This window comes from Pezoporus wallicus, unplaced genomic scaffold, assembly GCF_028554395.1.
Source record: "Pezoporus wallicus isolate ANWC-B61680 ecotype Strahan unplaced genomic scaffold, APGP_CSIRO_Pwel_v1 contig_5069, whole genome shotgun sequence".
NCBI classification, from domain to species: domain Eukaryota; kingdom Metazoa; phylum Chordata; class Aves; order Psittaciformes; family Psittacidae; genus Pezoporus; species Pezoporus wallicus.
The window spans coordinates 1,020,881-1,309,238 of record NW_026642361.1 but is presented as its reverse complement, the minus strand read 5'-3'; the positions used below and the strand labels follow the sequence as shown (position 1 = coordinate 1,309,238).

Sequence of the window (288,358 nt, the reverse complement as noted above, 5' to 3'; positions counted from 1 at the left end):
GGACATTGAGCCATTGACCACAACTCTTTGTGTGCGGCCATCCAGCCAGTTCTTTATCCACCGAGTGGTCCATCCATCAAATTGATGTCGCTCCAATTTAGGGACAAGGATGTCGTGTGGGACATTGTCGAAAGCTTTACACAAGTCCAGGTAGATTGAAGTCAAACAAGCAGTCTCACAGTTTGTCCTGAAATATATTTATCTCCAGGCATATTTACAATCCTTGCAAAGAATCCTTAAGTTAGTAATTTTAGAAAATTGGTAAGAAAATTTTTACAAATGTATTAAAACATATCATGCATAATACTTTTGGTATTCTGGAATGGAAATAATGTAGCTTTTTCCTTCCTCCACCTTTTCCAGGTACACAGAAATGGAAGTTTTATTGTTGAGGTTTGCTCTGTTTTAATCATTCTCATTAGTGAAGTTCTCTTTGCTACCAAGAGTTACACTACCAATTTTGCTAAAGGCTCAAGCAAGCTTTCATAGTTGTTGCATATTTTAGTTATGGAGATTCTTCACTTCCTCATCGTGTAAGCCCAAAAACTTCCCTAGTAAGTTTCTTAACTTTTACTACTGGCTCCTTTAAAACCACTAGTCACAGAATTACTTAACCATTCTAATTATTCTGTTGAACTATCTTGTGATCACTCAGCTCATCCTTTATCTCACTTTTTTCCTTATATGACTTCAGTGTTCCCCAAAACAAGTTAATATTGACCTATTTTTGCTTCATTAATTATTTGTTAAAAAAAAATAAAAATCTATCATATGTCCTGCTCAGGAATACTTTCTGTAGATGGTAGTATTTCCTCTCCAAACTGTCTGTAGTTTCTATGTGTATGACACGGATTTCAGTATTTATCTTCCGAGTAGTATTATTTTCTTCATGCTAGTGCCTAGTTCTGAAGGCTTATAGTAGATCAATGCCGCTATTACAAAAAAAAAAAAAATAATAATTCCTTCCACCAGCACCCCAAAATTTCTTCTAACTAAAATGTATTTTATTCATGCTCAATTGTGATTTAATTAAAATTTTGAACAACATCTTTAATAATACATATCATCTTTAACGTTGTCTCTTTTCCGTGTCCTATGCCAGCAGATTTTCCATTTTACTTTCTGAGGTCTTTGCATTAGTGTAAAGATACTTTAGTTATTTCCTCATGAGTTTATCCAGTTTCCTAGCTGAATTTCTCTGTCCTACATTCCTGCTTCTGCTCTTGTCACTCTCGTCAGTTTGTATCTTCTTTTTCCTAGAATACTATTCTTTATTTTCTGTATCCATTACCACTCCATTTATCAATTTTTCTTTTCTTTACTAAATACAAGTAGACTGATTATCTGAGTGTCTCAGATTAAAAAAAAATAAAAATACTGAGGACCCAGCTTTAATGCTAGATACCTGGCCTTAACTGCATGCTTAGAATCAACTCCATCTGTTCAGAAGAGTCCTTTTCCTGCAAATACCTCCCAGAAGTTGGACATCCCTTAAATCTTCTGATCAGCCTTGTTATCTATATCTGGATTTAAAAAAAAAAAGCACTCTGCCTGCAGGCTCTACTTCTGAAGGGTTTATAACCCCAAATACCAATTTAAATAATCAAGTGAGTCTTTGCTGTCTCACTCAAAAATCCTAAAACTCCATTTGTGGTCAGATTCCTGACAAGAGAATTGCTGGACTAGCAGCACTCTTGTGTTTGCTGACTTCCCACTTTTATGAATTTTGCCCATGTCTGCTATTTATTATGTTTTTCAGTGGAAATCAGGAAGCTGTTTAGCCGGACATGAAGAGCAGTCAATGGTTTTCCTCTATTTAAATCCTTTTCAGTCCAGACAGTATCTTAAATCTTTATTGAGTCTGAATCTGCTCAATGGGCAGGCCTCTATTTTTATTTTCTAACCACGAAGACCCAACTCTTTTGATGTAGTGAATATCAGACTCTTTCTCATCTGTTCTATTCCTGTCTAAGGGTCATCCTGCCTTGTAGACATTCTCATGTTTCCTATGTATCATTCTGTCATTGCTTTTCATCTGGTTCCTGATTGATTGTCTCTCTTCCCTAATTTTTACTACTGAGACAAGCTTTCCTCCTCCTGCCTATGCCGCCCTCTCTTATTTTGGCAGAAATGAGGTTACATTCCTACCACTGATTTGCAAAGCTACTTCACAGTTTCTAGCAAATTCCTAGTCCTTCTAACCTCCTGAATGGTGCTACTTAATAAAAAAAAATAATATTTTACACCTTCTGTATTACTATTGGTGTAATCACTTTTCTGTGTATCTTCTGAACAAGCATTTTAACTTGTCTTTCAGTTTCCCTGTGTTTCACATAATGTTAATTACACTGGCTGTTGTAAAACCACAACTAGTAAAATATAGAAATCAAAGTATGAAATATTTAATATTCTTGTAGGATGATTTCTTTATAAAGCGTTCTAATTTGCTTTTTCTTTACTGTTAGACAAATAATATTAATGAACATATATTACTTAGGTGAGACTTTTCTATGAAATTATATTGACATTTTCTCTGAAATTATAGTGACTCTTCCAAGGACTTTGAAGAGTCATTCTAATGATGCAGTTTAAAAGTTTCAAAATGAGAGACATTCAGTTATACAGGGCTCATGGTTCAAAAGCAAGCCTTAAATGCAATTTGTAGAGGTGCAAGTGCAATTTGTAGGTGCTGGCATGCAAGACCAGGGTTTGGGGTTTGTGGTGGTCTTGACTGGCTCGTTCTTTTTCCTAGAGCTGTTGATTTAGCCTGGATGCTACTAAGAGCAGTATAGGATGTTATGCTCTGGAGCTGAAATCACTAAATAATGAGTGGACTGTGAGTTTAATTCTCTGTAAATGTGCTTTCCTTGTGATATTGCCTGTCTTAAATGGTTCAGGGATCTAACAGCAGGGATTGATACTATGCTTAGTGAAGTCAGTGGCAAAATTTCCCTGGTAATTAACAATCAGAGTCTCCCTGTCCTTGACAATGTGTAAGTACGTGTGAACAAAAGCTTTCTTTTGCTGCAGGTATGAATTAGCAAGAAATAACTCCCCAGAGAAAGAAAAGTAAGCAGGAACATGCATGGCAGCAATGTGTGCCTCAGGCAGACAGTCAAGGCATTTGTGAGCGCTGCGCTTTAATTGTAGAATCATAGAATAGTTAGGGTTGGAAAGGACCTTAAGATCATCTAGTTCCACCCGCTCTGCCATGGGCAGGGACACCTCACACTAAACCATGACACCCAAGGCTTTGTCGAACATAGCCTTGAGCACTGCCAGGGATGGAGCTTTGTGCATCAGGCTTGCTTTAAGCTAAAATCTCTGAGGAAGTCAGCTGCAGTTAGAGGCTGAGGAAGTTTGGCAAGCTTGATATCTTTGTTGAGGGTAAGTGTATGACTAGACAGACAGCTTCTTTGCAAGCATGTTTTGTTCACAAAAATAGTATGTCCGAAGTAATGAATCTATTGTGAATACATACAAAGAGACAATTAATGCTGGATTCACATGAAAGCACCACTTAGAAAGCTGTTTTTCCTGGTCTCTTATCTTTAAAATGCAGTGTTCTTATGTGGACATGATAAATGGGGACCACAAGGCACTGCAAAACAAGCCTTTTCTACATAGTATTGCTGGTGCCATTGTTGAATCAATGAAAAGGATGGGGTTTGTTATAAAAAAAAAAAATAATCTTGATTTCCTAAGAGATCCCATTGAAAAAGCATGCAAATAATTTTTATGCAAATACTTTTACCTGTAAAAATAAAGAGGTTGTGCATAATCAAAATTTAGTCTTTAATTAGGGTGGCGCTTATTCAGATTGAGGGCAGAGTTAAAGCCATATTAACCAGTAGAACTGATAAATGCTACTAAATTAAACTGAGCATTTTTCCAGCTCTTTTGCAGAGGATTATGTATTTCCAAAAGCTCTTCATAAATTTGTCAAAAGCTGGAACAAAGTGAACAGATAACAGAGTTTCTTGCTAAACAAGTAAGACCATTAACATGCCAGAAGGTTGTAGGATGAGGTTTGCTACATACTTCATAATGGCAGCTTGAGAGCTGTGTTATTTTGGCAGCTAGATTCCTACATGCATGAGTATAGCACTCGCTGAAGGATCAGCACAAATGATGGGCATGGAAAAGCAGCAGCAAGGGCTTAATTCAGCATTTAGTGGAAGAGCTAAGGGTGGACTATACTGAAGAAGGTGATTTGGTTTAGTAAATCTGGTATCCGGTTAATCAAATATGCACGTACATGTGTTCACGCTATTATGTAAGCGTGATGTGCCATGTTTCAGTCTTTATTCATCAATAGAAATTATGTGCTCATTTGAGGATTTTCACAAATGAGAGAATTTTTCAGTCAGAATTTCTGTAATTATTTTCTTTATCTCAAGATATTTTGCTAAGCACTTTAATTAACAAGATTACAGACATTTAATACATAAAGACAACTGTTGAAAACAAAAGTTTAAAGACAAAGCCTTAAAAACCTTAGATAATTTGAATCTTACTATTTTAGCCTAATAACTTTCTGCACCAGTAGAATTTAACCTTGTATTTTAAAGAACAAATTATCTGTTGTATATATTCACCAGACGAGCTCCTTTAAATTTGGGTAGAGTTACAGTACAGTATATACTTGAGGGCTTGGCCTTTTCAGTTAAAAGCTAAAATGGGGTTAGAGGAGAGAAAGGTGATTTCAGCCATTTTAGCTTTGCTTATTTGTAAAGTTTATTAAAAAATAAAACAAACACAAAACCGCAACCACAAACAGATGTTCTTGTTTTCTCTATACAGTGGTTTAGCAGATTTTATGTTTAATTTCTTTAGAATTTTCTCTCTTGTATCTGAGTTGATGTAAACTTTTCTGTGCCATCTCTTTTGATGTGAGAAATACAAAGATTATAAATCACAGAATTCCTGCAGACTTTATTATGTTCTTTGGAAAAATTGTGTAAATGAATTTGGATGCACCACTGTGAAACCCATACTCAAACAGCTAATGTTCTAGGAGGGAAAAAGAGACCTCTTGCTACCTCACACCAGCCTATTATGTGCAGAATGCCTGATATGAGCAATTTTGCTAGTTTTTTCACAGATTAGCAGAAAAAGGGAGAAATAAAAAGAAACATAATAGATCTGAATTCACAGCGTGAGAGGCTGGTAAATCCTGAGAGTACATGCAAAAGAAAGGTTATCATTCTACGAATGCGTTTAAAATGTAACAACTTTGAAAATTATGAACTGTATGTGATGAAATTAAGTCTTTAAATAAATAAATATGGTTATGAAATGCTTCTATATAAAATGGAACACCTGTGGCTCAAATTCAAGTTTATTGAAAATAAATGATTCAGTAATCTAGTATGTAGTGTTTTAATTTAGCAAACAGACTGTTTGTTTTATGATGGGTAAAATAGAGAGTATGACTGTACATTTGGGATACTTAAGGGGATAGGGACTGTATTATTCATCATCATACCACTTGCTTCTTAATTGCAAGTCTTACAGCGATCAGATCAATCATCCTACAAAGAATGAACTAACATGAAAATAGCTTCAAAAGTTAACTCTTGTTGGCTGGTAGGTGTTCTTATCAGATAACATCTATAAAATTATATATATTTTTACTGGAGCTTGTATATATTCTCTATATCTAAAAAAGCATACGCAAATTGATGGTTTGGCTTCGCGAGCAAAGATTTGGGATTTTACCCACGCTTACTACAAGCATGATGACCAAGGGCATGCGGGATATGAAAATCTGATTGAAAAAAGGCAGCTTAGGCAATCAGGAAGTGTCCTACCAGGACTGTCATCTCCTGGGGCAATCTCGAGCAACCCATGCCCTAGTCCACCTGCATGCAAGATTGGATCTGCAGCTTCCCATGCACCTTGTCACCTGCCTACTCGACCCTCACCTGTCCATACAGACGAGAGTGAGCCCTTCCAGCCTGTGCACTGGATTTTTCAGGTGAGGAGCAGCATGCGCAGAACTGGCCCCATGCTTTACACCTGAGGTTTAACTGCCACGGCCTAGCGAGCTAGGATGGTGACAGCAAAGTCCTCAGGTCATAGGTTTTGTAAGAGTGTCCTTCTCTTAGATGGAAGACCATACAAGGCTAGTTGAGCTCCATCTGCCCATGTTTGAAGATACACATATGGATATCTATGTGTGTATATATATGCACACTCACAGATAAATCATATATCACAGGGAGAGAGAGGGAAAGATATGCATATCCATCTGTCAGGTCCACCAACACTCACTCTTGTCTGTGAAGAGTAGGACTGACAAGGTGCTGTTGCTACGCAAAATATTGATTTGCTGTATGCATCACGTGGTAACAGTCGATGGTCAGATCAATCATGGCATGTAGCATCATCAATGGAGAGAACTACTCCAGGGTGGCATCGAATTTGGAACTCTGTGTGTTCCTCTAGCATATTTCTACTCATAACTACCGGGGTCATGGAGAGACTGTGCCTTCTAAAAAGGCCATCAGAATAAAGTGGTGCCTTGCTCACCCTGCTTCGTAAAATGCTATGCGCTTTCAGTGTCTGTGCAAGTGTACTCTCATGCAACTTAAAACCAGGACAGAGTAGAGCGATGGTAACACAGCATGAGGAAAATCTACTTAATTGTATATTTGCTTCTTTTATTGGCCTGGCTTAACTGAGCAGCTAATGCCAGTTTCTAGGGTATATATTGAATGACATTATATCTGTTATATATAATCAGGAGAATGATATCCTGCCAGCTTCCTAATTGTGTGTCATAAATGTTGACCTCTGGCTACACAAAAGTCAAATTTAAAATGTTGTCATAACTTGCAAATATGCAGAAATTATTTACTTTCTTCATCTTGTTAGACTAAGTATAAACTGTACCACTTATTGTTTTATTGTTCACTTATTTCTTTTTCTGTGGAGCAGGAGAAAGTCTTCTTGAAAGCAACTGGGGAGGAGGATTGGTGCCAGATGAAATTTGAAGTAAAATTGTCTGAAACCAGCAGTGAGGCTGTACATTCCTCTGGCATATTTTGGTATATAGATTACAATCATTTCTCTTGGGATATAATCCTGTTCTCCTGACAATAGGTATTTGCTTTTGGCTATGATTTTCAAAAACACGTAAGTTACTTCAAAGCATGATTTTATCAGTTTGAAATAGAGCTGTGCCTCTGAATTATAGAAATACATTAAAATTGCTTTCCTCTCACTGGAGAATTACTCAGATTGTCTAATATATGAGCACAGATTACTTTTTATCTTTTAACCATTTCTACATTTGAGAAAACATATCCTTTTTTTGATACTACACATTCTTTGTTTTATTATCTGAGAAAGAAATTTTTTGGCTGATATATCACTTTAGGATAATAGCATGGAGAGTACTCCCATAGGGGAAAACATACTATTTGTGACATCTCAGGTGAAACAATGATGACCGTAAAATGAAAACATTATTCAATCACTTGTTCAAATTACTGGATTGACCAATAAGCTAAAAACAGGTGCATTTAGTATTTAAAATGGGTACAGGTATCTCACCACAGAAACCTCTGAACTTGCTTTCCTTATGAAGATTAATTTAAATAAAAACCTCAGTATTCAGAGTGTAGAGAGCAGGACACATTCTGTATGTCAAATATACTATATTTTCCTAATACATAATTCAGTCATTTTTTTCTTCTCTCTTATTTGTCAGTTTACCATCGAGTTATGAAGTGGAAAACCTACTGCCGCTGTTATCTATGCTGAAAACCTGGACCACGACAGACTGTCTCAGGCTTCAAACCTGTTGGGCAGAGTAAGGCAATCCACAACAGGATGGGCAGACCTTGCAAGCATGGACAGTGGGCAAAGGAGGTTATCTCCCTGATGACCCCACATTTACTCACCAATGAACCAGATATTACTCAAAGCCCAGTCTTATACCTTTTGAATAAAAATATTAGAGGAGTAGAAAAGCACTGACAAACTGGATACATCGTCCTTCAGATGCAAGATAACCAGAAGGTAGGTCCAGAATTTAATTTTCAGCTGCGATGTTCAAGATCCTGGACAAGGGCTCTGCCAGGGTACACCCATTCTGCAATGCAGATAACAAACACAATGTCCCCTTCCTTGTTCCAAGGAAAATAGTCAGCTTCCTCACCTAAGTCTGCCCACCACTGGCTCATAACAGTTCTTATATTCTTTGGCCATAGACTTAGATAAGTAAACAATTCCTGTGTTTCTGTAAAGTTGACATCTTTGGCACCCTGAAGTTATTGACAGCTGTTCAGGATCTTCCTTTACTTTGCCTCCTTTTCCAGAAATAATCTGGTCCTTCTTCCTTGGACATGGCTATAAACCAACTCAGAAGTGAAAGAATTAAAATGATACCTAAAAAAAAAATACTAAAAGTTAGTCCTTCCATTTAAGAAACTTTTAAATTATGCAGTTCTTTGCGTTGCTATAAATCATAAGCCAATGTATGTGTGAATGTTATAATATGTTTAAGTATTGAGCCTAAAACTCAATCACTCGTACCTCACCCAGGTTTTCAGATCATGTGGGAGAAGAGCACTTATTTGCTTATGCAATGTGAAGCACAACAAACATTCTATGCTTTGCTCACAAGTCATCTAAAGATGACACAATGCCTTTTAAAATATAACCTAGCTTTAATATAGCTCTTGCATTGTAAAATATGAGAAATACATTTGAATGCTGGAACTTTTTTAATACCCAAAGTTCAGAAAATTTGGGATGTGCTAATATAGAACAAAACTGAAGTTTGAAACCTTTGAAGTTACTTCTGAAAAAGAATTTCTCTTCTGCAGACTTGAGAAAGGAACTGATTCTTGGCTTAGGTAATTTCAAACATACAGCTGTATTTCCTCATTACAAGGACATCTGCAGGCAAAAGATATGCTTGCAAAAATTAGTTTGCAAATTCTAACTACTCAGAAATTTTCACAAAACAATGTTTCTTTAAATAATTATCCTCAAGCAGAAAAGTGAAATGCATCTGTTCTAAGGTCCATTGTAAGAACTGGGAAGCTTACACTTCATTAGCAATTACAAGTTGTTTTGTATCAGGCCTAATTAAGCCTGAAAACAGAATAAAAAAGCATTAATTAGAAAGTCTCTGTTGGCCAAAAGATATTAAAAATTTAAGTCAGAGTATGTATATTTTTTCCCTCCAAAACCCACTGATACTCAAACCCATGCAGAGGCAGAGAAAAGCCACCATGTCATGGCTGTGCATGCAGATAACGAGAAGTGGAGATAATTGAATCCTTTACCAGATGATCCCTGCTGTAATGGAGATGGCAAAATAAAAGATATTTTCAGATATTAATGAGCGTGGAGAGAAAGAGTGAGGAGAAAAGAAAAGAGGGAGGAGAGAAAAGAGGAAGAAGAAAAAACATCAGCAATGATAAAAGCAGTAATATGGACTCAATACTTTTTCACTGAAATGTGTCAGCTAAAACATGCATTTCATTAAAGCTATAATTTAGTGAAATACTTCACATCAACTCCAGCAATCTTAAGCTTTCATGAAAAATATCATAATGCATCTAAATATTTCATTTAGCTTTGGATTTGTTTTCTCCTTTAACACCTTGATAGGAATTTTTCATTATGTTCAAAGTTCATTGTAGCATCACATGTTGCTCTGCATGTCTTAGCTTGGATGAAAGAGCTTTTTGTCTTTACATTTTTTTCCCTCCCAACTAATTAATTCAGTTCAGCTGCTTCTGCTTTCCATAACTGAAGGTTTGTTTAAGTTTGGCTAATGCTGTGCATTTTGGTAGCAAGAGTAAACTGGTTTCTGATACAGCTCCATCTGGCAGAAAGCCAGATGGATACCTATTCCTCCCGTTCATCCTAACTCATTCTTTTCTCTTTCATTCTCTTTTCTCTGCTTATTATACCGTTTGTTTTTCAAAGACCTATCCTGATGTTCAACCTCTTCTCTAACTTGATCTGTGAAATTTAGTGAAAGTTCAAATCAAAATGGTTACATACAGCATGTTCTGCTAATGACAGCTTAGTAAGTGTTTGTTGAGAAACAATGCCACAGATTATTTTAGAATTAAATTTGCAGGTTTAGGGGGGTTAAAGAGAGTGAGATCTGAGGTCTAGGGAAAAAATACCATGTCATTCTGAAGTTTTGACAGTGGTTTAACAATATAGGAGTGCTGCTTTTTAACTTTTTATAGAAACATATTAAGATACTAAAGATACTACCCAGCTATACAGTTACTACATACATTCAGGTATAGGGAACAACAAAATTTTCCATTAGCAACAGATTTTCATGATCAAGAAGTATATTCTTTAGACATATGCTTCAAACTATTTCAAACACTGAAGAGCAATCATAGCAAGTTATGAATATGCTGTCCGCCTTGTTATTATTGCTGCTACTTAGCAGAATTTCATAAATTGTAAAGGTCTTCACTGGAAGAAGAAGGATGTGTCATGTACAAATATAATTGAAGCTTATAACCTAAACACCCTTTGCATGTACGAAGCATGCATCTTTTGATTGGGTAAGTATCACACCTTCCTTATGACTTTACTGTGTTTTGCATATTACACCATGATTCATGGCAAGGCAGCCATCTGTGTGAACACCAGCAAGCCCACAGTTACCCATGGCATGATACCTGCAGGCAATCCTACCAAAAGCGAGTGGAGCAATTGTTGTGACTCAGCCACCTGCAGCAGTGAGGTTCCTGTTGTGGTCTCTTTCTTTGTTTACACACATGTTCATACACACATGCATCCCTTTTCTTACTCATAGAGATTTCCCTACCAAGATGATGATAGTAAATACAAAAACCAAACATCAATATGCAACCTTATGTGCACCACTTATAGCACATTTACAACATGCCAGTACTCACTCCAAGTAGTTTTGCTTAGCAGTGAAGGGAAGCAGTTGAAGAGAAACCTCAAAGGATAACTAAGAAATAACATAGGCATTTTCTTTAGTTTTCCTTGACATATTTTCTTTGCAAGTCTCCATTCAACTTTGAGTTTTGCTTTCAGTTCCTGAGCCTGGTAGAGTGGAATTTATTTTTTTTTTCTCATACTATAAACTTTCCCTTGCTGATAAAAAAGAAGGCACAGAGCTATAATCAGCAGATTATGAAAGGATTATGAGTTTCATACTGGTTTAAAAAAATCATTCATTATCTTATTTTGAGTTTCACATACGTGTGAACTGTCAAATTATATTTTATATTCATATTTGGTGTTAGAGGAGTCTAAAGTGACCAAACATAACTCATGCTCATTTGAGAGATCTTGAAACTAGCAAGATGTTGCAAAGTGGTTAAGGACTTGGCCCAGAAAGATTCACCAGATTTAATAGTTTAAATTAATATAAGATGCAGGTTTAGGGTATTAAACGTATACCTGACTAAGAGTAATAAAATTCCACATCAAATAAAACACCCTTTTGCACTGAAATGTATTGTCTTCAAATTCATTTATATACCTCTTTATATATCTCTGATACGAGCACTATAATTTCCAATCTTTCAGTGTAGGATTACAAAGTTTGTACTATTATTCATTATAAGCTTCCGTGCAAGAGATGTGATAGAAACAAATGAAGTAATCAGTCAAAGGTAGAAGCACTTACGGCTCTGAAAGATCAATGTGCAGGTAAATAAGTAATAAAGGACAAACATTCTTGTATATTAAGCAGAATAATTCTCATTTATGCTGTATATATATATATTCCTTTCAAGCATTTTAAAGAAAATTTAGATAATTATGATATATATTGTTAAGCATTTCTACATAGTTTTATATTTTTGAGTCACAACAATATTCAGAACTTCTTATTTCACTGTTGTCATAAAGCAAGTATGAGTTGCCAACAATCACAGACCAAGTCAGTCTAGGTATGAGAATCATAGCCAAAGATTTAATTGTCTAAAGCATAATCTATTCTGCATACCTCTGCTGAAAATCTAAATAAGGGAATATTTCACTGTACATGCTTAGAAACCCAAGCTGCCTCTATAGTTTCTATATTCTAGGTGTTACAGATGGCTTTGCCATGTAATTTCTAGAACGTTTCATGTCTCAGTAGCATCCTATTACTAAAACAAAGAAACATGAGCAGATATTGAGCATGCCAAAAAATACAAAACCAAACTAAATCATTACTTGAAAGGGTGCAGAAAGGCAGAAGTCAACACTGGTTTCAGAGAATAGCCTGACACATTCCAAAGAATCTATTTTTCATTTCTGTAGCTGAGACTTACACCATATGCCCTAATAACTACAGTAAGAAAGGCAGTGGGAAATATTAGTTTGAGATCAATCCATGTTTGGAGTTGTGCTCTGAGAGGTAAAAATTGATAAGAGAAAGGAATGAACACAACCCAAACTTATGTTTATAAACAGTATTACCACTTCAATATAATTTTGTTTTCATGTTGAAATACATAGGACTGAGATAGCAATTTTGTCAGAAACACTGCCACTAACTTCATGTCCTTGCAGTATGTTGCTCTTGAATTTAGCTTCATCCCTTACCAAGAAAATTTTAGTACAGCAGCTTGCTACAGCTTCCTGTTTAAGAGAAAGGTATTAACATGCTATCTTAAAATAACTTTTCAATTTAGACCAGAGCTTGTGGAACAACATAAATAGTTGGAAAAAAATGGCAAGTTCATAGGGGCTGAGGAATCCCTCAAAAAAAGCAGTTTTATCTGATCAGCCAGATAGATAAGAGATTTTAGAATCTTGCAGGTTAAAGAGGCTTATTTCAATATGTATATATGACTTTAAGGCTAATTTTCTAACTGTTAAGACTATTTTATAGTTGAATTCATCTGGATATTCAGCTATCACTATTTAATATTTTTTCCTCTGTAAAGTTCAATAATTATGCTGGTGCTATCTGTTTAACAGTTACAGTATTCTTCCTCTTCATTCATTCCTCCCCATCTCATTCAGCTGACTTATGTGACTGTCAAAACTTGCTCTGACCTGAACATTAGAATAAGCCTAGAGTAAGCCACATTTTGAGTCACGGAATAGTACATTTTGATGAGTACACGATTATGTCAACTTGTAAATCCCAGGCAAACATCAGCGTGTGATAAATTGTCATTTTTAAATGCAGATTTCTTCATCATAGCCCATACCCCTTGACTTACCTCTTAACTAAATTTTGAGGCGCTATGCACTCTGCTATATCCTGTTTCATTTGGTGAGGGAACCATGGTTGATGGCTGGGAAGCCACCACCAATAGCTCCGAACACCTCCTTTCTCTCCTTCAGGATGCTACTTATCAGGTCCATCTGGATAGTGGATCACAGGGCTGCAAAAAAACAGTTGTGTTTGGAGCAGAAGAAAGGCTGCACTTGAGGAGGAAATAAATTCATTTGACTATGGATCTTGACACTTCAGGTGCCTAAGTCCGGGCCAGAAAATTTGCCATGTGGGAGCAGCTTGATCCTTTATCAGAACGTGACACTAACTAAGCTCAGCTGTAGCTACAGGAAATATCCCTATTTGGAGATCTGGGAAGTCCTGGTGAGAATCAGACCTATAAAGATTGTCACCCAGGAGGTCTTTTCTCAGATTGGATTTAGCATAATTTTGAGATTTCTTTGCAGTGATGTTGCTAGTATTTCATCAAGTTTACTTTCTTTTTGTTCAGGCGTATTTACTAATATTTCCCATGAGTCACTTGCTATGTGGTTATTTCTGGAAGATGTAAAGTAAAGAAATTATAAGCCATTTTTAAGTTACAGGAATGTAAAAGAAACCATATGTAACGTACATAAATTTTAATTTTTATTACATATTATCTTGCAGAAAATGCTGTGAGATTCTATTAAATAGAAATAACAGAATCTTAAAACTGATGGAATCTGTGGAATGAGTAGCAACACAGCCATATTTTTGAAAATTGACTGTTATGCAGCACACTAAATTTCTTTTTGGCTGATTTGTAAGTGCCAATGCTAGAAGAAATGCATGTACCTAAGAAAATAACCTCATTTCTCTAATGCTCAAAGCAGTTTATGGAAGTAATCTGTAAGTAACCTTACAGATACCTTATTTTTAAAAGGCCCCAGAAAAATTGCCACTTTGCCCATTACTGCAAATCAATTTTTCAGGGCTATGTGTTGATTAGCAATGGCAGGAGGGGTGTGGGGGGAGGAGGGGGAGGCAGTATGAGGAAGAGTGAGAAGAAAAACAAAAAAGCTCATGGTGCTCATATAGCTGATAAATAGCAGGGTGTAAGACCCTAGACTTGGATGAAAAAAACTTTCTTATAAATAGTTCACAATATACCTGAAAAAGTCTGATTCCTTGTAAGAGGGCAGTAGGTTTAAAAAGATCTGGTTCAGCTCTTGACCCACACGCTGTCCTGCTGCATTGGCTTCAGGAAGATACTCATTTTTCACTGACTCCCCATCATTTGCAAGTTCTGATTATTTAAATTGAAAGACCTCAGGGAAAAATAATTAAAAATAAAGCAGATAATAATAATGCTACATTTACATTTCTGTTGGTCATCTGACTGAAGCATGGGTTATAATGCATTTATGCAGAGGAGCTGAGCTATGACTGAGAAACAAACCTTTATGAAGAAGAAGCTAGAGCAAAAAGAGACATATGAGAGGTATACTGACTCTGGAAACTTTTCTGTTAATCTTTCGTTTTCCATTTAGCAGACATGTCAGAACTGCAGGGGCTAAGTTCGTTTTGGTGCTTCACTGGCACAAAGGTTTTCCAGGTTGTATAGACAACCTGGTGGTCTTGGCTTCTCATCAAGAGCAAAATGAAATAGATTTGTGTTGCACTTCTTATGCAAGAATATTGCTGCCTGACCCTCCAAAATTAGGTCTTTTAGCCCACAGAAATCTGATAGGAGCTCACTAGCAACATAATTTTTAATTCTCGGTTCAGGGTTTCCTGATATATTGAATGCCCCTCTGTTTTTAACAGTAATTTGCAAATACTGTTCACAGTATCACACAGACAGCCTAGGGAAATTCTTTTTCAGTCCACTTAAGTTTTTCACCTTCCTGTCTACAGGAAAACTGTATCTGGTGCCTTTATCAGATAACTATACCAACTTCATTACGAAATTCTGATAACACCTTTATTTCTCACCTTTTGTGTCTGAGAAAGAAAAGGTAGAGAATGAAACTTGTATTTCTAAAGTTGCATTGTAAAAAAAGAGAATCGCTATGTTTATCTCATGTGCATACTTATCCATCCTTACTACTTATCTCAGTCTGTTCTTCCATATACTTCCACTCCGTTGGGCTCTGTTTTCACCTGATGATCACCTGGGTCAAAAGCACTGAATCTTACAAATTACAGGCCAATACTTATATCAGCATCCAAGGAAGGTGAAGTCCTATTTCCCCTTCTTTGTTCATAGCCATTGGTCCAAAGGGCAAATGACGCAATCCATGCATTAGCTTAATAAATCTTTTTACTAAAGTGCTTTTCAATTCATAGCTTCCTCTCAAACGTGCTGCAGGTGGCATGTGCATAAAGTGCAAATAGAAATTCAGAGACACATGGTGGTGAAAGGGCTGTGGTAAAGCAGCATGCTCTTCCCACAAAACAGCATGAGCACAAACTGTAGGCCATTTTATAAAATGGCAGCAGATATTTATCTTGATTATACAGAACGAAAGGTTTTTTTGACCCCTATCCATATAAAATTAATATTGATCATCAGAATATTACATAAACCAGTGCAAATTTATGGGACTTTCTGCGAAGAAAAGTCTTTTAAGATGTGTGTTCAGGCAAAGAAAGAGAAGATGGGTTATTTTATTAACACTCTTGCAGGTTCTTGTCCTTTTGAAATATTTTTATTACTAATTACTTAGGTTCTAAGTAAATGGAAAAACAGTGTTTTTTCTGTTCATTCTTAGACCATTTCACACTGCAAAAGTGCACATGAGCAAGCTTGTATTTCTTTATCCAAGCAAGCGCAAGCCACAGTCTTGACAATATTTAAGGTGCAAGACACACTGCATATTTGACCAGTTCTATGTGGTTTTGAAGGCTCTGGCTTTCTCTAGAAGATATTTGTCCTACAACATTTGACCTCTTGTTATTTATACTTTTTGTATAGTCCTAGTAAAAGTGTCATATTTTTTATATTTTTATTTATAAATATTTATATCTATATTTTTTAATATATTTTCTAGTAGGCTAACAAAGCTTGATTTAGACATGTTCAGATTTCCCCACACGGACCTAAAAACTTTTAAAATCGAAAGTTTATTGGGTAAAGTGAGAATGGAAATTCCATTCTGAAGCTAGACATCCATCTTTGAAACAGAGAAAATTGAAAAATGAAAGCTGCAAGGGTTGTACACCCCTCTCTTTCTGTCAGCTGGGTTGTTGAAGGTCGGCCCTTGCTCTCAGTCCCTCAGCAAGCTTCTGAGGAACGCAACCTCTGCTCTGGTCCCTAGGAAGCACTTTGTGGCAGGGCTGAGGTCTGTTCCTTGCTGCCCACTGCAGTCTCTTTAGTCTCTATGTATGTAATCAGCTCTTACCGTTGCCTTTTCCCCTCTGTAGTTCCCATAGGAAAGACACAAGCTCCCTCCAGACAGCCCACCTGATCTTATCGTGTCAAGTACAAGTAAGCCCTTGCAGACCCAAGAAGGAGCAGCAAATGCTCTGCCTCAAAGCAGTTCAAGAGTTTCCCTCACTTCTCTTGGAGGCAGATGACAGTAATCTCTGCCCAAACAGGCAGGTTGTGAGCCAGATCCCCAGCTACGTGGCTTCCATGTCAGTGCAGGCTTGCACCTGACTTGCTTGGAGTCAGGCAATGCCCATTCATGTTGGTTTGCAAAAGATCATAGAGATATACTAAAAAATACACACCAGACATGTCAGCAGACACATCAGAAGATGAATATAGGTCTAATTCAGTGCTTACTCGTTTCACTCCTATACATGCATGCATGTTAGGACAGCTTGTAGTTACTACTTCTAAATCACTATTATCTGTATTTACCATTTGTTTACATTTTGTTACCACCTAGAAACAAGTCTGGGTCTCATTGTGCTAGACACTGTATGAAAATAATTGGTGAGAAAGTCTGTGTCCTTAAAAGCTTTTAGCCTGAAGGATAATCCATAAATGCTGGATGAAACAATCAAATCAACTGAATGAACCTGGGAGAAAACATGCACCAAAACTCTACAGTTTAGTATGTTTTGCATCACAGTCTCATTTTTTCCATCTGTTTCTGACTGATAACAGCCTGGGAGGTGCCACTTTTCTTGTGACTGCTTTATTTAGTAGTGTTACCTGAAAAAAAAGTTGCCTGTCTGTGGGTCATTAGTGGAATGAGCATGAGTGAGCACACCTTTTTGGAGGTTTGGGCCTTCCAATTCCTTCCATAGGAAGATAAATGCAGTAAGGTTCAAAGGAACTGTCCTATATTGTCAATAAGAAAGGTAGTAACAGGCAAGTCAAAGAAACCAACTATATCTCACTTCTTCAACCTTTCTGTGTGTAATTCCACCAAAGTCAAGAGTTCTACAAGATTGGATTCAGCCATAAGATGTTGCAAATTAAAGTTTCATTTCAGCATATGAACGTAAATAAACTAAACCAAAGCATGGAGAAGAGTGAGGTTTCTTTTCATATAAATTTTCTAAGGGAGGAAATAGATCTCCTATTAAAAGTACAACCCAGCAAAATTAAAGGTAAAAATTTGCTTAAAATAACTAAATACGTACTATATTCACAACTCTTTTATCAGTTTTTTAATGTGTTCCGATAGTATTTTCACTGTTGGAAATTAATGACTTATGTCCATTGTAATTATGATTCACGATATCTGTGTTGTCTTAAAGAATTTTGTCAAAAATTTCAAAGAATGCTAACCTAATAGAAAAATTTATCATTGAGTTATTTATGCACCCTAGGAAAACATTAAATTTTTATACGGTCACTCACAAATTCTTATTAATATACATTAAAGCACCTTTTATTATCTAATGTACAGAAAAGCATTGTTCTAATTTTTTTTTTTTATTTTTTTTTCTGGACACAATTCACTTTTGTTCAAGGTGTAGACAACACATTACATCAAATATTTGCCAAAATTCATTTTGCTTTAATATCTATCCATCTAACATCAAGTCCAGAAGAGGGTCATAAGGATAATAAGGGGCCTGAAGCACCTCCCATATGAAGACAGGCTGAGAAAGCTGGGGTTGTTCAGCTTGGAGGCTGCAGGGAGAGCTCATAGCAGCCTTCCAGTAGCTGAAGGGGGCCTATAGGGATGGTGGGGAGGGACTCTTCATTAGGGACTGTAGTGAAAGGACAAGTGGTAATGAGTTAAAACTTAAACAGGGGAAGTTTAGATTGGATATAAGGAGGAAATTCTTTACTGTAAGGGTGGTGAGGCACTGGAATGGGTTGCCCAAAGAAGTGATAAATGCTCCATCCCTGGCAGTGTTCAAGGCCAGGTTGGACAGAGCACTGGAAGACATGGTTTAGTGTGAGGTGTCCCTGGCCATGGAAGGGGGATTGGAACTAGATGATAGTAAGGTCCTTTCCAACCCTAACCATTCTATGATTCCATGATCTTAATTAATGAATTTTAAGTAAAAGGATAAAATTAGGTGGTCTAGTGTGCAGGTTTTGGCTGAGCTGGACTGTATTTTCCTCACAGGAGCTAGTATGGGCTAAATTGTTGTAACTGATTTTTAAGTTGCATATTACAGGAATTACTATAGCAGGAAACACTGGAGGACAAGCATTACAAAAAGCAGTGCAAGTTCAGCAGTGACCCGGCCTGAGCTGGCTTTGGTGCTCTGTGGGAACTGCAAGCTGTCGTGTTCCTAATATGTACATAACTAAATGTCCTGGGTTCAGCAGCAGCAGTCATTTTTCTCTTTAGTAGCTGGTGCAGTGCTGTGGTTTTGACTTTCAGTCTGGGAACAACGCTGATAACACTGATGTTTTTAGTTGTTGCTCAGTAATGTTTAGTCTGACCAAGGACTTTCTGAGTCTCATGCTCTGCCAAGGAGGAGGGGAAGCTGGGAGGAAGCAGAGACAGGACTTCTGACCCAAACTAACCAAAGGGGTCACCACAGCACGTCATGCCCACTATATAAACCGGGGGCAGTTACCCAGAAGGGCAAGTTCATTGCTTGGTCGGGCTGGGTATCAGTCGGCAGGTGGTGAGCAGTTGTATTCTCTTCCCTTGTTATTCCCCTTATCATTATTATTATCGGTGGTAGCAGCAGTGATTTGTGTTATACCTTAGTTACTGGACTGTTCTTATCTCAACCCCTGGGAGTTACATTCTTTCGATTCTCCTCCCCATCCCTCTGGGAACAGGGGGGTCGGAAGGGTGGGAGTGAGAGAGTGGCTGCGTGGCTGACTGAGTTTAAACCATGACAGTCCTTTTTTGGCACCCAACGTGGGGCATGAAGGGTTGAGATAACGACGGATCTGACCAGAGTGTGCCTAATTGTATTTGTGATAAGCGTTCATGGTTTTGGGTTAATAGTCACTTGTCATAATGCTGATTTATTGGCTCTCAAAGTTGTTGCTCCTGCTCTCAGTTTCAGCATGTTGTGCCTTCCAGCCAGTATTTGCTGTTTTAGTGTTTATCAGCTGGGGGACTTGGGGCAAGGTTCTTGTTTTACTGTACTTTATGGTAATGACTTGTAATACAGTAGACTCATTGATCATGAAACTGATCTGGCTTGCATTGCCAGTGTGGTCAGCACCTCTATACTTTGGGAGCTATATAATAGAAGTGTATAGCAATTACACATCTTTTTTTCCCTCCTCTGGTGGTCAGCCTGTGAGGGAGACATTCCCACACACCCTCAGACTCTGACTACAACAGGTAACACGGCTACTCCAACTCTAAGCACAGCAGCTACACCAGCCCCAGTGACAAGTACAGCAGCATCATTTGAGAGTTCTGAAGGTTTTGAATGTCCTTTGGGTACCCTTGAGACTGGCCTGCTGGTTGTGATGGGGATCACCATGTTGGCACACATACGGAGTGTGTTTTACCCACGGCCAATTCATCTGATCTCAAAAGTTAAGTGGAGTCGTGTTTGGGTCTTGTCTATGATTAGACAACGATATAAGAGGACCAAGAGATTTTTCCTAAGGCTGGAGAGTCATGAGTGGCAGGGTGTGTGGGACAGTATGGGCGAGTATGTAGTCTACTGAGCACCTCCAGTGCTTTGGAAGCATTGGAGATGGAAGGCAGCTGTATGGAGTCCCCAGTGACAAGTTGCAGAAACTGCTGAAGGGGAGGGTTAATTATTTTGAGCCCGGTGGGCCCATGGCAATTCAGGTCATCAGGGCAGAGATAAAACACAGAGATGGACGCATGATCGAGGGGTGGACTAAGCAATGGACACTATTGCCCAGGTTATTGAAGAGTGTGAAAGACTGTCAGTGTGTGTGTGTGTGCACGTGTGTTTAGCCTCTTTCTTTACAGACATCACAGTGCACAATAACCATGCAACACAGCATTTCTCCTGTCCAAAGTGACCACTGTAACATATGGAGCCCAAAGTCATGGATTAAGTGATCTTAACAGGCATTTTAAAGATATTTCACAGACATTTCACAAGGGTAGCCCATAGACTAAGGGAATGATATCTTTGATATAAAAAAAATGGGGACAGGAGTTGTGGTTAATGAGGTTGAATTGGATAGTGTGGTATCTAAACATAACAGAAATGGCATGGAATAAGGGGTGGGGAATGTGCTAGTTTGGCTGGGATAGAGTTAATTTTCTTCGTAATAGCTGATATGGGGCTATGTCTTGGATTTGTGCTAGAAACAGTGCTGATAATAAAAAGAGATGTTTTAGTCATTGCTGAACAGTGCTTGCACAGAGTCAAGGCCTTTTTTGCTCTTCACACCACGCCACCAGTGAGTAGGCCTGGGGTGCACAAGGCATTGGGAGGGGAAATAGCCAGGACAGCTGACCCCAACTAACCAAAAGGATATTCCATACCATGACATCACACTCAGCAGATAAAGCTGGGGGAAGAAGAAGAAAGAGGGGAATGAAATGGTGGAGTTTGTCTTTCCAAGTAACTGTAACACATGGTGGAGCCTGGATTTTCTGGAGATGGCTGAACACCTGCCTGCCTATGGGATGTGGTGAGAGATTTTCTTGTTTTACTTTGATTGTGTGCTTTGCTTTACCTTTTAAACTGTCTTTATCTCAACCTGTGTATTTTCCCATCGCAGGGCAGGGAGAGTGAGCAGCTGTGTAGGGCTTAATTGCCAGATGGGGTTAATCCACGACATCTAGATGGTTTTCTATCTAAAATAAATCTCAAATTTTAGGTTTATATCCCAGTATAGAAGGTGGGATGTGAGGACTTTATTTGTGCCTTGTTTAGCTTCATATGCAATGTTTAAAGGGTCAGCTGTATTTATCAAGCTGATTCTTCACTGATTTTTTTCTTCTGCCTTGTAGCTTATTGATTTATTTGTTCTACTGAAAATTGTCTGTCAGCTGCTTAGTTTGACCAGCTGACTTTTTAAAAAACATAATTATAGAGCCGTCACTTCATCCCGGGTTATGGATATGAGAACTTCTCGCAGAGGCAGTCACACACATGTAAGGGCAACTGCTGTTTGCCAGGTGATCCTGTGTCCAGGGTCAGTTGCACTGTGCTCCAGGTTGCTGCAGCTGAAGTTCTTCCCTTCCCTTAACCACGTCATGTAAAGGTAGTTTGAGCTTCTCCATCTTACTCTGCGATCCATAACATCATATTTATAGTGTATTGAAATATATTTATGTACATTAATATATCTACATCTCAGAGGACTACATTGCTTTGGTTGCCTTTCATAGAGAACACGTAAAATGCAATCCCCTCTAGTAATTAATTTAAAAGTTAACATAAGCTTTCTGGCTGCATTTTGAAGAGTCTTCACTTCTTTTCTTTCTTTTCTCTGATATGATCGATAATCTTCTGTTTGCACTTAGGTCATCTCCAACTTGACTGCCAATTTAGAAACTTCCTGAAATAGAATTTTTCACCTTCATTTTTCTATTTAATACATTCCAAATATGACTTCTCAGGTGTCGTGGTTTATACCCTAGCCAGACAGCTTGTTCACTCACTCCCAGTGTGTGATGCCGGGCTGAGAGCAATTGAGCCCCCCACCGCCCTCCGGGGCTCTCCCCCTCCCCGCTCCCTTGAGGGATGGGGAGGAGGATCAAACAGTGCAACTCCCACGGGTTGAGACAAGAACAGTCCAGCAACCAATGTACAACACAAATCACCACTGCTACCACCAACGACAACAATGGTAAGAGAAAATAACAAGGGAAGAGAATACAGTACCACTAGCCAAGAAACAAGTTCGACCCAGAAGCCCGTGTCTTCCGGGTAACTCCCAGTTACCCCCCACCCCGGGCATGACGTGCTGTGGTATGGAATATCTCTTTGGCTAGCCTGGGTCAGGCGTCCTGTCCCTGCTTCCTCCTGGCTTCCCCTCCTCCCTGGCAGAGCATGAGCCTCACAAAGTCCTTGGTCAGGGTAAACATCACTTAGCAACAACCAAAAACATCGGTATCACCAGCACTGCTCCCAGGCTGGAAGTCAAAACACAGCACTGCACCAGCTACCACAAAGGAGAAAAATGACTGCTACTGCTGAACCCAGGACATCAGGTAACATAAAAGACAGTTTCTTTCTCGCCACAAGAAAAAAGAAAATTTCTAGCTGTTTTCAAAACTATTTTAAAAGGATGGAAGTGTTTTGTTGCTTGGTTTGGGTTTTGTTTTTTTTTTTCTTTTTTTTAAGAAACACAAAAACTAATTAAGGCTCAAGCTGTTGAGACAATATCATTTTGAAAGATTAATTTGAAGTCTTATATTTCCTTAGTATTCTTTAACGTAGAGACTTAGCCTATGCAATAATATATTGAATAGCATAAGCTACACTGACAAGAGAGATAAGAAGAAATGATGCTCTCCGCTTCATCTAGTTTATTTTTACTTTTGTATATAGGCATAGACAAGACACAAAGATATGTGATACTACATATCTTTGTAGTTCAGAAATAATCACAATATTTGGGATGATTTTTTTCAGGATTTTGCTCCTACTACCAGAAAAATTGGACACAAATTATAAATAAGTATTAGAAAATCTGATGCCTATAACATCAAAGTTTACCATTATACCTCATAAATATATTCTTTCAATATTTATAATATATTTTGTATTTTAAACTAATACTTCCTTCATTTTTCAGTTGTACTCAAGTGTCACAAGATCATTTTTAGACTCTAAATCTATAGAAATCCAAAGATAAAAACTTTCTGGTCTTCTATTAAAGTACAGCTAGAACAAGAAATACTTTTTAGTATTTTATGAGATAATAAATAATAGATGTAAAAAGAATAGAAGGAAAGGAATATAGGGACTATAGAAGTGAGCTTAAACACTAAGAGATTAAAATAATTATATAAGAATAAATATGCCTATTATTTCTTCTCAGGCTTGGCTTACATTTTTTGAGGCAGACAGACTGCTTTTTACATACTTTTCAAAATGTAATTATTTATAAATCACAGTTAATGGTCTCAACAGAAAATAACATTGTATGCCTTTTCACGCATCACATACTCATTTCCAATTCAACATAGACCTTAAAGTTCACTAATCTTAAAGTATCTGAAGTAGAGGTTCACATTTAAGCATACAGTTAAATTTTGGTGCCTGTTTTGTTTTACATATGCTACTACTCTGTCATCTTATTTTGCAGTCGATTTCATTGTGCTACTAAATATCTTTTATTTTGTTGATAAAATAAGTAAGTACCCATAGTGGGGTACGGACAATTAATTGAGAAATGGTCAACATGTGCATTTATACTTCTGCTGTGTCTTTTTGTGCTATCTGATTATATGAACTTGTTTACTGTTATAGTTCAGAAGTCATGTCTATAAAACATATAGTATTTTAAAGATAAAGAAAGGAGAAGGAAGTTATTCAGTTTATCCAAACTGTAAGTAAAAAGAAATCTGATGGGTTGTTTAAATAATTTACCTTTTCTTTTGATATTATATTGTTCTATAAAACCTTAATGGACTCTATATTCCTGCTAGTAATCATAATCCTTTTTAAATTATATGGCTCCACTGCATACAGTAAGTAATGTCCCTTTCATTGCAATGTATACTAAGGCCAGTAACAACAATACCTTATTGTGAAGCAAAGTTAATAGCTGTAACTGGTAGCAATATTTCAGCCTCCTGACAGCTTATAGGTGGTAAAATATTAATTCTTATGTCTGTCACAGAGAATTGAAACTCCTGAGCCATCACACTTACCAAGCATTATAAACTCGTAAATATTTAATCAAAAATGATGTAGCAAGTCAGTGTTGTTGTGGGAGTTTTTTTAGTCATCACATTACATGTCAGTATTGCCCTTAGCTAGCAGCATACTTGCTTCTCCTAAAGAAACTAAGAAGGATATGTGCAATTCACAGCACAACACAGTTGCCAGTGAACCCTAAACCATGGGTATGCGCACATTGCAGGGGTCAGTGGGGCAGAGACCATTAAGTTGCTCAGGCAGCTGCTTTTGAATTGCCACAAAAGACAACCTAACACATTACAGAAAACTGGAATTGGTGGTGGTTTACCTTAGTATGACAGGCTGTATACTGCTGTGGTTCATTATTTGAGAAGCAGCTGAGCAGCCCCAGCAGCTGCCTGGGAATCGACAGGAGGAGGGAGAGGCAGGTAAAGTTCAAAGTCTTTGACATGGGAGATGACTAGAAGCCAAGAGGATGACTGGGACTGTTACACTTTTTTGGGACAGTATGTTTCCTGTGACCTTTCACCCTTCACTAGATACCCACTTTTGGCTACTATTCGAGGGAGGGTACTGAAATTGCCTTTTTGTCCATGAGGCTTTTCTTAAGGTTCTGTTACCTACTCTTTCCATATTACTAACAATTACAGTTTAGCAATGTCCAAAGTACTTTGTAAAGTTGAGGAGCACAATGTACTTGCCTATACTGGAAATCCTGGTTTGTTAGCAAAATCAGGCTGATACAATGAAACAACCTACAGATTTTCAGAAGGTCTGTCAGCAATCCTGACTGCTTTGCACCCTGACTTATTGTGTAGCATAGAAATACCTTTCTTTGCAGAACACTTTTCTACTTAATTAAAGTTTATGTGTGTTTATTCTGCTTCTTTTTCTTTACTTGTTTGGTTTTATTATCATTATTTTAGAAGTATCTTTGCATTTGAGAATTGGGGATTGCCTTTCTTTGGGACTTAATTCAAATGCAGTCGCAAGGCTTGGGCACTACAACAACACATCTATTCCCATTAAGTACTGCAAACCTGGGGTTAACATTCAGCTTGATTCTTATGCACTGAAAAATGTAAGAAGTGAGTGCTTCTGTGCTCTGAAGACCTTGATGTTTTACAATCTTCCTAATTATTGCTCTCATTCTGACCATAACATGGGTCACATGCCTCCCTCATCAGTCACTGTGTCTTTAAGATTTGATATTCAGCTTCTGCTAACTCCATTCTGCTTCTCTGCATGCTGACATTTCTGAATGCTAACTTACATGGTGCCAGTGGTTTTCATAAGCTGATAAACTGAATTAGTTATTGAATACAGATATCATTTTATCCTGTTATCTTTCACTTTACTGCAACCTGCCCAAGACAAAGAAAGGCTTCTGTGTCCAATGAACCATGCAGACAGTGCACAGGGTAGTCTCTGAAAATGTATTGAATACAACTGATTCTTTGTAGAATCTTTAACCACCTTCTTGATCATGAAATATCTTTAAGATTCAGGTAACATGTTTCTGGGTTTTTTGAATGATTCCTGTGACAGCATCATTTTCTAAAAGTGACCAGGCTTCTGCAATTCTAGTATTTTTAGTGGTTTATTTTAAAAGATTCTGATTATTAAAAAGTGATAAGCAATTAGCCTGTGGAAATCAGGTCCCTTTGAAAACTTAAATCCATCTGTATTATTTCTTTTAATAGCTTCACATCTTGAGAAGTCATCAGGAAAATAAGTATTCCCTGGCAAGCACTGTGAAGTAACTATCCTTTTAGCAAAGAGAAGCTTAGGCATGAACAATTTATTTACTTCCTATCTGTTACTTGTGCCATTTTTCCACACTTAGTCCCATAATAACTACAGAGATCACTGTGTTGCAGATAGCTGGATAGATCCTTTTAAAGACAATACTCGTTTTGTTTTTGGTTTGTTTTTCTTTTTGTTTATTTTGGGGTTTGTTTTTGTTTTGGTTTGGTTTTGATTTTTTTGTGTGTGTGTATGTTTTTTTTTTTTTTATATAATACACAGTCTGACCCTATAGGTTTTTTTGTAGAGATGTATCTGATATTTCATTATTGTAAAAGCATTAATTCTGGCACAGCTACCTTTCTTTTCTAGTTCATTTTTCTGATTAATCACTGAGTATTCAGAGGAAGATATGTCCCTTGACAAACTACAGTTGATGCCAAGTGCAGGTGACTTTGCTTTTAACTTGAACTAACTAAAAAGAAAATTGCCCATGTCTACAGATTATTATCAGTTGGTACTGATACATCTGTCCTCCACGGAAAGTCATCATTTCAGCCATACTGAATAGCTAGTATGCATATGATTTCATTTTGGATCACTTAACTTCATAATGAAAACTGAAATGAAAGCATTTTAAAACCATCCCCACCTTTTTTTGCATATTTATATATAAAATAAATAAATAAATAAAAACCAAACAAAACGCTTTTATTGAAACAAATAAATTCCCACCTATAGAAAATTCAGCAAGGCAAAAATTCAAATCTTGATTTACTGTATCTATATTGACATGCTGCCACTTCCTGAAGAAATGTTCTAAGCATTTTCTTTCTCTTTTTATCAGTTTATGATCCATCGGACCTTTAAAAAACAAGTCTCTTCTTTGTAAAATTCAAAATAATCACATGCATATTAAACATGGTTTCACAATGTTTTCTAATTCTGGTCATTCATGGTATTAAAATTTTGAAGAGGACATTTTCTGTGTTACATAGGAGACATCATTTAAAATTATATACAGAAGAGGATTTGAGGCCCAGGTTCATCACAATGCTCCAACTGCTTATTACTACAGGAAATGATGGGAAGGAGACACCATGTAGTAGTTAACATGGTCTTTGATCTCCCCTTCATTCTATTCTTGTAGTTGTTAGATAAAAGTAAATCATATAAAGCATTTCAGGTATGAAGCACTTTGATATAATACAGATTTTTATCTTTTTTTTTTAAGAAATGAAATGTCAGAAAAATTTAAAATATTATTTTTGTTCAGGAGCTGTGATATGTTCACACATGTGCAATTAATTGATACAGAAAAAAATCTTTGTATATTTTTCAACAATTTAGATTACACATTTTAAAAATAATCTAATTTTGTGTTTGCATTATAAACATTCTTTAAAACTGCAGCTGAAATCCAAGCTCTCTTTAATTAGGATCTGCCAATCAATATTTGTGCCATAGGAAGAGTACAGACCTAAGCATAAACAGCATATATTAGAACTAGATAAACAAATAACTATTTTTATCCCAGTTTTGAATATATAATACTTAGGTTTGTAGAAAATTTACATCGTGCCCAAAATCCCATCTAACTTCCAGCTCTTCTACAGAAAAGCTTGAAAAGGTGACCTGTCTGTGCTGGAAGCACCAAAAATTCTGAAACACAGATTAAAGTACAAAATGGAAGATAAAATTCCTTGCTGCCTTTTTTTTTTTTTTTGTCATGATTTTCAAACATTTGTTGTTTCCTTCATTTTTGTAATGAAAATATTTCTGTACATGAGAGTATAAACATGGTTCATAAGTGTTGAATCGATATGCAGAACACATACATATACAATTTATATTATGCTTGCATATGTTTTTTAACATATTTAACATCATAAATGCTGTGTTGTATTTAATTTCAATTTTTTTTTTTAATTTTCACACAAGCACATTTCAAGACATGGCTTGTTTCCACCACCTTTGTATCATAAAATCTAACAGAGCTTTCAGGAGCATATTCTTCCATTGTAAAACTAAGTAGCTTCTTTTGTGCATCCTTCTGCTAAAATAATATACGAGCTCAAAACAGAAACACATGAGCTGAAAACAGGTAGTGATGGACTGTCATGACAGATATGGATTCAAAAGGCAAACAGCACTGATGGGATGCTTCACAGCTGAATTCAGCGAGCTGTAGACACAGACAGGTGATTTGTTTCCTTGTAACCAAATGAGAGAAACAGTCAATATTGCAGAGCAAAACCCTTGACCTCAGGACAAGGTGAACTGTTCTTGAGACGCCCAGCTTCTCTCTATTGATTACAAGAGGTTAGGATGACTAGAGGAGATGTATTGTGCACGTCAGGTTCCTGCACTTGCTGTCTATTCATTTAGCTGTTCATTGATGAGAGCTATTGCAGTACACTATTTTTCAGTCACAGCTCAATAAGCAATGATCACTGCATGGGTCACTTAAATAAGCACCAACACAAGTGATGAACATTAGCTCATCCTGATTCCTTTGAGGACCAGAGAGTTTCCTTAGGATTGCTCTGCTACAGCTCTGCTGCAGCACTGGTAATAGCTCACAAGGACCAGTCTGTTAATTAGAGACTTCTTCAGACATTTACCCTGGGCACCATCACCCCATGCTTGCTACAGTGACATACAATTGAGGAAAAATTGCATAAATCAGTCATATTTCAACTCCAGTTTCCTTAATTTTGCTTCTAACATCCAAACTTCAGTTTCCTGTACAAGATGTCTTTAGGACACCTAAAAAAGAATTAAGAAATACTAGGATTTGAATAAGCCTTTTTGTATGGCTGTCATGCCAAAAAGAGGCCAAGAATGATATTTACTGAACCTCATATAAACATAAAATACAAAATACTTAAAACAATTATATTGAAAATAGTGAGAAAATTTGCAAAAAAAAAAAAAAAAAAAAGAATCAGCTGAAGATAAGAATTTGGTATCTTCAGGGAAAAAAAAAACAAAACAAAAACCCTGTAATTTCATCCTTAAAAACTTGTATGAGAATGTTCATTTTCAAGGAATGAAACAAACCGAATGATCACTTTACAAAGGCTGAACAGGGACATGATTAAGATAATTTCCTGATTGCTTTAGCTGTCTCAGCATGATCCTCTAGGCTTTTAACTTCTTTGTCTGTTACAAAATCAACCTCTCTGTTTCTTGTCCTACTCAAGTTCTTGTAGATTTTACTGGTATATAAATTCATACAAATGGTTTGCTTGTGGTCTATGTATCACTCATTTGCTGCAGATCTTCTGAGACAGAAGAGCTTGTGTACCAAGACATTTGTTTCTAATTTAAGAGTGCCTTAGCTTGACTAGGCCACATGAGATCATAATCCCAAACAGTTTTACCCATAAGATTTTAATTACTTTATACTCATGTATACATGCTAACTATTGTCAAGATTCATGTGTAGATGCCATTTTAATTTCATCTTACATAAAATAAAAGTGCATATGAGTATTTTGAATGAGAATAGCATAAACATTGTCATCATTCATCTTTGAAATGTTTATTCCTTTGTTATGTCTCCATGACTCATGTTGAATTGTATATCACCCCTCAATGAGTTCTATGACACCCCTTTGGCAACTTGTAGAAAGAAGCAATTTAAAGATACATAAAATGTTTTGAAATATTTGCAGTACTGATTTTCCTGAAATTTGTACCAAAATGGATGTCGTTTACAAGCTACAAGCAAGGAATAGACCAGAATTAGCTCTTCATTAGCTCTGTTAATAGTTCTTCTAGTGTTTCCAGGGCTTCATTCATACATGTATATGTGAAAGTAGGTCCGTATAATTTTAAAACCCGCCAGGCTGCTCTGTTTTTACACTACACGTTTAAGGATCACATAGCTTTTTCTCTGCTGTTGTGGTTTAAACCCAGCCACGCACCTCGTTCACTCACTTCCCCCCTTCTTGCCTTACCCCTGCTCCTGGAGGGATGGGAAGGAGAATCGAAAGAATGCAACTCCCATAGGTTTAGGTAAGAACAGTCCAGTAACTAAGGTATAACTAAGGTATAACTAAAGTCCAGTAACTAAGGTATAACTAAGGTATAACTAAGGTATAACACAAACCACTACTGCTACCACCAATAATAATAATGCTAAAGGAAAAAACAAGGGAAGAGAATACAACACCTCACCACCAGCTGACTGATAACTCAACCCCCGACCTCCCCCCACACACACACCTGACTGAGCACCGACCAATACCTAGTCTAACCCGGCACTGCCCTAGCCCTTCCAGGTAACTCCCAGTTACATCCCAGGCATGACGTGCTGTGGTATGGAATACTTCTTTGGCTAGCTTGGTCAGGTGTCCTGTCTTTGCTTCCTCAAGTCTTCCCCTCCTCCCTGGCAGAGCATGAGGCTCACAAAGTCCTTGGCCAGACTAAACATTTGAGCAGTAACTAAAAACATCGGCATCACCAGCACTGTTCCCAGGCTGAAAGTCAAAACCACAGCACTGTACCAGCTACCAAGAAGGAGAAAAAATGACTGCTACTCCTGAGCCCAGGACATCTACTTAGCAAGTTGGAATTCATTCACATGCACTTCAGTTTGGTTTGCACTGAAGAAACCAGAAAATCTAATTAGTCTTTCAAGAGATCCTTTGAACAAAGACACATGAGACCTCATCCAGACATTTCCTGCAGAAGTTCTTAAAATCACTAGGAAACTTTTCTTTTAGGTGGACCAAGATCTGTAGTGAATGCTTGACACACACGAGCTTAGTCGATAACCCTGTCATTATAGAGTACACCCCTGAATTGCTACAGGTATTTTACTCTGTTAAAGTTTGGAAAAGGTTTGCTGATGGCTGTTGTTTTAGTGGTTTGGGTTTTGTTTTAATTTTCCATTGCTGTTTTGTAGTCCTTTTCAGTATTGTAGAGGGCAGTACTTATATCATGAAGCAGTTCTGAGGGCAAACTATTTTCATATCTACTAAAAGTTGCATATGAAGGCACAGTTGGCTAAGCTGTACAGCAAAGGTATCTGTTTTACTTCAAGATAAATATCTATTGTATTTTACCTTGCCATTTTTTTTTCCCTCAGCACCAGTTTTTCAAGGGTTTTCAGTTCTTACTCTTTTGTCTTTTAGTGCAAGAGTATGAACCAAGATAACAGGAATTAGATTCTTCTAGCCCACTCAGGTATGGAAATTAAAAAGTCCACGCCTGGGCAATACTGTTCTAAAGTGGAGCAGTACTCCACAAAGACCACTTTCCAGAATACGGGGGAACAGCATCATACAGTATGGCATGCCAGAGGCAGGTTGCAGCAGGCAGTTCAGTGGTTTCAGAGTTTGGTTGAACTTAACTTGTCTGAATTCTTCCTCATAATTCTGGACTTGTTGAATTGTTTAATCACTGACTCTGCAGTGAGAACCAGTGCCAGGATTTGTCACTATAGCTGCATTTTCTCTAACTTTGTTACTCTTTCATTTCAGGAAATGCCCTGTAATGTAATATTCATGTGTCGCTCACTTTCCATAGCAAATGTGTACTAAGTGACTTCTCCAAAACACACAGACCTGTGCCCTAATGTGTGGATTAAAGGTACAAAAGATAATTGGGATTAATTACAATACATTATTGATGCATGAAGCTACATGTCCAGGAAAAATTGCCTGCCAAAATAATTAAATACTTCTACTGTTATGCATTTCTAATTGTATATAATTTTCAGCATCTTAACATGTCTACAGCTCTTGACAAGTTGCAGCTATACTTGTACTTACAGGAAACTATGCTACTTTAAAACTAGCTGAGCATTATGGCAGAAATTTTATTCCATTGTTTCATTCTTTGAGGTCAAGATGGCAAGAAGTTGAACTTTCTTCATTCCTAAATCTTCCAAGTACCTTAAAATAAATCTTACAGATAAATCTTTCTTATCACACTTCTGCTTAAAAATAAATTAAATCTACCCAAACACTAAAACAATTAAATGCAGGAGACAACCTAATCCTCCCATAGCAGATTTAGACAATAATATTCCTTTTTTTGAGCTTGCTAAGAATATCTAAGTTTCTAGGATAGAAAAATTCTGTATTACACTGACAACCCATCAGCAATACCCGTTCTATCACACATTTTTTCTTCCTCTGCTCAGAAACATGATACAAATGGCTTGTATTGTCTCAAGCTGTGTTTATGACACACGCTGTGGCAGGAAAGTAAAGTTAGTTGTTATAACCTTTTATAACTGTCTTAGAATAATAGATCCATGACTGGTCATGTTTTAAACAGGTTCTCAATCATACAGGTCTCTCATGTATGCAGATCTTTACTGTTACAGTACAGCTCTCATGTCTGTTCCATACATACATCACTGTATTCTGATGCATTATGCAGGTATAGAATGATAAACTTAAGAGTATACGAAGAGTTCTTTGCCAGTTAGGTTTCTTCAGCAAAGCAGTATTTTCCCTCACAATTCTGGTTGCCGGCCTACTATTGAACTAGTAGCCTGAACAACTCATATACATTAGATGAGGAAATATAGACCCTGTGAGGCAGAAATCTTGATAAGCTGGTTGCACCCTTTTTACCCCGAAGAAATTGCTGCTGGTGGTAGGAACGGTTAGCCACTTAGGATCTCACTTGCCAGGAGAGAAGCATGATGGAAGGCATCTGGTAACAATATCTACCTTGTAGCTCAGCAGTTAAGAATTTAGACCACTATCTCAGCAACTGAGAGACACGGTTTGTAGACCCCATGGAATTTAAAAGTGAGTCAAGCTACATCTTCTACCTGGCAGATAATTTTTCTAATCAGTAGCCCATGAGGTATCTTTAACATGGATGTGCCAGGGCATTCATCCTGAACTTGATACACTGCACAGCTGGTGAGTTGAGGGTGATGGTCCCCAGCACAGCAACCACAAGAGCAAGTTTCTTATATACTGAATTGCCATCCCAATTCCCAGATCTTTCAGTCATCATCTGTACAATAAAAAGTAATGGCAAGGTACCTCTAATTATTCTGTCTTGTTCAGTCACTACTGAATGTCTGGCTAACTAATGAGGGAAATAAAACCTCATCACATACCGAAAAACTCCCAAGAAGCAGAATGAATATTCCACTCACACCACACTCAGCCGCAGTGATGCCAGTAGTGCCTCAGCCAGCTAGTTTCAGCCCAAGACAAGCCACACTTCAAGCAGTCCTCTATGATGTTTTAACCAAGGTTAGCTTGAAACACATCAGCTGATATTGCAGTCATGTAAAAACAGGCCATTGAGCACTTTGCAGAAGAAATTATAAAGCTTTTGTTTTAGAGGTGGCTTCTCCAAATCTGGTGATTCTGTCTATGGTTTTGATTTAGTAAGTATGCTTAATGTCATTTAGAAGACTCCTATTTTTAAGTCTTAATAGTGTTATTTAGTGCCAAATGGGCACTATGATGAACTGAGCATGTATTTACAGCATGTGCTGTGAAATATGCTGCTGAATTTCCTTACAGTATCTCTCTCTTTTAATGGGATACCTGCAATTCAGAGGTGCTTATTACCTCTTCCCACCATTTGGGGTCATAAAATGAACTTCAAATATTTGTTCCCTTCTATTTTGAGCTGAGTATTTCTGTCATACTGGTCTCTCCTCATAATTTTCCCTTCATTTCCCCCACAACACAACAAGTTAATCATTCTCAGACAGTATGTCCATAGAAAAATTCCTTGGCAGATTTTTTTAAGTGTTTGCCTAAAGGAATTTTATTAATTCTTCATCTGCATTGTGGATATTCACATGATATTCAGCATTCCTTGGAGAGACTACAGTTTAAGCTCTCTGATTTGTTTCTTTGTGCCTTTTAGAAGTATTTATCTTGCACAGTCATACAGGGAAGTTGAATATATGTGGTATTTTGGTAATCTCAGGAGAATGAATAACAAAATTCCTACTCTGCAGAACTGCATTTGGAAGATAAAGAACTAAAACTTTTCAATCAGTATCTTACTGTTTAATCTATGGGAATTCAATTATTTCTATTTAAAATAAAAGTGGAAATATTTTTATATTCTTACTAGTCTTCATATCTGAACACCACTCTGTTTAAATTCGGTTGTTATACTCATCATCCAGTGACATGGCCCTGGGATGGGGGACCCAAAAGCAGGACAGAAATGCTTAGCCTACGGAAAGTCACTAGGGTTGCATCCTGGACAAAAGAGAGGCTTCATACTATACATGGAAGATACCTCACTTCACTTCTGCAAACAGTGATCAGTTGCCATATGGAAAACATAATGAAGACATACCCTAAACAGTAAGATAGAACTGACATGGACCATGGGATTGAGTGCGCCCTCAGCAAGTTTGCCCATGACACCAAGCTGTGTGGTTTGGTTGATACGCTGGAGGGAAGGAATGCCATCCAGAGGGACCTCGACATGCTTGTGAGGTGGGCTGATGCCAACCTCATGAAGTTTAACCATGCCAAGTGCAAGGTCCTACACCTGGGTCGGAGCAATCCCAGGCACAGCTACAGGTTGAGCAGAGAAGAGATTCAGAGCAGCCCTGTGGAGAAGGACTTGGGGGTGTTGGTCGATGAGAAAATGAACATGAGCCGGCAGTGTGCACTTGCAGAAGGCAACCGTATCCTGGGCTGCATCAAAAGGAGTGTGACCAGCAGGTCGAAGGAGGTGATCCTGCCCCTCTACTCTGCTCTTGTGAGACCTCACTTGGAGTATTGTGTGCAGTTCTGGTGTCCTCAACATAAAAAGGACATGGAACTGTTGGAACAAGTCCAGAGGAGGGCCATGAGGATGATCAGGGGACTGGAGCACCTCCCGTATGAAGACAGGCTGAGGAAGTTGGGGCTGTTCAGCCTGGAGAAGAGAAGGCTGCGTGGAGACCTCATAGCAGCCTTCCAGTATCTGAAGGGGGCCTATAGGGATGCTGGGGATGGACTCTTCATTAGGGACTGTAGTGAAAGGACAAGGGGTAACGGGTTAAAACTTAAACAGGGGAAGTTTAGATGATTGGATATAAGGAGGAAATTCTTTCCTGTTAGGGTGGTGAGGTACAGGAATGGGTTGCCCAGGGAAGCTGTGAATGCTCCATCCCTGGCGGTGTTCAAGGCCAGGTTGGACAAAGCCTTGGATGACATGGTTTAGTGTGAGGTGTCCCTGCCCATGGCAGGGGGGCTAGAACTAGATGATCTTAAGGTCCTTTCCAACCCTAACTATTCTATGATTCTATAATTAACTTGCGCAGTCTGGATATTTCTTATCAAAATTTACACCTTCTAAGATATTTTAAACTGCCTCTTTTAAGAAGAGATTTTCAGTGAGGGAAAATGAAATCCAATTCTATCACAAGATTTAATCTTAATGCTTAGTTAATATAAACTATTTCTGTCAGGTCTCCTTGTACAGCCTGAGCGGCTCAGACATAACCACAAAAAAAATCCCTTTTGGAGACTAATTTATAATCTGGTCTGGTGTGTGCATATGTGTTTGTCAAAAGATATTTGTCACCTGATTACCAGGTTTCAGCTACAGACTAAGGGTGAGGCTTTCAGGTCTGTCTTGAAAACTGCAGACATTTTTATATGTCAACATTATTTTTTTTGGAAACTTTTTAAACTACCAAGTAAAACAAAGCAAAACAAAACCACAAAAACCAAGGAAGGCATAAATGTTGTTTTAACATTTAAAGGAAAGGTGATCAAAAATCAAGTGATTACTGCTTTGAAAGCAATAATAGATGCTCAAATTAAACAATCACATAGGGATTTATGAAACTGGGTTGTCTCGATGCTTCTCAACAGTGTATGTAAAATAGAATTTTATGCTTTAGAAATGAGAGACTAGGATGATGATGCTTATGTTATGGTAAGGAGCGGTAAAGGAAACACAGAAGGCTTGGAGCAGGCATGGATATACTGCCCTTGAAAGCATGGGAAAATTCGACTGGATGAGTACTCATCTCCAGCAGGTTTCCTCAGCAGTTTCCCATCCTACTTCCTACAGTAAAGTAAAGGTAAAGATGGTTTTGTGCCAATTACAGTAAATGTTGGTCATGTGGAAAAAAAAAAAAAGTCAAATCCCAAAGGATTATATATAAGAAAATTTAAGAAATTAAGTTAGGAAATCTACATTCTGAAGTATTCCCAGGGAAACAAAATGCCTCTTGGTCCTGTCTCACTCTTACTGAACTCAGATGACAAAATTCCCACTGGCTTCATGGGAAACAGAACCAGAGTTCTGTTCTGTTTGAAGTTTCATGATCCATTTTCAAATGTAACTTCAAAAATTAGTTCTGCTATTTCAGCTTTTAAGCTTATATAAGCCCTCAGAAAGTTCATAATAAGCGATTATTGAAAGATTTGAGTATGGAGAATAAAATAATTTAATGACTATATGTAATTTCACTCATATGCTCAGGAGAAACAAATGCATCAGTGTTGTAATTATCAAAAGACACAGGAAATTCCAGATACATTTTGTTAGTATAGCCAGTGTACAATAAAATCTTACTCTTTCTTCTCTCAGTAACAGGGTTGGTTATTTAGTATCAAACAAAGAATGCCTTCAAGTATTTAGCAATACTAAAAGGTCATTTGAACTTCATACAATATGGAGAGACAAGAGTCTCACTGATTTTTACTTTTTCCAGAACCTCATGAAAATGTCAGCTTCATATACATAGGCTCTGTCCGAAACAATTTTCTGACAAAACAGCTACCTTTACTTAGCCTCAGCCAAGCTACTGAACTTGACCTTTGAATGCAAAAGATTTTATACAACAAATTAAAACACCAGTGCTGAAGGTTATTTTGTCTTGCACTTCTCTACCAAAACTGTGTCTGAGTAATTACATTCCAAAATATGAGTGTGGTTTAGTTTTCAAAACTTATTTTGAATTTAGGGAAATTTCATTCTTTTTAAAAGCAGACTGAGGTGCCCCCAGACCTGTGTTTATGTTAGCCAAGCAAAGATGAAGATTCTTTGGTTCAGATGAAAGAAAAAGGGGATTATGTACATGTATTCATCTTAGTCTGAAGGCTTTTTTTTGGACCTCAAGAGAGAGGAGCATAAGGAATAAGTACATGTGTATTCCTCCTTCCTTTTTTGGGGGAGGAGAGGAAGAGGGAGAGGGGAGCTCTTTTCCTCCCCCTTCTCTTGAAACAAGTTCTTTTGTCTCCCCTGTCCCCAAAGAAATGTATGTCTTAATTAGAAGACACAGGATTACAAAAAAATAGCTCAGTAGACTGATACCTATAGATTGTTGCTAGTTTATACTGAAAACATACTGAAAAGAAACACCTGTTTCCTATCCCAAAACTCAACTATCAAGTGAATCCACTTGAGTCAACAAAGAATTTTTTTTACTGGGGCCATCAGGACATGGAGCAAACAAGCAAAATCAGATGGAATCTTATGTTCACAAGGCACTTAAATTTTACTCAAAAATTTAAATCCTCAGTGTTCAAATGAGTTAGAATTTAGGGGGGGAAATGTTCTTTTATCCCCTGGTTATAGGATTTTCTTGAGAATGTCTTTGTCTTTCCTGTTAAAACATTTATAGGCAAGCCTCATTTTTCTTCTGTAAGTAGAAATAGCAAAAGTAATAATGAGCAATAATCTGATCAGGGTCTGCCAGCAAGCCTGTCCTGCATGAGCCTTTCATACGGAGATTAGGAGTTTTGATTCTTTCCTTTGATCTCTAGTCTTGCCCTTGGCAGTTGAAACATTGCCAGATGGGCCTTGACAAAACTTCATGTCCACTCTGTGTTTGTATGCTCAGGCTTCTGTGAAACTGTGCAGTAATTAAATCTGTCTCTATCAACAATTGTTAGAGATTTTCTTAGGAGGTTGGACAGAGTGAAACATTTCTGGCGCCTGGTATATTTGTATAATGGCCACAGGTTGAAATTAGATGCCTCAAGGGTTTATCTTTCTCTTACTTATACAGAATCTTAGATTCACCCTAAAATGAAACAGAACATAGCAGACGTGAATAAAAACTAATACAACAGCAACAAATAAAAGGAATATACAAAAAAGTCTTAGTTCTGCTAGAGACAAAAGTAAAGTATCTAAACATGATAATTTTGATGAAGATAATTTTTGACTGAAAATACATTGTGTCTGTATCTTTTAAAATTATCTTTTTACTTTATTGCAGATGTTTGAGATAATTTTTCTTTGAGAAGAGAAGGCTGTGTGAAGAGCACATAACAGCCTTCCAATATCTGAAGGAGACCTACAAGGATGCTGGATAGGGGCTCTTCAACAATGACTGTAGCAATCAGAAGAAGGTAATGGGCTTAAACTTAAACAGGGGAAGTTCGGGATAGATATAAGGAAGAAGTTCTTTACTGTGAGGGTGGAGACGCACTGCAACAGGTTGCCCAAAGCAGTGAATGCTCCATTCCTTTCAGTGTTCAAGACCTGGTTGAACAGAACCTTGGGAGACATGGTCTGGGGTGAGGCATCCCTGTCCATGGCAGGGAACTTGGGACTAAATGATCTTAAGGTCCTTTCCACTCCAAGCCATTCTATGAGTCTAAAATTCTATGAATGAACAGCTGAAAAAAAAATAAGTTAATCAACTCCAATAGGTGACTATAATCTGATTATTCCATTTTTATTTTCTGCTGTAACTTTTGCTCCATGAATTGACCATCTCAAATAACAGGGTATGTCAAACAAACCCAACAACTGGAAAAAGGGAACTATAACCCCCATTTTCAAAAAGGGGAAAATGGATGACCCAGGGAACTACAGAGCAGTCGGTCTCACCTCTGTGCCTGGCAAAATCTTGGAGATGATTCTCCTGGAAGGCATGCTAAGGCACATGACAAACAACAAGGTGCTTGGTGACAGCCAGCATGGCTTCACTAAGGGGAAATCCTGCCTGACCAATTTGGTGGCCTTCTATGATGGAGCTACAGAACTGATGGACAGGGGTAGAGCAGTTGATGTCATCTACCTGGACTTGTGCAAAGCATTCGACACTATCCCACACAACATCCTTGTCTCTAAATTGGAGAGACATCAATTTGATGGATGGACCACTCAGTGGATAAAGAACTGGCTGGATGGCTGCACACAAAGAGTTGTGGTCAATGGCTCAATGTCCAGCTGGAGACCAGTAATGAGTGGCGTCCCTCAGGGATCAGTGTTGGGACCAGTCTTGTTCAACATCTTTGTCGCTGACATGGACAGTGGGATTGAGTGCGCCCTCAGCAAGTTTGCCGATGACACCAAGCTGTGTGGTTTGATTGATACGCTGGAGGGAAGGAATGCCATCCAGAGGGACCTTGACACTCTTGTGAGGTGGGCTGATGCCAACCTTATGGAGGTTAACCATGCCAAGTGCAAGGTCCTACACCTGGGTCGGAGCAATCCCAGGCACAGCTATAGGTTGGGCAGAAAAGAGATCCAGAGCAGCCCTGTGGAGAAGGACTTGGAGGTGTTGGTCGATGAGAAAATGAACATGAGCCGGCAGTGTGCACTTGCAGCCCAGAAAGGCAACCGTATCCTGGGCTGCATCAAAAGGAGCGTGACCAGCAGGTCGAAGGAGGCAATCCTGCCCCTCTACTCTGCTCTTGTGAGACCTCACTTGGAGTATTGTGTGCAGTTCTGGTGTCCTCAACATAAAAAGGACATGGAACTGTTGGAACAAGTCCAGAGAAGGGCCACAAGGATGATCAGGGGACTGGAGCACCTCCTGTATGAAGACAGGCTGAGGAAGTTGGGGCTGTTCAGCCTGGAGAAGAGAAGGCTGCGTGGAGACCTCATAGCAGCCTTCCAGTATCTGAAGGGGGCCTATAGGGATGCTGGGGATGGACTCTTCGTTAGGGACTGTAGTGAAAGGACGAGTGGTAATGGGTTAAAACTTAAACAGGGGAAGTTTGATTGGATATAAGGAGGAAATTCTTTCCTGTGAGAGTGGTGAGGCACTGGAATAGGTTGCCCAGGGAAGTTGTGAAAGTTCCATCCCTGGCGGTGTTCAAGGCCAGGTTGGACAAAGCCTTGGGTGAGATGGTTTAGTGTGAGGTGTCCCTGCCCATGGCAGAGGGGTTGGAACTAGATGATCTTAAGGTCCTTTCCAACCCTAACTGTTCTATGATTCTATGATCTTCATCTTTATCAAAAACCATAGTTTTCTCAGCCTTTTTTCTCCCTAATTCTAATATAAATACAACTTTGTGTTCAGTCTTCATGACTGCTATCAGTCTGCCACTGTTAGTAGCTTATTTTCTTGAGCCCGGTTTTGCAAAAAAAAAAAAAGTGATCTTATATTTTTAATTTATCCCTATACTATAAGATGATATATATGCTTATTATGTCAACTTTGAACATAAACTCTCTTATAGCTACAGTGAACCCATTATTCTGGAATAGAGCAGCTGTCTAACAGAGACCTCAAAATTAGGTTTTCACATGATCTAGTAGAAAATTCTTAATTGGCCTTTCCCATGGATATTTATTAAGGGGATAATATACTCATTTGAAAATATCCATCATTCCACACATTTGTTATTTCCAGGCTGCATTACTATAAGCTATAATATCTCTGGTTCTAGCTGGAAGCAGGGCAGAGCTCGATCTGGGTGGAATGGGACAGTTAGCTCCTCAGTTAGGTGAGTCACTACTTTTCCTTGTACATCTAATTCATCCAGCAGTTCCTAATCACTTCCCCTTTCCCTGTTCAAGAAGTTGCATTGCTCAGCTTCCTTAGAAATTCAGGAGTGTATGAAAAATTTTCCTCCAGCAATAGTATTTCCAGATCTGCAACACAGAGATGTACTTTGTGGGAAGCTGGGGGTGTGGATGAAGAGGGGAGTTGAGTTACAATGAATAAAAGAGTACTTTCCTCCCTCTCCATTTAACAAGCAATAATTTTACAGTTATCACACTTGTCTTGCCTAAGGGGGATAAGGCTTAATATTCTGTTCTTTCTGATTCAGTTTATAAGCTTAGTTTCCCAGTTTTTCAGGCTGTGCATAATTTCTTTTGAGAGGGATATTGTTCATAGGCTCTTGAGATGTAAGAGATAAGGTTCATGTCCATTTTTTAAATCATTAAACCAAATTTTAAATTTGGTGTTCCTATTTCATATGTAAATGCATTTATTACAAAGCTATGAGCTGTAGGTTATGAGCATTTAATCAGTGTTTCTCAGTCAGATCTTGGCAGAATCTAGATATATCAATGGCCATACATTCCCTTATGATCCATGAAGGCAAGAGGGAAGTACAGTTCACTACAGTAAACATAAAACACTTGTAACATGGACAAATTATTTTCTATAACTGTTCATAATATGTGAAACTTCCACAGCATATTCAAATAAGTCATTATATTCCTTATAAGGACTTACAGTACTTACAGGACTTTCCTGATAAGTCCTATATTCTTTAACAAGTCTTTTCTACTATAACTTTCTACTGTGCTTGAAAGAGTTCTGCCTTAAAATGCTACTTGCATATTACAGCTTTTTGCAATCTTAGGGAGCCAAAATCCAGGCTCCTTCGTGAAGTTCAGCACCTAATATTTGCTATGCTAACTGAACTGGATGTATCCGTGACTATGTACATACCAGTGACAGGATCTACAGGAATCCACACAAGTAAGAGATGTAAATTTTATACACACAAAAAAAAAAAAAGAAAAAGAAAGAAAAAAAACAACCAACCAAACAGAAAAAGAAACACCAAAGATTTGATTCTCTGAGGGACAATTAACAGTGTCAGAGGATAAATCTCCATTCTGATATTACTTTGGATAAGTAATATATATGCCTCTTACTCTCCCATGAATTTTACTGCTTATTTCCCAGCAATTATTACCAACAATGTAAGCAAAATGATGTAGAACAAGAAGTGACTATCCTACTGAAATAAATACAATTTAGAATCTGCCATCTCTCCTGCCTCAACTGGAGCCTGAGTAATTTCTTCAACTGGATTATAAAAGTGGCAATCCAAAGACATTGGAAAATATTAAACTCACTTCTTTAGCAACAGAGCATTTTGGTAAGGAAATGGAATAACTTCTTTAAAATAAAACATGAAAGATCTCTGAAAAAAGCTGGGCTATCGATAATGCAAAGTTCATTATGGGTGGCTAATTCTGGGCAGTGGATTTTCTTTCTACATTGCATTCTTTTCTATTAGAAGCTTGCTGAGTGATTGTAAATATAATAGAGAGAAATGGCTTTCATGTGCCCTGGCATGCAGCAGGAATGATTAAGGAGATACAAATTTAACCCACAGAGTTCTTGTGTTTTGGAAAGAGCAATGATTTTAATAGGTGTTTTTTGTTTGCTTGTTTTCCAAAAGGGTTTGTGGCTTAATTCAGAGGTTCTGCAACTACTTAACATTTTCCCACATTTGTCTTGCAGTGAAAGAAAGAAATCTCCTCTTTCTACATTTCTTCCCTCTGGATAAGTATACATATCCTGTGAAGTTCAACTGGAGAAAAATAAACATTTTTGAAACATGTGAAATGAGATGACTGTAACATTTCAGTGTGGATAATGAACCTTCTGTTCTTCTTGCCATGGGCATACCCATTCTTACCTCCAGCCATGTACAGACTCAACTCCATTTTGGTATTTCAACCCACACATTTTGAAAAAGCACGGGCATTATATCTAGACTACAATGGGGTATTTTATGATGATTACAGGTGTAATATTTTGTGCTGAGCAATTTGGATAATTTGATAAACACCATTTCTTGAAAAAAAGGATTTCACATTCAGAAGATGCTTACATTTCTTGAAATAAGAGTAGATCTTACAAATATATTCAGTATTCACCCCCAAAAAATAAAATCATAGAATACTGTTCTACAGGTTTACAAAATTCTGGAATCTATGTTTAATCTCCTAATTGAAACCCACAAACCCAGTACCAGCAGCCTGTACCATTCCCAGTGTGGGTATACCTAGCTCTTTTTGCCAGATCTCCTGGGATCACCATACCAGAATTCATAAAATCGTACAATCACAGAATGGTTTGTGTTGGAAGGGACCTTTAAAGGTCATCTAGTCCAACCCTCTGCAAGGAGCAGGGACATCTTCAACTAGATCAGATTGTTCAGGTTCCCATCCAACCTGACCTTGAACATTTCCAGAGATGGACTGGGAAATCCTTGAGTGGCACTAGATTTGCTGTAAGGTGGTGAACCTTATTTTGAAGATAATTTGAATAAAATATTTCAAGCAAGCCAATATTAACAAATGAAATGTGATTTTTCTTTTTTTTTTAAAGAAACCTTTAACCAATTCAAACAGTAAAAATATATTTATTAATAAATAAGGTTGCTGGTTTTTACTTACGAACTTATGCCTTGGTAAGGAAAGTAAGAATATAAATCTGGAGAAGAGGGTTTTTTTTCAGTGATACTCACTATAATTTTCATGTTAGTGACAGAAGTTCATTTTAGAACTGGGTCTTGTATTTCTGCCAATGCGCAGCATGCTTGACCTGTAATGCCCTTGCTATTCCAGTCCTAAGCCTCCCCTGAGTGAACTCTGACAGTCATGAAAACTATGGCAATGTGGATTCGTAGCCAGTTAGTGGGAAAATAACATCTGAAAGTTAATTTCCACTCATGACCTGAAGAAATTCTCCAGATAAAATAGCTGATGTAACCTAGTGTCCCCAACAAATAACATAATTGGCTAATAACTTGTGTTCAGCTCACTGTAACTTTGAAGTGAATACTCCAAAATTATAATTTGCTGATAAAACCAAATCTGCGATACCTTCACAGGATGTATAAATAGAGTCAAAATAGGAGAACAAATTTTGATTAGTTGGTTGCCCCTTTCTTTTAGTGGAAAAAGTCAGGCATGTGCTTTGATACAGTTACACAAGTCTATTACAGTAACAAGGAAAATACAATGTTACCTTTGACTGGCACTAGTACAGTTCTTGGAAGATCATGTGATCTTAACATCGGCTTAAGCAATTCAATGAGAGGCTGTCTAAAACCATAGCGTGTCAGAGCTTGCCATGTGATGTACAGGGACCAGCTCTCCCCCTCTGCAGCGTTGCCTGTAGCAACAGGGAAGCATGTGATGGCTCTGGTGTGTCACAGCCACCCAGCATCAGCCAGAGTGGATTTAAATGAGGGAGGCAGAAATATTGATTCAGACAGCTGGAGTTTCCCAGTGTACTGCAGAGATAATGCGGGTTGATAACTCCTGTGGAAAACAGGACAGGTATCAAAAATCCCTGTGGGCAGAAGTGCCAATTAATTTTCTAAGATGCATTTCCAAGAATTATTTATACTAAAAAAAAAAAAAAGTGGAAGTGGATGCACTTAGCATTAGAAACACTAGTTTGGGTTGGTTTGTTGTTTTTTTTTTAATCTTTGTCTACTATATCAGAATATAAGAAAAAAGAACAGCTAAGACATTAACAAAGGAATTATCATTTATTCAGTAAGGGAAATAAAGAAGTAGAATATGTAAAGCTTTAAGAGGAAAATGTGAGATTTTTTTTTTTTCTATCTCCAGGAACTGAAGTAATGATAAAACAAAGAACAAAGATGAGAAATAGTGCTCATAGGCTTCAAGTCAATACATCCAGATATTAAATTTGCAGTAGCCCACTATGTATATACCATGCTTCTGCAGCTTGACAGAATGGCATGCTCTTGGCATATCTCAGAAACTTAAAAAAAATCAATTTCAGTTTTCATTCATCTTAATTCATTTAATTCATCTTAATTTTTTGCCAAAAGTTTGCAGAAGTTCAAATCCTTTTCTGCTCATAAACTTCTATTTGCAACAAAAATTTACTCACTGATTCATTAAGGATAATGTGTTGTCTTTTTGACTTATTCTTTCTGAAAATGTATATATTTAACAGAAATACCTAAACCTTACACCTTTGCAGTTGTGAGAATATGCTAGTCATTAATTATAGGCTGTGTTCAAACAGCAACAGCAGCAAAAATCACTCGGATAAATGTCTGATGGGTAAGGTTTCTTAAGTACAATTTTCCAGACAGTTTTTGCATTCATCTGAGCCATATTTCTAATAGTAATGATTTATGTGATATGCGTTAATTGTTTGGGGTTTTCTTAATGGAAGTATTTTCTGAAGAAAATGCCTTTTTTTTTCTTCACCCAGAAATTTATTTCTGCAAACCATACAAGCTATGCTATTTGACCCTCACACTGCGCAAGTATCCAACATCATTATTCAGTCGGCAAAAAGGATCTTTCCATTAGATGTAGTAGAGGGCCAAAGTGGGACTTAGGCAGACCTGAGATGCCTAAAAATAAACAAAAAAATCCCAGTAGTCCCACTCAGTGGTGTCTGAACCTGAAGGCTGTTAAGATCATTTGGTTCCTCCCAGTTTGATTTTAAAGTTATTTAAACTCTTAAAATTTAGTTTCATTGCATGCCTAGGGCTTCCCCAAACCCAGGAGATGCTTATCTCCTGCCTAAGCCTGATGAAGATCCAGAAATGAGGCATTTCTCTGCCAGGATCCTCCAGGGTCTGATACAGGCTGACAGGACCTCACAAAAATGTTGTGGCTGGCGGGGAAGTAGTAGCCACAGAGATTCAAACATCCAACCAGGAAACAGGCAATCTGTATTGAGTTCTCTCTTTTGCCTGAGGGACTCAAAACCTCAGCACCTACCTCCCAGGAGAGTCATGTAAGAACGAAGCTGTAGGTTGTTTGAGGGAACAGAAGCAAAGCAAGCATGTGAAGGGGTGCTTTTTGCATATTCTGTCTGCATTTTACCTCCCTGGGTTAAAAACAGAAGTCAGATGGGTTTATGGGTTCTTAGATGGGCGTCTGTTTGTGTCATGTTTGATTTAAAGTATAGAAAATAGTCATTGAAGAAGGGACACAAAAAATTCTCCATCACTGTTCGAGTCCTGGCTATCAGCTTGTGACTCCAAGCCCCTCTTTCACTTGTTTCACATATTTCAGTGCTGACACAGGAGACGGACAGCAAAATGGGATCTAACCATGTGTAATAACCATTATTCAGTGAATGTATGGCCACACGATAAGGCTTTATGGCTTTGAACCTCACTTACTAAGGAGAAATTTGAACCCAAGTGGGGGATACTTTCTAACAAAGGTGTGAAAGATAAGTAACTATGACTAACAGTTTTAAAAGAGTAATTGATTTAAAAGTCTGGAGAGAAGTGTCTGCCATAGTTTGTATGTATTCACCTGGGCCATTTCAAAATGAAGTGTCCTTCTGCAGCTCTTGCTCTTCACTTAAAACCACTATTTCAAATGTATTGTTCCATCACGGGCTGTGTAGACTGGCTGTTTTCCAATGTCTTCTCCTTTCTGGATCCCATTCTAAAACAGCTAATTCTCCTTTTCTTCTCATTGGAAGCCTATGTGCCTCACTGAAAACTTATGTTCCACCAGAAAAAAATGAGTAAAGCATAAACAAACATAGAAGTGTGGCTAGCAGGTCAAGGGAGGTGATTCTGCCCCTCTGCTCTGGTGAGACCCCACATGGAGCAGTGCATCCAGCTCTGGACTCCTCAGTATAGGAAAGACATGGACCTGTTGGAGAGGGTCCAGAGAAGGGCCACAAAATTATCAGAGTGATGGAGTACCTCTACTGAGAGAAACAGCTGAGAGTTGGGGGTGTTCAGCCTGGAGAAGAGAAGGCTTGTGGCCTTTTAGTACTTAAAATGGGCCTATAAGAAAGATGTGGAGAGACTTTTTAGCAGGGCCTGTTGTGATAGGACAAGGGGTGATGGTTTTAAACTAAAAGAGGGGAGATTCAGGCTGGATGTGAGTAAAAAAATTTTTACAGTGATGGTGGTAAAAATATTGGAATAGGTTGCCCAGAGAGGTGACGTATGCGCCATCCCTGGAAACTTTCGAGGCCAGGCTGGATGTGGTTTGGGAAACCTGATCTAGTTGATGATGTCCCTGTTTATTGCAAGGGGTTGGACTAGATGACCTTTGAAGGTCCCTTCCAACTCAAACTATTCTATGACTCTATGATTTTCTTATGTATTCCACATAATTCTTCATTAAATGCAGAGATTCGAGAAATGGAATAAACCTGGTTTAATGCTTGAAGCGTGTAAAGTATGTAATTAGAGAAAAAAAAAAAAATTTATTTTGTATCTAAGCTAAGTATTTGTGATGTGAAAAGCCCTGCATGACTTTCTACATTAGGTAACTTCCTTATTAGGATTGCTTTCTTGGTGCCATCATTACCGGAAATCACTTGTAAGAGACGTTTGGGTGTTACATCCAGCCGGTCACACTCAAATGGCTGGTTAGAGTGAAAGTGAGATGCCACTTTGAAATGGAATGATTATGGCTTTTTTCTTCCACATCCACTCAATCACAGTAATATTATGCAGTTTAATTCTGTGAATTTTTGTGTATCTTATGTCAAGATTACTCTCTTGATTGAAGACCAGAGATTTCAGAGCAGCAAAGAGGGTGTCTGAAGGAGTGCCTTGATTTAAATATACCATCACAACTTTTGTTAACATTTTCACTGCTTTGTGGTATCACAGAATTGGGAAAGTCATTAAAGGAGGAAAAAAGTGTATGACTGTAGTAAGTCCAATAGTTATGAAAGTTCTACACAGTTTAGCACTGGGAGGCTGAATTAATTTCAGTGGTGCAATAATGAGTGCAACATGTGCATACATGTATATTAGATATATGAATGAACATACAGGTATATGAATATATGTACCTATTCTATACAGAGAAATATAACAGAAAGATCATCACAAGTGCGCTTTCATTTACATGACAATTTCCTTTTTTTTCTACATGCACTTCTTGTTTCTATGTCTTCATATCCTTAAATAAAGTCTAAACAGTTGGTTTCATATAGACAACACTTTGGTCAGCCCCCAAACTTATATTGAATCTTGACTTCTGGCTTAGCTTGTCTAAGTGCCATCGTATACCTTTAGATAGTTGTTTCACTGAAAAATAATATTTAAAATGTATGAACAATAACCAAATGTATTTGAAGAGTCGACTGCAAGGCAGAACGATATCATTAAATCATCTATTGTTTAGCCTATTTATTGGAAACCTGCAGACGAAATAATCTACAAGGAAAGAACCTGAACATTCCCTGACACGCATTCTGAATTTATTTCTCATAGGTTAGGAATTTTAAACTGTAGGGATCCTGGCCAAACAATATAACATAATTGTGACTTGTATTTATATAGGCAAAGTGCAAGCTAGTAGATTTGAAGACTATAATCATAATAGTTGCTATGTAGGAGCAAATCATGCCAAATATTTGGAAGGATTTGAGAACTGGATTTACAGTAAGGTATCGGTTAATAAAAAAAAAAAAATTAGAAAAGAACACGACACCCAGAATCCAGATTTCAGTTCAGTATTTCTACACCTTCTCTAGACACAAAAGATTAGGTATCAAAAATCTTGATTTTGTTCCTAATTCTGCAAATTATTCACAAATGGGAGAAATGCTAGAAATTGCCAAAATGGAAAACAAATTATTTTCCCGAAAATGTTCTGTTAAAATTTCAGTGACTTCTAAAATGCTGTAAGGCTTCTTGGACATGCAGCAAAGTTCTCAGAATGAGAAGAGACATTTAAGGCAGTTTCAAACACCTGGACTTCAGCAACACACTTGACAGTTTCCCACAGCCTCCTCCTAGACAAACTGGCAAGATACAGACTGAATGGGTGGTTGGCGAGATGGAGATGAAATTGGCTCACAGGCTGCACTCAGCTGGTGATGATCAGTGGTTCTTATTCAGGCTGGCAGCCTGTCACACACAGGGTCTCCCAGGAATCAATACTGGCCCTCATGCTGTTCAACATCTTCATATTATCTGGATGATGAGATTGAAGGTTTGCTGATGACACTAACATTGATGGTGTCTTTATTGCTTAAGGAAGTTCAATTTCTTTTTTAAGTGCTCTATTGAGTACTTTTAATGCTGTCTATGTTTATGCCCAGCCACGTCTTAGTACCATTAGTCCACCAGTTTTGAGTAGTAAAGATGGTTGCACATTTAGTCTGCATTAACTTTCTGATTTTGATGTTGTGTGCACTCTGCTCAGCAGCACTGGAGAAAGGAAGGAACAGAAAGAGCATTCCTACTAGATTTTTTTCACAAGGGTTGTCTGATGACCTTGTAATAGGGCTTAATATTTTATCAGAATTTGAAATTATGAGGCCAGTTTTCTTATGTATTTGTGTCTGTGGACTGGACTCATTGGGGTCTGTTTAGGACTGACAACAGAGTTCAGGATAACTTTCCTCTGTGCAAGTTGTTTATTTTCAGAAAACTTGGGTTTCTATGAACATAACAGTTTTGAGGCTTCTGTTTCTCTCTCATGTTTGATATCCACAAATGGATTCAAAAGAATGTAATGTGCCTCCACAAGCACTCACACATTAAATATGACTGTATAGAACATTTTTCCTTGAGGAAGCTGAAATCCCATTCTCTCATTTTTTGGAGCGCCAATAGAAGAAAAAGAAGCTGTTTTATTATTTTCTTGTTGTTAAATATCTATTATAAACCAGATATTATAAACCAGATATTTTTTAAATTTATTTTATCCCTAAATATTGTTAGAAATCAAACTCAGGTCTTCAGAAACGTGCTATGTCTGATTAAAATGTGCACTACATGAGAAGCTGATTTATTTAACTTTATGGATAACCTGGAGAGTTCACTTGGTGAGAATGACTTCTCACTATGAAAGAGCTGCAAACTGTATTTGAAATTAATCTTTCTGATTAAAATTGGCACTTTTGATCTTATTGACAAACCCCAGTTTGCTTAAGCAGTAATCTCACTTCAGCTGAAAATGTCTTCAGCATATGCACTTTCAGATCCATTCTGCTCTATTTCTGGAGGATGACTCTCAAACACTTGGCCCAGGCATAGACACCAAGCTACGGAGGTGCCTTTGAGTATTTTCCCTGACAATTTTGCAACTGCTGTGCTGAAATAGTAGGCAGTGTAGTAGCTGGAAATTTCTGCTTTCCTCTCAGTTGGTGTCTCTTATGATTCTTCTGGTTGCCTGCTGTTCTACTACTGCCTTGTGATCACTGGCCATCTGGAATTCCAAGTGCCAGCCCTACTATTTTATCTTCTGACATCATTCTGATACATATCTATATTTTCCTAGATGTGTTTTAAGATACAGTAGCAACCAGTTGGGGAGCTCATTGCCATATTCCACATTCTGTTAATATAAACACATTTCTATGCCAAACCCAGATGAATATTCAAAATAAAATAAAGGCCAAAAAACTCACCAGGTTTCAGTCAGTTTTTAATCATTATTTGTAATCCATTTTGGGTTTTGTTTTGTTTTGTTTTTTGTTTTTTAAGGTTACATTGGCATTCAGCTTCTAAATTGTGGTTTTTTTATCTTTTAAACTGGAAAAAAATTACATTTTTATTTTAAAAAAAGCTGAAATAGTCCTTTGCAAAGTGCTTTTTATACCTCTAGAAAACAAAAAAGGCAACTCTCCTTCATTTCCTAAGTAGAAGCAGCCACTCTTCCAAAGCAAAGAATGTAAAATAAATTCGGGGAAAAAAAAAAGTTTTTGAAGTTTTCCTCTTTCAATTTTTATTTAATATGTTTTGCTTAGCTTTGAGAACTGTAGCTGAACTTATGCCATTGCATCTTCACAATATTCTCTCAGAAATGCTTATAGCATTAACATGTTGTGACCTGACACAATTTTCATTGTGATTCTAAAGCAACACTGTCCTTTAATCAATATACTTGGGATCATCTGGAGAAGGAGAGAAATAATACTCTAAAATCTTACTAAGTGATTTAGTGATAAATAACATACTCTCCAAAAGAACAGAACTTGGTTACAGAATGGTTCTTCAATAGGACAAGAAAATACTACTATGCATCAGCTGTTTCTACCAATTTAGTACAGAGGTGCAGCTAAGTGGCTTCATGAAACTAGTTTCCATGACCATTTTCCAAAAAAACTCAATCATCATAAGCTACAGCTAATTGTAGATGATAATTAGTTGGCATAAACAACAGACTATGCCAAGCTCTGTTGGTATGAACTGGAGATTTATTCAGGTAGCTTCCTTTCAAGAGTGACCTCAGAACATTTGGATTGCCTACCATCACAAACAATAAATAGCAAATAAAGTTATGCCTTCTAGCCTATGTGTTTTACAGCCAGACAACAGTGCAAGCCATCTACTTCTTTGCAACAAAAGTCATATTTCACTGGCCCAGTGCTCTAATTGCTCTGATATCATGCAAAGGTAGTAATATTCCCTGGCAGCCATTTTTCAAACGAATAAACATAACTGATCAGATGAATAATTTTTCCACAAACTGCAACTAATTGTTCAGGTTTTCCCACAGAAGGAAGTGAAATACAAGCAGCTATGTGCTTAAATATGTATTATGGAGATTATTAGCTGGGAGATAGGTATCCTCACCTTCCAATAGGATATTATTTTTTGCTGTGTGAGAAAGAGCTGGCATGAATTATATCTTTGACAAAGCATAGTCACTGTCTGCTCCTGGCTGGCTCCCTTGACCAAGTTCAGACTAAAGTATTCTGTGGGCACAGGAGAATCTGATGGATAGACATGAATGAACAAAAGCTCATAGGGAAGGTATAATTATAAGATCAAAGGTAGGCATTCATTGTTCAGTCATTTTGTTCAGAAGGACAATTTGAAAATCATGTTGCATTACAGAGAAGAAGGCAGAGCATATTACTCATGTTGAACTGGACTACCACATTCAACACTACTGATTTCCAAGAGCATGAATAGTGCTGTGCAAATGGGATAAATAGAAAGTAGTTTTGATTGTTGATGAAAAATAAATTTCAGTTTTGTATGAAACTTTCATTGTTCTTGAAAAGTAAGAGTCTCAAAAGTTCTTTAATAAATAAATACTACATAAAATGCCTTTCATTCGCACCTGTATCTTTGAGAGAATATAAAGGAGACAAAAAGGAAAAACAAAGTCTGCATTGGCTAAGATAGAGTTTATGTTTATAGACATATTGCAAGGCTAAGAAGTATAAATTAAGCGTAAAATTTTCCTTATTACTTGAAATTTTGTCACATTTAAGAAAAAAAAATTCCACTGAGATTTTATTACCAGCTAACTTATGTTGTAGTGAGATAGCTGAATTTCAGAAAATTGAGAAACATTTGAGTAACTGTCTGGCTGTTCCTAATTCAAGCATCACCTTTGACAAAGTTCTTCAACAGTCACAGCTGGGTTTTAGCTATTTATTCTAATATCAGTTCCTCCAGGTCAGTGCCTATTTGGCACTTAAGTGTCAGAGGTTATCAATATGGAAGAAATATGTGTTTTACAAGATACTTGGATTTTCCATAAGTCATGGTATCACTCTACATCATTAAGAAGTTCAGAGGTTAACCTTATTACCTTACCCTTAGTTCAGAAGATAGAAATGGCTAAAAATAATTCTTCAGAGATAAAGTAGTTCCATGTTGTCCATATACTCTTGAAGACCTAGGAGACTAGAAAATTTAAAGTATATGTGCATGGCTGTCAGAAGGACCAAAAGTTATTTTTTTTTTTCCCAGAAAGTCACCCAAGGAGAGAAGGAGTAGGGGACCCACTGTAGGTGTGAATTCCCTCACAAAGGTGATATCTCCAAAAGAGTCCTAGCTGATTACTGTCATCCTCCATTTGGTCTCCAGGGCAAAAGGGAAATATAGGCATTAAATGCTGCAACAATGAAAGACAGGTGCTAGACATTGCTGGACAACTGGCCTTCACAGTTGTGTTACCCTGTGACTGTATCTCTGGCATGACTGTATCTCTGGCATGACTGTATCTCTGGCATGGCTGGGGATCATATGGCATGTGATGCATCTGATATGAGACTGTATCTCTGGCATGGTCAGGGAATCACAATACTGGTATTTGTAGATGACTGGCAAGATGAGTTCCTGAAGAATAGTTATCTAGTGATGAATAGACTGTTTATTCAATTACTGATTGAAACGTGCATATTTTTTCTTCTATGTACAGTGAAATATTAAACTATAAATATGTATATACACATATGTGTATGCGTCTTTATTGCCTTAGAGATATATATAGGTCAAAACCCTAGAAAATGTATCCAAAGAATTACTTTTTTTCACCTGAAGGTTAAAAGAGGATTTAGTCTTTTGAGCAGGAAAGATTTTAACACACTGCAAAAATCATTAAACTATTTTGAAAAAGGCCTCCTAAAAATATTTTACAAGCTTTTAAAATTCTTCTTTGAAATTCTTTTAAAATCCTGTTTTCTGTTACCAGTGAATTATTTAAATTTGTCCTAATTTAAAATATTTTAAATTAATAAACTTCCAGTAAACTTAAATATTGGAGAAAGATTATCGTGCCAATATAATGTATGAAAATATAAAATCTAACAGTGCAGTTGGAGTAACTGACTTCTGTCTATATAGTTAATGTGTCTTTTACAATGTTTTTGTAAGATGCATACAGTTTTTGCAAGATGTATGCAGTTGCAGCTTAATTTGTTATCCATGTGAAGAGCCTTATGTTTAAGAATGATCTACCCACATGAATAAAGACCAGAAGTTTCAGGAAATTTTGTGAAGATCCTTGTAAAGATCAAGCTGACAGCCACTGTGTAAATTTAAATCACTATATTAAATCAATGAACCTAAGAAACCGGTAATTTCAAAACTAAAATGTCTGACCGTAATGTATAGCAAGCTATTTCTGTGAGGCTCCTCTGTACTTTCAAACCTCACTACATACAGCAATGATACCGAATATCCTTAAGAACCCAGTTCAAACCCCATATTACTCTCTATTAGTCTCCACAGACACCACTCTTACACCATGCTTGAATGTTTATTTTAATGATGACACAACTAGCTAGTCTAGTCCCCTTATACAACTTGATAGTTGGCACAAAGTAGATCTGACAGTGTTGACAAACCCAGATATTTTCAAGGGTCGTAGTAGTTAAAAATTCAGATAACGTGCTTAAATTATGGTTCTGTTAGAGAAATATGAACAAATCTTGGGAAAAAAAAAAAAAACCAGAGGACTGGCTTTGTGGAAAATGGCTGTTGCATTTCATGCAGGTTTAAGACTTCAGAAGTCTTAACTGGTTTACAATCTGAACTATTGTGTCTTGCACCATCAGTACAAACTATGTATCGTTTTAAAGGATCTTAGTGAAAGTGTTAAGAGCTGAAGTTCTCATATAATGACCAGGATTAACAAAAATATCATTATCTAATGAAAGTCAATAGCGAAAATTGACTGAAATTCCACTAATTGCACTGAAAAGAAAAACCACTGTAGATACACAGAACACGAGATCACATGTATTGACACAAACATGGGGAATCCTTGCTCAGTCCTGTTAGTGATTTGTGTATTTGATGAAGACAACTGGTGAGTAATATCTGAGTGTAATATTTTATTTTTCTGCCCCAGTGCTTCAGTACATTACTCTAGTTCTTGAGAGGCACTTCTTGTATTAGAAGTCTTAGTAATATTAAGATATTCCAATAGAAGAGCATATCATGTGACAGGATATGATGGCCCATGAAGAGCTCTAAAGAAAACACACGAAGGGAGAAGATCCTGATCTCTGCTGGGAATATCTCTGGGACAGCATGAGAAAAAGTCAGGTTTGAGGAGGTTTCCATCCACAACATTAGCATGAATTACTAGTGGCTGGGAAGGTGTAAAAATGATTAAAACTCCTTGGAGCAGTGGGAAGGATAAAGCACTCTGTGAAACAGTATGGGAAGGAACTCACTCAGTCCAAAGGACTACCTATCTTATCTGCCTGCACTACAGATACAACAAAATATGTCATGCCCACTCCCCAAACCGCCACACTTATGTGTAGGAAAGTTGATGTTTGGTGAGTCTTTAAAAAGCTCTTTAAAAGGTTTTATTCTTTCTTCCTCAGTGAGATAGTGTTATTATGACACAAATAGAGAAGATATGCATTATGTCTGATCTTTCCTCTTTTAATTTTAAGATTCTCTGCAAGAAAACAGACTGTATTTTTCCAGTCATTATTACAGCCATTATTACATGAAATTAAGAAGATAATGACAATATAGGTGTAATATGACTTAGAGCAGTCTATTGGGCTTCTCCAAAACTTGAAGTGTTTGTAGAAGTGTTGCGGTTTAAGCCCAGCCAGTAACTCAGAACCATGCAGCCACTTGTTCACTCCCTCTGTTTTTCCTCCCCGTGCTCCCAGAGGGATGGAAAGGAGAATTGAAAGAATGTAACTCCCATGGGTTGAGATAAGAACAGTCCAATAATTAAGGTATAACACAAACCACTGCTGCTACCACCAATAATAATAATAATGACAAGGGAAATAACAAGAGAGGAGAATGCAACTGCTCACCACCTGCTGAGAGATACCCAGCCTGACCCGAGTAGCAATCTAGCCCTTCCAGGTAACTGCCCCCAGTTTTAAATCCTGGGCATGATGTGCTGTGATATGGAATACCTCTTTGGCCAGTTTGGGTCAGGTGTCCTGTCTCTGCTTCCTCCCGGCTTCCCCTCCTCCCTGGCAGAGCATGAGACTCAGAAAGTCCTTGGTCAGACTAAACATGACTTAGCAACAACTAAAACCTAAAAGCTACTAAGAAGGGGAAAAATGACTGCTACTGCTGAACCCAGGACAAGAAGGTTCATAACACGAATGTGATCAATCTCTAATTCAGATGCAAAAAAAGTCTAAACCACTTCTAAACCAGAATTTCTTTCAAGTTAAGGATTAATTTGAGACAATCTTAAGTCTGGGAATATTTCAATTTTTCTTTTTATAAGAGGGTTTCAGAAACGCCTCAGGCAAAGTCATTCATAAGGCATTAGTGGCTTATTGCCGAAACCTAGCATGAACCTTTTTTGTGAACAAAGCTAGTACTTCTAGCTTTGAATGTTGCTGCACAATTCTTTTTCTTTCTCACATATGCTGTGCATTCCATCTTTGTAGGATTAATTTGAAAATACATAAGATATAGTCCTGGAATTGACTTTTGACTTTTTGGGCCACTGATGTCATCCCCTGGATAACTACCTTTTTTCTTTTTTCTTTTTTTAAATTAAATGAAATCTTTTTGATTTTATATTTCAGCCCTGATGAGTTCTTCTCCTGTTATGACCACATGAAGACATATCACATAGAAGACATCGACATCCATTTGCAGGTAAAGGCAGGATGTAGCAGAAATCTAAGCTAAGGTATGAGCCACTACAGCCCATTCAAGAGCTAAAGAAGGAATAAATAAACCTCACCAAATATATACTTCCTCCTGAGAGACAAGAATATGAATTACAATTTAATCTAAACATTAATATCTAAGAGCCAATAATTATATGCTCTCCCTCATTAAGAGCTAGAGCATCTTTGGACTAAGGACCGTGCTGTCCTGTGTTTTCCTAACACAAATTCACATTTCAGGCAGATTCAAAATTCTTCTAGAGATGGCAAGGCACTTGATAATATATGTTGTTGGATATACGTCTGGTCCTTGTAGGTGAATATCTGCCTTATAAGTTTTATTTTAAACATATTCAAAGAAATCTTTACCTCATTCAGTAAAAAGGTTTTTATGAGATAAATGAAGATATAATGGGCTACTTTAAAATAAACCCTTAACCATTGTGGTAGTGCTGATTTAAGAATGCTGTTATTACGAGAAGAAAATTTTGCCACTAGTTGTTTTTTTGAGTTTTTTTGGTTTTGTTTATTTTTTTAGTAGTTGATTAAAGAAGAGTCTTCAAATTAGGATAATGAATTTCTCATATATTTTTCCTGTCAATATGGGGAAGAATACATCACAAAAAGAGCATACAAATCGTTTGGTGGCACAGCTGGAATGGCCTATGTGGGAACAGTGTGCTCCAAGAGCCACGCAGGAGGCATTAACGTGTTTGGAAGGATCAGTATACAGATGTTTGCCTCAATTATGGCTCATGAGCTGGGACATAACCTGGGGATGAACCACGACGATGAACGCGTCTGTCACTGCGGAGCAAGCAGTAGCAGTCATGTTTCTCCTCCTTGGTAGCTGGTGCAGTGCAGTGTTTTGACTTTCAGCTCGGGAACAGAGCTGATAGAGATGTTTTGGTTTGGCCAAGGACTTTGTGAGCCTCATGCTCTGCCAGGGAGGAGGGGAAGCCGGGAGGAAGCAGAGACAGGACACCTGACCCAAACTGACCAAAGAGGTATTCCATACCACAGCACGTCATGCCCAGGATGTAACTGGGAGTTAGCCGGAAGGGCTGGGAGACTGCAGGGTTGGAGGAGGTATCGGTCGGAGCTTGGTCGGGCTTGGGGGCGAGTTATCGGTCAGCGGGTGGTGAGGTGTTGTATTCTGTTCCCTTGTTATTTCCTTTATCATTATTATCATTGGTGGTAGCAGTAGTGATTTGTGTTATACCTTAGTTACTAAACTGTTCTTATCTCAACCCGTGGGAGTTGCATTCTTTTGATTCTCCTCTCCGTCCCTCCGAGAGCAGGGGGAGGGCAAGAAAGGGGGGGAAGTGAGCGAACGAATTACCTGACTGGGTTTAAACCACGACAGTTCTTTTTGGCGCCCAACGTGGGGCACGAAGGGTTGAGATAACGACAGATCTGACTGGATTAATAGTCACTCATCACAATGACGATTTATTGGCTCTCAGAGTTGTTCTTGTTGATCTCACAGCTTCAGAATGTTGTAACTTACTTAGAGCCGGTATTTGCTGTGTTAGTGTTTATCAAGTGTGGGGCCTGGGCTAAGGTTCTTGTCTCACTGTGCTTTATGGCAATGGCTTGTAATACGGGCGGGCTCCAGCAGCAGGGCGGGACGGACGTGGCCGTGGACTTGTACCTGGCCGTCCGGCTGCTCTTCACCGTCCTGGCCCTCACCCTACTCTCCATCTTCGTGAGGCTGCGGGGAACTGAGGGGGAGCGGCCCCGGGAGCCGGCGGCTGCTGAAGCGGCCCGGAGGAGCGGCCCCGGGGACCAAGCGGCGGCGGGAGCGGGGCCGGAGGCCGCCAGGGGACGGCTGCCGGTGGAGGAGGCCGGGGCGGTCGAGGAGCAGAAGGAAGCGGCTGCCGAGCAGCGGGATAAGGCGGCGGAGGAGCCGAGCCCCGCGGAAGAGCCGAGCCCCGCGGAGGAGCCGAGCCCCGCGACGGCCGAGAGCATTCCCCGGCAGCCACCCGCCGAGCCTCAGGAGGATGCAGGAGACCACGCAGCACTTCCCAGCAAGGCAGAGGAGGAAGAGCTGGACTCAGGAAAAGAGAAGCCGGTGGTGGGAGAGCCGGCAAGCACAGCAGCTACACCAGCCCCAGTGACAAGTACAGCAGCATCGTTTGAGAGTTCGAAGGCTCTGAATGGCCTTTGGGTATCCCTGGGACCTGCCTGCTGATTGTGATGGGGATCAGCATGTTGGCACACACACAGGCTGTGTTCTACCCACAACCATTTTGTCTGATCTCAAAAGTTAAGCAGACTCAGGTTTGGGTCTTGTCTGGGGTTAGACAACAATATAGGGGGACCAAGAGATTTTCCCCAAGGCTGGAGAGTCATGAGTGGCAGGGTGTGTGGGACAGTATGGGCAAGTATCTAGTCCACTGGGCCCCTCCAGTGCTTTGGAAGCGTCGGAGATGGAAGGCAGCTGTATGGAGTCCCCAGCAACAAGCTGCAGAAACTGCTTAAGGGGACAGTGAATTATTTTAAGCCTGGTGGGCCCATGGCACTTCAGGCCATCAGAGCAGAGATGCAACACAGAGATGGACTCATGATCGAGGGGTGGACTTAACAATGGACACTATTGCCCAGGTTATTCACGAGTGTGAACACTGCACACAGTCTCTCCTGCTCTGGAAGACTGTTACAAGAGATGGAGCCTGACATGGACCAGATGGACGCAGCAGCTTTATAGGGACTGGTCCATGCACTAAGATAAGAGTGCACCGAGATAAGAGTGATGGTATATTGAAAATGTGGGATCTGAGCATGACGTGAATGGTATGGAATAAGGGGTGGATAATGTCCTGGGTTCAGCAGTAGCAGTCATGTTTCTCCTCCTTGGTAGCTGGTGCAGTGCAGTGTTTTGACTTTCAGCTCGGGAACAGAGCTGATAGAGATGTTTTGGTTTGGCCAAGGACTTTGTGAGCCTCATGCTCTGCCAGGGAGGAGGGGAAGCCGGGAGGAAGTAGAGACAGGACACCTGACCCAAACTGACCAAAGAGGTATTCCATACCACAGCACGTCATGCCCAGGATGTAACTGGGAGTTAGCCGGAAGGGCTGGGAGACTGCAGGGTTGGAGGAGGTATCGGTCGGAGCTTGGTCGGGCTTGGGGGGCGAGTTATCGGTCAGCGGGTGGTGAGGTGTTGTATTCTGTTCCCTTGTTATTTCCTTTATCATTATTATCATTGGTGGTAGCAGTAGTGATTTGTGTTATACCTTAGTTACTAAACTGTTCTTATCTCAACCCGTGGGAGTTGCATTCTTTTGATTCTCCTCTCCGTCCCTCCGAGAGCAGGGGGAGGGCAAGAAAGGGGGGGAAGTGAGCGAACGAATTACCTGACTGGGTTTAAACCACGACAACCCCAAATTGAATTATCTCACTTAAAATGTAATCTGTTGTGCTGATGAAAGTAACTACTCAAATAATTCACATAGAAGAGAATAAGGTGTACATCTTCATCTTCTGTGCTCTGTGTTAGAGGTGATTCTCTGCTCACTGCTACAGCTGAAGTGCGTGGGACAGCTTCTGAAGGGGAGTAGGAAGTGTGCTGGTCACAGATTCCACATCTTGCTCTCTGCCAAGTCTTCTACAAGGACAGGCAGGTGCAGCAGACCATGAGACAGCTGCTGATGCTTCAGTAACTCCATCATGGAGGTGATGATGTCTGACCTGCTTTCTGCTGCTGAAACCATGGGGGAAAGAGTTCATGGAAGAGGACAGGGTGAGCGTCTGAGAGCTGGCTTACAAGAGCAAACTTATGAAAGCAGTTTTGTTTTCTGATCTCTTAGAATTTCCTCCAAGACTGACAAGCGTAGCTCTTCACTTTTCTCTTTTTCTGAGATAGTAGTGTACAGTAGTGGTGACAAATTGTCCCCTTTTCCTGACATTTCAGCTTGGTTGGCAGTCTGTTGCCCCATCCTCTCCCTGTTGCTGGTTCCCATTGCCACATTGCAAACTTCATGATGAAACCTGTGTGTAGTCTGGAGACTCAAAAATCATAAAAAATAGAAAAGAAATTAAAACTTTTTCCTTTTTTTTTTTTTAAATCTTCTGAATGTCAAGGCAGGCAAACGATCTTTTCAGCCTTGCTTATGATTCCCACATGCTTGGAGACCATAAAATTAACCTACCTTGCCACCCACTCACTTCCAGATCAGCGGCATTAGCAAAGCAAGGGAGACACAGGTATATTGCTACTGTTACCTCTGGGACTCAGCATTATATATGCTGCCCTGAAGGGCAATGGCCGATCTTTCAAAGATGGAACAGAGATTGCTCCTTTCTCCTAAAACCCAGCTGTAGATGGTGATAATTCAGTGGTAAAAGCACTTACACTTACTTGCCTCAGGGCTGTTTTATAATCTATCAATATTCCAGCTGCATCTGGGGCTCTGCCTACCACTCCTGAAGTTTCCAAGATAGTGTGGGAGAGGGCAAACTTCACCTCTGCCTTTGGCATAGCAATGCTCTGAAACAAAATAAGCCCGATTCAATGGAGCACAAACAGGTGACTAGTAGAAACCTGTCTGTCCCATCCAGTGACTAGGATACTCTCCCAGGAGTGACACAGTTTTTAAATGGGCTATTAAATCTACTTATTTACTTCTACTTACTGCTGTCTTATTTCAGAAGTATGTATCACATTTGTATACTCAGTCACATAGGAAACTTCTGCTGCTTTTCTCCTCTCCTTCACACAGACAAAATTAGCCATTGAAAGTGTTCAAACTTTTTCAGCTGAAAATGAGATTGATTATCCTTCTTATGTTTCCCTTCCTCTGTTTGAACTCTTGGCTTGCATGTCCCTACCTCTGAGTTCAGTCTAGGATTATTCCTTCCTTTTTGGATGTTATTCAGCCATGATGAGAGCAGAGACAAAGTGGAAAAAGGAGAAAGTTGCTAATCTGGCACAAAACAAACCCATGACCCTACTACTTTTTTTCTGTCTCATTCTGCAGAGATCCACATCCTGGTCCTTTCTTCACAACGAGTTTGCAAGCACCCACAAAGTCCTCCACATGCTGGGTGAGTATGCAGTTGCTCCCACAGATTTGTTTGGCTGGACTCCCACATGGGCAGTGAGCTCTGAGGACACTGGCTGGGTTGAGCCACTCAATGGAAAAGACCTAGCTAGTGAATTCTGACCAGGCTTAGAAACAAATAATGATCTGATCTTTGATTTTGAAGATGGATGAACCTCATTATATAGTTAAAAGAAAGCAAGAAGAATCTAATGTCTTTTTAGACCCATGGCTTAGGTTTTTAAAAGTTTTTTTAAGCGTCTATGCTTGCTTCTTTTCTCTGATATTATTTTTAGTTAAATATAGATTCCTTTATTTGTTTAAAGTTTGGATTATCATGCTATTTGTAAGCCTGGTTTTTGCTTGCTTTGTTCAAAACTCAAGACTTTTCCTGTATTTACAGGTGTTATCATTGTCAAATATTAAATAGTATGCTGAACCATCGTGAAACAATGTGTCTCATGGTATATCTGTCAGTGGGCATATTAAACTGGTTTGGGGTTTGTATTTTTTAAGAATAAATTTCATTTCTTAGTCCTAGTAAACGAAACTATTTGAATTGTAATAAAGTCTCATCAAGCTACTGTAAGCACAGATATAAAGAGGCTCATACAACACTATTCATAAAAGGATAGAAAAAACACTGAGAATACAAGAATGTAATTCATTCATTGAAGAATAAGAGTAAAATTGGCTATTAAAGCTATGAGCTTCCTCTTTGACATTCAGATATCAACCTGCTATTTCTTTTGAACTCCTAAATAATTGGGAAATAAATTTGTAGAGGAATTTAGAAAAGTAGTTTAGGAAGGATAAGTTGATCATAGATGTTTTCATGGTATTATTTTTAGTTTTACTTCTCAGGATTTTTCTCCATGAGACAACATAATTTGGGGATTTTGACTTGTTTCAACTCCATTTAAAATGCATAGCTTTACTGAAATCAAAAGCAAAACTCTCCCCCAAATAAATAAGGGCTGTGATTCCCCCTCATCTATTTTATGGCCTTACCTCTTATGTTTTTAGGTATGTATAATTTTTCAACTAACTCCTAAAAGATGAGGAAGCTTCTTGTTGACCCCTAATGGTGGAGTCCAGAACCATCGCAGAAAGATCCAGAAGGTAATGTCAATGCATGCCTGATTTCAAATGTGTTTTACAAATACCTGGGTGTTTAGTAACACTTTTTGGACTCATGAGAAAAACGCAGCCTAATATTCCGTATTTCAGGCATTTTGAGGATTTTAAAATTTTCAGTAGATATCTAGAAGTAACTGAAACTTGCTGGTTTAATAGGAGTTTCTGGGAGAAAAATATTGTTTACTGTAAACTGATCTTTCAGTAGCAGAGATGTAGCAGAGACACAATCTTGTGTTAATGCACAGGACAGCTATAGTGAAAATTCATTTCAAAGTCATTGCTACCAAACCTTAAAATCATTAATGATGACTTTAATGGCAAAAAATCCATCAGAACTGTGGCAAGTCTGCCATGTGAATAGAAATCATGAGGGAATACTATACCTCTGGATCACTTAAAGTGGAAGAAAGACCGTGTCCTGTCCAGGAAACTGACTTGGAGCTAGAGCAGGAACATATAGATGCTTCTCTGTCAAGCATAAAGCTTGGGCTGAATATGGCCTCATCTATTTCAGTGGATTTGACCTTCTTATCCTAGAGTTTGATTTTATTTTTGTAGCTGCTGATGCAAGAAAATCGTTGGGAGCTGCTCTTAGTCAACTGCCCTTAAGGCTAGTTTATAATTCTTGAAGACAATTACAAGATATGTTAACCTATTATGTGATGTTATTTAAACAGGTTAGAACTCATTACAGACCACATGAAAACTTCTTTCACTAATGCTGTGAAACAATCCTGTGCCTCATTTTTTGTGTCACGGGCAAATTTCTCTGCTTTTACAAACATACCCTCACAAGCACAGTACTGGCCTACAATCACAGCCAAGCAGATTAAGTATAAATTCAATTTCATTGGATTTAGGTTGTAATTCCATTCACTGTCATTAACGTGTAAGTTAGGGAGCAACTTCTTAGTAGGGATGGCCTGATATTTTTTGATTCTTCACTCCCTGTTCAAACCTGCCTGCTCTTGCTGCTACATTGCTTGCTGCGCTGTGCCAGTTGCACAGACTCTTACAGAAATCATTTACACTTTCTGAACAGCAGTTCATAGTCATCAAGGAGTGTGAGGAAACTTTTGTTATTATTTGTGCTCACAGTTTGTCTGCAAGGTTGGTCTTCACAGATGACTATTGAGTGCTTAGCTGGCTGACCTTCCACCACAATTCAATAAACTATCCTGTTGAGTTAGTTGCTGATGGCTTTTCTCACATTTAGAAGCTCTGTTTCATACAGATTTCACAGTTGTTTTCTTCCATTTTGCATGAAGTAAAAGCTTGGGGATTAAATATATTTATTTATTCTATTAAACAGCATGCTTAAGTGCATTTAAATGTCAAAAGACAAAGTTTTTGGATGCAAAAAATTAGTAACTGATGTCTCCATTTCTAAAGTAGTAGAATTAAAAAAAAAACAAACCTAAAAAAACACTCATGCCATGAATTACAGTAAAGAACTTGAAACTACAGAACAAGGAAATAGAATACTAGCACATCCTTGATTTGGGAAGCATTTGTCCTGACACGCCACTTGGCCCACTCAAGTAAGCGAGGCAAAAGCTATTTAAGTTTATAGCACTCCATTAGCTATACAAGTCTTCAACATGAGATTATAGCAATAAGCAGGTTCTAACAGTAAAATTTCAAGATGATTGCAGTTCCTATGTCCCTTAGTAACATCTTGAATGCTTGTTTTACCTTCTATCAGAAAGAAGCCAAAAAGGAGTGTTGGTGATTTCTGCCTCTAAAGTGGCAGAGCTGAGCTGCAAGCTTCCATTTCCTTCATGAAACAGGAAGATTACAAGAAGACAACTGAAAACTAAGTGTTGGTCTCAGGGTCCTTCTGAGATTATGTATCTCTTTGGCTGTGAAGAAAAAAAATCTATTTGACTAATAATTAAAAAATCCAGATACCTTGAGAGATGGTGTCAAAGCTTTTCTGATTTGAATCAAATCTGACCACTATTAATATAATCATCCAAACAGAGTAGCTGATATGTAAAGGAAAGTATTTCCCAGGTTGTCAGTGTTCACACTTCCAGAGGAGTTTTTGTGACTCAGGAGTTAAGAAAGATTCAGGCTTAAGCGATGCAAAGACAAGAATTCATATTTAACTTTGAAACTCCATCTCTCTTGTCATTACTGGATGTCAGAATTCCTAAGAAAACAAAGTGATTATGTATCATTTGCTATCTTGTAACTTTTCTTTGAATCGCAGACTGTAGAAATGTGTCTTGTGTTGGGCTTTCCTCCCAGTCATTGTTTGAGGGCTAAATTCAATCAGAAACCAATCTGGATTTTACTCACCACAAGTAAGTTAGTTTAACACTCAAATGACCTCACCACAAGAATCCTCTTTCAGTGTGGGGATATTGCAAACAGCAACCTATTTCAGAAGTTTTTTAAAGACAGTTTTGCATAGCAAGGCAAAAGCAAACAGCTAAAAATATAAGAGATCCCAACATGGAACCATAAAATAATCTCAAAACTTAATCTATTATACTATCATCTGACAGTACATTAGAAGAACCATATTTTCTGTGCTTTCACAAACTCCTTGATTTTCTCTGCCAGATACTAATGAAATGTCTACAGACATTTCCCCTGACAATACAGTACTAAAATCCATTTGGTAAAAATACCTTGGTAATATAAAGAGAAATGTTATCCAAACTTGGGTCTTTTTAGACTAGATTTAGTATTGATGGTATAAACTTTGTGTAGATCTGTGGATCTGTGGATGAAGCTGTCTGGCCCTTGTCTGGATTTAATCAGCTTCAACAAATGAGCTGAACACCTTTCTCACTGATAGGGAGCAGAAGCACTAATTGTTGTTAATAGGAGCAGACATAGCCTTCTGATGGTTGGATTTTAAGCAACTTCACTTGAATTTTATAAATTAATTTATCGTGATCCTAGCATGTGAATTTTGACTTTTACCATTGGAGAACCCGATCCAAGTAACCTTGCTAGTAACAGCGGAACTATTGTTTATTACAGTAGTGCCTGATTCCCAACAAAGACCACCAAACAAATACACAAAGTTAAAAAACAAGCCCTATATCTGAAAGGCATAAAATTTAGAAATAGTCAAACAAATGAAGACAAAAAGGAAGTGTTGTTATTAAGTTTTACAGACAGTGATTTTGATCAATAAGAATTGAAAAGATTTGCCTATAATGGCCCAATATGTTGATGGCAGAGAAGAAAAATGAATCAAGAATTTCTAACTGTCTATTGTTTTAAGTACAGTGCTTTAAAGCTGATTTTAACTCTGTATTTCCAAATCAAGATCCAGCCAAGGGTGGTCTTGAATAACTTTTTTATCTTAAAATTCTCCTTTCTATTTACATTTCTCATAAAATCACAATAGCTTATCCTATCTGTGCATAACCCGTTCTGCATACCCCATGATATATTTTATCAAAAATACAGTTTAAAGGAGTTCTTATACCACTTCGACACATGAAAAAATATTCACGTATTGTTACAAGAAATTCATAGAGGCTGCATACGACTCTGTTCAGCAGCAGAGAGAATACATATCTTCAGTATTTTAAACATTCCTCCCTTCTCCAAAAAAGCTGGAGAAAGCATTATGATTCAGGCTCTGCTCTTACTAGCACTATTATTCAACTTGAGGAAAACCACTAAACGCAGTGGAGTTAGACCTATGTGAACTGGTGTAAACTGAAGAAAAACCTGGCCTTTCTCTTCCTGGGGAATTCCTCTTTGGCTGTTACAGCTATAGAGGACACAATGAAATGTGTACAATGCAAAGAAGCCAATCACAACATTACTTGAAAGAAAGATATATATCCGTGAGGCATTTAAAATCAATTTGTCTTCGACAGAGAGGAAAATGAAAAGTCTGTCAATAAATATGGAGAAATATTTCAGTGGCCTTTTCCCCTTCATGTTTGCAGAGTTGTGCCAACATTCTAAACGTGTTGGTTCTTAGATTTTTCATTTGTATTTATTATTTCTGCAAAACACAATAAGTCTGTGAAGGAAAAGGAAATCACTGCCTGGAGGTTTTGAGCTAGTGTACAGAAGCAAGAGTCTCTAAGAAATCTGTAATCTTCATTAAGGACATGACACAGCACTTTGGAAAGAGCATATCAGTGACTCTGCTATCTGCTTTTAAAATATTGGACTACTTCTGTTACTTTTAGCTTGGTTTCTGTAAAATATAACTAATTTCTAACATGTGGAGCAGATCCTTAGCTAGTGTGAGTTCCCACAGATGATTAACTTACTGTTGAGTATTTGAAAACCAATAGTGTACACAGCTGTCTGTCTGAAATAATGAAAAAGAATCCTTTCTAGTAAAGGAAAATAGTATTTAAAGCTATTTGCATGCAGTCATAATCCAATGCAATGACTGTGGAGATCATGACGTGCAGAGCTATGTGGCAGCAGCTTTAGGAAGCATGCTAATAGACTAACTCTTCAGTAGCATTTCTTAGGAAAATGAGATGTGATTGCATAGCCACGCTGTAGCGGTATGCCTGTGAGAGTGCATATGGGTGCAAGTGTGTGTGTGTAGGGATATGCAGACACATCCTTGCCTGAGCGTTGAACTGTCATTCCATTCCCATATCTTCTGCATCTGTTGCCACTCTCAACTAGACTTTCTAGAGGATGGTTTGAAAAGTTTGAAAATCTTAAGGTTCGTACTATAGTAAAGAAACAAGATGACTGAGGATAGGAGAAAGTCTCCTTAAGGAAGAGCTGCTATATAAACATAACCTTAATTAGTAACATAGAGGACATTATACAGAAAAGAAATGGCCAGAATGCCTAAACATAAGAACTGGGGCTTGCTTAGGAGTAACAAAACACATGAGAGATTCAGGCTAGTGATATTTAAATTGTACTTCTTGTTGCCTTTACTTTCTGTGATGAATGTACAGATGCTACCAAAAGTTTATATTCCATTCCTTTGAGCTGCTCAATTAATGATGCATACCTGTGTCTGAATTAGCAAAGGAAGCAAGATGGTTTCACAGGAATACTGAAAGTGTGTCTAATCCATTTAAGCACATGAAACATCATGCCGATAATGACTGATGAATGGAGTTACTAATAAATAAGAGCATGATGGATGTGATACGAGAACAGGCACCAGCCCAGAAATACTGGAGATGAATGTAGTGAAAGTTGTAACAGTCATGTTCATCAAATAGTTCAGAAATGAATCCTGGTTCAGACTCAAGAGCCATTGGGAAATGCTTCATTTATACTCTGCAACATTTTTTTTTTTTTTCCCCAAAAATTATAGTTAAACATTAGTTCTTTGTCTTTGGAAACTCTTTATTTCAGTCGATATAAAACAAATTTAATTTACTTAAAAATAGTTCAAACTGGGGAAAATTGAAATATAAACATGCATTGTTTCAAAGAGAAAATACATGATGGGAATGTAGCTGGGAAGAAAGTTTGCTTTGCAATATATGAAATATACAGATCATTCTAATCACCTTGTTGCCATAAGGGATAAATTCCATAAGTTCTGTGATCAAAGCACTGTGCAGGACTGCCTGCACGTGTATTTAACATAATTGAGGCTTAAGAAACTTTCTTAAAGAAAGAAAGGTCACCTTTCATTTTGAAATATCGTTAGGTCACTAGGATCATATGCTAATGTCACTGCATCTGTTAAAGCAAAAAGGGTATTATTTACTGTACTCTTTTTGGAATTCTGAATGTTTTTATAAGAATGGAGAACAGGATCTTGGCTAGTGATTGTTCAAAGAGCTGGCAGCTCTGACTTATTCCAAAAAAAAAAAAAAAGGAGGTTCACACCTTACTTTTTTCTGTTACATTTTCATGCTAGGTGTTCCTTTTTTTGTTTGTTGATGGAAAACAGTGTCCTAACTGCTAGTATCCTTCTATTAAAAATGGTATCTATTTTTTCATTACAAAAAGATTTCCATCCTTGTCGTGGTTTAAGCCCAGCCTGTCACTCAGAAACCATGCAGCTGTTCACTCATTCCCCCCTTCCTCCCCCTGCTCCTGGAGGGATGGGGAGGAGAATCGAAAGAATATAAATCCCACAGGTTGAGATAAGAACAGTCCAGTAACTAAGGTTATTGCTACCACCAATAATAATAATAATAATAATGATAAGGGAAATAACAAGGGAAGAGAATACAACCGCTCACCACCTGCTGACAGATAGCCAGTCTGACCTGAGCAGTGATCTAGCCCTTCTGGGTAACTGCCCCAGTTCTACACCCTGAACATGACATGCTGTGGTATGGAATACCTCTTTGGTCAGTTTGGGTCAGGTGTCCTGTCTCTGCTTCCTCCTGGCTTCCCCTCCTCCCTGGCAAAGCATGAGACTCAGAAAGTCCTTGGTCAGATAAACATGACTTAGCAACAACTAAAACCATTGGTGTTATCAATGCTGTTCCCAGGCTGAAAGTCAAAGACACAGCACTGCCCCAGCTACAAAGAAGGAGGAAAATGACAGCTACTGCTGAACCCAAGACAATCCTAGATAAATTATCTCTTTGATCTGCCTGTTGTTTTTGCGTTCCAATCCTCAAATTCTTGGAGGTCATTCCTGAAATTATTTCATCAGGCTCATAACATGATGGGGCAGATACTAAGAAAGCAAAAGGGAGCCTTATTTTAACATAGGGGTTAGGGTACTCTGCGCACAGAGAGGCAAAATGGAGATTCAAACCCCTGAAATGTATATATATTTTATACTGGACAAGCACTGACACAAAAAAAAAACCAAACAAACAAACAAAAGCAAAACAAACAATCCAACAAACAAGCAAACAAAAAATGCAACCAATGAAATGTATATATATTTTATACTGGACAAGCACTGACACAAAAAAAAAACAAACAAACAAACAAAAGCAAAACAACAAACAATCCAACAAACAAGCAAACAAAAAATGCAACCAAAGCAAGCAAACAGTCAAACAAGCCCCCCCCAAATAAAAAAACAAACAAAAAAGAAGACACACACAAAGAGCTTTAAACACATCATTTTTTTTATTGCAGGATGATTTTTTAGACCAGTCACAGCCTTGGAACAGTTCCTTACAAAGCTGTGTGGGTACCAGTGCTGGTGCCCAGCTGGGGATTGTAGCAAGGCTAAGAACATGAAAACAATGGGACCATCTCCTTAGCAGCAGAGTGCTTTTAGGCCACATGAAAGTGACTGTGTTTATCCACAATCTGTTTCCTCTCTGTACAGATTTGTATAGGGAATTTTTGCAGTTAACGTTTCCCCCTGCACTCTCTCACCAGTAATCTCTTTAGGGACATCTCCTGATTTTGGTGACATAAATTCTAATGTATCTGAACTGGATCCACTCATTGTCTTACTGAGGTTTAGCACAGCTATCATGAATTGTGTCTATGCAATTGATTTGAAGCACAATGTCTCAGAACATCATTTTCTCTGACAGTGCAGTGCCACATTGCTATCACTTTCAGATTTATTCAGTATGTTATAAAGTGTGGACCATGTATAAGGTGTGTATGCTATGGCATTCAGCAAATATTGTTTATTTTTCTAGATCCTGTATTATTCTTAAATTTCCTGTGTCCTCTAGTGTCTACCTATCAGAATTGTACAAATTGGCAAACAAATATGTTTCTGTTTTCTTGTCTCAAAACTTAAAAAAAAAAATAAATTTCCATCATACCATTTTTCTCCTCTGTTCTATATTATTCCTTTTCTACTAAATACTGTATTAGCAGCGATATTTCTGTATTTATTCTTGTTAAGCAGCTGCAGCATGTGTGGCAATATTACCAATTTTATATAATCTTCCAGCACACATACATGCATCTAATATGTATCTATCTGTGTGCTTGCTGGAGATTTTATCAGCCAATATATATATTTTATTGGAATGCTGACGCAGGCTTTGGTAAGTATTGTCTAGTATACTGAAGGACATTCTTACCTCACTTGGGCATGTCAAGCTGTCACTGAGGACAATAGGAGCTGCTTACATTCACTTTAAAATAATATTTGGATACAGAACAGTACATTTTTACAGAATTTGGATTTTAACCTGCTGTGGTGAGCCAGTATTTGTGCACATAATTGACGACTTTTTTATAATACAGGTACATTAGATAAAAATTCAGATTCCTCAGGTGATTTCATCTGGGGCCTTCTGAATTCTTGAATCTAGTGTTAACCATTTCAAGTTGCAGAAACTGTAAGGCAGTGTTACTAGGCTGTCACTCAACCAGAAAAATAAAGGCACTTTCTGAGGACATCACTCTATAATACCTACCTAGGAAAAGTAGGATGCATTACTAAACATGAGTACCATATTCTCCACATGAGCTAGAATAATTGTCCAGCTTTTACATGGCTGCATTTACCCAGATAATCTCACCCTTAATATCCTTTTAAAACAGGGGGAGTACATAAGTAATTACCTTAAGTGTAAGAAACCAGTGAAACATTAATAGGTATTGTCCTGGGAGAACAAAGGTCAAGGCTGATCATCCCATGAAAGCTGCAGCTTCAGTCTCTGGTGAGCAGGTTCCCAGATGGAGAGAGATTTTACTCCAGCTCCTGTGATAGACTAATCCCTTTCTACAAGCAATAACTGACCAATACTGTGATCACGATTAGAGGGGCCCTGCCTCCAGCCAGGGGGAGGTAGGGGACAACTGGATTTGCTGGACTGTGTGGATCAGATGGCCTGGCATATCAGTCCCACAGAAGTATAAGGCTCTAGTAGATACCGGTGCACAGTGTACCCTGATGCCATCAATCTGTCAAGGGGTGGAAACTATTTATATTTCTGGAGTGACAGGAGGATCCCAAGAGTCGACTGTACTGGAGGCTGAAATCAGCCTGACTGGGAGGGAATGGGAAAAGCACCCCATTGTGACTGGTCCATGCATCCTTGCCATACACTACCTCAGAAGAGAGTACTTCAAAGACCCAAAAGGGTACCGATGGGCTTTTGGTATTGTTGCTTTGGAGACTGAGGAAATTGAGCAGCTGTCCACCTTGCCTGGTCTCTCAGTAGATCCTTCTGCTGTGGGGTTGCTGAAAGTTGAAGAACAACAAGTGACAATTGTGACCACAACAGTGCAATATCGCACCAACCGAGACACCTTGATTCCCATCCATAAGCTGATCCGTAGACTGGAGGGTCAAGGAATGATGAGTAGGACCTGCTCACCCTTTAACAGTCTCATATGACCAGTGCGAAATTCTAATGGAGAGTAACAGCACACAGTCGTGGCCTGAATGAAGTCACACCACCATGAAGTGCTGCCGTACCGGACATGCTAGGACTTCAGTCTGAACTGGAGTCAAAGGCAGCCAAGTGGTGTGCTATGATTGATATTTCTAATGCATTTTTCTTGATTCCTTTGGCAGCAGAGTGCAGACCACAGTTTGCTATTACTTGGAGTGGTGTCCAGTACACTTGGAAACAACTGCCCCAGGGGTAGAACACAGGCTTTCCATCTGACTGATCCAGGGTCTCCTCTACACATCATGCAACTGATGCTACATGGAGTAAGTGGGCTGCACTAATTGCACAACGAGCTCGAACAGGAAATCCCAGTCATCCAGGCATTCTAGAAGTCATCATGGACTGGCCAGAGGGCAAAGGTTTTGGAATGTCAACAGAGGAGGTGATGCATGCTGAAGAGGCCCCACCATATAATAAACTACCAGAAAGTGAAAAACAATACATGCTTTGTTCACTGGTGGGTCCTGCCATATTGTGGGAAAGCATCGGAGATGGAAGGCAGCTGTATGGCGTCCTGAATGACAAGTTGCAGAAACTGCTGAAGGAGAGGGTGAATTGAGTCAGTTTGCCGAGGTGAAAGCCATTCAGCTGACCTTGGACATTGCTGAATGAGAAAAGTGGCCAGTACTTTATCTCTATACTGACTCACGGATGGTGGCAAATGCCCTGTGGGGGTGGTTGAAGCAATGGAAGCAGAGCAACTGGCAACGCAGAGGTAAACCCATCTGGGCTGCTGCACTGTGGAAAGATATTGCTGCGCGGGTGCAGAACCTGGTGGTGAAGGTACGTCATGTAGATGCCCATGTACCCAAGAGTCGGGCCACTGAGGAACACCAAAACAACCAACAAGTGGGTAAAGCAGCTAAGATTAAAGTGTCTCAGATGGACTTAGATTGGCAACATAAGGGTTATTATTTTTGGCCCGGTGGGCCCATGACACTTCAGGCCATCAAGGCAGAGATGCAACATACAGATGGGCTCGTGATCGAGGGGTGGACTTAACAATGGACACTATTGCCCAGGTTATTCAAGACTGTGAAACTGTAAGCGGCGAGGAAAAGCAAGACAGGCCAACCCAATATGGTTGGGTTTATTTGTGGCTCACTTCACTTAAATCCGCGCGGTGTTTAGCCACGCCTACTAGTCAGAACAGTATTGGTTAGTTCTGCACAGCTTCCTCCACATTCTCCTCCCACATCCGGTTTCCGGTTACCTGTGAGGCCTACCCCTTGCCTTGCTCACACAAGGCCTCTAAGGATCCATGGCCTTGCTCTTAGAGCCATTCTGCAACAATTCCCCCCTTTTTCTTTTGTGCGAGCAAAACATTGTGGGTCGTTCTGTTCACTTGTTTTCATCACACAAATATAAGCAAGTCTAACAACTACAATGATTGAAATAACAATGATACATAAGCACAGTCCTTCAAATAGCAGTGCTTTAAGTCAACCTGTAATGCCCCATGAGGACAGCCATTTAGTTATCCCTAGGTCACTGCTCACTTGCAATTGCTGGGTAAGCTGAGCCAGGGTTTTCAGCTGTGCATGTATCGAATTAGAATGACCAGAAAGATTCATACAACACATTCCATCAAACTCTTCACATCCCTGTGCCTGTTCCAACAACAAAAGGTTCTGCAGTGTTGCATGTCTTAGAGAGTCAACATTAAACAACAAATCAGAAATTGCCTTCGATGTAGTATTTGTCTGCTTAGCAACTCAGCAACTCAGTCTGCTTAGCTGAGCCAAGGCCCCGGCTGAAGTACTTACAGTGATTTGGCATATTATGATTGGATACGTGCCTTGAAGACCCTTAGTGACTAGCATATAATTGGTTAAACACAGGTGTGAGAACTCAACCTTGAAAGCTTGCCAACAGTCCACAGTTCTCATTAACTTGGTGAATTCCAGCCTCTTATCTTGCTTGCTTAAGCTTCTTCGGGCCTCTCATGGCCTTGCTGTATCTTTCAGAATTATTCAAAGTTTATGTACCAATTATACATTCTCCCGTGAGAACACTGTCTCCACATCTCCCCCCTTTTGTTTTATCCAGTAACAAGTTGCTACTACAGCAAGGCACACACACATTTACATTAGCAGAGTAACTATTACAGGGTGCAGCAGCATGTTGAAGATGCTGATGGTAGCAAGGGACTAGCCAAAGAATTTCTTAACAGTGGAATTCTCCCACCCTCTTAATTTGTTCCATTACCTGCTTTATAACACTACCATTGTATTAAAATCTTTCTAGCTTTTGCCTTAGCATTTTCTAGCAGCTACTGCAAATTTGCATACTCTAACATCTCTTTTACAAGTGACAAATCTATACAATACAAGGTGCAGTTTCTTATTAGCAACTAGCTAGTAAATACAGGTGGTTTTATACACAAAATCACAACCTCTGATAATAGCTACTTTACAAGCACACATATTCAGGATGTTACTTTTCAGTTGCCCCCCAAGTGATGTTTTGCAGTTAATCATTCTTTCTCTTCCTCTATCTCATTCTGCTTGGGGTATTCACAGTCAGCTCCTGTAACTGAGGCATCAGGTTTTTCCATTCGTCTGTCCAGCTCATGGCAAGGCTTCACAAACTTTGCAGGCAGTCGCCATGGACCTGTAGGCAGGAGGACACAAGTATACCACCTCCCCCAGGTTATCAGTTCTTGAGAAGTAGACAGGTTAGACAGGTTAAATGCAGCATCATTACTCTCTCTCTCTCCCCCCCGCCTTTTTTTTTTTTTTTTAAGTCCCTGCAAAAGCCGTTATGCTGGGCAGCAACTATAGCGGCCTGCCTGCTTCAGCAGCAACCATAAATACCCGCCGGCAACCGCACCTTTATGTTAACCCTTTCATGCCCGAAATGTTAAACAGCTACCTGTTGAAAGCTTTTACATGAACCCAACAACAAGAAAAATACACAGAACACCATCTGCCCTCAGCACACACACACACACACACACACGCGTATGGGATCCCACAAGCACACACCACACAACTACAATATTTGAAGCACAAAATCCAGACAATCATTACTCCCACTACAGTTCCATGTACAGAATGTGGCACAAGGACCCTGTGGAGACTAATAGCAAACCAGCTCCGAGAAGCATCATTGCAGTGCGAGATGGCAGGCTCAACCTTAGCGGGTGTCCCCGTAGAGGCTCTGCCTCCCCCACATCGTATGAGGCTTGGGCTTTTATACTGACCAAAATGCACACTCATTCCGACACAGGTGGCCAGCCTGTGCTGGAAGAAGTGGCCAGCAGTATCTACAAAGGTCTCCAAAGGTTGATAGAAACCTGGACATACTTATATTTACCAACTTCTAGTACATGAGTATCACAGAGAAACTGTATGGGCTCCCCCTGTCAATTGCAAGAAAAATCATAACATATACAGCTTGAGTATAAGAAGATTTTAACGCATACGCGGTCACTGCTTGTCAGGCCTCCTTAACTATTTTGAGATCAAGAGCTTCCCATTCTTTAGCCCCCTGCTGTGTAGTAAACACAGGATATGCAGAGATGCCCATTGCAGAAAATTCACCAGTAATGATAGCATCTTTGGTTAACCATTGTTACAGCTGAGCGTCTCCAGGGCCAGTGAGTCTGAGCAGACCGACCCAGGAGATGAAGAGTCAGAGTCTGGAAGCAGAGGATATAAATCTGGCTCGGATTCAGGGGATTCGGGGTCTGATCCTGGGCCGAACTCAGGGTCTCTGTTGCTCGCAGCTGTGTCTTTCCTGTCAGATGTCTCTCGTTCGGTATGTAGCCGTCTGCAGACCTGGCTCCTCTGTAACTGAGTTAAAAATTTCCATTCAAGGGAATAGTGGGTTGGAAAGGCTCGCAGTTCTTTTAAATCTCCTGTTAGCGCATGACCTCTATTTTCTACTGCGTGCTTCAAAATGGGGCCCCAATCGATCCGGCGCCGAGGCACTACCCTCTTCCTTTCGGCTTCCTCAACATTCATCATGCGTATCCCTTCTAATATACTTTCTCTGTCCTTTTCAAAGTCCCTACTTTCGGAACTGGGGTGGTGGGGGAGCAGGGGGTTATACCTCCTCCGCGGCACCTTCTGATGAAGAAGGAGGGGGAGAAAAGGGGGGGGGGGGGGGAAACCCTGTGCTCTGGCGAGTTGGGGGAAACGAGTTGTAATCTTCCCCCGGTTTCAACCGACCGGGGACGTCTGTTCCTAGTTTCTCCGTTGCTACCGTGGCAGTTTTCTTTTCCGCCTTGCATCTTTTTATACAGTATATTACTTCTCTCCGTGGTTTACCGAGTTTCTTTGCCGTTTTGTCATCATTTAGCATTGAGTCAAATAGTTCATCACCAAACTTTACCCACTCACTCTCCTCAAAAACCGTATTAGGATCTACAAAAAATCCCTTAGCCTTCCCTACAGCCACTAGACCTGCTAGCTGCTTTAGAGTCTCAGGCTCAATTCCCTGCTTTTATAAAAAGCACTGTAATAAGTCCAGGGCTACCTCTCGGTCCATTTTCATGGCTGGCCTTTTCCGGATCGTCTTCTTCTGGATCGTCCTGTAACCTCAGTCTCCGGATCGGCCTCCCGACGCAGCAGTGTCTGGTTCGCCCCAGCGGCGGATTCCTTTCGGTTAGTCCAAGCACCTGGGTCCGTCACGCCACCGCAGCAGCATTGCCCGCGCTCCCCGGCCGCTGCCGCCGGCGCCGCTCACTCTCCGTTCCGGGTCCCTGATACTCAGGGCCCTGTAATCCGGGTCCCCACTAACCGGGGCCCTGTATTCCGGGTCCCCGCTAACCAGGGCCCTGTATTCCGGGTCCCCGTTAACCAGGGCCCTGTATTTTGGGTCCCCACTAACCGGGGCCCTGTAATCCAGGTCCCCGTAATTCGGGTCCCCAGTAGCAGGGGCCCTGTAGTCCATGTTCCCTGTTCGGGCACCATTTGTAAGCGGCGAGGAGAAGCAAGACAGGCCAACCCAATATGGGTGATAAGCAAACTTCTACTTTATTTGTGGCACACTTCGCTTAAATCCACGTGGTGTTTAGCCATGCCTACTAGTCAGAACAGTATTGGTTAGTTCTGCACAGCTTCCTTCACATTCTCCTCCCACATCCAGTATCCGGTTACCTGTGAGGCCTACACCTTGCTTTGCTCGCACAAGGCCTCTAAGGATCCATGGCCTTGCTCTTGGAGCCATTCTGCAACATGAAAAGTGTGCTGCAACTAAGCAAGCCAAGCGACTAAAGCCTCTTTGGTATGGAGGACGATGGTTGAAGTATAAATATGGGGAGGCCTGGCAGATTGACTATATCACACTGCCACCAACCCGCCAAGGCAAGCGCCATGTGCTTACCATGGTGGAAGCAACCACTGGCTGGCTGGAAACATGCGCTGTGCCCCATGCCACTGCCCAGAACACTATCCTGGGCCTTGAGAAACAGATTTTGTGGCGACACGGCACCCCAGAGAGAATTGAGTCAGACAATGGGAATCATTTCTGGAATAACCTTATAGACACTTGAGCCAAAGAGCATGGCACTGAGTGGGTATATCACATCCCCTACCATGCACCAGCCTCTGGGAAAATCGAACGGTACAATGGGCTGTTAAAAACTACACTGAGAGCAATGGGTGGGGGAACTTTCAAGCATTGGGATAGACACTTACCAAAGGCCACCTGGTTGGTCAACACCAGAGGATCTGCCAACAGGGCTGGCCCAGCCCAGTCAGAACTTTTATATACTGTAGAAGGGGATAAAGTTCCTGTGGTGCACATAAAGAATTTGCTGGGGAAGACAGTCTGGGTTGTTCCTGCTTCAGGTAAAGGCAAACCCACTTGTGGGATTGCTTTTGCTCAGGGACCTGGATATACTTGGTGGGTAACTCGGGAAGATGACAAAGTCCGATATGTACCTCAAGGGGTTAGATTTTAGGGGAAAACAGCCAATGAACCCGATTATATGCTATTGCCTGCTATGTAGCCCTTTTATAGCCCACCAACTAGATGTCTTCAGGTCACCGGCAACTGGCCTTGACTTCCCTCTGATCATCATCCCAACAAAGAATGACTAAACCAGACCAGCTCAGCAGTGACCAGACGGGTTCCACGGTGTCATCAGCATGCAACAATCCAACACTGCATACCATCTCTCCTGCTCTGAAAGACTGTTAGAAGAGATGAAACACAACATCATGGACTGGGTGAATTCAGAAGCCTTATAGGGATTGGTCTATGGACTAAGGAAAGATACCTCTCTCTCTCTTTGTGTGTGTGTGCATGTGTATGTATATACACATATGAGACAAAAGCAATAGTATATTGAAAAATGTGGGATCTGAGCATGATGTGAATGGTGTGGAATAAGGGGTGGATACTGTCCTGGGTTCAGCACTAGCAGTCATTTTTCTCCTTCTTAGTAGCTGGTGCAGTGCTGCGTTTTTGTCTTTCAGCCTGGGAACAGCGCTGATAACACCAATTATTTTAGTTGCTGCTAAGTCACATTTAGTCTGACCAAAGACTTTCTGAGTCTCATGCTCTGCCAGGGAGGAGGGGAAGCCGGGAGGAAGCAGAGACAGGACACCTGACCCAAACTGACCAAAGAGGTATTCCATGCCACAGCATGTCATGTTCAGGATTTAAAACTGGGGGCAGTTACCCAGAAGGGCTAGATCACTGCTCAGGTTGGACTGGCTATCTGTCAGCAGGTGGTGAGCGGTTGTATTCTCTTCCCTTGTTATTTCCCTTATCATTATTATTATTGGTGGTAGCAATAATGATTTTGTGTGACACCTTAGTTACTGGACTGCTCTTATCTCAACCTGTGGGATTTATAATCTTTCGATTCTCCTCCCCATCCCTCCAGGAGCTTAGGGAGGAAGAAGTGTGGGGGGAGTGAGCAAGCGGCTGCATGGTTCTGAGTTACCTACTGGGTTTAAGCAGCAACAGTTATTCATTAGATTTGGATGCAATTTACTGCACTAGACTAGTGAAGAACCAGCCAGCTTGTACTGAATAGAAGTATTTGTATAGCTGCAGTAGCTGCTTCACACTGACTTATATATTCCGTATTTCTGAAAATGTAGGTCTTGGAGGAAAGGAGGTGCTCCACTGCCAACTTGATATCTCAGGGAGAATGCAGCAATCCTTGCCTTCGAAGGGCTGACAAATCAATTGAAAATTTATGGGAAAGAATTAGAAGACAAACCAACGCAAATGATGTCATAGTAGATCCTTCATCAGAGTAAACAGTACTTAGCAACAACTAAAAACATCAGTTTATCAGCGTTGTTCCCAGGCTGAAAGTCAAAACCGCAACACTGCACCAGCTACCAAGAAGGAGAAAAATGGCTGCTACTGCTGAACCCAGGACAGTACCTACCAGAGACTGTTTGATCAGGAAGATGAAGTCTACAAAGTCTTCTTTAGGCAACTGGAGGAGGAAGCCTCATGGTTGCTGGCCCCTGCCTTCAGGGAACCACCTGACACATGCTCAAAAGACAACATTGTTTGGTACAATATTGCAAAATGAGTGGTTTAGGGTCGCTTAAAGAATGACCAGCAAAGGTATAAGGAACAGCAGTTTTAATATGATTTATAAAGGCATGACTTAACAGAATTTGATGGCAGGTTCACTCTATTACTGATTACATAGATGAAGTATACAAAGGAAAATCAAGGTAAAATCGAGCTAAAGGTGATTGATACAGACACTGAAGACAGTAAGGGCAAGTGGGACCCTCCCACTGAATCATGAGATTCAGATCAGACACCTTTGCTTTCTAAACTGTAGATGGAGTCCATGTGTGGCTGGATCTAGTCTTAGTCTTAGACTTGGTCAATGATGTTCATCTAAGGGGTTACAAATATCAGTTAGCAGCAGTTTGCAGTTTTAAGGTGGATCTTATAAATTGAGTCAATAGAATTTAATACAACTGCTATAACAATCTGTACACACACCCATACATAAAGACACATAAAAGTATACCTGTTAAAAATTCCAGTTGAATCAGTGCAGTATTCACATCTAATGTCTCAGTATTTCTCAATGGGTGAAGGTCAAGGAGTGGATGACTTCAGTTCAGATTCCATCTTTCAGCAACAGCCTGACAGTCCTCCAGTTATCACAAACTTGAGAGTTTGTGAACTTTGAGCAGTGTCCCTCAGTCAAAGCATGCTTTACCACCCAATTCATTACATAAAGGACAGGGCCTCTCAGAAACTCATGAGATAGAGGAACAGCCCAGAGGATTGGAAGGAGGAGGGAGGGGAGTAGTAGGGAGAAAGTTACACCACCACACACAAGCACCCCAGGACATTTCTGCAGTGTTGACAATACCAAGTCAATGCAGGTGATCAAGAATCAAGCTAGATAAGATAGTCTGCTGCTTCTGATACACACAAGGAGGAACTGGTTGGAAATGTAAAGATCAAGGATCTCAGCTGCAATGACCATGACACTGTGGACTTTAGTATCTTCTTCGAATTGTATTTTCAGAGTGGATTGCTTCAATAACAAGATTAAAATCTCTTAAACCATTACAGAGATCAAGGTAACAGGTATCTGCCATTCCTAACACAGATAAACCTTTGAGTAAGATGAGGTACTTCATCACTGTGTTTCTTAGATTTTTGCTGGTGGCAGAACGAAAAATACAAGTCAGGAATGCAGATTCTGTTCCAAACTCACTAGTCACCTCTGAATTTTAGCTCTCCAAATAAGAAATTCAGCCCGTGTTAGGCACATGAAATGTAAATTTTTTAGACTAAATAAAAAGAAATTACCAAATTTATGGGCATCAGAAAATAAATTAGTGAAATAAGAAGTCTTAGACAAAAAATAATTAAAAATGCCACCACCTTTATTTGTAATACCACACCTTGCTCATCTCTCATCACAATATTTCAATCACCTCCCTGCTCAGAGGATAAAGAATGTTTTAGGGTTTCAAGCTTAGTCCACCTAAACCACTGAAGCCATTTAAATGAATGGAAAAGGCCATTCAGCAAGAAGAAAAGATGTCTACTACAACACTTGTTAGAAAAGAGCTGCTAAGAGTCCAGTACTAATAAGACTGAATTTTTTTGAAAATTAAATTCCACTGCAGACAAGAAAAAAACAGAGAAGGACTGGAAGGAAAGGTAAAGGCCTAAAGAAATATAAGCAATGTTTAGTAAATATTTTTTCTTGACTGAACCTGAAAATGGGTTCCTTGTGTTTTAAAATGCAGTATACTATGTAGTACTATTCACAGCACTCTGAACTAGTTGTTCCAGAGACTCGGGAAACTACTATTAAACTTCTTAGGAAGTTTTATAAACCAACTAATAAATGACATAGTACTTCAGACATTAATACACACAATTTTGTAGCATACCACCATATCTGTAGTCATGAACAATAAACAAACATATTAAACCCCAAATGTTAATATCCTAGTGATTACAATATGTAGAGCCCAAACCAAATTTTAGTGAAAGCAATTCACTAAATTTTCATTGACAGTCACAGGCACGGATCAGATAATTCTTGCACCACAGCAATGCTCAGAAGAGGTCATGGAGATATAATATTCTTTCTGATGTTTCCAAACAGCAGACCAGTCAGTGTGATCAAAAATATCTGAGAAAGAGAAAAGGGTGCATTAAAAACAACAAAGAAAGTGTTGACACTCACTCATGACTGAGTCAATATGACTGCTAACCTGGCTTCTATGACTGACAGTGCAGACAGATATAAAGGAGAATGACCAGGACATGCCAGAAAATACAAGCTGAATTCTTTGCTGTGGTACAGGCTTGCTGTGTGACCTCCAGCAAGCCACATCCACAGAAGTATCTTGAAATCTATTTTAAGTGGCATATAATTCAGTTATGTATCAAGTTTTTCAGTGCTCTATGAATCCAAATACGTTTTGACTCAATGATCTTAAAGATCTTTTCCAACCTAAATGATTCTATGATTCTTGCTCTTAACCTCTTGAATGGTGATAATAGTTCTTTCCCATCTGACTAGAAGGTGTCAATGATAGTACACTGAAGAAGATCATGAGACACTCATGTACTTCGCTAGTACATGTCGATGATAGTACACTGAAGAAGATCATGAGACACTCGTGTACTTTGCTAGTACATGAGTGCAGTATTTGCTTGTACTAGTGGCTAGTACAAGTATGAATAAAAAATATTTTTATTACTGAACTAGCCCATCCAATAGCTGTAATGTTTTTATTACATACTTCTGTGGGAAGGTACTACATATGGAAGAGGTAAAATAGGACATACTTTTAATTCTCTGAGTAAAAATGAACTAAACTCATTTTCAACCTCACAATTCTAGATATTATCAAAAATCTTTCTGCCTGCTCGATGGTACTCAAACATCAGGGTGTCTGTGGAGTAAATGATCAGTTCTTATTGCCATTATTAATATGATTTTGGTTTTATATTGATTTATTCCTTTTCACCCAATAAAATTTTCTCACAGATATGTGTGGGAGGAAGGATTTTCATGATTTTGTAATTTGATTTAACGCATTCATGGACTAGGTTCTGTACAGGTACAGGACAAAAGAGGTCTTTTGCTCCACAGATTTTACATTTTCTGTAACTGCTTCCTGTCCTTGCAATGCCATTTGCTTTCACAAGTCAGGTCAAACATTTCATTCAATAAGCTTTGGACACCAACATCTGTGATGGTGCTTGAATATATGGGAGTTTGTTGGTAAACGGTGCTTGATCTTACTTCTACTTAAAATCGATGGAAAGCTTTACAAAATTTTGGAGAGCGTGCCAAAGCCAAATGGCAATGATTTGACTTTTACTCCCAGCAGAATATCAATATTTTGTGGGGTTTTTGCTTAAAAGTACTCTTACCTGTGTAATTAGCAGGCTGACAGTAATTGCAGTTAAGATCAAAACATTGTTTTCAAACCATGTGTTTAAATGTTCTTCACATCCCTAAGCAAGTACAGATGAACAGATTTCAAGAAAAAATAATTTCAACTTTGGAATACATATTGCATCTTTATAAGAGCATATTTTAAAAATATATAGAATAGGACTTTCTACATGTTATGATGGGTTCTAATATTTACTTGCCAGAAAGTAAATAGATCAGTAACGTGTACTACAGAGAGTTAGCTATAGCATTTTTAAAATTATCTGAACTGAACAGATAATACTTAAGAATATCTGATATTTATGGAAATCTGATATGGAAATGTTCCAAAGCTTGTGAATTAATCAAAAGAGAATTTGTTTTTGTGAGAGTCTACTGAGAGCTTACCTTACAAGTAAATGCGTGAAAGAATATTTTCAAGTTTTCACAGATTCTCATGCATTATGCATCTTGAAACGCATGTGCATGTTTTTCAGATCACAGTCTATGCCTATAGTATTGCTTTTTAAACTGAATTATAAATCTTTATATAGATTAAAATAGCTATAAATAAAACAGATGCTTTCTATACTTTGAAGTGATCTTTAATAATTACGAGGGTTTGTAGAAAGGGAACAACTCAAGACTGATGAGCAAAGGGAGACAATACCAGATGGCATTTGATAACATCCTTTCTATTATTTACTCTCTTACACTGTCAAGAAACAACCTGTGCCAATTGAATTTGTGTTCTCATTGGATAGTCCTATTAACATGTGAGGGTATATTGAAGAAAGTAGTATGTATCACTGGTTCTTTTATATAAAGAAATGCAAATGCTAACATGAACTGGTCTTGGGAAACACATCTCATTTTTCAATGCCTTGCTCATTCCTTTTGTCCTGTAAAGTATTGGAGGTGCTCTGGAAACAGACAGTACAAACAGATGGAGACATTGCTGACACTCTGTAAGTAATGAATAGTAATTACAAGTGGAAAATGTACTGCATATTTTTATATATGGCCACTTCCCAATGTCATCACTGATTTCCACAGCATGAATTTCTGAATGCCAAGATGTTTCTTGCTTCATAAACTGCTACTAAATGTCCCCATGTAATACTGATCAGGCATAACTTCTGTTTTCTTGAAGTATCCTTAATCTAGAACTGACTACATAACTGACACTTAACAAGTAAAAAATAAGTCTTCAGAGTGACCAAAGACGCACACAAAAAAAAAAATAAAGAATATTATCAATACATCAATACTTCGGCAAGTGGAAAACATGTTTTGAGGTTTGGTGGGGTTTTTTTGATTGGTTTTGTTGGTTTTTTTTCAAAGTCCATTTTAGTAGTAAAAGTTACATTCATCAAGAGAGGTATTCTATTTCTTACCATGCGGTACATTGAACCCTTTGGGACATCACAAAACCATTTCTTCAGACTGGATTTTGTGCATGAACATGGGATCAGAGTACTGTTTTCCTTGTTTTTATTCCTTTCCCACTGTGTAACATTGTATCTTCCGCAGCATTCCATCTAGAATAGAAATACTGTAACTTGTTAACTACAACACCTATAAAGTCTGTCATACAGAGGAATTTCCACCCCAATGAGTGCTATCTATTAGTTGATTAAATTAGCTAGATAGTTTCTCTCTGCAGAGAGGGTTGGAGCTAGATGATCTTTAAGGTCCCTTCCAACCCAAACCATTCTATGACTCAGTGATTCACCCTTGTGTATCCACCATTTCCTATTATATCCACTGGGTAGCATAGACTTAACAATAATATGATCTTAAAATATGCTTTTGAAAGGAACCTCCTTTTAGACATTTGGAACATAAGTAAATATGAAAAAAAGAAAAAAAAAACACAAACCCAGATTAATGTAAAATATTTTTACAATCACCCTTAATCTTCCAAAGTAATTCCAGTGTAGAAATTGTGTGTAAGCAGTAAACTATATTAAGGATATGCTCACTGTGGAATATTACAAAATGAAAAAAGAAAACTATATAGGAAACAAAAATAATTAATGTTATTTCATAATCAATGTGATAAATCCGGGGACATTTTAATAAAGCATATTTTGAATATAAAAATAAAACCATATACACTCTGGTTTACTCTGGTTGAGAAAATTAAATAAAGACCAGATTTTGAAAACTTTTAGTTTTTTGTTTGCTACTTCTAATGTTGTATATGCAAAAACTCTCTGCTATTATCAAAAGATACTATGCCCTGTTCAAATGGATTATCAATTAGCACTTCCCAATAATCTATTCCAATCCCAGTCACACCAAATAAAACCAAATCACCAAACAGCATTCCGTGGAGAACAGAATTCTTCTCATGTAGGAAATTCCAGCAGTTTTTCATTCTGAATCAGGATAAAACTTCAGAAATATTTGCATTGTTTTATGGGATGGAAAGTCTGTCATATTTTAGCTCAGATTATACCAGCACATAGTCTAGCTGCACCACTGACATAATGGAGTCACCATTAATCACTCAAGAAATCATGAATGCAATGAGACAAGACTGGATTTTCAAAGAACATACATTACAAATACATTTGTATTCTTGAATCTAGACATACATGCTTTGTGTGTTAGCTGGAATCATAAATTATCTTCAACATTTGTCAAGAACTGTGTAATTCACCTCTGCAAGAAGTCATGTTAAGGGATTCACACCTGATCTATAGAAATATATTAAACCATATTTAATTGCTAAACTGCAGTGTTTATTATTAAAAGCTCATGATGCAGAATTAATTTGCAGGGTGGATAGCAGGCCACAGCCTACTGGACAAAAACATTGCCAATAACTTTCAAAATAACTGATCCCAAGCAAGTGCTTTAAAGGACTTTTCTGAAATAGGAAACAAATTACATGTTGCCAGGCCACAAAAATTATTATGATTAATAATTAAGAATGTGTGCTGACAGTATTGATCTACAAACTCATTTGAGGCTTTAAGCATTACTTCTGAGAGAGTCTCAGTGCGATACCTATTCAAATGCTCTGCAGTAGGAGCTCTGGTCTGACATCATAGTATCTCTGTCCATGGTTCAGGTCAGTCCTGAGGCCTAAAGCAGACCAAGTGTTTTATGATACCTAGAGCTGCTGAAGATATTAGAAAACACTTTTTTTTTTTCAGCTGCAGTAAACTTCAGTGACCAAAACTGTCTGCCCCTAGATAAATTTACAAACCTTTCAAAGTCCTAATTTCATCCATAATAACCCACATAACAGCAAAGAATCTGCCTACCCACATATTAGCAGCCTATCTTGAAAAATTCATCCTTCACTAAAGGAGTTGTTTTTTTAAAGTAAGTTCTAATTGGTATACACATTTTGGCTGTATTTTTGGTGGTGATAATTTATTGGATTTTTCCTTACATTGTGCTGCACAGCGTTCAGAATGTTCCACACAGGTTCCTGCTCAGCCAGACTCTTGTTCCCATATTCAGAAATAACTTCATCAATTCTGTTGTTCCATTGATTGTGGACCTGTTTATTAATATTTATAGAATTTAAGAGATGCATATTGAAAGAGTGTGGATGGATAGTACAATCTTTGATCTTTCATTGATACTCAGGTTTCTTCAAGGGTTACTTGCAAGTGGCAGCATTGTAATCAATTTGACAAATAGGATCTGAAACATGTCATAGCCATTGCACTAATAGGAAAGTTGAAAGCAAAAGGGGAAGATAAATGAAGTGATCCAAATCACAAAAATAACACAGTCAGACACAAGGTGATTAGCCTAAATGGAGCCAGAAGAGACAGGGAACATAGTCAAGATGCACCTGATCTGTCTTGAAATACTAAATCCTACCTGTCATACTTATTTTTAGTAAGCACAGCACCCTACATTAATAAGCAGAAAACCAAAATTGATTCTATACCTGGTGTGATACACACTTGTGTGAGCACCATACAATCTGGCCAGGACATGTATTGCTTTGGGCTAGGAAAGTAAGCAGTTCATGTTGTCCATAGATTAGGGTCCTTGCAGACACTGTTAAAATAACCCTTCAACAACAATTGGATTGGACAAGCTAATCAGACATAGAGGGTGCAGCAGGGAATACGTGTAGAAAATAACTCCTAGGCTACTGGAAGGAATCATTACAAAACAAGAAAAAATGTGGTTTCTCTAACTCATTCCCCTTGGTACAGTCATCCTAAAAAAAAAAACCTCAAAAGCTTGCTGAATGAATGATGTTACCATAATTTATTATACTTCAGCAGCACTTAATTAAGGTTGAGATCAAGTGCAATTACAGCTTATATAAAATAAATTTAACTGCAATCTTTCAACCAATTTTCCTAGCACAAATAGCTGACTCCAGAATGCATCACTGCTGACAGTTCAAATCCTTCACCATGTAAAACCATCATATAAAACAGGGAAGACATCACTATAAATTAACATTTAATAAAAAATCTTGATGAAAAAGATGCATTTTGATGGAGTAAAACTTATTTATTTCTGTTGTTCTGACTTAATACCATCAGGATTTGGAGAACTGTATGAACCTTATGAGACTGGTGTCACAGGAGGTTTTCTCAAACCATAGATTTTGGAATTATGTAACAGGAAAGCAGCCAGACCAGTATGGATTCAGTACCAATTGCCTTTCATATAATACTGTGAGGATTCCTTAAGCTATTAGACTTGCTATATGTAGAAAAATAAATGTCTGAATAAAGCTTCAAAGCAGTACAGATACTATTAACATCCATGTTGGTATTTATGTTTGCTTCCTGTTGTTAAAAGCAAAGATACATATTCCTTATACTAGAGCTCTATCGAAACTAAAATACAGGCCTACAATTCATTAGTATACTTTTCATCCCATGATACAAATGACTCCTACTATCAATTGCAAAGCAGCCTACAGTTATGACCTGCTAGGAGATACAGGTTAGCATCTAATGCTTTCTTTTACCTCTGCTGATGTCCAGGAAAGAGGGACTTTCTGGGTCATCCCTCAAAGAAGAATAAAGCTGTCCCTTACACTGTTGATTCCACATTCCTGAACAAGAGAGTATGTTTTGTTGCAGAGGATAAACTGGTAATATGTTTCCATGCCCACCCATTTACAACTACTGAACCATGATGAATTCCTCAAATTAAGTTTTCTACATCTTCTGCTATACCTGGTCAACATATAGAATAGTCAAGTTCAAGCAAACAGTGATACAGCATAGAGTGAGAACTGACTATTAGAATGTTTTTAATTAACTGCAAGAAACTATTTTGAAATTATCATCAGTTTCATGTAGTTTATTTACATACCTCTTCTTTCTTTGCAAATATAAGCAGCAGTATTGCCATATGGGTAACAAACACTAGGACTTGAAAACTCATATACTGGGGAAGAAAAACAAACAGAAAAAGAACTAAGTTATGGATAAACATAATATTGAGTATTTCAATAAAAAGTCCCAGGAGCTCATGGATGACTCATGACTTCATGACTATTATTTAGAGTCATTTGAACAAAAGTAAGAAACATTTTTTTCCTGGAAACCCTCAGAAAGTGACATCATAGTCCAAGAGGCAGGCTTCAGGCAAAGCACAACTCACTGATTTGGGCTTAAAGACAAAGTCATGACTTGCAAGTGAAGAACAAAAGCTGTCCTTAAGCAGCTGTGCTCCACTGAAGAAAACTCATTTCATTCTTTTCTCTCTGAATTACCATGGTAGTTAAGTCTCATGCCTAGTTAAGGACTTTTTTGAGCTATAAGATGCCCAAGCAAAAGAAAATAATAACTGATTGCATTATTTTTCAGTGAGATGCTGAGACACTAGATACTTCCATGGAAATTGGAAATGAGACAGTTTGTTCTCTTTCATCAATTAATAAATTGAGGGAAACGGGGCAGTAGCAGGACAGAAGAAGGCACAAGAGTCCTTGTTATAGCATCAGGGCTCCTCTCACAGCTGTGCCAACTGATATTTGTAGTGCTTAATAAATGAATCAGTAGAACAGTTCTCTGCTTTAGCCTTCACATAGTCTAAAACAGATTGCTCAAAAAGGGTAACAATAAACAACAGACAAAAATATAATCAAAGTGACCATAAGAATGTATAATTACCATGTAATTTTTCAGAAGTCAAGATCTTATTCTCTTAAAAGCAGAATTATATATAAAGGTAGGCCTACATGGGTAACAGCTTTCCAATCATACTCTGTTTTCATACTGCAGCCATAATGTAGCTACCTGTGCCATCAACCTGCAATATTTTGGGGCAGGTTTTTCTTTATTTCTTCAGCATATACTAAGCACATGAGCACATACTGAGAGAAAGTTAGTCTGCATAATTTCAGTACTAATTTTAAAACCTCTAACTTAAAAAAATACAGAGGTTAAAACCTTTGCTATTTCAAATTGCAAGTGCTCTGACATTGAAAACAATCATCCAGTGATATGGAAGGATATTCAGTTTTGTTCAGATTTCATTTGAACTGGGACCTTGTCTGAAAATATCTTTGTATCTGCAGATTTCTTAAGGACTGTATGTGGAAATCACATTATCAAGACAGTATTACAATTTTCATGCACACAAAACTCCCCTTCATTTTACAAGAAAGTTGGAGTCTGATCTACACTTACTGTAACTAGTAGACATTTGACTTCCACAACACTTCCAAGTAATCCCATGGCTGATGTAAAAGTAATAACAGATACAATTCCAAGTAATATATAGGAAATAAATGCCGCTAGTTGGTTCTTGCCTGAAGAAACTGTAACACAGTACATTCATACTGTTACTTTTCTTTTTGAGACTTCACTTACAAAACTTATTCCAGAAAAAGAATAAAATCTTTGCAATGCCGTTACTGAAAGTGTGGAAATAGCAGAATGGTGAAAGGATATTATTATTACTTACGCTATGGACAGTCAGAGAAAGAAATAAAACATATTTTCATAAATGTAGGCAATGGTAAGAACATATAAGATGTAAACAGAACATATTCAACTAAACAATGTGAACCACTCACAATGAAATCAGAGAACAATTACAAGTTTGCAGATGTTTCTTTCCATTTGGCAAAAAATTAGTAGCACATGTACAAATACTATGCAGACATATAGTTCTATTAAATCCAGACTCGGATTCAGTGCTAACCTCCATCTTTGTGATGAGCCACTTTCCCCATTCCGCTCTAACCATTTTTTATTAGATATAGAAAGTAGCAGGAGGTTTCATTACTCCCATCTCAAATGCTTCATATCAGAATTACTATGTTGGATGGTTCCCATATTATCAATTGGGAACTGATGTTCCTTGGCATAGCCAAGGCAGACAGCTCATCGAACATCCCAGCTGTGGTTATGTGACCCAAACCTTACTTCTTTGTGAAACGATTTGCTAAGACACTCTGGGAAAAAGGAATATCTATATGGAGAGACCCAAGCTCCAACCTATGTTTATTCCACCCAAATATCCAACTAAAAGATCTAATGTCAAGAGAAAAAAAAACAATTTCAATCCAATACTGCCACCTTGTGAAAAAAAAATTATTCTGTCACTGTTTATGTTATCCTACAATCATTTGAAACAAAAGAAAAATTCTATTTATACTCACATAACACACTGAATAAATTGTTTCTGTCAAATAAAAGCCACAGGCCAAATGTCAAAAGCATAAGACCCAGAGCCTGGAGAAAGAAAAAAAAAAAAAGAAAAAAAAGGAGAAAAAGCGTTATTGTTTTAATTAAAAACATTTTAAAAAAATAATTTGAAGCTTATAAATCAGAAAAAGAAAACAGAAATTTTACCAAGAAAATTCCGTTGAAGACATTTAAGTAGTACTTCTGAATAATTATTTTATCTTTTATTTTCATTCTTCTGTTTTCAGTTTTGAATCACAGCTGAAAAGATAATTATATATTTAGTTCAATATGAAACAGATATAACTAAGCTTATCAATTACAATGGAATTTATTTCCTTCAGCTAATGTTTTATAAATTTACACAGTCACCTCATACATTGAACAGAAAAATAGTATCAACAGTAGAAGCATCAAGATGGTGTCTGGTCTCAGTTGCCTCTGATGTTATATTCTACAACATGTATTTTTTTTTACCTTTTTTTTTCTTAACTGCTAAAGGCATTTGAAGACAACATGTATGTGTCAAGATTTATATTGCAGAGACGGCAAGAGTTACATAGTCTGGAATACACTTTTGCTTATACATTTCAATATACTTAGTTTACTAATTATTAAAGATACCAGCTGAAATGAAGAGACATAACCATAGTAAAGACATAAGCTCTCATTTTTTTAAGTGACCTAATTCAATTTTTGCTGAAAATAGCAGATACAGCCTAATTATTTCAGTGTGATTTAGCACACAGTTCTAGCAAAGCTGTAAGAGCTGTCAAACTGTGCTACTGCCTTGTACTAATCTGGGGTACCCTTTACACTTTTGAAGTGAATCTCCTAGTCACTCTGCTTACTTTTTTCCTCTGTTTTTGTTTTTTTTTTTAATTGTGGAATGCAACAGGATGTGAAAATTTAAATTCCTTTCAAATGAAACTGAACCAAGAAATGCACTTCATCTGTCATCAACAGCAAGTCAATGGAAGGGCAAGCAGAGACCCTGCCCACAACAACTGCCCTGAAATACATGTAAAGTGTGCATTAGACCCTGAGTATCATCCAAGAATCACCCTTGCAAATGCTTGCAAATGTCGACAGGGCCACAATAAAGTCACATAGGCATTCATATCTTGAGCATAATTTAGCATATTTCAGCGTGGAAGACCCCTAACACTGTAAACTCTTTGATGCAGGATTTCTTTTTGTATACATATATATCATTATTGATATTGTTATCATCATAGCACCGTATCTTCTGGGCCTCTCAAGCTTTTTGCAGAGAGAGTGAAACTTGTACTTGCCTCACGCTCACTTTCACCTGTCTTGCCTCTTCTCTAAACATACTCTAGGATTTTAGTCTGCCTGGCTTTGTGGTACAAGCCGAGAGGAGTCCAAGAGCAGCAGTGTTACAAGACTGCAATGGCAGCCATCTGCAGTTGTCCTGCACTTCTCATGTGTTAAGCAGGCAGGCACAGAAGCATGCATAGACACATGAATGTAACCAGCACAGGCATAGTCTCCAGAAAATATTTTCTAATGCAAAGGGATTTGTTTGAAAGGAATAGTTCTTGTCTTCTGTCAGAATTACTATGGATTGATTACAGTAAGAAGTTACATCTTCTGTTCTTTGCAAAACAGAAAAAGAATAAAAAAGACAGAGATGAAATTTCTGCAGTCAGAAAATATCTTGTGTTAACAACCTATTTTACATGTAAAACATATGTTACGTATGTATCAAATTTGTTGATTAGAAGATTCAGCAAACACAAGCTTTGCCTGCCCTGTCAAGATCCTCATGCCTGGATTCTGAATAGTCTGTTGCAGAAATGTAGAATGAAGAAAGCTGTAAGATTCTCAAACTAGCTCTGTAGTGAGTTTGGGTCAGTAATACATGATGTAAACTTATGGACTGTATTAGATAACTGGTCTTGCACTTTCCCAGAAGAAGATCCACTATGTTAAAGAGTAATAAAGGTTCATCAGAATTTTCAAAACCATCATGTGTTAAAACATTGGTGTGATGTGTTGTCCAAATAAAAAACCCTCAACAGTATTTCACTTGAATACTGGCATCTGCAATAGTTTCTGTTGAAATAACTGCAGTTTCTATGCTTTGTTTTGAGCCATTTTAATAATAAGTCAGTTTATCTTCAATAATTTATCTGAAAAACAGAAATATTAACTTTATAAAATTATTTACATTTTACATTACATTGTTGCTTCACACTAAAAATCCTTATCAGCTCTGAATATTTCCATCCTACCTTAAAGAGAACAGTCTCATAATGGTATGTTTCTTTCTGAAGTCCCACTTAACCACATCCTTACAGCAGAGAAGTTTTCTTCTGTTGATCAGCCCTGACTTCCTGGTTACAGGGAACAGGCCTGCAGAAAAAAATCTTTTTCATTGGCAAAGTTGTTTGCTAAAGGCATGACATAGTGCCTGTGGTCTTCAGTCACCATGATTACAGCCTAACTTGCACTTACAAAACAAATACTAAGTGCACAGTCAACTCAGTGCTTGAAGGCTTAACCACATTGAAAAGTTCACTGATTACATAATTCTGTAAAATACAGGACATTTCAAATGGATGAGTTTCCACTGTTTTAAAATTTATATATCTTACTCATCCATAACACTGATGAGAAATTGATAAACAGTTGCCCTTGAATCCAGTATTCTGAGGTTAACATCCACAAGTCTTTCAGAAAGGTCCTCAGTTTATTTTAAAGACAGTAGATGGAAAAAAAACCTGCTATCATAGACTCATCATAAAATCATAGATTGCTTTGGGTTGGAAGGGACCTTAAAGATCATCTACTTCCAATGCCTCCTGCCATGGTCAGGGACACCATCCACAGCTTCTTTGGAAATGCTGTTCCAATGTCTCACCACCCACTCAGTAAAGAACCCTTGGCAGATCCTTCCCATTACTCAAAATTGCCCATTACACAAAAGTGCCCATTTTCTATGTAAAACCTGTCTTTACCTTTCATGTCTTATTTTCCTGTTATACCTGTCTTTGTACCTTGGTATTCCTCATTTAACTTTGGGGACAGATGCATGGCCTAAAACACCATTACACACTAAAAGTATAATGTCTTCACCCTCCCTGCCCAATATGATTTTGCTAGACTGAACTGTGTGGAGTCTTTAATTCCCTGACTGGGCATTTTCTGCAGGTCCCGAAGACCTGTATGTGGCTAATTGTAGCAATTTCCCATCTCCAGGTAGTTTATAAAGGAATAGCATTCAGAAGAGTTCAGAATCTTGCCTAACATTCTGCTGTTGCTTTTTCAATCAGATTCTGAAGTGTTCATGTTCCAAATCTCAATTATTTTTGAATCTTACAAAGTGAACATGGCCTTTGTTTGTCATTTAGATGGGTAGCTACAGAACAAAATCAAGGGTATACATGTAAATTATACAAAGCTGGTTAATGAACAAGCAAATGTAACAGATAATAACCCATGCCCTGTGGCAGGCTGCTAGAGATCGGAAAGTGCTTTAGGTTCTCAGGCACACTTTACATGTATTTCAGGGGCAGTTGCTGTGGGCAGCGTCTCTACTAGCCCTTCCATTGACTGAGCATCCACTTGCAATTAATGTTGATGGACATTTCTTGATTTAGTTTCATTTGAGAAGAATTAAACTTTTCACACTCTGTTATAGTCTGAAAAAAAAAAAAAAAGCAAACCATAACAACCCAAAACAAAACAAAACAAACAAAAAAAAAACAAAACAGAGGAAAAAAGTAAATAGGAGTCTTTCCAAGCTATGACAGGGCCCCAGCGTGTGATCACAGCAGGGATGCCTGGTGGGTTTTCATTTTTTATGCCTCTAGAGTTGTCCTGGCATAAAGGAAGCAAAATTGCAGAGGTTTAATGCATCTTTATATAGTTTATCTTTGGTTTGCTTTAATTATTTTTTCTGATTAGTTGCTGATTCAGATTTATTCTGAACACTACATTCCAGTTCACTGCTTATAATAAAAAAGCATTAAAAAGTAAAACAACGCACAAAAAAGGGTTGCGAGGTGCTTGGTCCCATAGAGCGGCCTTCGAGGGGCCGCCGCGCCACCGGCACAAAGCGCCACCTGCTGGCAGAGTTTGGATACTCCGGCTTGCCTTCCCAGCAGCGGCTTCCCGTTGCCTTGGCGACGCTTTGCGGTCAACAGGGTGGTAGAGGGATTCTCGTCGTCCCGCGAGGGCCTGACTAGGGGCGGTTGGGGGCTGCGGAGTTTCACGGCCGAGGGGTGGCCCGTCTCCGGAGTCAGCCAGGAAGGCGGACGCTTCGGTAGGAGCTCGGCTGAAGGAGGAGTGAGTAGCTGCACGGAGTAGACCGAGGAGACTGGAGGGCTATGGGCTCCCGAGAGGGAGGACTACAGCCCCCAGCACGCAACGCAGCTACTTTGCGGTCATTCCGGGAAGCGGCGGCGGGCGGGCATCCTCCCTACCGCCATGGCTTCTGGGAGGTGTAGTTCCTCTCAAGAAGGACCTTCTTTGTACTAAACTTTACATCTGGAGTGCGCTCTGCGTGTTCTTTCTCCTGTTCCAGGAGCCGGCGACGGACGAGGCTCGCTGGCTCTGATGGAGATGGTCTGGGCTGCCTCCCCTGCCCCCTGACTGGGGCTAGGAGTGAGGACTGGGGTGCGGGTTGCAGAGGGAGAGGGGGATAGCTGCGGACCCCTTCCCGTCCTGCCTGCATCCGTCTACAAGTCTTGTATGTACTTCTGTGGGTTAGTCTATTTCTCACTGCTTTTTCTGTATTCTTGCAACTTCATCGAATGCTTTCTGGGTTCTTAGTGTTATTTTGTAATTTTTAATATCAACTATATTTATATATATATTTAATTTGCAGCTATTAGGTTTGCGGGAAAAAAAAAGAAAAAAAACAAAAAACAAAAAAAACAAACAAACAAAAAAAAACCACAAACCTTTGTGAGGCTTAGATCGTAGCACTGATACTGTCCACTAGGAGTAGAGAGCAGGCAGACTTTTTTAATATACAAATTTAGTAACACCTGCAGAATTTCGAGGGGGCGGCTGAGAGGAGAGTCTCATCACAAACAGTTTTCTTATTTGCTTGCTAGTATGGAGTGAAGTTCTCAGAACAAACTTCTGCTGTTCCTTTCATGTTTTAAGCCAACTGTTCAGCAAACACAGCTAAGCTTATGCTAAAAAAGCATCGTCCTTATTTTGTTTCATGCAGTGCTGAAAGTTAGTATTTTCCTTGTGCAGATTTGAAAGCAGATAAGACACTGTGGAAAGTAAAATGTCAGAAGATACTGAGGGAATTGAAAAAGAAATAGAACTTGAATTAAGCAGAATCGTTGTTTCTTCCTTTGAAGCAGATGACCTTAACACAGAAGTATCAGACGGAGCTTTGAGAGACAGTGAGGCAGTAAGTATTCAATGCGCTAAAAATGCTTCTATTTCTGCTTGAAAGTAGTATGGGCATTGGAAAGCTAATCTAATGAATGTTTTTTTTTCCTGACATACCTAACCTGGGGATTTGTTCTGAAAAGTTGTGTCAGTAGTAAAGCTTCATGAAAAAAACTGTAACTTCCAATGGTGACAAGACAGTAAGATAGATGAATATCAGCATTCTGCTTAAGTGAGGAAATCAGACTCAGAGGTAACGTTTTGTTTTAGATCCTCTGAAGCAGGAATGTTTTATTAAAGTTGATGAGGTAGATTAAATCTGGATGAATAAAACAATGTTTGTACATTTAAATCTGTATTTAAATCTTACAAGATACTGTCTAATGTTTGAAGACTTCCTGTTATTAATTTAATATAATTTGATTGCTTAAGCCCTCTTTATTCTATGACTTCTTATTTTGGAAACATATTTTCTCTTGAAATCCAGTCATAGCAAAAGGATTGGTCTATAGGTTATTAGGGTAGATTGTACTGGTTGTGTGTGACTGTGTATCATATGTTTGATATGACATAAAGATCAGCAAAGGCATCAGTGATAATTATTTATGCACGCACATGGTGAATGCCAGCAATGCTTACCACAATTTACACATCTGAGAGAGGGCAGCCCATTTCCCCAAATCCTTGAGGTATTTGTTAATTTTTGTCTTAACCTTTTCCTTAATTTCTCGGTCCAACACAATTACACAGAAAATGTTAATTGTAACATGTTTATGAAGGTAGCGGAAGAGAAGTTGCTAAGATGTGTTCCAATCAAAATTTACTTAGAATGTAATTAAAAGTGAGAATTATTAATTGTTCAGTAGGTAATAAGATAGTGGAAACAGTGTAGTAATTGGGAACAATGTTGGTAGCCACTGCTACTAAATCTCCATCAATGCGTTATAGGTGAAGCCAAAATGAGTATTCTTGCATGTCAGGTATTTACCTCTGGTCATGACTGTGAGATGAAGATGCAGAATTTGTGTCAAATACTGTGTTTTTCTAGATTTCAGATGACTTGCCAGAATCAGTTATCTCCTATTTAAACTTCATAAAAAGCAGAAATCAAGATGCTGAAAAGTTTATACTGCAAGACTTAGAAGATGAAGAAACTGCAAGTACGTAAGCGTCACAGATAAAATATTTATGCACCTCATATTGCCAGTGGAAGTTAGACTAACAATCTGAAGCCAAGTTCAGAGTTTGTATGCCCAAGGAGCTGACATTGTCTGTTCCATTCCAGTTTTTCACATCATCTTGGGTTTCACGCTCATTTAGAGTAATGGTCTTTGTGAACAGGAGATTCAGTAATTGTCTATATATTTTTATATTTGAAGAAGGTTTCTTTTTATAATTTTGTTTGTTTTTTTGTAATGGGCACCTTCTCATTGTAGTTCTTTGGTTTTGACCTGTCTGATACAAGTTCTACTGTATTTTTCTACATGGAAAATGTTCTGCTGTGTTCTATGCTGTGGAATTCTCTTTCATATCCAATATCATTGTGTGTGTTCCAGATGCACGTATTTGCTGCTTTTCATGTACATAAATGACTCTTATATATACTAGAGTAAAATTTGGCTTATTTAAGAGTTTTAAAGGGAAATAATGTTTTATTTTACTTTAAAGAAATACAGTAGCAAAGCAATATCGAACAGAAGTGAGTACTGGCAAGGGATTTTATCTCTGTGTACTAAATTATATATTTATTTCTTCTTTAGGTAAGATTTATGGAGTAGTTTCTTACCATGCTTCAGATTACTTGGCAGAATTGGCTTCTGAATATTATGAAGATCCAGAACAATTTAAAAAAAAGGTATTCGCTATTTAAATAATATTTATAGTGAACAAAATTCTATTAATTAATCTTTACACTTGCTTTGTTGACCTCCTAAGGAGACCTATAGGTGTGTTCAGTTTTGTTTCTGTCAGACTAAGGTATTAAGATGAGTTTGTACATGCTGTTCTTTATAAACAGGTCATCAGCTGTAATACACCATATTTATAAGTTTTAAAATTTGGAATAAATTCTCTGTATCAGTAGTTGAGGTGCTCAGCACAAAAATCAGTAAGATGAATTAAAACTGAATAATCTTTATTGTTAATTATTTGCAGAATATTATCTCAATAGTATGATAACACTTTTAAAATTCTCTAATCTTTTAATCATGATTAGGAGGATGTGCTACTATTAGTCTTGCCCTTATATATTCCATTATTTTATAGAAAATTTAAAGAGAATCATGTCTGTAACTTTCATAATCAAGAGCTATCAATCTGGATTCTTTTACATTTTCATAGGATTTAACTGAATAACTTGCTGAAGTTTTTAGAAAAATATAAAACTGTATTGAATTTAATCACTTTTAATTTGTTGCCTGGCTTTTATTAGTATGCACTTTTTCAAACATGATTTTTTGTTCTCAGAACACCATTGTTTAGCACAATTAGTTTATGTGACTTCAGTTGCATTAGAAATATTAACATATGCCCCCAGCAGGTGATGAACAGGTGGTAAATGAGCAGGAATAAATTGCTTCTTGACAGTAAAGAACAATGAAAGAAACATAGCAATCTGCATGTCCATAGTACTACTTCCAAGTAGATTCCTTAAAAATTTACTTTGAAACAAGTTTTTCCCCTGTGTGCGTAACAGTATTAATGCATAAATATAGTGGTTAGTTCCAGAGAAAGGAAAACAAATCCCACATGCAAACCATTCATTTTTCTAAGTCAAAATATAAAATATATTAAAAAAACCCACATAGAAATATTATGTGTTTTGAGAAATGGTCCAATATATATTACTCTAGAAAACAGTATTTTGACTGATACATTTACATTATTCAACGTCTAAGGATTCCAGTCTCTGGACAAGGTGGGGCATATCCCCATTTAGACACTTTGGTAGTGTTGTCACTAGCACAGTCTTTTTGGAGGTGAGACATGGAGACCAACTTCCTCCTTTACAGAAGGATCTAGACATTTAGTCTCCTACTAGCTCAACAGTATACTTCTGAATATGCATGGAAAACAGTGCTTAGACACCTGGGAGACTTTATGCCCCAAGTTGGAAGTGCTAGTTTATTTATACTGGTTCCTTCATATCCTGGTGTATATTTGATTTGGCTGATACTGATTTATCTTGGTTCCACTAGAAGTTATGTGGTTCCGGATCAGCCTCTTTTTTTTAGATACTTACTGTCTGCTAATTTTCAGTCAGATGTAATTTTCAGATAATTCATACTTTTTTCTCACTGAGAATATGTTGGGCAAGGAGTGAAATGCTATTTATTTGCAAATAGTGAGAAAATAGACTTGAACTTTCATTTCTGTTGAGGAACAATTTCAGTGAAAAGAATTATTTAGCTTTACTGAACAGAATTCCGGTTTGAAAGATTTTAAGATCAACAGTGACATACCAGTGCAATTAAAGGAAGATTGTTCACACTACTTTCAGAGTGTTTTGGTTATGTTTCTATTATCTACCTGTACTTTGAACAGTTGTTTCACAAGCATAGTTTTCATCTTCAATAGTAGTACAGAATTCAGAGAGGAAGGTGGCAGTTGTTTGGGTCAGTACCAAGATGCTGATTCTGTGAAGGTACGCATCCTTCAGTACACAACCAAATCTTTGTTACGAGTGTAAGTGCCCAGTTGTTTATTTTATTCTTGCACATTTAGGCATTCATAAAAGTGCAAAGTCAAGAAGACGGGGGAGATAGGAGAGAGGGTGGTTTGTGATGTTCCAGGTTTTATGAAATATTCACTTAAGTTAATTTGTTGTGCAGAAACACCAAATTGCAATAGAAGATGAGTTATGGAAAGAAAAGAAAGCTTGGAGAGACAAAACGATGCAACATGAGGTAAGGTTCTACAATGAGGTTTTGTTGAAAGACTGTGAGGTTACTGTCATACCTTGTGGAATCAACGTTATTCTGAAACAGTTAATGCACCATATTTATTTATGATAAATATGTGTCAACACCTGTCACATTTTAAAAGTGTTTGAAGTCTATCCTTATTGTTTGGGCCTAGGAATTGATCATGAAGCTACAGTTGCAAATGGAAGATGAGAAAAATTCCTTGGAAAAGCAGAAAGCAAGACAACACCTGACAGAACAACAAAATACAGCAGCTGTGAAAATTCAAGCTAGATTTAGGTCATTTTTGGTCCATAAAAAATATGCTCCCATTTTAAAACAATGGAAAGATGAAATAAAAAAGAAGCAGAAAATACTAGAAGAAATAGAGAGAGAAGTGAAAGAAAAAGAGGAAAAAATGAAAATGCGAATGGCAGAAAATTGGCAAAAGAAAGAAGAATTAAAAAAGAGACAAGAACTTCTTGAAAGACAGGAATATTTGGAACAGGTGAGGAGATGTGAGGATTATGAGAAAAAGAAAGAAAGCCTGAGACTTAAAAGAGAAAAACAGTTGCAAATAAGAAGAGAAGATCAGAGAAAACTAGGAGAAAAAAAAGCAAAAGCTGTGATGAGTGAAAGCACAGAAGAGAAGAAAGGAAACATAAACAACCATAAGCAGACAGAAAATACAAAAGTAGTAAGAGAACAGGAGGAGGAAGAAGTAGAGGAAGAAGAAAAACAGGTTGAAATGATGGATGAAAAAACATATTGGATTATTCCAGCAGAAAGAACTTTGACTTCAACATCAAATATGCTAGGCTCTGAGAAGGAGCACTTTTTTCAAGTAAATAATGACAGCATATACAAAAATTCAGTAACACATGTAGGAGAAACTTACTCACAAACTAGAGATCTTAATAAAGCTTCAAATAATCATACTTCAAACAATGAATCTGTTAATTTTGGAACTAACAACATGGTAGAAAATAAGGCAAGCAATATATGCAGCAGTTCAGCAATCGTCCAACCAGATGATAGTGATAAAGAAGTCAAAGATCACGTTTCTCAGTCTGAAACAAGGAAGAAAACTGTGTTTCTAATGGAAGATGCTAATGAAGTCAGAGAGACTTCAGACAAAATTCAAGATTTAGCTGAGTGTTCCATTAGTATAATTCTTCCTGATGATATTGAAAAGAAGAGAATAAACTGGATGAACACATGTAAATCCTGGTCTAAAATACATGAAGAAAATCAAAGAAAGAAAGCAGCTGAAAAAAAACGAGCAAGGAAGAGTTCACTTAGCAAGATGCCTAAGATGACTCCATTAAGTACAGAAAAGATAATTCACAGTAGCCCTTGGTGTACTCTGAAGCAGGTAACTATACAGAGTATTTAGAATGAAATTGGAAGCTACAACATAGCTTTTTTATTATTATTTTATTTTTTTTTAATTCAGTATGTCAACAAATGGTTTTTTGGAAGAGGAGGAGATTATCACTGAGCAGGATCTTTGTGAGACTTCCTCTGCACAAGTGCAGAATAAGGGCAATGAGAATTTGCCTTTTTTTGAGACTTTTGAATGCCTGTAAGCATTGTGGAGCAGACTAGTGTGGTATTAGTCATCAGACAGTTGATAGTATCATAAGTCTATAAAAGGCAGGAGCACCTAGCTCCTATTTTCTGTTAAATTAATGTGTTTTTTGCCTTGGTATGAAGGTCTGCATTTCAGCTTCTGCTTATCTAGCCCCTTCAGAGTTTTGAGAAGAGTAGTCTCTTCCAGAACCAAGACATTGATGATCAGCTTATAGATAGTGGTTTTGCCATAAATAACATCTCTTGGTTCCCAACACCTACTTTTCTTTCCACTTACTAACTTATCACTGTATGCCTGTTCTGTGCTCTCATCTTGGTATCCAGTCTGATATGACTGCATATGCTTTTAGTCTGAACTATTTTTGTCTAGTTTTGTACAGTCACTTGTTATTTATGGTAGTGTGATGGGAAACAATTCAGACTATTGGTTGCTCTGTTTAGTGTTAATCTTCCACCCATTCAAATTTCATGTCATTAGTAAAGCACTGGTTTTATTTGTTATAAGGTAGATGTTAAAATCAATTGTTTTCTTTACATCTTCTCCCATTTAACAGATCAAACCCATCATTGTCATCCTTTTCTACATGAAAGGATTATCATTAGTTGCTTGCATTTTTCTAAAGTGTAAGTAGAATGTAGTTTGGTTCTTTTTAAAGAAAATAGCCATAATGTGATATTGTACAAGAATGTTCAATACACGCACAATTACTTTTATTTATCGATAAATTCATGTAGGTCACAACACTTACACTTGAAGATTTGCCAGCTTGTAGTCTCTCAACATTATCTGAGTGTTCAAATCTTCAATTTTTGACTCTGAGGCGCTGTGGACTAGTTGCACTGGAAGGACTAAGTAGCTGCAAAGACCTGAAGTATATCAATGTGGAGGTACTAAATGTGTTTGATTCTTTATAATAACCCAGGTAGAACTGCCAGTTCTTCTGCTTAGTTGGTTATACAGTTGTGTCCAACTGTGAATATATAGCTTTTATTGCCTTAAGAACATAGGAATGTCAACAAAATACTCTCAAATGTTAACAAAGTTATACCAGCAGATTTGCATTGCATATAAAAATTTGCATTGTACTAAAGCAACATCCTGCAGAAGAATCAAACTGTACTAATAAAAGTGCATGGTAGTATCAGTCTAGGATTAGCGTTAGTATGGCACACTGATAGATCTTCATTACCTTAGATTTATGAGTGGGCAGATTCTGCTCACCATAGCAGATGCTCAACTTAAGCAGAAATGGGTAGAAGGAAAAGTCCTTTGCAATACACACAGTGAATGTTAGTAAAATTATTCCCATATATACTCAAGGAACAGTATAGTGTGTTACACTAGAGGTATAATGTCTAGGTACTTCTACTGCAGTGTCTTACATGGCCTTGTAAATTTAATGACAAAGGAAAACTTTTTGCTCTGTGATGCATCTTAGTTCCAGAGCTTGACAATTTACATGAAGCAACTCTGTTCACATTTTTCATTTCATGTGCTTTAACAATACCAATTCAAAAGAAAGATAGTATGCCCTTATTTCCATAAGGAGATGGGAGACATGGTTACTTGGGACATGGAGAAGGCTGAGGTACCTAACGACTTTTTTGCCTCAGTCTTCACCAGGAAGTGCTCCAGCTGCACCACCCAAGTCATATAAGGCAAAGGCAAGGACTCAGATAATGAAGAACTGCCTACTGTAGAAGAAGATCAGGTTCAAGAATATCTAAAGAACCTGAAGGTGTCCAAGTCAATGGGACCTGATGAGATGCATCTGCAGGTCCTGAGGGAACGGGTGGATTAAGTGCCTAAGCTACTATGCATCATATTTGAGAAGTTATGGCAGTCCAGCAAAGTCCCCACTGACTGGAAAATGGGAAACATAGCTCCCATTTTTAAGAAGAAAAAAGACCCAAGCTGTGTGATGTGGTTGACATGCTGGAGGGAAGGATGCTGTCCAGAGGGATCTTGACATGCTTGAGATGGGCCCTTGCAAAGCTCATGAAGTTCAAAAAGGCCAAGTGCAAGGTCCTGCACCTGGGCTGGGGCGATCCCAAGCATAAATACAGTCTGGGTGGAGAAGGGGTTGAGGGTAGCCCTGTGGAGAAAGACTTGAGGCTGTTGGTTGATGAGAAACTCAACATGACCCGGCAGTAGGGCATGTTGAAATATCTGTATCTTTTTCTCAGTTTTCTTACCAATTATCAGGATTTGATAGTTTTGGGAATCTCAAAATACAAGAGCAAAATATCAGTATAAGGACATAATATCTGTGTCTCCAGCCTTCCTGAGATTGGTATTTTTATGTGATTTTTTTTGTTTTCTTTTAATCAAATATTGGCTGTCACAGAACAGTTTTGGGTTTGTGGCTTGTTTGGGTTTTTTGTGCTGTTTGTTTTTTTTTTTATTATTAATGTTTATTAATTTAAAATGTTATGCCTTTAAAAATACAGAGGATTGCCTCACTATGATATATAAGGATAATTTAGTTAAGGAAAAGACTCTTAGATACATTTTAAGTAGGCTTTATTAATAATTTAGTAATTATGCATGTTATTAAGTTCATACTTTTGCTGTGCCAGCTAATGTGGCAGTTGTCTTCTATTCAGCATTAATGAAGAAACAGCCTCTTTTGTCACAGTCCAAGATTGGTTCATGGATATTTCTCACATAGCTAAAGCAGCTGCCTCTGTTTCTCTTGGACATCCATTTCTACTTGATACTGCTCCTCATTTCTGTTGATACAAAAGCTAACATTTGAGCCATATCAGTTCTCTCCTTTAACTTACTGATGCAACTGAAGAGGCTGTCCAAGGGCAGGAATTAGTGTTATGGCTTCCAAAGGAAACCTGTAAGCATTTCTGCCTGCAGCTGAAGGCAGTGCCTAAATCCAGTCAGTTTGTTAATTCTGGAATAGGAATTAGACACTTTGGTTTAATAAGTATGTTGCAAAGGCAAGGAATTAAGGTTTGAGTATTTGCAGGTGAAAAACAGGAAAACAGCAACAGCAGCAAATAGTGAAATAAAAATTTGAGGAAGCATTATTAAAACGGTTTTGGGAAGGGGATGTTAAAAGAGCAAGATCTCTTGGGAGCAGAACTTTAGCTGAGAACAGTGTTAATGTTTGTGAACAAAATATTTCTAAATGCAGATTCTCACTCTTTGTTAATAGAGTCCAGCAAAGTCATAGCTGTTTTCGTTATTGTCTAATAAATATGATGGTTTCTATTCAGTTTTTAATTTAGTCTTCTAAAGGGATTTGGGAAACTGGGAAAGCATAAATAGAAAAGACCACTCTATCCTTAACTTCTCCTTACACTTTTTTGTACAACTTCTGGGCATTTTCAGAGCCAGAATGAAGTTTGAAATACATATTTGTTCTATTCCAGCAGGACACTAAAGACAGCTTCTGTGACTCATCAGTTTATTTTCTTAATGGGAAAAAATAGAGATGCCCTTACTCCTAGCTAGAAGTTTAGGATAAAAATAAGCTATGATGACCTTCTTAATTCTGATGACCTAGACTTAATTCTGACGTTTCACTTCAGATGCTTTTTAAGATTCTCATTTTCCTTTATTGCAGGAAAACAACATTCACATAATTGACTGTGAAAATCTAGAAAATCTTAGTATTCTTATTCTGAGTAAGAACCATCTTTCATCAGTTTTTGGCTTAGATGACTGCATAAATCTTCAAAATCTTGAACTTTCCTACAACAGAATCACTCGGATTGGTAAGAAAATTAATGAAAAGTTATTCCAAATTGTATGACAATGCTTGTGCTGTTTATATTCAGTTATACCTCACTTGGATTCAGGGCCAGCGAGCTGCTAAAAGAGGATGACAAAAGAGGCTTAGAACAGACCTGCACTTTAAAGCATACTCAACTTCACATTTGTAGTATGGCTTAGCTACTGCTGTGTGTTACTTCTACCAGTTTGTGTCACTATTGTCAGTCAAAGAGAACTAAAAATCTTTCTGCAAAGGCACCTAAGATTACCTGCATTATCTCAGTTGGAATATGTGAGTAGGCTGAGTTCAGTTTATCTACAGAAACAATATAAAGCCTAGACTTGCAACTGCAAAGAATTACAGTGTGTTCTTTACTGACACAGTAAGTAGTTGTATAGAAACCATATTATCTAGTTATTATTATTCCACTCTGCCTCTTCATTACTACTCATTGCCCCAAAGCTGGAAAAAAAGAATGAGTTTCAGGTAGAATCATAGAATCATAGAGTAGTTAAGGTTGGAAAGGACCTTAAGATCATCATTTAGGCACAGCAGGTGTGCCAACCCCTATTGTTTCTACAAAGGTAGTTATATTTGTCAGGCCCAACAATTGGCAGGCAACAGGTGTACCTTTAGCAGTCAACTGGTTAGAATTTATATGTACCCAGACCACACAAACAATGCATCAATACATGAAATCTTTCTGCCAAGAGATAGATGTTTTCTCTTGGCCAGCAAGGCATTTTTCATTACCTCTCTGCTTGTACTGCTACTTGGACTATAAAGTGCCTAAGGTGCAGAGTGTGTCTCAGCTTCTGGCAAGTTGTTTGTTTTTTTTTTTTTATTGCAGTGAGTTTTGTTATGTAAATTTCATATAAATGTAAGCAGTATCCAGAGCCTTTTCTACTGACAAATGTTCAGGAAAGTGTAGCATGGTGAAAATAACAGAGAGCTTAGCTGTATGTAAGTGGTGAAGACAGTTTTTTGATTTTAAAATTATGTATGCCCATGCTAAATCTAAAGATGTTACTGGGAAAGACTGCAGAACTGGGAATGGAAAAGATACAAGGAGATTCTGATTTTGATCAACATGACCCAGCAATGTGCACTTGCAGTCCAGAAAGCAAACTGTATCATGGGCTGCATCAAAAGGAGCATGATTAGCAAGTCAAGGGATGTAATTCTTCCCATCTGCTCCACTCCTGTGAGACGCCACCTGGAGTACTGCATTCAGCTCCAGGGCTACCAGTGTAACAGTGATATGGACCTGCTCAAGTGAGTCTAGAGGAGGGCCACAAATACGACCAAAGGACTGAAGCACCTCCCCTGTGAAGATGGGGTGAAAGAATTGGGCTTGTCAAGCCTGGAGAAGAGAAGGCTCCAGAGAGGCCTTTTAACAGTCTTCCAGTACATAAAAGGGGTCTACAAGAAAGCTAGAGAGGGACTTTATACAAGAGCATGTACTAATAGGACGAGGGGCAATGGCTTTAAAGTAAAAGAAGGTAGCTTTAGATGAGATACTAGGAAGAAGTTCTTTACTCTGAGGGTGTTGAGGCACTGGAATAGGCTTCTCCAAGAAGCTGTGGCTGCTCCATCCCTGAAATTGTTTAAGGCCAGACTGAATGGGGCTTTGAGAAACCTGGTCGAGTGGAAGGAAGATGTCCCTGCCCCTGTCAAAGAGGACTGGAACTAGGTGGTCTTTAAGATCCCTTCCAACTCCAACCATTCTATGATTCTGTGATATTTTCTTTTTTTTTCTAATTGATTTAATTTTCTTTAAAGTACATGGCCATACTTTATTTTCCTGCGGCCCAGCAGGAAAATAATATAAAACAGTTATTCAGCTGATAGATGAAACACTTTCACATAAGACATTTATATAATTAAATGGTTTACACTGTTAAAAAAAAAACACAACCTGAAACAGTATGAACATGGATAATGCAATTGCATGACAGACAAGAAGGGCATAGCAAACAGGAAATGGGAAAGCTAAAAAAAAAAGAACTATCTCTAGATTTAGAGGTTTTAATGCTGATATTTTTAATATTTTTTGCTTATATGTGCAAATTTGGAATGTTACTATTTATGAACTGAGTTTATAATACGTGAGAATAAAGGTGCTGGAATATCAGTGCTAACTGTAAAAGCATATCAGGACCCTAATAAGAAAAAGTCGAATAAACTGGTTAAAGAGGCTTCACCTATATCCTTGTGGCCAATAATGCTGAATAACACTCTTCTTCAGGTTTGTTTCATTTGATAGATATGTTTGAAAGATTCCTGACATAGTATTAGTAGATGACATATAGAAATATGGCATCTATGGGGAATGTATGTGGAATGTACAGGCGAAGTGGTGTGAAATCCTCTCATACTTTTCTGTTTTGTTCAGTGTGCTGCCATGTTTACTGAGTCTCTAATAGTATGGGTGGGTAAATAACTGTTCACAAAAATCTGCTTGGAATCCATCTTTTTCCTCTCCAGAATTGCTTTGAGGATGTCTGGTTAAAACATCCTCATTATAAAATATAGTACAGGATTTGTTTCATACAATAACATATTGATTGTAAGTAGTCACATAGAATACACAGAAATGGATTTATGGGTTTTAAGAAGTTAATGTATCCTTCCTATCCGATCTTGGAAGATGTCCCTTAGCATTTTGGAAGCTGCAGTACTGCTTTTTAACGAAAGCTGTGGTCTTTTTCCTAAGATGTAAGGCTTATTTATGTTTGCAGTGCTTCTGTTTCAATAACTTACTGTAGAAAACTTCAAGCATACTAAGATTTTTTTTTTTCTCTCATTAAAATACAGCATCAGTAGAGGAAAAATTAGCTGCCAGAAAAGCCTTAAAAATAACAGTAAAAGTATGAGAAATGTCTCAATTATGCTTTTCCATTTAAGAATGCACGATCACAAATTAAGTAATTGTGTCAGTAACAGAACTGTGAAGTTCAGTGTGTATGTTTGTACTTGGAAGATGAATGCATTACCTTCTTACACAAAAAGTAGTATTTTGACTTGAGTCATAGAATACACTTTTGTAGGGTGTCTGTGTGGTCAAAGTGTGTTGGTTAAAATTCTGGCAATGCTCAGAATAGCAGTGCATAACCATGGATAGCTGTAAATGCTTTGGACCTGGTCTTTTTAAGAAAGCCCCTTAAGAAAGGGTTTTTTAACCAGACACCTTTCAGATTTATTTGGTGTTTTTTTGTTGTTGTTGTTTGGGGTTTTTTTTTTGCATGTTCACTGTCAGCTTTCACTCCTCTCTTATCATTCATCTTTGTCACATGTAGATGTTATTTAAGAACTGCATTGATAGCTAAGATAGAGTCTCTAGCTAACAGACTCTGGCTGCACTTTCAAATTGCTAAGAGCTACTTCTGTAAAGGTTTTCCACAAATTTTGCTGAAACCATATGTTTTTCAACAGAATGCATTTTTCCAAATACTGATGTATTGGTTGCATCATATGTAAAACAGAAATATCTTCTGGAAATATGCAGAAGACTTTCATGCTTATTTTTAATTTTGCATGTTCGCAGAAGAAACATTAAAATGCCATCTGTTTGTATTACATTATTCTCTCTTGTGTATGTTTCTGCTGGACTGCATTTGATAGTTCCAGAATAGATTGTGATCCTATTGTATGTAGCCTTGGCATGTCTGTTCTGGATGACATTTGGTCTAATTAAATGAGACAGATGAGGAAGAGATGTAAAAAAGTGCTTTCTGCAGCATGCAAAATAGGAGATTTTCAGATCGAGTATTAACTCATTGCCTTTTCTTACTGCGTGTGCAGTCTTTTCTCTCTGTCCCGCCCAAGACCAACTCAGTGCTTTTAAAGTTTTTACTGCTATGTTCATAACTTAACGGTGGAGTTTTAATGACTGCTCTTGTAGCAAATTGTTATTGAAACCGCTAGATGGTGCTGGTTCCTTTTTATTTTTAACGTAGAGTAAAAATAATGGACCAGGATCTTCCAGTGAGGATAGTATGTCATGGGCATGTTTGAAATTCTTTCAGAATAATTAAAGATTTGTATATTTATTTCATAAAGCATAGTTTTGAAGTTACAGTATAAGACATTTGGTTTAGATTTAGGATTGCATCTCTTCAATATCAGGTGACTATGTTATTTCTATTAGGTGCTTCCCATTTTTAAATTACTGTGATTCAAAGGCCTGTATTTGGGTATTTCTAAACATACTGTTAGTCTTCGCATTTCATTCTTTACCTTTGTTTTCTCCTTATCATTCATTTTCTCTTTTGGTTCCTCTTCTGTATTCTCGGTAATCTGTGGTGTGAACTGGTCTCTGGTCTCATAATCAAGTTTGTTCTCAGAGGACAATCACAAAGACATTCACCTCTGTAAAGCTCATCCGACTTACTTTTAGGGACTTGGGAAGTCTTGAGTGAGATGAAAATGTGATAAAGTATGATTTAATATAATAAATATGTAAAAAGTGTATAAATAATCCTTTAAAGAAAGCAAAGTAAATTCAGAATTCCTTATTTTAGATATGTTTTGTAAAAGTTGTCCCTTCAAAGGAGTTTTACTACAGATACACAGAAAAACTGCCTGGACTTGTAGCAAGCCGGATGCATCAGTATCATTGCAGAACATCTTGCATATGTAACACCATGGAAAGACAGTGTGATTTTGCCATTTTAAGAACATGATTCAGGAAGAATTCTGTGGAAGAAACAGACAGTGACAGGAACCTTTTCCTTTATATCTTTTTAGGGTAGAGATTGTACGCATTCTTGCTTGGTGAGAGTGTAATGGCTATAGAAGTATAGGCTTATATTTAAAGGCACCAAACATTTTTTATGAGTTTCTTCATTAAAAATGTTTTATGACATATTCCTTAAGCAAGATGCACTTTAATAAAGATGGTGCTGTCTTAAGTTTTAACACAATTTGTTCTCAACTTGCTAATAGCTTGAAAAAAACTCCACTTTTAAAAATGAAATCATGAAAATTAAATTTTAAGCATAAAAACTGTTCTCATTTGAGGGGTGATTTTAAGAGGGCTGTTAGCATTTCAGAGAGCCCATAGTTTATAAGTACCAGTTATGAAGTGTTTAATGCATATTAAGTGTAGTTTATCACTAAAAGAATGTTCTGTTTCAACAGAAGTGCTAAAGGGATTATGAGCTGGTTTTATTGCTTGGTTAACAGGTTCAGAAATTTTTGAAATACACATGTTGTATATTTGATCAGGTAAAAATACAGAAATTATTTTAAAACCTTATATAGGACTAATATTAATTGTTACTATAGGTAATATAAATACATTGAAAGTTCAGAGGTTTCTTAGTACTTGAAAACCAACAGGTTTTTATTTCATTATGGTTTGATTTAGATAAAATCTTCTAACTTTCAGGTGGTCTGGAGTCACTGAAAAATCTTCAGCAATTAATTGTGGACCATAATCAGTTAATCAGCACAAAGGGTCTTTATGAGGCACCTACTCTCATTCACCTAGACTGCTCTTTCAATCATCTCACACAAGTTGAAGGCATTGAGAATTGTGGCCTACTTCAAATTCTGAAGTTGCAAGGCAATAACCTCCAGGAGGTAAAAGCTTTGGATTCAGTGGCTGTTTGCATACACTTATGTTGACAGTCATGTTTTTCGGAATGCTGATCATGTGCACATTGCTTGCTGTGGGATGCTTTGTGCTCTTGAGTGGTTTGGGTTTTTTTTTCACTATTAGAGTGAGATTTTTCAAAGGTACAAATGGCTCGCAATTAATAACTTCTTGCTCTCAAGTCCTTGAAAAGTTTGCCCTTCAGAAATTATATTTCTGCCCTCTGTTTATAGCATCCAGTCTTCAGTTTATATTATTTGATGCTGACTCTTTGTTTAAAATGTAACTGAATATTATTATCATAGTTCAGGCTGATTTGATGTATGCTGATCCTCCAAAAGTTGAAATTTGTGCTGCAGCATTTCCATTTAAAAATAGAAAGTAGTTTGTTAACTACACTTAGTTGTATTTACTAACAGTGATTCTCTTATGAATCTGAGAGAGGAAAATCACTGTCAATAAGCAGCAAATAAGTGCATGAACAAAATAATGAGACTGTGGCTCTTGTTTTTTCATTGGCTTTTTTTTTTTTTAATATTGACTTTTCAGACTAGGTAGAAGGCATAAAAAATACTTACAACCTGATATGCAGAAATCTTGTGTGACAACTGGTACATACATAATAAGGAAATGATACATATATCAAAAATCTGGGGTTTGCTTGTATTTAGTAATGATTTATGAAAAGCATCTGGTAAGCATTCCACTGTTGTTTCTCTAATTTATATTAATTTTAAATAACCATCTCTTTTCTGTTTAGTTTCCAAGACTGGAAAATCATGTTCTCCTTAGAGAACTATATTTGGATGACAATAGCTTTTCTGCTATGAGAATGCTTTCTTTGTACTGGTTGCCTCTATTGCAGATTCTTTTGCTGTCTCAAAATAGGTAAGCAAGTATCATTCTTTCACTTACAGAAGTGGCAGAGGGACATTTACTAACGTAACACTTCTCTGAAAAGTAAAATTCTCAGTGTGATTAAAATATCACTGTGTTTTCTAGATACTTGTTGAAAATATGTGGTTGACAAGTAATGACACTGGCTACCTTTAGCTAAGAAAATTTAAAAAAGCATTAACTATTAAAAGTATTTTTTCTATAAGATGTGATATGAAAATAATTTTTGAGCATTGTGGCAGTATTAAAACCATGGTGTTTCTTTTTTTATTTTCTTTTTTTTTTTTCCTTTCTTTAGCAATTGTGTCTAGAGTATGTCTGTCAAACTTTGTATTTCACAGCTAGCTTATTCAAAACAGACTTTGCAGGCTATGTTAAGTGTAACTGCTAGAGTTAGAAATGACAGAAAAGAATGGTTTTTATTCTGCATGCATATGTTAATGCCCTCCAAAATGAGCATATTTGCTTTAATTTTTCACTGTTATGGTTCAGTTTGAAAGGTGTAAAATAAAAAAGAAGGATCAAGACAATCATCATAAGACTAGATCATGCACTTAAGTACTCTGTAATTAGCTTTCTGTTCATTTTCTAAGCTAATCTGTACATCTCTAAAGTTAGAATGACCAGATATTCAGAAGTCAAAAATTTAATTTCCCTACCCCCTTTTTCTCAATTTAAATTCTGCTAAAAAAATAAGGAACACATTATAATTTCCATGTTATTAATAAAATTAATTTTATTAATTTAAAAACATTTTTCTATACTGTGACCATTTCGCTCTGAACAAGATTGATCTCACCTAAACAAACAGAATATACTTTGCTACACATAATATACGCAATATACACTTTGAAGTAATCACATTACTCTCCTGTTAGTGAAGAGGAGATACTTTTAGAGTGGGATTCATCTGCCATTTTTAGTCATTTGCTTTGAGGCTAATCATATCCTACAAGTCCCTCTTCATCTTCACTGACTATTAACAGTCAAAATGACCAGCTCCTATGTTGGTGTCTACAGTTGAACAAATTAATCTCATCTCATCCTATGTGACATTTAGTTCAGCAGTCAACTGTATCTGGGAGCCTGTGGGATAAAAGATCTGCAAGACTGAGTCTTGTTATTATAAGGCACTTCCTTCATGGAAAATGAATACTATTTGAGCGCATACAACCTATATTTTTTAATAACTTTTTAGATTGTTTTCATATCATCTCTAATGAAGTGGTGTGCATATAAGTTCTTAGATGTAAATATAGCACCTAGTTATATTTGCAGAATCTACTCTTCAAGTTGGTCTTTTAGGTTTGTTATTTTTTTGTTTTGTTCTTTTATTAATTATTCTATAGTTTGGAAAAAAAATGCTTTCTGCTTGTGATTAACAGGGGCATTACTTGTTAAGTGTTAGATTCTGAATCAAACAAATTGATTTAATTCCTGTTCTTCAGTTTATTTATTTTTTTTTCCTTATCCTAATCAGCTTTTTTTTTTAAAATGCAGTAATGTAGCTCTATCTTTGTGTAGTTTCTTCCTCTTCATACCATAAGTTTTTTGTTAACATTAAGATGTAGCTATGATGTGTGTAATAAAAAGTGCAAAACTGCTTGAAGACCTCATGTGCCTGCTAGGCAGAGAAAAAACAGGAGCACGGTCTCAGCCATAGGTTGAATGCAGCCTCTGGATCTAGGTTGTGGTGGACTGCCTGCATATATGTACCTTATGTCACTCACCTATCCCATAATCTTACAATTTTTAATGTTCCTTGTAGTGCTTGTTATGTTTTTCCAATGGTCAAGCTGAAATGCAGTGTTTGATCCACTGAGCTGGACTGGGAGAAAACACATATTTTTGCAGCAGCAAACTGAATGTGCTGAAAATAAACACATACTTCCTCCCCAAGCAATTCTCTTTCTTTCCTTGATGTGTCTGTAGTTTATCTCAAAACTTTGTGACAAACGGTACAAGATAGCCTTAAATATGTATTAAAAGCCTTAAAATTCCTGGCGTTTCAGTAGCATGCTCTGTTACACTCACTTTATGTGCACTTATAAGCAGCTCCATATGTGTGCTAAAGCATAAGTAACTCGTTCTATAGGAACAGTGAATGTAATGGAGTAAGCTGTTGAAAGAAAAGCTGTTTCTTTACTTTTATCCTACAGCTAGTGCAATTTTGTGAATTTTTTTCAAGTGTGCACTGAGCGCCATTTCCTTTCTACTGATTCAGGAAGACCATATAATGGTAATGCTGTGAATCTGTATTCTTTCACAAAGTGAAGTACTGTGAAAAGAAAATTCTTACACTAATTTTCAGGATTTTTTTATTCCTGAGGTGCTTTGCCTGCATCGTAAACCAGAAATTGCCAAAGATAAAACTCAAAATAATAAATGCTTTAAACCTGGAATCTAGCAGAAAGGAGCTATAATAGAACAGGTAGTGATGAACTCCTTCAAATATAAAAAATGGCAGCTATTTCACCACTGCTGCTTTTATTATTTTACTGTGGCTTTCAAATACAAAGCATATACTTCTCAATATGCAGTTGACCAAAACCAGTGATGAATATCCTCTTGACTTGGTTGTTGGAGAATTGGGACTATGGATATCGATGGTCTATTTTATCACAGCTGAAATCACAATTATTAAGTCAGTTTAAAAAGGGAACATTTTCCTTTTTCTTCTTTTGTCGATAAAGATTTAGGAGTAGGAAAGAAAAAGCTTTCCCCTGTGACTAAAATAAATACATATTTAACATGTATTTCAAGTTCACATGGTATTTATATTTACATTTAATTCCACTTGATTATGTAGCTTACTTGTAAATGTCTTTTTCATTTAGAAGTTTTACAGTGAGGCACTAAATCAGTCTGCTGTTCAGGTAGCTATTGCTTCTGGGGGCTTTTTGGACAACATCAAAATAGAGAAAGCTATCTGTCTTAAAATTTCTGTTTTAATATGGCAATAATATGGAAAAGCCTTTTTTTGCTATTGCTTGTTTTTCATGAAGATAACCTACCTGTGCTAGCAAAAGTTTTCATATTTAAAAAAAATACCGTCATCTTGCAAAAATTCCTTTTTTGGGGGAAGCTGACTTGGCCAGAATCAAATTCTTTATGAAAATGTTGCTGTCATGTTTTTGCAACTAGATGCATACTATTCCTAAAATTTTTATAATAGAAATGCTAAAAACTTGGCTTAATGCTAAAAACTTGGCTTAATTCTTAGTATGTATTATTCTCCGTACTTCAATATATATGGTATCTATGTTTTTAACCTAATTTCTCAGACATAAGAGTTGAACTCCCTGTCATTGCAAGCCATCATATTTTTAGAATTTGACCTCTTTTACAGAGTTGCTGTAATAAATTTAAATATCAGTGGATGTTGAAATAAGCTAGTCATGAAAAAGTTATATTTGCAGATAGTGGGGGGGGTTTCCCCATCCCTTCCTTACCAGTGTAGATTATTTTTGATCACTTTCAGTAATTCTTTGCCAGTAATAAATTTAGCTCTAAGTATATGGCAGTACAGTTGAGGTAAGTGCCTACTAGAATATTCAAGAAACAGGTGGCTGACATATTTCCTACATTATATTTGATTACTACTTATAAATATGGTAAATATTGTAAATTAAAAGATTTCTATTTTTAAAGAATGAGGCAGAAATGTGGGGTTTACTAAACTTCAGATTAGTATAAATTTATTTTTAATTATTTAGCCTTTCTTCCTGATAACTTCTCATTATCTAGATGATAATTTTGCTGGGAAAAATGATGTACAGCAGGATTTGGACCATCCTGAGCAGTAACTGCTGGTCGCATTCAGAAAAGCAATCTTTATTTTGTTTGATGCATACATGCAACTAGTCTCTTAAATCTTGTTTTTTAACCTAGAATTTCTCTGGCTATCTGTGTCTTGTCCTGCTACAGACTTAAATGGGAGCAGAAAGAGGAAACTATAGTTTCTTTTTTGTGAATATCTTTTTCTTTCGTGTCTTCTTTGTAATTTATCTCTCTCTTATGCCCAGGGCTAATGTGACAAGGTCAAGTAGTATTAAGTTTTCAGTAATGTCCTTTGTCTTTCTGGTTTGAATTTTCTTAGGAAAAAAAATTAACAAAGAACATCAGCAAAAGGAAAGCTATAGAATGACGGGGAAACATTTTAACTCTCATAGTGCCAATGGCAGGCAAGGATAGTCCAGTAGACATTTTCTAATTCACCACAGCATATACTGATAAAGATCTAGAGAACTCAGTCACTGTAAATGAAAAAATGCAGCATTATCTTTCATCCTTTGTGCAAAGTATGACATTTATTTTCCTGGGTATTTCTGAATATGTGACTCTATAATCTGAATCATGGATTTTCAGTCTTTGCAGCCATACTGTTAGCCATTAATATCTATGATGGTATTTGTTACAAATATTAAACATATTTATGTACTATTGACTGGTCATGAGAATCTAAAAGACTGGTATTTGCAGGACTGCATACAGTTCTACATAAAGCTGCATGCTTTTTTAGAGTTAATACTTCTTCATATTTATTTGATTCCATGGAAAACTGGCAGGGAGGTAGTAGAACTAAATAGGACTAGAAGCAGAACAACTTTACAGTATGGTTCGAGAAACAAATGGAAGTATACTGAAACATACTCAATTGCTTTAAATCTGTTTCTCTGCATTTACTACTAAAATGTTATGTTGTTTTATAGAAATACTCATCAACGGAATGTGGAATATTTTAATTTTTTTTTTTTTTTGCGTAAAGTCAAATGTTCAACAAGATTAAAGAATCTACAACCAACATTTGGTCCCAAATTTGTGTACCAGAGTTAAATCCAGCTCTGTCTTTAAGTTGTAGTGCCTGTGCTGAAATACAACATAGCCGCACATTTCAGCAACAAATAAGTATTTTTGACTCTGACCACTTGTATGTTTGTGGAGAAAATGGGTTTTTCTTTTTGCATGTTTATGTTTCGGACCATAACAATTCTGATTTATAGCTCTCAGAATCACTATAACCCTCAGAAAATACTGTTTTTCATGAAAATGTGTGTGTCACAAAATAGACACATTGCTATCGACGTTACCTTTCTCTTATTATGCTCAGGCCTTGTCCTTACAAGGATGAAAGATGTAACCTAAGTGTGTATTTTTTTTTTTTAAAAGATAGTTAATATAGTACTTGCTTATATATAAACATTCTAGTTTTAGTTGACGGCTGGTTTTTCATATTTAACATAAATCAAAATAAATGTTTAAATCTGAAAAGTAATATTTGCAAATAGCCTGGCAGTTGACCAACCCATTCAACATTCCTTATTAGTTGCACCAGTGCAAGTTTGTAAGTAAAAAAACCTTGTTTTAATAGTAGTGATAATAGACACCTTGCAGTCCAAAATCCTTTGTACAGATGAATATAAGCTCAGTTTCCTTACGTTTAACTTTCAATAAAATTTTTGAAGACAAGTGGAAATTTTGTCATGGCTTTACTCGTGCTTTGCTGCTTTGTTGCACAAGAAAAGCAATTTCATAACTGTCTGTATAATAGGCATCTATTTGACACTGTCTGACAGTAGTAGTAAGACAGAGAAAGTACGAAAAATACATTACAGAACAGTGCAGTCATGACTTGTAATACAACTATGACAACGATGAAGTTAGGTTTAGGATCTAGTCAGTAATGATGAGTGGAGAAGAGAAACAAGCTGACAAGAAGTTTGAGCAATGGGACATGTAGGAAAAGGAAAGAGAAAAGCAGATTTTATTTCCTCTCCAGACTCAAGGTCTTCTGTTAGTTTCACTGTAGTTACGGAACCTAAAGAAGCCAATTGAGTTGTCTAAATTTTACAAGACTTCAGATCAGCTGTAAATGCATGAAACAGAATAAAATTTTTACCAACTAAACAAAACCAATAATGAGCAAGTATTAAAAACAGAGCTAATGACAAGACTAAGAAATGCTTTCAAGTTAAAATTTCAGTAATTAGTTCTAGCACCTTGGATAGCTAAATGAGTATTTTTTCTATGTAAATAAGCAAATTGTCATGACTATAAAACATCCTGGTCACCTTCTGTTTATGAACTGATGTTTTATTTAATTGAAAACCCAAAACCTTTCTGTTTTGTTCTTAGATTAACTGAGCTTGTGCCTTTGAATTCATTTTTATCTTTGGAAAAGCTGGATATCAAAAATAACTGCTTGTCAGGTGAGTTGTATAAAAAATACCCATAAACCCCCATCCAAACAAAACTTTCTTAAATAAATTCTTACTTGAATTTTATTGTTCCTATCTGAGACATTTATACAGAAAACATATGAATTTTCCATACATGTATGTTACAGATAATAATTATAACTATACTATATAGGAAGCGGAATTGCTTGTAGTACTTCATGATTTTGGTACAGTTGACTTTCATGTAAGATTTAAATGGTTCTGCATTCAAATTTTAATTTCATTTTCTTTCCTGCTACAATACAGACCTTGAAAGTGTCATTTCATGGTTAAGTGGCTGTCAAAAGCTAAAGGAGTTGTCACTCAGTGGAAATCCTCTTCTTCAAGAAAGAAATTGGAGGTAAGAAACTGATTTGCTAAATCAAAAAAAATCAAAATCAGCCAAAACCTAGGTGTATATACATATTGCTCATCAACCAAAATCAGCCAAAAACTTACGTAAAAACTAGAAATGAGGAAATATGAACACTATGATAATTTGGAAGAGAATTATATGAAAACAACAAAGAAAATTCAATTCTGTGATCTTTATTTTCTAAGAATTTCAGTTTGTGGTTTTGCTTAAACAAAAATCTTGATGTTTGACCTAACACTTGGAACCTTATTAATAAGCAGTTTGTGCTGAAACTCGACAGTGGTCTCTCTATTCTGTTTAACTGTTATTCTGAATGTGTATTTGTAACTGCTTCTTTGTCCATTGATCACAATATCTTCCTTCTAGGCAAGAATTGTTCCCCTTTACTGACAAGTTTACCACCTTTGGTAACTTCAACTTTCTGGCCGGTGTTTTGTCTGACTTCATTACCCTGTTTTACATTTCATTAAAATTTCTGCACAAAGACATGACTATCCACTCAACCTTTTTCTTCTTCTATCTGCACTATTTAAGAACTTTATTTTATCTTGATTATCAGTGGTCTTATACTGCTTACTTGCCCTTCTTATAACCATCAGCTTCTTATTATCACAAAGCTTCATAGAGTATTTCTTTTTCTGGTTTTTTTTTTTTTTTTCATTTATTCCCTTCCATCACTTCATCCATTCACTGCTTAACCGTCTTGTTGCTTTGTCAGGTTCAAAGTACACATAGCTAGAGAAAGGATGGTGTCAATAATAAATGTATGGAAGAAACCTTGGCTTAACATCTTTTAAGAAAAAAAAATTTAGAAGAACAAAAGGTTGGAATGAATTGTTGCATTTTCCTTAGTAGTTGAAGCTTAGATTTTTTTTTTCTTTTTCTGAGATTTATCTTTACACTAAAAATTAATAGTTCATATGATTATGAGACACAGGTGTAAAAATAATGCTGTTCGTTGGCTTCCAGTAATGTGTAATACTTAAAGAATAATCTGGAGGAAAAAAAAGGCTGATCCTAGACACCAGCTATATATACAAATATATACACATACACAGTTGGACGGTGATCGTAAAGACTTTTTCCAACCCAGTTAATTCTATGATTCTGCATGTGAATGTATAAAAACTGGATAGGGTAGAAAGGAAACTTGGCATATGAAATGAGATGCAGTCACCAAAATCCCTGAAATGAGCAGTTGTGATAGCATTGTATTTGTAAGCCATATTAATAAAATTGTACATGGATAGTTCTTTTTGATTTTGGGGGGAGGTTTGTTGTTGGGTTGTTTTTCTTTTTGATTTGTTTTATTTTAGTAGAGGTTTCCTTGTTTCTTGAAAATTCTGCGGTCTGAAACCCCATACATGGCCCAGTGTCATCAAGACTTGAAGCTGTCTGAGAAAATTGGTCAGCAAAAGCACAGTAGTGCTGTTATTTTAATATGAAATGTTCTTTCATTTTCCTTAGAATTAGCCCTTTCTAATCTACAAGCCTTAAAGAGCAGAACAAGCCAGAAATACAATTTTAGATATTTTTAGGTGATTTTCCCGAATATGTGTATTGAAATGGTAGTGTCTTTTTATGAACTCGTACTATAATTCCCTTTAATGTGCAAAGAAGCATTTCATCATTAAAAATTCAAATCATTGTCAATTCTTTCAATTAAGGAAATCTAGTATTTACCTAGGAAAGTGTTGACATAATAAAATTGGAGGACATGTAATGAGACACAACAGTTAGATCCATTTTTGATGTAATTAATTTTTTTTTTTACTAGAAAAATGTGATTTTTTTTTTTTAAGCTTAGCAGTTTTGAAGAATGACCAAAGTTATTCTTTGTATGATTGCAAGTCAGTTAAAGGTGACGTTTTACACTGCAATGTTACACAAGAATGCGTTTAGATAAATTGTAATCAAATTTGCTATATTAGGTTGCATATTTTAACAACAGCAAATTTGGGGGTATGTGTGTTTTGGCACATGTCTTGTAAAAGGAAAAAAAAAGCAAACAAAAATAAAACCACTCTTAGATGCATATCTTACATTATAAGATTTTTGCACAATTTTCTGATTAGTATTCTGGTGGAAAAAAAAAATCCTCTTTGAAACGTTTAGTTGGAAATGAATCATTTAAAAGATAGCTGTACAAGCACATTCTTGGTTGTTGGTTTCTTTTTTAACGAACAGACTTCTTTGCACTCCCGTGGTGCCTGCAGGTAATTTTGTGAATAAAATTCTGTGACTGTGACAATATTTTAAATTCCTATGTGCATTGTTTTAATTCCCACTATTTTAAAGAACTAGCTGTTATTTCACTAGTAACCTTGAGGGGAAAAGTTTTCAGAATTCCAATTTAACTGTAAGAACTGACACTTAGGATTGCTGGACCAATAGAGCTTTTATGATTAGACAAGAGATTCATTTGTCAAAAGGATTTAAAGTATGGGATACTATAAAACATGGATTTGCTGAATACAGCATTGATCGTGACTTCAGGCTATATGTTCTAGTGAACTTTACATAACCCCTTGATACCAACAAAGGAATTAATTGTAATTAATTCCCAATTGGTTTTGTACTTTCATGTCCAGCCAGCGATAACACCAACAAAAGTGAAGTAGTAAGAAACTGCTTTTTAGAAATTAAACCCTGGGATCAGTCTGATCACTCCTAGGGGAATGTGTTTCAATGCTGTAATGATTAATAGAGCCTCTTAAGCGACAGAATATTCACCAGGAAGTTTTCACTAAATGAAATATCGACTCAGCCCTTCACCAGGAGAAACCCAGCTGGAAAAACTAGTGTTGAGATCCCACAGCTCTAAGCCACCATACTTCCAGCATCAATCAACTTTGATATGGCACTTTTGTATGTATCACTATTTAACATCAGCTTTGGCAGTTTCTCTCTATGTGTTCAGGGACAGTCTATCTAAACCCATTGTTTTATTCCAAATGTATTTCAGATAGTATTAGTCTTATATTAATTGACAATAGAGAAGGAAAGTTTGATATTTTCAAAAAACTAATATTCTATTGAGCAACATTTTTGAATATTCAAACTCAGTCACAGAAACTGATTTTAAACTTAGTGTATATTGTCTAAGCTGAGTAATAGTCCTTGACCTTCACAGCAAATAATCAGGTAGTTCTAAAATTTTGGAAATTGCATTATCTTTTTTGATAGTAAGGGGACTTAAAGCCTACAATAAGTACTCTTTCAAGTGTTACTAAGTACTAACTTAATGAAAATATCAAGTGTTGATGGATTGCTTTAAAGGTTTTGAAATCTTGAAACTGTTGACAAATTTGGTCTGGTGTAAGAAATAGACTAGCTAATATTTCACAATAACCTAAAAGACTGGGCATAGATTATACTTTTTTTTTTAATTGATAGACAAGTATCTCATACATATTTTTTTCTTACATCACTGGCCCCAACTGTCCTTTTCATAGCAAGGAAATGTCATCTTTACTGTCAACCCTGACATCCCATTCACTGACCCAAACTCAGTGTTTCAGAACTGGAAATCTTTTTCCTGTCAGTCATACTGAATATCATATTGCTTTATGCAAATGCTTTATATGCAATTATATCATATTTATATCCTTTATATACAATTTATATTGTATTTATGTCATTATATGCAATTTTTATAATATTTCTTTATGTGCAAATGGTAAAGGGAGTAAGACTGACAATATTTAGTATTCTGTGAAGTTTTTATATCTAAGCCTTTCAATGGTCAACAAAATCAGTGCTTTATCTTAATCCTATGGCTTTGCTTGCTGTGTTAGCTACTAATCAAATGTTACAGGTGCCTATGCACAAGTGTGTCAAATTTTCCTCTTACCGTTGAAGTAGGCAAAATGCTAGCTCTACTTAATTGAGAATGTTGCCACTGACCTCTCTGGAGTCAGTATTTCAGCAGTGCTCTTTATATCAACAAAGTATTAAGAAGTCTTGTTAAGTTCTGTGGTTTATTAAGAATAACGTTTTTAGTTAATAAATTAGTATATGGAGTAATGACAAATATATATATGTACTTCAACTATCAATTTGTTCTGTTTTGTTATGTTTGTATCAATAAAATGGGAGGTTTAGCAATAGATGCTTTTTTGTACAAATGATTGTAACTTTTTCTTTTCTAAGGCCTTCCTTTTGTAAGGTCCTTCCTAGTTTACAGTTTCTTGATGGTGAAATCTTAAACTATAATACTTTACCTACAACTGAAAGGATCAAAAAATCAGAATCAAGTACTTTTATGGAACTTTGTCAACTTCAAATTGAAGAAAATGTTCTACTGAAAAAAAAGGCTGCTGAACTGAGGTATGTATGTGAATATAAATTACATCAAAAATATGTTTTCATGTATTGTTAGTGTAGTTCTTGGCATCTTACCAATTTTACTTATCTTTTTGCCTGGAAATGTTAAGAAAGAGATTAGAATCATGAACTCCAGTGCAAAGAGTATTTCAGACAGGCATTAAAATATTTAAGTTTGTTTGTTAATATGATTAACATAGTTAATATGATTAACGTAGTTTGGTTATTGGTGGGATATATGGTCCACTTTTTCCTGCATTTGTTTCCCGTGTCTTTATTATTCACGTTCTAAATGACTGAAAAAGGTTTGACCTCTTTTCTCTTAAAGTAGCGAACCGGATGTCTCTGTTTCTACATCTTTGATTTTTGTCACATTTACTACCTTTACCATTATTACCATGATCAGTTGTCCAGTGACTTCAGCTTAGACATTGCAAGTGGTAATTTATCATTTATACCTATCTTTTCACCTCTTTACAATATCTAAGTAGCTCAAACTTCTCGTGTTTGTAGTCATCCTCCTATGTGGTAGAGAAAACTTTCTTATGTCTGAGATTTAGGACCTGTTTCTTCAGTATTATTTGAGGGAAAAATGCTAGTCTGTAATTAGGATGTGTCTTGTGAGAGAGCTGTAGTAAAATCTAAGGACCTAACTTTTCCATGCATGTCTGCAAGATCATCAGAATGTGAGGGAATGATGGTATTCACAAAGTTTAATGGTTTATTTAATGATGGTATGCATGAATGGACATTACAAAGGTAAGAAATTTGTTGGATAGTCAGGCTCAGACCATCCATTAACTATTAATAGTTAATGGAATGGCTCATGCTGCTTTATGGAAACTGACATGTCCGTCTGACATCTTTATCAAAGACTTAGAGCAGGAGGTAGAGTGCATGCTTAAATGTGCTTGCAGATGACAGCAGTTTGGAAGAAACAGTTTACATGCCTGAGGGCAGAGCTGTTGTTCAGAAGAACCTAGGCAAGCTGGAGAGGTAGGCCAGCAGGATCCTTGTAAATTCAACATGGACAAATGCAAAGTTCTTTCTTTACCTTGAAAGGAGTGACACTTTGGAACAGTACAGGCTGGGACTGACTGAGAAATGTCTCTGCTGAAAAGGATGTTTGGATCTGGGTAGATAAGAAACTGAATGTGAATCAGCAATGTGCCCTGGCACCAAGGAAAGTTAAGAACATCCTGGGTTGTATTCACAGAAGCATAGCCAGTAGGTTGAGGAAGGTTATTTCTTTTTCTTCAGCCCTTATTAGCTTGCAGCTGGAATACTGTGTTCCATATTTTGGGTCACCAGTACATAAAAGACATTGATAAACTGGAACCAGTTTGGTGCATTGCCCCTTGGATAAAGCTCTGAGCAATCTGGTCTGATCTCAGAGAAGCAGGAGGTTAGATTTGAGACCTCCTGAGATTCCTTCAACTGAGATTTTTTCTGATTCAGTGTAAGTTTTTCTTGAAAGAGCTTTCAGATGTTTGAAAAGAACAATAGTCAGAAGAAAGAATTATGTAAATGTCTCTTCTTTCCTGAATGTATGCTTTGGGGGAGGAGGTGGAGTGAGGGAGAGTTGTGGGGTTTTTAAGATTTTGAGAATTCATTCACAAGCTTAGAAATTGGTAACTGTGGCATGGTTGAAGCATCTTGTATAAAATCTAGTCTTAAAGTTAATTTCTTATGTGTTAAAGCCCACTATGTTTTATTTTGATTAAAAGTATGATTTATGGATGATTTGAAAACCGTTGAAAACTGCAGTTCATAAAGGGAACTCTAAACAACTTGTTTGTATATAAACCTTTACAGCATAGCTATTATATGTACATACTGCAATACTTCGACTGAATTAATGTGACGTTGCTAAAGAACAGGCCAACAATAGAGCAAACTTCTCTGTTTCACATCTTGCTAAGTTATGAGCCCCTGTAGGTGTGACCTCAAATATGTAAGCTGCCAAAAGTAATCACTGCTTGCTTCCCTAATCCATGTTTCATAAACCACTGCTGGCCAATTAAATTGTCTGTGCTGTTTCTGCCTGAAACTTCACTGTTCTTACCATGCTTGAGAATGAAACATATTGTAAAATTAAACTTCTCTATTCTAATAAATGCTTTCTGTCACATAATCTTTAGATGTCTAGTAGTAAGTCATTGTATAAAAAAATTATGCAATACCTTAGCTGCAGTAATTTGCTTTCAGTCATCAAATATGCAGATGTCTGGCTAGTGGAACTTAAAGTTTATAAATACTGTATGTATAATACAGTGAAAATGACAGGAATTTCATAAACGGTATTGCAGGGATAGAGTCTGTAAACAGTGCCCTCTTTCATGTGTTTGCAAGGGACTTTTGTAACCCACAAGTGAACATCAGTGATGATGCTTATAGAAGTTTTGCCAAAGACAAGTTAGATTTTACCACACTATTACGAACAAAAGCTCAGTTAAAATTGGAGTGTACTATTTATTAGAATTATGGAAATCACAGAAGAGCTGCAAAAGGAAAAACATGACATGAAGCAAAATTTTAATGGGTACACAAGCTAACACACGAAGGAGCAGAATATTATTTATGATTCAGCTACAGTGGCCAGGAAAATACTGCCATTGCTGACTAGACCAGGCTTGTTTGTCCTCTATCCATTTTGCCTCTGAGAGGTTTATTCTGCTACTTTTCCATATAAATTTCATTGTCTTAGTTGGACAAAAGGATGCTCTTGTAATCAGCTGACAGCAAGTAGGAAATTCTGTACAAAATGTGTCAGCTCAGTAAGCAAGCTTCCACAGTTACCTTAAAACTTTGTAAGTGGCAAAATTTTGGCTAATTTAAACTCCTAATTTAAAGGAGGAATTTCTTGTCCATTTCCATATCTGTTAAGTCAGCCTGTGCCTGGCTACTTACACTTTCTAGATGGTGTCAGTGGGGGTTTGCTCCTCCCCACCTTTATTTTTCCCTCCCCAAATACTGCATGTGAAGCTGAGCAGAATTTGGTCTATATTAATCAAGCCGACAGTGATGAACACTCTTGGTGGACTGGTTGTAGCAGTCATTAATAAATGCCTGTGTTGGATTTCCAGACAGATTAAGATCTGACTCAAATGCTTTTATCTTTACTCAAAGTCCTTGCAAAATCCTAGCACAAGTTGAGAGGTATCTTCTTGGTAAGAAAGCTGCAGGTAGCTTTGTGCTCTTAGCATTTGTTTGCAAAAGTAATGTCTTGGTCTTTAGGTATTATTGGGGCCACTATTCTAGCACATTTGTACATTGCTATGAAAGACACATCCCTTTGTCTTCTGACTTGTTAACCCTTTCCCCCACTGCAAAAGCAGTGCGTCTTTTGTGGCTGTGCTGGAATTTGAACCACTGAGTATGAGTGAATGTGCTGGTCAAAGCTGCAAGACCTAAAAATTTTACTATAGCAGTACTGTATGGATACTGACACTTCTATCAGGATAATCTCATTTCTTGTTTTGTCAAGATGCCAGTTTATGCTTAAAACCTTGGTTATAGCTTAACCAACAAGCAATTCCAGAAGAGTTATTGTGACCAGACCCCTTGACCTACTATGCCAAAAGAGGTCTGAAAGGCAAACCACCAATTAGCATTAACTGAAAAGGAAATGGTGTGGTATCAAAAGTCTCAATACTGCAGTATTTTTTACTTTGTCTTCTCTCTTTCCTTACATGTGAGGGTTTTTTGGTTTTTTTTTCATTAAAGAAGTAAATCAGTTGTGCATATTTTCCATTATAGCAACTTCCTATCTGTGGTTTGAGTAAACAGTCTTCAGAAACGTCTCTAGTATCAAGAATGCAGTCCTTCTGAGACACTGAGAAAGCTGCAGTGCATTGATAGGATAACTGTACCCCAAGCCTATTGAACAGGGTTTTTTTTCCTCCAGAACTCTTTGAAATCCCTGTTCACCTAAGGGAACCACCAAGCTGACTGCTACCTAGCACTTGCGTCCTATCTTAATATTTGTTGTCTGTGTTTTGGAGCTTCACTTTTGCAGGGGAATCCCAAGTACAGTTACCAAGCCTCTTCATTGCTTATAGTTCTCTGAGATGTCACTGCAGCTTCCCTTGTAGTTTCTTGATACTGAGGCTGATCTGACTGCCTTAAAAGAAAGCCACTGGTATATGGGGAGCAGCCTAAAAATCCTGAGAAATCAGTACAGTTGTGGATTGCCAGGGAATGTGTCAGCTGGGAAACAGGGTGCATGCCCGCAGTGACAAGACTATTTTGCAACTGCTGCTTGGAAAAGCTGCTCAAAAGCAACCTTTGTGAAAAAAATAACACAGGATCCCCGGTGACCATACGGTTACTCCTCCCTGCCTGAATTTTCAATTGCCTTCAGCCTTCCCTTCCATTTCTGCTTCCCACATTCATAGCCACTGGAAGGGTGAAACAGCTGCTTGGGATGGCCCTGCATCTGTCAAAGGAGAGGATGTGCAAGTATCCTTTTCTGTTCACTGTTTTTTATTTAGCTCAATATATAATACATTCTGTTTTTTTTCCGGCAATATTTTAATCCTCAAATAAACAAATGAAAACAAACCAAATAAAGAAAAGGTGGAAATTAATTATATTATTTTTTCTTTTTCATTTTTTTTTTTTGCATTCTCACCATAGCATTTTTTGTAGAAATTTTGTAATGATGTACCAAATTTATATTTTGAAATACCTTAGCTAATTTAAAACATTAAACTAATGCTTTACATATTTCATGTTGAAGAAATTACTATTCTTACTGTGCAGTTGCAGACACCTAGAATTTATTAGATCCTTAAGTGAATGTATGCATTTGTTTAAATATTTTTTAAGAATTATCATATTTGTGGAATTAACAGGAATAGGATTAATATTATGTAACAGGTAATCAAATGTACAGCTAATGCATAGTGAGTTGTGTAATTAGGCTGTGGATTTGACTTCCTATTTAGTCATTCATATTTTGTCCAGTAGCACTGAAGTTGCACTAGGAGAGGAAGGTGTGGAATGTTTTTTAGTCTTGTAAGGTCTGATTCTATATGTTCTTAAAAATATGAAAAAAATATTAGTTGAACTTCACTAGAGGAAATAGTTGTATAGGTTAAGAGTCTTTTTACAATAAAACCTTATAAAAGCTTCCCCTTTCAAGAATGATGAACAGGAAAGCAAATTGTTATTCAGACTCTAATCTTAGGACCTGATTTTCGAGATTCCTGAGAATTGATCTTATTTCTATTTTTTCTCTTGGATTGCTGACTTAGAATTGACTTTGTGGTCCTCTGAAAATAGTACCAGATTAAGATCTCTGCATGTATCTTTATTATCAAAGGAAAAATTTTCATTATTCTAAGGTACCTTCTACCTAATACAAGGGACAAACACTGTCCTAATACAGTCTTATGAATCTGTAACAGTTTCTTCATATTTACTTTTATTCATTTTTGTAATTTAGATGGTGTAGCACAAAAAATTAATGAGATAGACTTTGTAGATCAATGCTGCTTCAGTCTAGTTCTTTCCTTACACTGATAAAAATGTCTATACCAAGAAGCTTTTTTTTTTTTTTTTTTTAAATTCTCTTTAGCATTGCGGTTTGTTGGTTTGAATCTAAGTTTGGGGTTTGTTGATGTAGTTCTAATCTAAAATGTAGAATTACTGTTATTTTTATATTAGCTGTCATAGTTTCCAGATAAAATTGGATTATTAAAGCTATCACAGCATGTGTAACAAAATTATCTCAAATCCTCTAAAATTTTCAGCTTCATATGCCTCTAGCCACATGTAAAATTAACAGTGAAATGCATGCCCTGGTGTCTGTTTCAAACAGACTGAAACCTTTAAAAAAAAAAAAAGTCAGAGTAAAATAAGCAATCTAATATATGAGTGTACTGTAAAAACTGCCAAAAAAAAAAAGTCAGATTAAAGCAAGCAATCTAATATATGAGTGTATTGTAAAAACTGCCAAAAAAAAAAAAAGAAAGAAAATGGGATTTATAAATACTGAAAATGGTTTTCAATCACAGTAATTATTGTTCACTGTAAGGATATGGAAACATATAAGGATACTTTAAAATACAAGTAGTTTAGAAAACAATAGAGGGAATATATTTTTAAAAAATCATTCTTACATTTTGAAACATGTAAAGATGTTTTTGTCTTTTTTTTTTTTTTTTTTCAGAATTGCCTCTTCTATCAATTCAGCACAGGGACAATGCTGGTATTTTAATCAGTTGATAAAACTTAGCATTAAACATCGATATGCACATGAGTATGGTCAACTAAACATTACTGACAGAGATGGACCAGAAGCACTGCAAAATCATCTAAAGCAAACATCTACTGGCTGCCTACAGGAAAATAACCTCTTTATCATGGGTGCGACAGAAAATAAACAGGTCTTGTTGGATCCTTCCAAAAGATGGATTGCTACTGGCCATACTCAGGCCACATTCATTAACTCCTCCGTACCTGTGCACCGAAAGGAAAATAAAGAACATCAGAAAGTGAAGCAGACGAGCACTGAATCTTGTATTAATTACAGTGGGGAGAGCAAAGGCAACAATAACATGTCAGCCAAACTCATGTTGCAACAGTCAGTGATAGTAGTAAGTAATGTGGGAAAAGATCTTCAGCATTTTGAGAATGATACAGAAAGGTAAGAGAGATGTCAGACTGCTTTCAAATAGATTAACTGGATAGGCAATAGGAGTGAGGATTTCTTCTTTAAAACAGAGGCACAGAACTTGTAGTACATTAGAATTCCATATTAACAACAATCCTTTGTGGTATTCTGTCAGTTGATATATTAGAATATAGATATATATGTACTTAAGATAATTTTTAAATACTGTCTAACGAGAATTTGGAAACTTCCACTTGATCTCCTACTTTTTTCTTTTTTTTTTAATGATACATTTATGACACCAATTCAATGACATATTCAATATTAGAGATGAAAATGCTGGATGGTTTGTAGAAATGTTGGGTCAGTTTACAAAGTGTAAGGCTTTTTTTCTATACTGTTCATTAGACATTCAAGATTCATTTGTGTAGAGTTTACTGTCAGTATAGTTTAGAAGGCAAGAGGGAAAAGTTGCTTAGATCTACCATCCTACTCCCTTGACCTTAGGCCAATCTCCTGCTGTTGTGATGACTGAAGAGCTAACAGCCTGCCCTGCCCTTGGTACTCCTCCAACATGCTTCAACCTGCTTCTTAAAGGCAGGGGTGAGAGGCCAGTTCAACTTGTTCTGTGCCCCCAGATATTCTCCTGTATGAAACAGACTGGTTTATTATATCTTTAGAATCTGTTTGCTGCTGGTTAGTATGGTTCTGGATTTATGGCCAGGGAAAATAGAATCTGAAATTTTTGCTCTAAATGTACAAAAATTCAGTTATGGTTCCATAAGAACTCTGTTTCAAAAATACATGTTTTGAGAATGCTATGAAGAACAAGCATGAAAGGTATGCTTCTTCATGATGCTTAGACTTAGAAGTAGTGCTTAGTAGGTACTTAAGACAATAATGATTCATCATAACATTTATTATTCAGGAAGACAATTGAATTCATCATTGCCTCTCAGGAAGTTGAAAGTACAAGTACAATAGTAAAATAGTAAGAGTACAGTAGTCTATTGTGGAATATGTATGCTTCTGAAAAATCTTTTTGAAATAGCTCATTTAGAGTTTTTAGTTAATATTTTAAATGCATTCTGTTAGTCAGTTGTTGAACAGTTCTCTTCAATCATAGAGTCATAGAATGGTTAGGGTTGGAAAGGACCTTAAGATCATCTAGTTCTAAATCCCCTGCCATAGGCCAGGATGCCTCACCATGTTGCTCAAGGCTCTGTCCAACCTGGCCTTGAACACTGCCAGGCATGGAGCATTTTCCACTTCTTTGGGCAACCTGTTCCATTGCCCCACTGTGCCCTCACAGTAAAGAACTTCTTCCTTATATCTAACCTGAACTTACCCTGTTTAAATTTGAACCTGTTACCCCTTATCCTACTGCTACAGTCCCTGATGAAGAGCCCCTGTCTGGCATCCTTGTAGGCCCCTTTCACATCTTGGAAGGCTGCTATGAGGTCTTCATGCAGCCTTCAATGCAGGATGCAAACCGCTGGGTGGTTGTTTTTTAACTCAGCTACTGCTTTTTATAGATGCAAAGCTTATAAATAAATCATGTTTGGGGTTGGCAAAATTAATAAACATATTTTAAAATTCTGGCTTAACCCCTGAAGTGTGCTTTTGTTTTCTGAAAAGTACACCTCTGTGTGCATACTGTAGATGCACTACACAGGGAAAGTAACATGTAAAGACTGGAGGAAATTTACATTTCATTTCTTAAACCTACTGTCCAAATGAAATGAGAATTTTGTGGACAAAAGGATTCCAAGTCATAATGCAGAGCTGCCATTAAGCTTTTCCTCTATCAGTGCAAATTAATTGAACATATATTTATAAAGCTCAATCATTCAAATATAAATATAGTAAGATATTTGTATGTAATAAATAGAACAAATATAAATAGCATGTAATCATTGCTGATCAATTTAAGAAATGTACACATATAAGCAGTGGTCAGTAGTGTTAAAGTGAATGGTATAAGTAGGCAAAGAATGAGATTGAACTTTCTGTTTTTCCTGTTTACTCTATTGGAGATATTTGTCTCATGCAGTTTTCAGCATTTAGCTCTCTTTAGTTTTGTTTGTTTTTTTTTTCCTTTTGGACAGTGGACATAAGTGGACCCCTTCAATAGTTTATTCTGTCATTGTTAAACCCCTTCATTTTAGGAGATTCTTCCTCTCCAGTGAATATACAGGGAACAGAGCCTAGTGGGAATTAGTCCACTTGGATATTTGGATTTCCAAAGCTATGTGATGTGAATATCCTCCAGTGTTTCTGAATGTACATGTCACATCTGCATTGTACTTTCTCAACGGTCTAATAGCAGTGCCTTCCATTTGTCTCAACGCATAGTACTGTGCTTTATGGTTATAATTGACAGCTATAATAATCCAGTGTACTGTTGAGGCTATGTCATTCATAAAAGTATTTATATCTCTGTAAGGCTACATATGGCAGCATCAGTGATCCAGTCTTTTTGGCGGCAGTACCATGCCAGGAGGAAAACCGACTGCATAAAACCAGAGAATCATCACTTTATCGAGTCTTTGAGACAGAAGCATCAAGCTGCCACACTAATCCAGGTTGGGTTATGGTATTGGCTTTACTTTATAAATTTCATAAGAAAAAAAACCTTACTAGTTTTGTGTACTTCTCATCTTCTATTTTTGTTTAAGATTTTATTAGTGAAAGATGAATAGTTTCATAATTAAACATTTATCATCAGCTTAATATTTCTAAAAGAGAGCCTTCTCTACAAAAAGTTTAATAGAAGCATAAAAATGTTTTCACTTTTTCACTATTTCCCTGAATTAGTTTTGCTTGATTTAATTCTCATATTATGCTTAAGACATACTGTGCCCATGTTCTTACTGGGGCATGTCTATGCTATTAAACTAACAGATGCTCCGTAACTGGTACATCATTTATGATAGCCATACAACTAACTATTCTTCCCATCTCTTCTATTTTATTAATCTATCACTTTCCCTCTCTCCCCATCTTCAGAACCCAGGATTGCCCTGTCCATAGTGACACTGGGAACAGACCATGGCATAGGCTGTCCTATGGTACATACTGAGCTAAGAGTTAAACAGAATGGATTACTATGTGCAAGAATTGAAGTCCATGCCTTGACTCTGTTTAGTTTGCTAACCAGTTTACTTACCTGCAGAGTTCATGGGGTTCATAGGGTTTTCTGCGTTTTTAAACAAACAGACCCTGTATTGATTCCAGATTTCAAGTTATCTTAAAAGGATTCTATATTGTAAGTCTTCTATAAAAATGTCAACAGTGCCAAAGTGATTTAGGTTTCTAAGTTCTATTTTCAAACTGAAAATCCAAGTAACTCATTAGTATCTATGCAACAAATTGGCAGTAGCAAAATGTTTAGTAAATGTGCATACTAAGAAACAGGATGAGTACAGAATCATATTACAGCAGTCAGTTATCTGGGAAGTTGAGCTAAAATTTTTCTCTGGAATATAATGCTTAGGTAGTATATTATTTGATCTCCATAAACTTTATAAACTTTTAAACTTAGTTATATATTTGACTTATATTACATATTAAAGTGAAGTTTCGCAAATTCATATAGTGATTAAAATGTCCTTTCATTTGTTTCAGACCTCAGAATTCCATGTTAGTATGAAAATAGTCTTTCACTATTTATCTTCTGTGTATTTCATGTTTTTTAAAATCTCTTTATATCTATTCTTATGTTTGTTCATTTGTAAATAAAAGTTTAGTCCATTTATTCTCTTTATGTTACTCTGTACTTTTTATCTTTTTGTCTCTCTATGAACCTTTACCTCATTCTATTATAACCTTTTTTAAAGTGACTAGAACTGAATTCCATGGGAAGATATATCATGAATTTGTTCTCTAAGGCAGTTTTCATCTTCTTTCTTAAAAACTAATATATAATTTTTATTTTTGATCGTGAATGAGCACTGACGTGTTGCTTTCATAGATCTTTGTTAACAGCTGCCTTACAGTTTATCCTTCTGCATATACTATTAGGATTCCTTTTCTCCTTTGCATTTGTAAAAACTGATCATATTTGTTGTATTAAATATATTTTTTCATGTGATCACTCAGTAACCTAAGGATATTTTATCAGAATAGTTATGAAGATCTGTAGGAAAATAGGAACAATTAAATTGTAAGAAAGCAATTTTAATACATTTAATCTTTTTTTTTATAATAATCAGGAATTGTGTGTCTAAAACCAGTAGCATTTTCGATATCCTATGCAGTTAGACAATAGTTTCCTAAAAATTAATAAACTAAACATTAAGACAGAATATAAGATTTAACCTTCCTATTTTTAGTGCCTTCATTGCAAAGCTATTAAATGTGGACTACACTACATCTTTCAGCAAAGTGAAATTTTTTTACATGGTGCTTTAAATGCTTAGGGTGTCTTGAACTTCAATGGTGTTGGAGGAAAATTGCAGTCCTGTATTTAATTTTCTTAATTTCATCTATGTAATTTTGATCTCTGAAGTGTTTTCCTGGATCTGATTCTAAAGCTTGGCATGTGTTCCTCACACCCTTCCTCTTTTTCTATCAGTTAATTCCTAATGTGCTCCTTTTTCTTAGATATGATTATGTCTACTGGTAATATTTTTTTTAAGTAAAGATCTTAGTTAAGAAAGAGTAACTGACCTAGGTCAACTGCATGAAATGTCTTTAAGAACTGCTACTTGTAAACTGTGAGACATTTAGTACAAGTGTATTTTTATTCTCAGAAATTTGAAAGTTGACACTCAACTTTTTCTTATGTAGCCTTTCCTTTCAGTTTATAATAGTCCCTGAAGGAATTGTCAAATAATTAATTAGTTGACCCAGGTTTGTAGTTGAGGGAGTTGCAGGATTCCTTTCTGCTTACTTGTGGAGAGCCTCTTGAGTACTCTAAGCTTTAGACATATGCTGGCATTTAATTTGTCTTGTAGTTTTAAATGTCACATAAAGTTCAAAAAACAGATCACTGCGCTATTAGACCAAGGCCCAAGATGTTTTATCTTCCTAATGGGATAACACAGAGAATCTGGATTTGGGGTTGATCTATGGCTTTGTATAACATGCTTTAAATTTTTTGTTTAGGCATTTTGGAAGGGTTTTCTTTTGCGAAAGAAACTGGCCAGTGCTCTTGCAGCTGTTAAAAGCAATGAAGTAGAGGATGACTATGAAGAAATAAATGTGGATGATTTCATGTTTTCTGAAGTAAGCACAATCATTACCATAAAAAAAATTATGTAAAAAATAAACATTATTATTATTAAGCAATTGTGTAGCTGTTGGAAATAATAGACCATGAATGGACTACCAGAGCTAGAATTAACGTTTTGGATGTCCAGAAATAAAGAAGCATTTGTTATATATAGCTCATTTAGATGTATTTGTCATGGATTAATTGCTTCTTGCTCTTCAAGATGCCCTGGTAGTTGCCTTGCTGTTAATGTCACACCTACCATTGAATCCCATGGATTTCTACACTTAAAGGACAATCATGAGAATAAGGAAACAGCTACTTTTGTTCTAAAATGTTTAGCTTTTTAGTATTTTAGTAACAGATTATAATGTCAACAAAATTTGAGTAGGTATTTTGTTCATTTTCAGGATAGACTGAGAACAATAATATAGCTGAAAATATAGCTGAGTTTCAGTGTTGCGATATTCCAATGAAGGGAACACACACCCAAAACCAGAGGTTAATCAGGCTTACTAGCTCTTCTTTTGTCTTATGGGTATAGTACTAAAACGACTACGAGTCTGAATACAAAAGTAAATTACGAAGCAAAATATAGTTAAATTGGGAAAAAAAAATCCTCACACTTAGGTCTGTGATGCATAAAATCCAGACATCATTTCTAGTAATTTTCACAAATTAGAGAGTTAATAATGTTCTTTCAGTTTCAGAAGATTTTAACTGGCTCCGAAGTTTCCATTCTAAGAAATAAAAGCAGGCTCCAAAGGAACTGAGGAGTAGCATCACATCCAAAACTGAATTTAGCAATAATTAAGTGAAAAAAAAGGTCTACAGGATCAATATTTTCATTCAGTAAGCAAGAAAAGAATCTTTAAACTAATTTTATCTTATATAACCTCAAAAGGCATAGTATAAAGGGGAAGTTCAAAACTCAGTAAGCATGGTAAGGCAGCTGTTGATGACTTACCTATGTATTTGTCTGGAACGCAGCTTTCTTTCACTGTTCGCATTTGTTGGTTGCCCTTTTTCTTTTTTTTTCTTTTTTTAATGGTTTCAGGTAAAGCAAAGAAAACTGATAACAATTTGGCCTTTTGAGACCTAAGAGGATATGACTGAGGGTTTTTTTCATGAGCCCTTGTCTCTGAATGTGCTTATTCAGCTGCCGCATCTTTGCAAGAGCAATTTATCAATATTACACTGACGTTTTGCAAATGAGATTGATGTGATAGCCCTGCTACTGGCAGGATTAAATCCTGTTTATGATCACATGTTTGTATGGGTCATAGAGAGTTATGAAACCAAATATGTTGTTAGTTGAAACAGTAGAGTTTACAGTTGATCAGTCTTCAGTCATCTGAGTATCAGCCTTTTTTGCCACTTGTTGGGGTTTGTATGAAATTATTGTCACTGACTTGATGACTTGGAGTAGTTTTATTTTTCTCTTCTACCTTTCAGCAGCTATTTTAACACACTTTTCAGAATTACTGTCTTATTGTAAGACCATGCAAAATGTTTGAGGCAGGAGTCCCAGGAATAATTTGGTAGACAGGAAATGTGTTTGTGTAAACATAGAGATCTGGCTTAAATTTTAGGATTTTTTTTTATTTTGTTTTAATTTGGAATATATATACAAAAAAGAACAGTCTCATTAGTTGATGTTCTCTGATCCCTGGCTTCTTTCTAAAATAATAAAAAGCAGAAAGTTGAAGGATTTATTTCTTCACACAGGAAGGAAGTATCTGTTCGTATATTAAAGAAGGAAAATATCCTGGTTTGAATTATTCAGTCAGTAGGCCAGAGTCTTATATGCTGTAATTCAATTTAGTCATTCTTGTTTCACTCTGTTTGGCCCAAATAATCCTGTGATGTGTCTTGATATTTTTTTTATTTTAATTACTAAACAAAAAACTACGTGGGCAGTTTTATTTCATCTGTCTCTCAGGAGGGCAATCTCATTTGGGCAGGTGCTCCTGAGGCAGAGAGGCTTGCACTGTATCACCCTCTGGTGTTGCCACACAGCTCTTCCTGGTTTGCTTTTTTGTTGAGGTTTGGGTTGTGTTTTTTTCAAAATTGATATTGAGTTTATAAGGAAAGAAATAAAAAATAGGTCTAAGGAGCAATTCTCAGAGAAAGTGTTTAGGTTCAGATGATGACAGGAGACCCACGAGTTGACGTTTTAATTTGCACAGCTGGCTCAAATACTGAACTGGGGACTAATGTCAAAAAAGTTACTCGAGCCCTTAGCTTCTTGTGATGAAAAATGTAAGAACATCTGTTTTCTACAGAGCAGTGTATGTGATAAATTTACAATGTATATGCCCATGAAAGATATACTTTGTTCAGTGAGTGAGCATTTCAGTGTTCCAGATTGATGTCTGTAACTAGACTTATACCGTGCAATATTTGTCTTACCGTTTTTTATTTATTTTTTTTTTCCCCAAGCATATATCTTGTCTGTACTAAAGAGTTTGATTGGGGGAAGTAATGTGGCTTAACTAAAATGGGGCTACACTCTCTTCTGTCTAGCCCAGACTAGCCATCCTCAGTACTAGGTTGCTTGGTGTTGGATTGCCTGGTTCCATGCATCTTTAGCTGTTTCGTTCTCTGCAGCTGGGCAATACGAAATCACATGGACTTTCTCCTTCTGCAGAAATATGCAGCAGAAGCCTTGAACAGTCTATACTGCTTATTCCCTCCTTTCTGTCCTCAGTGTTTCTTTCTGTCCTCAGTGTTTCTTTCTGTCCTCAGTGTTTCTTTCTGTCCTCAGTGTTTCTTTCTGTCCTCAGTGTTTCTTTCTGTCCCCAGTGTTTCACAGCTGAAGCAAAGCCAAAATATATCAGTGCCTATCTGTTGTGTTTCAAACAAGTATGTAGGGAGGAGTATATATTGCTGGGTCTAAGAGATCCCATATGCTAGGGTGTGAAAGAAGAGAAAAATATCCAGACACCATTTTGCACTGCAGAATTCAGTTTGGATAGTTCCTCTTTTTACTTCATTTATGCTCGATGAACAGTGGTATATTTTAGCAGAAGTTTGGCACCACATCATGTGAAAAATGAATTGCATGTGATTGACCTGGAGGAAAGGCCTTTATCTTGTTCACATTAGCAGGATTAGTAATCTTTTTACCTGAACGATTACTGGTATCTTGTTGTAGTCACATCATACCTTGCCAAAGACATTCAGAAGCAATTGATGGCAGTAGAGTTTTATGTCTGTTGTATTGTGCAAACAGGCTATACGAGATGACATGAAAGATCTGGCCAACATATGTCTCAGAAAGTATGAGTCTGGTATTTAGTGATATTTTCATGTCTTTCATGTGGACTTTGGAGAATTCCACCTTATATGCTCCAGAAGGCTGATCTTAAGGCAGCCTTTCATCAGCAGTCCATCCATGTAGCAAATGATCTACAAGGCGGAGCTCACTTCACCTCTGGTGGACAAAATCTGACAACATATTTGCTTGACACAGTTCTTACTTTCTGTACTGTGTAACCATCAGCATTGTTATTTTCTCAATGTGAATATGGTAAAAGCCAAATACAAAATGGCTGAACTTGCCAATGTGACAGAAAGCTGAACCATTTAAATATGATCAGTTTTAAGACAATTTTTTACTCAGAACACTACTGAATAATTTTTTTCCTACACTGAGTCAGCATATGGACATATGTCTTATTCTCATCAAGGTAAGTACCAGTAATTGTGGTTACATAGCACAGAATGTAAATACTGTTTTTCTCAAAACATCATTTTTTTTGAATTTGGTTTTAAATCAGGGCTATCTAGTCATACTTTTCAAAAGAGAACGTAACTTTGTAAATTGCAACCAAGCTAAAAAGAAAACTGTCACTGTTCATCAAAGGGAGCAAGTTAGTTTTCCTGAGACGTCCTGCTTCTGAGCTTTATTATGTAGAATTTTAAAATCCCAATCTTTTTGAAATTATAGACCAGGAGTTTCCTTCACATTTCCTTCACATTTTACATATCCAAACTCAGATGCATAACCATTCCTTTTTTTTTGTTTTTTTTGCTTGCCTTCCATGCAGTTCTCTGTGTTGTTTTCTGGAGGTTCTTTTGTTTTGTTTTTTGGAGGGAGTGCAGGGGGAAGAGGGGAGGAGAGAGAAGAAAAACTATGTTATATATGCTAACTCTTGAAAAGTAAACAGCAATTAGAACAACAATTTCTTTACACCTCATTTTAGTGTTCTTATCACATGTCAAAACTAGACACATGCATATACAAATATAATCCTTTGTAATGTGGTTTGTCTCAGGCCTTGAGCTTGTGACTGTGGGCTTGTGACAGTGTCAGGGTCCAACTGGAGACTCAGCTTCTCATACCAATCTTTGAGACAATGGACAGCAGGGTCTGATTTCAGATCAATCTTTTACAGACAGTTTTCTGTCTGTTTTCTGGCTAGTGCCAGGAAATAAGTGTAGCCTATGGATTAGAATACCTCCATAATATTTCTTGTATCTTGACACACTTACACATGTCTAGCTCTTGTAATTGCTTATAAATGTCAGATCAGTATCCAGCCTTTCTGTATGGTATATTGTAGAGATTATGATCCTTTTTTCAGCAAAGTTATGACAAAGTTACAATGTTGTAGAAAAGCAAAAAAGTGTATGATGAAATTTGGTTAGATCCATTCTCTTTAAAAAGGAGGGGAAAAACTCTCTCCTAAGTAACATGTTTGAAGAACAATCTTCTCAGTAATTGTGTATCAATAATGTCCTAGCATGATCATGCTTCTTCAGCTGCTATGTTAAGGAATTGCATGCCATTCTCAGTCTGTGGCATCATCAGATACGTAAAGACCCTTTTTTACCTCTTTCAGCAATGAGGCTTATTTAAAAAGCTGAAATCTTGTTTTCTAGTTATCTGATAGATATCCTGGGCTTGGAAGTAGATTGCTGCAGTCAGTATCTGATAAACACAAACACAGCTATTAGGAGTTGTGGCTGTTGCTAGCACTCCAGCTTTACAGCTCATGCAGAATGTGTTCTGACTGCTTTCTGACCTTCCACCATGAGATCTCAGTTCTAAGTCCACTAATGATGCGTGACACTAAAGATATTTAGCCAAATGGCATAGTATTTTTCTAAATTATATTTAGCATGTATGACATATCAAAGTATAGTGATGTAATTAATTGTACTTCCTAGTCTTATTCCTCTAAAGACAAAGTAAAGCATTGGAATTGAATAAATAGGCCAAGCAATGGAAAAAATATACAAAAGTACAAAAGTCTTAGTTCTGTGGAGTTTTAGACTCATTACTGTAGCCTCAAAGGAAAAGCCATTCTAAGCCAAATGCCTCGTCGTAAATGGAAGTAATAAGAGAGCCATCAGTTCTTCTCAGTGAGTACGTTTGCATCTGGAATCTCTTAAAAGCTGAGCCTAAGGATCACAAATCACTGAATATATCTTCTCTAAGTTCTTTAATTTTTTGCGTAATGTTAAAACTGGCATTTTAGTGTTGATGTAGATTGTGTTATAGATCTAGTTAAATGTTTGATTTTTACCATGTCCACATACCTTGATTTCCACTAAAAAAAAATTTTTTTCAGTAATGTCTATTTAAAAATTTCAGGAGCTATCCTAACTGACTTGTTTGTGCTCTGTGAGAAGAGACCATTGATACAGTCAATACTGTAATTGAGTAAAATAGCAGTACTTTTGGAGGAACCAAAGAGGAAAGTGAGATCTCGGCTTCCTTTCTCCTCCACAGTTGAATCTATACATGTCTTATTGCCTGGAGCTTGAAGTCATTTTAGTTTAGAACATAGCAGCTGTTATCCAACCGCAGCACAGCTTAACTCACCTGAACATATACAAGTACCATGGAGCAGATGGGAGGCATCCAAGAGGATTGATCAAGCTGAGTGATGTAATTTTGAGGCCAGTCTCTATCATCTTTGAGAGATCATGACAACTAGAGGAGGTTACTGGTGACTGAAAAAGGGCAGACATCACACCCATCTTCAAGGACAAGAAGAAAGATTCAAAGAACTACAGGCCAATCAACCTTACCTCAGTTCCTGGGAAGGTTGTGGAGGAAATCCTCTCAGAAGCCATTGCTAAACCCGTGAAAGAAGGTGATTGAGAGCAGCCAATATGGGTTTACCAAGGGCTGATTATTGCTTTCTATCACAAGGGGACTGGTACTATGAATAAGGTGAGGGCAGTGCATATTGAATGCCTTTATTTTAGCGAGGCCATTGACAGTCTCATGCAGTCTTATTCTCAAAATTTGTTGAGGTATGGGCAGGACAAGAGGGTGGTAAATTAACTGGACTGCCAGTCTCAAATAGTTGTGTTCTGTGGTGCAAAATCCAACTTGGGGACAGTAATTAATGGATGTAAGGGGTACCAAAGTAGTTAATATTTGAATTAGTAACCGGTATGATGGAATCTCATGTAGAATGCAATCTCAGCAAGTGTGCAGATAATACTAAACTGGGAGCAGCGGTCAGTATGCTGTAGAACCAGGATGTTCAGAGAGCCTGCACAGACTAGATAAACAGGTTGACCTCATGAAGTTCAGCAAAAGCAGCTGCAAAGTCCAACATACGGGCTAGAGTCACCCCATGCACCACTGTTGGCTAGGGCTGACTGTCTAGGAGCCAGTACCTCAGAAAAGGATGTAGGACCCTAATGGACTTTCTTTGCCATGCAGTTCTTGAGTTTCTAATAGTGGCAATAGAGAAGGGAAAAAAAAAAACCACAACGCAACAACAACCCATACCCTGTAATGCAATCTGAATTTGGCTAAAATCTATTTAACTTTATGTCTAGTTTGTCCTTGAATGGAGTGGGCTAAGGTATCCTAAATGCTAAATACTGTTAAAATCATCATCTGGTTAATAATAGGAAAACATCCCAAAGAATCAGCTGCTAAAGTTCTTGAATTTCCCAGAAAGTAGCAGTGTAGGCTCCAAAAGAGTAAGTTGTTAAGATTACAGTTATGAATCAACAAATTTCAACTTGCAGCTTCATTTGTGCATAATTTATTTCAAATAAAAAAAATTATTGCTAGGAGCATATAAGGAGGACTGTATAAGTGAAGCTGAGCGATAATTAATACATATCTTCTTTGCAGTTAAGTGAGTTTAGTGTAATTAGAGATTTTTGATCATCAGTTTCAAAAAAAATATGCTTATAACTGAGTCCTTTGCTCTTTATCTTCCAAATACTTTTTCGATATTATTTGTGAAATAAGGACTTTTAAACAAAAAGGGAACATTGTCTTGAAATTGAGTCAAATATCTCATGTGACAAGAACTTTGAAACATATTAAACGTTAGATGACTATAAACTTGAGACTAGTCTATTTTTAATACCCTGTGCTTCTGGCTGACTTCCCTTTGACGATAAATGCAAGCTGAAGTACAACTTTCTTTTCTATTGTCTTTTTAGTATTGATTTCCCAAACTTGATGGAACATTTCAGATTATATTCCTTTGAAATTCTATATTCTTTGAATGTACAGTATTTAAGGGGTGAGGATGAGTGGTCCCTTGGCTGTTTAGTTTGCTGCGGTTTTTGATTCATTGCCCCTGAAAGTTTTGTTTGTTTGTTTTCACACAGGTACAAGAACTTGGGAAAAGGCTTCTAGGGACATACCAGCTAAAGTCTGTATAATGTGGCAGAGTCAGAGAGGGAAAGACCTGAATATTCTTGTCATTTTAATGTGGAAAGACTGCATCTGGGGTCTGAGAGCCTTTTTGAGGGGTGGTCTGAATTCAGTGCTAGGAGCCTGATGTTTATTGAAGTGGGTGGGGATATACATCTCAAAAGTTTTTTTGAAGCATACATTTCTTATGCATACTTGAGCCATGTCTAACCTCTGAAGCTGAGGTTACCATTTACCCATCTGTATTGTTTATTCTTGTATGAAAAAAAAAAAAGATGTTGGACCCAGAGCTTGGTTTTAACACTTGTCAGGCTTAAGACAAAAATGCGTTTCTAGAAAAGTTTGGGTCACGTAGGTCAGGAATGACTGACATGAAGTACAATAAGTTTCAGACTTTTAGAAAGTTAATTATGTATGTACATAATCAACCTTTTTTGCAAATGAAAATTTTTAGTGTCCCTAAAATATTAATTATTTATTTACTTTTATATATTCTGAAATAAATTCTTTCCATAATTTTAGTTATACATATCTAGAGAAATCACATAGTTACATATATATATATTAACATTGCATATCCTAATAATATATTAGGATTTGAGAGAACAGTTAGATTCCTGCATCTAAAATATTTTGGAGACATTCATTTGTATAAGACATTCCTGAATAAAATTTTCTTGAATGTTTTTCTTAACAGAATGTTACAATTTTTCCAGTAATTGTCAATACATACTCTTATAAATGGACATCTACACAACTACATCTGTTCTCTAATTTTCCTACAAGAATGTACTCTAGTAATGAACCAGCTTTTTTAAGTTTATAAAATCTCTTGGGGTCAACTAATCATTGCAATGTTTCTCTGGAAATCAGATGATACTTGCTACTTTTTTTGGCTTGAAACTTTGTTTGGTTTTAGAAGTCATAAGAATGCAGCCATGCCCAGCTTTCTTTCCTAATTCTCTTGTCTTATATAAAGACAGGGTTGAAAAAGAAGCATCGCCAAAGGTTAAAATAACCTTTATTAGGGTGCTAACCTATTTATCTTCACCACATAAAATATGTGAAAAATCACGAAAGACAAACCCAGAGAAAGAGACTATTTTTTTCTACTGCTTGCTGTTCAGAGATCCGTTTTCTATAAAATATATATTACTACACTAATTAAAAGGAAGTCTGCAGGTTTTTTATAAATTTATTCAAGTCAACATATTTACATATAGTTTTAAAATGGCAGAACTTAGAATGAAGTTTTGTGGTGTTGGAAATGGAATAATAATTAAACTAATAGATGATTCATTTAAGAATGTTTGTATTTGATGCTATATTAGCTTTGGAAGTCTTTTAGAAAGCCTGGGTCTGAACTGATATTCAACTTCCTAACACTGAGCTAAGCTTTACAGATGAACTTGAGTAACTCGGAAAAACTACCACATAGAGCAATATGCTTCTTAAGAAGACTGGGTGAAATAAAAAGCTAAATACACATATGTTCAGATCTTTAATTTCAAAGGAAGTTTTCAATCACAGCCTGTCACCAGTATATAAATGAGCACAGAAAAACGATGTGGTCCTTCTGTATCAGCTACAGGAGATAAAAATTTGTGATTTCTTAAGAAGTAAGTTTCTCAAAACTTACTTATGCTTTTAGAGAGGACATTTCTAGCAAAGAATACTTGGGCCTTGACAAAATGAAGTTTTGTTTTAAAAGAAATTAAAGATGTTGTCCTGGAGTAGATGATATTTGAATTAAATACTCCACAGAATGAAATATGTTTGCTAGGAACCAGGAGAGAAAGTTACAGTTTTCTGCTAGATGAAAGACAGTATAGTATGGCTGGTACGGCTGGTTGTAATAGACCCTTTTCTGTTGTGAGCATAACCTTCAGGATATGGTTTTTCTGCCTGACCACTCCCCCTGCCAGTCTGATCAATTATTAAACTACAGAATATTTCACAGTAGGAAAAACAGTTCTGTATGTGGCATGTATTGCCCAAAAAGAAATTTTGCCAGCTTATTTGAAATAGTCATAGAATGCTAATGAATGTTCTGCCTTGGATTAAAATACCATCTTCCACTTATCTTTTTGTTTTAACTTTTTGATTTATTTTCTTGGAGTAAACTAGATTTTAACTGCACTATTGAAATATACTCACTAAAAATTAGGAAAGTAGAAATCAAGGATATCGCCACACTGAAGAACTTTTTTGTATTCTATAAAGTAGTGGAAAAGTCCTTCAAATTTGTTTCTTTTGTCTTATTACATATTCTTATTAAAAAATAATATAGTATCATAGAATCATAGAATAGTTTGTGTTGGAACGGTCTTTCAAAGGTCATCTAGTCCAACCCTCCTTGCAATGAGCAGGAACTTCTTGATCAGATTGCCCAGGTACACATCCAGACTGGCCTTGAATGTCCCCAGGGATGACACATCTACCACTTCTATGGGCAAAAAATATGCATGTAGATACTTTGTAAAACCTGATGGAAAAAGAGCCTTTCTAACTGAAAATGACACTAATGGCCTGCCTCACTGAGGGGAGAAGTTCAGAGAAACAAGTTAGACAAAACCAGGCAGGTGAACTGAAGGGTGAATCTTCTTTTTTTAAAGAAAAGAATTCCACACACATTTTTTGTGAAATTGCAATGTGGCTTTTTTTTTTTTTTTTTTTTTTTAATAAAATACCCCTTTTTTCCCCTCCCATTCCTTCTACTCTATTGTAGTGTTCAGGAGCAGTCATGAACCATAGAATCATAAAAAGGACCTTAAGATTATCTAGTTCCAACCCCCCTGCCATGGGCAGGGACACCTCACACTAAACCATGCCTCCCAAGGCTCTGTCCACCCTGGCCTTGAACACCACCAGGGATGGAGCATTCACAACTTTGTTGGGTAACCCATTCCAGTGCCTCACCACCCTTACAGTAAAGAGCTTCTTCCTTATGTCCAATCTGAACTTTCCCTGTTTAAGTTTGAACCCATTACCCCTTGTCCTATCGCTACAGTCCCTAGTGAAGAGTCCCTCTCCAGCATCCTTGTAGGCCCCCTTCAGATACTGGAAGGCTGCTATGAGGTCTCCCCACAGCCTTCTCTTCTCCAGGCTGAACAGCCCCAGCTTTCTCAGCCTCTCTTCACACAGCAGGTGCTCCAGTCCCCTGATCATCCTCGTGGCCCTCCTCTGGACTTGTTCCAATGGTTCCATGTCCTTTTTTTGTTGAGGACACCAGAACTGCACACAATACTCCAGGTGAGGTCTCACGGGAGCAGAGGGGCAGGATCACCTCCTTTGACCTGCTGGTCATGCTCCTTTTGATGCAGCCCAGGATATGGTTAGTTTTCTGGGCTGCAAGCGCACCCTGCTGGCTCATGTTCATTTTCTCATCGACCAACGACCCTAAGTCCTTCTGTGCAGGGTTGCTCTGAATCTCTTCTCTGCCCAACCTGTAGCTGCGCTGGTCTTCCTTTTCAGCCTGTATTGTTAATGTCTTCTTGCATCCTCTGCTTCTAACCATAGCACAGTTTTGGGGATTGGTTTGGTTTTTATTATACTTTTGCGATCCTCCTTGATCTAACAGAAATGAAAGGCAGTATGTGGTAACATTATGCACAGTTTGGACAGTTACTTGTCAAAGTGCTTCAAAGCTGAGTGCAGGTTTGACACTGTGTTCTGTGAGCTATTTTTTGTTCATGGTTTAATAGGACTCAGAACAGTCCAAGCTACACATATAGTCATTATAAAAGATTATGTAACTCCAGAACATAATCCAGAGCATATAAAATATGCCTAGAATTAGATTGTGTAAATAATATTTGCACTAAAACTCTCCTTTTCAATAGCTCATTCAATCCCAGTTGAAGTTAGTAGAACCATTGTCGCTGACTTTAATAGTTGTAGGATTTGATTCTGTTTCTGAGACCACAGGATTTTAATGTTTGATTGTAAATAGTGATTGCAGTCTGCAAAAGAAGGGATAGAAATGTTTTAGAAATGAAGGAATAACAACATGAAAAAGGTTTTATATATAATGTGCCATGAAAAGAAAAAAAGCCCGTAAACCTCCAGAGTTCATGATGAGCTGAAGTATTAGAGGGAAAATAACCCTGTAGGGTTAGATTCTCAAAAGGTTAAAAAAATGCATTGTGAATCAGGATAAATAGGTTTTGATCCTGATGGATAAATGGAAATAGCTAATACCATGAAAGTTTTAATAATAAAATTCAGAAAAAAAAAACCAAACCCAAATATATTTGCACCTTCTTGTTGTTGAAGAATGATATCAAGGATAATTGCATTGTATTTAATAATGAATTTGGGGGTCTGTATTCTTTTTAGTCTTGGAAGTGTTTTATTTGTATCATGAGCAGGAGCTAAATCAAAACAAACACAAAGTCTGCCACAAAAAAAAAAAGGAAAATTAAAGAAACCTTAGAATAATTTGTCAAGTATTAAAAATGTGTTTCAAATCATAAGTTAGAGTGAATTTATTTCTGTGAAGTTTTAACAAACATTTATAACGGTCTATGTATGTTTTGTGTACCTGTAAAAGTTGCAACTTTTAAAAAGTAATGAATACAGTCTGATTTGAAACAAACACTGTAAACAAAGTATGGAGGATACAAAAGTTTGAGAGATCTTCAGATGAGTTAATGTGTTTTAAATCAACTGTATGAGATTTATACATATGTGTGAAACTACATATATACCTCAATATTTAAGAAATTGATTCCTTAACTTGGCTTTAGAAACAAATGTATGCTTGTAACGGTTTATGTAGACCATATAATCAAGCACTATAATTTTATTTGCTTTGTAATTCATCTCAGATTGTTGGTTTGTTGTTGTTTTGGGTTGTTTTTTTCATGGACAATATCAGTAGAAATGGATGTAGGTTTTAGCCTTAAGTATTGTTAATTCTGTCATAAACTATGCATTAGTTTTAATTTAGGACTGTATTTATGGGGGAAAATATGGACAAAAGTTTCTTGAACATAGCACTGTCAAAATCTCTAGGGATAAACATAGTGGAAGAGCATATATTTGAAAATCAATTATGTGTTTATTTTTGTTGGCCAAAGCAAATGTCAGTTTTGTATGTTTTTATAATATGCTACACATTCATAGGAGTGTGAAACGTGCTTAATGATACATCAGTTATCTTTTTTTCTTGTCTTGCATATTTATACCTTTGAAAAGTAATTTTAGATTTTCACTGAAATTTATTTTTAAGATTTAGAACGCTGATAGACATTTTACAGGCCATGAAAGAAATAGAATCACTGTGAAGAGTATTAAATTAATAAATGGTGAACACTGGGGTAAGAAAATACTTGTGAGAAGAGTTTCAACCTAAAGGTTGAGAGCAAAGAACTTTAATTGGGTCATGGTACAACTATAAAGCAGGAGGATTCAGTCAGTTATTCTTGCTGCTTAAGTTATTTTTGTTCCAAAAAATTGTCTACAATTTTGGAGTGGTAGTTTTCATGTTTCATGATTTTGTTGATTTCTATCACAAACAGTTTCATCAGAGAAGTAGAAATTCAAGTAGCTAGGGATGCAGGCTGCACCTAAAATTTGACATTAGAACATGGATCACATTCACTCCTTATGTAAGACATCTGAGTAGCCAGATAATTGACAAGTCATTGTACACACAAAAAAAAATTAGATTATTTGACATTTAAATTGTACAAGAAGTGGAAATCTACCCCCTCCCAGCTGTATTGATTCTCTTGCAATTAAAGGAGGAAAAAAATACTTCAGAAATTTGCCACTTTCATAAACCTTTATATACCAGCAAAGTTGAAGACACAGCTTTTGCGAAAAACTGAGTTGACCTATGACTGGGTTGCAAACCCACACTTAGAAAATTAGTGAAAAACTCTCATCTGAAAAGCCAGAAATATGATTTCTGCAGTGCATTTGAAGAGTAAATTCAAGGAGGACAAGGAGAACTAATGTCTGATTTCACTGACAGTTTTTGGTCAGATTTTCTCCTTTTTCTCCTAGTTATTTTGCATTTTGACCATTCTGCCCACAGACCCCAGGCAATTACAAAATTTGAATATATCATATCTTTGTCTCTGTTGAGATATGAACATATCAGTCTTCTGTGTCTGAATTGTACTAGTTTCACAACTTTAAATGATCACCTTATGTTTTGATTTACTACAGTCTGCTTCTGGAATAGATTTTACCTGTGTTTTTGGGGGTTGTTTTTTTTCCTTTTCTTAATGAAAATTGTTTGAATCAGCCACTTAGTTGTCATTATTGGCATAAGACTAATCACTGAGAAGATATGGGTTAGTGGGTTGCAGGTAAATGTACTAGTTAAAGAATGTGATACATTTTATTTGTTGCATGCCTCTACAGTTTATTTACATACATTTCTTAACATATACAACCACCTGAGAGAGGAGGTGTGGTAAAAAGGGTAATGTTATATGTTTATCATTAATTAAAATGTTAGGAAGGGGAAGAGTCATAAAGGGACATTATCTGTTAATCATGAGAGCATAGAGTTTATCCAGATTTATTAAATGAAAGAATGAAAACCAAAACATACAAAAGAATAGAGAGTTCAGAAACAAGGAAACGAAGGTGTAAGAATAAATCCCTTTTAAGATATGAAAATAAAGTCAAAATTTATTGAAAATTTATTTTGAACAGTTAGGTTTGAATGGAAGGTGAAGAATAATACTGGTTAATCATTACCTCATAATAAAAAAGAGTGGTCTTAGAGTTACCTAATTATGTGACCACTACCTGAAGTAACCTTTTCAAATAGCCGGAATATGATCCTTTTGTCTCTCAGAATTTCAAAGGGTTTGGAAGACCTTCTTCACCAGTCTAAGGCTATGCAAAGTCCTGTTTACACAAACTAAACAGTAAGGTATCTGAAGTAAAGATAATTTCACAGGGTCAGAAATCATGCAATCTGGAATACTCTATGAATGGGAGAAACACAGTTCACTTTTATAAATTAGACATTTTCAAAAGAATGAACCCCAGGCTCTTTGCTGCCGAAGTAAGAACAGACTGAATGACTGAGCCCTGTGTAAGTGAAGCCAAATTCTTCAGCAGTATTTACTTACTGTGTAGGAGTAATTTATTTCTCTCACTTATCAGAATACAGTGAAAGAACAGATGGTCAAAAAAACCTCAAGGACTTATAAGAAAAATAAGTCGTATGCAGGTTGAGTTTGAAACAAAATCTAAATTTTGCTTTTATGAAAGAAAACTGAATTCTGCCTTGAAGTGCTAGAGACACAAGTTAGCACCTAATCTTGTTACCCTTCTTCATTCCAAGCTATTATTTTAGTTCACAAATTATTCCATAACATCAAAAATAAAATTGATTAATTGAAGGAATAAGTACATATAGCATTCACCTTTTTTAACACCAGGTTTCAATGAAAACTGTTCACTGATTCAACTCAACAAAAACAGGTTTGACAGGATCAGGCGCTTACATCTGGATATAAAATACTAGTCAAAAACAGTGAGCAAAGCTGTTCATGTTCTTTAGACCTTTAAATACCTTAGGTCTGTATTTATTCAGCCTTTGTATGGGAGTCGTTTTGAATAACTTGGGTTTATTAACAATATTGGGATAAAATTATAAGAATTTGAGAAAGAGAGGGTGCATATTTTCTAAAAAATGGAATATCCCCCCCCCCCCCAAAAAAAAAAAAAACGCAGCTCACAAATACTATTAATCTGATTTTTTAAAAATAAAGTACAATACAGATCTCCAAAGGTGTTTTAAGTGTGATTGCTCTGCAGGTAGCAGTTCTGATATACAACTTGAAAACACTTGGAAGAATGAGTAAGACAATTTAAGAGACTTTGAAAAAGCTATCAAAACTAAACTGATTTTATCAGTGCACTATTTAACTTTACTCATTCATGCAAGCTGCATTAGAGAAGGAATGGCTAACTCTATATTCCACCCGTTTCCCTTCAAAAACACTCCTGCTCTTGAACCAGCTGTACTGGCCAAAGGTAACATGTCACAGAAACTTCTTACTCTTCAGTCTTTATTCATTCCTTAAGGATATGCTATTCTGGGGTGATTAATACGACAATCTATTGACTTGAAAAACACAATTACTTTTAGAAGTCTCAGACTTCCTCCTCATCTCCAGATGCAATTTTTCTTTAAGGTTTTCTTTCATTTGCTTATTTTTTTCTTTATTTTGGATCTATTTCAACACTTCACAGTAGCAGAAAAAAAGATGATGTGCTTCATCTGTACATTTGGCAGTGGATTAAAAATTGCTACTTGACACACTACTTTAAAAAAACTAAGATCTGCATTATATGACAACAGCTGACTGTTTTCAGAACAGCTAAAGGTCATTAAACCGTAATGTCTGCTAGTTATTTGACAAACTTTGAAGTTTTAGCTTTTTGTTTTGGTAGAGCTTTCTTTTCTTGCTACAAGCTTAGTAATACTAATGTTTTATTTCCTACAATTAAAAGAAAGGACTCCTATAAAAGTATAATTCATTATATTTAGGGAATGAGTCCCCAGATGTAAGGTCTAATTTGGTATATCACTATTAAGAATCCTTTCTGTTATGGTAACAGATTCTGCAAAGCATGGTGCAGGTTTACCTGCACATTTTAAACTCAAACTTGCAGGAATCATTGACTGAATTATTTTTCTTCTTCTCTTGCTCAGAAGTATTCTAGGCCTTCACATTCCAGTGAACATTCAAATGGTTCACCACTGTCACCACAAGAAGTTGGGCAGTGTATTAACAACCCACATTCATACTTAGCAGAAAATAGTAGCTTTCATAGCAGGTAAGTTAATTTTTTTTTTCTTTATATTTAGTTCATTTGTGTTTGACAAAAATCAAAGTGAGGAAAACTTGAGACTGTTTTCTGATGCTTTTGCTACATTTGGTTTATATATTACTGGAGTGGAAAAAAAAATGGGTCAATCCCAAGTGCAAATACAGTCTGGACGGAGAATGGATTGAGAGCAGCCCTGAGGAGAGTTAGTGCATTGGTTGATGAGAAGATCAACACTACCTGGCAATTAGCTATTGCAGCCCAGAAAGCCAACTGTATGCTGGGCTGCATCAAAAGGAGCATGACCAGGCCCCCAACACCAGAGGGATGTGGACCTACTCAACTTGGTTTAGAGGCAGGCCATGAAAGTGGTCAGAGGGCTGAAGCCCCTCTCCTGTGAAGACAAGCTGAGAGAGTTGGGGTTCTTTAGGCTGGAGAAAAGAGCGATCCAGGGAGACCTTGTAACAGCCTTCCAGTACCTGAAGGGACCTACTAAGAAATCTGCAGAGGGACTTTTTACATGAACATGTAGTAACAGGTCATGGGGTAATGACCTTAAAGTGAAAGAGGGGATGTTTAGATTAGATATTAGGAAGAAATTCTTCACTATGGGAGTGGTGAGGCACTGAAAGAGTTTTCCGCAAGAAGCTGTGGCTGCCCCATCCCTGGAATTTTTCAAGGCCAGGTTGAATGAGGCTTTGAGCAACCTCGTCTAGTGAAAGGTGTCCCTGCCCATGGCAAGGGCAGCTGGAATATGTGATCCTTAAGGTCCATTTCAACCCAAACCATTCTATGATTCCAAAATGTATTAACTTGTTAAAATCAAATATATTAAATTCAGTTGTTGTTTTTCATCAACTATCAGAATTAAGAATATAAAAATATATGTATGTATTTTTATTTATCTAGGTTTGACTTTAAATCATAAAACTTATATTTTTCACATATATCATAACATAGATGTTGAAATAGAGATTTGTAAGACTAGATAAAGATAAAAAGGGATTTCTTACACAGCTGCATTCTTTTGGAGAGAAAGGACTGAAATATGCTCCAAGTAATTGAAATGTAAACAATTTCAAATTGATGGCAGACTTTTATTACTCTCCAAGATAAAGCCTTCCTGGAGTATTAAAATAGATTTTTTTTGTATTATTTCCAAGCTCCAAAAGTGCTTTTAAAAGGCACAAACAACTTGTAGAATAAGAAAGACTGCAAAATAGTTACCCAAGAGCCTTATTTACCTACCTTTCAGTACCACTCTTTTACTTTGTTTTCAGGTCAGGGAAGGGAACAATGTCACAGCTCTCTGACTGTAAGGAAAGAAAGATATTTTCATTCATGTCTCAAAAAGAAGAGAAAATTTCAGAAGAATGGTATGTTAAACTATTTTGCTTACATAGTGACTTCCAAGTATATGCACAGTACAGTTGGGTTTTGCTGCTTGCCTTTTCTAAGTTCCTCTTTTCAAGAATCTTTGTTCTATACCAAAGTAAAAATTATTGTAATTACTTTTACAAATGTGCAAGAGCAGCTTAATAAATTGCAATAATGTAATGTTAAATATTCAGGCTATCTGTGTAATTCAGAAAGTTTCATACCATGCATAAGAAGTACTATATGCACTTGTATTCTTTTTGAAAGTGTATTATACAATAATATGCAGCTGGTGTAACATAATACATGTGAAATGCTTAGTAAGTTATTATCTTCCCCTAGGGGTTTTAAGGATATATCTACTGCACAGCTAATGCTGAAGAGGGCCTGTAAAATGAAGCCTAAAAAGTATAGTAATAAAAATTTAGGTAAGTAACAGTTCAAAAAAAGGTTCTATTAATGTAATTTTTCTGTAGTTAAATCTCAGAATAGCTACTCTCTTTTAAAAGTTTGCTTGCACAATGTTCAACATTAATTTGAATAAAGGTGGATTCAGCAAAAACTACTCAGTTTAAATCCATTCGTTCCAGTGATAAAAAACATCCACTGGATTTTTAAGTTGAATATTTGACAGCTATGCTAAACAGATTTGTTTGTTTGTTCGTTCATGTATCTCTTTTTCCAAATGTGAAAATTATATTTCTGCATTTTGTGCTTTTTCTGCTTTCCTCTTATGGGAATTGCAGGTTAAAAATGTTGACCTATGCAAGAACTATTTATGAAAATGATAGCTTAATACATATGAAATGAAATATTATTTTTTGTATTAAATATTCACTGTGGTTATAATGTGTATCCAACTCCTCTGTAATTGTCTTCTCGTTCTTCTCAATTGCTTCTTGTGTCAATGAACATTTCCTAGAACCATGTTAGTATGATATGGTAATGCAGATATTAATGGAATATGTTGATAAAAACAGTAATAAAATACTGCTAGTATGAAAAACATTCAAATATATAAGAACCTGGTTGACGATAAGACCTAACTCTAAATGGTGTTTGGAAAATGTAGTTTTATTTAGATTTAATAAATGTAAATTGGGGAGAGTAAGGGGGAGAAAGAGATGTGTAATCAGCAAACCGTGCTTTATTGTTATGGAAAGGAAAAAAATTAGTAAGAGGCAAAAGTTACTATATTTAAATCTTCATGGCTTCTCATGATGCCCTAATATGTTACCTAAAAAAAAACAAGCAGTAAATACCTGGTGTGCAGCTGAAGTTTTTACATATGTTCCATTTGGTGGCCTCTACATTATATTTTAACGAAAAGCTTATTAAGTTATATCATCTTTTCTCCGTATGCTCTCTGGTTTATGTTAGCAGTAATTAATCCATTCATAAATGTCTGATTGAGCATATCAAATTTGCTATCCTGTTTTTTTTGTAGTTCTAATGGATTTTTTTGATATGTTTGTATTCACTTTGTTCAGATTATTCATTATGGTATATGGATGTTGAGCTTTTTAATGTATCACTTGGAATAGTCTCAAGGTATATTACCAGTTTTAAAAAAACTAACAAAACTTTTGCACAATTATTTTACAGGTTCAAATTTTCTCTTCTTGACACCACCTCATACAGAATGTTTTTGTCTTTTTGACTTACCTCAAGCACAAAAATAACCTGTATATGTAATTTTGCTGTGTAGATTTTTCTGACAGTCATTAAAATCATGGTCTTTTTCTTCAGCTATGCAGAAAGCATAATTTCTAGAACCAAGAAATATAACTGAAAATATTGCATGCTCAATCAAGTTTCAGTACAAAGATTATCAAGCCAACTATTCTTGCTCATACAGCACACTGGTCAGTGTGGACCAACTATACCATTATCAATTAAAAAAGTATTTTTTATCTTAAATTTATGTTAAAACTCAATTGTTGCACTAAAAAATTACCCTGATCTAATATTCACCATGTGGGAAGAATCTTCATGTATATAATTATGTTTTATAACAACTACCTCCGCTGAAGTGGTGGGAGCAAGTCAGGGTCTTCTTGAGGGTCTGGTTGAACAGAGCAGCTTCACAGCATTTAAATTAGGGTAGCTATACCTTATCCTGAGGCTGGCCATCTCCAGGTCAGGAGTCTGTAACCAGGTCCATTAGGCTGCCAGCGTCTTTCTTGAATCTACATGTGGTACAGCTCATACTTGCAGCAATTCCAGTATAACCAGAGAGAGTTCAGAATCTTAGGACATTGTTGTCAGTTTAACCATACTGAAGAAGGAATTCTAGAAGATACTTTATTCCTTCTAATATTTGAAAGCAGGTTGAAATTAATCTGAATAAGTAGATGACAACATTGTCTTTTTATGTTTCTGTAACTATTAGCATTCTACCACCTTCACCTCCTCTGAAATGAGCGTCCTATATTTTGTACTGATTGAGCAACTTGGTCTAGTAGAAGGAGTCCCTACCTATGGCAAGGGAGTTGGAACTACATGATCTTTAAAGTCCCTTACAACCCTAATCATTCTATGATTCTATGATAAGCTGCATATGAAATATTATAGGATTTTTTTTAGCATTATTATTTCTGTTCTTTTGAATTTCCAGGTACTCAGTGTAATTTCAACTGTTTCATTTTTAGCTTTCTGATTTAAAATAGTTGAATGTATGCTACCTACAATAAAATAATTTTGTTAGTGATAAGGATTGCTACCCACTAGAAAATAAGTAGCCAGCATCCGCCTGAAAGTGTGAATTATAAGGTGTAAAAAAGCAATTATCCATGTTATATCCCTTTACTACACATCAGTAGTAACTGTTAACTACAGTAGTAAATGCAGAAACTACAGTTTAAGCTCTGACAAAAAGCAAAGCAACAGCATCTCTGAAGGTTCTAGATACAAAGAAATTATAAACTATTAACAAATATACTGATAGCCTTTATGCTAAGATTTCAGCATCATCTCAAACATCTTTTATGTGCTATTGATCATACTGTGCTGCAGATCTTTTTAGTTGCAGGTAATGATAAGGTGCTGATGTTTTTTGTAGGAACAAATGGCTTGTCAGAGGATGCTGTCTGCTTCCATATGTTATCAAATTCCTTTGCCTTAAGCCTGAGATTCACAACTTCTAAGTGTTAAATGAGCTTCCATTAAAAGAGTTTTACAGTTACTCTTTAATATAGTCAAGACATCTGCTGGATTGGAACTTGTGTTGGACAGTCATGAATAGCTTTGATTCTTAACATTCTCAGGTGTGGGAAATTCTTCTTTAATTTTCCATCTAAAACTTTTGCCTCCTTCCAGCACAGTTGGTTAAATATAGAAGCCCACATCTGAGTTAGTCATGTGCATTCTTTTGTGTAAAGAAATAGCCACCTTAAATGCTATAAATTTCCTCCTAAATCATAACTCAAAACCAGGCTACTTGCATCTCACTGTAAAAGCACTTACAAATCTCCATTGCTTAGACAGAAAACCTAAAGTGATTAGCTGAAGTACAGAGTTAAACTGTAGATATGTAGAAGAAACTGAGAAGTATCTTACCTCATATGTCTGGCCAAATACCTTCTCAGTAGTGAAAAAAATATGGAAAATACTAGCAAGTGCACTGAATGCTGTGGTTTGTATTACAAGGAAGAGCTTAAAGTAGCATAACCTTATAATAGGGGTTGATTCAGGCAATGCTTATATTGCAGTAGACCAGTCCCACTAAATAATGGCCTTAAGGGCTGTTATGCCCTAATCCACTACAGTTACGTATGCTTGTTTATGTAGTTAAATAAAGTTGTGGCCTGTATTTTAACGATACCAAATGTAGGCTGTGTCTACTTCAACTATTTTACTCTACATTAAGATAATACAAAAAGTGTGGGCAAGAAACCAGAAATATTACAGCCAAGTAAAATGGATATAATGTCAGAAATATTCCTGTTTTTCATGGCTGCAGAAAATTCTATAGAAATTCTAATTCAAAATCTAAGTACAGCAGACATTAACACACCTCACTATTCTTAAAAGTTAAGCACAGTGACTCAAAACAATCCTAATTTCCTAAAGATGTCTCGGCACAACAGTGCAGAATTTCTTGATTAACTTTGAATTTCCTTGATTCTGTGGATTTTCTATTAATGTCTGAAAGTTAACTTCTTTCAAGATGGCTGGAAGCATTGTCTTGCTTTCAGTTTGTCTCTCCTACACTGCTATACTACTTCTTATTTAACCATTTAACCATATCCAAAGGAAAACTTGCCAGTAACTAACAGCATGAAATGTTAATTCTTGCTGCCACATAGGTATTTAAAAAAATAAAAATAAAAAGGAGCTGGAGTGGGCCTTAACTCCTAAATCCAGAACACAATGGCATTGGTATTTCACAGAGGCCAACAAATATTTTTATTTCTATTATAGAATTTAAGAGAGCAATGCAATGCTAATTATATAAAAACAAGCAAGCAAGCAAACAAACAAACCCTAAAACCAAACAGCAGAAAATCCAACATACCCCCTTCAAAACCCACAGCCCCAGAACAGATGATCTGACTATACAACACTGATTTGTTGAATTAACAGCAGTCAGAATAAAAATGTGGGGGATGTTATTCCTTGTTGCGCCTTACATCAATAACCATTGATCTATATTTCCTTAGTAGCAGAAAGCAAGCTGCTTCTGTTGCTGTGTATTTCATGTAGCAGTATCATCTGGGAGCTCCAGATATGGATGAGTTGAAGTCCTACTTGCTGTTCAGTTATAGAACAAAATATGGTCTTCCTTCCAAATGGATTTACAAATTGAAATATCTTATAGATATGTATCTGTCACTCTGTGCTACTTTGATTTGTCAACTCTCTAAAGTTGACACAGATATGTTTATGTTTTTTCTAATTACAAATATTGAACAACAAAAATTAATGACAATCATTTACTTTTTTTCAGTTTTTCATATTATCAAGAAGTTATTTAGTAAATGTGGTGCCAAATCAGGCAGTAACTATTCCTTCCATATTGTTTCTATAATATTTCTTGTGTTTGTCCAACTTATCTTCTATTGTTGGAGTCAGCCAAGCAATGTGCATTAAATTACCTCCCTGGTTCCTAGACTGCCAGCGCAGATCATTGTCTAGTAAGCCACATTTAAATGAGAATGCCAGAATCCAGGAAGATATCTGTATGATTTTGAACTGCTGGACTCTTTCACAGTTCTCTGTGTGAAATCTAAAACATTTGATTGCTTGTCATCAAAGCATACATGCAGTTCATTTCCCTAGCTCAGAGACTGAAAAGCACTAGTATTATAAACTGTGTGATATTGACTACATTTGGATCTAGATAAAGGACTCATTTTTAATAACAAAAGAGCTGTAGGCAATGGTTGAGGTGATCCAGGTAGGTACAAATTCAAGTAGTCTGGCACTGTGTTAAATCCCTGTAGTTATTTTGCAAAGACTCAAAGATAAATCTTCTGATAGAAATCTCTTAGAACAGTTTCTATCATTTCCCTATGTTCCCTTTCCATGGACCTTCTTTACTGCTGGTATCCTTGCACACACATAAATGTTTGAAAAATCTAGGTGTACACCATTAACTTCATGTAACTTCACCCAGAAGTCTTTGGTACAGTTTAACTTTGGACTAGTTGGAGTTTTCATAGAATTTGGTGGAAGGCCGGATTAAGGAAAGATGACATTTTAAAAATATCCTGGAAATATTTTAGTAGACCCACACAGGAAGTGTGTAATTTCAGAAATTATTTTAAGTTAATCAAAAATAGTTTGGAAAACCTCAATTGCACTTTGTTGAAGTTTTAATATTTTTTTCACTTTGTTTTTGGTCTTCTATTGAAGAAAAACACTGACTTTGTAACTAGTATAAAGCTAGTTATATAGTACATATAATAACCAGTATATAATAGAAGTTAGAAGTCCTTTTATTAATACTATTTTATCAACACTGAATGCTGCATGTTGGAAAAATTGCAATTAGAAAAAAATTTGCTCTGAACATTTTTGTCCATGTACAGTACATGTATGACTATGTATTTCACCACTATAGAAAATACAGTAATAATTCATACTTTACTTAAAATATTTTTTATAAATTCTATTACTTAAAATTTTAAGGAGAACTTTTAAAATATAATGTATTACTACTCAATATTGTTTTGGCCCAAATCTTACTGTGATCTAGTGCCTCAAACATTTGCTACCCTTAGGAACACTAGGTTGTTACAAATTTATTTTTGAGCTGGGAGGCATGGCAATATAGGCCTACTTCATCCATCTGTACAAAGAGAAGATGTCTACAGACCTGGTAATCCAGTTTGTGAATAAAGTGATCCCATTATCAGAATTCTTGTAATCTGCCTTTAAAACTAATGGAGCTAATCATTATTTATTGTGATTCTTGGGTTGTTTCTTTGAATTTACAAATTGCGCAGTAAGAGACTTCGCTTAGCACCATTAAGAACATTCTGTCAGCCAAATGCTGCTGCAGTGTCGGCTGACCAAGGATACCATAACAGTTTGATGTGTTTTGTCAATGCATTATCTCTTAAAAGTATCTACACCCATTAAAGATCTTCACTCGGCTTGTTGTCTTGCTTGTGTCGAGTATTCTCTGACAAAAAGTGGAGTTCCTAGTATGCCTTTATGTACCATTAGTTTATAACTGAAACATCTACTGAAAATACAGAGGTCTAGTCAAAAAACAACTTTGTAAATTGGGGTTAAACTGTGTAAGAAATTGCCCATTGACTTAACAGGGCATTAGTATCCTTTCTTTCCATAGATAAGGAAACAGTGAAAAAGCTACTTACTTTGCTGCAGTATTATAGATACTCCTACAAACTTTTTCAATAAACACCAGCCAGGCCTTGTAAAAAACTCGAAGTATCAGATATAAATAGCCATGTAAATTTATTCTGCCTCAATGCTTTTTGAGTTTTTCAATTTCCTCTCTTTTCCTGCTCTGTCTCTTCTGGCAATATCTCACATAATCATTTCTGTTACAGTTACAGTCTTTGTGGAAATCTAGATTATTTCCTTGCTGTATGTACTTTCTTGCTATGTTCTGTTACTGCTTTCCTTCTTTAGTTTTATTAGTGTCTACCCTTTTCTGACACTTTGTAGTCACCTCTGTAGACAAACTTCTGCCTCATTGTTTCTCAGATATTCCTGAGAATGTATTTGTCTGCTTCTGCTATTGTCTTCTTCTTTTAACCATGAGAAAAATATTTCTTTGATTTTTCCTTTGGCTTTCCATTACTCATAATATGCTCAGTGCCAGAGTTTCACAACCCTATATATACTTTTGCTCATCATTATGTATCTGGTTTTGTTTCTACATTCTTCTAAATCCTTTTGTTTTTTTTTTTTTCTTTTTTTAATAAATGGCTGGTTTATTCTGAGCTCTGTGTAAAATTTTCACATTCTTTCTAACCTACTGTTTCCCTTAAACTCCTATATTTCTTCTATGTCAAGCAAATAATTCTCCCTTCACATCAGAAATAATGCATGAAAATCACCTTTCCTGACTTGTGTGGTTTCACATTAGTTTAACTTTTAATTAAACTTTGGTTTTTTTCCAGTTTAGTAATATGTATTATTTAGATTTACACACATTCTGTGCTCATCTTTGCTTCTTTGCAGAATTTTTGAAATAACAGTTATGAAACTAAGAATTCATATAGTAGCATATAGATGAGTCTGTAGACTTTTGAGTATTTTTTATTTCAGTAAGGATGGCACATGCAAGAAGGTTAGTTTATTGTCTGCAAGTTTAGCCTCAAAAAATAATCTGCCTCTTGTTAACATTTTTTAGGTGTAAATGACTTGATTTATACTGCTGAATAATTCTGAACCACAGCTTTTAGAAACAGTGCTTGGCATATATTCTGTTAATATTTCTGCTTTAATTTCAAGATTTGAAAGCATATTTTTAGAAATATTTTCTGGAAATATATGCTTTAGAATTTAATTTGGAGATGAGCTAGCTAAAAGATCAACGGTGTTAAAATCCTGTGAAATAGTGACTTTGATTCTCAGTTGCACATGTTGCTTTATTTTAGAAAATGTAATCCTTTGTGAATATAAAACCTACTTTTAAAGGTATTTTCATTTATTAAGTGGCTAAAAGGTGAAAAACTGCTTGAAGGAATGAATGAGCCAGGTCTGACCTTTGATTTTAACTTGTTCTTGTCATCTAGACCCAGCTGTGAGAGTGGCGTTGTTCAAAAACAATGAAAATAAACATCTCCATGTGAAACCACTGAGGAAGACACAGCCTATAAATGCTAGTTACTTTGAAGGTATGAACAAGTATTTCACTTTATCTCTATGCGTATAAGCATTTATATCTTGTAATGTGTTTTAAGCAGGCCTACTTGAAATGTAAAACAATATGCACAAATAGAGGAAGTCAAGAGTTTAAGGTCCTTATCTGTTCCTGAGTATCTCAAGTTACAACAGTGAAACATTCCAATTTCTATTCATTGGGGAGGGTGAGGGTGCTCCTAGAGATTAACTCATAATAAACTGGTACATAATTTATTTATTATTATTACATTTTCATCATAAAAATAATCGTTATAAAAACATAAAAACATGGCAAAAAGATATAAAATGCAAAGCACTAAAACAAAATTTTCAAAATGAAATACACTTCAAATTCTTCGTCTCATTGTCATCTTTTTTCAAGCTATCCTTTAATTCCTGATAATCATTAACATGTTTTTAGGAAGGTATTTTCATAAATATTCCCTAAAACCCACTATTTGACAGAAGACAAGAAAAGAATCTCCAGCATGCAAATATAAAACTGACTTTCCAAAAGCATTTAAACACTGGTGTAGCTCCTTTACTGTTGAAATTAATTTTAAAACCCTCTTTGATTTCAGTATAATTAGAATAAAGCCAATTCTACTGAAAATACTCTTGTTCTAAGAAGCTGAACGTCTCCGGAGGCATTTTTCTTTTTTTCCCACTGTTTTGATTACTTTTGCAACTCAGTGTGTTCAGAGAGTTGTCACTTCTGTCCTTCTGTCTTTTCAGAGTAGCCATATGCTGTCTGATTTATTCCCAAACCTACAAAGTGAAATTAAAAATAATACTGTATTAATGTTCACTGAATGAGAATAAAAATTAGAACCTGAGACAGGTGTGCAATCAATCTGAGTGTACCTGAGCTGAATTTGGTCAGTTAATCTAAAACCTAGGTTTGCCTCATGTTCATGAGTACATGCTCAAATTTGGTTGGAAGCAACTCTTGGTAAATTCTGAAGAGGAAAAATGTTTGCTTTATTATTTTCCTTGGATCTAAGCGTAAATTCACCTAGAATATAATCTGTATATATGTGACTGATTTAGTATTCCCAGTGTCTCGTATCTGTTGTTGTGGCTATGCTTATATGCCAGAGTGCATCATATACTGAATAGAACATGCTGACTACCTACAAAACATTGGATGTCCTAAGCATACAAGCAGTAGCGTGAATGTTCAAAACAGTATCAAGCTTGATCACAGGCTCAGTACCCTAAAGTCAATATAGGTTTAGCCTAGCTTTTCTGCCATCAGTTTATCTGTTCCTGCCTGGAGATACTGGAAAAGCCAATGTATGCATTCTAAATATTAGTGAAATCATTTTTTTTAATGCATGGAGAGAAGGTACCATAGCAGATGAGATACCAAAAGGCAAGCGCTGTAGTGGCACTCTTGTTTATCTTTCATTTCAGGGACCACTGTATTCCTTTGGCCAGCTAATAGTTTTTTTTTTTTACATCTTTTATTGGGTGCTCACATGCAATCTGCTGATCCTTCAAGATGAGTAATACTCCTCTGCTGGATCAGAATATAAAATTCTCCTGCCTGAGGTATTGCTACTGCAGATGGTATGGCTAGAAAAAACTAGGTTGTGAATTAGAACCCTGAGAGGAGCACAGATCATTTATTTATGTGTATGTGAGATACCATCAGAACAAAATAAGAGTTTAAATATAGAATTTGGTAACACTTTGCCTGTTACCTACTACAAAGCAAAGCACATGCATGATAATTTCAGCATTGTGTTATCAGTCATTTCTTCCCTCACTCACAAAAAAGCTTGTTTCCCATTTCCCCTCTCTCACCTTTTGACCATTTCTTCCTCTTTTGCCTGGAATAGATTTCTTTGGGTCTGTTCTCCGATGGGAGTTCTTTCTGTAACAAGAAGGTGGAATGTTTTCACTCTGTATCCATAAATCTTGTGGACACTGTATTTTAAGTCAAGAGAGAACACAGACCAGTCCATTGCATGGTGGAAATAAACTTCCTCCATTCAAGCCCTTTTACCTTCACAGACTAGTAGTCACTGCTCTGATAGAAAATCTGAACTCCAATCTATCTCCTTCATAAACCACTAAATAAATTACAAATAAAAAAAAAAGATAAAGACATGTTCTAAATATTCCTGCTTTATTTCTTTGAATTGTGAAATGGGGGGAGAAACCATAGCATCAACGGCAAGTACACATGTGTTATCTGTTAAATAACAGAATCACTACTTTTGAAAGGGGATGCCCTCGGAAGTGAAACAATTAGAACAGTTTTAGATTTTCAAACTGGAACATGTCATGGTAGTGAATATTTAAGAGGTAATCTAGTTAAAAAGTAAGATGAATGTCTTTTGTCTTCACTGTGTCTTTAGCTTGTCTTTAAAAATAAAGACAAAAAAGAAATCAAAAATAGGAGGTATAAAAATAAAGAGGGAAAAGGTAAACGTGTGATGCTTGTGTATTTCAGAGGCAAAGGTTATATTCTGTTGTAAATTTCTTTCTCATCTAAACTACTGCATCATACTGACAGTGTTGTATCCTGCAGCAACACTGCAGGGGGGTTGGAACTAGATGATCTTAAGGTCCTTTCCAACCCTAATTATTCTATGATTCTATGAATATCTAAACGTAGTGAGGACATAGTGTTGATTCTATATTCAACGGTTACAAAAGTTGTGATGAGCTAATATGTGAAATGTTGGTATCCGATTTTGAAAACCTGTGCATAACTTTAATCCCATGGGACAATTCACATATCTCTAATCTGGCACACACATTGTAGGAAAATATTTTTTTTTAAATTGGAGTGACACCATAAAACTTTATTACATTTTAGAAAAGTCTTATGCCTTACTCACTGATGTTATAAAAATCCCCAGAGGGGACCATTATTTCACATTTGTATCACAATAGCATACAGAAGTTAGTCAGAGATAAACCCCTTTGTATTATGCACTTCATCAACAGCACGAGGAAACGTTCCGACAGGCAAGAATTTACCATTTAAAAATACAAGCAATATTTGAAGACACAAACCATAGGAGCATAATTAAATGTGTATTAGTTTATATGTGTGTGTGTATATGTGTATCTGTCAATATGTATACATTACATAGCACTTATGCTTTTTTGCTTCTGTATTTAGAAAGGAAAGTAAATTATGAACAATTACACTCTGGTGTAATTTATAGTATCAGCATGTGTTTTGTAATCCTAATGCCTTCTGTCTAGGTGCGGTTTCAGTTTCTTTAAAATGAAGTTTATCATGTTGTTATTATCTAATACGGATTCATTAAAACTATAAATAAATAATATTTTTGAATCATACTTATATATTATGACATTAACTTCAGTAGGTTATAAAATACGTGTTTACTGCTTCTCTTAAGAAACTGTAGCCTAATCAATAACCTGAAGACAGATGAAAGCCTGCCTTAATCTACTTCTGATGATTTGCTGGATATTTCCTGGAGTTACACATGCTACACTGTGGGGTTTTTTTTGTGTGATAGGTTTATGCTTCCAGCCTGGTTGTTGAGTTTCAGTTAGTATCAGTTGGTTGACAAACAAAATATGCCTGCTTACAATTTTAATGACCATTTTTTGAGATTCTTGTGTGTTTTGTAGATGGTGACATTTCAAAAGATCTCAAAATTTTGGAAATGTTATCAGGATCACAGATAATTTTCAGCATTTCCTATTTTGCTGCAAAGCATAATTTTAGAAAGCTTATAGGAGGCTATTTCAGTTATTGATTTAACATAAAATAGTCTTGACTATTTTGGATAAAGTAGATCAGGAACTGGAGGAAGGATATACCGTTGATTACTCTTTTCTTAAGAAACTCCAATTAGTCTTGGCTGAACAAGTAACAGAACATTTCTGTCAGCAGTGGGTCTGTAATTACAGGGTCTGTATTTTCATTTACACAGAGGAAGAATACCTATTTCAACCAGCAGTGTGAGTGCTGTGTCCCAGTACAGCAACTCAGAACTAAAGAAGACGCCCCGAGGCCTAGGACATTGTTTTGCTTTAGGAACAGTATATATCTTTTGGGGTCCTCTTTAATCCATCTACCTCAGCAATTTTGGTGGGTTATCCAAATAATTTCTGTTCAGAGTAATGGGAAGCTGGATTCCAATATCTAGAACAAATTAGGAGAAGACAGTAAATCAGTTAAGTGTCCAGTCAAACTATCCTAAGTATTAATTTGGATATGATTATTTAACTTCTCAGAAATTCATAGACTATGCTCTAATTATTTATGTAATTAGGTGATTTATTGCCACATATGCTACATTTGGTTTTAGTCATATCCGTATCCATCAGTGGCACATCAATACCACACACTTCCAAGGAGTAGAAACAGTGCAGCTTCACCCAGGAATGTGCACAATGACCAATGCCAGGAAGTTTAACTGTATTAAAAATTCATTGGACTATGTTGTCAAGATATGTTTACTCTAGTTTGGAAACCTGTAATTCCAGTTGGTAGTACTGTATTTCCCATCATTTTATGCTCATTGATGACTAAAGAAAACAGTGGGTATACTGCTAAAGCAGATTTCACCAATACAGATTTGATAATGAACAGATTATGCTTTCCCAGTTAGCTTTTAATTGCAGAAATATTTATTCATTTCTCTTTAAATTGTCAGTAGAAATAACATTTATTTTTCATATTGGAACAAGAAAAGGTAAAATGATATTGTGATTATGTAATATGATTGGAAGATAGATATCAAGCATCCGTTTAAAGTCATCTGTTTTCTAGCTTTCTGATAGTTAACAATTACAAAAATCCATGTAGTCTCAAGTGGAAAATGTTGCAGAACATCCTTATAGATTATTATTACTAGTGCTAATTAAAAGTCTGAACTTGAGACTTTGGAAAGTGGTAATTTAATATTATCTTTGAGTTAAATATGTGAGCTCATTAAAACATTCTTACATAGTGATCAACATAGTTTTTTAAAATTTCTGTGTTAAAAAATATGAATACAGTGAAGAAAAAGTATATATGGCAATTAAATAGAACTTGTACTGGTTCAAGTCACTGATGTTTTTAAATATCTGCATAACAGTTCAGTGACTTCTAAGAGTGGAATGCTAATATCCATCTTTTTTTGAGCTTTAAGCATTTTTTGGGTGTTATTAAAGAATATTTAAAAAGGCATTGAACTACAGCTATTAATTTGTGTTAGCTATTTTTGTATTTTAAAAATTAGCTATTTTCCATGGAAAAATATAAACGGCATCAACTCCCAGGAAGTGCATTGTTTGTGCACATCCATTTATAAATTAAGTCATCTTTTATTGAGCTGTGGTCTGAAAAAGATTAACAAATGCATTCTAAATCTGGCCTTGCTGCAATTATACTCTCTGAATTGCCATGTTTACAGTTAAATTTAGTTATTACGTATCTCCCATGCTTTAAATTTGTATGCCACATTAGGGAAGCAGTTTCTAAACCATAAAGCACTTACAAAAATGACAGAATAATGCACTTCCAGAGAATGCAAGATCTCTCCTGAAACGTGATGAAAATGCATTACAGAAACCTGTAGTGTGGAAGGGAATCTATCTTAAAATCAGAATTCTATGGCTTTGTTTCTTATTATTTAGTTTGAGCTCACACAACAGAACTCTTGCATTGAAATCTTTTCTCATTTTAAGGAATTAATGGCTCTCCACCAGCCCTTTAACATGTAAAATGAGTAGGTTACTTGTGTCCAGTACATCCAAAAAGAGCCAGGTTAAAATAAACATAAGGAGTTGGATATCTTGGAAAAAATCTGTCATGGGTTTGGGTTAATCATCTCCAGAAGAAATTCAACTTGATGCCTGAAATGTAAGACTTCTTGGAGAAAGCAGTAAAGCCTGAGGCAGTGTTGATCTGAAGGAGTGCTCTCCATGGGTCAGAGCTGCTCTGCTGGCAGAGTGCAAACCCAGTTCACAACAGCGGTACGCTGAAAAGTTGTAAAAGACTTCAGGGGCCTTACAGTGCACGCAGTCAAGCTTTGGTTACATAGTTCTAGTGGCCCAGTTTCATATTAGAAAATAAAACTAAAAAATAAAACCTGTGCCTAATTTTCTAGCCTCCTGTCCATCAATGACAGTGTAGGTTTTTTTCAGTATTCGTGCAATGAAGGAATCCTGAAATTATCATATATGTTAAAAGATAAATATGTAAAACATCATTTATGTGTGCTTATGCAGTGCACTTCAGTGTCTGAATATTTATAAATGATCTACACATATGACAGTTATATTAATATTTTTTCTTTTCACATTCATTTAAAAATTAAAAAAAAAAATCTATTTGCCTGAACAGGAGGTACTTGCCATAGATGCATACTTAATATTATGAATTCTCAGTGTGGTTCTAGTCTTCAGGGTTTCTGTATTCCCGTATTAAAGGTTTCTAAGCACGTATTTCACCTGCCTGTGTATTATCTCTTTGTTACTGTCTCTACTATTTTGCAGACTCTTGTAATTTGTGGTGGTATAAGGACTTTATTAGTACATCGAACTTCAATGCAGTCTCTAAGCTAGAGAGAGTGTTTGCTCCAACAAACTCCCAAAACTCAGATTTTATGCAATGTGTAGTCTGTTACCTGTGATTCCATAGCGTAGTAGTTTACCAATCTTTAGCCTAAAGGAACTGAACATGAAAAAAAAAAGAAAACAAATAAAAGAAAAAAAATAAAAGTCTTTCTGCTTTTTTGCTAATAACTACCCAGTGATGACATCAGTGGGAATGGAATTTCACCCAAAATGTCATCAGAGGTTGAAGACTACGTTATCTCATTATTGAAAGAGGTAACACAATTGTTCAGATAGTTTTATTTGTATCTTCTAAGATTCTATGTCTCTTTCTTTCCACCTTTCCTTGACATTTTATGTCCAAAAGCTAGGTAGTGTAGATATCTGCATCTCAGCCAATGTAAACAAGTTGACTCCATGTTCAGATCCACAGCTTTTAGTACTGCATAAGGCAATCATTTTGGATTAATAGATCCCTGAGTACTGAAGCATTTCAAATCCTTTTTCATTTGACCATTCAGTGACCTGATAACTATTTCCTGTCCCTAAGTAAGGTTGTGACCCAGGTCTTAGAATGCAAAAGACAGATAATTTTAGCAACAAGTCGAATCCAAAAGGATTTGGTTGGAGGGGGTAAGGAAGAATAGGTTTGGCTAAATTCCTCTAAATAAAGCATTACAGCACTTGGCTTTAGTACATCTAGTTAAAAGTAATTGTTGAATTTATTGCTATCTGTTTGGATGGTTGGAGACTGTAGCCAGTATTGGGGTGGTTTCTTCTGCTGTTACTGGACTGTACCCAGTCTTCTTTTTACACTTCCACAAACCAATTTCTAATGAAGTGGTCATTAAAAGTGCATTTTAAGATATATTCCAAGCATTTTCCAGAGCAACTAGTTCAAGCATTAGAATTGTATTGCTATGCAAATTGTATTTTAACATAGGGCACAGAAAGTGTATAGTTTGTGTCTGTAAAAGTGTCATGAATACTGTATTTCACAAATGTTCTTCTTGCAAAAGAATTTCCATTTAGTATGAAGCTATGAACAAGGAATATAAGGTATTCTTAGAAATATTTTATAGGTACAAATTTTGTTTCACTTGGACAACATGTACATTTTAAATCCCAATTAAAGAAACATTTCCTTTAGATATACAGTTTAGTAGCAATACCTCTGCATATTTTAAGTACTTTCAGAAGTGAATTAAAGGAGGGCCTTCACTACAGAGCTTTTCATTGATTTGAAACTGTAATTGATTGAAGTTTCTTATAAAGGAATTATTTTTTCCTCTTCTGTAATGGTACTTATAGTGTAATGGAGAATTAACACTATTAACGAGATCAGAGTTCTACTGCATTACAAAAAGGCCATTTTCATGTGTTTAATGTTCAACACACATTGAAGTCTCTTTTTTTTCATTAATAATGTGGTTTAGATACATAATATCTGCTGGTATTGTGCAATATTTTTTCATGCAGAACATTACAAGAAGACTTTAAAATTGAAATCTAGGTATTAAAATTTTTATGCAAAGCTCTATACTTTTTACAAGTTTCATGTGATCAATCAGATCTATGTGTGATAGATAATTTTACAAGGAAACGCAATTAACTCAAATATTCTAAAAAAAATGTACAATCATGCAGTGATACCTGAGTAACTTTTATGTAATACTTCACGTGTAATTTCTGTAATATACATCTTCCAACTTCATAACTTTAAGGTTCAATTCTTATCACATGCAATATGGAAACATATTAGCAGTTTTTTTAAATTTAAATATAGGTTTGTGATGTTTTGAAGTATGCAGATATTTTACCTGGCTTATGCATATAAAAAAGGTAGAAATACTGATTTTTCCAGTTACTTTCATGTATATATATATGTATGTATTTTTTTCTTATATTCCTGAGAAAGGTTGTGTATAGAGATAATATTTTTAAATAAAATTTTGTTTACATGGTATACTAGACTACTTCTTCCTGTGTGTGTTTATTGCCCGGTTAACTAATCCAACATGGTTATGATTTCATAAATTACTGCTTTTGTAGAATCCTGTAGATAACCCAGTCCAGGTAATGAGATAAAGAAATACGAGTGGCCAGCCAAAAGAACAACTTCATTTCACTTTCAGAATCATTATTAAACAAGAAGATTATGAATAATTTTAATTTTTTGAATGGTTTCTAAATGCAGAGTAAGTATCAGGCTAAGAAATATATACTGAGAAATTGACTGTGGAATCTCATTTTCCTAAAACTCTTGCATGCTTTTTTTTTTGTGTGTGTGAATAAGCAGCAAGCTCAGTAGTTTCCAGTTTATGAAAAGACCAGAGGCATCTTTGTCAAAAATAAAATTAGCTCTTTTAAAAGGAGGAATTTAAACATTAATGTATATTTCAGAGTTAAACTTACTGAGAATTTGCTTTAATAGTTGATGTGTGTTTTGTAAGTGAGAAATTAGAAGTGAATGGAAAAAAGAAAGGAAGCTATGTGCTACTAGGGCAGAAAGTTCTGATTTAACCTACCAATGACCTGACTTTGTTTGTTCAGATGACAGTTCTAAAAGTGTGCAGAGAATATTCCCTTTTAATACAGTTATTTGCCGCGAGCTGTGACCTCACTGCCTGTCAGGGAGCAGGTCTGAATTGGCCCTTTCTCTGATATCGTGACATTGCTTCTGTTGCCTCGATTGTGACCTCTGATTGCATGATACCCCTGAGAGTTCAATTTAATAAGCGTGACTCCTGACTCTTAGCCAGGTCTGCCTTCTTAGGGTTTGTCAGACTCTACTTGTAGTCTGGTCTACATATGCTAAAACACTGCATAGGCTGTCATCATACTATGTGAGTTGTGTGCACTGTATTTAAAATTCTCTTTCAAACATATTTCATTTATTGCAAACAGAAATATTTGTAGAAGCTTACTTGGAATAAATTATTAAAGTTGCTATTTCCACAATTATGGCTGCTCAGGATTTTGGGGTTTTTACTGTGGTACAAATAGTTACTATTATTGCACTATATTACTAAGAATGCATGTTATCAGTGCATCATACTAATTCCTTACTTTGAAATTTGTTTTATTTCCCCTATGAAAGTGTTATGTATTTCTATGACTTCCCATCAACATGTATGTTATAGAATTAGTAGGGGCAAATTCTCTTTTTTCATTGCACGTCTGATATGGTTACAAAAGGAGACAGCACTGATGAGCACCCAGAGCGCTGAGATGTAGTTATTCAGGACTAGTCAGGTGAAAGCTGAAGAATCTGTTTGGAATCCAGAAGGTGAGTAGAACTATGACTTATTAAATATCATTGAAAATTAGATATCTTGGGTTTAGTGATTATTTTGCTACATAATTGCATTTTCTCCTGTTTCCGTCCTTTTCTAGCCAGAATCCTGAAGGAGAGTCTATTCAGAGATCTCGCTGCCTTGAAGGTGATGATGCTATTCAGACATTTCTGCAGTTCTAGTATCCCTTGATGCAGTCACTGAAACAGAATATGGGGGAGTTCAAAGATTTGAAAAAGCGTTTCAATTTTGGTACAATTTACAGACAAGTTTTTGTATTTACTTATATAAGTTTTTGTATTATTAAATATACATATACCTTTTTCTAACCTCTGTATCAATACCTCTAACATACTACCTCTAATCAACATCATTTTTCAGAAAAGCATAAAAATCTTGCTGGACAAAATAATGCTTTGTTCTCACTTTTGTAGTAAAATGAAAAAAAAAGTCTGTAAATATTACAATTTCATTTCATATTTCTCTGTTTCCTCAACTGTTTTCTAGAACTCTGTTCACCTTTTCACTCAGATTATTTTATGTTAAAATTGCTATATCTTGTATGAAAATGAAACTATATTAGAATCTTTTGTATAAAACAAGTTTTCTTGTTTTCTCAGGTATTTTCTTGTTCTCTTGTTTTCTCAGGTATTTTCTTACTGCATTCAAATTTGGCAATGAAATGCTGTTCTTCTTCATGTCAGTGACTGTTACAGTATAAGTAAAATCTTGGTTTGGACAGTTAATTTTTTTTTTTTTTTTTTTAATCTTTTTGAAAAATTCCTGTGTAAAATAATACAATTTTAATAGCCTAATTTAGTAAACCACATAATATCTGTTTCCTTCTTCTGGAGTAAATAGTATAAGATTATCTACTGAAGTTCCTTGATCTGAAGTGAGAGTTTGCTTACTTAATTGGAACTTGTGGGATTTCTTTTCATTCTGCATCAGACCTGAATGCTCTATAAGTGCTGTTTATGAGCTCCTGTGCTATTTGCAGGAGCTTAGATAATTGGCTGCAAAAAAGCCAAGTTCAGAATGGACAATTATTTTACCTGTTGTAAGGCAACAAGTAAAACAAATCACACTTTTAAGTTAATTGGTTATGGCTGTCTTGAAGGCTATTGCAAATATAATCAGAATACACATGAGGCAAATTCATCTATTTAGAATCATCATGGCATTTAACTTATTCTCTCATTTTCAAATGATTTTTATGTATATGTCAGTGAGTTGGGGAGTTTAGTAGCAAATTTAGCTGAAAAGTTTAATTAAAAAAAAAAACCCTAATTTAAAAACACCTAGTCTAAGAATAAAATATTTCCAGTCAAGCTTAAGGAAGATTAATTTATGTTTGTTAATGGAACAGAGTTTTTTGTTTTCTTCATTTTCTCATTAAAAAAAAAGAATTTGAAGGTCTAAACAAAATTCTATAGAAGAACAGGAGGAGTCAGAGCTATTTTATTCTCTTTTCATCTCTAATTTCTTCATTCAGTAAGGTAAATCATTCAAACCTCTGCATGGATAGAAAAAAACTGTCATTTTAACTACAACCAATCTAACATCTAACATCAACATCATCAAGCCCCAATTACTGTGGGGCTGAATACTCTTGAATATGTGTTGATTTCTCTAAAATTATGTACTTATTTCAATTATTGCATTTTTCATGTGTTTACAAGCTGAAAATTTCAGTCCAAATAATCAAGAAATTTATTTTAAGAATCTATAAAAATGCTAAGTGCTTTGAGGCATACGAACTAAGAATTAACCTGGAGCAACTTGTAAGCAAGTCATGGCTTGTGGTTTTTTGATGCTGGTTTTGGTTTTTGGTTTGGTTTGGTTTTTTTCCCCTGGAATTCCTTTGTTGTTTTGTTGGGGGGTTTTGTTTAGGTTTTTTTTTGAATATTTAGATAGATCCATAAGACCCTGAAATTTTATATTGTTATTTTCTTCCATGATGTATAAACCAATTAAGTATAACTCAATAAGAAGAATTAGTACTTTAATGTCTATATTTATTAATAGTCACTCATAAATTTAGTACTTATGGTTATCCTTAATCTGGGTATAAATATATAAGAATTGTACACACTTGGGGATTAACTCACTTTAGATGTAGAGTATTAAGAAGAAGAACCATGTCTATGTGAGACATTTTTTCCATTTAATTCAATGAGCATTAAATCAAGCCTTGTTTATACAACATTTGGCATAATGACAGGCCTGATCTTCAGTGGTACCTCTAGGTTTTACTGTAAAGTAAATTAAACAGGAGCCTTGCACTTAGTCTGTGCAGACTTTCCGTGTGTATTTGAAAACCTAGAGTAGTTTGCTGCTGTGCATTACTGCACTGACAAAACTGTGATTTGTTGTCACGATATGTTCATCAAATAACAACAGGTATTTAAAGCCAGCATCTGAAAGTAAGCCAGAAATAATTTCACCCATGCAAAATAAAACACTTGTAAATGAAATTTATGTGTGTACATAATAGATAAAATAGATAACCAATTCATAGGTATTCGTAACTGAACTACATATTGACATTAATACAATAATTTCACTATTTGACTTTCAGTGTCATTCTGCAAAATGAAAAATACCAATCACATACGGCACTAGTGTACATCATGTGTATTCATGAACACGAGTTCTTATAAACAAGTCTGTATATTATCTAGATATCTATCTAGAAAAATTTTTTATTCACAATAGTAAACATAACAAAGATTATTTTTAATGTACATTCCAAAGCTGTGATATAAAATTACTTATTTTAATTACTTATAAATATGATGACTATTAATATGGTGTAAGTCAGCTTTACTGACTAACTTCATGCTGCTCCTGAGTAATGACTTTTTTTTTAATACTTGGCATATGTATCTTCTCAGATTTTTGTTTTGAAATAATCTTCTATTGGGTTTGGATTTTTTTTTTTTTGTCCTTTTCTTGTACTTTTAAGTCCTTCAATACAAACAAAACCTACCTTAATAGTTGTCACACTCAATAAAATTTATTGTATTTTGTATTTTCTGTCCTCCTGACAAGGGGAAACACTGTAGTTAGACCTCCTGTGCCCTTACATAATTTTCTTTTGTATTTGTTTTTTTTGAGAATTCCTTTAGAAGATCTGATGTTGTAAATCAGTTTGCTTGGTTTATTGAATTTAGAGAAGGGTATTCCTCTGGTTTGGACTCTATATGAAGTGATAATCTTTTCTTGTTTGGGAATACTGTTTCATTACTGAACAACTAAACACTTCTGTTCAAGTTTCTGTCAGATAACCTTAAGAACTGGGAATGTATAGAAATAAAATCTATCAAAAAAACTTTGTAAAAAATTGTTTTGTTACCATGTATCTTGTAATTTTCTCCTGAGCAATATAAAACCCATTCCTCTGTTCAGTTGAGAGCATCCATTGTTAGAGGTTTATTAATTCCCAAAGATTCTGAGAAAAAATAGACATAGAGTCTGTACTAGGCAGATTTGTGGAATAAGACAAATTGTGTGAGGGTGTAGGAGGTAAGGATAAACAAAATAGGCTCAGTATAATTCCATTTTATTTATTCCTTACACTTACTAATGGATGACTGAGTGGGGAAACACTCAACATATTATTTCAAAAGATTTTTTACACCTTCTTGATTTCTTTGATTCTTCAAGGGCCTTGACTGTTCAAAGATCTCTGAGTAACTCTTGGCTATATTCCAAATTTGCTTCTCAGGTTTGGTTTTGAGGGGTTTTTTGTGTTGTTTTAGTTATTTTTCTTTTTTAAGAAACAATTTTTCATATATGAAGCTGTTTTATGTTGTTTCCCAACCTGTACATAAAACAAGTCTGCCCTTGGGTGGCTGGACTGAGAAATGTTAATGTTCTTTTTAGTTGTAGTGCAACTTCTACCTGTTTGACTTTGGGGAACATGAGGAAGCCATGTGTCTGTGTGCATAAGTAGATGCTGAGATACTTAAATTTTCTACATATATGTTTTACATCCTATCTTTTGTCACTTGTTATACTTTTATTCCTGAGTAAAATACAGTCTATCTTCACTTTTACCACAGCATTAATCCAATAAAAAATTTCTCACTATTCTAATAGTAATGCTGTTTATTATATTATTACCACAATTTACAGGTCCAGCATACTGTGGCTGAAGAGTCTGATGCTTGGGTGCCTTCAATACTTGCATTAGTACAAACAAAAATACCCAGAACAGTTGATATAGGGAGTCAGTATCTATATAGCATTTAATCAAAAATTTAATAAATGCAAAATCCTAGACTTAGTCACCAGAGCTCGATATTTGCATTTCCAGTCTTGGAAGGTTTCAGAGAAACAAGAATATGAAGCTTTCCAAATGTTTGTGCAGCTTATTCTTCTGCATTTTCTTCTGCTTTTCTTCTGCTCTCTATGGTGAAGAAAATCACATGGGCTTTGTCATTCACTGAGATTAAAACAAATAACCACAACTATATTTTTAATTCCACTATTAAATAACTGCTATAGCATTCTGCAGAAATAAAGTGGGTTTTTTTTCTGAATATTTCATGGATACAAATGTGTTTGAACAGTAGTCTGCATAACTCTAAGCAAAGCGGTTTAAATTGTACAAAATTAACCAGTTCAATCAAATGGCAGAATATTGTTTTGGTTTCCTGCTTCTTCAAAGAAAAAAATAAATTACATATATATAATATATATATTATATATATTTTTATATATGTATATATATAAAATTAATTATTTGGTGAATAGGGAATCTCATCTTTACTAGTGTGGACCTGTATCAAAGCAGTTCACTAAGTTTCTTTTTCTTGCTTTTCCCATCTCTATGTCTTTTTAATTGACTCCAGCAACCTAGGCTTACACTATTAATGTTATTAGCCCTCCTCTATTCAATCCCTAAATCTTCCTCTATATGGATCTTAAAGTTCCTATACCAAGATCCACTGCTCGAATCAGATTGGAACAGTCATAAATTAGCAAAAAATTAAATCAACAATTACCTGTGTGGCAGCTTCCTATCCACACCTCAGGTGAAATATTTCTTTAGATTTATAGGTCAGCTCCGAAAGGAGATATGTCTTAGGAAATGTCATTATATGAAACTGATATTGTTCTGAAGGAAGTTATAGAAGATAAATGAGAAACTGTGTTTAACGTAAATGGAATACAGAAAGTGGTGTCAGCCCATAAAAGTTGCAAAAGTTGGATAAATTGGAGGGAACAGTGTTTAATGCTGCCTTGAAGTCAGTACCAGGAGAGTGAAGCTTATGAAGTAATTCAAAGGGAAATGAACCATATTCATAAGAGTAAAAGATATAAGCAGTTTGAGACGAATTAGTTGTTTGCAATATATTTGTGTGATCAGATGGCTGCAATGGAAGAGATTAAATAATCTGGAAATACTGTAAGAACCTCATTGACACTGTTGTGGTATGAAGAGAGAAATGACTAAGTTATCTTAAAAGTATGCCATTGAAGACTATGTAAGACTTGGATTTGCCTCAGCATGGAGAAAGGAGCAAATTTAGCATAAAAAATAAGATAGATATAAATACTAATTGCTACTGATAAATAGTAGGGGTGGAGTATTCTGCAGAGGCAGGAACAAATAGCAAAATGGAAAATAATGTGTGGGAAGGCCCAAGTTTCAAAGCCTGTTTTCATTGAATTCAGAAGCTGAAATTTGTGTAGTTTCAGTGGTTTAGGAATCTCAATGAAAGTGTTCAGCTTTTGTATAATCAAATAAGACATCAAAGAACTAACACAGAAAGCAAAGGCTGAAATATGCTAACCACTGAAGCAGAGCAAACTATGTGAATGAAGCTTTATTACTGGTGTTAATCACCCAGAAATAGAGCAGAGTGTAAAAGACAGCAAAAATTAGAAATGAGAACAGGGAGAAAAAGGACAGCCAAAATAAAGACTATAGTCTTAACTGAAGGTTGTGGTGGAGATCTGGAGTCAGTGGAGGAAGAATGATGTAAGGGTGAGGTCAAGGACAGTCGTGGTGAAAGGAGATGATTACAATAGCAGATGAAGAGATAGAGAAGAAGGTTTGCAGATGGAATAGTAATATAGTAGACCTTATTTATAGTCAGAAAAAAATCTGAAATACCTGGTAAAAAGAGACACGGGGGGGAAGAGGGGGGGGGGGGATTTTTTTTAAATTTCATTATTTGCATTTCTGTATTCTGAAAGATGTGCTCTTTTGAGTTGTTCAAAACTCCCTGTTCAAAACCCTCTGTGAGGTAGTTGATAAGGCATTTTTAAGCATCTGAAATAGAGAAATTTATTTCCAATCTTATTCAGCTGTGAACTCACTCAGATACCACTATAAATATTTTTATTTGATGCATGCTGGTCCTAGAGATAGAAGTTGATTTAGTCAAAAGTTACTCAGATGAAGAAGTTTTATCTACAATTACCTAATCTGTGCAGTATAGCTATGTTATAAACAAGTTTCTTTGGGTTTAAGGCAGAAATGTATGTGTTTCACTATTTGAAAATTCCATACCTGAGCTGTAGGTAAAGAGTGCCTGAAGATACTGTAATTTTAAGTGAAAAGAATTCATATAAATTACTGCCCCTGTCTGGAAGTCATATATATTGGTAAAATAGATGTATTCACTGAGTACCTGTGAATAAGCTAAAGACCACTCTCAACACCATATGTTTTCCAAAACCATGGCAGCATGTAGCATACATTTGGGCATGCAGTGATGGTTATGTAATGCTTAGGTGTATTTAATGTCTTCTGACAAGTAGACTTCTGACAGATGTGTCAAGGTTTTTCTGGAAGTGAAGAAATTCCTCTCATTTCTCTTACATTCTCTGTAAGTTTCTGGATGGTTTTGAGGGTGGAGGTGGGGTGGTTGTTGTGGAGTTTTTATTATTGTTATTTTCCTGTCTGTTTCCAAATTCTTTAGTTTCTTGCCTTGATAGCAGTGTGATTACTTACATTCTTGCTTTCTGTGATGCATGTATTATACAGATTATGACAGAAATAATGCTGGTTTATTTATTGACTAACATATGCAGAAAATGTGATAAAATTTTGGATTTTAGGTTTAGGATTTCAAGATTATTTATTAATGTGTATTATAACATAACTTTATAGAAGACATGAAAAATTATAAAAGTTCTCATAGGTTATCTATAATTTTAATTTTAATTTTAATTTAGAATAATATTTTTACATAATTTGTAGAGCCATACACACTCATATGCACATGCCCTCATAATATACATTGCTGGCCAGTAATGTATGCCAGAATGCTAACAGATAAGAAAAATGTCAATGTATTAATAGCATAGCATTAATTTTTGTAACCAAACCCAGCTACTTAATTCTTATATTAAAAGCACCATTTCTAGAATACATATTGAGAAAATTAACTCTGCTCACAGATTTTTATATTAAGGGAGGAATGCTGAAGAAATCCCAAGCCCTTCTTTCACATTCTGTATCTTAGTTTTCTTAATCTCTGAATTTGTTTGTATTGTACTCTGTATGAAGCAAGTTTTGGAGTGATTTAAATCACCCTCTAAACACAAAATTCAACTGTGAAAAGTTGGATACAGTGCAGACTTCCCCACACATTTCTCTGTTTCAGAAAATGTGACATGATAAAGTTAGATCTTTTATCTTCCCATCACCAACAAAGAGATTTATTAAAAAAAAATCGCTGTGTTGAATCAGGTTCTTCAGCATTCTCTAGAATATAATGTGACAGAGAGTTGAGTAGGTAACTGAGATTTACAAGAATCAGGATCAGGTTTTTATGGGCATACAATCACAAAACTTAAATGCGGAATCTGAAAGATCACCCTGAATGTTAACATTGTGTAACCAGCTTCCTTCTTTTTGTATACTTGCTTGCTGTTAAGAGCACTTGCCCTCCACTGGGGAACATGGATATGAGGTACTCCTTAGACAGTGGGAAACAGGTTTCGGGTATTCCTTTGTGTGGTGAGTTTTGAATCTCCAGCTTCCATGTGCAAAGCTATTCTTTTTTGGTGTGTTTCAATCCTTTTTTTTAAGGCTGACTGCTACAGCTGAGGGCACAAAATGCATCAATCTTGAAGAAAATTCTATCTAGAATTTAGAGCACTTCACCAGAACTAGTTCACAGATTTAGACCTTCTCCTTTAACTCATGTAATGGATTATTCAGGGATTGTCTAAAGTGCGTAAGTAGCAACCATATTTTAAACTGAACATGGGTTGACTGTCTCAGAGCATGCCCAGCAAACAAAAAGATGTTTTATGGAGATGGAGGATGACATTTTTCTAGATCCCAAAGTTCAGGTTCTTACAGATTTTCATGGTGATTTGGGGACATAGAAAATATTTTTCTATTTTCCTGTAATGTTTAATTCCAAGGACATTTCATGTGCTTCTGAATAAATTCTGTCTTCTTAGATGCCCAGATTCTGTAGGGAAATGGCAGTAGGTGCCCCTGAAAGCTGCACTGGATCTGGCCTGAGTGTGCAGTATGTGTGTATATGACTAATTGGCAACAACCAAAACTCATTACTGTATTAATGCCAAGCATAAGACTATTCCAATCTTAAATTATTAATGTGTGTGTCATGTCAAAAAAAAAAAAACAACAAAAAAACAAACCCACAAACACAAAAATTCAAAAAGATTGAAAGCTTAGAAGTGATAATGTAATGAGGGCATGATGCTTTAAATACCTCTGCTTGTTAAATAATTTGGCTTTTGATGGAGTTGTGCCTTCTTTGATCTATTGCTTTTTTTCTTTGACATTCTAAGGGTTGTCTGGGCTTAACAATTAAAAATTATAGGTCTGATCCATTTCAAAGATGCAGAATGCTTACTGCTCTTAATAACTGTGGAATTTGTGAGTGTTAGTACTTCTACAAAATCGGGTCCAGGTTTTTTAAAAAGCCCAGAGCTGTGATTTAAGAAAGATATCAAGCAAATGCATGTTAATGATACTGATATCATGAATCCTCAAACACATGATTTTCATAAGTGAAGGAGAAAAGTGATAATTCTATAGTTTAATTCATAACATAGCATTTTTTCATAAGAATTAAAAGGAGAGATATAGCTATTAAAAAGTAAGTATATGGGTGTGTTCCAAATAAGAAAACAGAATTCAGAGTTCTGCAGCATTATTAAACAAATTATTGGCAGTATCTGCCTATTTGAAAAAAAAAAACACACTATTAACACAAGCATGGAACAAGAATACTCCATTTCCTAGCATATATCATTTTAAGAAGAAAAAAAACAACTCAGTACTCTGTGCACTTTTATCTTGTTTGAATAATGATTCAGTAATTAACATGCAAAATAATAAATTTAAAATAAAATTTTGTTAAATAAATGCAGCTGCAGACATAACTCAGTCAAAAATGCAAACTGCAACTAAGGCAAGTCATTAACAATCATTTTGGAAACATAACTTGCGAGTTAAAATTATTCTTTTCTTTGTATGTTTATTCATAGCTTATTGTATGTGCATCTTTTTTCAACCATCACTGACACACAGACTCAGACATGAACTTCTAATAATGGATTTAAATCCCTACATTGATTTCCCTTTTAATGGAAGAAAAGGTAACAAACATTTAGTAAATGCATAAATAATACTGATCCTTTTAATACAAAGATGTAATTCCCCTGAGAAAGATGATAATACTGGACCAATTTTTCTGTAAATACAGGTAAGAAAAATCCCGCAGGTAATTTACTGGGGACTTATTGCTCATTGGAGAGCATACACAGAAGGCTCAATCTCCAGTACTGCTCTTATGCAGTCTTCATCTGAAGAGCTGTAAGCATACGAGTGTAGCTGCAGACGTGGAATCTATAAATTTTCAAAATGTAAAGGTCAGAAGACTGTATTACTGAACCAGGAATGGGGGAAGGCAATATCATAAACTTAGAAAAGAAGAAATGGCTCCCACATTAATCAAGGAAGGTGATGATCTCTGTACTTGACCTTTTTAGACAGCCCTCGCAACCTCATTTGGTTAGATACAGTGACCGTCCAAGCGTTTTCATTTTCCATCTTCCTACAGAGGTAAATGAAGGTTCTTTAAATCATCTGAGGATAAATTCTTCTGCCTGAGTTCTAGTCTGTGTGTCACTAGCAAGACATATATGACTCCATATTCTGGGCCAGGACCTTGCTTAATTTTAATAAGCCGGGTTTGGCAGTTGAACATGTTCAGCCCAAGTAATTGCCTTTTTGTCTTTTGTAAAAGACAATGCACTCTATCTATCTGGGGAATCTTAAAAAAAAAAAAATAAAATTAATGAAAGACAGGAGTATCTTTTTTTTCTCCCCAGGTAAAAAGGAAGAATTTTCTCAGCTGGATACTTCTTTAGATGATAAATTACAAAGGAGAAAAGACTTTACATACAAATGGCTTCATACACAGCTTTTGGATTATGGAGCTGCTAGTTTCAAAAATACAAAGTGGTGAGGTCATTGCCTTTTAATTAGATATTTTTTTCATTTTAAATTTATCTTGTAAAGTGAAACCCAGGTTAATAACTCTAAAACAAACATGATTTTGTAGCTAGGAGATAGTACACCGTATTTCTTGGTCTCAAACGTGGCAGCTTTTAGAATTACTTTAGTAGTACAGACACTTCTTCCACAGTGGTAAGCAGTGCAGAATTTTATGATAAATAGCTACATAGCTTCATGCTACTAATACAGTGTTTGTTATGTTATAAAGAGTGTAGGAAAAAGTGCTTATTCATCACATATTTTATAACATTATTGGTATACATTATGGTTTTATTAGGATCAGCTATAATTAGATCAACTGTAACATTACCTGTATTGTTAGATTTGATTAAAGAAGTAAAACCTCCACTTTTTAACTAGATTGTATGTATTTATATTTTTTCTTCAAAACATCAACTCAATTTTTTCATCTTCAGAGTATAGTAAAATGTTATAAACATGCTCCTCCTTTATTTAATTTTGGTTATTAAACAGGTAAAATATCAATGCAATTAAAGAAAAGGTTAGTCTTATTCCATAAACTAATATGAAGACATAGTAACTACATTTTGGTCATAAATTAAGTATAAACTATTGATATCAAAATGAAGTCATTAGACACAGTGCCAAACATCCCTAATAAAACCAAACAAGTTGTCAGTGGACAGGCAGCGGACTTAGTGTAAGCATTTTAACTTCATTTTCATTAAAAATGTATTTAATTCTTTATGAAGTGGACTGCATATTGCTTATGTTTTCTATGGAAAAATATTCCATATTTCTTAACTGTATCAGTGACTCCAGGGAGTATATGCAGCATGCACTCCCTAGAAAATATTTATCTGTCAGTCATGTTCCGTAATAGTTAAACACTCCCAAGTGTTTGTTTAAGATAACTGCCATGATTTTTAATTTGAATGAAAACATTGGGATAGATCATATAAGGATGTATAAAAGTAAGAAGACATGGAAATTTATGAAAGAATTATTTTAAATGTTATTATGTTACCTCTGCAGGTGTGCGCTATGCACTAGTACCTGTAATGACATTTTTTACAATTATGATACCATTTTGGACTGTGACAGAAGTCCCACTGATCTTCATTGGAACATCACTGGTAGACTGTTTATAACAGATGATGAATTTATGTAACTGAAAACAATTTTATTCCTATGTAATATGACAACTGATTTTACTATAATTTACAGCAAAAGTTCATGCATGGTTAAAGTACAGCAGAAGTTCATGCATGGTTACATTCATTGACATTATTTTTTTAATTAGTATTGTATCATGTTAATAAACTATATTAATTTTTAATGTTTTATTGATTTTAATCTTAAGTACAAACATTTTAGTATTAATTACTCTGCTACATCTTAAGCATGGAATTATTTTAAATAGTATTGTTTCTACTTAAGAAGGAGTGTTTCCAGGGAAAGATTCTGTACAGGTATTTTAGTGAACCCAGTAAAGTGGGACTGACTTACTGAAATTTCTATTCTATGTTTTTCCCAGGTGTCGTTTTTTGCCTGAGTTAGATCCTGTGATACGTGAGAGTAGGCGAGTACAACTTGTGGTAAGAACTTGTTTCTTTATGGGATTTTACGGAATTCAGCTATGCCTTGGTGGTGCTTCCAAATGCATATTTGGTGTGAAAACCAGACTTTTTCTAATTAAATAGAATTTTTAATATTTTCTCTATTTGGCAACCAAGTCACCCATTGATGAAGATCCAAAGAAAATGTTTTAGCACAAGAACCCATGTGTATACATAGCATTCTAGTTTATTGATCTGATATTCAGTTTAGTTTTAAGACATCAAATGCAACTGTGTGTTTTTTAAAGCTTCTAAATCAACCAAAATGTTTTAAAAAATTGAGTATGGTTCAACACCAATTACATTTTTTACTGAAAACATGTATTCTTCTCAATCAGACAAGTTTAAACACTTTAAGTCACATACCTAAATCATTCCAATGTGCCCATAGCATCATTTATTGAAAGATAGTAAGTTGGGCTTTTGTGTTAATATGGTGACATTATAAAAAACAGTGTATAAAATCAGACACTATTACAATTTCATCTCTGTATTTTGGCGTCATTAAATGTCCCCTACTCTTTTCATGGTTTGATGGTTTGTTTGGTTTTTTTTTTAACATTTTTTTTTTTTAAATCATTTTCTGAAATGGGTAGGTTGGCAGGAGGGGGAATATGATAAATTTGACAGTCTGAAAATTTACAAAATGAAAAGACTCAGTGTCAGAGATAACCAAAGGTTCCTTTGATAGTCAGCAATGTTGTGATTACAGGCCAATTTATACACACTCTGCATACATATATGTTTATATGTACACACATATATAAGCATATATATACACATACACACACACTTTACATTTTACTGCCAAATTACTAATATTCTTGTTTATATGATTATGTAGGGGGTTAAAAATGGGAAAAAAACTTATAAACTCTACAGAATTAGTGTCTTATATTCATATATATAGTGTAAAATGTTGCATAAAAAGAATTTCCCAGTTAGATATGTCATATGCCTCATTCTGTACTCTGAGAAATCTTGGCACTTTCTAACTCCTACCTTCCTTAGCTTTTTCATCTATTCAATATGCGTTTTTTGGAAACCCTTCCCTAAACCTCTAAAATTCACGGTTGAATAAATGTTTTTAAGACTTAGGTGTTTCTATTGACTTTTTTCATTAAGTCGGATTTTGTCAAAGATTTTTCTCTGGTGTGGGGTGTCCCCAGTTCTTAGGTTCCTGTTAAAGTTTAGGGTCTGAAATCAAGAGCCAAATGACCGTTGTGATGGGGTTTGGTTGCAGCAGCACAAATAGCTATTTGTTGCATAAAGTCTAAAACAGTAATTGCTCTAATTTGAGCAAGTCATAATCTAATAACGTTATCTAAATTACATATTATATAATTATTGTTAAGCATATGTACATATAGGTAGGTTGTATTTTATTTATAGTAGGCAGTTCTGTCCACATAATACTACTGCAATCCCACAACAGTATTATGTGGTGTGCCCACATAACTGGCAATGTTATGGGATTGTCACAGCCTGTGCCACATAATTACATAGCTGTTCCACATGAATGACATACAGAGAAAAATGCAATAGAAAAGGGAATAAAATGTATCTATCTCTAATGCAGAAAGCAGTACTATGTAGGCAATGAAATAATGATGTGGTTTGTACACATAGACAGCTGGAGTATTATGGTTTTTAAATTTGTATGGATTCTCTTAACTTGTAAAGGTTTAAGTGCAAACATACTCCTGCTGCTTTGGCATAAAAAATCAGTTAAAAGCTATGAAATCATGACAAAAATTAAGATAGCACTTTGCTGCAATCGTTATCGAAAAGTAGTAAACTGGAAGAAAAAAAAGAAATATACATTAAGAAAAAAAGAAAAAAGAAAAATATATTAGAAAAGTAAAGCATTCCTAGGAATTTCCAGTAGTTTATTCATATGTCATATGCTTGATCATAATGTTTCCCTGTGTGTAATAGGGTCCCTAATTTGTATGTTTCATAGGCCTGCATTCTGAATGTACTAGATTAATACATTTTTTTAATTAATTAATTTTTAATTAAAATAATTTAATTAAGTATATCATTTTCTAAATTATAACTGTGCACATTCCAAGAGTTTAAGACATTCTTTTTCATGGATACAGAATGTTATTTCAAAGGTTGCGTATTAACAGTCAAATCTTAACCATTCCAAATGGGACATAAACCTGATGTATTAACCTGCAGTATATCTAAGATCTCAGTGTGTTAACCTAGATTATTTTGATGATTTGGCTTGGTAGTACAACTACAGAAGTGCTTAGGAAGGCATGCTCACTTACAGTTTAAGCTGGGCACATAAAATAATATGATTTCCTGAATGACAAGTAGGATATACTTACTGATTCATCTTTATATGCAGTTTAAGTTACCTACATGCTTAGCCATTTCAATATTAAACAGTATCTCCAAACATTAAGGTATAACTTGAATTTAAAAGCACTCTTAACCTCAGAAGGTTACAGAATATCTTGATAATTTGACATAGGAATAGAAAAAATATTCAGATGCAGAGCTGTATTCAAGGAAAAGATTCCTCCAGGTTGAAATGAATTTCCAATTAATTCGAAGGAAAAAAAAGTTTGTAGTAAAAAACTAATGGCAAAAAGTCTGAAGAGTTAAATCTGATGATCACTACAGATGGCAGGCCAATACTGCACTCTGTGAAAAAGAGTACAAGTATCTTAAATGTCTTCCAAATTTTTGGCTCAAAGCTATAAACGTAAAAAGGAAGGTTTTAATTAGCTTCAGAGAACCTTCAATCAGGTTCTTTACAAACCTGAAATTAAGTTTGCTCCAGTGATTAATACAACCTTAAATATTACTCTGACTGTAATTGAGTGAAAACACTTATCTTTATTTGAAAGAAAATAATAAAGATTTTACATGAGAGAACCAGGCCATCCTATTAAAGTCTAGTATATAACACTGAATATTGTTGTCTACATGATGATGAAACCTCAGATTCTATGATGATAGGGACTGGATAATACTTGTGTGGAAAGAGTTGTTTAAAATGCTGTGGCCTACTGGGTCTTTGGGAATTTGAACATTAGGAAACTTCTGCTGTGTTTTAAAAGAGGTTAGATGGAAATAAGAATGACCAAGGACATTGTTTCAAATCTCTCTGAGCATAGCAATGATTGCATTATTTTATTACTGAAAGACTAAAAGCTTTCTATTTAAAGATTTTTGAACACGAGGAGCTCTCATAAGGTTAAAGTGACTGTAAATATTAAGGCCAAAAATATAAAGAGTTGTCAAGATAAAACTCTTATACTTTTCAAAGTTTCTAGACACTGCTGTGGAAGAGAATATAAAATATTGATGCTAGCAGCAATAATATAGCCTGCTACCTCTGCAAAGAAAACTTTAAAATCGTGGTCATTAAACCTATAAAAGGCAAGCATCAGAAAACAAGGGATAAACTTTCTGTACTAACACAAGGGGTACGCAGTCACTAAGGAAGAGCATAAAATTATCTGTATCTTTGGAGTTGTTGGTTTGAAAATACATGAACTTTTTAATGAATTTTACATTAAACAGTGACTGGGTAAAGACAAAGAAATGAAACAGGTCTCCATTTCATCTGAGTCCTCTAAGTTAGACTGGACTACAAAGCCTGTCTGCATTGGTGCAGTGCTGCTCTTGGTACAGTGAGCTGGTTTAAACAGGAAGTCTGGAGATCGTCTTCTCCAGAATAGCCTACAACTTTATAGTAACGGCATTTTCTTGAGAAAAGGGGAGCTGCAGGCTTCAACCCCCCAAGGAAGGAGTTGAAACCCAGTCTCCTGATTCCCGGTTAAGCACTCTAACTACTATGATATTGTTTCTTTTTATAAAAAAGTGGACTCTACTCATCTTCTGAAAGGATTTGAGGCTTTTCAGCTCAGATAGAGGAAGGATTTAATCTGTCTTCTGGACTCTGCTTCTGAAGGTCCAGAGATGAGAAAAGTACACACTTATGGTCAGTACTTCCAGCTGACTAACTACACTGTGGATTTTGTAGATCACTCTTCCACAATGTCTGATTTTTCCTCATCATTGTTACTGCCTCAGTATCTAGTCAACAGTATTAGATGGCTGCTTTTGGTATTGAACAACTTCATTTCAAGGAAAGGGAGCTCTTGTTGAGTAAATGTGAAGTCATTTCCGCAAAACTAACAATCCACCATTTACAGTGTGTGGAATCTTCCAGGTCAGTATTTTTAACCTTTGCCCTGTATGTCTCCAAAGCAAGGACTCATTGCTGAAATATGATTTTCGTTTCTATTTTGCCATATTTATGTGCATAAAGCAAGCTTTATGCCAAAATGTATCTCTACTGGATGCTAGAAATTTATAATTAATATAATACTCTTACCTAAAGTACAATTAAAATGCCATCTGGTGGTTATGGTTAATTAGCAAAAAACGTAGATTAAATTACTTACTGGGCCCTTGACTGATTAAACTGATGCATGTCCTGGATAAAACATAAATATTGCAGAAAATAATCCAATATGACATCTCTGACATTCAACTATAACTTAAATTATAGACTGGTCAGTAAATGATCTTAAGCTGTTTAAGGTTTCATCAGCCGTCTGCAAGATTGATTTTCTTCAAAATTACTGTACTAAAATGTTTTCTTTTGTTGTTGCACTGACTCAGATCACAAACCACAATTTTAAGATCGGCTCTTATTTACAAAAATGCTTTGACATAGTGCATTTGTTCAGCTTAGGCAACAATAAAGGATTGTGGTATCATTTTGAAGAAGGTTGTTTGACAGACCGTGTTTGTTTATTTGGGGTAATGTGAGCTGCATTCAGAAAATGTTATATTTTGTTTCATGATTGTGTACATTCTCTCCCACTGCTTCCAGGCAAGCCCTGTAAGCAGAGAAGACACGGATTTAGACCTTGTTTCCATGGCCAGTGGAAGTGCTTTGACTGAGAACAGAGAAAAAAATAAGCAGCCACACAGACACTCAGCAAGATCTTCAAGTAAGTTACGTTTTTTTTCAATAACAGTTTTAAAGATCACTTTAAAATGCTAGAAAAGGAGCATGCTTGGAATCCCTAAAAACACATGCTACTTACATTTCTGTTTCTTTCTAACCTAAAACTTTTTCATATGCTTTCTACAGTTCTGTTTAAAAACTGTCATAAATAAAATTTTGCTTTTCTGATTTTAATGGGAAGTTCCATCTGATGGAATACATCTTCTGATGATCTGGCTCTTAGAAGATTTTTTTCTCTAAATTATAAAACATAGTGGGTTTTTTTTAAATGTTTGCTATTTTGTGTTTTTTTTCCAAAAGCGGTTTGGAAAATGCATGTTTCGTTAACTGAATGCCAGAGCATATATCCTAATCGAGCCACAGATTTCTGCTATGTTGATTGCCAGTTATGCTGTAGTATATGCGCCCCACCAAACTTACTGTAGCTCAGTGGCGGAGGATCCTTTTAAAGCCATATATTTTTACCACTCCATTATCATACAAATTAAAAAAAGAATGTCTATACAGAAAAAATGCAGGTTATAAAATGTTAACATTTTAAGTTTCATTTTTTATTCTGTGTAAGATAACTGAAGAAAATGTTACTATATTTCTAATTATATGTTTTTTTTGTTTGGGAAGAATACCTTTTCCAGATAAATAAAACTCCATGCCCCCAAAATTACAGAAAATATAAGCAGTATTAAATAAATTTGGCAAAATTATTGAAATTCCTAAAACTGTTTAAGTAGTGAAGCTTCTTGAAATGCTTTATGTCAAAATACAAATCAGCTTATTTCATAAATTGCATGCATTTCCCAGATTTGCTTTTTTATGTTATGTTTTCATATATGCTGACTTTTCACTTTTAACAAAAAAAAAAAAAGTAAAAATCATTGTAAACATGTAAAAATATTTGATACCTCTATTTTTCTGACATACTTTTTAAAGGCTTTGGAATAAAGATTTATTTACATTGTATTAGTCTACCACAGGCAGAAAATAATGGTGAGTACAATTTGTCTGTGCTTATTTATTTGATTTACTTTCCTGAAATTAGATTAGATAAAATTAATCATCCTAGTATAAATTAATTTCATCCATGAAAAAAGAATATGATTCTCTCTCTCTGCCTACCATCTTAGAAAAGAATTATGTCCTTAGTTTTCCTGGTTCTCTCCATTGGCTAGTTATGAACCCCCACCATTTAAATTAGATGAGATTCCTAACTGCTAAGATTCTAAATTTAGGTAAGACAAGTCTAAGCTACTGATATCAATGGCAAAATATATTCATATATTCAGAATAGAATGTATTCATATCTTGGATAATTGAGGTATGCAGTATACGCTACATTCATATTAGTGTGTAATTGCTGTCTAGATTGTAACCCACACTTTATGTCCATCCAGAAAAATAAATAAGAGTAAGGTCTTTCCCCAAAGATAGGCATATAGAACTATGTTATGAGTTTGGGAACAATAAAGATGAAAAGTGTCATTCTATTATGCCTTCAAGAAGAAGAGACTAGGAAAGGAGCAGGAAAGAACCATCAACTGGTGAAGTCATAAGTGCGAGAGACAGAGAGACAGTTTACCGTATCTTCTAATATATATGCATTTTCATAAAATACACATATACTGCAACACAATTTTATATTCATTCTCCAGATCTCATGTCTTTCTATATAAATTTCTGCACATGCATCTATATAAACCTTTTCATCATGGATTTGATAAGTTAAACAGTGATTATACTTTAACATTATAATGCATACTATATAAATAAATGATGTCATTACTATTAGCTTTGTACAATTTATATTCAGTATATGAACATGTTTATTGCATTAGTTCTGTTTGCAGAAGACATTTAATTTTCAATGATCGAACATAAGTTATTAGCTGTGTGGGTTTCCTTAATCTGAAACACTAGAAATTTGCCTTTATTTATTATAAAATACTTTCCTGTTGTATTGTCTCTCTTGGTTTTGCTTTCTGAAATCGCTAACAAAGAAGCCTGGAAGCCTTTTTAGTGATTTAGTATGTGTATTCATTTTGAGCCTTTTATTACAGAAGAGCTTAGAAAAGGTGCTGTGACGTTAGAGGTGCTGCCATTTGAATAAATAATTAAATCAGGTTCTTGTACTAATTTTTCAGGAGAATTCAAACTTGATGGTTTGATTTTTAGGTGTATTTACAAAAAAAAAAATCTTGAATATATATGATACTAAAATAAAATGCATTTTATATACTGCAGGAACATGACTTCATGACTGTTAATGTGTTTGTAAAGACAAAACATATAACGCTTCAAAGCTGTTTTCCTTTCATTCAGAGGGGTTTTTTTAGAAAGGCTAAGTCAAGATTTTCAGACATATTTTGGGAACTGCCCAATTTTTTTAGACTTCTTCATTAAAGAATTTGAAGTTTTTTATCACTCAAATTTACTTTTTGTTTTCTGAAAAAGGTGGATGGGGTAGGTTAATTCTAAACTAACTTAATTCTGTTCCTTGACAAAACAAGATGAAATGAGGAATAAAAGAAATGCTTTGGACATAGTTTAAGGAAAGCATGTGTGTATTTGAAGTATTTGATGTGTTTCCATGTTATATGTTCAAAGGGAAAATTAACTGTGCATTAAATTCATGGAGTATTAAAAAAAAAAAAAAAAGTATATGTAGCCTAAAGAAAGAGTAGCAATCATTCAGTTAGACTAATTAGTTGTCTGTCTAATTTACGACCTTGTCTCTACTGATGGACAATATGTTATGTTCTCAAACATATACCACTTTATGGTCCTTCCAGAAATTGTAGGTTTTTAATTTATGCTCCCTGGTAACTAATTTTTCTTTCCTGTTTCTTGAGGTGGGGTTTTTTGGGGTGGGTTTGGGGCTTTTTTTATGCATTCTTATCTGACCAATTCTAAAATCTTAATCTCTGTGTTTCCTAGTGCCGATAAGTTGCAAAAGTAGGTGTGTTAGAATAATCTTTAGCTGATTATATTTTCTGCCTTTCAGTTTCACATAAACTTACCCCGCTTTTATGCAAAAGGACAGAAAAAAGCTCTTCCTCCCTGAAGTATAATTTCTCTGCAATACACATACATATGATGATTAGTGGCTTACAGTAAAGAATTATACATGATTCAAGTATCCATACTTATTGGTATTTTCATTAACTCTATAAATATTGGGGTGAATTGCTGGTTACATTTTTTGCTTTAATACTTGCTTGAACACTGTTACTGTCATCAGCACTAAGTTGCAAGATGGGTATAGAAATGTTTTGCAAGAACTAAACAATTTATTTTTTTATATCTAGCTAGACAGGATGATTTTTTTCAGTACTAATGTCCACTTTGTGAGCAGGCAATGACGATCATAGCCTCCATTCTATCATCCTAATCTGATTCTAGCCTATCGACCTTTGGATGAGTCTCCTACATATTTACATTGTCTACCTGTCGTCACGATTTTGTTGTTTTTCTCTGCAAATCATACTTTATTTTCATTGTATTTCTTGTCTTATGGACAGTCTTGTCTTTTGACAGGGGTTTCCAGAAGCACCAGATTTTGAAAACGGAATGCAGTGGGAGCTATGCCTTTAACTGTTATTTAAAATACTGTCCAGAATTCTTAATTCTTCTCTTCCTTGAATTCTAGTCTTTCAGGGAGTTTCTGGTATGAATAAAAAACTTCTTTCCAGGAAAAAATTTAGAAGAACTTGGACCTGAATCTTGTCATTCTTTAATCACCCCTAGTTAAAAAAAATAGCCCCTAAATACTATCTCCACTACAAAACTTTTATCAATTTCATTTCTCAGATAAATTCAAACTTTACCATTCTGTCAGTCAGTCAAATGAAATTAATGAAGTTTAATAATGCCTTTCTTAGAGTGGAAAGACTTCAATATCAAGACCAAAAAAAAATTAAACACAGTAACTTCTATGGTACAGCTTCACTTCTAAAACAAATCCCTCCTTTCCTGCTCCTTTCTTGTTAGCATTAGTATTGTCTATATATTCTAGTTCCATAACTGCTGTCTTTCATTTAGGATTTATAAACCCATTGCATGCAGTAAACATCTCATTTCTTAAGCTCTCTCTTCATGCCTTTACTCATATTTTACTGAGGGGGTTCTGGTGGTCTTTTTTCTCTTTCCTTTTTTTTCTTTTTCATACACAGTCTGAATTAGAATGTTGTAGAAACCAAGTAAGAAACATCTCTAGAAACATGGCATTAAGTATGGAGGTACTCATTTAGTTGTCCTTTCAGTTTCTCAGCATTTACCGGCTTAAAAGTCTTCCTAGAATATAATGGTAACATTTATGCTTTCTCTTTAAAAATGTGTAAAAATTCTGTAAATTTGTAGTGGATAATTACCATACAAATTGCTTATTATTGTCAGCAAAATGCTGAACCCAATTTACCTTAGAAATCACAACTGCTGCCACAATTTTAGGAATAAAGATGTCTGTTCTGCAAGCCACGTCTAGTTATATGACCACATTAATGTTAGTGGACAAGCATTTTGCCCAGTAAAAGAAAGGGAAATGAGTCTGTAGTATTACTATTTTTGTGCTCAAAAAAGGCATTTGATGGATGCAAAAGGGTTCTGCAGTTCTGAAGTAATCAAAATTTACCAGGCCTTGATACCTAGTAAAAAAGCATGAACGTTGTTTTGAACATCATTCCAATGTAACATTTTTTTCACACAGGATCCTCTGTATATCTTATCATAATACAAAATATGCCTCAGAAAAAAAAGGTGTTGATACACCATACATTCATGTCTAGCATATATTTACATGGTCAGAGAAAAATAGCTAGAAAGTAATTAAACCTATGTTAGGGTCTGAAAGAACGCAAAATAATCTCAATCTGGAAACCCTTAGACATGTTAGACTAGAATGGTGTCTAGGCAAAAAGCCATGCAGAATGATGGGGTAATTTAGCAGTGGCACAAATCTATATAAATTTTAAATTCTTTAATGACTTCCAAATTAGAACTTCCTTATATTCTGCAAACTTATAGTGCAGGTAGATAAAGTTCATAATTTTAATATTGTGTCACATCCAAATTTTTCATCTGACATTGATTCTTTCTTTTAAATAATCAATGAGAAAAGGCAATGTATTAGAAAATAATAAATCATCACAGTAATCTTCATTGCATTTTAAACATTCTTCGGTATGCTGAATTTTAATTGGTGTTTTATATGTGAAAATACACAGCAGAATGGAACTTGTTCATTTGCAGGCTTAGATACTAAAACTTATTTTTCTGTTTATGATGCTGGGAGGATACATTTTATCCACACAAGGAAAAGTATTTGACTGCAGATTCAAGAGGTTTGGCTTTTTCCCATTCTGTTGCTAGCCTGTTAGCTGATCCTAGGAATGTCATTTGGAATCCATATATATACATCAATTTTCCTATCTGCAGAAATAATAGTCATGGTATATACATTCCTTATATAATGTTTATATATCTGCTGATGAAAACATCATTATGTTTAACAGTTTGGAAAGGGAAGGGGCTTCCTCCTCATTTGTGAGCTGGATAAACTATTTGGAAGCTGCCATGTCAACAAAGGAGTAATGTTACAGATGGATATACACAGGTACAGCCATGCAGACAACAAACTAGTTACAGTATGGTGACAAAATCAAGGGATGTGTCAAATCACAGAATGGTTAAATCACAAAATAAGGTAACTGGTGGCAATGTAGGTCTAACTCTCATTCTTTCTGTTTCTTAAATTCACAAACTGATTTTTATTTTTTTTTCCTTAACTGGAGAGATGTTGTGTTGAGTAACAGTAAAAGTGCAGTAGTCCTTGAAGAAACTTTGAAGAAGGTTTCTTTCAAAAATGAACATAAAATTGTGAAAGTGAATATCTGAGGTGAAATCCTGGCTCAATCAAAGCCAGTAACCCAGATATCAGTATGATACATACATCTAATACACTGCAAAAAAACTTCAATTTTTTACTGGTTTGTAGGGATTTTTTTTATTTAAAGGTATAATGTTTTAGTATTTCCCTGTTCCTAAAATATGCCATCTTAACAACATATTTTTTTTACAACATAAAGAAACACACATATAGGCCTGGCTCATCAGTTAGTTCTACTGATTCCATGCCCAAGTGTTCTAAAAATTCAACTAATCATATGTGATTAAGAAGAAAATCTGGATCAGGAATGTAGTTGTGTATATTTTTGCATAATGAGAATACTTATGCTTGCAAATTTGACAGATTCTGCAGGATCGTGACTTTTTTCTGTTTAACATAGCTGAAAGATACTGCTTTTCTGACCATTTGAAATTGTTATGGAGATACGTATATATTGTATTAATTGTATATCAAACAGCACACACCTAATCTTTTGGAACAGACTGCAGAATGGTGATTTATAAGATGCTGCTTAATTCAGTTTTAGGTTATATATTTTAAAATACCCTAAATGCAGACTTTAAAAGGCATTTTGAACTTGCTTCCATAAAATTTATCAGGCTAGGGAGAAAAATTATACATGTAATTTCATCTGGTTTGATTTATGAAAATAATTCAACAACTATGTTTAACAGATACACAGAGGCATTTCCTAAAATTTAAGCACTTAATATTACAGCCTGATAGTCTTTTAGTAGCATTTGGGGATACTTGGGGGCAGGTTGGTTGGTTTTGTTAAAGAGAAAACAAGTTTTTAAAAAAGAAAATCCATTCTGAGACATTAACCATTTGGAACCTTGGAACCATTAGACACACCAGAAAGATATTTTTCATATGGGAGGGGCAAACAATAACAATTTTGGATTTCCTTTTCTGTGGGTTATTTGTTAGGTAGTTTCAAAAATTTTTTTCAAGTCGGTGCACAGAAGGACACAGCAATGAATGCTGGGCTACTATAGAGTAGTTCTGTTGGATGACAAAGGCGTGTCTCCCCCAGGAAAAATCTTTCCTTGTTCTTTTTTCCCCTTCTAATCTTTCTCTTTTTCATTGCTGACTTTTCCACACTTGTGCTCCATAGTCCTTTTATTTACTATGAAAAATTCTTGTTTCTGCTCCTCAAACTTCTTACTCCAGCATCATCCTCCTCTCCCATCCACTCTTAGGCTTCCTTCACACAGTCACCAAGTCTTGTGTTTCTTTCCACAGATCCTTCTCTGATTACCTTTTTCCTCAGTCTCTCCATTCCTTCTTGTATCCACATATTCCTTGCCAGTATTGCTCAGATTCACCATCTCCTAGTTTGACCTTCCTCCAAATTTGGCCTGGTTTAGTGTACTATTTAGACAGATCTTGAGCCCAGACTCTTAATGTACTTATTCTGTGTATCATTTCTTATCATCACCTGTATTTTCACTTTTTTAAAATTATTCTGAGAGTTAGGGCCCATCTAGTGACACTTAATCCATGTCTTTTATTCTTTTTCGGTCCCCATTTGCCAATTCACAACTTTCTTCTTTCCCATATTTTCTCTCTGCTCTCAGTGTCAGTCTGTGTGCCAAGTCATTCGAGTCTCTTGTGCCATCTATGCCAGGGTACTGTGTACCAAGTTAGCCTTAGTTTCTCTAACTAAGAAACTGAGTTAGAGAAACTAACTTTCACTTAGTTTCTCCTTAGTCAGTTTCTCTCTTAACTCCAAGTCAGTCTCATTTCTCTTTCAGGTTTCAATTCCAGCCCCCTACCTCTTCTCTCAATTTCCGTCCTATGGGATCTTTAGTTCTTGTCCATTCCATAGTTAGGCTACATCTGCCACAGAAAGCATAAAACAGTCAGACTCTTAAGTTCCCTGACCTAGCATGATCTTCAACATTATTTTTAGCCATAGTCTTGCTTAGCTCTGTGTAACATCATGGTAAAGCATGTTTCCATGCTGACTGATATTTTAGGGAATAAAGCCCAAAAAAATCAAGACCTTGTCCTCTAATCATGTAGAAACTTCAGTTTGTATATACTTTATCCAAATTTGGACAGATCCTAACAGCAAGTCTCTATTACTTGGCAGACTTAAAGTCTTCTGTGAAAAGGGGAACATAAATGTTTCACATATTTTCTTAGAAGTGACTGACCTTTCAGAAAACTTCATCCAAAGGCATATACTCAGTGTGTAAAATTTCAACCTAAATGGTCAAAATTTGATAAATGGATAAGGAGCTGAAAAATAAATAAATAAATAAATAAATGTTTGGCTTTAACAACCAACAGTGCTTAAAATCATGTTCATAGTTAGGAAAATGTTATAATTCACAGGAACTTATTTGAGCATTATGTTTATTATTTTAAGTGCTCAGAATGGCAATTAATAAATTTTATAACTTATTCTTGCAAATGTTTGTAAATGTTTATCTGTCTGAATTCCTTCATGTAACTCAGTCACATTTAAGTATTTGTCAGCAAGATCTAGTCAAAACAGCATCAGTATTCAGTGACTAAAGATATTTAAGTTCATTGTTTCTATAAAATTTTAAGATTAGTCTCTAGTCCTACCAACTTGAAGTCAAGGAGATTTGCAGAGAAAATTAATCATTTGCTTGCAAAAAAAAAAAAGGAAATCATAAGTATGTTTTATCTTCAAATCTCCATACAGAAAAGAGATATATCTTTGCATATTGCATGGGATTTCATATATGATGCTCCTTCTCAAGGCTGTACAAATATATATGAAATACAAAATTTAATGTAAAATTGCAATACATTTTTGTTTTGATGGAAATAATGCAACTAAAAAAACATGTTTGATCCACTTTCAATATACTCATAAGTAACATTATTAAAAATTAACTTTTCTGAGATTGTAGCATTTACATTTTTCACAGACCTGCTGAACCTAGCTTCTTTTCAGAGCTTAAATTGTTGTAAATGCTTTGCTGCTATGGATTTGTTCTGGTCACTTTCATTAAAATGTTGAAGTGTTTTCTCCATGCCTTCTTATGCTGTATTTGCACTTAAGTAATACAATATGGTAAGGACTTTGAAATAAATTATATCTCCAGACACACAATGTTAGGTGGATCGATAAATGCCCTATGACGTCTACTATACATCATAAAGTGTCCATCATAGCCTGTTTAACAAAGCTTTTCTTCTTGGACACCAAGAATTTCATTCAAAGCATTTTACATATTGCATTACTTATCAAAACAGGGGATATGTAAACCTTGACATTTGTTAAAAGACCCAGGCTTTAACCAAAAAAGACCAGAACAAATCAATAGCAGAAAACAGATTAAACAACAGAAAAGTGACTGCTTGGAAATAGAAGCATGTGAGCTTAACCCAAGACAAGCTTTCAACACATACTCAAAAGAAATGGTTATTTGATATATACAGGCACCTGAAAATCTCTCAAACTATACTGGAGCTTCACACAGGCAATGCTACAATTAAATGAAAGTACAGTAAATAACTGTTACAGCCTGTCTTCCAAGCCTGATTTGGGATAGGAGAAGTTAAATTGCTTTTCTTGGCTAAGATTTTGTTTCCATATGAGGGGGTATTAGAATAACTGTATATCATGTAAAATTGTACTTAATACACTCACCAGGTTCTATTTAATTCCAGTACCAGTAATGGTAAAAGTTATTGCTATTATAGAATCATAGAACCATAGAATCATGGAACACTTAGGATTGGAAATGACCTTAAGGTCATCTAGTTCCAACCCCTCTGACACAGACAGGGAGACCTGCTTTATTAACATTACTACTGTTACTGTTAGTATTATTGCTATTATTCCTATTATTGTTATAAAAAATATCAGTACTTTATAAAATAAAAAATCAGTAGTTTTAATAGGTCTACTTTATACTTCGTTAAGATACTTATATCTTGAAACAATGTGAATCTTTCTGTTGTTGCCTTTGGGTAAGTCCCACTTCAAACACACTCATGGAACATAACATGAAAAGAAAATATCATGGTCATGCTTAAAATTACTCATAAATTACAAATAAACACATGCCAATCTGTGTGTGTATGTGCACATATTAATGACATATATACCTTACAAATATCTTTACATTGATGGCAAAATATAACTGTAGATATCACCTTTTATTTTTCCAGTTAAAAAGTTCTGATAGCAGTTATTTTTATTCACTCCTATTTGCTAATACATGAACTGTTCATTTGCAAGACACATTACAGTTTAGGGGTAAATGAAGGTATTGCAAATCCAAGCTGGCTGGAAAAACTGTTTACATTATTAGTAATGCAGTGAGGGAAAAATATAAGATCTCCCTTTAAAAAAATATAGAGGTGCAAAGTAAGACTTTCAAATAAAGTGCACCCCAAAGAACAGTTAAAAGAACAGATGCAGATATTTTACATTTTAATAATACCTCAATATTGATCTTGAAGCACTTCAAGTACATGATCAGTAGAACATTTAAAAAAAAATGCAAAATGCAGTTATTGTTTTCTGGTGAATCTTTGCTTTATTTATTTCTGTACATTGAACTAAATATCCACTCCACTTTTTATTACTTTCTCCCTTGTTCTTAAAATAAAAAAGGTCCCATAAAGCAATAAAATTGCATAACTTCCCCTGAGCAGGCATAAACATACTCATGTCCAAGGAGAAGTAAAGCATAATAAATATAAGTAATGGTAACAAATATAAATGAAACAAATATAATAAGCACTTTTGGTTTGGTTTGGTTTGGGGTTTTTTGTTTTTTGGTTTTGGTTGGGTTTTTTTGGTTGGTTGGTTGGTTTCAGTTGGGTTTTTTGTTTTTGTTTTGGGTTTTTTCTTTAAGAAAAATAAGACTGTATTTTAAAAGAACATTTCTAAGTGTTCTAGTTTCTTTGAACTAATTCAGCATGGCATTGTCATCCCTTACCAGAGTCTCTAGTCTTCTGTCATCTACTTAATCTTGAGAAAACTCTAATCATTTGCTAATGGAACTGTCTTTATTGAATATTTCTGAAGGAAAAAAAATTGCCCATTTGAATAATAATGTAGAATCAGAAAGCCTATTGTAAATACAGGTATTGACACCAAGTAACTGTGTTTTAGTTTCAATTTGTATATGGTATCTTTACTTCTTACAAGACCCTACCTAGATATTTTATTTACACTTAAGTTCAAAGCTGTTCTTACTTTACTGCAAGAATGTTCATACCAAGAGTTTCACTGAAATTGCAAAAGACATGAATTAAAAATAAGCATAGTAATTGTGGGCATGTATGATAAATCAAGCAAGTCCTAATTTGCAATGCATTCCATTCCTGTATTTTCTTTTTTTTTTTTTGTTCTGTTTTCAATCATAATTACCATTTAAGCCACTAGCAGTTTAAGTATAATATTTGAGAATTAGGTATAATATGAATAGGAGTAAGCAAACCTCACTATGCTTATATACAGGTCTAACTCATATCTTTGAGAATTCTTCTTCAGGGAATAGGCAGTTGGATCTCTATGCCAGTTCTGGTTTTCTTCACTACAGTTAGACTGGTCACCAGAACAGCAACATTGATAATAATACCCACCTCTTAGTACTATATACTAGATATAAAAGGTGCTATATCAGATATGCAAGCATAATTATGCTCATTTCAAAGATGGGAAGATGGGACATAAAAGGGAAGTGATTTACAGTGGTTTACAACAAACTTGTCTTGTAGATATAGTTGGTCATTCCCTATAGTGGTTTTATTTTATTTGGCTGACAGTGCCGAGAACTTTATGAAGAACGGAAAGAAAGAATACAGAGTAGTCTATGCTTTAATCCTATCTTTCTAGGTCACTAGTGTTTAGCAAATTTTAAAGTAGACCCTAGGAAATATAATCAACACTTCAGGATAGATAAAGAAAAAGGGACCTGTGCCTTTCATAATCTGGGATAGCTTCTGATTTATTAACCTGCATTCAAGGGAGCAGAGTCTACACCTTTAGAGTACCTGACATTTTGCAAAAATACCTTCAGGCTGAGGAAGGTGTCCTGCTCTCTTACTGAGGCCCAGACATCACAGACATCTAAAACCTTGTTTTGTTCGGGCAGTTTATATTCACTCAAAGTTAGTAAGTTATTACATTTTGCTCACAAGATATTTGACTGTGTTGCCATCTAAAGAATGCAAAAATGAGTTGCAATTGAGTCTGAAGTTTAGACAAGAAGAATTCATGCTATGACAGATGTGGCTGTTATTCTGCCAAAATAAAAGGTTATATGAGTAATTTATGAAGACTTTTCACAAGTTTCTTGCAAAAAAATATGGCAAGTCTTTGGGGATTTTGTTTTTCTGTAATAATAATATGCGTTTCATAGCAATGCGAAGACAAAATATCCCTTACAATGGATTCTGTATAGTTATAAGTGGAAAGTCAGAAAACCTGCAAATTTCTAAAATCCATTGTGAAAATGATATCTATCAGTACAGAGAAATTTATAAACATGTGAGGTTATTAGTCCGGAAATAATCCAGGTTAGGCAGTTAGGATGAGATTCACTTCCTGTTTTGCCACATTAATGCTATCACTTCTAAACTGATTTTCAAATTTATTGTTACTGATGTTTTTTGTTCTGTCATTTGTATTTATTCTGGTTTTAAAAGAATATAATAACAAATATTTGTTTTGTTGAAATATAGAAATAAATGTTATGTTGTCTTTATCATTGATACAATCTTGAAGATGAGTACATGAGAAAGTCAGTCTCAAGCATAAATTAGCCCCAAACTTTGTTTCCAGTCTGAACATGCAATACCTATTTCCTTTTATTTATTTTTTATCGTTTTTGTTGTTTAACAATGTTTTCAACCTCATAAAGCAGCTTTTAAATTAAAGGGGGTACATGGAAAAGGGAAGTGTAGGCTGGGAAAAGCTCCTGACATTTAGATCTAGAAGACTACGGAAAAGCATCCATGAGAAAACAAAGGTGTTCTTCCTGTTTGAAATGTATAACTATGTTTTTTCTATTAATAAATAGAATTATATACAGCCATATGATTTAAGCTTTTAATTTTGGGGACTATTTATTGTGAAAAAAATATTTTTGCTATTGAGCAGTACTAAAAATTTGAAATATCAAAAATGCTAAAAATATGCAATTAGTAAGCTTTTGCTTCAATAGGTGGCAAAAATATGGTTGTAAAATTTTTATTTGATAAGCTAAGTGTGCTCATTTTAGATATATATAGATATGTAAAAAACCCTGTTCTACTGTGAATATCGTATCATTCGCTTTCACAGTTTGTCTTCCACAGATACTATCTTTCTTACAGATGTCTTAGAAAGGTATTTCCATCTGTAAAGCAATGTTTTTTATAAAATAAAAATCATAACTTTTTCTTGGGTATACTGGTTATTTTATTTAAATAATTAAGTATTTTGTAGAAACTAAATTACTCAAGCATCTGTATGCATGACTATGAAAGTGATTATTTCACTTAATTTGATGTGTGTTTATATTTGCTGTGGCACCATTCAGCATCAAATTTAAGTATTCCTGGGTTTGAAAAAAAAAATAATCCTCTTATATTTGTTCTAATATAGTTAAAGAAGAACTTGTTAATTAGATGTATGTTATGAACTAATTCTCCATTCACTTGAAGGATGGATGACATTACTAGTTTCTATGTCAAAGGCACTGAGTATCTGTGTATGTGTTTAAAATATGCTTAAAATGGACAGTGGCACTTTTATATCATTTTGTGTAGTAATTTTACTGCCTATTTTGACAAGGAGATTGTTCTTAAAAAAGTACTATCTTGTGAAAATACTTGTATCACTTTTAAAACAGTGAGCAATAATGTGCTATCAAATTAGACATATTAATGTGTATTATTATCTTAAAAAGATTATGATGCAGTGAAATTTAGGGAGTTTTGTTTGGTTTTTAATTTCATGTGTCTATTTATTGCCTAGAAAAGAATATACCTACTCCAGAAAAATCTTGTTTGGGTCCATCTCGTGAACAGCGGATATCATTTCGAGACCATCCAGTGCAGTTCAGCGGAGGATGGGGAGCAGGCAAAAAAAGGACGAAGCTTAAAAATATTGGAGATAATTTAACTAGTTGATTTAATCCAACATGGAGGGCATACGGAGAGATGTTTCTCTTTAAGCCTATGAATATTAATTTTTGGATTCTCATTTAGTACCAATATAAAGAGTTTCAATTGACTACATTTGACTTTTTTTGTTATACATGGTTTCAGTGGTTTGGGTTGGTTTTGTTTTGGTCAAAGTATTTTATACCTGTCAGTAAGTTATCATAGTTTGTGTTTTCAATTACTTGTATGTTCATGTTGTGTAGAATGCAGAGCTGATTAACCCTACTGTTGTACAGTGAATGCGTTTAGGCTTGCTTATAACAACTGGTTGAGATGTGCAAATTTAATAATGATTCATGCTCATGTGATATACGTCACATATCAAAACAGTGAATTCTCATTTTCTCACAAATAAAATACATGTTTGCAAACTGTTGTGAGCAATGCCATTCTTAGAAAAGCCTGTTTAGAATATTTCTCTGAAGTGGCAAAAATTCACAGCTATCTACAAATGGTAGAGATAAGCTCATCTTTTTATTTTAGTAATATGATAAGGCTCTAGAGCTAAATTATGGTCATAATATGCTAAAGCAACCTGTTTATAGTCTTATGCTTTCAAAGACTTCTAACATTTTCATAGCGGCTTAAAGAAAAAAATAAATTTACTAAGTAAGTTCTCATTTTGTTCTGGGGTAATATAACATTACACCTACATGACGCTGTTAACCCAACTTTCTTTGTTCATGTAGCCAGACGCCTTCAGATCTGTGTGAAAGTTTTGTGGTACAACAAGATGTAGAGAAAGAAAAGAAATGCTGTATCAACTGTGTATGGGTATCTGACTCATTACTTCTACTGAATGCTTTGTCCATCAACATACAGGACAGAAAATGCTCTTTGATTTCAAAGCCTAACATTATTTTAATGTTTTCTACTTTGAGGGTAGAAGTTGCTAATTGGATCGAGAGAAGTCTGTCTTTGGTATCTCCTCTATCTTCTGTAAAATTGTGAAGCCTCAACCTGCAACAGATTGAGAGAAGTGGGGAGGTTAATGGAGCCTGAAACTTTGGTCAGAGAAAAATATAAATTCTAATGCTGTGGCTTTTTTAAATATGTACTTAAATATGACATTATTTGTGAGGTGCTTTTTATGCTAACATACATATGACTTTGGATTGAAACAGTTATCTCATTTTTGTGAATACTCGCATTTACGTTCATATAAAAAGATGGTTGACCTCATGGAAAACCTCATTTGAATCATTGTGCTGAGTTTAGGGGTTTTTAACATTTTACTTTTTTTACATGTTTAACATTTTACTTTTGAAAAGTCAGTGCAGCCTACTTCAGAAAAGATTTCTCTACGTTTCTGAAGAAGGATGGTCACAGAAGACTGCTCAGCCTGGCTATAGAAATGCTGTGGTTGTCAGCAGGGTATAAAATATCACTAGGTGCTTGTGTTATCTAGTTAGTTTCCCAATGTATGTTGCAAGCGTTAACATTGATTTCCATATCTGCTGTATAATGACTTTTAAATGTCACCACCGAAGACTGGACCTTTTTCTTTATAATTTCAATTGTATTATCAAGGATATAAGTTTTGTAGGGAAAACTTTGTTAGTTCAAAATGCCTGCCACTATCTGTGGCAGTGCAGTCAGTAAATACATTCTCCACCATTACAGGTGTTAATTGGAGATCAAAATGCAAAATCAAGCAGTTCACAGTTTAGAACTTCTTGCAGATTATTCTGTTTGCCTAGAGTGTCCATAACATACTGCACATCATCACAACTGTAAATAAGAGAATTGTATTTCATATTTTGTAAATCTGTCTGCATCTCTATCATCTATATCTACCTTTATATCTACAAAAAGATCAACTGCGTAAAAGTCTTCATACCTGATCTCTTTTGCTTTCCAGGTGTTTCTAAATGAGAAATACCTCCAAGCCTAAATAAAATGTTTTGGCAACGTTTTAAAAAACATTTCGTTTTGAAAAGACAAAATAGTAGCTTTTTAATGTACAATTTAAGAAACTAACTATATTCACTAACATGCTCTTTCAGGTTCATTAGTATACTAGTCTGCTGTTCCATAAGTTGATATTGTTATGCATAGATTAACTACCATACCCAACAGAAATTAAGTTATAAAGCATGCCAAAACATGTTGCTGTTTTCATTACGTGATATTGAGATGTGTAGAAGGTTGATGTCTTATTGTATCCAACTCATTTTTTTAAGAATTGCAGTGTTGAAAGTAGAGTGTGTCTAGTCAAATATGGATAAATGTGCAAGGTGCAACTTCTGTTCAAGGTAGCAGACAGATAGACCTTATTCCTTTGAGGAACAAGATGAAGCAACCGTAAATCTGGGCAAATGTCTGCTGTTCATAGTCACATCTTATAGTATGTAATGTCAGAGGTAATGCGAATGTTGCACAGGGTGATGTATTTATGACATGAATTTTTCAAGCCCTATTCTGCAAAGCAGAAAGGTGTTTCATGGTTTCTTTGTTTTTCTTGGGTTTTCTTTTCATTCTCTCTTTTTCCTTCTTAATTTTCTTTTTCTCTTTTTCTTTTCCCTTCTTTTCTTTATCCCCCCCATCAATACCCCCCAACAGAGCAATTCCATTTAGGACAAGAACATATTCTTAAAATTATATTTCTCTGGCAATCTGTTCTGATGGTGGAGTGGCTGTGAGTAACAGTGACAGCCCATCAAAACCTACACCACAAAGCCCCTAAACTACATGTTTCTAGATGTGCTACTGCCTTTGTGGTGCTCCAGAGCTCTCACTAGCGTCATTTCAGTATTTTTTTTTTCTGTTCCCTGTAGATCCTTTAACATGAAGCAGGAGGGACTTCATGGGAATAAGCTCTTTAAAAAATACTTCTCAAATGTATGAAGCACCCTTCTCATAAATGTAGAAAAGTCTTCATTCAAAATTAAGAATAAAACAACCCAGGTGCATTTATGCATTGATGCTTTGATGAGTGTCATTCGCTAAATCGAATTGAAAAGCTTTTTGCAGCTCTCCTGGTTGGATCCCGGGAGTGTCTTTTCCTGTACAACTTACCTAAAGGTCTGCACAGCAATTCCTTAAACCCTTGGTCTTTAAACGGTGGTGTTAGGATCATCATTATCTCCTGCAACAGAAAAAAAGTGTTCCCCAAAATGAATGTTCTGAATGAGAAAGAGGTGTTAATGGTGCTCAGATTACCCAAACCTGAATGAGAAAACACCCTAATGAGAAAACAGCCTAAGGAAGTGTTTCTCACTGAATAACGGGCAGATTTTCCTACTTACATGTTAAGACACTCTTTAACAGTAACCTTGCTGAATCAAAAAAAAATGTTGCTCAGATTTATTGTTTTAACAGATCTGTAAATTGCAGGTAGCCCACGTATCTATAGCATAGATATTGCTTTGGTGTAGGGTGAGTTAGTGTCACATTTTGACTTATAAATAATTATTAATAACCTATTATTCAAACATGCATTCATTAAAGAAGTGTCTGCTATACACACTGTTCACATTTTTTAAACACGTCACAGGTGGTGTCCAAATCTGGCCTCAGACACATGGGTGAAAAACTGCCACTTGGTCTCCCACTAGGAACTCTGAGGAATACACTTTTGTTTTGGCTTCATATAGAATCATAGAATCAACTAGGTTGGAAAAGACCTTTAAGATCAAGTCCAACCTGTACCCCAGGATTGCCAAGTCAACCACCAAACTGTGACATTTACACTTTTTTTTAACATTTCCAGGGATGGTGATTCCACCACTTTTCTGGACAGCCTGTTCCAATGCCTGTTCACCCTCTCAGTGAAGAAATTTTTCCTAATATCTAATCTAAACCTCCCCTGGTGCAACTTGAGGCTGTTACCTCTTGTTCTATCACTTGTTACTTGGGAAAAGAGACTGATCCCCACCTCACTACAACCTCCTTTCAGGTAGTTGTAGAGAGTGATAAGGCCCCCCCTGAGCCTTTTCTCCTCCAGACTAAACAAATCCAGTTCCCTCAGCTATTCCTCATAAAACTTGTTCTCCGATTATAATAATGGCAATGTAAATTTGTGGAGACAGAGTCTTTTCTTGATACACACTGAAATTATTCGTGCTAGCATTAGCAGAAGCTAGGCTAATATTCTGTGACACTGCACTCTCTTAATGTGCTTTTCTTTAATTAGAAAAACATACAAAAAGTAGCTATTACCACATGGCCCAAAAAAGTTAGGAAAGAAACTCAACCATATTATAGATTGAGTAGCCTGATATCACTTCTGAGATCCAAGCTGTTTGTACTTATCTGTACTAGCTGGAAGGGAGGGGAGGGAAAGGAGAAAGAAAAGACAGCAGTAAACTTTATTTTGTTTATTTCTTTTTACAGCCATAAGTGAAAAATGAATTAACTAATTTTATTTTTATAGGACTTGTGAAAACATAGGAGCTTTGACCAGTAGCCTGTGGAAAGCAGACAAATCACAGTCAATGGCCGATCTCATCATTGCATAAGGTCTTAGGGAATTGAAATCTTGGCCCACGGTGAAATACTGCAGCGCTCATTAAAGCTCATGTGAGATATAGGTAGATGATATAGACATAGATAGATATAGATTATAGATTAGATATAGATATATAGATATAATGTATATATATGTATAGATATAGATGATACAGATATCAAAGGGAGATGCCAACTCATCATGGATGTAGCTGTGGTTAAGTAAGAATGGAACACCTGTTTCTTCTCACAGAGGCAGAAAAATGTGCCAGAGTAGGGCAAGAGCCATAAGTTTGGCCTGCAAGTAACCATCTAGGTCAGTCTAAAGCAGCTGTTGAGTATTGTGGAGAGCTGCTTCCCTGGTTTTAAAGGCAAAGGTGGTCAGAAAAGTCCTGACTACATGTGTTTGGATCCATCCTCAAGGCACTTCTGGAGGCCAAGTTGTGCTGAGGGTTTTCAAGCTCTAAAATCCCTGCTGGAGAGGCATTCATGAAGTTCCATGATGGCAAATGGGTGTTCAGATATTTTCACTAAAAATATTGTGTAACTGCCACAGACTGGCCATCTTTACAAGGACTGGAATTTGAAATGGATGACATTATGAACTACACTATTCTTTGCAGGGCAGCTGGACGAATGGATTGTTCATTATGAACACAGATGGACTTGCTTCATAATTTTAGTGACATAGATGATGACACAACAGGTTAGCACATACATCGCTGCCAAGGACTAGCATTTGTTCCTCTCCCAGTCTTTGCTTGTTTGATAGATAGATTTTTTTTTTTTTTTGAGTTAGCAACATTTTGTTAGTTGCTTAGTCGATTTGAAAGAAACTAGAGGTTAGCTTTATTTTTTTAGTGAGGCACTACTTCATACCTGAATGCAAATAAGTACCATCACTGAGCTGAGACACAGTCAATGTGCACAACAGATATCCTGAGGTACAAATAGCTCTTTAGGAGAGATTGTGATAGCTATTTAGTTAAAATTCTAATAAACGATAAATGCCTCTACTTTAAGTCAGCTTAATTTTCTGTGCTTATGAGACACGCTCTGAAAAGAGAATGTAAAACCATAAAATAGGTTCTGTCTTCCTGCCACATTCTGGTCATTAGATGAGGACTGTCCTTTCAAAATCACGTTTTCTGCCACCATCACTGTGTGTAGGGGATTCGAGGGGTTATTCATTGCAAGAAGGCAAGTCAGCTGTAAACGTAGCTCTAATTTGCCTAATATGTTGCCATTCACGCGATTTAATACAGTTCTACAGCAATTAAACGACAATTTCCTTAATATGAGAGAAAAGGGGGTGCCGCGGGGAATAAAATAGCACGGCTGGAGTGACAAGAGAGAAGGAGAGGATACATAGACCACCCAGTCCCAATAAGTGGTAATTTCTGGTGGCTTTTTCTCTTCCGTCGCAGTTTACCCCTAATTTGCGGCTCCCGTGCAAACCACCGCGGCTCCGCACCATACCCACCCCCATCCCCCTTACCTCTCCCCGGGGTGGGGGGTCACAGAACGATCTGGGGGTATTAAGTCGTTGTACACTGTCGTTTCACATTTTTACGTGCAACGGCTTCAATCTCCATTGCGGGTTCAGCCCCATTGATTTCTCTGCGACTTCAGCCTGGAAAAAAAAATCAAATAAAAACAAGCAAACAAACAAACAAAAAAAAAAGCAAAGAGCTGCATTTTATGGAGCTCCTTCATGTTGATGCTGTTTTCATTCGCTTTGAGTTGCAGGTAATGCCTTGGGATGTTATTGTGTTACGGTGATGTGCAGCCTGTTCATCTGCTAGGTTAAACTCGGAGCCTCCACCCGGCTTCTCGGGACGGATTCTCTGGCTGTGGTGGCAAGTGGTCTGGAGGGCGACCTGCTCTCTCCTGGCAGGCAGACGAGGCGAAGCTTCACGCTTGCATCACCTCTACTTTACCTGATCACTTGAAACCACCTCCCTTGCCCCAGCACAAACGCAGGCGCAAAGAAGGGACTTTCCTGCTGTGTCAGGTCCTCTCCCCAGCGCTCACCGCTGCCTGGTACCCCCTAGAAACAGCCACCGCACAAACGTGCTGGGGAAAAGGTCCCACTCTCTCGGCGACATATGCCAGGTACGCTTTTTGTCAGGAAAAGTGAAATATTCTGAGGCAATTTGTAATACAGTGGATTAATTTTGATTTCCCGGGGTAGAAACAAAAAGAAGACTGTCTCTAACCATAGTCTGGGGGCTGGCTTTATTTGCCAATATCAATATTTGTGTGGAAAGCTTAAAATATGTTGTTTTTCCAAGAGCTCAATTTTTAAAAGGGGAGGAAGAGGAGGAGGCCTGTGGATGAAATATTAGCAGCGTATCGGTTAACCACTAAGTCCTTTTCTGTATTCATCTAGCCGTCCTCGGTAGGAAGGGGAGAAAGTCTAAAGACTGGGGGATAGATGTTCCTTAATTCAGGCTTGCGTTTCAGAAGGTAGGGGCAGTTCTCAGCAAAGGACAAAATAAGGCTGAGACTGTACAGAGCTGGTTGCTGAAAGACCGGGGTAAAATTGCTCTGTGGCTTTCAGCATCGCTGAACTACACATTTTTAATCTGATCAAGCACACATCACATTAAAAAAGGGGTGGGAAAAAAAGGTTCTTTCAAACGAGCTAGCCTTGGAAATCGGCAGTCCCTGTCAAAGCAGCTCAATGCATCCGTTTGTTAGTGCCTCTAGCTTGAACAGGGATCTATTTTTCAGCCCCTGTCCCTTCTGTCTCACACCTTCCTTTAGCTTCGTGCTTAGAAACCAGAATGTCGACCCATATTTCATGCCTTAGAAAAAATTAATTAATCTGAGATGACAAGGCAGCCCCCGCACACACTCTCCAGGCCCCTCGATATATTCAGAGCCTTGGGGTCGCTCCGGTAATGTAACTCGTATATTTTCAGATTGGTCCTAATATTAATCAAGTTCCCAGCAGGGAAGACGTGTGTCTCGCCAAGGAGGGCTTTGCTTTTGGTTTGCTCCTTCGCAGAGGTGCGCTGATGCTCAGCACTCCGCAGCCAGCTCCCAGCCAGTTCGGCGTGAGAGAGCGAGAAGGAGTCGCTGGTAAAGGAAGAAAGCAAGCCAGCTTTACTTAGTTATACTTCTACACTTAAAACTCTGAATAACCTCCTCTGGGGTAAATTAACTCCCGGGGAGAGGGGAGAAGCAAATGTTCACCCGTGACACACTGTGTAACCTACTAGTGAGGGTTTTGGCGTTTGGATTTTGATCCTAAGGCATCTGTTTCTTTGCTCTGTTTGTAGCTCGCCTTGCGTGTGTCTCTATAATTTGTTGGAAAGCACGGCGGAGCCGGGGAGGGGGTGGGTTTGGCGTTCAGAGGGCAGACCCCGCTGCAGGAGTCCCTGCCCGCTCGGCTTAGCCACCAGGGTTGTCCCCCGCCAAGGCGGGTGGAGCGGAGCCATCCCCGGCTGAGTGGAAAAAAGGGCTCTGCCTGCCTCTCCTACGGTCCCGTGTGGAAACCCGCAGCCTACTCTAACCTACTCTTATTCCAGCTGCGGAGCGAAAGAAGTTGGATCCGAGAAGCATCTTTAGAGGCAGATCTGTCTTCCTGACAGTGCCAAACTTCACGGGACTTTGAGTCCACGGCCCAACTTCCAAATTCTTTCTAAACTTGGTAAAGGGCTACAATAGCAGCCCGATAAAACATAGATTAAATTCGTGTAGGATTTGTTTGTATAGCACATATGTAAGTAGGATTCATTATAATTTGAACTAGATCAAGATAAGAGGTTAATACTTATACAGAGCATCTCTGCTGAGATTTCCTATGGGGCTAAGATTAAATCCACACACTAAATATTATCTCGCTCCGTTTTGTGTTGAAAGAAACTTTAGACGGTTTAAGAAGGGCCATTACGTGTTGCGAGAAGAAAATTGTCGAGTTTCGTCCAGCTTTGACACCAATCCGGCTTCCCCAACGGGCAGAATGGGACGAGAGAACCTTCCCGTTCACGGTTTCTTGTCTTCCTCCTGAATATGCCTTTAAGGCAGATGAAATCTTTATTTTATCTGGGCAGGTGTTACACAGGAAACCTCCCAAACAGCTGAGGAACTGTCAAAGCGCCAAACTGCAGGAACCGTGAAATGATAGCTGTCGTTACGTGTTGGCTGGTTTGTGGACAAAGTCTGGGAGCCTCTGAACCTCTAGCCTGGCTGGGAAAGGCTCCGGGCTCGGGCCCAGCCTAATGAGAAATAACGCATCGCTTTCCCCGCGCGGGATGAGAGGGCTCAACGCTCTCGTCCCCTGCCCACGCGGAATTAACATTAAACTACCGAGCAGGAGAACGGTCTATTTGCTCCTACACTTTCACTCATCTCTGAAAACATGGGTCCCAGGTTTTGGGTAAAGTAACTCCAGACAATTATGCTAAATAACGCTTCCCCACCGAGCGGATAATAGGAGAGATACCTCCTCACACCAGAACCGGTTTTGTTTGTTTTCCTAGGTGAAGAAAAACCCCCTGTAGGAGCAGTTAGTTAAAGCCGGCTTGGATCAGTACCTTTTGCAGCCTGGCTGCAGAGATCCGAAACACAATCGTTACTTTTAGGTATTAGGATAGTGATGCTTAAGATACTGAAGGAAAAGGTCCAACAAGCCCCCAACTCAACTTCTTTCAGTGTTCATTGAGATGCACTGCACATATTTTGTTTGCTGGCAGTGAAAATACTTCACATGATTCTTCTCACAAACAGGATGTCTGGAAAATTATAACTTAGCCAAGCTAGATTTTGAATCTGTAATTTGCAATTTGCCACATTCCGCTGGGAGGGAGACGTGGAGCGAGTCGCGGAGTATCTTTTACACCTTCTTTCGCCTCCCGCGGGTCAGGTCGCTCGTTCCCAGGACCGGGGGATGGAGGCGGGGGCGCTGGGCTCTAGGAGGGTCTCCCTGCAGCCTAACTCCTGAACCCAGCTCAATGAAATCTGTGGGTCTGAACGTGAAACGAGGAACGAGGTGAAGCCTCAGCCAAGAAAACAGAAGTCTTTTCTATATGTGGAAATACTGAACCGTTTGAGCACCTGTTTTTCGAGACAGACAGTTCTTTTCGTATTTCACGGACCCTCCTTTCTCCTGCTGCTGCTGGAGTACCCTATCCCACCCAAGGAAACGCATTGCTCCCCGTCTTCCCCCGCTGCCAGCTCGCAACTGCCCCTCGCTGCGAGGCTGTCCCCCTGCGGGAACACCCAGCTCTCGTCCTCATAGCTTCCCCTTCCATTTTCCCGGATAACTGGAGTGTGGGAAGCTAATAAGACCCCCAAAATTCGTTTAGCCCAGTCCCCGGCAGTGCTGATTTCTTCCCATTCAGTCCCTAAATAAATTTCGTGTTGTAACGTTTCTGGAGAGAAGTGTTGATGTGAAACAGATTAAAAAATAAAAATATATTCTCTGCGGTCCAGACATCCGTAGTTAAAAGCTGCTATTATAAATGGGTGGGAGGGACGGGGGGATGAGGAATCCCGGGCATTCGGAAGAGAGATGCTAGCCCGTATAGACGCCGTTCGCATTTTATTTAAACAAAAGCAAGGACGTGAGGAGAGCTGTTGTGGAGATTCTCAAACACGCAGGCTCACTGTTTCAGCTGGAAACTGCCACTCAGAGCCTCCACAGCATCATCAACTGGGGATCTCGTACTGACACCCCCTAACCTCCCCGGGGCCGTTTGCCTCTTCCCGGGCGGGTCCCGAACGGGACACAAGCGTTTCTTTCCCTAAATCCGTTCCCTTTTCGGCAGCGAGACGCTTGAGGTTTGTGCAGGATCCTCATTGTTACTCTCGGGTGTGTAACTTCCGATCTCCAGAAGGAATGGAATGCGAAGCGGAGGGGGGAGGCAACCCGCCTTCCCCGCAGGAGAGCCCTGCGGGCGAAGGGCGCGCCCGGCTTATCTCTGGGGACAGGCTTCCCCCGAGGAGCAACTATGCACTGCAGGGGCTAGCTCCTTCACACCACCTCTGGCCACGAAACGTCTCTCCATCACACATAACACCCTTCCACAGAAGGTTTAGGAGATACTTCATCTCTGGAAACACAGCGGCACATCTGCACGCAGCTCTTAATAACCGGGCTGCCAGGCGGAGGGAGGCAGTCCCCGAAGAAAGATGCTTTTCAAAGCTGTCTCACCTCAGAACAGGATTTTTTTTTTTCTTTCCATTTTTTTTTTTCTTTGCCGCCTTCTCCCCGGGATCTGTCCAACCCCTTTTAAATGGTTTTAGTCAGCTGAAGTCAGCTTTCTGTTTTCAAGCTTTTAAGGGGAACGAAAGCCATACGTGGCGCCAATTCTCCCCTAGGTTACATCTCTCCTTCCTTTTGAAGTCAGCTGTTTTGCACAGAGCTAAATGAGAGCAGAATTTGGCCCCTGGAGGTAATAATGATGTAGAACAACTCACTTATTTTGTTATCATTTTATTTATTTATTTATTTATTTCTCGGGGGGGGGAGGAGAGATTTATTTTAAGCTTCGGGTATAATTTCTGTCACTCTCTACCTTTAATGCTCAGATATTGTCAGATCATGTGTATAAACCACGTCGGTAAATTCGCCGGGGAGCACTTTGCAAAGCCGGGGCGAGAAGCGAATGGAGTCACTGCGGGGGTGAAGATGCTACAGGAGGGCTCTTTCTTCGTCAGCGGATCTGGGGGGGGGAAGGAGAGGGGGAGCAGCATAGAAGACGCGCAGCCTGTCCCGAGCCTGGTCCCTAGCCGCGTCCGGCGCTTCCACCGCCAGCCCCGTCGGGGTGACCAAGGCGGGGGGTAGATGAGGGAGTGCGCGGCAGCCAGCAGGGGCGGCTCTTGGCTGCCAGCGGGACACGCGTGTCCCTGCGGGAAGGCACCGGCGCTCCCTACAGCCTCCCTGGAAAAAGACCTGCTGCTGTTGGGGACGCTTGGGGTTGGTTTGTTTATACGGGCACTGGAGATGCTCCTTGTCCTTGGCTTCCCTGGAGTTTAATAGCTGCCTTTAAAGAGGGACATTTATTGGAATAAAAGGTGATTGCAGGCTTCAACAACGTTGCATGTGTCTTTCATTTAAAAGACACCGAGAGCTCCTTCTTTTTTTTTTCCTCTCTCTCTTTTTCCCTCCCCCAAGGCATTCGGTGCTTTTAAGGCATAGTTATAAACAAACTGCCTAAACGCCAGCACACGGAGATGCAGGCAGCGGGGGGAAGGGAGAGGATCTATTTCCCCGGGTCTGGAGCAATCGTTGCTCCAAATAGTGCAATGAGGAAACGTGCCGCTTCTTCAAGAAAAATCCAGGGACGGGACCTCCCCCTGTAGCGGCTTCTGGGGCCGGGTGCTGTCCCTCGCCTGGGAGAGGCAGCGGCCGTCCGGACCCGGCCGCACCTGGCAGCGCACGGCTGGCACAGCTCGCCCTCCTCGCCCCTTGCCCTTCCCTTCTCCCTGAGCTTGCGGGAACCTCTTCTACCTCTGCCTCCCATTAGACAGGCAGAGCAGCACCCCCGAGAACACTCCAACCACCCCAAGTCCCCCAGAGACAGCTCTGCGGGGCGGGTGGTAGTGGGGTTGGGGGGGGGGGGGCAGCAGCTGGGCAGGGGTCTGCGCCTCCCGCCGCCGAGGCTGATGCCAGATGCAGGTAACCCTGGAGAACGGAACGGAGATGGGAAGTGTCAGCAGTGATAGCAGAGAAGGGCAGGCTGTGCCCTCGTGGGACGATGCCCACTCTGCTGTAGCTGAAACAAGCATCCCTCACTTAGCCCCCCTTTCTTCTGGAAAATATCAAACCAAAAACCAGCTGAAGAAGAAGTGGAGCTGCTCGCCGAGGAACAAGCTAGACTTAAACTGGCCTTCACCTTTGGCTGGGTTCACAGGAAAGGTCTTTAAGGCGCTCGGCAGTCCCGCCTGGCCATCACTGCACCTATACTTCAACCGCTCATTTGAGCTTCACTTTTTCTTCCGTCACGTGGGGGAAGGGCCACTGAACTGATTTCTGAAATAGCCTTAACAGAAGAGACAAGCTCGGGCCTACGATGCTGAAATACTAATCCGAATTGATTGCAGACTCGGTGTTACTTTACTCCAACGATTACTCCTTTCACTGGGAAGCAAGGAGCAGCTCCTCTCTAGAATGTAGGCCTTCTCTAAGTAGTTTCCTATCTCTCTCTTGCCTGTGTTTTAAATTCTGTCTATGTGTGAAAGGACCAAGGAATTGATCACTTCGAAGCTCACACTTTAGGTGAAAACCACCCGATTTTCAATACATAGGATTGCATGCATATATTGCTCATTTATTTTTCTTTTTATTACTTAAGACTATTGTTTCAATATTTTCATTTAGAAACTGCTTTTTTTTTTCTTTTTTTTTTTTTTTTTTGCTTTTGTGTGTGTGTTTTGTTTTGTTGGTGTTTTTTGTTGCATTGTTCTGTTTTGTTTTCAAGTCGGTAGTGATAATATTTCAGGAGATTTAAAATAAAGGTCCCATTTTAGCCACTTTACACACCCACACAGAGGCAGACTGGAGGTCTGTTTGACAGCAGCCAAATTCCCTTTCAGGCCGGTTTCTGATGTGAGAGATTTCTATTTTTAAGTTCCTCTATATTCTGTTCCATCTACACAAACAGCTGCCTGTAATATTTCTTTTTTTTTTTTTTTATTCTAGGACCAAACTTCTGAGTTGTTCAATAAATAACGAACACCGGTTCTTAATTTTACAACACTGGAGAACAGGACTGCAGCTACCGATGTATCAGTCAAACTGATTAGAGAAGATCCTTTACTTCAGGGTACGTGGCCTTGAAATTACCTTGCTCTAAGCCTCTCGGGGAGCTGGGGGTAGAGGGAGGGAAACGAGGGATTACTTTCTTTCCACAGTCTCTGGAGAATGTGAATAAGTTGCGGAGAAGTGTCCTTTTCAGGCGTCCTCCTCCCACCCTCCCTGTCTCCTCTCACTCTCCTGGCACGCTTGTGTGCGTTTGTCTGTCTGAAACGGATCTGTCTGTCGAAAATGGGCCTGGAACTCCCTCCTGTGTTGGGATTAGGTCTTGGGGGACCTGGGGTGGAGTTACACGGCTTGCCTATTTTCATATTCATTAGAAATGGGAGGTTGCATAAGGAGCCCTGCTGAGCTTCAAGATATAAGAGCAACTTCGGGTTCCCCTTTTCAAGACAAGACAAATCAAAGGCTCAGAAGCAAACCGGCTCCCTGAGCTCTGAACGTCTTTCACTCCCTCCTTTCTTCCCTCCCATCCACTCACCCACTTTCCCTCCCTCCCTTGCTCACAGTCCAGCCTCTGTCTACGGAAGAGGCTCTCAAGCAGCCTTAGATGATTATGGATTTTCTGAGTGAGAAGTTTGCCCTGAAGAGCCAGGCGAGCAAGAACAGTGACTTTTACATGGGAGCAGGAGGCACTTTGGAGCACGTTATGGAAACTTTGGACAATGAGTCCTTTTATAGCAAAACGACAGGCAGCAAATGTGTGCAGGCCTTTAACCCTCTGCAAAGGGCTGAGCATCATGTAAGGCTGGAGAGGACATCACCCTGCCAGGACAACAACGGTGAGTTGCCACTCTTGCTCCTGCGCTTTGCCCTCCCTGGAGATATGCAGGGGAGGTTGGGGGGCTTCTTCCATGGGAGACCAAAAGCAGCTGCACAGCCCCTGGATGCTGGAATGCGAGAGGCTGTCAGATAGCAAATAATAATAATAATAACAACAATAATAATAGTAATCACAGCAACAGTAATATCAGTAATATTAATAATACTAATAATACCACCACCAGAAAAAGGCCATCTCCTATTTCAAAAGGCTCTTTCCTTGCTGGTCTGCTGGCGCTGCCTCTCCCTCTGCTGCCCTTCCTGCCGGCCCTGGGACCAGGCGGGAGCGGCAGGATGCCGATAGCACAACCCTGAGCGCACAGGCACGGCCCGCCGGGATCCGGGGCCGCCCGCCCAGGGGAACTACCGACAGACTGACGAGCCGGCGGGAGAGCAAAAGGGCAGGGAACGACCGCAGCTGCCCCGCGGTGTCCGAGGGGAGGTGGCCGGTGGGGGCTCGGGGCTCTCCGCGGCCCTGGGGATCGGGACCGGTGTTTTCACCCAGCGAAGTGGCTGGAAACTGCAGCGCCGGTGTCGGTGTCTGCGGGACAGCGGCACAGAAGGCTCCTGGCCGGCGGATACGGCTACAGGGTGGGAATGGGAGGTCACTTAGTCATGTCTTTCAAATAACGCCCTGCGAGGGTAATATAGTGGGGTTTTCTTTTCTTTTTTTTCCTGCTGTGTTACCGAATAATCCATAATGGTGACTCTTCACAGTGACCGAAAACGACTTATCCGATTCAAGCAACAGTATTAAATATATATAATTATTCCCCCCCCCCCAGCTCATCGGTAAGGAAGATGTAGAATATTGTATTTTTGAAACTTTTAAAATTTAATTTGTCCCATTATTCCACCACGATGAAAATTATGTACAGAAAAAGTTAATTTCAAAAATATTTTCCCAGCAGAATCGGAAAACATAGTTGAGATCAGCTGAAATAATGAGAGTAGCAACTTCATCTTGGGCACTGAAATATTTGTTTTGAGAACATCATTTTTTTATCAAGCTCTTTGTAAGAAATAAGGACAGATTCTTGCAAGTGCAACCAAAATAAGTCCCTGTAGAAAATTTATACACTGAATTTTTTCCTAATTAGCTCATTTACTGTGTGCCTTGGGGGCTTTGGGGCATTTCCTATGGTAAGTATCTAAAAATTGTGTTTGGTTAAAATGAGGTCGGACTGAAAGAAATTACTGAGAATATCCCAAAGCAAACTTCTCGTTGTATGTTACATGCCATATTTGTATTTTAATTTCAACAGTTTTAAACTTTTTTTTTGCCTGTTTTGAGAGAGAAGGGCAAAAAAACCCTGCTTTTTTGAATCCTGTAATGTATCACATGACTTTTTTCAGTGATGTGAGATATGTAAAAATAAAATAAATCATAAAGGAATGTTTTCATTTCTTATTAAGAAGCTACAGAGGAATATTTCTTATCTCTACCACTCAGATTTTACCTAAAACCAAATAGTTCCCACAATCCTTATACAATGTATATGAAACAATCTCTTTTAATAAGTTAACATTTTGCAGAAGCCCTCTGTATTTTGTAACCATAACAAACTTAATTGGAAACAATTCCACTTTACAAATCCAAGAAAAGGTATATGGAATCTACTGAGTTTTTAAAGTGAAATTAATTTTCTGTTTCATTTGCTTCTTGAATTGTCAGTTTACAGTTATTTAGTTTGCTTCACAGTTATTTTCTGTTTTCATAGAAGTAAGGTTTGGGTTCTTTTTTATATCTACCTCCAAGTTTAAAGGCATGTTTGTCAATAGCTTTATGCCACTTACAGGAAAATCTGTTTTAGGCTAAGATTCCTTATCTGTGCAAAACCAGTTGAAGGTGATTTCATGGATTATTAACTACTTCTGTGGCATAGCAAAAATGTTCAAGTACTCTCATGCAGTCTCCTTACACTGAAAGACTTTAGATTATATTTTCAGATACAGTTCTCTGTTAAAATTCAATGTGATTTAGTACTTCTACTCCACATGTAGTTAATATTCCAGATTCCTTTTCCACGATCTTGCATAGAAATATGCAGCCACATAGAATCTGGTTCCTTGTGAAACTGTTTTATATAAACTCTTGAATCTAAAGCCTCCCCTTTAACTAGTTATTTCCCTCCCCTACCTTACATACAGTGAACTATGGGATTACTAAAGTAGAAGGACAGCCTCTTCACACAGAGATGAGCAGGCCCATGGACAATTGCAACAATCTCAGGATGTCTCCGGTGAAAGGGATGCAGGAGAAGGGGGAACTGGATGAACTTGGTGATAAGTGTGACAGCAATGTCTCCAGCAGCAAGAAAAGGAGACACAGAACAACTTTCACCAGTTTGCAGCTGGAGGAACTGGAGAAAGTATTCCAGAAAACTCACTACCCTGATGTCTATGTAAGAGAACAGCTAGCTCTGAGAACAGAGCTCACTGAGGCCAGAGTCCAGGTAGGAACCCAGCTTCAGCATTTCCATGACAAGTTGTGCATTGTAGGAATTGGTAAATGACACCCTTGGGGACTGTACAAAAGCCTATAAAGCTAAAGTAAATAGCTCATTTTGCTTTATTTCTTTATGGATGTGAGCTGTTATGCTGCAATACTAAAACAATTTGTCAGTTTTTTTTAATGGTTTGTGGGGCTATTTTAGAAACTTGTTTAAAGGATGAGAAAACAACATCAATAGTAAAACAATCTTGCTCTCTGGTAGTCCTGCTTTACTGTCAGAGTTCTAGGCAATGATTACATAAAGTGTTGCATGTAAAGATCCCATTAAAGAGTTGCATGTAGTTTAGATTGACAATGCAGAACTTGGACACAGAGGATTCTCTGTGTGTTGCAGCATGGAAAGCACTATTTAAATAGGAATCAAATTCCTTAATTGAATCCAAACAGTATGTATTGAAACTGCACATAGATAAATCTATATAAATACATGTGTATGTGTGTGTTTGTGTCTTGTGTAGAGCAAGGACGTTATCATTTCACTTCTGTAGCATGGAATAAGCTTAACAAAATTGGGAAGTATATTTTCTGCTTTTTTAAACTTGCATATCCGATAGATAACGTTATTCTAAGTTTTGGAACAAAACGTACTGTTGACTGCTTAGTGCAGTGTTTGAGTGTCTTAACTGCGTACAGAGTTGATTCATTCAGTATGTGCATTCAGTGGAGTAATCTCAACAATATTTATGGCTTTGGATATATAATGGTGGGAAAAGAAGCTAAATATCCAGGAAATACAGCCCTTTCCCCATTTAGAGATCTTCCCTTAGAAAAGGGTATGAGCTGCATTTTGTGAGCTTATCCTATTTTTAGGGATTTCTCTATTCTGGTAATACTCATCATTTCAGTTTGGGGTATAGCAGCTCTGTCAATTCTTACAGACTGGGATGAATTTTTTTAATTTAGAGACTTGAATATGATAACAACTTCACAACTTGTAATCAGACGCATGCACACATGTATATAAAGAAATAGACGTCCGTGCACATGCATGCAACTGAATTTAAACCAGGATCACTTTCAGAAACTAAATCAGCTAATTAATTTCATAAAGAAGTGTTCTTTTCATATCTATACAAGCAGACAGCATGTTCACTGTTACTGGAAAATAGAGGGCAAAATTATGTGTCAGTTACATCGATAGAATATTGCTGATGCTGGTGGAATTTAGTTCAGCGGCTTTTAACTCTTCAGACTCTGTGCAATCCCTCTCCCTCTGAATTTTGTACAGTTTTCCAAGTATGACCTCCATTCATTCACATTTAGTCTAGATTAAAAAAAAAAAAAAAAAGAAGCTTGCACGATGTTAAAACACTGTTCTTAGAAATACGTGGTTCTGGGATAATGAAAACTACTCCAAGAAAACATTATTAATCAGAACAGGGAGGGGGAAATTGGGCTAAAATGTGTCAACTGACTTTTTGTCACATTTTCCAAGTTTTAGAAGCTTTGTATGGTAAAAGTATTAAAAATAATAGAGTAAATGTAAAACCAGGTGTGTCTGCATCAGACTTTCACAGATTGTTTCTATTTTATTTAAACATGTTCTCTTCTTTCTTAAAAGACAACTGATCTTTGCATTTCTCATACAGTAAATATGAAAGGAAATGGTGATCATTTTTATCCAGAGTAGCAACAGTATTCCATCACAAGATTAAGCAATTTAAAAGACCTTACGTCATTAGAAGCAAGCATCTGGCAATTCAAGGATAACAAGCAGCAGATTTTTACATTGCTTTGTGGAGGCACATGGTTATTTTATCTCTGCCAAGAGTCAGTTTCTAGTAAAGTGATGTAAACAGAAACATTTTGGGGGATTGTCAAAGGAAAGAAATGTGTGCCTTTTTTTTTTTTTTCTGATTTGGTTACTATGAATTCAAGCAAATTGATTGATTTAGTTTACCAGAGTGATCAGCTGGATACCTTACCCACATTTCCCTTCACCGCCATTTCATCAACATCCAGTTTAATATTTGTCCTGCATACATGCAGAGAGAGCCAACCTGAACCTAATTTATCTAAGTTGTTCTCTTTCCTGCTGCATGTCAGTGAAGTAATTGGCACCCATTTTAAGGAGGTTGTCAAGGTCTTTTTTCAATGAAAGAGTCTCATGACTAAATCCTCTTAGTGTGTTTTTGATGCCTTCTGTGGAGACAGATTTTTTTCTTCATTTTCTTTTCTTTTTGCTGAGCCTCAGGAGTTGTAAATAATACAAACTTACCAACAAGCTCCCTAGCAATATATACTCAGTAGTTACGTGCATGGACCTTGCTTTGATTGCCGAGTACATTTTAAAGGATTACACATACTAAATTAGCAACGAGTCCTTGGGAATTAAAATGAGGAAATTTATGCCCTGGCTGCTTAAGCAGAATCAAAGGACAGTTGAATTCTTCAAAGATCAAGGCAAAAACTGAATTATAAATGAAACAGTTATTTTAAATATTGCACCAGCAGGGATCAGAAAAAATCCCTCAAAATGGGATTCACAGGCAGTGTCTATACATAAAACAAAAATCTCTTCATGTATATATTACTGTTAGTAGTGTAACTTCTTTTAAAGAAATTGCTCATAGCTGAACAACAAAGTTTTAGCTGGATAATATTACTTTTTATAAAGCAACAGCTACTTTTCTTCGCAATCTCTTTAATTTATCAGGGTAAGTCTTAGCCAGCCCAAACTAAACTGTTTGAAAGGAAAAAGGAAAGTTTTTTTGAAGATAACAAAACAATGACAGATATCAGCACAGCAAGAACTGTGCATGTAATAGGTTTCGAGGTAACACCAGATGCTCAAAATATTACAGAACAGCCCAAATGTTATTGAAGCATAAAGAAAATAGCTTTCAGTTGACAAGAAGGCATTGTTTGGGGTCTAAATTATTTCATGGTCTAAATACAAAGTGCTGTTCTTTAGTTTTCCATTGTCAGAAACAGATATCACCTAAACAAATGTGAAAAAATGGCACAACAGTTTTAAAACTGTTCGCATGATTTTTTTATTATCTTCCTTCCCTGTTAGTTTTCCTTATAGAATCTTTTTCTGCAGTACAGACTACTGTCCTGCTACCAGCTTAACCTGCCTTTTCATCACTACTCTTGATAATTATGTATACCTTTAGGAGGTAGATCACATTATAGTCATACCTAATGCGTGGGCGTATGAAAGTAAGAGTAAGTTTCTTAAATTTCTTTAAAATTTGACTTGTTACTACTTGGTAATTTTCCTCTACAGAACTGAACTCTGTCAGAATTATCACTGTCTGACAGACTGATCTTTTTTGTTTCTCTTTTTTTTGGCACTTTAGAAAGGAAAAAGTGCATATTTTTAAAATAGCCAGAAATAATTCCAATAGGTCTGACACTGAAAAGGTTGAAACTATAAGAAATTCATCCACAAGTGGAGAACTTCTTTTTCCTAGATAAACAGCTACCGTTTTTATCTTAGATAAAAAAGCTACTGTCCAAAAACCTCTTGGATTTTCCTAAGACTGTTTGCACAGTATGTAATTAAGTTTATCTTGATGATTATTTCCTCATATGCTATAGGTTTGGTTCCAGAACAGAAGAGCAAAATGGAGGAAAAGAGAACGCTATGGTCAGATCCAGCAAGCTAAGAGCCATTTTGCTGCCACCTATGATATATCTGTTCTTCCAAGGACTGACAGCTATCCTCAGGTATGGCAAAATCCAAGTAGTACTTTGGTTCTACATTTACCTTCTCTTCCATCCCCAGGCACACAATACACACAAGATGAATGAAAACTTTTGTGTATTTAGTTTTCTGTGTTCTTTAGACACTTACAGGACCTGCCCCTGTGAACAATAGTTCTATCATCTAATTTGAATAATTAACTTTTGAAATAAGTATTTTTTAAACAGCAGGTTTAGGAGCTGCAGAATTTTATGTCATTTATGTACTGAAAATGGCTGGCAATATAGTTATACAGCTAAGCCTTTTCTGCACATAAAACTGTGTGGGGATTTGAATCACATTTAGGTTCATCACAAATTCTGAGTGAAGATTAGAGACATGATATTGACAAGAATGATGTAATTTTGACCACAATAAGATCAGGATTTCCCTTCTGGGCTATTTATAATCACAGGCAAAAGTGTCTTAACAACTCTGGTCTCCTCTGCTTTGGTAAGATGAAGTGTAAACCATGTGATCTATAGACAACTTCCTTCTGATGTATTAATCATGCACCATTTCTTTACGGACCTCAATAGACCATTAAATGCAACAAGTCTTCTACTGGCATGAAACAATATTATGGCCACATGCAATGAAAATTGAGTGCATATGGCTGAGAGAGAGCTAGAGAGACAAGAAAGCTCTTTTAGATAGTAGCAGTTTAATTTTTTTATTTTTTCTTTTTCTGTGCTCTGTTAGTATATAGTAAGGCATACTCTGTAATAAGATCATAATTTTCTGTCTCTGTTCTCCAGTCCTTTGATTGACTGCCTTGCCTCCCTCTCTGCTATTGTTTTTCTGCTTGCTTGATTTAGTACATTGAATACCTTTATTTTGAAGTATTGTTTTCCATGTCTTTATCTTCCCATTGCTTTTACCACATAATTAAGAAAAAAAAAGGTACCGTACAAAGCAGAAATTTTATATAGGTCCCTGTGGTAGTCATTCCACTGCTTGTGTCCAGATGCTCCTCTAGTTCATTAGGAAGCAAGGTCTCTGACAGCCTTAAGAATACACTCATGCTCTGTGTGGGCTTGCTTTGGGCATGCTCTACATTGGCTGAATGTAACTAGCTTTGAAACAGAGGCCTTGGGCCTGTGCATCATCTAGTTAGCCTAAAATGCTTTTAGTCTGAAGAGGTTGCATGTTACTAGTATTGGTGCCTGGGCCGAGGCTAGTTTGTGTTGCAGCAGCTCAGAATATGAGCACAACCATTTCAGATTTGGTGGCATTTATGTTTGACTGGTTTTCTTACATAAAGTGCATTAGCCCAGATTGCATCAGCAACTGTTGCATGACACACTCGGTGTTTAAGTAGGAGGAGCCAACACTTGGCTGAGACCTTTCTAAGTGGAGGTGTGCAAAAGGGTCTTAAGCACTCCTAGGCAGACTCACAAAGACATAGGTGCTCAGTCAGTCACAGATGTCACTCAAGGTGTTCAAATATCTTTTGAAGTCCTTCCTGACTTACCTATAGCATCACAATAGATGATACAAGGCATAGTACTTAAGATTTGGGCTTTCTATTCCTGACTCGGTAATCAAGACTACATTTTGTATCTTCAAGCTCATCTTGTATTTTTAGGAGGACATAATCTAGAATTTTTCCCACTGAAGGTTTAATTAGCATAATATAATAGAATAATGCAATCCATTAGTAAGGACAGAAGATGGTTGTCTTAAAATGAATGTTTTTAAAAGAATAAACACTTTTTTAAATTATATGAGAATATAACTCATGAAAGTCCAATCCCAATGAAATACCTACTTTGTACTTTCAGTTTGATAAAATGAGGAGTGAATTCACTGCTTTTCTATTTATGATTAAAAAAAAAAAACAAAAAAAATACTTTCCTGGGCAGATGACAATTAATTTTCAGCCTGGCAAAACTTTCTATCATTAATTTATAAGTTCTTAAAATCAGGAGATTGAAATGGAAATGTTGGTACCATAATCTTAAATAAAGCATTTCTAAAATATGTAGAGATATAAAATGCATAATCATTCAGAAACATAAATATGTAGTACTCACCTACAACCACAGACTAACACACTGCAAGTAAACAGACAAGCATAAACATATAATTGAGTCTGGTCAACTGAACAAGAAAGTTTTTTGTACCATACTTCATGAACAGGAGCAAGGTGTGAGTTAACTTTACATCGACTATTTCAATTGAGTACTTGAATTCATAGTTTGGCTACATGATAAAAACAAGGTGTTTTACTTCTCAGTGAAGAAGGTAGCAACTTTGCTGTATAGTGGAATATGAAGAGGTGTCCAGGCAATTATCACAGAACAGTCAGTGCAAGTTCACATTCTTGCTAACCTGGTGGTAATTCTTCATAGTTCCACATTCTTACATCTTCATCTTCAATAAAAACATGTCTGTATCATATACATAGCATTTCTAATGAGAATAGTGGAAACAATTAAAATCTGTATTAAAAACAATGACCACTAACATCTCTACATTCAAATCCTTTAAACTAGTTGTCCATTTATAAGTCCACTTGTGGAAAATAAATATACAGTACATGACTGACTATAAACTCATTTATCTATCCCACAGTTCAGGCAGAAAGAGATATTTAAAATTGTTATTTGCATGTTTTACTTTAGTATTATAGATTTATTTCCAAAAGAATTCAATCATTCAGTGTGGCTAATGCAAGAAAAGAAATCAAATATCCTTTTTATCTTTTAATCCCATCCCCATGCCCCATGTACAAGCACTTTTATTGTGACACTGACATGAGTAAATGTTAGACAAGCTTTGCCATACTTTTGAGTAAATAGTTTTTCTTGGGGATTGTAAAACACAGATCACTAGAGGTTATTTATGAAGCCTTTATTAACATGGGGGAAAAACAGACTCCCTGTTGCTGGCAAAAAAACACAGCATGAATGCTGAAAAACAATTAAATCAAGCTGAGATCTTCACTGCTGTGTGACAGAAGGAACAGGAACAAATGTGATTTTCTGGTGTGCATTATAGGAATTTGCAGCTTGAAGATATCTGCTTTGAATCCCACCACAGATACGTTCACAAAGCAGACATCTAACTTACATTCCAGCAAAAACATCAGTCTTTTTTGCAGTCATCAGAGAATGTGGAGACCCCTGCTTAGTCTCTTCACCAATTATTTTCATCAAATACAAATTAAGAACATGATGCTGCTATGCATCATGTAACTATATAAACCCAAAAGGATTTCCAACAAGGAAATGATCTTTTCAGCTTATTGCAGAGAGAAGGTTGGCTCTGAATCAGAGAATGGTTGATGGTGAGGGACCTTTGGAGGTGTTCTGGTCCAACCCTAATTTCAATAATATGATCTGATTTTGCTATTAAATTGTACATTTTTATCTTTGAAATAGTACTAAACAATTAAGGTTTTGTTGTTTTGTTTTTGATTGTGTTTTTCTTTCTTTTTTTTTTTAAACCTCGGTCATAATAGTTTGCTTTGTTAATTCAGTCTAACCCTAATTATTTTTACAATATATTAACTTTATATGTTGCTTATTGTGCAAAATGGTTGCTCAGATGGCTGCCAAGAAGTTCACTATCTCCTAAACTGTTCTAATTCTGCAAATACACACCTTCCAGTAATTATTCTAGTAACACCTGGATTGCAGAGGAGAACAGTTAGTGCAATATTTCAATCATCTATTTTCCATGTGTTTTTTCTAGGCTTTAACATTAAAAATACCACAACATTGTTAAGTTTTCGTTCAGATTAAATACTTAACTTTTGAAAACATTATACTGAAAATCAGTTTTTTATAAGAAAATATAATTTACAGTAGTTTTCATTCATTTTAGTAAAAGATTTCAGCTTCATTAGTTTCAGTATTTAAGCTTCAAGTTTCTCTTGCCGATGCAACATGTGGTCTAAGTCATCTTAAGTACACTCAGAAAAAAAATTCACTGGTTAAATCTTGTCCCAGAAACTTTGAGACTCATTAACTAGTAATATTCTGCTGATAGTATGAAAGCTAAGAGGCAGCATCTCAACACTGGCTGGCAAATGAATGCAGATTTACTTCATGGAGGTGTTTACTTCAACCCATCTCAGTAAATGCTAGTACATAAGTAGTACTTGATTCGGTTACCTACATTCAGTTTCTAGTGTTATTAAATATGTCTTATGATATCCGAGACACTTACAGTGCTGATGAATGAGACTTACACGAAATATGCATCCTTTAGGGGAGGCAGCTGGTGGCCAGATAGACATCTGTGTTTAGGAAACTTAACCAAATCTCTTATGCCAGAGATTGGTTATTTTTAAAGTTGGTGAAAATCTGGTCAATTATGTTTTCTCTTCCTAAAGTATAAGGTAAAAAAGTCCCTCTCTAGATTTTTTGTAATCCCCCTTTAAGTATTGTAAAGTTGCTATGGGGTCTTATCTTTATAAATAAAAGTGCATCAGTACGTAAATAAACATTAAATTGTATCCTTGAAAAACAGATCTAAAGGGTAATGTTTTTTCTCACCTAGGCTATTTTCATACTTTGCATTTTCTATCTTATTCTTCAAGTCTACTTCATGTCCTTCCTTTGAAAGGGTCTTTCTTGTCACACCATTATACTTTTCCTCTTACTATCATGGGTGAAATGATAGTTTGTTTCCTTTATTCACTTGAAAATGCAGGCAAGAATTGTATAGGACTGAATTTAACTTTTTTTTTCTTTTTTGATGGAAAATTGCAGTCTAGTGCAGGTGGGAATCCCAAGGAGACAAAAGTATTTAAAAGGTAGGGGAACTGGAACGATATGGAAGGTGTGTAGAGAGAAGGGAGAATGCTGAAACCTCAAATATAGAAGGAAGAGGCCGAAGTTTACATTTCACCCACCAGACTGATAAATCAAATTAAATATGTTGAACATCATGACATCATATGATTTGTTTTGGCAATCAAAGAGTGTAGAAGTGGTATCAGTATACATGTGTTATGTACTAAGTCCTTGGATCATCATTACAGTTCTGCTCTTGCCTTAGTACATATGGGCAATTCTCATTAGCAATAATCAAAGTTACATGGTCCAATTAAATCTTTCATATGGCATATATTAGACACCACATGTTATATGAATTTAAAATTCTTTTAACTGTAGTAGACATATAAATGACAGTTAATCACAATAGTTCATTAAGGCTATGGGTACACTGATTAAGTAGGAGTAGATGTGGTAGACATATCTGAGCTAGCTTCAAAGAAGTTTTATCATATACTCATGCTGTCTAACTGTGACAGCGTGGAGCTCAGCCTGGACTACCACCTGCATGGTATGTTGCTTTGCTGCATATGTGATGACTGTTGCACTTCTGTGGCTGATCTTTCAACAAGAGTAACACTTCTAATCTTTTTGGGTGGTGTCTGTTCCACGCAAAGTAGTTTGTGCACTGTAATTTTTTTTTTTTTTTTGATTCTAAACCATCATTGTATGTGGTCCTGTTCAGAGTCTCAACATTTGGTTTGCTGCTTTATTACATTTTTTATGAAACATGTATTTCTTTAAGTGTGAGTGACTTTGCCTAGGGCTTAGTTATAAGGCAAATCAATTTTTTTCTGAGATAGAAACTTTTTAATAGTATTTGTTAAAGTATGAAATTTTGTCTTTATCACAGAAGTGTAATATAATTAATTCTTATTATAACTGTCCCTGAAATTGCAGTATGGAGAAGTTACAGTTTAGAGACAAAACATCCTATACAAGAATGAAAAATTGATGACTTTTTGAATTCTGTATTATTTTACGCTTAAGCAAGCTTGTTAAGCATGGAATCAAAGAAACGTGGTTTTATTTTAGTCGCTGTTTTTAAGGTCTAAATGTGGACTGAATGCGACTATCCCACATTTTAGAGCTGTAACATTGGGGCTCTTGTTACCAAGGGCAAACTTGCATTTTATGGACATATCTGAAAATGTTGTGTGCAACTCTTTCATAAGTACCTGAACCCAAACCAGTACGGATGATCTTCACGTGTTCATTAGGTCCATTTACTCCTAAAAAGTGATCAGAAATTACACCAAAAAAGCTTTTTGTCTAAAATACAAGAGTGGCAAAGCCTTGGAACAATCTGCTTCTGGAAGTTGCTGTATCCCTGTAGCTAGAGCTACTCAAAACTTGTCTAGATAGGCTATAAGTAACCTGATCTAAATTCAGTGTTACCTGTGAGCAAGGGTGTAGAATAAAATCCCAGAGGTCCTTTTCAGTTTAAATTATGCTGGGAATCTATGATTCAAACCGAGGGATTACAGGTAAATCTCTGCCCATAATTTGGGTTCCATTCTTAAGAGACTTCCAGTAAAAAAAAAAAATTGTAGCAAATGACAGACCAAATTAATTGAGTTGAGTTGATGGACTAGGAATAGCCTACAGATCATGACTTGTAAACTAGCAGTTTTGAGCAGTTTAACAGCTATTGCATTTAATCTGCCTAAAGTAGCTCTTTGTGCAAGCATAGATTTCATGTTTTCTCACAGTGCAAGGATTGTTGCTTCACACAAAGAGGAGTGACAAAAGTTTAGCAAATAAGCCTCTTTGACATTCATGATTTCTATGATTACGCAATTTCTTAACTGTTCAGTTAGTGCCACTGTTGTCTCCCTTGCAATGTCCAGTAACATTGTGAAAACAGAGTCAATGTTAGTTTCTAATTACTTGCTAGATTGATTATAATAGCGTATAACATGACACAACATAATACATATTATGTAATATAATAATAAAACCACAAATAACAACTTATTACTTCATATCTAGAAAATTTTAAAAAGATTATAATTTTGTTTCCCATGTGAAACAATAAAACATATGTCCACTCAAATAGAAGCCATGTGTCCTCATGCTGGAAACAGACTCCAGTCTGGGTAGGCACGTGGCTCAAATAGCATGAGCATCACATTTGGTGATGGAGAACCAAAGCTGAGTAAGTGATAGTAAGACTCTCAGAAAATGTGGAGATTTGAGTTTATGTGATTTCTTCAAGTGTTGTGGAAGACGGCTGAAGCTCCAGAAGCTTGAAATTTTAAGAGGAAAAAAGACACCAGGTGGGGTGACCAATTACCTCAGCTAATTTTCCTCTGCAGTGTCAAGCAGAAAGTCATATACTTAGGAAATGATATCATAACCATGTTAACAACCATAACTCTCTCACAGCTATGAAATCCTACTTCTTTTTGCTACCAGGAAGGGTGTGTACATGTGTGTATGTTTGTGTATAAACCCTACAGTAGGTAAATATATTGAAGGGCTCTGGTAATTTCATGGTAACCACAAGAGCAAAGCTCAAGTTGTTTGTGATGTTAACAGAAACCAGAGATGTGCTGTATGTATAGCCTCATTCACAGACTCTGAATTGCCTTTTATATAGTTCATGGATCACACAAGAGTTTAAGAGGAAAAATATTTTCTTTAAATTCATGTACATAATGTCCCTTTTCCTTCCAACATACCAAAAGAAGGTCTTATAATTTTGACTTATTGTAAAACATTACTATATTAATTTTTAATACAGGAATGCCTTCTGCACCTAAATTTCACTACAAGACATTTATATTGTAAATCCTTGCTAAGAAATGAAAATCTAATATCAAAAGTGAAGTCACTCAACCGACTGAAGAAAGGTTGATATGACTGAAACTATGACTGATTCTTTTGAAACATGTAACTGTCTCATGAGAGAAAATGTAAAGCTTTCCTAGCATCTTGTGGCATTTCTGAAATTAAGTTTATTATTTTGGATTCCTTCCTCTGAGGAAGAAACCTAAGGCACCTCTTTGAAAATTTTAGGAAGGAATCACTTGTTCATATATTTCTTTAACAAGACATTGGTATGTTTTGGGATTTGCAACTGAATTCTCATTTACACCTGTGCAATCTCACTGAAGTTAAATTGAAAGACATTTGTCTAGGATAAAAATATCAGGAAAATTGGTGGTACTAATCTTAGTTTACTGGACTCCAAACTACTAGAAATATGGAAGGAAAGAGTGACTTTGTGATACCTCCAGACCATATAGGCTTTTGGGCACTTTCAGACTGAGCCTCTGAACCTTTTGCAGTCTTCCCATCATGACTGTATTAAAGGAAAACTCGTGAGTGTTCCTATTTAAATAGATTTTTTTTTTTAAAATTCTTCACATAATTATATCTGTGCAGCCTGGGCAACTGCAGCATTTGACATACTGTTTCTGAGAAAGAAATCTTAGTAAGTCAGATAAGTGAAACTTTGTCATGTGTGAGTTTGCTTCTTCAGAATTAGCTCCTCTATTACCTCTATTAGATGCTGCATAGATGAACATGTCTCTCCCTGGGCAAGTTCATCCTGTTGTGAAGTTTCCGAGACTAATCATTAGGCCTGGAAATAGCATCAGAAAGAATGGGGTTCTGTGTGCATGCGTTTAAAATATTTAATTTTATCTATTTTCTTCCCCTGAATTCTTTTTTAGCTGTATCGGCTCCCAGTTTCAGTTCTGTAAAGAGCTGTACCAGCAAAACAAACTGAAATGGAACAGCGTGGAAATAGGTATGGGTGACTCATTTTGTAGGAAGAAAGGGATAGAAAACCCAAACAGTTCCTTAATCTGTCACTGCTTCTGCAAGAAACGTATATGTAACTGTGAGATACAATAAAGTACAATTTAAACTTCTAGTGATCCTGAAAAAAGGAAAAAATAAAACAAGGTGATTTTTGCATGGATGACTGGCTTTCTGATCTTCTCAGCTCATGATTGAGACAGAATGTGTGCAGCTTGGGCTTTTAAGCAAAGTGAAGGTGTACTCTGGATTTTACAGGCTTTCAGCTGCAATCTTTTTTACTACTCCCCTCTGCACTCTAATCACATGCCTTGTAGCTCCAAACTCATTAAGTCTGAGAAGTCAGTAAGCCTTATGAGCCATAATAGATGTGTGGGTCAATGCAACAAACTTTCTTGAGCACCACAATGGTTCATGTAGGTCCAGATAAGATGTGTCCTTTAATCCCCAGATAAACCACCTGTTCCACAAAGATTTGAAAAGAAAAGGTCTGATTATAAGTCAAAAATGGCTCAGGTGGGTTAATTAAGGCAACTGAGCATCATATCAAGCCTCAGAGTTTCCCATGGGTTGATGTTTGAGAGTCTTCTAAAAACTGCTGAAAATAGGAAGGAAGGATGGGAACTAGAAAGTTCTGAAACTCTCATTAGATTCTCTTTCCTCCTGTAGATGCCAGGAGGCCGATAAGAAGGCAGAAAATTCCTCAATATTCTTTCCCCAGGCACCCTTACCTCTCAGCAGACCACCTAAGATATGCAGGAGCAGATGTCTGAGGTGTGCCCAACTAGTGTGTGTATGTGGAAAGGCAGGCTGCATTCACGTGAGTGGCTGTGGAAATGTGTGTGCCTGTACGTATACATATTGGTGTGAACAAGGAGTTGGGCTGACCAGGCTTTTGGGGAGATGTGTTGCTAACACATGACTTTTCCCCAGCCTTTTGGGGAGGAAGAAATCCAGAATGGAGCATCTACTGGTTCTTTTTTTTTTTTTGCTGCTGGAATTGCTAAGGGGTTGAAATTAATTTGCGAGCTCCTGATGACCCCTGCTAATACAGGTGTTCAAAATATTAACTTTTAAAATAAGACTGTATTTCTACCTCCCTATCTGCACTAGATCTCAGCTAGATTAGTTCAGTGAACCATAATTTATCTCTTTAGCTTGTTGGTGGCTTGGTGTATATGTATTGCTGCAAAGTACTAATACAATGGGAAAAAAACCCAAAACTAAGCACTAGAAAAATGTTTTCATTCTCTCTGTGTGTGTATGTGTGTGTCTGTCATAATTCATAGTGCCTTGATCTTTAGTTTGGCAGAAAAAAACCTCACTCAGCTAGAGATAACCTACATATCTTAAAAGACAAGATTCCATCGTCTATGGATTTGGAACATGAAGACAACTTTAAGTTTGAAGTGGGAATTTACAGTGCTAACCAAAGAGTAATTTCAATTGCTCCAACATATATAAGGGAAAAAAGACATGTGGGCTCAATCCCAGTGCATCAGAGCAGTGGTATAATGAACAGGCAACAGATTCTTAGGATGAAGACAAATTTTGCAAAGTAAAACAAAAAGAAAAGGAAGTAGTTACTGGCTGAGAAGTTCTGTATTGTGAATGAGAGTTACGAATGTCTTGTATAATGATATTTGTACATTTAAAAAAAAGTCAACATTCAGGAAAAACATATAAGTAAAAGTGGAGAAGAAATATAAAGCTATATTTTGTATAATGGTGAGTGCAAGTGGGAAATGACTGAGGAAGTTAGAGTATGCCAGAAATTATATCCATATAGTACTGATAGTGGGATATAGAGTTTAGAAAACAGGACAGCTGCTGACTGAGAAATTTGGTTAAATCAAAGTGAAAAAAGGAGGAATGAAAGAATGCATGGTCTCAGATAATGACAGGAGCTGACTTGTGCTAGGTCTTGAAAATCTCTCTATTCATCTTGTGAGAAATAAGTGAAAAATACCTATCCATAAATAGCATCTATACATAGATGATAGGAGACAGCCTGAGACTCGGAATAAAGCTTTAAGTGGGTGCCAAGTATAGAAGGCATTACACATCAAAGCTTGAATACATGGTTACTGCAGATCTTCAGCAGACATTGCTGGTAACCACAAAGTTTGTGTCCTAGTCTGTCATGCAACATTTTCCAGGGGTGCACAACATACCCAGTTAAGACTGGAAAAAAAAGTGCCCTCAAATATAATTTTGTATAAAAACGTCATGAAAGAATTTCTAGCTTAAAACCATCTTTGAAGCAGCTTTAGGAAAAACTCTCAGATGTATTATCGACCATGCCTGTATCTTATGGATTAATTTGTTTTCAAGCAATTACACGAGGCTTCTCAATATTTAATTTTGCAAATACTTGTTGGGTTTTATCGCTTGAGAAATCCTGGTTTGTTTTGTTCACCCTTTTATATTGTTTCCTATGATTATCATAAGAAGAAATTGTGATGAATATAAGCTTTTACAGTGAAAACAGCTATGATACTGTGCATTCTCTTGACACCTTTTCTTTGAAATCAGCTGGGTGCTTCCACTGATTTTACTGACTGGCTGGGCTGATGGCAACCTGCGGTCCAATGGTAAACGCTCCAGGTAAAACCACAGAGCAAATAGATGACAGAGCAAGAAATAGGATTCAGAAGCCCTTACTTTTAAGTGAATGATCTAGTATTTTGATTCAAGTAAGGTCTTCTTGACTCAGGTAATGTCTTCTTGGTGTTTTCTAGTACTATTGCAGAGAACTAATTAAGAACTTTTGGCTTGTTTTAGAGAAGAATTAGTAATGGATGTATTAAGTAAAGCAAACTAAGCATTGCAGAAAACAAAAGATGAACTATCTAAACTGAATCTTATTCATTTTATATGTTCCAGATTCAGAACAATCTGTGGGCAGGGAATACGGCTAGTGGCTCTGTGGTTACTTCCTGCATGCTACCACGAGACACATCCTCCTGTATGACACCTTATTCCCATTCACCCCGGACAGATTCTGGCTACACAGGCTTTTCAAACCACCAGAATCAGTTCAGCCACGTGCCCCTCAATAATTTTTTCACTGACTCTCTCCTTTCTGGGGCAACCAATGGACATGCTTTTGAAACCAAGCCGGAGTTTGAAAGGAGGTCCTCAAGCATTGCAGTTCTACGGATGAAAGCCAAAGAGCATGCTGCCAATATTTCCTGGGCTATGTAATATAGCAGTACCCTTTCTTAATTGCCTTTTTTAATTATATTTTTTTAATAGCAAGGTGAAAACATTTTTATTTCCCATATTTAAAGGACACAACAATAAGCTGCTCTGTGTGGAATGCTAGAAAACACAATATACATGATGTTTGCTTAAACAAATGCAGTATAATATTTAACAATAAACCAAGAATAAACCAAATAGATTTACCATGCAACAAGCTCAACAAGCCCTCTTTGTTTTGGTTTTCATATAGAAATATGTTTTGTTGTACCAGTTGATGAAATATGATTATAGAACCTACAAGAAAGAATAAAACTATTAAACAAATATGTCTGCTCTGTTGGTTTTTAGCAGTCCTGCGTACAAATTTAATGCTTTACAAATGGATACTTCATAAGGGAACAACTCTGTAAAGGAAAATAAATTTATTATGCTAAAACCATGAAGTAAATCGCTAAACACACCACACAGAGAAGGAAATATATGGTCATTCATGTTGTAGGTGGAATTTGTAGACCTAACTCATTGCTGCTGCTCTGAGCCAGCATATTATAAAATGCATATTATAAAGTCGCTGGAGTTATATCAATACACAACTAGTGTAATGAGAGTAGAAGCTAACCCTTTATTTTATGGACCTGTGTTCCTATTGAAGGTAATGAGATTTTTTTTTTTTTTTTCCAAACATATCACTAGAAGCAGGATCACAGCGTTTAATAGCGTTTTCAAAGACATGCACAGATTATGTAAATCAAAAAGTGTTTAAAAGGAAACTTTAAGGTTGCAGATTGGACATCTTGAAACTTAGATGACTAGAAGAGAGCATGGAATAGTACTGTGTCACTTTCACCAGAATACAGAACTAGACAGAAAGCACAACAGCAAAGTCTTATTTCAAATTCAGTCAGTTTTACTAACTGTTCTTTGTTATGCTATGGTAAACTGAAAAAAAAATCTAACAAGGCATACCAGTTTAATTCTGTAACTGACCTCAAGATGTTATGAGTACATTTCATTTTTTTTTTAGAGTATAAAATGTGTTTGCTCCCTTTAAAATTGATAGGAAAAATCTTTTCAGTTCCAGTGGCAACAGGATTTGGCTCTCAGCTCCCAGCCTATCACAAAGGAATTAAAATGTCAGCAGACTTTCTGACATTTCTGGTGAAAAAAAAAAATAAAGGAGAAGAAAAATACTTTACATCTGGAGAATTGCTATCTGCTTTGATTTACTTCTCCTCCCTTTCCCCTGTCACATTCCAAACTCCTTCAGATGAGTGAAATGTCAGCCTCTTTGAAAGAAACAGTCAGTCTCTCAGGTTCATAAAGGCAAAGTAAATTAATTGAAATAAAGAAGGACTTGCATGGCTGTGATTAGAACAGGATACAACTCTCTGAGCACCGCCTGCTCCTTCTTGCTTTTCTCTCTGGCTATTTGTTAGGAGCAGAGGGTGAACTGGGGAGGGGAGTGAAGATCAGGGAAGTAGATTTCATCACAGAAACTGCAGAACTACCAGTGCTCACAAAAGCAAACTCACAGGAACCCCCAGATTGTCTCTGCTCCCACTCAGGAGGCTAAACTTTAAAACAAAATTAGGGGATGGGTTAGTTCTGAAATCTTTCAGTGGAATTAACAAACTTTGAAACTGATAGGATAATTTGAAAATGAGATTTTTTCAGCAGATTTTTACACATCTGATAGAAAGGAAAGCTGCCTTAATTGTACTAGTAATATCCTCAGAGTTTATCACATATGTATACTCTACTTTGTGGTTTCCTGATTTTATTCTTTTTGTAAAAATTAACTTCAGCTTTGGCTTGAGGAACTGGGAAAGAGTATTCTGTCTAGAATTTATTATTTCCTTTTTTTATGGTCTGTTTAGACAGCAGGAAAATGAGACATTATTTGAAGGAAAAATAATTTTATTAGTATAGGTAAAGATACTAGTTTTATGTGGACACTTGTACGACATGCAAGTGATGGAAATAGAAGGGTTTTAGCAAGTCAAACTGTTTCCAGTTCCAATTTTTCTCTCTCTCTTTTCTTTTTTTTTCCAGTTTCAACATAATAATTTTTTAAGGCATAGCTTTTAGAACATGTCAAAAAGATATCCAGATAATATTTGTTAGAGCATCATTGGTGGATAAAGAAGCAAAAGTTTACCTGGGAAACTGCAAACCTTTTTTATTGTTGGCTCTTTTTCAGTTTACTTATTTATTTTGATAGCAGAATTCTATTTATTATTTTATTTTTATTTTATTATTTTCTTCTGAAATTTTTATTTTGTTATTTTCTTCTGAAATCCAGAAAAGTGCTCATTATACAAGGCTTTTTATGTCAAGAGTAAAATTAAACAATTCTTATGGATTTATTGTAGTGACAGAATACTCGGGAGCATAAACATCCATTTTCAAAACTTTACAACATTTTTAGGTGTTTGAAGCCTGCAAAATCAAAGGGAAAAATAAGATTACTCTGTCTTCCTGATGATTTTAATTAAGTGAAAGGGATACAATTCCAATTAATTCTTTATCCTCAATTTTAGCAATGGAAATTATTTGTTATATGTCACTAGCATAACTTTATGCATTAGACAAACAGGTATTCAACCCTTCCTTAAACCTGAGGTGTGATAAGTTGCAGGCCTGCATTAAGCTTGTCGTGCTCTTGCATCAGCCTCGTCTCAAAGAATGAATGATAGTCTGTTGGTTGCAGTGTTTCATTTAGCTAATGAAAAAGTATCTTCATGTTAGATGTCAAGTAGTACAACAGGGTCACATTCTGCCACTTTTATTTAGTAGTGCTTTACTCCATGAGTAGATGCATTGATGTGAGTGAATCTACTCACTTAGGCCAAATTGTGAATCACTTGTAAATGTTTATTCACAATGGCTCCATTCATGCAAAGAACTGCTCAGCACAACATGAATAATCGGTTCATAATCAGGCCCAGCTTAAAGTACTATTCAGCTCTGGTGAGGCCTGCAGAATCTGGCCCACACTGGCTGAAGGCCAGACTCAGATTTTTTAACCAAGATGAGTAGCTCCTTATTCCTCAAACAGTGCAAATAGAGCCAACAGGGCTATTTGTAGGGTTCTCTATAACAAAATTCGAGAAAAGAGTCAGTTTAGTATACACAAATAATTTCAGTTAGTTTCTATTCAACATGAATGATTTTATTTTTCACTGGACTATACTCCCACATTTGACAGGACTTATGCTCTTGTGCTTTGATTTTATTCACTTAATGATTTCTTAGCATAAGCAACTAATCTTTTCACTGCTTCTTCAACATGTGGCAAATGCACTAAAAACAAAAGGAGGTGATTTACATAGCCTTCCTGCCAAGTACTTTAACTAATGTTTGAGATATGTGATCATCATGCAATGCTGAGGAGAAAATTTATAGAACTTCTGGTCAAAGAGTCCCTATCCTGTTAAAAGAGAAAGTGAAATATTGTTGTAATTATTGCTGTGAGGAATTTGTGACGACACAGTACTGTGCTGTTTTTTCTCCTATGACTGATTTGTTGACAATTTGAAAATGTTAAGTGTGTATTCAAACAAATTTTTGAACATATGTAAATTTATCTGTGAAAATTGAAATCCCTCTTTTAGAGTTTTACAGACTCACTAGAGTGACAGACAACAGTGCATTCAGCAGCTAAAGTCCCACTCTCCTTACCACAAAGATGGTCAGAAAAGTTTGATAAAACTTATTTCCACCCACCAGCAGTGTTACATATCACAAGCACATATCAATAAAGGCATCTTTTATTGCTGAGGATAAGGTGGAATTAACTATATTTCCCACTTCGCTTCTTTACTGCCACAATATTTCACACTGTCAAGTGCTGAAAAAAACAGATCAGTATGTTAAAGGCATCTTGTTTTGACTGTGAAATTTATGCTAAGGCCCTGAAGTATATGATTTAGCAAATATGACCAATACTGCTGGCCAATATTGGCCAATATATAACCAATATATGACCAATATTGTCATTTTTCAAAATGACACAGATTAATATTTTATTGATAAATTTGTAAATATCAGAGATATTTAGAAATGAATGTTAAAACAGGCTGATAAGAGTCAGAACTCATTTAAAACACTTCTTATACTGCTAAAATTAAAAATATTTCCAGGGGAAGTTCTTTCTCTCACAAGGCACTGATTCTTTTCCCTTAACACTTTCATATCCAATTAAAAAGTGGCCCACTCATCTGCAGAATACACCATTCTTATCATTCTATAGTGATTTTTTTCAGATTTGGGTGGCATCAGAATGATAGTAGATATTCTGGGTTATCTGAAGCTTGGTATCCATTTATTTTATACCACTTTTCAGTAGCTTGAAGAAGCTGAAATATATGTATAGTTTAACTAGCTCTACAGCTGCTTTGTATTGTCAGTGCAACACAAAACAGCTGTGGTACACTGGTGAATTATCATATGAAATACTGGTGGTATAAGCAAACTTAGTAAGTAAACATCCAGAATGTAAATTAGTGGTAGTTAAAAAAACATATTTTAGATTTAAATTGTGTAAAATAGGCAGCAGACTGGGCAAACACTGAATGTGAGGTGTGGTATGATAGAAGGGCTGTGCAGGGAGTATGGGTGTATGGTGACTTGGAATGGCAGAATAATCTCCTGGGAGGAGAGTCAGGGTGCAGTGCTGGAGTAAGGAAGGAGAAAACTTAAAACCAGTGTAGCCCTCCTTTTGCTTAAATTCCTGCACCTAAATCTCACCAGGACCTGTGAATGTAAGATTTATTTTATTGCTTCTTCTCCTGTCTCTATTTGCAAGAGCATGAGTTTAAAGGCTATATATAGAACCTCAAAAGTCAGTCTTGAAGAGGCAGGTCTGGCAGGTATATGACTGTCAATGCCAATAAAAACATATTGGGAAATTTAAAAGTAATTTTGGGGAGGTGTATCTCTAATAATCTCTTTCCCTGCATTTTTAAGGCAGAATGTTTTAAACACACTGATGGCTAGACCAGTGAGCCTACCAAATTCCTTAAACAGCCATTGTCCTTTGCATTACAAACTCTTTAAAACTGATACAGCTGTGTCATGCAAATAAAGGAGTATGTCACAGCACTCTCACATAAGACATATTTGAGATATTGGCCTATTTCTCCAGTTTTACTGTTTTTAACAACAATATAAGTATTGCATAGTTTCTCACCAAATGTTCAAATACAGTCCACATGTAAGATGTCCTTGATTTTTCAATATATGAAAAAATCGAAATAAATGAGTCTTTATAATCCATTATCTTCTGAAAGAATAAGGTCTATTGTGAGGCCTCACACTCAACAGCTCAAAACTTCATCTTAGCTCATGCTGCCCACCTTCATAACAATGACTTTTCACATAGGAATAAACAGTAGAATAGACTATATAATACGTCAATCTATATGCAATACTATTGGTTAGAGCAAATGATGTTAGCACAAAAAAACATAATTTGGAAAACCGTAGGTTATAGGCTCAGGGCAAAATTAATATTTTCTGATTGGCTTATGCAGTGGAACTTGGTAGCTCACAGGATCCTGTTACATGAGTATTTTTCCATACTCCAGTCTTAACTACATCAACCCTCCATAATCTAACAGCTCGCTGCTTAATCTCTCAGAAGCTGAGAAAATGATGGTTTCTGCATCCTTTAATTATGAAAAATAATTGAAATAGTCTTGATCTCCCTGCCATGTACTCTTGTGAGTATGTCCATATATGTGTACCAACCACAGCTTAGAACCACTGTCATTACAGCTGGGCAAAGTCTTCTGCTATAATCCAGTAGTTACAAAAGATTAGATTCTTGTCCCCAGAATTGCTCTGTGAATGAGCAATTCACATTATATAATCAACATCATTTATTGATCTGAAGAGGGATAACTAAGAAGGCTAAAGCCTTTTTTTTTTTTTTATTGTTAAAAAGTGAAAACTTTTTCTTTGTTTTGCTTTGTTTTGTTTTCTAAATCCAGTCTGGTTATGATCAGCAAGGTATTTGCAGGTGGAATAAGATCATAGTTAGCACTTTCACAATATTTTTGTAGTTATGAGAAAGAGTACAGTTAAAATGAAAGCTTTGTTAAACAGTGTCCTCAAGAGAGAGACAGAAGTATCTGAACCTGTGTAAGACTGTATTTACTCAGGTGTATTTACTGAAATGATTTTGTTTCAGTTATTAAAAATAGAAAGCAGCTGAGATCTTTGTGAAAATGACAAAACAAAACATGCTCATTGCATTTTTTTTCAAAGTGATATTAAGGGAACAACTCAGCTTCCAGAGTACTAAAAATTATTTTCTCCTTACCCTTTATAAACATTGTAATATATAATTAAATACATATTTGTATATGGAAAAATCTGTCAGATATCACTTGAACACATAAGGTAAATAAAATACTGAATGATCTTGGAAATTTTTTAGAAAAAGTTCTGGAATAGAGATCTGAGTTAGTATTATTTAGCGAATGGTTAAGTAGTATATACAATGAGAAAAGAAGAAAATACACTCATTGGCTGAGAGTTTATTGAGTATTTACAGCTATAAAACTCAGTGTTGGCAAGAAAGGATGAAATTTCTTTAATTGTGCTCAAAAATCTTCTCATGATCAAATCCTAATTGAAATTAAAAGGAATCTTGCCAGTGACTTAACTTGGGAGCAGAATATGATCCCTAATAGATTTACATAAGAGATTTACTATGCTAAATCGAATTGTTCTGGAAAAATATTACTTGTCTCATATGTTTTTTTTTTTTTCCTTAGGTAGTCTATTTAACTCTTTTTAAAATACTTAATTTTATTAAATCAGTGTTTTACATCTATTTTACTACAGTAGTTTTCATGTCTGTGTCTGCTTCTTTTGATGTTGTTTTTTTAGGATTCGAATAGACAAGGATGGACTAAGCAATGATCTTTTCTTTTTAGGGAGACCTGTTCTAAGGAGTGTTAGTTTTAGTTTGAAAACAGTTCTATGAATATGCTAAGTTGCTAGTCCAGAGGCAGAGCATTAACTCTCGTATAAACTAATTGGGCTAATTCATTTCTGGAATTTAGGCAAGTAATGTAACTGAGATAAACAGAGAGTCACTTATATGTTCACATTTATCTACACTTTCTATTTATACTGCTAAATGCTTAAAACAACACTGGCCCATAAATTTGCCTTTTTGTTCTCATTCTTTTGGCAGTGTTTCCTACATGCTGCACTTTTAAGAGCGCAGTTTGGTCTCCTCTCAAATAAATAAGAGCCATGGAAGGAAAAAACTACAGCTACAAAGTAGTTCTAACCCATTAAATGCAGATGGCCCACAGGGGGTTCAATCATAAGAGAGAGAACACACATCATGCTGAAATATAGAGCTGTTTTCTATCACTTGTTACCATTTGAATGTCTGTCCCAGGAAAGTGAATTCAATATATCTTCCTGGCCATCAGTTGCCCTTTGAATACTCCTTCTCTCTCTGATGTAGCTAGATTTCCCTTTAGAACATACAGAGATGAATGAGCTCTTACCACACGTAGAAGTGAAAGAAAACATTTCTTTCTGCACCAGAACAGATGAGATTCATCATTAAGAGAATGGATTTGACCTTGTCAAGTTGACCAAAGCAATTTATAAACAAACTCCTACAAGGGAGGCTACTTTTGGCCAAGTACTATATTAGCAGTGTTTTACTTATGCCCACTGCTACCTTACAATAACTTCACAAACAGGCTGACTTCCTGAAATATAGGGTGCTGAGAGATATCACAGATGTACCTAGAAAACACTGGGATAGCATAGGGTTACTTCCCTCCCTAGAGGCTGTATAGAAATATATCCACCCACCTCGCTATCTCATTCTTTTCAAATTTTGCTGATCGCTACCCAAATTAAAACTCCATTTGATGTTTAGCTTGTCTATCAAAGAACATATGTATACTTTAATTCACCATCATTATATTGTTTATATAAGTAGCATCTATATGGGAGTTTGTGTCCAATATAAAATTGAATGGCATCTATCTATTGGAACACTAGCAGAATAATAAAAGCAATTCGAAGTGTGTCTATCTTATTTTCAGTGTTGGGAAAAAAATATGATGAATCAGTGGCTTGCTACGAAGTTGTTTAGACCAGATGATGCTCCCAATTCTACTGATAACTTTTTCCTTTAATAGGTTACTTAAACCACAAGTAGGAGAGAAAAGGCTTGCTAGATGTATAAGCTACATATTATCAATAAGAAAACTTATACTATTGACTTCTAGGACATGCCTCCCCATCTGTAACAACCTTAGTCATGTGAGCAGATCTAATAGTGTTATAATCTCCTCTCTCTCTCCAAAAAAGGAATCATGGAAAAATTGCAGAAGGAAAATGACAAAAATATTCCCTATTCTCTTAGACTCACTTTTGCTATGGCATCTATCCAAACAAAAGAGAAAAAAAAAAAAAGAGTCATTACTTACCTCAAAATTTCAGTAATAAGCCTGTGTATAGTGTGTAGATAATATTTTATTGCATTTCTTTTTTTGTGGATACTCTTTTAGAAATCATAGTTAGGGTTGATGACTGTGAGAAGGAGGGCTTTCTTCTAATGTTCAGAAGCTTTAACGGAGTCCTTCAAGCCATTTCTGAGTCTTATATGACTATCTAAGAGTTTGACATATATTTTAGCTCAGGAGAAATCTGTGATGTCCAAGTCTTGACTGCTTCATCATAGAAGCTCTTTAATGTTCAAAAAACAAGGCAACAGTCAGCTATGTTTCATTGCCAAAAGATAATAACAATACTGACCCTCCTGAGGTCAGAACAATGAAAATAATTTCCCAGATCCTTAGGAGGCACTATATTGCATATATTCTTATCTGCTTAGCAGATTTATGCCTTATTCTTCAGCAGGTCAAGTTCTCAAGGTCTTCTGCTATTAGACTGAGAAAAGGCCACTTGCCCCACTTGCCTGCTTCTTATAGCTATTATTCATTATTCATGAACTTCTCCATCTCAGTGTATGCTAGGTGTTTCTGAGTCAAACAGGGAGATGAGGGACCCAGCTGTGATGTTAACATCCCTAGTTTTATAATTGCATCTCATTCTGATTCGCAGAGGTGTAAGGAAGAAAAGAGTCAGGACTTTGGACCTTGGACCTAGTATGCTTACACTGAAAATATGCAAGTTACAGAAAAAGGAAATGATTGCAACAAAGAACAAGTGATTGAGTACTACTGTGTAACTTATTTATCTTGACTCACATTTTTTATAAGTATGCATCTGTTTACACTCTTTAAGAGGAAGATCAAAGTTCACAGAGGCTTTTTACAGAGCCTTTTTATTACCCTGGGAAAAATATTATCTTTTTTTTTTTTACTTTTTTTTTTAAGAAAACATGGTTTATTATATCCCTTAAATGAAACAAAACCAAATCTGTCTCTCTCTCCACTTTTGCATGCAAGATGGATGATACTTAGTAAAAGGTATTCTGTCTCAAAATTTCTCTTAGAGCACTAATTCATCCTGAAATCAATCCTCTGAGTTTTTCTGCATTAAAATTCATTAGGATGTTTGCAGAGATGATATTCTGCTGTGTCAATTTTGGTCCTGTGGATTAAAGGGTTAATCACATTTCTGTTGTCCTTCAACTTTATTGATTCTGCTGGAAACCATAGACTAGGATAAAATGTGCTATTTTCCATTTATTCAGTGTGTCAATATTCAGCTTAGGAACCTTGGGAAGTTGTCAGAGGCAAGAATTCTATAAACTGCAATAGCTTGCTACAGAAGACATTTTATTTATTTTAACTTCTCCACCTCCATTCCTCTTTGGCATTCAATATGCATATATAAAGTGTTGCTGCTATATTCCAGTTTGAGTTTAGAGTTCTTTGGTTTTATATGTAATTGTTCTGTTACATTTCCGTAGTATGTCAAAGCAAAATCAAGCTTGCTGTAACTCTTCAGGCTTTACACATCTCTGTTTTTTTTTTTTTCTTCAGGTTAAATATAAGGAAGCAGTTCTTTACTGTGAGGATGGTGAGGCACTGGAATGGGCTGCCCAGGGAAGTTGTGAATGCTCCATACCTGGTGGTGTTCAAGTCTGGGTTGGACAGAGAACTTGGTAACATGGTCTAGTGTGAGATGTCCCTGCCCATGGCAGAGGGGTTGGAACTCGATGATCTTAAGGTCCTTTCCAACCCTAACTGTTCTATGATTCTGTGAAGTATTTCAGTATAGCATTCCAGATTTTACTCCTATGAATTTTTAGTGGAAGAATCTAGGAAATATTGCTGGAACAGGATGGGAAATTTTTCAGATGAGAGTCTATTTATTAGATGATAAAAGTCATTTTCATTCATATTTGCTCTCTTTATTCCTCGTTGCATGGTAATTTCTTAAGCTTCTGGTTCAACAGAAGGTAATAGAAGGACATATCTCCTGAAAATACCCATGGTTTGTTGCAAAAATAGTGTTTGGTAAAAATTATTATAATTTTTCAAGTAGGAGAAGGAACTGAGCCAGATGTAAAAAGCAGAGCCCAGAGATAATTCCACCTGTGTGGACCTTTGGAAATTCAAACTCACCTTCTGCAAAGAAATTTGCAAATCCTGGAAGTTTCAGCTGCGAACCATGCTTTGTGTTGCAATAAGATGGCCTTCAATGACGTGTACAGAACAGAGTTCTCCACACCTGGAATACTTTGAAGTCAAAGACACAAGTACCTCTTGGATTAGGCATCTTCATCTAGATGTGGCGTTGACATTGTAACCTTTAGATCTCGACATATAAAATGGCAGATAGATGCCTAAAACTTCCACAGCTTCTGTACAGATCTATCATAAATCCTTGACTCTGCTCCTAAATTGTCCTCTTTTTTTGTCTCATTAAAGTGATGTCTCTCTTAAGGTTCTGCAAAGCAGAAATGACCCTGCATGTCTCAAAAAGTCTAGGTTTTCCATACATGCATTACATAGGTTTTAATATTTATTACTGTATTTGTAGAACTGTGTTACCATGGTTAAGGATATCTAGGCTGCATTTTTGTATTTTGGTATTCAAAACCAGCATAACACAATATGTTGTTGATATAGTCTATATATAAAGACAAATATTTTAACTGTCATAAAATGTTTATGTTTGAATTTCTCTATATTTTAAACAGTATGTCAAATTCTCTTCAGAAAGTTATGTGAAAGATATTAAAATGCAGAAATTGAAACTATGTGGCTTTTTAACATAGGTTATATTTGCAGTAAAGTGCTCATTAGTCAAAACCACATTATTTTGCAGCATTTACAAGCCTTACAGTGGGACTTATATCCAATTTAAGAAACTAATCTTGATTTCTGACCTGTTCTTCCATAAAAATATGGGATTTATTTTTCAAATTTTGAAGAGGCTACAGATTAATGATGCAAGCAGTTAAAAGTACTGGCTGGAAGCAATGATTGATTGGAAGCTGGCCCTTGCTTGGTTGAGAACAGGGTGCATGTTGTTAACACAGGCAAAATTTTAATGTTCTAAAATTTTAGTACCAGCCATCGGATTTTAACCCCTTCCCTTGTTGACAGCTGTGCTGTGTGTAGACATCAGGGTGCTGGCAGCAGGGGGCTACAGCAAATGCCTCTGTGGGAGAAGGCCAGGGGCTGCCCTCTGCTGAACCCATTGCAGAACACAGCAGAGCCCATTAATGAAGCTGGTACCACCTCTGAGAAAACATTTAAGAAAAAGGTAGAACTGCTGGACAGATTGAGGAGAAAGTAACCAAACGAGTAACAAACAGTGGAGCGAACACCAGGATCAGAGGAAGAAGAGGAGGGTGGTGGGTGGGATGGAGGTGCTTCAAGCACCAGAGCAGGTATCCACTCCAGTCTGTGCAGGACCTGTGATGGAACAGTTATTTCTTGAAGAAACTAAAGCTTGTGGGGAGACTCCATGCTGGAGCAGGGTAGAATTGTGATAGGGAAGAAATGACAGAGAGGAACTATTATGTATTGTCCATCGCCTCCCCTGTATCACAATAGTACTGGGTAAAAGAGTTGGGAGTGAAGGAACAAAGCTGACCTGGGCAGACGGGTGAGAAAAGTTGCTTTACAGTTTGTCTTTATTTCTTACTAATCTATTTTAACTAGCAAAAATTTAATTAATTTATCCCAAGTTGAGGCTATTTTGCCCATCAGGGTAACTGGTAATTGATCTCCCTGTCTTTATCTTGACTTGCAAGCTTCCTAATCCTGTTTTCTCTCCCCCTCTCCTGCTGGGTGGGGAGTGATTGCACCCTTAGCAAGGTTAATCCACCACAAAAAACAAATCGGTTCTGTGTCCTGAGAAATTGGGTTTGGCTAAGCCATGCTCAGTCATCAGTCTGAAGATTCCAAGTGACTAAAAATTTGACACTGGCCATGAAAAATTTGCTCCACTTGTCAATCCTTCCCATTGTGAAATATTTTTGCATTGTTTCTGAAAACAGTTCACCACCCCTAGTTTGCAAAATTTGATAGGGAAGTTTATATTTCCATAGCGAATTTGATGATCATATCTAATACCAGTTTATGGTGCACTGGGTGGGAAAGAGATTTTACAAGTCTGAGCCAGAAGCTGCAGAAAAGGTCTTGTTTATTTTGAGTTTAATGCCACATCTTGGAAAAACCATCTTCAAGTTTTAATCTTTTTTGTCTACAATATATTGGAAATCACTGAGCAGCTGTGAGTATTTACATTGCAAAGGACCCCTATAGTAAGAAATTCAAGTGCTCCAAAATTTTACAGGGGTGAGGAAGATAAGAAATCTTTGATGAGTAAATGGCATTACTTTAACATCCCATTAGTCACAGACAGAAGTATAGTATTACCTCAGGAACAACTGAATATAAAAAAAAAAACAGCCAAGTAAACATTATAAGGAGGAAAACATGTGCTGTAAAAACACAGTAATCATGCAAGAGGAACTATCCTTTTCAGAGACGCAATTTTCTACCTATTTCTCCCTGGTAAACATTTTCTGTCTATCCTGTTTGTGTGTGAGAACACATATAAAAGATGTTTTCCTAATGTGTTCCCAAAGTGAAAAGTGCAAACAGAGAGTTACGTGATGCTTTCCAACTCCTGCGATGTCTGGTCTATGGAGATGTACCAAAATAAGGAAGCAGCAACATTCAATATTGACATAGTGTAAAGGAAGCCTAGAAAAGGGACATAACCTATTTGAATTTAGGTTTTGTGAACAACTTGTGAAATAATAACTTTATTAAAGCCTTCTCACTGGTTTACCAGACAGAAGGCACATATATCTCTCTGGCTTTTAGGCATGGGAATGAAAGGTGATTGAAAAAATGTCTACTGGTATAAATTAAAGCTTTCCTGGGTGTGCAATGGATTGCTGCAGCTCATCCCAAAATTATTATGGGCAGTAAGGAAGAATATAAGGTGAATTCTATGCTGTCTCTGGGTGCTTGGTTGTCGCCTAGGTTGGGACTCATTATTCTGAATCTCTACCAGGAGTCAGAGCAAATCTGGTTCTGCTCACTTCACATGAGTCTGCCTCCTCTGGAACTTTACGTTGTAGTGCTGCCCCCTCCCCATTTTGCCTAGCCACACGTAAAGATTGAGATGAGAAACAAGGAAGGAAATGAGACTGTTTAAAAAAATGACATGCTCAAGTCTGCACATTTATAACATATCTCACTAAAGTTATGGGAATTAGGTGGTTAAAGCCTGTAAAGGTTTTTATGTCCTCCTGGGGTGAGAAAGTTATCTTCTCCCTATCCCTAAAGGGGAAGGGAAAGTCCTCTGGAGAGGTCATCTGTGATGTTCATTATCTCTGAAATGCAATTTTTTTATAAATCAGGTTCAAACAATGTGGAATACACAAGTGTATGCAAACCTCTGAGGGCAAGTATGTGGAAAGGTTCCTCCCTCTTCCTACTTCCTTCTCACTCCCCACAAGCAAGGCTTGCAGATGTTTTCTTCTGCTTTTTATTCTTTTGTTCCTGTTTGGCTGTGACCCTTACTCCCAACTGATTCTCTTTCGTCAAACTTTGTTGTTCCTGAGCCTTTGATCCTGTGCTTTGACTCTTGCAATAATGAACATGGCACTATTAATTTGCTAGATTCATATCATGATTCCTTACCTCTCAGAGTTCCCATAAACAATAATATACACTTCCCAGTGTCTTGCAGAAAAATGGGATCTCACAAAACCTACCACCTCACCTAAGGACAGGTGAAATATAACCTTGCATATACAGATTAAATACTAGGATTCCGCATCATAAGTGTACATTTGATTATCCAGTCTGTCTTTGTTTATATTTCTTCAGTTTAAGCTTAAAAAAGATGCTAATAAAACCAAATTTAGAAAATATACAGCAGACAAGAAGCTAGGGTTCCTGCATTAGGTCAGGAACAGCAGTTCCTCATTCTCAGAAGGAAATTTTGCCTCATGCCCAAATTGTACATACTCTTAGGTCTTTGAATTTTTGTTTGTTTGTTTGTTTGTTTGTCGGTGTGTTGGGTTTGTTTGTTTGTTTTTTGCTTTCTGTCCCCAGATATTTCATTTTAATAAAGTGGGAGAAAGAAGATATCTGCTTCAAGAAAAAGAAATGCTCCTAGTAGCTGTAGTTGAGTGTCAATCATATAGTATTTGACATATGCTGTGAGAATGTCATAAACCATGAATCTATACCTTACTAGCAAACTAGTAAGGTCTTACTTCCTGAAACTGTGATTTAGATACATATATTGAGTAGCATACACATGTAACAATAATTATAGAAGAATACAAGAATACAGCCTGAGAGAAACTGGAAGCATGATTTTTCATACACCTCCTTTCAACTGCTCCAGTGATTTACTAGAATCTTAAAGGTGGTGGCTTGCCTTTGAAGTAATGTGACTCTCCAGTCAACACAAAGCTGATCAAGGAGGCTGTCTCCCCTTTGCAACAGCAGTGGAGGAAAGGAAGTTACTTAAGGTTACTACTGTCAGCTGCACACAGATCTTCAAACTATTTTAATTTATGTCATAGGCAGGCAGGCCCCAAGCTCTGCTCAGATGATCAGAAGCAGCAGTAATAACTTTGAAACAATTTTTTTTCTCAAGTCTATGTGCTAAGTACAACTCAGCTGGAACAGAGGCAATCAAAAGCAAATTTTTTAATTTGATTAGGTGAAATAAACAATCTATGTGAAGAGAGATAAGGGAGATGATAGTGTTTCAGAGAGTAAATCATTGACCTAAGATTTGTTTTCCTACATTTTTTTTCTTCTTAAATAAGTACTTTGTTTGAAAGCCAATAGTCAGTAACTATTGTAAAGAAAAAGCCTGAATAGGAGAAAAAAAATCAATAAAGAAAGGTAAGTAGAAAGAAAGGAACAAGAATCTTCTGCTTCATTCAATCTTTGTTAAATATATTTTCATTAAACAAGCCCCAAAATGTGAAATAAACATATTCAAATAGAAAAACATATACATATATAAAAAAGCCCCCTAGGATCAAATTCATGTGACCTTTGTCAGACAGTAACTGTAAATTACCCAAGCTGGCTCACTCTGAGACTAGTTAACTAAAAAGTTGCCTGGAATCAAAGGAAATGTTGCTGAAATCAATATTTTCAAGAGTTCACATTGGTTGCATTTAGCTGAGCCTCAGATAGTTCTGCTACTATGTCTCTGACCTATTACAATGGAGAATGACATGCCCAGCTAGAAATTATGGGAAAGGCATCTAGTGTGTCATTCTCAAGTGATTATCTTCATGTAATTTTGTATTTTTTTTCCCAGATATATGCAACAGAAAATAGAGTATTGCTTGGTACAGAGTCGTTGGCAGAAAACAATGATTTATTGTCAATATAAATAAAAACCGTACTGGCTAAAAGCTGACAATCTTGGGTATGTTTAAAGGAAGGGGTTTGCTGGGTAATAAATTCAAGAGGCATGTACACTTAAATCATTATGTTGAACCATTTCCATACTATAGGGTGAACACAGACATTTCTCTTACATTTTAAATCTGAGAGTAACCAAGTGTTGGATCTAGTTCAGAACTTCCATAAAGTTTAGAAATATTCTGAAAATTTCTATAGAACTTGACATAAAGCAAGCGGGGGCAAAAGCAGTTACAACTTCATATTTGTAAGTAAACGTCATGAAAATGTGGGCAAGTTATGGTGTGAGGTTACAATTTTTTTTTAAGGAAGATATTTTTATAAGTAATTATATAGGCTAGTGCCAGATAGTAAGTAGTCCACAGATTTATTCTTCTATTGCATCCTAAGAACAATTTAAAAACCCCAAGGATTAAATACAAGGATATGGAATAGAATATCCTAGCGTTTTTTTCCATGTTTTTTAATGGAGGTATGATTATAACATATAAAGAGATTAAATCCTGATCTGGGTGAAATCAAACAGGAACTTCCCCCAAATTCTAATTTTTTTTTTATTCTTGTTCTGTGTTACTTCTACTGTCCTATATGTTTACTTTGTTTTCCACAAAAGGTTTTGAGTTTCTCCTTTACTTAGGATGTTTTGCTCTCAAGTCCTGAAATTCATTGTCATGTTTTCGGTTGTGGATTTATAGCCCAATCATCTTTGTAGCAGCCTCTTCTTTTATAGGTGGGCTTTCTTTGAACATTATGAAATATATGCTACCTCTTTCCTTTTTTGGCTGGAACTTCTTTTCAAATGCCACTAACTTTTAACTAAGATCTACAGAAAATGGATTACATTTCACTGCTTAACTTAGGTGATGCATGGACAACTTGCCACACCCAGATGATACTCCATTGAAAGTTTTCAAGGTATGACCACACATTTATTCCTCAACAGTGGAAAAACTAACTATCATTTTCAGTGCTGGAGTTCAGAACTATCAGCTCACAAGGAGCCATTATAGTCCAGTGTTATGGTTTAAACCCTGTTGCCAAGTCAGCCACCCAGTCTACTTCCTCACTTCCCCCCCTTCTCCCCGCCCTGCTCCCGGAGGGACGGGAAAGAGAATAGAAAGAATGTAACTCCCACAGGTTAAGATAAGAGCAGTCCAGTAACTAAGGTATAACACAAATCACTACTGCTATCACCGATAATAATAATGATAAAGGAAATAGCAAGGGAAGATAATACAATACCACCTGCCAATACCCAGCCCCACCGAGCAGTGAACTAGCCCTTCCAGGTAACTCTCAGTTACATCCTGGGCATGACGTGCTGTGGTATGGAATACCTCTTTGGCTAGTTTGGGTCAGGTGTCCTGTCTCTGCTTCCTCCTGGCTTCCCTTCCTCCCTGGCAGAGCATGAGGCTCAGAAAGTCCTTGGTCAGACTCAACATTTGAGCAGTAACTAAAAACATTGGTGTTATCAGCGTTGTTCCCAGGCCGAAAGTCAAAAACACAGTGCTGCACCAGCTACTAAGAAGGAGAAAAAAACTGCTACTGCTGAACCCAGGACATCCAGCTTCTCACACAATTCTCAAGATCTACAGTTTGATGATATAATAAATCCAGCTTTTGAGCTGTTAATATTGGATCAAAAGCACAACAGTAACACAATGCAAAATAGTTCTCTGATGTAAACGAAGTTTATTTCTTTAAATGCAATTGATTGCTCAGTTTATTTTTTTTCTTTTTTTCCCTTTCAGGTAGGTGTTAAGGTTATTTTATAATGTATGGGTCACACTAGCAGTGTAAAGCATACCAGCTTTGTCTGTTTGTATGCAGGCTCTTCCTCTCAAAAGATTACCCCTTATTTATTCTGAGGTAAGATCACAACAGGGTAAATGACACATCATAAAACCACAGTTTAGATTTTTTTTTCTTTTTTTGGTAGCTTACTCATATGACTATATCATAAACATTGTCATGGTTTATAATTAGTCTTATCTTGGTAGAAGATTTTGTTCAGACACTTCTTGTGTGACAGCACACATACTTATTAGTACCATGGAATTAAGCTGGAGCTCTGAGAGATAGATTTAGAAGTCCAGGCTTAGCTTGAGCTATGACAGACTCACTAGACAAGCTTGCAGCACTTTTTCATCTCTATTTTAAACTTATCTACTCTTAGTGATGGTTTTTATTTTTTTTTTTTTTTAATTCTATATTCTTCTGTTTAAAATTGTGATCTGTGATTTTCCTTTTTGGAGGGAGCACTTGAGACCAAGTATGTGCATTTAAAACATTGACGATCTAACTTCTAAATGGAGTGCTTATGAAATCCTCGTCTTTGTGAGCAGAGATGAAACAAGGCACATCCAGTCCAGTAGTAAACTGGAAATCCCATCCCTAGAAAAATAAGCTGGAGCTTGCACTTCCTTGACTTGTGTCTGGTCCCCAGATTTGGCTTCACTCTAGTTATTAGATAATAAAGTAACTTAAGACTTATTTTTCTTTCTTTATTTTTTTCTTTTTTAAGTTATGTTGTCATTGGCAGCTATCTTAAATTAATGTTGAAAAAGCATATTTTTGATTTTATATTCTTAGAACTTACAAGGCTATTTAGGTAACATTTATTTTTTTCTCAGTACTCATGTAAATTTAGGGGGGAAAGCGAAAGAAGGAAATACAGGCAAAATTCTGCCTTTTTCCTGATATAAGGCTGCAGGTATGAGATGCAGACAGTGTTCATTTTGGGCTGTTACAGAGTTCATTTTCATATCCAGTAACTTCAGTTGATAGAATTATTCTCTGTCTTCTCCCACTGATAGTAAGAATTTGATACCACCTGCATATGCACACTTAAAACATCACAAAGGTGAAAGGATTCTTTTGTGAATTGCCATTTCAGATACAAACTAAGACTGTAGCTCCCAATCAATATAAACCAGAAGCTGATAAAAATAAATCAGTCACAGACATCACTCCGGACAGACTTGGTTGGCCCAGTCAAACAGCAGATAAAAACAGCTTTAACTTGAGACTCAAACTTCATCTAAGGGAGTGAGCCATGTTTGAAGCTGATAATGTGCTTTTTATTAAGAAATATCTAACATTCACCCAGAAAGATGGTCATATATATGAAAGAAAAACAGATTATATATCACCTTCATGTACGTAACATATAATGCTTCATTAGGAAGAGTTAAGAACAATAAGTTGGAATGAAGGAAAATTTCTTCTACCAAGGGTGACATATGAAACAGTCCCAGTAAGAACCTATGGTGAATATAAAGTGGTGCTGTTCCAGCATGAGTCTCCAGTTTCACTACAGCATATATAAACATTAACATTTCTGGTCTTTGACATATTCTGGAATATGGGAGAAATCACTGCATTCACTCCAGGAATGTACTGTTGGTGACACACTGATGCTCCAGGTTCAGCTAAGTCACTTTATGAAAGGCAAAAAGCTGTGCCACTCAGGCCGCTTTCTGAATTCTTGTATCGGAGCAGAGAGTGATGGATGAGCTGTGTGTAAAAAATGATGTAAACACCTCTTAAAAAAACCACAGCTGCACTTACATCAGAGTCCTAAAAGGGAAACCAAAAGGGGAGAAATCATGAAAAACTGACAAAAAAAGAAAAATGGGTCCATTTATATTTACAGAGGAAACAATTTTAAAGCACATATAGAATGCTAAGGTAAAGCACAAGTCAGTTGGAATGCTTTCTTTATTTTTGCACAATTTATGAAGGTTCTTAATGTCTCTTTCTCATTGCTATCTTACTCCTGTTGTGAATGATTTTGTTATTTGGATTTCCATGCAATGGTGAAGTTGGGGTCAGGATTCTTCTTGGCCACAGGTGGAAAAGGAGAGTTCTTGTTCTGAAACTATTATATTCAAAGAGCTCAGTCTTGCAAAGGATAATATACAGTAAAGAAACATAGCTGTTGATATAGTATCGCAATCTCAAATAGCATGTTTGTTTAAGTGACATAAAATTTCATTGCTTCAAGCACATTTGTAATTGTAGCCATCACTGATTCACACATTTTATTTCACTAGGTGAAAATAAAAATGTTTTTAACAGAAGACAAATAACAACTGGAACAATTTGCTTGGGGATATAAATCAGACAGAGGTTACAGTCAGGACGAGGTCATTGATAAGTTTCTGTTACCCATTTTTTTGCAAGAATGCTAATCAGCACAAGTGATACCTGACTTAAAGCTACACACATTTGTTTATTAAAATAAGAAATGAAAAGGGAAATAGCATCTTGAAAGTTTAATTCATTAATAAATTTGTATATTTAATAAGTATGTATATTTTGAAACATAACTTTCAAAGCTATAAGTCATTAAAAAAAATTATATTTTAAAATTATCTAATGATCTTTGTCATTAAGTTAGTGCCAGGGATGAAAGCATATTTTTTGTATATATATATATATATATATATATATATATATATATATATATGTTTTTCTAATTGCACAAGATACTCGGCCAGCCAAACAAATAAATAATAACCCAGAAATCCCAACATAATTTAACTCACTCACTGTATTCTTAGTATTTTGGTCCTTGATAAAGATTGGAAAGTAGTAAAATGCTGTAAAAAAGCTCACGCCCTTCTGCTTCTGGGTTAAACTGAGTTTGTGACAGCAATACTGGCTTGTGTTGGCCTCATCTGGGTTGCTGCTGCCTTCTTTAAACTAATGAAATCCATAATATCTTTCATTTATTTTCCTATTAAACAATCAAACAATAGCTCCTGCCTGCTGATTATCATCATAATCCCATGATAGCTCCAAACAATTAGGAAAGACATATGATGTCTTAGAAGAATATGCTTGAAGGATGGCTGCAACATCACTTTAACTTTCTTTTCAGTGTGTTCACAGTTGTGAACTCTGATTGTTTCTTGTACATAGTTGGTGCCTTTTTTAATAGAGATAATTTATGATTAAGATCAAACTTTTATTCTTTTTATCTCTGATGGACTATTTTTCGGTATGCTAGTGTTTATATAGGTGCAACTAAAAAAAATGGGTGGCCTCAATACTGATACAGTCAGTGCTCTAAATATGCCATATTTGTGATGATTATTTTTAGCAACAAATTTACTTGAAATTGTCTTATTTTACAAAATAAATATAGTTATTTAATAAGTTTCTTCTGTGAAGCATTTTGTTTACTTAGTTTAAATTCATTGCTTTTTAGCGCACTTGTTTCTGTACCAAGAGTTTAGGTACACTCACCCACACCCAAACATACATATACTACACAAAGACAGAGCTTTCATTTTATGTGCAGAAACATGCATCTTGCTAGTTGTGGAAGGGAAACGAAGTCTCCCAGGAGCTCATTCCAAATGCAATGTCAAGTTTACAATAAACAGAATAATTGCACTGTTTACAGGATTTATTTTATTACTATCCTTGTGATTGCTGCAATTGTAAATAAATCTGCTCCTTGCCACAAATTTATTTTGTTTTCTAGAAAGAAGGACAGGTTTGCTTCCTTTCACTGCAATTATGATAATGGGCAATATATGTTTGCATTTAGTTTTCTTTAGCCAGTGTAAGCTAGACAGCCAGGCAGCTGCTGGTCTTAAAGGATTATCACAAACCAAGTTCATTTAGCTTTAGATTGTAATTTATCATTTGAGACAAAATCCTGATTGTTTTTAAAACAGCAGCATTTTAAAAATGACAACTCCACTGTATATAGAGTTTATGAAAAATGGTGTATTCTTCCTTGAGAAACAGCACTAGTCTATGGTGATCATGTCTGAACACTTAGGCTATCAAAGATGATAGGCTCATGTTCAGATCAGCAATACAAGTACTGAACACTGAAGACCAAAATGTGCTGACAAGAAAGCTAATTTTCTCTTGGAACTTCTGATTACCTCAACTTGACAAATTAGTTTTGCATCACCTTTTCACTAGGAATTGGAGGTAAGATTAAGGCTGCATAATGCTTGAAGGACCTCCCTGGGACCTTTGGTATCTTTTGGATACCAGCAATCCGATTTTATTTTTCTAAGGGTCTGATTCAAATCTGAATTAATAGTGTAAATGTACCATTAATATAAATAGAGTTTAGTTAATGAACTGATATAATACATTAATTTTGTGGCCAGTTTTTTAGGTAGTAGTTTCTCAGGTGGGATTTGTCGTTGCTTCATCCTACAGCATCAGGAGATCCTACTGGAAAATTGTCTCAGTGCAGGACAGTCCCTTAGTGCAGAAAGAGGGAGAAAGACAGCTGCATCCTGCTCACCTCTTTCTGTTTTAAGAGTGACAGCAAAGGAATGTTCCCATCTTGTGCCAGGCCTGGCTACATTTTGACTTCCTGATAGCTTTAGTAATTAAAATAATCAGAAGCAGTATGAGGATTTTCAAGCACGGAACAGGGGCAAAAGCCTCAGATAAATTCACTGGAAACAAGGTGTCATGTCATGGCAGTGGTCTGTACAAGACCCAGAAATAACAAAAAAAAGGGATATGGAAGGTTCTAATATAGTGGCAATATACATTTATGCACCAGAGATTTTTTTTTTTTACTGAAATCTTAAAAATATTTTCAGGTAATTAGTTTCTTATTGAAAAAATCAAGAAAAGTATTGGCCAAACTGACAAACTTTATTTAATTTCAGCAAATATTTAATGCCCCCCCCCCCCCCCCCCCCCAAGGTAAATCTGAAGTAAATTTAAGATGACTCCAAATTTCAGGAATTTTGTTTTTAATAAAAATATTTGCCTATTTTATTTAAGCTCTCAAGAAGTTCAAAACTTCTAAAAATTTGTTTGTCATTACCATTCCTTAGGTTAGAGGTGCAAATAGTTTTTTTACTATATTTTCATTCAATCACTCAATAAGAAGCTAAATTCTTACTGGAATCCATTCTGACATGATTTTAAATGTTAGAACACTTCTTGTTAAAAAGTACAAATGGGTGAAAAAAGGGCAAAAAACCTCAAAATGTGTAGCTAGTTTTTTTAAAATTTGAAATTAAAATTATAAAACATACAGTATGCCAATCATTTTTTTTTTATAATTGATCTCTCTTCAGTACAGAAAACATGAAGGAAGTTCTTATTCTGACACTTCTACATATCCATCAATCTATGTGTCTCAAGCATTTATAACAATCTGTCATCACTTTGCTCTGAAAAATCTTTGCATTAAACCATTTGGTTTTTTGCTATTTGATAATGGGTAAATTTTGTGGTGTTATACTATTATACAGCACAGGATATCATTAGCAGAGGGAAAGGAGTCAGCAATAAAATCAACTGGAGGTTAAGCTCATTCACAGAACTTCAGTCCCTGTTGAGTGTAGTGTTAAACATGCTTGATTGTTTCATTCAATAATACAGCCGTTGATGAGGTCCCAAAACCCTGGTTAAGTTTTTATAAGGCTTTTCACTACAGAACATCACTAGAGAACATAATTGTTATTTCCACATGCCTACATTCAATTTTCAGGGATTACTTTAAGTGTGAATTCTCAGGTATTTCTTCCAGCTGTCTCCTGTCAGTCCATAATCCCATATACTGAGCTCTGTCCCTGCAGGGTAGGCACTTAATCCTAGGGTCAGAGGTCCTTTAGCTCTTGACTAATGCACCTCATTAGAAGAGGAAAGCAGAATGTCTCCAGCAATTCAAATGTCATGAGAAGTAACAGAACTATATATTTTTAATCATGTTAAGCAGGTTTGTTATATTTTAGACACGGTGAAATAAAAAAAAGTTGCTGAAGGTTTCCCATATATAACCACTGGGAACACCAATTTTCTAGTTTGTTGTGCATCCAAGTACGATGCAGGAATGTGCAACTAAACTGGAAGGAAATGAAATAATACTTTAATCGTGCAGTATCTTTTTTATTGCTGTAGGAAGCTGGTCAAAAATTAATAACTATCATTACTCAGGCATTTGGGCTAAAATGAACATATTAGTTAAGTCAAATGCTATTTTTCTTAGTCCTTTATGTTAATAATAGGTAATGGCTTTATCCTGTGCTGAAAAATAATCACCTCATAAATCAACATCATTTGATTAAACAATGAAACTGGAATTTCAGTAAAATGGAATCCCTAAGTAAATGTAAACTACTGTATTTTCTACAAAAGTTTTTTATTAGTTCACTGTAGTCACAAACAAATTCTCTTTGCTTTAGAAATTGAACACAGCTATTTGCATTCAGCCAGGACTGTATTTTGAACCAACATCAGCAGTTCTAGCTATTTGTGATCATTGAATTCTAAAGGAGCTTTACAAGGAAACTACATTTGTTGAATTTGAACTGTAATTATTCAGTTACTGAGCTTCACTTATTTCAGTAAGTCAATTTACACACTGGCATCCAAATAGCTTAAAATAAAGAAATTTCAGCTATTTTTGTACAACAATTTTTTTTTTAAACAAAACCTTTTGTGCATTCATTGGATGGATATACAGATGGTGGAATCATGATGTCACCAAAGCCCAAAGCATGCTCCCATTGATTTAAAAGTAGTCTGAAATTTCTCTAAAATATGTTCCGTCAGGCAAGCATTCTGGGACTGTGTGTAGAATTTTCTGGCATTTCCAGATATATTCTGGAATACAGGCAAGCTTTAAACATGATTTTAGTCATTAGAGGAAACAACAGCACAGGGATAGACATGATGTCACAATCGTGGCTTTTATACCATGACTAAAAGTGTTTTTCTGATAATATTTTGATGTCAGAAAAATCCTTTCAGTTTTTCTATGTATAGTTATTTCTAACGTAATTATGAAACATCAATAAGACAAGGCATTTTCTTTTATTGGATTAATTGATAAATTTGACAAATGGACAATTAGGCACAAAACTCTTTGTCTTGATATAGTCACAGCTATAGCAGCAGCTCTTTTATGACTTACTTAATATCTCCCATTCTAAATAAAATGTGAAGTCACACCCGTTTAAAGATGTATTAGTAAGCATTTTTATTATGCCTTTAGAGCAAGTGAGTCTTGAAGATTTATTTGCAGCTTGTTATTATCTTAATATTTATATTATTTTAACTTCTTTTAAGTTAAAAGACTACAGAAATTGATGTTGTATTCCACCTGGAGTCAAGCGAATTACACAGTGAATTATCTTTTTTGTTTGGTTGTTTGTTTTTTGTGTTTTTTTTTAATGTTTGTTTGTTTGTTTGGCTTGTTTTGGTTTGTTTAGTAACACAAAAAATAAAATGCCCACTTTCTTAAACAAAATGAGTGCGGTGTTTTTCCCACCGACATCACTTTCAGCGAGGACTCCTACTGAAAAAAGATGACTGTTAATGTCCCTTTTGAAGCCAAAAGCAAGTTTTTAAAGCTATGCAGCATCTTCCCTCAGTCTTTATTTTAGAGCATACAGCTATGATTTTCTACCCAAGTTCACAACCCAGCTCATAAACAGTGTGTGTACTATTTTCTGCTAAACACTTGACTCACACTGTTCACTTCTCCTGAGCAGTCTTCCACTTGTGTCTTTCTCCCAGCAAGTTCTTTAAATGAAAAATAGTGAACCTTAAGAGTTCAGGGAGACTAAATCATCCTGTAAAAACAACACAGTTTAATTTGGGCTGTAGTAGTGAGAGTAGAGTTACTGGACAACTTCATGTTTGTCTCACCGGTACATATTATTTCAAGGTGTTATTTACTACAGCTGTAAACTCTAGCCTTCTGGTTTATAAAAGTTGTATTAAGACCATCCTGCTCATTGAAGAAAAACAGTTACAGCTGAGGTAGCTCTCACTACTGAATTGTTTTGTACATTTATTTTCCTGCTGGCTGTTGTTAGTTGCTATGATTCTCTTGATAAATGAGCAAAACAGCCTTGCTGGCTCTCAACCCTCTCCTTATCATTTTACCTATCCTAGTCTTGTCCTTAGTTCTGTAAACCAATCCACGCAAAAAGCTCAAAGTTGTCAGAAGAGGAACTTCTCTCAACGTGTTTTGATGATGGTTATTCATTACCGTTAGAGATGCAAAGTACTGTGCTAAATATGTGTATTGAAGAGATTGATTTATGTGTACTTAACTGGCGTATTTGCAGATAATCCACAAAAGTTCTTCCTTCCCCAGTTATATTAATAACTAGTAACGTTATATCTCTTATGGTGCCTGAATATAACAGTCATTTTATCCTTCATTCCACAGGGCTTGCTACCAAATTCTCACTGCTGATGGTCCTGTTCCATAAGCTGCATCCTGTTGAAAAGTTTGCAGATAACCACATAGCAAAAAGAGCTGCTTGACTCACTGCTCTTCTCTGGTAGTGCTGAGGAGTTAACTTTGTTTATCATGAGTGTTTCCCTTGTCTATTTACCAATAAGCACCAAACATTTTGCATAGCAATGATATTCTGATCCATTCAATTTGCTTACATTGTAATAAGAAAGTATCTTTCTACAAAGGCTACAGATGCCAAAGCAGAGCAGACTTGAACAGAAATGTAGATTGGAAAGACACTTGAGTTAAAAGAATACTTCCTCTCCTTTAAAAAAGTTGAAAGGCACACATTTCTATTTCATTTCCAGAAAAGGCTTACAGACAAGATAGTTAAGAAACTATAACCTCGATATTGATGAAAAAGCTATATATTTCATCTTGCTACTGTTCTGCATCTGCAGGCTTCCTCTTATGTGTCCTATTGAATGAAACATATGTGTGCTTTTGATTTAGTAACATTTTAAATGCTAACTTTATAAGGAAAAAATAAAAGAAAAGAAAAGAAAAAGAAAGAAGTGGGGAAATGATTGAATTACATAGAACATATTTTTCTTTTAAAATGTAGTAAAAAATTCAATAGTCCGAATCGCTCAGGGGTGATCACATTTCTTTCAGAAGGTATATCTTGGGGGCTCTGTGTCTTGGGGGCAGTGTATGTATCAAACACTGATGATAGTTCAGCAGATGCTTTTTTATTGAAAGTCACAAACAGAGTTGCAGTAAAACCTGCATTAACAGCCAGAGCTCAGACTGAGGCTGCCTTGTGATTTATGCACTCTTCTTTGGTTTTGATCTTTTAATGAATGTGCCTTGCCATGCTATATACTCTTCTGGGATTTTCTCTCTCACTACTCTCATTACTATACTTTCACTGTCAATGTGAACACGCAGTTTCATATGATTGAGGAAAATCAGCTACTAGCAGTCGACTGTGTGATTTTATACTTTTTTAGCTAGAGCTCTGGTTCAAAATGCAGTCAGACAAGTGAGAGGACTCTAGTTGTACTTACTGGGCTTTGCATCAGACATGCTTGCTCAAGGCATATTATTTTAGGTTTTTCCTTGTTCATCTAATTTTTTTTTCAAGTGCTCTTCATCTGTATAAAGCTATCAAAAAAATAAATCAACAGTTTCTCTATAGTTCAGAATAGATAAAGTTGATATTTTTCTTAATTTTAAGGAATAAAATTCTTTAGTAACTACCTTAGTTCACAGACTACAACATATGAAGAGTTCTTCAACTGCCATCCATAGCTCATGTTTACATTTGATACTCTGCAAAAGTTTTTACATTATACTTGCCTCATGAAATTAACTTGGGGTAAGAATCATTTTTCAAATATTATTAATAGATAAAAGTAATCCAAGGGTAAATGTTTCCAGACTGCAGCTACTGTGTGTATCTAGGCTAGACATACATATCTCAATGTTTTGTTTTTTTTAGCCTGACTAATTGTCTGTCTTTAATGACCCTCCTTTAAATGTCTGCTTTATGTTTCACAAATACTTAATCATTGCTTTTTTCATCTATTTATTGATATAGTTTAAACACTCACATATGAACCAAAATGACATTACCTGAGGAAATGTTAGGGTGAAATCTGATTTTTCCCATAATTCAAATCAAATCTTCTCTCCTAGCTGAAGCTAACAAATGAGCTTGCTGCTTTGCTGCAAATACAGGGAGAAAAGGCTGTGGAAATGGGATTGTTACAGTATGCACAAAATATGTTTAAAAGGGGACCAAGGGAGAAAACATCCCTTCTCAGGACTCTGTCCTGACCTGTATGAATTGTACCAAGAAGACTAGTAAGCCTACTCAGGCAAGTAAATATTACACACGTGTTAACGACTAAGAGAATGGTGTCTCATAGATGGAAGCTCTTACACTCTAATGAAACACCTTTGTGTATGATGTTATGTCAATGGAACAACATGTGGCTTTGGTACATATAAAAGCAATTATGGAAGTAATATTAGAGCCTGAGTTCCTTTTTCCATTGTTTTCAGACTCCCTAATAGAGCTAATCTGAGTCAAAATTATAGTACTTCTTGTCACATCTCAAAATAAAACTTTCAATTCTTTTAATGGCTCAGAAGTCCTTCAGATGTGTCATTGGTATTTATATCTGAAACATTTCCATTAGCTAAAGTTTACAACTTGCCTCTGATTTTTTTTTTTATTTTTATTTTTTAAGAAACTGTAGATAGTCTGGGATATTTTAACAGTGATTTGGTTTCTGGTTATTTATTGGCTTTTCCCATACAATGTGTCTTGAAACTGGTATAGCACATGCCCACATTTCAGAGAAACCCAAAAATATAGTGTCAGGTAATGCAGCTACAAAGAGTATGTTATAGTGCTAGCTTGACTGTATTGGCCACTGATAACCTGCTCCATCTATCTTGCCTCTGACACGTTAGCTGGACAAGGGAGAGATGGGGCAGCCTCTAAAAACAAGAGTCATTATGAGAAGAAACAGCAGCCCAGCAGCATCAAGTATTTTGTTGAAAAGTTCAAGAGATCTCTTTTTTTTTTTTTTTTTACCTGCTTTAATGTCCATTATCACAGCAAACATGGGATTTCCTTAGTGAGTTATAGCGAATGACTCAGTCTTTCTACCCTTCAGCAGTGCAGTGTTATTAGTCAAGATTCTTGGAGCCCATTTGGTCAGCCAAACATCTGGGCTTGTCTCTTCCTTCTTCCATTTTTGTTGCTGAGGACTTGAACCCTCATCAGCTCTGGCACAGTCACACTGCTTCATACCTATCATCTTGATGTCTTTAGGATGAGTTCTCCTACAAGTAACAAAAGCTTTCTTCCTTCCTTTTCTTGTAAACAGCTTTGAAAATGTGAAGCCCATTAATATAAAGTTAGTCTGATTTGGGCACTATACATTGTGTTATGCATTACACTATACTGCATGTGGGCTATGTGCTCACATATGCACATATGTATACAGGTGGTTCAGAAGGACTAATATCATTTCTAATATCATTTATTTATGCATACACAGGAAGTTGTGGGTGGGTTTTAAAATGCTTTTAGGCTTATAACACACCTAGGCAATATATAGATCTTTGCATATGGCATACTTCACTGCCTAGAAAAATATAAGCATCTCTGGTACAAATACATATGAAAATGTATTTAACTTCTAGTGCTCTCAAAGAGATGGAAACACAGTCCAAACCCATTGTTTTATTGGAAATTTTCATACTGACAGCTCATGTCGTGCTTTCTGGCTACTGACTAGATGAGATGGGAATTTGAAACAGCACAGTATCTGTCTCAGTGTCTCAGTACTTCAGACCTGGGGTGAAAGGAAGGGGGAAATGTTGAGAGAAAAGATATATGTGGTATGCATGCCAACTACTGACCACTCATTCATATTGTTGTGTTCTTAAGGGCTTCTCCCTTTAGGTTAGATAATAAAAATACTCTATGAGTAAAAGAAGTACAACCTTCCACTTCATGGAGGAAAATCCTATATGAATAATAAATTTTACCTCTTTCCAGACTTAATTTCAAATTCCTCCTTCTTTCTTTCTTCAAATGATATTGAACTTAAGTACATTTGCTGGCAGCCTCTGATGCTCATACTGAGCTGAGAATAGTTCCAGCTCTGCTATTTTCCTTTCATAGCTACCTTAGCTCATCCTATGAACAGAGCTTGAATTTCTGGGGTAGTGGCATCTATTATGTCACATCTATAATGTGTTTAGTTTAGTTCCTTATTCTTCTGGTTTGAAAGCTAGCACTGGCATAGTAGATGTAAGGTTTCTGGAAAACAATTGTAAGCTCCTAAAAGCCATAATTACATCCTTCCAATTTCCCTAGCTGTGGCAAACACCAGACACAGCTACTGTGATACAGCAATTATGATGTCATTTTATTTATCAGAAGCATGATAATTCATATACTAATATGTAGTCCTGATCACAACCAAGGTCCCTAGTCTAGCCTCTCCCAAAGGTCTGGGAATGCCCAGGTAGTCCCCAAAAGGTAAATATAACAGATCAAACAATGCAGACCAAATAGTGCTTCTTGTGCCTATATAGAAACTGCAGCCATTTCCCTCACTTAGTCAATCATATCTGCCACTTTTATCTGTGATCTCATGAAGACCCCAATAAGGTCTTAATACTGGTGTGAGCTTTTACTGGCGCACTGTGCTGCATTTCCTTCTTAGTTTGAGCTCTGTTTGCTTAAAGACTGCCTACCCATGAACGTTAACCATTTGTGATCACATAACACCCTCCCCCAAAATGTGTGTCTAAAATTAAACTACAGATGGTGTTCACAAAGGTTAACCTTAGCCTGGGGTGCCAAATCCCCTTAGAATCTCTCCACAGTCAATGGAAAAAGGAAATGTCTCCATTAATGCAGTATTCCTCAATTTGTGCTCTGGGAACCAGTAGTGATCTGGAAGACATCTGATGGTAGTTCATGAAAATGTTGGAAACATTTAACCTTCCCCTGCAGAAAACACCTCCAAACTATATACAGAAATTCCTACATATGCACACAAGCAAACAATCAATTTGGGAGATTTTAAAAGTAATAAACAAACCTTGAAAGGGTATTTGGCTGTAAATGAAAACCATTATGACAACACTTCATAACAGAGCACTTGGATTTTTTTCTTTTTTGAAGAGGTTTCTTAGACTTTCGGTTAGAAAAAGAAAAGAACTAAAGCTTAATTTCCAGTCTTTCTCTCCCAGGTGATTATACAAAGGTGTTAAAGAGACACAATTGCCTTGGGTAAGAGTTGGTTCTTATAAAAGCCCTTACATTTTGAAATAACAAGATATAAAAACTGATGTCCAGTGGGTGGTACAACCAGCATGGTACACTCAGCGGTCATTTCTCGGTAGCTCATCCATTGGATAGTTAGCATTATATCATGTTTTCCCAAAGGATGGTTTGAAGAAGGTATTAAAAAAAAAATTCAACAAATTCACCTCAAACTGAGTGACTAGAGTCTTTACCTTTTTAAATAAACCTGATGTTAGCTGTCAATGCAAAAAAAACAAACAACCCAGAAGCGTTACTGAAGTCAAATAGGCTTTTGCCATGTCACACAAAAATATTCTAAATTGCGGCTAGTAAAAATATAATCTAATAAGTGAACTTTTGAATTTTGTAATTTTATCTGAATAAAGATTTTGCTAATTACAATGGCTTTATGGTTATTTGTATCAAGTAAAATTCTTTCCCATGTGGAAGACACCATAAGGATTTCTGACTAACAGGTGGGCTTCTCATACTTTCAATTCCTTTTGGAAATCTTAGCTTTGTTGCGTATGCAACAAAGAAGAAGAAACCATTGTGAAGGTCTTTTTGTGCAATCCTTTTCTGGTTTGAGCTGCACCAGGGAACAAATCTGAAGCTGCATGCAGCAAAAAAGCTAGGTTAAAAAAAAATCTCATTCAATCCATCCCTTTGGTTGTTGAGCATTGCATTTTTTGATTTTAGAGTTATACATATTTACTGTTTTTTCCTGAAGTTTGCACTCTAGATCCACTGACACTAAATTATAATAATCTGTACTGCAATCATAAATCAAAACCTAGTTAAGAGTTTGTTTCTAAACAATCTCTGGGTAGCATCTGATCCTATCCCAAAAGCTGCTCTTCGGGACGTTTGTTTCTCTTCATCTGAACTACACCAATTAGTCTCATGAAGTATATTTCTTTAACGTCTCAAGAGATCTCTCACTATAAGCATTCTGAATATTCACTGTTACAGAAAAAAATAGTAGAAAAGATGCTCTATGTATGAACAAAATAGAATGTCTGACCTCACCAAACTTCTAGATTTTCTTAAGATGGGTAAATTAAATAATGAACTAAAATCATTTCTAAAGAACAAAAGGTTGGTGACAATAAGATGCTAAATTTTTTGCTAGTTTCTTAAAAACTGAGCTGTCTGACAAGAACTTAAGGCTACAAACACATCTAAACAGTGTGGCATACAAATTGCATCTCAGGATGCCTGATTTTCGGGATCCCTTACTTACATTTGCGAGTATCTGTGACTGTTTACTAGAAAGCAAGTCCAGAAAGGGCATTTCAGTGGAACTAGGGCAGCATCTTCAGAACTGACTCTAGCTCCCGTGTGCAGTGTTGTGCTTAGCTGAGGATTGCACTGGGAATGAGTATGGAAAGGAAAAAGCTGAAGTCAGAGAATTCTTTTTCAAAGGGTTGACCAAAACTCAGTAATTTCCTGAAATTTCTTTAATGTGATTACCTCCATTTGTGAACTTAATATAATAATAAATAAATAAACTTGTGTTCAAGTCATGAGATACAAAACAAATATAGTCTCATCTAGTTTCTTTGTATAATTTACAACAAATTTACATTAAAAAAAATCAGTAGTTATCAGTATATAACTGAAATGGATATGTAACAAAATTCTGTCTTTTTTGGTGAATGTGATTATTTGAAATTTTTTTGTTTTTTTTTTTTGGACCTTAACAAAAGTTGACAAGAGAAAGAAAATGCCATTTGGCAAATGATATTTTGTGATTGTTCTGACTAAGAACATGCTGCACTTCTATATACTCCACAAACAAAATAGCAAGGAGTGGGTAAGTTTTGTTTTCACTCAGTCAGAACATTTTATTTGAAATTGTCTTGTATGCATGTTCTATCACAGTGTGGAAAGTTTCAAGATGAAGATCACTCAAACAGAAAAAAAAGGTTCTGAAATAACAGCATAGAATATTTTGACAATTTTTTTAAAATATATTTCTTTCTTGATTTTAATATGTATTTTCTACAAAATTAACAGACTTCTGTGAAGCATTTTCATTACAAATATGCATAAATTTTAAATGTTAAAGTAACTTTATTTTTAAAAATCCTCTCAACTTATTGCTTCTCAGTCAGAATTAGTATTTTTCTCAGAGATCTTATAATTTACAATTACAGAGTAATCTTTATTCTGACAAAAAAATTATTTGCTTCCAATCACACTGCAAGCAACTGCTGAGCAAATCAGCCAGTGTGGAAAAAAAGGGTTATTATCAGAGAAATGAGATAAAGAGTCATTATAGATTCACCTACATGACACAGTGCAGCACTGTGTAGAAATACATTATTTGAAAAATTCCCAACTGGTTCTACAATGAAGTCAAACAGCTCCCTTATCATAATGCTATTATAGTACCCCATTCTAAATAAAGATTAATAGTATCGTGTTGCATTTGCTCCTAAGTATAACAATTTTCATTTAATATGCTTACCATGAATTATATCCTCAATGCAAACATTTTCCCCATCTTTTGTAAAAATATCTATCCTTTTTGGCTTTTGGTTGTTATCCAGGGCAATGTCTCTCTTGCAGACTGTGTGCATTTTTCACAAACATGTCAACATACACTCCTCGAGGAGGACATTGTTTACTTTGGAGAAACCTGCTCTATAAAGGATAAAACCATTCTTTGTGACCACTTATGAAGGACAGAGTGAGTGTGCTACTTATGAAATGTTTCGTTATACAGTATGTGGTCTCCATTATGTAAATAATTCTCATCTACTCCTCTGTGGGAATACTGAATAAATAATTAAAGGGGGGGGGGGGGTGTGGGTGAAAAAAAGAGTAGGAAGAAATAAGTATAAACAACTTGAAGGATGATTCATAAGTTATGTTATTTGTACTTCCTACTGAAACATCAAAGTACATTTGGTAACATGCAATATGCACCTTTCCAAGATATTTTTTTGGCTCTCTTTTTGTGCTGATAATTATACACAGTAACTTCATGGAAAATATTCCCCAAAGCTTTGCTTAGTGTTTATTTTCACAGAACAAGACAACATATATAACTTCTTTTTTTTTTTTTTTTAAAGGCTAGTTCTTTGCTGTCTGCTATGGAAGTCTGGTGAGAGACACTGCTGAGTCTACAGTCATATATAAGTGCTTAACACAGTCACGTAACTTTTCTATTTGTTGCCTTTATGAAGCTTTTCAACTATGAGACAGAGAGCAAAACCCCAAACCACTAAAAAACATGAAAGTGGCAGTCACAAAAATGACTGCATTTTGGCTACTCTCTTTGACAATTATTATGCACCAAAATCATTGCCTTTTATTTTTCAGTATATCTATATATTACAGTAATATATATATTACTGCAATATGTATACATATTGCAATAATGTCTGGAGGCCCTGATCAGAGATTCCGGGTAATATTTTCTAAAACGTGATTAAATAATGCAGCAGCTACAGTCACAAAAGAATGAAGGAAATAATTGCAATTTTAGGTCCATAAGTCCAAATTTCAGGTACTTGAAGTCTAGCTCAGATGTTTTGTTGCCCTAATAGACCTTGCTTGCCTGGATTTCTGCTGCTAGATGTTTGCACAGCTTCCCCAGCCTTGCCAACATTGAAGTAATAATACACACTTATGTATATCAGAAATCATGATATGGACTTTCTATCACCTATATGACATGATAGGCCTGTTCTAGAAACTAGCTTTCATCAAATAAGAGGAGCATTCCTATCAATTCTGGACTGACCCAAAGTAAAATCCTTCACCACTCTCCTTTGAGAGCTGCAAAATACCGCTGCAGCTTCCTAAAACAGTGAAAAGATGCAAAAGGCAGCAAAATGACAATAATGCATAAATCAGCCATTATCTTATTGTCTCTACCTGAGGATAATTTGAATGACAAAAGCCTATGAAAAATCATCAACAGTATGGAATAATACACTTTTTTTTTTTCTTTTGCACCTCTTCCCTGGCTGCTTCCACACTTGGGGTATGGTTTGCATTTTCTGGGGCTGGCTGCAAGAGTGTGGCTGAACTATCCTGAGGTTTTAACTACTGTTTTTCTTCTACCTGAAGACATCTCAAAAAAAGAATTTCCAAGACAATGAAGGGGGGGGAGAATGTCAGTAAACTCCCACCTGAGCTGTAGCACATTCACTGCGTTCATGGTCTAACACTATGTGGTTCAGAGCAAGTTCTTGAATATGCCTGCTGTGTGACATGGTTTTCTCCAGAAACCAGCGGTTAAAGAATATTTAATGAGACCAAAATAGTTTCAATGGTAGTACTTTAAAGACTGAGAAACTCACTTGCTAAGCCAGCCTGAAGTAATATGCTGGGGAAGATGGAAAGACTTCACATCAACATCATCACTCAGCCCGTGTTTTTCTCTGGAATATTAAGTCCCAAAAAATCCTCTAACCTGGCTCTTCAGGAAAATTTCTCTAATTTTTGGGAGTCCTGACTATCCTGAGTTCTTATTCATGCTTTCTGATTTCCACCTGAATTTACAAATGACATTGCTGAGAAATGCATTATAAACCATGGTTTCTCTAAGAAAAACTCTTAGTTGGCTGAATTGTACAATGCCTAGTTAGTCAGAACTTCTGTTGGCAGGAGTATTGCTTTAAAAATGGAGGAATTTTTTTAATAGAAATGCAAAGGTAGTTGTTTTCTCAGTAAATAACAGAAGATGTGTATCATAAACACTGATTTTAGACACATACACATAATATTTTATTTTCTACCAGGTGGAAATTACAGTTTTCAAAATAATTGCGCATGTTGTACCTTATTTTAATTTTCACTATATTTCAGGATTTATTTGATTGTTTTCCACACTGATAATGTTTAAAAGGTAATGTATTTATTAAACTGAAGCTGGCTGAGTAAGGCAGTTTGAAATCAGGACACAAGTAAAAGATTTGTTTAAACAGTATACATTTTACTTACTTGATCTTTTCTTGTTTTATGCAACCTGTATCATCAGCAGGATACATGATAGGTGCCACATATCCTACATATTCAGAGTGGCTGCCATGTAATATCTCTTAACATTTGCTGACTGCAGCACTATAGCCACAAGCCAATGACAATGACAAGGAAATTAGGAGCTGGTTAGCAACACAGAGGTGTTATATCTTGATATGGAGCCTTGCTAAGTTGTCTTGCAGTTCAGTTGAAACCTTAGGTATTTTCCTTCAAATTTTCTCTCTTTATTTTTCCCCCAAATTTTTACCTAATTATGGCTTATTTTGATTACACTGCATTCTCTATGTTATACAAACACTGTGTTTTTTTTTTCTTTAGCTGCTTTCCTTATTTGGAACTTCTTTCCTTCCATAATTGTCTTTTGTAAAATCCATTTTTTCTGGGTGTAACTAAATGGTGATTCTTACACCTGCCACAAGAGGTCTCTTCCTGTGTGACAAAACTGAAAGCTAAAAGCCCGACTTCCGCGTTTTTTCCCAAGTGGTTTTTCAGACTCATTTTCATGTTCCAATGCCAGTGAAACTTTGGACATATTTGAGAATAAATCTGTATTTGCGGATTGCAAGAGATCAGAATTTAATCCTTAGTTTCTGAGTCAAGAGAGATCCGAACACAGAAAATAGGGATGATATTCCAGTGCTGAATTTTACATAATCTCCAATTGTGTTTATAATTTCTCCTTTTCCTTTTTGTGTGTTACAGCAGTTTCCTTGTTTCTTCACAAACAGATGAGTGTGATGAACGCGTGCTGTGCTTCCAGGCCCAGTGCTCCTGTGTTAGGGTTTCATACCTTTGATGGAAAATTATGTTAAAGAGCTAATAATTTCATTTACTTCATTTTGAAACACCACAAATAAACTTCATGTCCCCATTGAGACATTTTTCATTTCCTCATTCCTTTAATTAAAATTTTTCAATGTTTGTTTTTGATATATGAAAAATGTGAGAGTTGTGAACAATATCCTCATCTGGGATGCCCTGCAATAGTGACCAAGTTTTTATGAGAAAGATGTGTCTGTTACTCTCCCGAGTCCTTGAACCTTATGTCATAGGTCTATTCAAAATCTGCAAGGACAAAAGGGAAGAAGTATATAAGACAAGAAGAAATAGAAATGTGTCAAAGTCCAGCAGACAGCTGATAAGACCTAAGCAAAAGATTCTACCTATCACAAAACTAGATTCGTTGTGCTGAATGATAAATGAGTTCTTCAGCTGTTGGTGTAGACAGTGAGCTTCCTGATAGATAATGAAGTCTTTTAGGCCTTAAGAGAGTTTTGCTGCATATATATTGGTAACATATATTTTTATCAAGTATTAATAAGCTACTAGTACTGTGAGTAGTATAGCTTGGAGCAGCAGCTCTTACTTAGCATCCAGTAGCATGTAGATGGTCAGATTTTATAAAAAAAGAAAAAAAAAAACACTTTTCTATTAATGTTTCTTACACTTTATAGCTGGTAAATGAAGAGGTTCTTGCTATCAGTAATGTTATGGAAAGATAAAATTACCCTATGTCAAGCATATCCATGTTTCTTTTCTCTTTTTTTTTCCCATGCTAGGCATAGGCAGTGTCTAATGCCTGCCAAAATCATCACAGAAAAATTAATGTGCCAAGTGCAGTGGATTGGCAAAACTTTTAGATGGCAAAAAACCAAAACATGTTTTTAAGAAAAATAGTGGGGCTGCAGGTTTGGGTGAAATCATAAAGAAATATGCTCTTGCAGGCTAGGAGTCAATCTTATTTAAAATCCTCCTGCTTTTATTGTCAATACTTGGCAAAATTCCCCTAGTCAGATAAAGGCACCATGATTTCAAAACACTGTAAACTATTTATGTTATCTGATAACACACTGCATTTGACTCCCCTTTCCACACCCACTCCAGAGGGAATTGCACGTAACTTTATGGAAAGAGAAGTTGGGCTATTTGGCACCCCTTCAAAACGGAAATAAATTTTGAACAAAAAATACATGTAAGGAAACAATTTGGTTATATCCTCTGGTTCCAGAATTACAATATCTTGCTTTATTTTTATTTAGTTTCTATTACCTCTGGGAAAGCATTTTCCATCCATGAAAAACTAATTTCTGCTGTTACTCATGCACATAATCCTGGTGTTTTCCCACAGCATTTAAAGGATGGTGGTCAGTTTACAGCTTGTTGTACATTTTACCTTGGGTTCTTCAGCTTCTCGGAGAACCAAAACGGGACTTCTCTAGGCAGTTGCATCTCTGACAATAAATGCAGCCTACACAAAGGGCAGGCTGTGCAGTGTGTGCATCCTAAATAAGGAATGTAAGTGTCTTGGAACAAAACAGATCGGGCCTAGAGTTAGATGACACACATTTTTCTGAACTGTGACAAAGACAATTTCATCAGTGCTTGCTACACAATAGCAGAGGGTACTTGAGTGCTTCTTTAGTCATTTTGAAATAAGTGATATTATTCACCAAGTTAAACACATTACTTGGCTGTATATTTATAAAAACTTTAAAAAAGCTTTTAATCGCCATAGCACAATTACTAAATCAGACAGAAGGCTGAAAGTCTGCTTACAGGTTTGCTCAGTCTTTAAATTTGTCAACAGGAGAATGAAAACAAAAGTACATTCATGCAACAGTGCAATATACTGATGAATAATATATACTTGGGACCATCCCAGACTGTTCCTAAAGAAGTATGTGCCACATACGTGGTCAAGAAATAAATTACATTTATCATCCACCTTTGCCTGTCTCATTCATCCATCTCTGCCTGGACTACCTTAAGTCTTCCAAACACTGAGCTGCATCAAAGTCTCCATCGAAAACAAAGAGAAAAGAAGGGACAGTAAGAGAAACAATTCATATTCCACTCCCCCTCAGCTGGTACAATATTACTCTTTCACTACAAAATACTGACACTTGTTGCTGGTCAGTTTTGAGATGGGCAGCAGCAAAGCATGATCTGACTCTCTGAATAGACTATCCATATAGCACTTGACCCGTGAAAAAGAGATGAGCCAGTTTCCTGAAATATTACTTTTTTAAAAAATCATTTTTCTATATTACAGATGTAGAAATCAGACAGAATAAACTAGGTCTGGCAAGTACTTGGTAGGTCATCTGATTCATCCTATCATGTAATATATTTTATACTGTTTTCCAGATTTTTTTAATTAAAAAAAAAAAAAGTATTGTTAATCTTTCTGGATTAAAGAGTTCTAAAAAAGTTACATGAGCTAGGATAAAAAGCCACAGACCAACAAAAGTCCTGGAAATTTGCAGATCATGGTTTCTTAGCTTTCTGCCCTCATTTGTTCTATAAGAGTAAGTTCAGTTTGATGTCAGACACATTTTATGTTGGAAAAAATCTTTGCTCTTTTGCCTTTGTTTACTTTCCCTTGCATTTCCTTGTTCCCTTCCTTCCTATCTGAAAAATGATGTAAAAGTGGTACAGGACTCATAAATACCTACCAATTTCTGCCATCAGACTAAAGTTTCAGTCATCCAGAAACTCCGGAGAGTAAGGTAGACAACAGCTGAAGTTCTCCATGAAAAGCAAAGATTCTGGTCATTATGTGGGTGATTAGCTTAGGTTAAAAGATATATTACATTAATAAAATCACCCCAACTGAATTTTGAAGAGAGCCAAAACAAAGAACCTAACTAGAATAGGAGGAATATAAAGAAACAACAGGTCATTTCTGGATGCTGGCATCCTATCCTCCCATGTCTGTGAAGTTTCCAGTTGGGAGGAACACAGAAGACAGCAACTTATGGTGGAAACTGAGGAACAGGAAGTATTTAATGATGGATAAGAAAAGTAGCTGAAGATTTCGATTATTTGCTAAACTTGCAAAGACTGACATTTTAGAAGAGTGCAGGCTTTGTGTAAAACCTTTTTTTTGAAGAAGATTAATTAAGAGGTCATGGCACAAAGACATTTTTGCATAAGATATGTTCCCCTGCCAACTCCCTGCCTGCCCCACCTTCTCCTTCACTCTTTGTTCACTGTTCACTCTTCCAGTGTCCTGTTGACATGGTAACCTCTTTGACATGCTTTCTACTTGTCCTTCCACAGCAGGAGTGATCCAGGATTGGGAATGCAAGTGCCTTGTGCCATCTTTGTATTCCCAAGCAGTCAGATACACACATGGGGTCCAACATGGATGTGCCAGCACTAAGGTCAGTGGTCTGATACTTCAAGATAAAAAGTTAAAACACGAGTTCTAGACCTTGCTGAAGTAGGGGAAACCATTTAATTCCCAAACTAGGAATAAATATCACACTAGATGAATCATGAGATCGAAGAATCATTAAATCATTAATCATGACAGCTAAAATCCCAGGAAGACCTAGACATTTTAAGATAGAGAAAACCTAGACTCAAACTGAAAAGTAGAGCTCAGAGAAGACTTCACAGAATGTTTGTGCTCATAAAATTAGAATGTGAAAATCCCTTTGGAAATTGGGAGCTATTCAAGTTTCTGAAAAGTTGAATCAGTACAGTCTTATGTGTTAAAGGACTGTGAGGAACAGAGCATGTTTCAATAACCTCAGTGGTATGTCATTCCTTGAGTGTTAGGTGCAGAATTGCACCTAAGGCATTTTGCACAGGAAAGTGGGCTATGGACTCACTCAGCAAAGAACAAAGTTTCTCTTAGCATTAGGTACCCAATCACACAACTTCAAATAGTGCTTTTGTGTAATTCAAACACGAAATAAAGGGCGAATAGCTTAAAAAAAATAACATTCAGTAGTTCATAATCACCCTTAGAACAGTTTAGAATCATTCAGTGAGAATGTTTTTATGGATAATATGAAAATTTAAATTAATTATTTGACTAATTATTTTGCTCAGTTTTCAAAAGCAAATCACTTATTCAAGACTGTAGGAATTTTGCCTGTATGAGCTCTCAGTAAAGCTTGAGAAGACATAGCCCATGATGTTGCTATTAGCATTAAATATCCTTTGTTTTTTTACAAGCTGAAACCAAGATTTATAAAAAAATGGACACCATGTGCTGTTATTTGTGGTGCTGAAGGCACAGAAGAGGGGAAAAGAAGATGTTTCTAATAAAGTTCTGTCTCCAGCCTGCTATGAGACTGAGGGATGTTCAGGCTGCATCCCACTGGGAGCTTCCACGTGGACATATACCTTTGCCTGAAGCTAATTAGAAGTCATGTTTTCTTAACAATTAAGGACAGTGATAGCCACTCACCCTCTAATTGCTGTTAATCCTAATAGGCAGCCCAGGATGGATAGTTAGCCAAAGTATCTACCCAGCAAATATTTTAACATTTTGCTCTATTTCACATTTACCACTGAGCACTCAGCAGGTGCTCCCATTTTAAAAAGGAAGTGCTAATGCCTCCAGTCCTTCTCTTATTCTGGTTAGTATGCATCTAATTGATGGCTCACCTCTGGGAAAACAAAGACAGCAAATTCAGGCTGATGCTTCTGAAGACTGGGAGAAATGGGTAAGTGTACTAACCCAGCCAAGATCCAAACACCAGCACCTACAATAACATAAGGAGAAATTACAAGATTCCTCAGAAATACTGACATACATCAAAAGTGGTCTCTAAATGATATCAGAAAAAAAAACAAGAATAATGTTTGGAATGACTTTTCTCATATTTGAAGCATATTTACTTGTAAAATAAGAACCAATACATTTTGTGGGAGAAGTCTGAGTAAAGAACAAAATGACTCAGGCAAAGATAGGTGGTTCTTACTGTTATTCTGTCTCTACTGAAGAGCAACACTTCAACACTGACTTAAGGGTGGTGTGTTTTCAACAAAGACCAAGAAATTAATCCTAAATGTAGGTGCCCACAGTTCAGTCCCTGAGGTAGATCTGGACTAGTCATGCTTGTCTTTTACCATCTGAAGGATGAAAATGCATTTTGCAACATGATTTATCAGATTGTTTCAAGAACCTCACTTAGGGTGACAAGTTCCACACCTTGGATGTAGTTGTTCCTCTCCAACGATTGTAAGTCTGGACAACTTTTTTAGTTATGGTCTCTCACCTGTTATTGATTCCTCATCAATCATCAGGCTTCCTTACGAAATCTGGTATGCAAATAATTGTATGAGGTTATAGGGAGAACTGATACTCAAAACACAGCTGCAGAGTTAAATATTCTGCTGTGGAAACATGCTTCAGTGTAGTTACTGTGTGCATTTATATTTACACCAGCTAAGCAGCAGTGTCAAGATGATGTACAGCACAACTTAGAACCTCAAAGATTTGTGGTCCCCGTGAGAAATGTATATCTTAATACTTCTGTAAAGTACAAGGATATTATTCACAAAATCTTCTATTTTGCATTTAGTAACTAATTCCCTTACAACAGATTTCAGCAGTTACTAATTCATTACACTATAGAACCTAGAACCAGCTGGGAAATAAAAAGCATGAAATCATATTTGTTAACTATGCTGAACTGAGTCTTTATAAAACAAATTTGCAGGTTTTCTAAAGACAGATGTTCAACATTGCATTACTAAATGGTTCAGCTCCCAGTAAGGATTTACTGATTTATGTGATTCAAGGTTAAAGAAATCTGCAAGTAGTAATCAAGCATCCTTAGAAAAAAAGGTAATGGACTAAGGCTGACCTTTGTGACGTGTTAAAAAAAACAACTCTGCTGCATTTATATTCAGTAAAACTACACAAAAGTTGTTTAGAATCATGTTTTTTTTGTATGTGAAAAAGGAAAGTGGAAGCAGCCTCAAAAGAAGATAAACTCTGAAACTTCAGGAATGCTCACTCTCTTGACTTTCTTTTAGTAAAGTCAGGTATTAACTGTAATGAACAGGCTATTGGCTTTTTGTGTTAATTCTAAGCAAGATTATAACATACAGAAATACACTGGTAATAAACTGAATCTCCGTTACTTTCAGTGTTTGGGAAATGGACAATGACAAATGAAAATATTCATTCAACTTAAGGTAGTAATGAGATTCTGTGATCTATTCCCTGTGTCCCTTCTACAATCCTTCTACAAAGATAATGGTATTGGGAATGAAAACCCTATCGCTACACTCTCAGGAAGTTCCTGTTTTCAGCACTTTGGCTAGAAAGGCATTACATCCTCCCAGGTGAGGTGTAGAAATTTTTTGGTTGGTTGGTTGGCTTGTTTTTATTCTGAAGATGCTGTTCTTTAAACTTGTTTGAATGAAAAAGAGTTCACACATATGACATAATGATATCCTTATTAGCTGGACCTGGTGTAATAACTTTTATGATGTTTTTCACAAGTAAGGTTTCAACTACATCTGTGTATTTTTTTCCCCAGTATTTGTGAGTAACGTTTGGCAATAAAGAAAAGAAAAACCAGTGGCGGCAGGTCTCTTATCTTTACCCTCATAGAGTTGGCTTCCACATTTCTTAGCCTTGATTGAAAGAGTGGTTCACTGTAAGCTTTAAACTGTCTCAAAGTCACTGCTAATGAAATGAGCATTGCCATCTTCTATTCACACTCTCATTTTCTTCCCTTACTGCTTCAGTCTTCTGTATAAGCACGCATTTAGCCGAGCAATGAATCAGACTGGGAAATGGATCTACTTTGTAAGAAAAAGAAAGGTAGTGTCGACACAGCCCAGTTTCCCAGTTCAGATGGCCACAGGAAAATGCTTTTGTTATCAAGTGGGACAGGGAACAGGAGGATGGGGGTAGCTTGTGTGGACTTTTAGTGCTATAGATTGTTTAAAAAGAGGAGTAGTCAGAGGTATCTCATAGATATATTAATATTGATCAAGTACAGAAAAATAAATTCAGAATGTAAATCTTTAATCTTAATAAGAAAAGGAGTATATCTCTGTGCTGTCTCGTAAAGAAAGCCAGTACTATTTCCTAGTCATGTGAAAAAAATAAGTAAATTTTTTTAAGCTCGTATTCTCTATTGGAACTAATATATTTTATCCCACTGTCCTTCACTATTTCAAAACTTTCACTTTGAAATAAGTGTTTTGAGTCTTTATTGCATGTAATATATTTTGTTTGTGTCATCATTATGAAGTGACTAGGAATACTTAATTTTTACTATACACATATTACTTGCCTATATATAGCATTTTGTATTGAAAAGCTACTCTTCATTACTTTCAGCATATGATTTTTCCAATTTTGTTTGGTAAGAAATAATATTTAAGCCCAAAATAAATGAAAAATTCAGTCAGGTTGTTCTGGTTTCAGCTGGGATAGAGTTAATTTTCTTCCTAGTAGCTGGTGCAATGCTGTGTTTTGGATTTAATATGAGAACAATGCTGATAACACACTGATGTTTTAGTTGTGCTAAGTAGTGCATATCCTAAGCCAAGGTATTTTCAGTATCATGCTCTGTCAGTGAGGAGGGGCACAAGAAGATGGGAGGAAGCAGAAACAGGACACCTGACCCAAACTATCCAAAGGGATATTCCATACCACAGCATGTCATTCCAGTATATAAACTGGGGGGATTCAGCTGGGAGGGGTCAATTGCTCCTTGGGGACAGTCTGGGTAGAGTCAGTGGGTGGTGAGCAATTGTACTGTGCATCACCTGGGTTTATTGTTTTGCTGTTTATTTTATTCCTCTCTTTTTCTCTTTATTATTATTATTATTTCATTATATTTTACTGTATTACAATTTTTAAACTGCTCTTATCTCAACCTATGGGTTTTACTTTTTTTTTTTTTCTATTTTTTTTCCCCATCCCACCAGGGGAGAGGGAGGGAAGCGAGAGAGCCGTTGCGTGGTACTTTGGTTGCGGATTGGGCTTAAACCACAATGGTGGTGAAATGAATAAAAGCACTAGTTTCAAGACAATCAATGGAAAAAAGCCAACCTCCAGCCATGCCTACTTGTTGATTTATGTTTTTGACTATACTGCATAAATACTCATAGTTTGGTTTGAATTCTGGAAAAATCATCAAATAAAGAGACCCGGAAAGCCTTTTTGTAATCTATGTCAAGTTTACAACACTCAAAGACATCCAAAGAGAAAGAGTGAAACACTGATTAAGGACAATCCATGAATAATCAAAATTTTTTCTTGCCGTACAGTTGGATAATGATATAGAAAGCTGGTTTATACTAATTTTTCCAATGAGAACATGCATCAGTTTTTGTGCTTGTTTATGCTGCACCTCTCACACAAGCATACACACAAATGCAAGACACCATCAAGTTTACATACACAGTATGGTGTGTTACTTAACCCACACCAGGGATGTAATTGGGATAACGAGTAAATAGTGACGAATGATGCTCAGTCTTGATATGGCAGCTCACATGATTTCATATGAACTGATATTTTATCTTAAGATGATGTTGAGCACTTTTGCACCAACGCAAAAAATATCACAAAACTCACTCGTATAATGGCTAAAAATAAGAAATGCAAAGGAATGGCTTCCTGAGTGTTGATTTTGCCCAAAAATGTAGGAGAAGGAAAGTGTTACTTAGGCTGAAACGCAAAGAAATGTTTTCCAGAGTTTCTTAACAAAATTAACAAAGAACAAACAAAGCCACCCAAAACACTGAAACTTCTGCCTCCACACAAAAATGCTCAGTCAATTTTCAAATGAAAAATGATATTTTGAATTATAAAATATTTAAAATATGCCTTAAGAATGTTATGGAATTCCAGAAAAAAAACAACCAACATTTGAAACAAAGTGACATTTTACTACCTCCAAGTATTTCCCATCCCTGTTTTAGCCACGTTAATTAGCCGGTTCTTCAATACCTCCGTGAGCATTCTGAGGTCCTCAGAAACTCAGCTTGCAGAGACAGATTTATTTTTCATTGGAAAAAACAGTCTGCTGTTGAAGCTGGATCACATCTAAAGATCTCTTCATTGTGAATTTGATGGTGTAACACTGCAATATGCTTTTTATCATCCTTCATTCAGTAGGAAGGGAGAGATTGAGCCAAAAATTGCATATTTTCTAGTTAAGACCAGCCCTGTTACGTACATAACATAGAGCAATGCTCTAGTTTTATTTTGCATTTTATCCTGCTTATTGTTAGGAATGATTTAACTAATTTGTTGATAGCAGATTATCAGCTGCTTCTTCCAAATATACCTTTGTATATTTTACAGACTTGACAAGATATCTATTACATTAAATGTTTTACAGTACCTTGAGAGGATGCTATTGTACAAATTGAGTTAATAATAACTCATACAATGCACTGACTAATGCATAAAGATAGTCCCAAGAACTGGATTTTTCAGTGAGAATAGACACAATTAAAATTTTGAATTTTTTCTTCTCATTATCATTCTTTAATATTCACTGAATGCTGCACTTTAAAAAATTAATTTCTTAGAATAAACACAAACTATGTGTAAAATGCATATCTAGATTTTTACAAATTTTGATGACAGCTGTAGAAGTAATTTAGTGTTGTAAATGTGGAGAAGCATGTACAGCCAAAAAATAATGTATGACTACACACACCCAGACCAAAATACAACAAATTTCTTTCCATTCAGTCTTCAATGAGAATAAGTAGAATCTTCTCACATAGTTTCTGTTCTTCTGGCCTGTAAGTTTTATTTCAATGAATAAATGTTGTAATTCAGATTTAAGGAACTAGTTTTCCCATTCCCTGCCAGTTCTTTACAGCCTTACTAAATATAAACAGAGAAGTAATTCAGCAGGAAGGGCCATTTAATACTAAAATAAAATAATTTAAAAAATAAAATAGTTACTGTAAATAAATAGTAGCATGAAATTGTAGACAAAAAGTATTTTCCTGCTATGAAGAATGAAAGAAAACATTTTTTCTTTGTCTTTCAATTATGAATATGCACACTCTGCAAAATTCACAAAAGTAGATATGTATTAATATACATATCTATAACATTAATTTACCCATACATTTCAGCAAAGTCATTAATTTAGAGACACAATTTTTTACAATGAACTTCTGTACAATAGTTGTTTATGAAAATGGAAAAAAAATATTCTTGAGATGACTTAAACCTAATTCTGATTATTCCGTTCATTTAATGAAGGCTCTTGATGCCCCTCTTCTCCTACCATCCAACAACTGCAAAAAGTTACACTGCAGTTCCCTTAATTGTCTGCAGTGTTGCAAAAGCTCTTAGTGGATGTACCTATCCTAGTGCAAAGTAATATGACTCTGAAAATGAAACCTTGATTGTTCTGAAATTACTGGTTAGTCTCATATGACCTTCATAAGGCTGAATATCACCCTGTAGACTGCTCTAAGTAGTCCTCCTTTTGTCTGGAACCATGTTATGCTGAAACTGTAAGCAAATTATAGTCTCTTTCTTGCTTATCAGACAGATATAAGGGTAACATATATTATACATGCATTATACATTTCCTTTTTTATTATCCGTTTACATGTATACTGAGAACATAGTCCTAACCTAGGATACTAATTTAAGCACATGTTTAAATGTAAGCCAGAGTGAAGTAAATTCTCAAAAACTATTCTGCACTGAGACCAACATCTTTAAAAACAATATCATGGTTATTTCTTCATTTGGATCCATCTTGGCTTGCACTAGGTTGAAGAAGGCCAAATCTCTGTTATATTTCCCTTCTTTTAGAGCAAAATTGTTTTCCTGAGGTCTTAATGTACAAATAAACTAAGATTATATTTCCAGACAAGATTAATTCAAAATTGAAGGTAATCATATTTGACAGCATTTGGCTTGATGTAAAAATCTGGACAGTTGGATAAGAGAATGATATTTGGAGGAATTTGTAGTCCAATTTGGATTCTGCCATTTATACAAACCCAATAAAACACAAGGCTTGTCTGCAAGAAGAAGTATTTGGGAAGGAAGTAAAAACATGAATATTGCCACAGAATTATTGTTATCTGTTTTATTTCTTGCATGGACATCCTTATTTATGTTTCTAGGTGTAGTTTAACTGAGTCCATCTCCAAAGGGAGAATAAGAGAATCTACTTACAGAAATCATCTGGTGTTGAAATACTATTACAGAATAGCCATGCTGTTCTATTTTGTTTTGCATAAGAGGCAGTCTCAGTTTTTACATGTTGGAATAAAAATGGTGTTATTTCACATTTCCTTTGCTGATTGAGTTTCTTTGCAGATCTGTGGGAAGTTATCTATGTGAATCTACAACACAGAAATGTTCAAGTCTTCAGAAAACTTTGAGACTAGGAAATCTGTGCGTCTTTTATCCTCTGAATATGATTAATGAAGCTTTGTGTTTTGCAAGACATTATTAAAAACAGAAGCTTATGACTTCATTGTCTCTGACAATGACTTTGAACACGGGTCAGTTATTCCACTTTTACATTTCTTTGCAAGATTAAAAGAAAGTAAAAACAATTGCATTGGAGGGAGAAACTTTACACAGATGTAACAAAGCAGGCATCACACACGTTTTCAATATGCTTCTTCCAATGAAAATTCACCTCATTCATATGATACTGCTGGTAAGCAAACACTAGTGACAGGCAAATCTGGCCATCAGGAAAACATACTGGGTTCAGGATTATCTCAAGTACCACATGCTAGAATTGTTGAAAACGTCAGGGAAAGAGTTCAGAGTTTGACTGGGGAAATTGCAAGTAACAGTTGCAATTTCTTATTTGCATTCCTGGACATCTAGTGATTGACAAGAAAGTTGCTATGCAGAACTGAAACAAAATGTGCAACAGCGAGAATTCATATGAAAATATTAGTGAGCTATTAAATTTATTTTTACATAAAATATATTACAAGTTGAATATGCTATACTTTATACAGTTTATACGCAGTATTGTTTAAAATGCTGAAAATGTTAGATCTTCCTTTAACAGCTAAACAGGAAATTTTTGCTCTTTTTGAGCTATCCTGTTCATCTGTGATGCATTATTTTATTGAATTTCTGCAGTGTAAGAGGTTTGGTTTTTTTTTCTGATATCTTTACCTTTTGTGAATTTCAACAACATTCTCATTGTACTAAAAGCCCAAAAGGGGAACTAAAACCCTCACAGAAATTAATAGGAAAATCCAAAATTATTTCAGCAATGATGAGGTTTTGATAAGTGAGGTTGGGAATATGTTTGAGATAAAATCACCATTGCTTTGCCTGTTTACAGAGGAATGAGTGCTGTTGAACACTGGCAGTTTTCTGCCATCAGATCACTCATTCAGGAAGATACTGGAGAAATCATGGTACTTTGTCAGCCAGTTCTGGTTTCCACTGTCTTTAATTTGGTTGTAAAAACTGGTCTGTCCAATGAACCTTATCTGTAACTGGCTAAAATAAATATGAGGCTTTATTACACAGTAATAAATTAATTTCATGTGTTATCAAGATCCCTTTTTCTGAGTTCTTCTCAGACTTCTTAGTGTTCCATTGCCCTTAAATGATACTGTAAAAAAGGCAACACAGTAAAATAAACTTTATTCAGTATATGGTCAATGAAGGGTTGGAAGAGTGAGTTAATGTTGCATTTGAGGGTCTTGTGTTTGGATCTTCTATGCCTTAACCAGAACACTTAACTGATTTAATACAAATCTAAAATGCCTTCTGTAATTTAGGCTACTTTTTTACTTTCTTTCCATCTAATGATTTTGAAAAGAAATTCATATCTCCCTTAATTCATGGCTCAAGAATTAGATGTGAATTATTATTAAACAGTCTGTACTAACACTGAAACAGTTCCTGCTAACACTGAAGTTTAAATGAGATGATCTTCAGGGTAATTCTCCAAAATGAATCAAACAGTGCAGAATAGTAGGACCCTTGTTATTTCTCTGCAAATAACAAAAAGTTGATTACTATTTGCAAGGGTTCTCCTTGGTTATCCTTGATACCCAAGTCAGCTGTATCTTCATGCCTTGAGAGTTAGGGAGCTTAAGAAACCAATACATATACATATACATATACATATACATATACATATACATACAGTTACTATATATGCACACACACACACACGTATATATATACCTGAGGAAGCCTGCACTGCTGGAGCTTGAAGCTCAAGAGATCAGCTTGAGAGAAGATAAGTAGGAAAGCAGAAAATCAGGACAGTTTTGAGGTTTCTTTGGGTTCCCTCATGCATTTCTCAAAGCAGAAAAGTTTTAAATTTCATTATAAATCTCCTTCATTGTTGTTCTCACAGACTTTAAAAAAATCAGTTTATTGAAAATTTGGGATTAGTTTCTGTAACATTAATCTTAATATTTCTGATGAAAGGTCCCTACCAGCCTCTGGACATCCCCACAACAGGTTCAGCACTGCTTTATTGCTTTGCTTCAATAAGACTAGACGGAAGGTAGATTTAGATAGATTCAGTTACATTCTTCAAATAACCTTTCTGTCAATTCAGAAATGTCTTTAAAAAACCCCACAAGAATATTTTGCTTTGACATATATATGTAATTATTCTTAAATAGGGAAGATGCAAATGTTTGCACAAAGAACAAGCACAAGGAGGTCTTGTATTTAATGAACAAATGTAAAAAGCAATAGCAGCTCTTTAAGTGTTGTTCTAGTGATACTTTTCCTTTTGCTTGTGTAAATAACTAGTTTTGTATTTATAAACAATGATTTTATTATCTTATCAGAAATATGCAGCAGCATTTGTTATATTGGCATGCCTTAGTGTTTGTAGATATCTTTACACACGAACAGATATAAGTATGTAAAGTTTATAAAATTCATATACACGTACATAAAAGCTTATTTTCTAGAAAGTCTAGCAGAACTTTGTCATTGTTATCCACTGACAGATTCTACACTTACTTAACAGTAGTATAAATCTGAAGAAGCCCATTACTACATACAGTAATGGAGCTGATGTAGTTTTAGTTTAACCAAGAGCAGGCTCCTGTCCATTATCCCTGGTTTCTCTTCATAATCAGTTTCAGAGTATTACTGTTCTAATGTTACATACACCTCACTGGTTACCAGGCCACAACCCGACCTTAAATTTTTATGAAAAATTATGTGGAAGGCAGACGATTGAGCTGTGGTTTCTTTCAGTTTCATATCATTGCCCTTGCATCTGGCTGGGGGGAAAAGAAGAAAAAAAAAGCCCACAAAAAAAAGCTGCCTGATACCATAATGTCACTTTTAAGTTTTACACAGAAAAAAGCACTAAGCAGGGCTTACTCAGAGTCATTTATCAGCCAATTCTTCTTCCTGGAAATGTGATGATGTGAAGACAGACAGAACTGAGGGAAGAAACAGTCCAAAAACCATCTCCCTCACTCTATTATCACGAATCACCCCTGTTGTAGAAGGAAAACTACACATACTCATCATGCTTCAAAGAAGGAAAATGATGTGACAAAGGCATTAATTTAAATTAAACAAATCTGATCTACAGAATCAATTTAGTGTCTGCATATTTTTCCTTTTAATTAAAAAGTAGTTTGAGATTGTTCTTACAGTATGTAATATCCAGTTGATATAGTAAATCAGAATGTAAAGTAGTACGTCTGTCCAAAAAAACTTCATGCCTTGAACTTGATTAATCAAGTTAAGTAAATTAGGGATTTTATTTTGCAGGGCTAAGGTAAAGCTGGCTTATAAATTGTATGTACTTTGAATTAAAGTTTGTACAGTATTTCAAATATGTATCTTAACTACCATTACTTTAGGATTTTAAAACATTTACATTTCATTAATTACATTTTAAGGTCAGCTAGCTACCATGTGTAGGTTCCAGAATTAGACAACATGTGACTTTAAAAAATAAGACTTCTTCATTCTTAGGGTTTCCTTCTCTTTTTAACAAACAAATTTTACACATCAGAAATAAGTGCAGCAAAGTTACTAAATAACCCGTTTCCTCTATGCCCTCAGAGGGGTAGATGATCTGTCAAATAAGTCATGTAGTAGTTATAAAAATTTGGGCAATTAACAGGTGACCAAATGCTCACTGCTGCATTGCTAATGAATTAAAAAGTCCTTTACCATTCATGGTGGAGCAGGATAGGAGATTACCTGTTTCAGCCCAAATACACTTTCCAAGAATCATAGAAAGATTCTAAAAACATTTGACATAGGTTTTGAGGAGATAGTATTTCAGCAGCTCTTTTCATGCTGCTTGTTATTGACATCTCTGCTCAAATAATAGTGTAACATTGGAAAATCTGAAGAAAAATGCTTTTGCAAGCCTTATTCTTCACAGTTTTCTGAGAGCCCAATGAATTAATTTCAGTAGGGTCACCTTGAACTCCAGCAGGTGAAAAAGCAATTATGCCCATTGTTTCTGCTCACTGCTATCCAATTTCTAATGACTCTGGACAAAAGATATATTTGTTAATATGTCAGCAATCTCTCTTTCCCTTCAACTATGATGCAAGAGTTCACAATACATTTTTCTAATCTTTCCCTCGTCATCCCTTAAGAAAACTATGATACATCTACCCAGCAGATAGCAAATTAGCTTTAAAAGAACTGGGTTGAAAAGCTAAGCTGTGATGGAACAGAGTTGTAAAGATGCAGAACTGTTTGCACCTTTTTAATACAGTATACAGAACAGGGAAATACTATATTCCAATTCTTTTAAATTACTAAGGACAAGCCAACATTTAATATGCTGCCACAGCCAAACTCAGGTCGCTGGCTGCGTCAAATGTAGTTAATACTGTAGCTAGACCTGACCCAAGTTGATTGAATGATTTATTTCTGATTATGCTACAGCTCTCCAGGCTTTTCTTAGTAAAAGTTTAACAAGATTTTTTTTTTTCATGGCTATTATCTAGTTCATTTACTTTCAAAACAATGCTGACCTTCAGACTTTCTCACATATCAGCTTGTATAACACTTAACTGACCTGACTGAAAACAATGCAAATGCTGTGCTTGGTCCATTCATGGGTCAACACTGGATCACTGACAGTGATCTGAGAGATCACCCATAGTCCACAGATCACAGTGAAGAACCAGCGATTTACATAATTTTGTTCTTTTGTACACTCAGGACAGCCAAACATTGTCCTATGACCTCCTGGAGTTGGTAATACACAAATAGTAAAGATGACTTAAAGTGAAAACACTAAAGCAACAAAACTTGTTTCAATAAACATCTACATTCCTTTCCAATGTATATGTTACTGAAATTTGAAGAACAGAAAAGTAGATAAAATGCGGTTTTTATTAAAACCAGTATTTGTTGTTTTTTTATAGCTTGAGTGTGAAAAGACCTACACAATCAATAAGCTCCAGGGCAGTGGTAATTTATTACAGTCATTATGAGGAAGAAAAAACCTGGAAATATTAATCACCATTGGGCAAAATATCCTATTTATCTGCTAGAAAACCAATATTTAACATTATGTTTTTGGTTTATGTTAGTGTGCTTTTTAACAAAACATTCAAATTAATTTCAGCTGATATCAGGAAAAGAACATGTTCAACATTGTTGAGTAATACATATGTGTGGAATACCATTGCTGTTTTATTAGACTGTGAAATTACTGCTCACTTTTATGGAATACTAAAAAATATATTATTGAAAGAGTCTTTATGCAATTTCTAGCTATAAATGATAGATATATTTCATACTGTAGGCAGTAATATTCCTTCTAAATGTATACCATATAGCATTTTTATTTGAAATGAGGGAATAGTCTTCCCAGACTCAAAACCATATGCTACGGCTATTGCCCTGCGGAATTTTCAAGCAGACTTTTAGTATAATTATTCCTACTTAACAGCATTATGGAGAAAAATGCAGCAGTGGATGACAGGATTTACAATACTATAAAGTAGTGAAATCCCTCTGGAAGGTTTCTCAAGTTTTATTTTAGATACTAAATTTGATTTTTTTTTTATTATTCTTTTGTCTAATGAGAAAGTAAATACTGTTCAGAGGCAAGACAATTTTAATCATCCACTTATTTCTCTAATAGTTGCAGTATTGATTCATTTAAAAAAAAAAAAAGGAGAATTTAGCTTTATCAGGGGAAAAAAGCCCGTGGAAACACAGTTTAAGGAAGGTGTTATTATCCTCAGTAAACTCAGTATCTCATATAAAGAACTCTGTGAAAGTTTTTGGTAATTATAAAGAGCCAAAATTAGCATTTTCCTTATTATAAAGAAATAAACAAAGTATTTTATAAAGATATTTTAGCACTCAGGATATAAAAATCACAAAAATTACAATATTGTTTCTACAACTTCACTGGTAAGGTATGGAAAAATGCAGACTAAGTTATTTACATATTTTTTTTTATTTTAATAAAAAAAATTAATAAAATATACTTAATTAAGGAATGACCATTTATATGACATTGTTGATTCCGGCTCCTCTCACTGGCTCTATTACACTCAGACATAGGATAAGGAAAGTTACTCTAGCAAAACTTCTTCAGTTTCATGTTCTTACAATTCTCTTTTAAATAAGCTTTCATGTTTTAAATAAACCATTATGTTATATATATATATGCTAATAGATATCATTATTATTTCATTATTACACATTATCTTATATCCTTTCCCATCTAGTTATTGACAAATAATGTAATTAACAATGTGAATTTTCCAAATGCAGTAATCTTTTCATTACTCAGTGGATCCTGAGCCAAAAAAGTACTCGCTTAGCTTTAAATACAGCCTAACAGCTCTGAGTAAGTGGAAGCTACTCCTCATAGACATTATTTTCTTTATATTGTGGTAAAAATCCCACAGATCTTTCTATGGAATTAAAAATGCTATCAAGGGAAGCTCTGCCATAAGCATGGACAAGGTCTATTTAAAATACTTATCAGTTGTGAACAGATATTAAAAATCTCCTTTCTGAAGGGTTAGTAGAGGTTGTGGTTTTTTTTTTTGATTTTTTTTTATGCAGTATTTACTTAGAAATAATATAATGTTATATATAAGGAGTATAATTTATTGGTACTTACAGATATATTCATATTCTTCTGCTTATATTTCTTAAGATTTTTTACTTCAGGTGGGTACTTTCCTTTATCTTGTTAGTTGTAGTTAGAATCCCCCACTGCTGAAGTACCAATGCACAGATGCTAAAAATGGTAAATGTGATAATGTCAAGTCTTTTCTGCTGGAGTTTTGTGTCAAAACAAGCAAAAAAAAAAACCTTAAAAAACATCCATCATGAGTCAGTCTTTCTTTTTATGATTAGAATTACATCAGTGGTTATTCCTCAATGGGAAATTTTAGTGAATAAAAGATTGTGTCAAGATATAAAAAGAAC

General features: G+C 36.3%; 3 protein-coding genes across 4 annotated transcripts; 2 read left to right on the top strand and 1 right to left on the bottom strand.

The window, feature by feature from the left end:
• Positions 1 to 82,364: 82,364 nt before the first annotated feature.
• TSPAN19 (tetraspanin 19) lies at positions 82,365 to 90,519 on the bottom strand. Its single transcript, XM_057429503.1, has 7 exons — positions 90,454 to 90,519; positions 90,261 to 90,333; positions 89,284 to 89,414; positions 87,962 to 88,036; positions 86,055 to 86,165; positions 84,043 to 84,186; positions 82,365 to 82,725 (listed from the first exon to the last, which is right to left on the bottom strand). The coding sequence occupies exons 1-7, from the start codon at positions 90,517 to 90,519 to the stop codon at positions 82,603 to 82,605; spliced, it is 723 nt and encodes a 240-aa protein (XP_057285486.1). The 3' UTR covers positions 82,365 to 82,602.
• A 5,029-nt stretch (positions 90,520 to 95,548) lies between these two features.
• LRRIQ1 (leucine rich repeats and IQ motif containing 1) lies at positions 95,549 to 201,664 on the top strand. Its single transcript, XM_057429353.1, has 25 exons — positions 95,549 to 95,683; positions 96,713 to 96,824; positions 97,425 to 97,519; positions 99,483 to 99,569; positions 99,742 to 100,941; positions 101,895 to 102,047; positions 104,741 to 104,891; positions 110,283 to 110,476; positions 111,250 to 111,377; positions 117,522 to 117,595; positions 117,872 to 117,965; positions 122,133 to 122,309; positions 128,482 to 128,958; positions 131,372 to 131,510; positions 134,035 to 134,144; positions 140,188 to 140,198; positions 149,704 to 149,792; positions 150,475 to 150,599; positions 151,871 to 151,966; positions 152,310 to 152,395; positions 160,184 to 160,285; positions 180,467 to 180,599; positions 182,152 to 182,212; positions 187,101 to 187,221; positions 201,098 to 201,664. Exons 1-25 carry the CDS (start codon positions 95,555 to 95,557, stop codon positions 201,250 to 201,252), a joined length of 4,299 nt encoding a protein of 1,432 aa, XP_057285336.1. The 5' UTR covers positions 95,549 to 95,554; the 3' UTR covers positions 201,253 to 201,664.
• Positions 201,665 to 214,374: 12,710 nt separating this feature from the next.
• ALX1 (ALX homeobox 1) lies at positions 214,375 to 233,615 on the top strand. Of its 2 annotated transcripts, XM_057429502.1 has the most exons (5): positions 214,375 to 214,511; positions 215,011 to 215,283; positions 217,475 to 217,779; positions 221,385 to 221,513; positions 232,971 to 233,615. In XM_057429502.1, exons 2-5 carry the CDS (start codon positions 215,052 to 215,054, stop codon positions 233,289 to 233,291), a joined length of 987 nt encoding a protein of 328 aa, XP_057285485.1. In that variant the 5' UTR covers positions 214,375 to 214,511; positions 215,011 to 215,051; the 3' UTR covers positions 233,292 to 233,615. The 2 variants fall into 2 exon arrangements, with proteins under 2 accessions (XP_057285485.1, XP_057285484.1); XM_057429501.1 differs by lacking the exon at positions 214,375 to 214,511 and having other exon boundaries at positions 214,749 to 215,283.
• Positions 233,616 to 288,358: the final 54,743 nt, after the last annotated feature.

What these genes read in the sequence shown, in the direction of transcription:
- LRRIQ1 (XM_057429353.1), top strand. Translation starts at nt 95,555, where the DNA reads ATGTCAGAAGATACTGAGGGAATTGAAAAAGAAATAGAACTTGAATTA. An exon ending in CTTGGTGTACTCTGAAGCAG is followed by an intron (nt 100,942 to 101,894) that starts GTAACTATACAG and finishes AAATTCATGTAG; the next exon opens with GTCACAACACTTACACTTGA. An exon ending in AAGGCAATAACCTCCAGGAG is followed by an intron (nt 110,477 to 111,249) that starts GTAAAAGCTTTG and finishes TTTTCTGTTTAG; the next exon opens with TTTCCAAGACTGGAAAATCA.
- ALX1 (XM_057429502.1), top strand. Translation starts at nt 215,052, where the DNA reads ATGATTATGGATTTTCTGAGTGAGAAGTTTGCCCTGAAGAGCCAGGCG. An exon ending in TCACTGAGGCCAGAGTCCAG is followed by an intron (nt 217,780 to 221,384) that starts GTAGGAACCCAG and finishes CATATGCTATAG; the next exon opens with GTTTGGTTCCAGAACAGAAG. An exon ending in GGACTGACAGCTATCCTCAG is followed by an intron (nt 221,514 to 232,970) that starts GTATGGCAAAAT and finishes TATATGTTCCAG; the next exon opens with ATTCAGAACAATCTGTGGGC.
- TSPAN19 (XM_057429503.1), bottom strand. Translation starts at nt 90,519, where the DNA reads ATGAAAATAAAAGATAAAATAATTATTCAGAAGTACTACTTAAATGTC. An exon ending in TCAAATGTCTACTAGTTACA is followed by an intron (nt 88,037 to 89,283) that starts GTAAGTGTAGAT and finishes TTTCTTCCCCAG; the next exon opens with TATATGAGTTTTCAAGTCCT. An exon ending in TATTTGCAAAGAAAGAAGAG is followed by an intron (nt 86,166 to 87,961) that starts GTATGTAAATAA and finishes ATTAATAAACAG; the next exon opens with GTCCACAATCAATGGAACAA.